The sequence below is a fragment of the Molothrus aeneus genome, chromosome 18 (genome assembly GCF_037042795.1).
Source record: "Molothrus aeneus isolate 106 chromosome 18, BPBGC_Maene_1.0, whole genome shotgun sequence".
Taxonomy (NCBI): Eukaryota; Metazoa; Chordata; class Aves; order Passeriformes; family Icteridae; genus Molothrus; species Molothrus aeneus.
This window is the reverse complement of record NC_089663.1, coordinates 2,105,185-2,348,977: the sequence shown is the minus strand read 5'-3', so window position 1 is coordinate 2,348,977 and position 243,793 is coordinate 2,105,185. Positions and strand designations below refer to the sequence as shown.

At 48.6% G+C, this 243,793-nt stretch overlaps 19 protein-coding genes and 1 long non-coding RNA gene across 25 annotated transcripts in view; 5 read left to right on the top strand and 15 right to left on the bottom strand.

Annotated features, from left to right (window-relative positions):
* Positions 1 to 612: 612 nt before the first annotated feature.
* On the bottom strand, positions 613 to 10,001 carry LOC136564316 (glutathione S-transferase theta-1). Its single transcript, XM_066562198.1, has 6 exons — positions 9,890 to 10,001; positions 9,745 to 9,801; positions 6,586 to 6,673; positions 5,329 to 5,479; positions 2,229 to 2,405; positions 613 to 1,254 (listed from the first exon to the last, which is right to left on the bottom strand). Exons 1-6 carry the CDS (start codon positions 9,999 to 10,001, stop codon positions 1,054 to 1,056), a joined length of 786 nt encoding a protein of 261 aa, XP_066418295.1. The 3' UTR covers positions 613 to 1,053.
* Positions 10,002 to 14,738: 4,737 nt separating this feature from the next.
* On the bottom strand, positions 14,739 to 21,166 carry LOC136564406 (glutathione S-transferase theta-1-like). Its single transcript, XM_066562350.1, has 5 exons — positions 21,055 to 21,166; positions 17,860 to 17,947; positions 17,126 to 17,276; positions 15,969 to 16,145; positions 14,739 to 14,979 (listed from the first exon to the last, which is right to left on the bottom strand). Exons 1-5 carry the CDS (start codon positions 21,164 to 21,166, stop codon positions 14,782 to 14,784), a joined length of 726 nt encoding a protein of 241 aa, XP_066418447.1. The 3' UTR covers positions 14,739 to 14,781.
* An 892-nt stretch (positions 21,167 to 22,058) lies between these two features.
* On the bottom strand, positions 22,059 to 32,887 carry DDX51 (DEAD-box helicase 51). The gene is made up of 16 exons (XM_066562348.1): positions 32,859 to 32,887; positions 32,282 to 32,658; positions 31,666 to 31,892; positions 31,418 to 31,568; positions 29,842 to 29,987; positions 29,052 to 29,123; positions 28,776 to 28,882; positions 27,833 to 27,941; positions 27,322 to 27,467; positions 26,497 to 26,689; positions 25,777 to 25,892; positions 25,572 to 25,688; positions 24,549 to 24,650; positions 24,224 to 24,287; positions 23,474 to 23,608; positions 22,059 to 22,605 (listed from the first exon to the last, which is right to left on the bottom strand). Exons 1-16 carry the CDS (start codon positions 32,879 to 32,881, stop codon positions 22,579 to 22,581), a joined length of 2,112 nt encoding a protein of 703 aa, XP_066418445.1. The 5' UTR covers positions 32,882 to 32,887; the 3' UTR covers positions 22,059 to 22,578.
* Positions 32,888 to 34,030: 1,143 nt separating this feature from the next.
* On the bottom strand, positions 34,031 to 36,371 carry LOC136564280 (macrophage migration inhibitory factor). The gene is made up of 3 exons (XM_066562153.1): positions 36,145 to 36,371; positions 35,124 to 35,296; positions 34,031 to 34,298 (listed from the first exon to the last, which is right to left on the bottom strand). The coding sequence occupies exons 1-3, from the start codon at positions 36,250 to 36,252 to the stop codon at positions 34,232 to 34,234; spliced, it is 348 nt and encodes a 115-aa protein (XP_066418250.1). The 5' UTR covers positions 36,253 to 36,371; the 3' UTR covers positions 34,031 to 34,231.
* A 2,269-nt stretch (positions 36,372 to 38,640) lies between these two features.
* LOC136564400 (macrophage migration inhibitory factor-like) lies at positions 38,641 to 41,834 on the bottom strand. Its single transcript, XM_066562343.1, has 3 exons — positions 41,727 to 41,834; positions 39,152 to 39,324; positions 38,641 to 38,707 (listed from the first exon to the last, which is right to left on the bottom strand). The coding sequence occupies exons 1-3, from the start codon at positions 41,832 to 41,834 to the stop codon at positions 38,641 to 38,643; spliced, it is 348 nt and encodes a 115-aa protein (XP_066418440.1).
* Positions 41,835 to 44,509: 2,675 nt separating this feature from the next.
* On the bottom strand, positions 44,510 to 54,349 carry LOC136564268 (solute carrier family 2, facilitated glucose transporter member 11-like). Its single transcript, XM_066562136.1, has 12 exons — positions 54,296 to 54,349; positions 53,292 to 53,390; positions 52,696 to 52,856; positions 51,010 to 51,134; positions 50,220 to 50,349; positions 49,505 to 49,653; positions 46,932 to 47,119; positions 46,681 to 46,791; positions 46,068 to 46,169; positions 45,835 to 45,910; positions 45,050 to 45,177; positions 44,510 to 44,716 (listed from the first exon to the last, which is right to left on the bottom strand). Exons 1-12 carry the CDS (start codon positions 54,317 to 54,319, stop codon positions 44,510 to 44,512), a joined length of 1,500 nt encoding a protein of 499 aa, XP_066418233.1. The 5' UTR covers positions 54,320 to 54,349.
* Positions 54,350 to 58,109: 3,760 nt separating this feature from the next.
* On the bottom strand, positions 58,110 to 69,494 carry LOC136564267 (solute carrier family 2, facilitated glucose transporter member 11-like). The gene is made up of 12 exons (XM_066562133.1): positions 69,471 to 69,494; positions 68,377 to 68,475; positions 67,385 to 67,545; positions 66,724 to 66,848; positions 65,188 to 65,317; positions 64,901 to 65,049; positions 64,124 to 64,311; positions 63,016 to 63,126; positions 62,839 to 62,940; positions 61,724 to 61,799; positions 60,174 to 60,301; positions 58,110 to 58,316 (listed from the first exon to the last, which is right to left on the bottom strand). Exons 1-12 carry the CDS (start codon positions 69,492 to 69,494, stop codon positions 58,110 to 58,112), a joined length of 1,500 nt encoding a protein of 499 aa, XP_066418230.1.
* A 5,981-nt stretch (positions 69,495 to 75,475) lies between these two features.
* LOC136564266 (solute carrier family 2, facilitated glucose transporter member 11-like) lies at positions 75,476 to 83,784 on the bottom strand. Its single transcript, XM_066562132.1, has 12 exons — positions 83,761 to 83,784; positions 82,737 to 82,835; positions 81,988 to 82,148; positions 81,392 to 81,516; positions 80,541 to 80,670; positions 79,805 to 79,953; positions 79,254 to 79,441; positions 78,137 to 78,247; positions 77,520 to 77,621; positions 76,904 to 76,979; positions 76,022 to 76,149; positions 75,476 to 75,682 (listed from the first exon to the last, which is right to left on the bottom strand). The coding sequence occupies exons 1-12, from the start codon at positions 83,782 to 83,784 to the stop codon at positions 75,476 to 75,478; spliced, it is 1,500 nt and encodes a 499-aa protein (XP_066418229.1).
* Positions 83,785 to 86,817: 3,033 nt separating this feature from the next.
* On the bottom strand, positions 86,818 to 97,642 carry LOC136564207 (solute carrier family 2, facilitated glucose transporter member 11-like). The gene is made up of 12 exons (XM_066562053.1): positions 97,625 to 97,642; positions 96,834 to 96,932; positions 95,883 to 96,043; positions 94,892 to 95,016; positions 93,865 to 93,994; positions 91,963 to 92,111; positions 89,640 to 89,827; positions 88,979 to 89,089; positions 88,385 to 88,486; positions 87,981 to 88,056; positions 87,519 to 87,646; positions 86,818 to 87,024 (listed from the first exon to the last, which is right to left on the bottom strand). Exons 2-12 carry the CDS (start codon positions 96,927 to 96,929, stop codon positions 86,818 to 86,820), a joined length of 1,473 nt encoding a protein of 490 aa, XP_066418150.1. The 5' UTR covers positions 96,930 to 96,932; positions 97,625 to 97,642.
* A 2,789-nt stretch (positions 97,643 to 100,431) lies between these two features.
* Positions 100,432 to 112,342, bottom strand: SLC2A11 (solute carrier family 2 member 11). Of its 2 annotated transcripts, none has more exons than XM_066562051.1 (12): positions 111,932 to 112,342; positions 110,124 to 110,222; positions 109,441 to 109,601; positions 107,585 to 107,709; positions 106,773 to 106,902; positions 106,506 to 106,654; positions 105,200 to 105,387; positions 104,201 to 104,311; positions 103,639 to 103,740; positions 103,439 to 103,514; positions 102,438 to 102,565; positions 100,432 to 101,811 (listed from the first exon to the last, which is right to left on the bottom strand). In XM_066562051.1, exons 1-12 carry the CDS (start codon positions 111,950 to 111,952, stop codon positions 101,611 to 101,613), a joined length of 1,491 nt encoding a protein of 496 aa, XP_066418148.1. In that variant the 5' UTR covers positions 111,953 to 112,342; the 3' UTR covers positions 100,432 to 101,610. The 2 variants fall into 2 exon arrangements, with proteins under 2 accessions (XP_066418148.1, XP_066418147.1); XM_066562050.1 differs by having other exon boundaries at positions 107,585 to 107,705.
* An 8,581-nt stretch (positions 112,343 to 120,923) lies between these two features.
* On the top strand, positions 120,924 to 125,671 carry DERL3 (derlin 3). 2 transcript variants are annotated; one of them, XM_066562464.1, is made up of 7 exons: positions 120,924 to 121,053; positions 121,169 to 121,231; positions 121,866 to 121,939; positions 122,370 to 122,463; positions 124,152 to 124,347; positions 124,805 to 124,895; positions 125,462 to 125,671. In XM_066562464.1, exons 1-7 carry the CDS (start codon positions 120,961 to 120,963, stop codon positions 125,574 to 125,576), a joined length of 726 nt encoding a protein of 241 aa, XP_066418561.1. In that variant the 5' UTR covers positions 120,924 to 120,960; the 3' UTR covers positions 125,577 to 125,671. The 2 variants fall into 2 exon arrangements, with proteins under 2 accessions (XP_066418561.1, XP_066418560.1); XM_066562463.1 differs by having other exon boundaries at positions 121,166 to 121,231.
* Positions 125,672 to 128,510: 2,839 nt separating this feature from the next.
* On the bottom strand, positions 128,511 to 139,647 carry SMARCB1 (SWI/SNF related, matrix associated, actin dependent regulator of chromatin, subfamily b, member 1). Its single transcript, XM_066562462.1, has 10 exons — positions 139,489 to 139,647; positions 137,789 to 137,900; positions 137,123 to 137,152; positions 136,512 to 136,641; positions 135,786 to 135,923; positions 134,983 to 135,110; positions 134,329 to 134,495; positions 133,706 to 133,896; positions 129,789 to 129,920; positions 128,511 to 128,878 (listed from the first exon to the last, which is right to left on the bottom strand). The coding sequence occupies exons 1-10, from the start codon at positions 139,579 to 139,581 to the stop codon at positions 128,839 to 128,841; spliced, it is 1,161 nt and encodes a 386-aa protein (XP_066418559.1). The 5' UTR covers positions 139,582 to 139,647; the 3' UTR covers positions 128,511 to 128,838.
* Positions 139,648 to 139,966: 319 nt separating this feature from the next.
* MMP11 (matrix metallopeptidase 11) lies at positions 139,967 to 159,115 on the bottom strand. Its single transcript, XM_066562461.1, has 8 exons — positions 159,008 to 159,115; positions 150,396 to 150,652; positions 148,256 to 148,399; positions 147,136 to 147,269; positions 144,322 to 144,569; positions 143,580 to 143,793; positions 142,022 to 142,279; positions 139,967 to 140,777 (listed from the first exon to the last, which is right to left on the bottom strand). Exons 1-8 carry the CDS (start codon positions 159,098 to 159,100, stop codon positions 140,644 to 140,646), a joined length of 1,482 nt encoding a protein of 493 aa, XP_066418558.1. The 5' UTR covers positions 159,101 to 159,115; the 3' UTR covers positions 139,967 to 140,643.
* Positions 159,116 to 172,043: 12,928 nt separating this feature from the next.
* Positions 172,044 to 173,418, top strand: CHCHD10 (coiled-coil-helix-coiled-coil-helix domain containing 10). The gene is made up of 4 exons (XM_066562442.1): positions 172,044 to 172,126; positions 172,240 to 172,423; positions 172,620 to 172,764; positions 173,163 to 173,418. The coding sequence occupies exons 1-4, from the start codon at positions 172,062 to 172,064 to the stop codon at positions 173,180 to 173,182; spliced, it is 414 nt and encodes a 137-aa protein (XP_066418539.1). The 5' UTR covers positions 172,044 to 172,061; the 3' UTR covers positions 173,183 to 173,418.
* Positions 173,366 to 177,271, bottom strand: C18H22orf15 (chromosome 18 C22orf15 homolog). Its single transcript, XM_066562031.1, has 5 exons — positions 177,167 to 177,271; positions 176,083 to 176,169; positions 175,698 to 175,823; positions 175,354 to 175,428; positions 173,366 to 174,938 (listed from the first exon to the last, which is right to left on the bottom strand). Exons 1-5 carry the CDS (start codon positions 177,189 to 177,191, stop codon positions 174,784 to 174,786), a joined length of 468 nt encoding a protein of 155 aa, XP_066418128.1. The 5' UTR covers positions 177,192 to 177,271; the 3' UTR covers positions 173,366 to 174,783.
* A 1,774-nt stretch (positions 177,272 to 179,045) lies between these two features.
* Positions 179,046 to 180,163, top strand: VPREB3 (V-set pre-B cell surrogate light chain 3). The gene is made up of 2 exons (XM_066562359.1): positions 179,046 to 179,133; positions 179,310 to 180,163. Exons 1-2 carry the CDS (start codon positions 179,085 to 179,087, stop codon positions 179,636 to 179,638), a joined length of 378 nt encoding a protein of 125 aa, XP_066418456.1. The 5' UTR covers positions 179,046 to 179,084; the 3' UTR covers positions 179,639 to 180,163.
* Positions 180,164 to 181,048: 885 nt separating this feature from the next.
* SPRING1 (SREBF pathway regulator in golgi 1) lies at positions 181,049 to 186,478 on the bottom strand. The gene is made up of 5 exons (XM_066562097.1): positions 186,300 to 186,478; positions 185,478 to 185,634; positions 184,106 to 184,257; positions 183,479 to 183,592; positions 181,049 to 182,528 (listed from the first exon to the last, which is right to left on the bottom strand). Exons 1-5 carry the CDS (start codon positions 186,408 to 186,410, stop codon positions 182,445 to 182,447), a joined length of 618 nt encoding a protein of 205 aa, XP_066418194.1. The 5' UTR covers positions 186,411 to 186,478; the 3' UTR covers positions 181,049 to 182,444.
* An 87-nt stretch (positions 186,479 to 186,565) lies between these two features.
* On the top strand, positions 186,566 to 217,739 carry RNFT2 (ring finger protein, transmembrane 2). Of its 4 annotated transcripts, none has more exons than XR_010784684.1 (12): positions 186,566 to 186,714; positions 188,122 to 188,302; positions 188,609 to 189,063; positions 192,827 to 193,305; positions 193,895 to 193,971; positions 196,010 to 196,110; positions 198,159 to 198,312; positions 207,682 to 207,831; positions 212,017 to 212,082; positions 212,991 to 213,092; positions 214,827 to 215,151; positions 215,352 to 217,739. XR_010784684.1 is itself a non-coding variant. In XM_066561915.1 (12 exons), the coding sequence occupies exons 3-12, from the start codon at positions 188,981 to 188,983 to the stop codon at positions 215,672 to 215,674; spliced, it is 1,374 nt and encodes a 457-aa protein (XP_066418012.1). In that variant the 5' UTR covers positions 186,566 to 186,714; positions 188,122 to 188,302; positions 188,609 to 188,980; the 3' UTR covers positions 215,675 to 217,739. The 4 variants fall into 4 exon arrangements, 2 of the variants coding, with proteins under 2 accessions (XP_066418012.1, XP_066418013.1); XR_010784683.1 differs by having other exon boundaries at positions 214,827 to 215,247; XM_066561915.1 differs by having other exon boundaries at positions 214,827 to 214,952; positions 215,639 to 217,739.
* A 3,417-nt stretch (positions 217,740 to 221,156) lies between these two features.
* LOC136564130 (uncharacterized) lies at positions 221,157 to 229,118 on the bottom strand. Its single transcript, XR_010784685.1, has 2 exons — positions 229,036 to 229,118; positions 221,157 to 221,875 (listed from the first exon to the last, which is right to left on the bottom strand). It is a non-coding gene; the product is annotated as an uncharacterized lncRNA (long non-coding RNA).
* Positions 229,119 to 232,553: 3,435 nt separating this feature from the next.
* Positions 232,554 to 243,793, top strand: part of FBXW8 (F-box and WD repeat domain containing 8) — a 60,968-nt gene continuing 49,728 nt past the window's right edge. Inside the window, exons 1-4 of the mRNA XM_066562443.1 lie at positions 232,554 to 232,841; positions 236,389 to 236,493; positions 242,643 to 242,807; positions 243,038 to 243,126. Coding sequence (XP_066418540.1) covers positions 232,554 to 232,841; positions 236,389 to 236,493; positions 242,643 to 242,807; positions 243,038 to 243,126 — 647 coding nt within the window. The remainder of the gene's footprint in view (positions 232,842 to 236,388; positions 236,494 to 242,642; positions 242,808 to 243,037; positions 243,127 to 243,793) is intronic.

The window sequence follows — 243,793 nt, the reverse complement described above, 5'->3', positions numbered from 1 at the left end:
AGCAGAAACAAACAGCCAAGAAAAAGAGCCCAAAAGCTCCAAAACAACTCTTTGCCCTTTTATTGTGATGCATGTGTTGCTCAATGCCACAAAATTTTTCTTATTACTTCAGCTGCACTGGATGACTTACTTGGTGAACTTCCATCCAAAACAGTCTCAGAAGAGCATGTCTGCATTTATTCCCTCTCTGCATTTCCTAGGAGAAATGTTCTATGACAGTATTACCATAGAAAAAACCCAATTGTGTACTGTTATATTCTCTTTCATGAAACCACTGTGAATGCATTCTTTCAGAGTACTCCCTATATAATATCAACATGGGTTTTTAGGTAGGCAGCTATTCCAAGGCTGTGGCCACCAGCAGCAGGAATCTCCAAGAGGAGCTGCTGGCACACATGTACTGGTAGACAGAGCACCAACAGAAGCCAGGCTTTCAGAAATCCAAAGCAGCAGCTGAACTGAAGAATTATAAAGATTCACCATTGTAGAAATACAAGAAATTTCTCAAAGCAATGTCAAGGGAAAAAGAAGTGTGGAATGTACATCGACAGCCAAGCAAGATGCCTCAACAATAAGAAACCTTTAATTTTATTTTTTTTTTTTCAGTTTGTGAAGTAGCTTTGTGCTCTACTTGTCTGTACAGACATGCTGGGAAGATGAGGATCAGGCACACTTTGCAGTACAAATGTTAAAATTGGAAACAATGATCCTCATCCTATTCAGTTCTTTCATGTTCCCAGTTTGTAGGCTGGCTTGAATTCTGTCAGGAAATACCACTCTTGTCTCTACCATCTCTGAGAAGACTGACACTGAAATAAAATCCAGAGGCACTTTAAGTGACCTGTAGGGCCTCAGCCTTCTGTATAAATTTAATGTTTTAGGTCTTAAACATTCCCCAGCTTCCACCCCCACAGATACAAGAAAGACCTGGCCCACTCTGCAATTTCTGTGTTAGAATTACAGTGCTCTTTCCAGTTACATGGAGAACTGGATGTCAGAGAAGAAGTTAAAAAGGAAAAAAAAAAGGCAGGAAGAATGCTAAGATAGGTTAACTCATTTCAACATCTTCATCAACACAGGTGCCAGTTGCTCTTTCAGCTGTGGATCAATTTGGATATTGCTCAGTTCTTTGATATTGAGGATCATCTCATGGGCTTGGAAAAAAAGCTCCTTCCCCACAGCATCCTCCACCCGCCTGCGCCACTCCCTCAGCCTGGGTCTGTCTTCAAAGATGTCACAGCCAACTCCAACAGGCTGCAGAGAGGGGAGAGAGCAACAGTGAGGCCTGGGGCAGTCACTTCTGAGCTGAGACAGCAGGCACTAAAAGGATACTTGCAGGTAAAGGGGAAAAAAAGGCAGAGCTCATGGAGGAGCTGTAGGAAGGAGGGAAATCGCTGGTACCTGTCTGGGGGACACAAAAGCTAAGCAGGATTTTAAAGGGCATTTACAACTCAGCTCCTGGGTGCTGGAATAGCTGCTTAGGACAGCATGGATGAGCACATTCTGTGAGTGATTTTCAGCCATGACGCTGAAGATGCTGGCTGGCAGCTCCAGGGATCACTGCCCAGTTTGCAGTAGAGAATGCTGGATTATACAGCAACCCCCAGCACAACATGTGTTTAACTGTCCTAACTAACATAATCTAACTCCCCTCTGCTTTCTGCCTGTGCCACTCTCTGGAAAACACTGTAGAGAAGCAGAACTGCTGGTTTTCAGTCCCTTGGAGAAAGAAATCACTGCTGGGCTGCAGGATCCAGGCCCTGGTGGCCTGGCAGGGAAAAATCAGTTTGTAACAAACTTAATTTGATTGCCTCGGAGATTAATTATTTCATTTTCCAGACATGGCATGGGCAAGTATTATATTCTTGAATGGTAGAAATATTCCTATGTGGTTGTCTCATTTCATCAGACCTGTCTGCTATTGCTTCTCATTTATATATATTACCTCCTTCTCTGGAGGTTAAAAAGAAAGTCATGATAAAAAATGAAGAAAAGGTTATTGCTACAGATGAGAAACAAAAGAGATCTGTTGCAGCCAGCTTTTTTTTCTGATTTTCATTGCTGTTCTGAACCCACTCCCACATTCTCCCCATTGTCTTAGGCCAGTTCTGCCAAAATATGCCCTCACTTCTCCTGCTAGTGAAGAGTTCCCACATGCTGCCCCTTCCCTGCTCAGCAGCATCTGCTTTCCTTGTGCTGAGCTTCCTCACCATGCTCCAGGCACTCACTTGCATCAGTTCCACAATGGCCACAAGATCTGCCAGGGAGATCTCACTCCCAATGATAAAAGCCTTGTCCTGCAGAAACCTCTCCTCAAACTGCTTCAGGGAAGTGGAGAGCCCCTCCATAACCTCCTGGAGCTTCTCTGAGGGCAGAGGCTGCCCTGTGAAGAGGGGAATCAACACCTGAGGAGAGAAGGGACATAGCACACACATGACCATCTTCTCTGGTAGTAGTAACTGAAGTTACACCCCATGATCAGCAGTGCCCTGCAATAAAGCCACAGAAGGGGATGGCAGAGCTGCATGGGCTGTGGCAGCTCCACAGAGCTCCTGGACAGAGAGCACAGCAGCTGTCCTAAGTGTGACCTGCCATGGCAGTGACCTCAGCTAATCAGCAGCAATGTGAGGAACAAAATCAAGGAATCCTCACCTCATTCTGTGCCTGGCAGCTGTGCCCTCCAACTCCACGCTGCTGGGCTACAAAAAAAAATGGGCAACAGCTCCAGGGAAGACAAATCTCTGCCACAGTCACCCCTGCTACATGCTCTGTGTCAGCAGCAGCTGCCCAGCAGCCACACACCCTGCTGTGGAACTGGGTGCTGTAGGCACTGCCTGTCCTGCAGGGTGATGGAGAGGAGGGAATGGTGGTGCCTGTGGCAGGAGCATTGGAAGGACTAGAATTCATCAGCACTGGCTGGAGAGACAGAAATGGCTTCCTCTGTGTGACAGCAGCCACCAAGGCTGGAAGTGGTCAACACCATTTTTACACAAACCTTTCAGTGGCTTAAAGCATCACTCTTTAAACCACTAGAAATTTTGGTGGAGCAATCACAGAAGTGCAGTCCTTGTGTCTGCAGTTTGCTGGCACAGGGGGTAGTTGTCTTTCCACAATATTTTTCACCAGTCACAGAGGTGTATGCAGCACTGGAGCCACCAGTGTTTCAGAGCTGTGCTGCCTTCACCTTCCCCAGCTACAGGAGTACAGTTTGTTTAGAGAATCAAAATTATAAACACAAATTTCAATCAGTGCAAGTGAACTGAATTTCCACTTACTGCTAGTATATTCAACAATTCAAGTTGGGATTGCTTAATCCAAGCCAGGATTTTGGCCAAATACATGTGGAATCAATTTCATCAGAAAATTCATGGCCAGTTTTCTTCCTAAGTGATTCCAATAACGCATGTTGGGATCTTTGGGTAAAATTCCTTGAAACAGCCCTTCTTCCTTTTCCTTATCTCAGGGCTGTCTATCTTCTCCCATTTCTAGCTAATATGCTTCTCTTACAAGGTGGCTTTATATGTTTCCATATTTACAGTTATTCTGAGGACCTTTTCTGCATCTGAGCTATCTAATCACCATCAGCAGCAATTACTTGGATTTCTTTCCCTTGCAGCACTGCAGTGATAGCTGCAGAGGCTGGAAGAAACTGCTTCTTGTATGAATCTGCCTCATATTTGAATTGCTTCACTGTACTCTATAGCCAAAAAATCAAATACCAATAAATCCAAGAAGATAAATGAGTCCTGATATGCTTTGCTAGGCACAAACAAGGGCAAATTTACAAGGGAGCAGTGAAGTTACCTATTTACTAGCAATCCTGATTTCATCTGAAATTCCATGCCAGCTGTCCTTGCAGAATTATACTTGCACCTAGGTCTCTCTAGGGACCGCTGCATTAACTGTCTGGTGACTTGGCTGGAAATAGGTGTCCAATAAAATCATCTGATACTAAATGATTTTCTGACTCAGGCTGAATCAGGTAATTTTGCCTAAATGTAAATGGCCTGACTACACTGAGTAGAGAAAATCTGCCTCTCAGTGTGTCTCTGCCCTCTGTCCCTGAGCCTATCTCAGAGAAGCACATAAGTGTGCTGGAAGCAGAAGACTCCTTCTGGATTTCCACCCTCAGAGGCTGCAGTAACTTGTATGAAGAATGCAAGTCTTTCTGCTTCCAGCAACAAAACAAATGTTCACCAAAGCCAAACTCTGCCTGGGTGCACACTCTGCACAGCTGTGCAGGGAGGGGAGGCCTTTGGAAGCAACACTAACTCTGTTACATATTCACTCACAAATCCAGGCAATGAAAGTCTGCTGGGTTTGAGACCTTCTGTACCAGCCCTTCTTTAAGGGAAAAACCAAAATGGCCAAATCTGCTTTTGCCAGATCCTGCTCCTTTCTGTTGCATTGCACTAAATAGTTATTTAGTTATTTGCCCTGGGTGTTTGGTAATTTGCACTGTTCACATAATTTGTATCCTATCACCACATGGTGTTTTTCCCCCTGTCAGTGCTGGTGCTCTCTCCCTGGTGTATCCCTCCCCTCGCCCCTCCTCACTTGTATCCCACTGGCTGTTGCTGCCTTCCTCTGCCCCCCTTCCCCTCTGCTCAAATTCCCCCTGGGGGAAGGCAATGCCCTCTTTTCCATCTGGGGGGTCACCTGGATGATCTGGTGTCTCCTATCAAGGAAATAGATTTACAGAATCACAGAATAATGAGGTTAGAAGAGACCTCTAAGATCATCGAGTCCAACCTATGCCCTAACACCTCAACTAGACCAAGTGCCATGTCCAGTCTTTTTTTAAACACATCCAGAGATGGTGATTCTACCACCTCCCTGGCAAGAGCATTCCAGTACTTTATTATTCTTTTGGTGAAAAATTTCTTCCTAATATCCAACCTATCCCTTCCCTGACGTAGCTGGAGACTGCGTCCTCTGGTTCTGTCAGTGCTGCCTGGTGGAAGAGACCAACCCCACCTGTCTACAGCCTTTCTTCAGGGAGCTGAAGAGAGCAATAGGGTCACCTCTAAGCCTCCTCTTCTCCAGCCCCAGCTCCTTCAAACATTCCTCACAGAGCTGGTGTTCCCCACGTGGAGAGGAGCACTTCCTATCTTTTGCCTTTGTCCATGTAAGATTGTGTGGACTGGGGTCCACAGCTGGCTGGATTGGACCTGAACAGCCCAGACACAGATTCTTACACCTTCCAGCTAGGAATGGCCCAGGTTTGTTGTTTCATCACAACAGTCTCTGAATTGGGGCTGTTAAGATGCTCAGTGCTCCCACAAACCAACACCACTTCACTCACATTTTTACATTCAGTCTCCTCACCTTGATCCACATGGTTTTAGGAGCATTGGCCCTGATGTTGGCGTGGTGCCAGGACAGGTACTCATCCACACGGGCCCTCTGCTGGATGTCTGAGGGGTACCAGTGGTCAGGAGTGTTGTACTTGCGGCTCAGGTACAGCAGGATGGCAGTGCTGCTCACGCCAGCAGGAGACAAGAAAGGGTCAGGCACTTACAGGGCACAATGCTCTTGCCTAAGCTCCCTCTCCTGCTCCTTCTCAGCTTGCTGCTTCCACTAAAAAACATTCAGATCAGGATTTCCAGTGGAGTCTAGGGACCATAGAAAGGCATCTAATTCATGTTGACATCAGTGGTCCTTAATCACCTCAGCTTCCATGAACACTTTAACCTGCTGGAAAATCACAGCACTGTTTTACAGTGCTGCTGGACACTGCTGGGGGTAAACAAACAATAAACCTCCATGGTCCTCTATCAGTGATGGTACCTCCACTTGCTCCTTGCCTGTTCTCACCCAGCTCTCTGACCTGTGCTGTTTCTGTGCCTGTGCACTAAATGAAACTCTCTGATGGGTTACTGCTGCCTTTTCATCAGGTCTGTCTCCAGCATGCAGCTTCCACTGAAGTCAGTGGAAGTCTCAGCAAGGAAACCCTACAGAATCTTTTTTTGTGTTTGTCCAGATGTTTATACTTTCACTAACTGGCAGAAGTCAGATGGAAAAATATCTTAGTCATCTGCAACAATACTTAGGCTATTGCTACCAAAAAAAAGCCACAGAAAATGTGCTGACAAAATGGAAGAAAATGCAAGACATCCCCGCCATACTGATACTGCTATAGTTCAATTGTTTCAGTATCATGACATCATTACCCAGTCTCCATATTAGTCTTTTAATGTAAAGCCTAAATTTTATCTGTTGTAGATGTTCTCTCAGCCTTTATGACTAATTCAGATAAACAGAATTCTTTCCTAGAGTAAAGGTATTTCTTTTCCCAGGGTGAAAGGGATTTTTATAAGCTTTAAACATCTCCCAGAAATGTTTATAATCCCATTTTGATGTAAGTGCATTCAGGGTGAGATGAGGAAGCTAAGTCAGATGAGTTGTTTACATTCTGAAAGATAATTCAAACGGAAAATGGAAAGAGATCAAATGAGGTTATACTATTAAAAATAACCAGCATGTTAATATATTCTGTGATCCTTAATTATTCCATGGGAATGACATCTTCTGAATGCAGCACAGACTGTGGTACCCAAGGAAGTCTAAGGACTGAATTCTTACCATTCTGCAAGGGTGAAGTCTCCGTCCTTCAGTGCTGGTACTTTCTTCAGGAGGCTGACTTTGCCTGCACCTTCGCTGTTTGATGGCCCTAAGAACATGAACAGACAAACCTGAGGTTAGAAGTGTATCTGCCAGTGCATGAGAAATGAAATACCTGCAGCCAGCTGGATGATCAGTGAACTGTGTGAGGTTTTCCCAATAGGGTCATAGCTCACAAGTGAAAGGTAATGAAATGGCAGAGTCAGTGTAAGAGCTGCCTGCAGAGGCAGCAGGCTCAGGCTGGCCACGTGGCATGGAGCAGTTGATATTTTTATATTTCTAACAGCAGTTCTCCTGCTTGACCCAGGTACCAGGATATTTGCAGAACTTACTGACAGAGTGGACATTGGCTGGGGCAGGGAAGTTCAAACACTCAACCCTGCACTACTCCTGACTCTGTGTTACTCCTGGCTCTGCACATTAACCTACTTCTAACAGGAAAACACAGGAGGAAGACACCATTCCATAAGAGTTTAAACTCCCCAGTTCCTTGGAGGAATTAACAGCTGACTATCTAATCAGGCTTTCAGTTTCCCACTGCTGGCACCAGACTTGCCAGTCTGCAGTTAAATGCCAGGGAATTGCACAACAGCCCAGGAACACCTGAGTAAGAAAAGCTGGGAGGAATTTGTTTGCTTGTTTGAAGTTCTCCTGACAAGACATGACAATTAAAGTGCAAATCCTGATCAAATCAGCATGACCAGCAGGAGGTCTTGTACAAAACTCCCTTTGTTCAAAAAAAGACAAGAAAAAGGATCATTAACTTATAGTGACCTCCAGCTCTAAGAACTATTTGTACCCATTGAGGAAGCAGTGGCAGTGTCTACATTACTGGACAAATGTGCAGTAGGAAATAAAACCAGCCTCTGGACAAACAAGTTTATTTGCAGCTGGTTTGGGAAGGGCTGGGAGAAGGCAGGTTGCTGCATTACTGCTTTCCCTTATATTGATTTCACATAATGAGTTAAATCCAGCAGAGCATACATTACCACTTGTTCTCCTTCCCAGCTGACTGGCCTCTACCTTGCTTCTTCTTTGAGAAGTGGGTTTTTTTAAAATTCCAGTGTAAGTAGCTTCATCAGAGATTAAGGTTTACACTCTTCTGCTATTTGAAGAGATTCAAACCCACATTTTCCCTTTCATTAGGAAAAGTCTCTGGCTGCCTGCTGTGAATATGGCTCCCAGCTTAGCTGGGTAAGAGGTTCCATCTGCACAGCAGAGACAGGCAACACTGTCAAGAGAGGTAGAAAATCCTAGATAGGGCTTCTTAAAAATAATAGCCTGACAGAAACCTCAAGTTAAGCCAAATAACTGAGAAAATTGAGTATAAAAATAAAAAATGTGCAATGTACAGGATGTCTCAGCCCCATGATTTGTATCACAGAAACAGCGAGGCAAATGTTTGTAAATCTACTGTCATGCAAGGAGTTACTCAGGTAGGGTGCTTTGTTTTGTGCTTTTAGAATGGCCCCAAAGGCCAGTGCTCACCACACACCCAGCTCTGGTGAGGTCTCTAGCGTTCACCTGGTCTTTGGAAAAGTGCAGTAGAAAGGTGCAGTCAGTAATGCTTACAGCTAACGAGCAGTCCCTCGTCAGACCCAGCTGTTTGGCTGTCCTGCTGTCTGTGTTTATTATCCAGGGCAGCAGGGAACTAAGAAACAAGGACATGAGAAGTAAGCAGTGGGTGAGGGCAGCCTGAATCAGATTTCAGAGAGCTTTCATCATACAGCAATTCTAGCAGGAATACTGAGCATATTTGTTCCCTGACAAACCAAGTACCATGCCATTACAGCAGGTTGGACAGTAGCTCAGTGTCTGTGACTCAGCCTGCACCACAGCCTGGGGATGGAATCAGCTACTTTGGTTTGCAGATAGACATAACAGACCTGTGCTGAGACTCTGAGCTGTGACCTGGTAAATGCATTGGTGTGAACAGCAACTCCAGGCTGCTTCATTGGGACCCACTGCTTATTGTATGAAAATAGAGACCAATATTTGTATTTGCAGTTCAGCAGAACTTAAGCTTGTGCCTCTCTTCCAGCCAGCAGAGCCAGCCTTTTTGTTCAGTGATATTGGGAGGTCCATCTTTATCATTCCTGTGATGTTGGCTTGACTTACAGTTCTGTTTAACATCAGTTATATCTGGGGTAATCAGTTCTTGATGACTCCCAAGGATGGATGCAGGTAGATATATAGATATAGATACACACAGAGTGTGTATTGTTGGGCTTTGAGGTGTAACTTTAACAAGCAGAGTATCCACAATCAAAAAGCAGGGCAGGCTGCCCACATGAGGAAACCTTAAGCCTAAGACATAGTGCAGAGAAGGAGGTTTATTGGTGGGTGAAAAGAGCAGTGGAGAAGATTTTATGGAAATAGAAGGGGGGGAAATCCCACTCTATTTGCCAATCACATACCTGCCTAATAGATAGCCTAATAGATGCCTAATCATCTAATCCTCAACCAAGGGTTTTGAAGTAACGTGCTTTGCCTTAGGCACAAAAGTAACAATTTACAGGAAAACTCAACATTTAACTGGGCAACAGTCATCAGTTGGAGGAGCCTGAACAGAGTTGCCGCAAACCACAGCGCTCCAAGAGCACTCCTCGGCTGTCAGTGTGAGTAATTTGCTAGAAATGGCTAGAGGAACATTCCTTGGAGAGCCACAAAAATAGATGCAGCAGAGCTACGAGACTGCTCTGGGAACTGGAGCCGCACGGTCAAACCACGGCGTCCAACGCCCCTGGGCAGCGCCGGGGTTCAGCATCCCCCGGGTGCCCCGGGGAGCTCCTCCTTCCCTCGAGCGGGCTGAGGGACGAGCGCAGCTCCTGTGCCGGCAGGCCAAGGGCTTCCCCGGGGTCCGTGAGGGCAAAGCCCCGGCAAACCCCCAAGGCCCGGGGCCGCAGCGGTTCCCGGGGGTCCGTGAGGGCAAACCCCGGTGAGGGCAAAGCCCCGCAGAGGCGGCGGGCTCAGCGCGGCCCCCGGCGGGATCGCGTTACAGCGCCGGCCGCTTGCGGGCCCGGCCGCCCCCTCCCCGCCCGCTCGGTCTGTGGGGACCCTCCCGGTCTGTGGGGACCCTCCCGGCCTGTGGGGACCCTCCCGTCCCTGCCCCGGCCTCACCTGCGCGGGGCTGCTCCGCGCCGCTCCCCGCCGCCGGCTTCTTCCCCAGCACCGAGTCTGCCAAGAGCCAAGAGAGCGGCTGAGCCCGCGCCCCGCCGGGCCGCGCCCGCCCCGGGCCCGCCGCCTCGGGCAGCGCCCGTCCCACCTTTGAACAGCTCCACGTGCTTGAACTCGAAGGGGATGTTGTTGCTCCGGGCGAAGATGTAGATGGAGCGGCAGGGCTGCGAGAGCAGGTCCAGGTACAGCTCCAGCCCCATCCCGACCCGGCCCGCCCTGCGGGGAGCTGCCGCGGCTCTGCCGCCGAGCGCCCGGAGCCGCCCCACATGGGCCGGCGGGGGCCGAGCCGCGCCGGGCGGGAGGTGCCCTCCGGCCCTCCCTCCTTCCCTCCCTCCCTCCTTCCCTCCCCCGGTCCGTGCCGGGCGGGGGCACAGGGAGCGGGGTCTGTGCTGGAGGAGCCCGGGAGAGCCCACCCAGCCCAGGGAGGCACGGCCGGAGCTGGGACAGGGGTTACAGAGCTCCCCTTCCCACAGCGTCAGGCGGACCTGGCAGCGTGTTCATTCATTTTCCTTCGGGAAGGTAACGGGAATAGTGACACGAGTAGCGGTCAGTCACCAGGTTCAAAGGTTGGTACTAAGCAGTAAGAGAGAGGGGGCTGTCACTCCCCTCCACAGCTCTGGCTGGCACCGCAGGGTCTCTGGAGTTACTCACCCACAGCATCCCACTACGACTTTCACAAGGTAAATGCTGAGTTTTGTAACACACTTCTGCAGGGTTGTGCCACGCTGCAGACAGGGCCCTTGCACAGTGTCCTCTAAGGCAGTGTTAATCACACACTGCCAGATCTCAGTAGGGCTTTCTGTTCAGAACATAATTCTTTGGTCACATAGTGTCTGCTGCAAGGTGACATCTGAACGGCAGGGAAGCGTGGAGGACTCCTCTGTGGACATTACATCTGCATACTCGCTCAAAGTGACTTTCCCCTCCCTGGTATTTGTCACTTGCACTGAGCCCATAGCGTTTCCCAGCTGTGTGATTCGGGAAGGTGACGAGCTGGCTGAGTGCAGGGACTCTGGGAGCTGTGAGATAGAGCAGCTGAACCACTCAGGGCAAAGTCACCCCCAGTCAAACCCACCTCAGCTGTGCTGACACCTCGCTATCAGTGTTGTGCCAGAGAGCTTGTATGGCACACACAGATCTTTGGGAAGAGCCATGGGAATCTCAGGGAGAGGGAACTGGAGGATCAGTTGCTCTTTTTCTTGTGAAAAGGCTTGGGTACTTGAGCTGGGAGCTTGTGGACTAGACAAATTACAAACTGGAACATTTCCAGGGGTTTAGAACTTTCAGATTTAGAAGAGCACTGTAAGAATTTTTCAGTTTCTCAGCCAGAACAGGGAGAGGTGCTGTGCACCCCCTCCACTTCCCCTGCAGCACCGCTCAGGCTCTTGAGCACCTGCACCCAGCACTGATATGCTGCAGATACAGCTCATGGAGTCTTGAGTTCAAACTCCTTCAGTGCAAAGGAATCTGAAATGTTAAGGGAGTGGGGAAAAGGAGCATGAAAGTGGCTCTGCACAGGTAAATAGTCAGAGAAGTCTTTGAGCTTCAAAGTGCTCCCATGCCCACACTCTGAGAGATCATTGAGAAGAGTGTTGATCTCAGCAGTGTGCAGCACCATTAGCAGTGTGGGTTCACTTTGCTCCTTTATTCATGGTTCACTTGATCCATTAGTCCTATCTGAACTTCAAAGATCTTTTCATGTGCCTCCTGGAAATGTTCCTTCCTTAAGTTTTTCTCCAGTTTGCTGACTGCACTGCACAGCCCACATAACCAAAGAGGTATTTTTATCTGCCTGTGTTATAGGGCATTTGATTGATTATTCCTGGCTCCAGGCTAGTGCTTCTAGTACTGTATTTTCATTTGACTCCATCACCTCAAAGACCATTTTTCCTGCCCTTATCTTCTCTGTCAACATTTTGGAAACAGGAATAAGACAGAAAAAAATGCTTAAAGTTTTGCAGTTTATTTCTTAATCATTTAGAAGAAGTCTCAAGATGTCTTTCTGTTTTTTCAACATTCCTTCTATTTTGTGTGTTACAGCTTCATTTTATTCCAGAAATCACAGGTTCTCACTTATTTCCAAATAGCCCTGGCAAGAGTTGAGGAAGTTGAATAAAACATGTTCAATTAAGCTGACAGAGGAGATGTAATCCCTCTCCATTTCAGGGTGAAAGGGGAGTATTCACTCAACAGACCTTGTACCAAAGCAAGCAAAACTCTTGCACAACCTGTTGGATTTTTGGAGGCAGCTCCCAGGGTTTTCCATCTAGGAACTGGAACCAATGACAAGATCCAATGACACAAAGCAACAAAATACAGAGGTAGAGGGGTAGCAGAAGGCAAAGTACAAGGATGAGCAGCCTTATCTCCATGATTTAGAGCAAAGAACAAGGCAGATTTATCTGTTTTATAACTCTGTGGCCATCCAAGGAGTTACCCTAGGCAGGTGCTTTGTCCTGTGGGCAAAATGCCACTGGTCACTGCATATATGCCAGGCAGAAACTATGGGAAAAACAATTTAAAATCCCCTCCTGTCATCATGACCAGGCTGGAGTGAGGCAAGTGTATTTATCCTTTGTGAAACAGCACTGCAGGAGCACCAGAGAGCCAGCTCTGAACATAGCTCCAGCTTGGTTTTGAAGGCAGCCTTCCTTGCAGGAGTGCACAATTTAAGGAACTTGTGCCTCATTCCAACAAGCAGAAAATTGGCTCAAGACTCTTACGTGGAGTTTTTGTGCTACAAGTATAGTAAATAAAAAAGTTTAAAAAAGACACTTTATTTGCCTTGGCTTGTGCAATGGTTTGCATGCAGAGTAGCCCTGTCTGGAGATTCTGCAGGGACATGTGTGGCACAAAAGGCTCTGCCCTTAAGTCCATTTTGAGATCTGTCAAGATTAGCACCCCACAAAATAGACTCTTGGTTTTGATTGTTTCTCTGCTCTGCCTATACTTGAACAGAAAGTGTGAGAAATATTTATGATGCTGGAAGAAGTTTGCTCTTTGCAAGAAAGGGAAAAGCTGAAAGTCAGGGGAGCTACACAGGTGCCAGCAGCAGAGTGCAGTGAGGCTGGGCAGCCTTGGCAAGGCAGCAAAGGCACCTCTTTGATTTCAGGGGTGCAGAGCAGCCCAGCTGGGAGCGTGGTGAAACTGCAGTGAGGGGAAGGAAGGAAGTGGTACAACGTAAACACCTCCTGGGCTCAGCACTCTGGCAGCTGCAGCAGGGCAGGCTGTCAGGCACTGCTGCTCAGGCACCAGGCACTCCTAGGGCCAGCACAGAGCTGCTGTCATTGCCTTTGCTCACTGGCATGCAACAGGCCCTTCTCAACAAATGGACCAACAAAACATCAGGTAGGAAGAATTCAAATAGCCCTGCATGCGTCAGCACGGAAAGGGAAAGAGTTTGAGGGCAAATGTGCCTTTTCACCACTGATATTGAGGATTTCCTGCAGGTTGGAAGGATGGAAAGGAAAGGCACCAGCCTGCCCCTATAGCTCAGCCTGCAGGCATGTGCAATGCAGACTGTGGTTCGTGTGGCCCTTTGAACTAAAGGGCAGGTTTGCTCAGAAAACAAACAGAAAAGCCAGCTGGCTCATTCCCCAAAAACAGCAGATCCAACTGAAAAAAATGTGTGAGACTTTGAGCAGCTACATGCACCATTTCTGGGCACTGCAATAACTTGACTTGCATTCAGACATCTCACACCCAGCTTAGTGTGCAGCCTTCCCCATGGGTGGTGTAACCAGCAGTGGAGACAAACAGACCTCCAGGTACAAACACAGCTTAACAAGGAGGGCAGAAAAACAATTCTGCAAACTGGAACCCTCCTCATGGAGGCCTGCACCTGGAAATGGGAGCTCACAGGGACAGGAGAACCAGAAAGCAGGAATGGCACAAAGGGACACAGGCTGTGGCTATGGAGGGTGCTGCACAGGTGTGGTGATGATGTGATGTCCACTTCCTTCCAAATCCTGATTACAAACCCAAACAGAGCTACAACCCCTGGCAAATGCAGCCCTTGGCTTCATGGAGGATCTGAGGAGACTGAAGAGCAGTGGAGCATTAACTGTGTATGGGACATTCCCCAGCTCATGTACTGAGCTCTCTGCTCACACAGGGCTGGCCAGCACAGCTCCCTGTGCTACAGGGCTAGCCCAGCCACAGCAGCACTCCGTGCCAACAGCCTGGCCAGAATGGTTTCTGCTGTGCTGACAAACCACTCTGGGAGAGGGACGGAGCCTGATGTGGTTTGCAGAGAGAACCGTGTGGTTTGCAGCAGCTTGACCAAGAAAAGCAGCTTTTTCCACTGTGCAGGATGTTCTTTGTAGAGTGCAGCATGAGTCCCTGGGCGAGGAGCTTTATTGACTCTATCCTTGCCGAAGCTGGAGCAGCCCTTGGTGCCAGCACAGCTCCCTGCCCTGGGCACTGTGGCCCTTTGCTCTCACAGGGGATGCAGCAGCATCTAGTGGCCAGGTGCTCCAAGGGCCCTGGCAGGGCTCCCACCAGGGGTTGGGTCCTGACCTGTCTCTTTCCTAAAGAGCAAAAATCTTCCAGCACTGTTTCCACTTGGCAAAGTGAAAACCATCTGCTACAGAGTTTTTCCCTTGTTTCGGACACACCCGTTCTGCCATACCCTCGGGAAACCTTTGCTCTGGCCAGGAAAACTCAGAGCAGAGGTGGGAGGGCAGCTCTGGTGCCCCTGTTCCCACACAGACTGAGCCACCTCAGCTCTGAAACACATCCAGTGGTGCTGGAGCATGAAAGAAAAGCCTGCAGGGCTACACTTCCCCTGCTGCAGTGGACAAGAGGGAAAAGCTGCTCGTGGCAGTCTAAGATGTATTTTTCTTCCCTTCTAAGTTGCAGAAAGGCTGTGAACGAAGGGAAGTGCATTTTGTGGAATGGTGTTTATGATTTTTAGAAGAAATGCTGAAAGACTACAATAAGCCTTCAGAAGAATAATCCATTTTATTAGAGCACAACCTTCTAATTCTGCTTTAGGAGCTGCTGCTTGAAATTCTCCAGCAACTCAGGTGCAAACTGGTCAGCAGTCAAGTTCTTAACGTTCATAATCTCCTGGTGGGCTTCCAGGAAGAGCTCCTTCCCCACAGCCTCTTCCACCCGCCCGCGCCACGCCGCTAACGCCGGCCTCTCCTCAAACAGGGCATAGCCAGCACACACGGGCTGCAGAGACACACAGAGCACCCAAATGAGGCTAACAGGGCATAGCCAGCACACAGGGGCTGCAGAGACACAGACAGACCCCAGTGAGGCACACAGGGCACAGCCAGCACACACAGACACAGAGTGAGGCACACAGGGCATAGCCAGCACACACAGACCCCAGTGAGGCAAACAGGGCATAGCCAGCACACACACGGGCTGCAGAGAGACAGACAGACCCCAGTGAGGCAAACAGGGGCTGCAGAGACACAGACAGACCCCAGTGAGGCAAACAGGGCATAGCCAGCACACACTGACACAGAGTGAGGCTAATGGGGCACAGCCAGCACACACTGGGGCTGCAGAGACACAGACAGACCCCAGTGAGGCTAACAGGGCATAGCCAGCACACACAGGGGCTGCAGAGACACACACACAGACAGGTACAGAGTGAGGCACACAGGGCACAGCCAGCACACACAGGGGCTGCAGAGACACAGACAGACCCAGAGTGAGGCACACAGGGCATCTGCCAGGGATGGACCCCATGGAAATGGATGTGCTTCTGGCTCAAGGCAGCAGACACTCATGACATCAGGTGGAGCTCACCTCTGGCTCTTGGGTCATAGGAGGCAAGTGGTGACACCTCAGCAGCTGCTGTGCCTTGGGACATGCAGCCAAGAGCTCTGCCATGGCTAACCCCAGAATGGTCCAACACAGAACATGGAAGTCCATGCACACCAGCACAGCTCTTCCAAATATCTGTACTTTCCTGTCTAGTTTGTAATTTATCTTTCTTTCCTGATGAATTCTGTCCATATTTCTATAGAAAGAGCTGTTTCATCAAAGTAGGTTTTCCCCAGTAAACTTAATTGTGATCAAAGTCAAAAAGGAGCAAGATTTAACCCCAGGGAAGATCTGCCATTACAGAGCTGGGGGTGCAGCAGCCCCCCTGGCCTGGCCTGGCCACAGCCCAGCTCACATCCAGCAGTGCTGGGGTTGCTGCTCACCTGCATGAGCTCCACCAGTGCTACCAGGTCTGCCAGGGAGACCTCACTGCCTGCAATGAAGGGCTTGTCCTGCAAGAACTTCTCCTCAAACTGCTTCAGGGCAACGTTCAGCTCCTCAGTGGCAAACTCCAGTTTCTCTGGAGGAAGTGGCTGGCCTGTGATGAGAGGCAGCAGCACCTGGCAGGGAGAAGAAACAACTGGCTTTTTATGTGTTTCCTTCCAAATGTACTCATCACACTCTCACTGCCACCTTCTGAGGATCCCTCACCAGCCATGCATGGGAATAACCAGAGCTGCTCATCAGCCTTGCCAGGTTTACATTAATGTCAGTCCTTACTTCCTGCCTCTCCTTGTCTGCTGCCTGGAAATCTGAAAATTCAGCCACAAGAGTCTCCTCTCAAAGTGATGCCTTGAGAAGGCTGGCCTAGAACAGAGACCGGACAGAGCTGAAGAATAAAGTAGGGATTTGTTAAAAGGCCTCAATGGATCAACCTTGGGCAGCACAAGAGCCCAGCCAGGGCTGCACCCAAGATGAACCAAAATGGTCACAAAATGGACAGCTGGTCACAGTGTCTCTCACTTTTATAAGTTCTGCTCCATTTGCATATTGGAGTTCATTGTCCAATTACAGCTCCAGCCCATGAAGTCCCATCCTTTGTGTTTTTCTCTCTTCAGCCCATGTTGTTTGTGCTCTTGGGCCTGAGATTTGGATCATTTGTCTTTGGTCCCCATCAAGAGAAGGAATTGTTTTGTCTGCCTGCTCTGTGCAGAGAGCTCACCAACCCAGACCCACACACTAAAGCAGAACAGAATCTGGAAAATATAAAAGCTAAACCTGAGGCATCAAAGGGAAGACTGTATCATCTGCCAGCACCTGCATTTTGTTTTGCAGAGGGAGATTGTCTCTTTCCATGAAGCTGGGCAGCCAGCACTGAGCTGTCTGGGGGAGCTCTCACCCACTGCATTTACCCTGGATTTACCTTTGCCTGCAGCAGGAAGGATCCAGCCTACTTCACTTAGGCTCATTTCAGCAGCCAAGTCACTTTTGTTCCTATCTCTCACTTGGTTTGTACATTTGCTGAGAAAGGCCCTGCAGACAGGCAGGCCATTTCCCTCACAGCCCTTAGCACCTCATTTTTGATGTATAATGGTTTTACCTTGCTTAAGAACAGCTTGCTCCCCTTGGCACGGATGTTGACGTGCTGCCAGGCCAGGTACTCATCAACCCTGGCCCTTTTCTGCAGGTCAGCTGGGTACCAGTGATCAGGAGTCTTGAATTTCCCGACCAGGTACAGGAGGATTGCAATGCTGCCCAGAGAGCAAGACAGACCAGTGAGCTGATCATCTGAGATTAAAGCACCTCGTCCTTTCTTTTCCCCCAATTTTTTTACTGCTGGACAAGCAGCCACACAAACCTGATGGGAGTCAGGCAGAAGGGCAGCAGGGCACAGCACAGGAGAGAGTTTGTGCTGCTGCCTGTGGACCACAATCTAATACAAGTAATTGCCCAGTTTTGAGCAAATAGAAGCTGCAGAATGAGTTTATACCAAATCTGAGCTTCACATTGCCTGGCCATCCAGCTTTATGCCAGATTTCCTGCACTGGCCTACAGTCTCCAGCTGCAGGCAGAGAGCAGGACACCTGGACAGGTATTTAAGCTCAGAAACAATGCCTACAAAGCAGCAAAGTAGCTCCAAGCAGCAGCTTTTTCTGCTCAAGTCGCTTTCCTAAGATAGCTTCTCTTGAAACACAGATTTGTTAGGTACAAGTGGAACAAAGGAGAGGAGGGAGACAAAAACCTGTCTGGACTGGAGTGCCAGCAGTACCCTGGCAGAACCCAAGCACTGGATAAACAACACTGCAGTGGGGATTGAGTTTATTGGAGCCTCACCTCTCTGCTAAGGTGAAAGAGCCATCCCTGAGTGCAGGCACCTTCATCAGGACGTTCACCTTCCGGAACTCCTCTGTCTTGTGCTGCCCTGAGCAGGGAAAGGAGAAGTTTTACTTGGCAGGGATACTCAGGACCTGTTGTAAACACCTGAGGAGTTTGTGGGGACTGTCCAGCTTCAAGTTCCTGTTTCTGATTGTACAAATTGAGTCTTGTATCAAGTTTGTAAGCAATGAGTGAGTGCTGCAGGGTGAGTAGGGGGCTAGCCCTGTGCTATCAGCTTTCCTGCTGATCCTTGCCTGCATGCCAGACCCACCTATGGCCCAAGGGCAGCATGGTTAGGAGTCCTTTCATACCATCAGCACTTGACAGCCTGGGGCTCTATCCACTACAAGCTTGTGCCTGGAAGTACCTGTCCTGTACAAAGCCAGGGGGATCTCACTAACCCTTTCCCCCAAGGAAGGGAGGACAGTGAGAAAGCAGAGAGATACCTTTTTCTGGAAGATAGTGTAATTTATATTCAACTATACTTTCTAAAGTCCACAGATGAAAATAAATTCCTGTTATTCCATGTAAGTACTTCATTACAGATGAAGTTTCAATTAGCTCCTGTGCATCTTGCAATCTTCTGTAAGAGCAAATATGGATTTGAGGTTCCTTTTAAGGTATCTTGTAGGACCTCCCCAAAAGGTAGGCAGAGTGAACCTGACAGGAGAAGGTGCTTTGCTCATCTGAGGTCTCAGTGTACTCCATTCTGTCTGAAACCAGTCCCAGAAGCCTTGTTCTATGAGACTTGTTTGTGACAGCCTTTTCCACCCACTCACTCCAGCCACATGTGGCTGCCTGGGTGTTCAAGCCTCTCTAATGTGTAACTAACCTTGTGCCCCGTCCTGCTGTGTGAGCCACCTGAGAATCTGTGTGCCAGAGGAGATGCTCTGGAAGCAAATTTAGCTTTTCTGTACTTGGCAAACCTGATTTGTGACTATTCCCCTGTCACTTGGCTCACAGCCCACTTTCCCTACCCCTCTCAAAAAGATGAAGTGTGCAGATTCCAGTTCTTCAGGTGTCCTTTGAATGCCAGGTGATCCCTACCCATTCTCACTCCTTCTACCCCCTTCATTGACACCTGCCCTGCTGGGGGCTGAGAGCTTTTCTGGGGCATCACATTTAAGGCACCAGCTCAGTTCTGAGTCTCAGCTCCCTCACCTTGTCCTTACAAACTGTGCAGTATGATCCTCCCCCACTGTGGCACCCAGTGCAGGTACCTGGAGAGCTTCCCCAGGGCATGGGAGGTGCACTCTGCAGGAATGGGATGAGATGCACCCAAATCACCCATCTCAAATCCAAAAGCAGATTCCCAAAGGGCACAGAGCATTGGGAATCTGTGATTTAATTCCCTTTCCTTCACTTCCCCTATCTTTGAGTTTCAGTTGTTCCTTTTCCTTTGGTGCTCTCATTCCTTGCTTTTGTTTCCTCTCCTTTGCTCCAGTGTCTCACCACAACAATTAATTTATTGGGAAAGAAGGGGAAGGACACAAGATGAGCCAGCCCCCAGCTACAAAGAATTGCAAAAGCTTTTGCTATGAGACAAGTGGGAGGAAAGCCACAGTAAAGGTACAACCAACACACAGCTCAGGTACAGGGGAACACCCAAAGACTCAACCACAACATGTCTGGGGTTTCTCTCAGGTTGGAGTCTCTTTTGTTCCTTCCCCAATTTCAGCTCCAGGAGCCTTCTCATCTTTCATTGTTTTTAAGCATTACTTACTGAGGCCTTTTTATGCCCAATGCATTACCTTAATTTCAAATCTATCAGATATCTGGAGAGGTTGAAGGATAGGGTTTACCAGCTTCAATTACAAAGAAAGAAGATACAGATCTTTGGATCTCCTTTGGTGAAAAGACACCTTTGGACAGGCTCCTACCAGTTATCAGTTGGTTTGAACCCAACCAAACCACCTCCCTTCACTTCTCAGTGTTCACACTACTGCCAGCTGCACTGTCTCGCTCCACAGCCTTCTCAAGCCGGTCCTCAACCCTCCCAAAATAACCAGACCACAAACCACAGGAGCCAGTGGAGCCCCCCGAGGGGCAGCCCTACCCCTGCCCTGCCCTGCCCCACCTGCCCGTGGGGACAGCTCAAGCTGGTGCATGACAGCCTCCCGAGGGGGGAACCCCTGCCACAGGGGAAGGGCTGCTCTCAGCAGCTGCTCCTGCTCACCAGAGCACACGTTTTTCTAAGCTGAATTCCTGAGCAAGAGCCACACACCTCGGCGGTGCTCACCCATACACCAATGTCCCATCTCTGCAGCTTTTTGTTTCCCATCTGAATGGGGAATGCCCCAGACCTGGCACATCCTGAGCGTTTCTCAGAAAAGCGTCTCTGTTTCTCAGAGGCCCATTTTGTGCTGGGTGGGGTCGATTTCAAAGATATCACATGCCTTGGCAGGGTCCTGTTTGCTGCAGAGGAGCACAGGCACTGAAATCAGCACTTAAACGACACGATTGCAGAATTTGGTATGGTTTTTGTGTAGGCACCAGGAACCACCTGCAGCAGGAGGGCCACCCCACCCTCTCTCAGCGTCTCACACTGGTGGGGACGGTGAGTACCTTCCTGCTTCCACCCGCGGGCCGGGATCCAGCGGGCATCCCCCCGGGAGTGGCCAAGGGAGCAGGGGGACCCCGCAAAGGCGGGGCTGGGACAGCCCCAAAGCCCAGAGCTGGGACAGGCTGGGACATCCGCACAGCCGGGGCTGGGACAGGCTGGGACACAGCAAAGCCGGGGCTGGGACAGGCTGGGACAGGCCCAAAACCCAGAGCTGGGACAGGCTGGGACATCCGCACAGCCGGGGCTGGGACAGGCTGGGACACGGCAAACCTGGGGCTGGGACTGAGCAGAGGGACACCCGCAAAGCCGGGGCTGGGACAGGCTGGGACAGCCCCAAAGCCCAGAGCTGGGACAGCGCAAAGCCGGGGCTGGGACAGGCTGGGACACGGCAAACCTGGGGCTGGGACTGAGCAGAGGGATACCCGCAAAGCCGGGGCTGGGACAGGCTGGGACAGCCCCAAAGCCCAGAGCTGGGACAGCGCAAAGCCGGGGCTGGGACAGCCCCAAAGCCCAGGGCTGGGACAGGCTGGGACAGCGCAAAGCCGGGGCTGGGACAGCCCGGGACACAGCGGTGCCCCCGCCCCGCTCACCCTTGGCCAGCTGCACCCGCTTGAACTCGAAGGGGATGTTGTTGCTCCGGGCGAAGATGTAGAGCGCCCGGCAGGGCTGCGAGAGCAGGTCCAGGTACAGCTCCAGCCCCATCGTGTCGCTGTCGCTGCCGCCCACGGCCGGTCCTATTAAACCCGGCCCGCCCGGTCCCGCCGCACCGGGCCCGCCCCGCGCAGGGCGGGGCAGCAGCGCCCGCCGCTCCCACCGGGGCGGGGCCGGACCCACGGGACAGGGCCCGAAGCTCAGCCGGGCTCCGCACCTTCCAGCCCGTAGCTTGTCCCGGTAAGTGCCCTTAGCGAGACAGAAAGCGCAGCCCGGCTGAGGGGGTGTGAGAGGCGCATCCTGGTTCTGCCCCTGGGAGCTCACAGCTCTTGCACAAGAGGATTTCCCAGTCCTGTGACTCCAGCAGCTGCCCAGACACCCGTGCTATGGAAAAACAACTGGAGAGCAAGCAGGGACGGCAGAACACACACTGCTTCACTGCTATAAAACAACCTTGCTCCTCACAAGATTCAACCACCAGTCCCAAACCCCATTTCTTCAAGATTCCCAGCTTTCAATCATTTACTGCTAATGCTGGTGTATGTTTATTTTGCTTTGCAAAACAATAAACCAGAGCTGGAGCCAATCATGAAGGAAAAGCAACCCTTGGAGAGTAGTTGCAGGCCACAGATACATGGCAGCTCTAAGCCTTCTGCCAGGACAGCTAAAAATACCGTGGCATGTGTCAAATACAGACTTATGGATTGCAGTGACACCAGCTGGCTCCAGGACATTCATATTCAATATCAGACATTTCAGTCTGCATTAATATCAATCTACACTTAACAATACCTGCTGTTACCTCTGGTGTAGAACACTGGAGGGAAAAAACATAGACAAGAAAAGGACAAGGCACAGGGCTGTAACAGTGAAAAGTCCTTTAAGCAATATCTCCATCCCTAATCATAAAATACTGTGAGTTGGAAGGGACCCACAAAGATCATAAAGTCCAGTTCCTGAGCCCAGGAATCTTTATTAGACACTGGTTTAAAAATATATATAATATTTATTTAATATTTACTTAAAAGTTGGAGTCACTGCACCTGGAGCAGCTCTTCAAACACATTTCTGCTTTAGGCACTGCACAGGTGTTTATGCATCTGCAGACACACAGAACCATTGTCCCAGGGCAGGCAGGAGTGAGGGCCCAGCCCTCACCACTGGAGCACAGCAGTTCCATCAGGCCACGCTCAGGCTGGTGGTAATTTACACATGCCAGCAGGATATGATGCAAAGTCCTCTTCAAGACAATCTCTATCTCAAAATTTATCTTTTTTTCTTTTTTTTTTAAACCAGCAACTGAACTCTGTTCACAGTGTCCTTGAAAGAGGAATAAGGCAATAGCTGACATGAGATATGATAAGGTTGAGGAACTGAGGGGCCATGACTCAGTGCTGGGAGCAGCCATGGCCTGTCCCACGCAGCAGCTTCAGTGCCACCTCAGCCAGCTCAGCTTCCACTCCTCAGGCTCGCTTCTGTGCTCGCTCACTCTGTTCAAAATTAAAGTTGAGAAGGTGACTGAAGATGCCCCTGTCCCAGAGTCACACAGAAGGGACTTCAGGGAGCAACAGGACTCTATAATAAATTTATTAATAAACCTTTCTGTCCCAGTTCTCAAACATTCCTAGTCTACAACTCAAAATCATCATTTTTCAGGGCCAGGTATTTATGAGTTCTCAGATTAGAGAGCAGAGCACTTTGCCCAAATCATGCAGCACAAAGTCTATTAGGGATCCCTAGTCCACCCATCTGGCAAGGTAAATGCTACCCTGCTTTTGTCTCAAAGTTCTCAACTTCACACTGGTGTACAAAAAAGGGCCTGCAGATAGCTGTACATTACAGTCTTAAACTCTGTAATGATAAAAGGTTTAATCTCTGCACTTTGCTTGCAGTCCTCTGGGTAGCTGAATCACAGAATTATGAGGTTGGAAGAGACCTCTCAGATCAAACCTCCCAGCTACAAAATCCCAGCTGTAAAAATCCCAGCTACAGAGGTAAAGAGAAGGGCAGAATAGAAAAAACCACCAAAAATCAGAATTGTTTTGGTTGAATCCACCCATTTACCTGGCACTGCCAGGCCTACCACTAAATCACATGCCCAAGTGCCACATGTACACATCCTTTAAACCCCTCCAGGAATGCTGCCTAACTTTGAGAGAAAACCTTTCTCCCCTCCCCAGCCTTTCAGAGTATTCCATAACAATGCACCCACCAAAGCTGCCTTCACCAATGCTGAACTGGGGCTATCACAGATGGAGGAAAGGATCCTGGACTCCAACACTCGTGCTAAGCATGAATTGCAATAAAAAAAATCAAACTGCAACTTGCACAGCTTGTTTTCTTCCCCATTTCAATTACCTTGACTGTCTTCTCAAGCTTACACAGAGCTCCCTCATATTGCTGCACCAGTGGCTTCAGGGAGTTGCCCTTCACTGGGTGTTTCTGGATATCCTGGATGCCAGCATCCCTCAGCATCCGCAGGAAGCGCCGCTCCTGCACGAGACAGACACTGAAGCTGAGACACCCCCTGCCCAGCAGCTACAAAATCAGCACATTTGGGAACATCTGCTTACTCAGGAAATAACTGAAGTTTCCAAGCACAAAGCTCAGCTGACTGGAAAAGGTGGGAAGTAGTAGGAACTTTATGATCTCTATGCCCCTGCGTGCATCCTTATCAAATAAATCCCACACTGTGGTGGTGTTCCCAGGGGTCCCAGGATGAGGGAAGAGATGAGAATCTTGACTCCATGTTTCAGAAGGTTTATTATTTTATGATATATATTATATTAAAAGAAAATGATGTATTAAAACTATACTAAAAGAATAGAAGAAAGGATTTCATCAGAAGGCTTGAAAGGAATAGAAAGGAATGGAATGATAATAAAATCTTGTGACTGACCAGAGAGTCTGAGACAGCTGGACTGTGATTGGCCATGAATTAAGAAACAACCACATAAGACCAATCCCAGATGCACCTGTTGCATTCCACAGCAGCAGATAACCATTGGTTACATTTTGTTCCTGAGGCCTCTCAGCTTCTCAGGAGAAAAAATCCTAACAAAAGGATTTTTCATAAAATATGTCCGTGACACCACACCAAAGACATACCTGAATTCTAAGGACCAAGCTGAAAGCAACACCTGCTTCTCCTGCGCGAGCTGTTCTTCCAACCCTGAAAACAGAGAAAGCAGCTTCAAGTCAGGTTAGCCCCACAGTCACTGCCATTATCAACTCGCAAGATTTTGATACTGAAATTCTCCAGTTTTAAGAAACTCTGATTGCAAGCAATGCTAGGCTTAATTTTTGCTAGAAAACTATTTGCATATTAAAGTAAAAAGAAAAGCTAAAAGCCCTTTTAAGTGCATGTCACCTTTGCTAAATATTTCAAAGTAAACCAAGCTCAGACACCTTCCTCTTGTTCCTGCTGTCTTACCGGTGAATGTAGGTCCTGATGAACTGGGGTGCATCGTAGTTGATCACATAATTCACTCCTTTCACATCAATCCCTCGGGCTGTGGCATCTGTGCTGATTAACCTGTTTGTAAATGTATGTTTAGTCATTTTCAGGTAACATCTCAGGCACTACACACACAAATAAAACACCAGTGAACACAGCACAACTCTTGCTGATCTCTGCCTCTGAGGCTGGCAGCAGCACTCCAAGTCACCCCTTATTGCCACTGCCCTTGTGAGCTGCCCACAGAGCTCTGAGCATCACTACAGCCTTGTCACCCTCTGCTGAGCATGAAAAGTTACTGGGTGTTCCCAGGTTCTCCAAGCATGCCAGACACCTCCCAGCTCATACAAATCTCTAAGGAATCTGAACATTCCATACAAGCACAGAACACACAAATAGTGAGGTGAGAAATTCCAGTAGTCAAGGAGGAATTCATACACCAGGTTTGGATAAAAAGAACACCCAGAAAATAAGTTTTCACCTTTTCCTCAGAGACATTGCAAGACACAATATAGCTACCAAAACCAAAATGCAAATCACAGACATGAGTAGAAGTAGACCTGTATGCCAGTCTGAGCAGGGATTGCCTCAGTAGGAAGCTGTAACACTAAACACAGTTTCAGCACCAACATCCATTTCCACCCTACAAGCACCAGATGCCCAGCACAAAAATTAAACTCCAGATTTGCAAATCTGTGTGTTTTAGGCAACTCTATGAACACACATTTGTATTTATTGCTTGTTATAAAACAATACTAGAAATTCAGACTGCAGCTAGAGTAGAACAAGCTGAGTTACATGAATGATAAACAATTCAAAGCCACAAACCCAGGTCTCATACCCCTTCTGCAACAAACTCCTGCATGTTTTAGATGACCTCAAGTAACTGTGTCCCACCTGTCCCACTCTGGACCCAACTGTGTCCGTTTTCTGTTTAGCTTTTTACACTGCAAACAGCCTGTGCTGGAAAACATACAGGAAACAATTTTAAATGCTCACAGTTGTATTTTTCCTTGTTCAAACTCCTTCATGGTTCTCTTTCTCTCATTTGGAGTTAACCGAGAAGAAAACTCTGCCACCGTGATGCCACCAAAAGCTTGAACCAGCAGGAACAACCTGCAGGTAAACAAGAGAGAAACTGTCACTTCTTTATCTCTGAAAGATCCCTTGACAGATCCCTACCAGTGATCTCGTTCATGTTTACCTGTGAGAGGCTTCCCTGGAGTTGGTGAAGCACAACACACGGGTGAATTTCATTTTCAGCATGAAATACAAGAGCAGCAAAGGCTTGGAGTTCAGGTCACAAGGCACGTAACATTGCTGTCAACAGGGAAGGAGTTCAGAGACAAAAATCACCTCTTGCCAAGACTACCCTGAAACCCACAGCCTGTCCATGACCCACACAGGCTTGGATGTTTTATAGCTGACTAACAGCAGCAAAACCAGAGCCCATAATGCAATCCCCTTTAGAACAAACAGGCTGGCAGATCCAACACGAGTGGAGCCAGGAGAGCTGAGTTGTTCTAATGCTCTTACACCTCCACAGCAAGTAACAGCATGCACTGCCCTCCTGCCTACAGGCTGGCCTGTGCATACATGTCTTGAAATGAATGTTACACATATGGACAATTGATAGGGGCTACTACATTATTATGATTTCCTAGTTCCACTCCCCATTGCTGCTAAATTTAATTCCACATGAAGACAGATTAATTTAAAAAATAATCAAATCTTAGCCAAATGAACATTAAGTAATGAGAAAACAAACGTGCAAAGGTACAGCTCTCTGGGTCATATATACTCCCAAAGCCACTTTTGCAAGGAAACACAGGGAAGACACACTTGTTTTAGGGTAAAACCACTAGACAGTTCAGAATTAAATGAATCTTCAAGCATAACTTATTAAAAAGAATTCACATCATACCGACAGCCCCTCTGGGAGTGTGTATTTATTATTGGTACTTTGTTCAGTTTCTATTCCATCTCTGTTTTTCTCGGAATACACAGATGTGAAGAGACGAGGCTGGAATAAATCCAGCTGCTGCAATTTCTCTGGGTCCTGGGTCAGTGTGGCTGAAAACAGCAGTTTCTGTAAGGGTATCTGAGGAGAGCAGGAACTGAAAGAAACAGCACACAGAAACTGGGCTTTGAGGATGGGGCAAAGGAGCTTCACCCCAAGTGCCTTCACATGATGTAAGGGAAGCAATCAATGCTCTTTGATGCTCTTTTCCTGCCCTGGGCCTTTCCTGTAGGCTCTTTTCCACCTTTGTTTTATGGTGGAGTTCACAGACAGAACTGATGAGCATTCTCAGTCAAGTGCACAACCCCAATCCATTACTGCTGCACAAGTCCCTGCACCCTGCTTACCCCTCTTCTCATTCTAGTCATGTCCTTCCTTGGCCATTCACCTCGGTTTCTGACACATCTCTGCCACTGCTGTACAAAAACAGCAGCTGCAGATAGTTAACTGCAAGAGTTTTCCTCCAAATCCATTACTCAGCTGTGCCAGAAGGCATTGCTATAGTTACTGTGCAAATGAATCACAGATTTGCAATATTTGTGCTTCCTTTTGATGCTCCTTTAGTCTACATAAGGAAAGCCTGGAGAACACAATACTTAATCTGGCATCAGCTCTTCACTGCCTTATTTTGGTAGGCATTTCTCAGAGGAATCAAGCTTTGAGACTCTGTGTGGCAGGGCAGTGACATCCAAGTGCTATCAGTTCAAAGAAATGCACTCTGCAACTTACCTGGCTGCTGTTAAAGGCCCTGGCTTGGTTCTCTGAAAAAGCATGCTGGAGCCAGAGTGATTTTCTCCTTGGAATGCAGCTTTGACAATTTGGTTCAGACAGTTCTGGTGCATGTCATCAATCATACGGTCAGCTTCATCCACAACCTGAGTTCACAAGGATGAAAACCACCACTTGTTAAATACTGGCAGCTTTTATTTTCCTTTATATCTGTAACCAGTGAGCCAGAAGGCAAGATAATGGAAGCTTCTAGTCAACAGAATTGCTTTCCTTGCCCATCCTTACTCCAAGTTTGCAAGAGCCTAAGAGAGAAGGGGAAGTGGGTGGATGCTTGGGTGTCACGAGTTGGAATCAAACATCTCATCTTGTGACTGCTCCCTCCTCAATCTGGAGTGCAGACAGGCCCACACACAGCTCCAACAGAGAGGTATTTATGCTGCACACAAGAAGCAAGCAGGAATTAGTGCTGCAGCAGACACTGCTCTCAGATGGGAGAGCTGTGGTGACTCACCAGAAAGCGAAGCTGTGTCAGGCTGAAGCCTGGGGTCTGGTTGATGTGATCCGTGAGCCTCCCTGGCGTGGCCACCACAATGTCAGCCAGGCTGCAGTAGCCTGTCACTCTGAAAGGACAAGCAGCCCATCAGGAAGTCTCTCTCCTCACAATAAAGCCTGTAGCACAGACCCTAAGGTTTTCCTACCCCTCAATTAACTGAGGAATAACAAAATTCACAAATGGAATTTACACTGGAGAGCATGCAGGGGCAGTGGTGGACACCAAACACCACTCTCCACTGTGCTGCCTTACTTTAAACAGAAAGTGTCACTCTTCACTGCTCTTCAAAAGAGTTTAATTGCAGAAAAACTCCACACAGTCATATGTACCCATGGGCACAAGGTAAACATTTGCATTCTGAGCATTTGCTGGTGAAGAACCCCAAAAATCCAGTGAAACATTACAATCACAAAAACAGGGGTTGTAACAAGCACTGTGACAAAGACAGAACCACCAGAATCCAACATATAAACCCATTATCCAAAACCATGATAGTCAAAGCCATGATAGTCCAGCATATAAACCCATTATCCAAAACCATGATAGCCAAAGCCATGATAGTCCAGCATATAAACCCATTATCCAAAACCATGATAGCCAAAGCCATGATAGTCCAGCATATAAACCCATTATCCAAAACCATGATAAAAGCCATGACAGTCCAGCATATAAACCCATTATCCAAAACCATGATAGTCAAAGCCATGATAGTCCAGCATATAAACCCATTATCCAAAACCATGATAGCCAAAGCCATGACAGTCCAGCATATAAACCCATTATCCAAAATCATGATAAAAGCCTGATGCTGTGCTGCAACAGTCCATATCTTGACCCCACCTTAATAACATTAATTAGCATGCAATCTCTATAAACCTTGTCAAAATACCTTTTCACCTACTTTTTCTGGACAAGCATCTCCTGCTCCTTTGCAAAAGATTTCTGGCCAGTAATCAAAACAACCTTCAGACCTGTCCCGTCAGTGTAAACGTTGAACACTTTACTCACCTGCAAAGAGGTTAAGAGGCTTTGTCAGCTGCAGGAAGTACTTCCCATCCCATGAACAGCATCAAACCCTCTGGCAGGTCTTAGCCTGCTCCACAGAACAGCCAAAGGACTGGCTGCACAGCCTGCCCCTCAGCCCAGCTCTGCTCAGACACAGTGAGGAGTCACATACCTGCTGTGCCAGTTCTTTGGTGGGCAGAACAACCAGAGCTCGGATGTGGCAAATCACTCGATCTAACAGAACCTGCCAAAACAGAGGCCCAGTGAGTCCCTGACAGAACAGGGTTCTTGGGCCTAATCTAGTGAGAGAAGATGGTAAAAAACAAAACATTCTCCCAGTTTTATGTTTCCATTTTTCTCCCTCCACCCTCCCAACTCCTCATGCTGTGCCTGCTGAGGAAAGGAGTGGGAAGCTGACAAGAAGCTCCCTCAGACAGCTCTGAGCTGCCAATCTGCCGCCTTATGCCCACAAATCCCTGGGCTTTTCCACCTGCTTTGAAGTTCAGGCTTTGCCTGAACAAAAGTGTCAGAGACACATTCTATGAAAAATCTTTTCTTTAAGATTTTTTCTCTTGAGAAGCTGAGAGGCCTCAAGAACAAAATGTAACCAATGGTTATCTGTTGCTGTGGAATGCAACAGGTGCATCTGGGATTGGTCTCATGTGCTTGTTTCTAATTCATGGCCAATCACAGTCCAGCTGTCTGGACTGTCTCAGTCAGTCACAAGCTTTTGTTATCATTCTTTTTTCTATTCTTAGCTAACCTTCTAATGAAATAGTTTCTTCTATTCTTTTAGTATAGTTTTAATATAATATATATCATAAAATAATAAATCAATATAAATTCTGAAATATAGAAGCAACATTCTCGTCTCTTCCCTCATCCTAAGACCCCTGTGAACACCACCACACAAAAGCAATGCCAGCATTTCCTCAGAGCTACTTCCCTGTCCATGGACTCACCTGCACGATGGGGATGACAAAGGCCAGGGTTTTCCCACTGCCTGTGGGGGCTGACACACAGATGTCCTTGGGGCGGAACCCGCCCCGGCCCAGCAGGTACCCATGGGCTGCACTCTGCAGGATGGCAGGAATCACCTCTGCCTGGACTGAGCAAAACCACAAATACACACTGTATGCTTCACCAACTCACCAAGAGCTGAAAATGTTATACAAAAGCAGAGCTAAACATGTTATGTAAAAGCATATGCTTCACCAACTCACCAAGAGCTGAAAATGTTATATAAAAGCATCTCCAATTCACTGTCATAAAACTCCCTCCAATCACACCACTCTACATAACCTCACCCTCACTAAACCCTACATTCCTAACTATCCTGGCTATCATCTCAGCAGCCCTGGGAGGATGAATAGGACTCAACCAAACACAAACTGAAAAATCCTAGCCTTTTCTTCCATCTCCCACCTAGGCTGAATAGCAATCATTATCATCTACAACCCTAAACTCACCCTCCTCAAATTCTACCTATACACTATAATAACTTCAATACAACTCCAACACATATATGTATATATAATATATATATGTATACTTATCTATATGTATACTTATATATATATATGTACACATACACTGTGTGCTGGCTTCCCAGCATGACCCTGATAGGCCTCAGACACAGCCTAAGTCTCCAGGACTAAGGTCACCCTCTATCCTTGTCCTTGCATCCAGCTCTCCTTTCTTCTTATTTAAGAACTGGCATTTATTGTATCTGTTTGCAAAACTGGCAAAATAACAGAAAACAAACAGATTTCTCTTTTTGTTTGGATATTTTTGTAATGCTTTAATGAGCTGAACGAGTTCCCAGAAAGCTCTGATCAGCAGCAGAGACAGTGGAAAGGAAGGAGCTAAAGCACAAGCTTCCACAAGGAGGAAAACTGTCACAAACATGTTTTATGAAAAATCCTTTCCTTAGGATTTTTTCTCCCGAGAAGCTGAGAGGCCTCAGGAACAAAATGTAACCAATGGTTATCTGCTGCTGTGGAATGCAACAGGTGCATCTGGGATTGGTCTCATGTGGTTGTTTCTAATTCATGGCCAATCACAGTCTGGTGGTTTCAGACTCTCTGGTCAGTCACAAGCTTTTGTTATCATTCCTTTTTTATTCTTAGCTAGCTTTCTGATGAAATCCTTCCTTCTATTCTTTTAGTATAGTTTTAATGTAATATATATCATAAAATAATAAATCAAGCCTTCTGAAACATGGAGTCAGATCCTCATCTCTTCCCTCATCCTGGGACCCCTGTGAACACCACCACAGAAAACTGTGAGGACACAAGTAAGATTTCCCTCTTTGGGCAGCTCTGAGCCATCACTCCAAGCTGTATTTAGGAGCAGGAAAGAGACTTTTACTCAGCCCAGACAAAGCTTTGAGAAAGAAGCGTTAAATCTCCTACAATCACTTTCATGCACTACATTTTGTCCTGCATTTGACTTCACTGCCTACACAAAACACACAGCACCAGACTGCAGGAACTCTTTAAGTCCCTTTAGAAAGAAACAAAAGCACTGGAAAGGCACCTGGAAAAAAGGAGTCTATTCCATTCATCTGCAGCTTTTTCAGCAGCCTGGGGTGGATTCCTGGCACATCCCTGACTGGACACAGATTCTCCCTGATGCGCTTCTGCACCCGCCGGGGCTCAGCAAGCCACTGAGGCAAGAAGGGCTGGACCTGAGGTGAAAGGAGAATATAGCATACCATATGTAAAATAAACTTGTAAAAAGCATTCTTTTCTTATCCATCACCAAAATTCAGTCAGGCTGCTTACCTTCTGCACTGGCTTTGCTTCGTAGTCTCCGAGGATCATCATACTGGAGGGGGCACAATCTGCCCCTTCCCCTGAGGCTACTAAGGGCACCTCCTCCTCCCCTTTTTCACTGCTCTCCTTCTTCTCTGTTTCATCTCCTTGTGTTTCCTGATCTGTCTTCCTCTTCTTATTAGATTTCTTTTTAAAGTTGTTTCTGTTGTCCTGTTGTTTGATGTCTTCTTCAGAATCTGGAATTTGGGTGACAGCAATATAAGGCTACAGGTCAGAGCACACCACAGAAAAGGGATTTGGCAATGTTACAACACAGGACTTAAGCAACAACTTGCAAGCTCTTTTTTCCTAAAGCCAAGTGCAGAGGACAAACATTTCTTTGCTGGTATAGACACAAGACTGAGGTGATGTGATGTGCTCCCCTCCTGCCCTTACACTAAACTGATCCTCAAAGTTCACAGTATGGGGCCTTCCCTTAAAAAAAAGAAAGTGGGAACATACTAAGGAGATGAAAACAAAACCAGGTAAACTGGGCAAGGCACTCAAAGAGCAACTCGTGTCCACTTTTCTGTGTAAACTGTCAGCCACAATGAACTGAAATCCTGCAGCCTCACTTTATGCTCACCTGCTTCAGTCCCCTCTTGCTGCACTTTCGATTTTCTTCTATTTGCTTTCTTCTTCTTTGTGGGGCTGCTGCCATCTGCTGACTCCTCAGTGCCAGCCCTTTCTTCCGAAGGGCTGCGGGGCTGTTTTGTCTTTTGCTTTTTCTGTCTATGCTCACTGGGCTGCTCCTCACTCTCCCTTTTCCTCTTCCCCTTTCCTTCTCGGGGCTCCCCCGCGGGGCTCAGCCCGGGCTCCCCTGGCCCTTCCCTTCCCTGCGGCGGCGCCTCTCGCTGCTTCTTCTGCTGCCGGGCCCTGGCCTGCTGCTGCAGCCGCTCCAGCAGGACCCGCGCCCGGTTCTCGGCCTCCGCCTCCTCCTTGTGCTCATCCTCCTCGCCGTACCTGCAACAGCCCCCACAAAAACCCCCTCAGGCACCGCCCGCACAGAGCTCCGGACACGCTCCCCCGGCCCGAGCCTGAGGTAGCAGATGAAACAGCGAGACCCGGGGCAGGGTCAGGGTCTGGGTGTAGGAGGGGAGCAGGGAGGAGAACGGGAGCAGGGAGGAGAACGGGAGCAGGGAGCGGGGCCATGCCCGCCGTACCTGCGGATGCAGAACAGCGCCATGGCCACGCCGCCCCACGCCGGCGCACACGGATGACGTCATCGCGCCCCGCGAGGGAACCCTGCACAAGGCTCGAGGCGAGCGCGCCCCCTGCCGGCCGGGGCTGGAATGGGGGGGGGCAGCGCCGCGCGTGCGCACAGAGGGGCCCTGAGGAGAGGGCGGGAAAGCGCTGAGGGGAGGGAGAGCAGCGGCGGAGCCGGGAGCATCGGGGCGGGACCGGCTGGAACTGGGCGCAGCACCGGCGAGGGACGGGCTGGGACACGGCACAGCACCAGCAAGGAATGGACTGGAAAAGGGCACAGCATCAGTGCAGGACACAGCTCAGAACCTGTGAGGGACACAGCTCATCACTGGCAAGGGACAGGCTGGGACAGGGCACAGCACCTGTGAGGGACACAGCTCAGCACCTGTGAGGGAGAGGCTGGCATAGCACAGTATCTGTGAGGGACAGGGCAGTATAGAGGCTATATATATAGCACCAGTGAGGGATGGGCTGGCACAGCATCTGTGAGGGACACAGCTCAGCACCTGAGGGACAGGCTGGCACAGCACCAGCGAGGGATGGACTGGAAAAGGGCACAGCATCAGTGTGGGACACAGATCAGCACCTGTGAGGGACAGCACAGTGCCTGTGTGGGACAGAGCACAGCACAGCAAGGGACAGGCTGGCAGGGCACACTGAAGCTCCCCACAGTGCTGCAGGCCCCTGCAGAGCTCCCACAGCACTGAGGGCCATCCCCGCTGCCTGGAGCGGGCAGTGTAGCAATGTGAGTAACAGCATTTCCCCTCAGCGAGCAAAAGCACTCCTTCCCTGCTCATTTGGCCACTCACAGGTGGCACACATCAGAGGAAAGCTGCTCTGAAACAGCAGGCCCAGGGCTGGTCCAAGGACTGAAGAAACGGCAGACACAAGCCAGAAACAAACCCCAGAGCAACGAGCAGCCCTGAACACACCTACAGCAAGGTAAAAATCACTGGAGTGCTGTCAGGAACCAGCCCCAGCCACCACCACCATAGTGTGAAATACTGTGTCTAAGAAACACGGGCAAACCCAAACCATTCCTTTTGTTTGCTTTAGGATCAGAGTGGAACAGACATGTTAGCAATTGCCCAACTCCATCCCCAGCTTGCCAAAGCCTACACCACACAGCTTACTTCTAAATCTTTATTTGTTTTCTACACAGAGAAAACAGAGGAATGTTGAAGCAGCAATATTTAAACACACTAGCAAGGAGCCATCAATCTGTGAGAGTGCACAAAGTGCAACACGGGGCCATTTGTGCTGTGGTCTCTGCTACGGGGCAGGGTGAGGGGAGGTCCAGGAACAGCCTCTTCAGACACACAGGAGAGCTCTATGCAAAGGTGGAGCCGTTCCAGCCCACGTTGGCAGCGTTCATGTCGAAGTAGTTGATGTAGACCCTGCAGAAAAGGTACAGGAAGAAATAAAAACGACCTTATTAACTCATTTATGTAAGCTGGGACAACACGACAGGGGACAGTGCTTCCCATTTGTCTGCTTGAGAAAACATCAAGCTTCATCTTTACCAAAAATCTGGTGGAGCCTCCGAACAGTCAATATTTTTCAGTCCTCAAATTTGTACTTTTTCTAAAATACTAATTATTCTGCAGTCAGGGACTGTCCAGACACCAGACAGATTTTGTTTAGCAGCCTGTCAAGAATTTCCAGAGATCAGCCCCTTTTGTTTCTGAGCCCTGCAGTCTCCCTCACAGTGTCACACAGAGTGGCAGCCTCTGTGGGGAGTTAAGCACACCCTCAGGCCTGGCTCTGTGTGTCTCACTTCAACCCTGATGACTCCAGGCTCTTCCCATCCCTCACAGCTTCACACAGACACTGCTGAACTCTGCAGGGCAGCTGCTCACAGCCTGCTGCCCTCTGCTCCTGTCTCTCAGCTCCAGCCTGTCACTGCTCCCTGCTCGTGCTCTCAGCCTTGCCTCCCCAGAGGACAAGACATCACACCTCAGAGGCAGAAAACACACTGGACAACTTGTCAGTGTTGCGGTGTTTTTCCCTACTCTCAGAAGAAGAAAACAATTGAACAGAGGACTCTCCAGGGAAAGAGACAGGTACCCAATTCTTATGTGGACGTGAAAGCGCCGCAAGCAATCACTTGGTACTTTCCAAAACACATGAACTTATTCCTGGCATTTTAAAATTTTAAACAGACTTTTCAAAGCAGTTTCAGAAAGCCAGGTAAATGTGGTTAAACCGTGTCCCAGCCTTACCTGTCTGCAGATACGTGCAAGTGCTTCGAGATCAGATCACAGAGCATCTTGGTGTAAGTCTTGTTCTGCTGCCCTCCTATTTTGCCGATGCTGTAGAGGCTGCAGAGCGCGCAGGGATCAGTGGAGCCCCCGAAGGACATCATCTGGTCAGGTATGATGTGCACAGCTATGTACTGCGGGAGGGAGGGAGGGAAACACTGCGTTACAGGCTGTCGGAACCGCCCTCTCCCGACGAAAATCTGCTTTAGGTACCAACTCTAAACACAGCGGTTGTATTGGGGTCAGGCAGCTCTTCAGTGCTGCCCCCTGCGCACCTCCCAGGCCCAGGGGAGGCTCAGGCCCGGCAGCCCCCACGGGGGACACGGCCCTGGGGGCTGCGGGGACTCTTGGCCCAGCTCTCAGCTTTAGGAACGCGGTTATGTGTGCACAAAGCCGCCGGCCAGGCAGGCACTCCTGCCCGCCACAGCCGCGCCACCGCGCGGGGCGGAGCGAGATACAGGCCCAAAAACTGTGCCTGCGTGCTAGGGCTCACATCCCCAAATCACGGAGCTGCCGGAGAGCCGGGCACCGATTCGGTCTTATCGGGCTCCTGGGGCTGCCGCCGTCTGGCCCAGGAGGGGCCGTGTCGGATGGCTGAGCCGGCGGGAGCTGCCCGCAGCGCTCGGTCTATCCGAGCCGCTGCCCGGCTGCCTCCGTGCACTGCGCAGCTCCGCCGCTCGCATCGCCCCCGCCAGCACAGGCGCACCACATCCCCGGCTACGTGAGCGCCGCGCTCCTGCAGGCTCGGCTGCGGCTCCCGCCGGGGGCCGGCCATCGGAGACTCAGCGCCGCGGGGTGGAACGGGCAGCGGCTCCTTCCTCCGGAGCAGCGGGGCCGCCGCCGCGCTGTGCCGCCGCTGCTCCTCAGCGGCCCGGCCCGCCCGGCCCAGGCCCCGAGGGAGCGGAGCTGCCCCCGGGCCGCGCCGCCGCCGCCCCTCCCGCCGGGCCCGCCGCGCACGTGCTCGTCCCGCTGCCGCCCTCACCTGCGCGGGCTTGCCCGTGGCCTTGGCCAGCTGCTGGGTGAGGTCGCCCAAGAGGCTGTCGGGCACGGCGTCCTTGCAGACATTGGTGTAGATGGCGAACATGGGCATGGTGGCGGCGGTGGGGGCGGCGGGGCCGGCGATGGGAGCTTAACCGAGCGGCGGGACCAGCACAGTGGAGCGAGGAGGCGTCAGCGGCGCTTTTAGTGCGCGGGGCCGCCCCGGACGTGAATCGGCCCCGCCCGGCAGGGAGGGGAGGGAGCGGGAGCAGGGCGGGGACACACGGACACCCAGACGCACACCGCCTCCGCCGTCTGTAGGCCCCGCTGCGGCGTGCTGACCCCTCCCCCGCCCCGCCGTTATTCCTTGGCTCTGTTACTGCCACTGAACATTTTTTGGGGTTTTGTTACGGGCTCCTTCCTGGAACGGGGTCCGGGCGCTCTGGGCAGCTCATACATAACCTGGTATCAGCGCATGTGATGCTACCGCTGTTGCACTCGCACTGGTTTCTGCGGGATCAGGCCAGAGAGGGATATAGGCCCCAGCCTGGCAGTTGCAAAAAGGGATACTTGTCCTGACTCCGAGAATTTTTTTTCTTTTGCAAAGTAAAGTAACATTTGTAGCAGTTTTGCTTTAACTCTGTGTACCGCTTTATCTCGGTGTAAGCAGAAACGTCTGCCTTGCTGCCATATAAATGATTCTCTAATGTATTTCAGTCAAATTAAAAATTACCTATTGCTCCTGAGCCTCCCCATTTTCACATCATCTTTTTCTACTGGAAAGAGGCAGAAGCGAGTTGTTTTGCTCAGGAATGAGCTGGTGCGTGCCTATTGGAGGTGAGAGGCGGCAGAGCCGAGCCGTGTTCGGCGCTGTGTGATGCGATGCACGTAGGCTGCTGCCAGGGCACGGCTCCCCACCCTGGCTCTTGCCTGCCCCGACGGCGGCAGCGCTGCTCTGCTCACGAAATGACTCACAGGAAGGCTAAAGAGGATCAGGCCCGGAGCCCTCTCTGCCCAGACATTGCACACACAGCAGTCGTGCACTGCTGCTGCTGCTGGAAAGCTTGGCCACACGTGTTACATACATGAACACTCATAGCCCCGAATGAGGAGTACGGGATGGTGCCATACGGGAATGCATTAAAATGACACAGGTTATAATGCTGAGAACTGCAGCGCTTCCTTTTCTAGTGATTAACAGCGCTTAGGAACAGCCACTAAGAGCTGATTAAGTTTCCTCCCTTTGATATCCTCAGCTCCCTACCATTGCATGGTCTCATTCATTTCTCTCACCTTCCTGCCTCCTAGGTTTGTTGCATGGAGGTGGGGTGGGATTTTACCTGTGCAGGGAGAAAAGCCTGAGAGCAGCATCACCACTGGTGTGCTTGCCCTGTGGCCTGCCAGGCCCAGAGTGGCAGCCCTGGCAATGCAGCCACTCAAATGAGAGACATCTGCAATTTCATTCTCTTTTCCCTCCCTGACTGACCAAAGCAGCTTCCATTTGTTATCCCAACAAAGCATTTTTTTTGTTTGAGGTGCAGGTCTGTATTTGAAGTCTGTGGCTGCAAAGCAAAGCTGTGGTAGGGACACAATGGGATGTTAACAATAGAGTTCAGAACAGGGGTGTGATAAGGTTTGCTCTTCCAGAAAAACTCACAATACACTTCACTATAGAATTTCAGGAAACCTCTCTACTCAATCTTTTATTTTACTTTGGAAGCAAATGATCTTATCTGACCAAGGGCTTAAATAATAAATATTTATATGCAAATCTTCCTTTCATAATTAATTCACCACTTCAGTCCCTAGGAATTACTGTGGCTTGCTGTGCCTCTGCCTCTTTCTGAGCTGTGCTCTAATCTTCGCTGTCACTACAAATTGTTCAGTGGATGAAAGGGGGAGGGCACAGCAGTGAGCAGTGGTTTTTTCCACTCACTCCCTCCTGTGCTGAGGCCTGGGAGACTCCCAGCACAAATTTTTCTGCTACTCAGCTAGATATCCCTGTAGTGTTAGGCCTAAAGAGGACCTGCACTGCAATCCATCCCTTTTAAATAAGAGGTAATCGTGTCTTTGCTCCTTTTGAAGGAGGTCCACGTGCAACATTTCCACATCTATTAACTTAAATATATCTTGAAACCACATCAGGATATATTTATCTCTTCTTGAAATTTGACTCTTGAGGGTGGACAGGGCAAAGGCAAAAGGAGCGTTCATCTTCATTTATGACTAAACCTTTTTTTGAAAGAAAAGCTTCTCTTGAGGGTATTTTGAGAAGGCACCCTCCATCTCAACTACAGGTTCTTCCCAGTGTAACAAGAAGGTCTCAGACATAAGGTTTCTGCTGCATTTTTATTTAAGTAGCAGAGAAGATAAACAGCAGTGGGTAGCAGCAACTAAGATACCAATCAATGCCTTTTGGCAGATGCCAGAAGGTGAGTGGAACTGCAGTTCTCAACCACGGTGAGGGTTCAGGAATGAACTGTGATCACCCCAGGGCACATCAAGCAAAGGTGGTGCTATTCCAGCCCACATTGCCAGGACTGATGTCAAAGAAGCTGATGTAGATTCTGGAAGGGAAGACAGGCACTGTTAACAGCTGGGAGCAGAGTGCTGCTGCAGGCTGCTCAGGACACGCTGCAGATCTCCCCTGGGGCTTTATCCTTCCCTTCACTCCCTTCCTCCTGCCCCTGTCCATGCCCCATCTCCTTGCATTCCAGAGTTCCCAGTGATCAAGTTCTTGTGTCTATACCTGGTCTTTTGCACGTGATATCTGTGGGTACATCCAGTGCCTGAACCTAGGAATTTTAACCAAGGCATTCTGCAGCTTCTGGACATCAGCATTGCAGCTCATGCAATGTCTTTTCTGTTTTTAGCTGGGGAGTTGCTCAGTTGACTTGGCTTTTGATGTCTTCAATCAGTACATTAAAGAGAACACCAAAGGACCAGCCTGGGATGAACAGTTTTAACAGTCTGTGGGAAGTCATGTCAGACAAGTTGCTGTTTGAGCTCACCTGTCAGATGGTATTTTCAGCTGTTTGCTCATCAGGTCACAAAGCAATTTGGAATAGACCCTGTTCTCCTGCTCCCCTATCTTTCCAATGCTGTAGAGAAAGCACATAGCACAAGGGTCTGTGGCGCCACCAAAGGACATCACCTGATCAGGACAGATCTGTATTGCTAGATACTGTTGGAAGAAGAAAATGAATGTTATTTTCTTTGCTGTATTAATAAAAGTTTTGAAAATCCAGGAGGGCATTTATGTACCTAAAAGACAGTGAAAACAAGTGCATATTTTTGATATGCAAGGCTTTCATTTGTTGACATCTTACTGTCTAGATTTGCATTCTACTCCAAGATCCTCACTCCTGGGTCAAAGGCCAGTGCAAAGACTCCATAGTTTTCAGGCTTCCCAGGCCAGGTGCTCCAGGAGCTGTGACCTGCAGGACCTGCAGCACCTCCTCGGAGCCAGCAGGCTCTCCCTGCCCGTGTGGGAAGGTCAGGGACAAGGGGGAGTGCAATGCTCCTGCTGCCACATTGCGTTCCAGAGAGATTTTGCACCTCACTGGCTCCTGCTGCCCTCTTCCCTGCTGAGGGAAATGTGAACTGACACAGCAGAGGCCTAAATCAACATGCACCTCATTAAACAAAACACAGCCTAATCCTGCTTTTTGTTCTTGATATCAGGAAAAACAGAAGAAAGTATCTATGTTAATATTAATGACCAGCCCTCGATTTTCCCTGCTGCTAACACACAGTGTCAGATCCACCCACTGGGGATCTGGGGATCAGCTCCTCTGGCTCTCCTCTGTGCTGCTCTTCCCCACGTTCATTAGCAGCGCCTCGTTGGACCTCAGCAGCAATTCACCCTCGTGGTAAAACAAGCTAGCCTGAGTACCAGGAGTTGTCTGGGTAATTAGTCTTGGCCATCATTTACAGTTTGTTTGGGTGGGAGGTGCATCAGACCACAGCAGTACAGGATAAGCCAAGGAGATCCTGCTGAGGTACCACTGGCTTGGCCCTGCTCTCCTCTGTCTGGACACCACGTGCTCTTGCCTTTATGCCAAGTGTAGGTACATCCATGCCTTTAACTTCTACCCAGGAAGCAGGTTATCACTATTAAAAGAAAAATCAAGTTGAGGCATTAATCAGCATTATTCTCTTCTTAGAGCAGTTTGGAAATATTTGGAACAGTTCTTCCAATAGGAAAAAACCCTATTTGATTAAAAATCCGTATTTTTCCCCAAATGGCACAGTTTCCTGTGAGAGGAAAGCTCTGCATTCCAGCCCACCCTAATCCTTTCCTTCTTTCTGTATTATAACTAAGAGACTCTCCCTTTCCTATTGCCTCCTTTGTCACGAAGAGCTTGGATGTCCTCTTCAGAAAAATCTCTTTGTTATTTATTGCCTGTATATTTCTGAGTCCCATTACATATCCCTTCCACACAGCTGCACAAACCTGCTCCAGCTGCATCCCAGCCCTGGCCTCTAGCTTTATATTCAGAAGCTGTTATGCAAGACACACCCCTTGCCTCCCCAATAGCAAGTCCTTGTTTGCTAGACTGATAAAAATTGGCTTTTTTAAAGAGGGATAAAACATATCAGTTTTATATAAGAATTTAATGTGTTCAGGTGTCCCAGTGCACAGAGAAAACTCTTCTGGGGAGCCCTCAGAGCCCTTTCTGTAGGCACCAAAATTTCATTCTTTCTACAGTTTCCAAGCATCACTCCCAAAGCAAAGTAAACATTTTCTGAAAAGGGGCAGTGAATATGCACAAAGGGTGCTTAAACAAGCAGCTACAGATCTACAGCCAATTCATTAAAGCTACTGCAGAGGTACAGCTCATGTTAGGAAGTTTACAGCTCTGTAGAGAGGTTTACTTTTGGTTTTTCATATTCTACAACTTTCAGTAAGCAGCTGATACAGTGACTAGTGACCAGTCAGTATTAAGAAAGTAACAGCCTTATAAATCTGTAGAATACCCTCAATCCCAGTGTTTAGGACTTCACCTCAGTAGCATATTGCCATATTTTACCTGCCATGTTTTGGCAAGTAAAACCCCTCCAGTTTGGGAGTGAAACCAGCAAGCAGCTTTTACTCTGCTATTTTGATTACAAATAGCAGGATGCCACACAGATATTTCTGCCAGCTGTCCAAGCAAGCTGAATAAATAATTTTTGTGCTTCAACTGTAACCACTAGGCTACAGGCAGTTTGGTAAATAACAGGCACTTATTCAACAGGTCTCAGCAAGGAAGTGGAGGCTGAGCTTTGCTTTTCAGTCAGCCAGGTTCTTGAGAGGTATTCACAGGTACCTGTGGACATGTCCCCACAGACATCCAGTGTCTTCATCTACAGATAAATACATGCAGTATCATCCTACACAAATCTAGTTTGAATACTCCAGGGTTTTGAGACTCAACAAAGCTAAGTTACAGTGAACAAGTATTGGATATTCTCCCAGAGAGAAGACTGCAAATACTGGTGAGTCATTAGCTATGTTAGTTTATCAAGGCTATCACTCAGAAACAGCTCATTGCATAGGCACAGCTGATTAAAGAAGGAAAACATTTCAGCAAATGGACTTACCTGTGCTGGTTTGCCCAATGCTTTTGATAATTGTTGGGTGAGCTCCCCTGCAAAAGATTCTGGAATTTTATCCTTGCTTATATTTGTGTTAACAGTGAATTTAGGCATCTTTGCATCACAAGCAGGTTTTTTTTCAGCTCACCTTGTTCTCAGCTTTATTTCTAACTCACCACAAGCTGGCCCAGCCCACTGTGCCACTAAGCACCTCAGGAGCCTCTGAATAGTCAGTGAAACCTTCAGCAGGTGCATTGAGAGGGGTGGCAGTGTCCCAGGAGGGGGAGGCTGGATGTGCCATCTGCAGCCTGCTAACACAGCCTGGGAGGGAGCCCAGCTTTGCACTCTGGAAACCAAAGCATCCAAAATGAGCCCTCGTGTTTGGAGCCAGCCCAGTTGTCACAGACATCTTTTATGAAAAATCCTTTCCTTAGGATTTTTTCTCTTGAGAAGTTGAGAGGCCTCAGGAACAAACTGTAACCAATGGTTATCTGCTGCTGTGGAATGCAACAGGTGCATCTGGGATTGGTCTCATGTGGTTGTTTTTAATTAATGGCCAATCACAGTCAGCTGGCTCGGACAGAGTCTGAGCCACAAGCTTTTGTTAGCATTCCTTCTTTTTCTATTCTTAGCCAGCCTTCTGATGAAATCCTTTCTTCTATTCTTTTAGTATATTCTTCTATTCTTTTAGTTTTAATATAATATATATCATAAAATAATAAATCAGCCTTCTGAAACATGGAGTCAGATCCTCATCTCTTCCCTCATCCTTGGACCCTTGTGACCATTGTCACACCCAGTCATTAAACCAATGGAAAATCAAGTGTTTCAGAGACTGAGTGCAGGTTGGAATGCACCTCTTCATGCAAGCCTTGTAATTGTTTCTTAAAAATTGGATGAATAATTAAATTGTGAGGTCTGAAACGCTCTCTGTGGGATAGACCATAACAAAACCCCCCAGTGACACATGTTGGGCAGACCTTTCCTGAACCATGACTAAGTCACCACAAAGATGCCTTAAAAATCAGTCTCTTGATGTTCCACTGTGGTGATGCATTCTACATGCTCAGAGAAGGCTTGTTTTCAACTTGCTCCTTTGTTGTGCAAATGGTTCCATAACAGTCATAACTCCTGGGAGATAGGAAATCCACGGGCTTTCTGACAGGAGGAGCTTTTATCCAGACTGGAGGAGTGCTGGCAAGGCTGGGATCAGTTCTCACTGCTGCCTGGAGCAGCCTCACAGGAGAGCAGTGATTTAGAGGGATCACATGGCGTTTGGTAGGGGGTGTTCACAGTGAGATGTGTGGGGAGGGCAGGGTGAAAATGCTGATGGGGATAAAAGAAATGGTTTGATGATCTCTGCATGTTAAAAGTGATGGGTGTCTTTGTGCCCAGTAGATTCTGAGTTAAGAGCTTTTCTACTCACTCCATTTTCTCCAGGCTTTCTCTAGCTTGCACTAAATGTTGTATTGAATGGTGTAATTGAAGTAAACACTTTTTAATTGTGAAAGCTTCTGTATGAACGTGCTGAAGCTGATTGTGTTCAAGGTCAGGTTGACTGGGCCCTGAACAACATGACCTAAATGGTGACATCCCTGCCCATGGCAGGGGGGTGGAACTGGATGATCTTTAAGGTTCCTTCCAACCCAATCCATTCTATGATTGTGTGGGGTATGTTGGTTTTAAGTCAGTTCCTTCACTGTAGCACCCTTGCTGTAAAAAGTCAGCACATAAAAAGTCAGGAGATGAAATGCCAGTGTTCATTTACAGCCCACGTTTGTGGATTGTGTTTCCTGTATGCATTCTGAAAATAAGGAAAACCCTAAAAAAACCCCCAGAAATAAAATCTGGTTTACAAAAAGCCTTTTCAGGGTATGTTTCCTAAGCCAAAGTGTTGGAAACAAACACAAGTGACCCCTCCATCTGTAAGGAGAGGAGCTGTAGTTTGTAATATTGATTCATTTTTTCTTCAGTGGTTAGAGGAAAGCAGGTGGCATGATCCAAACTGTTTAGTTACAAGCCATCCTATACTTGTTATTGGTCACTTGGAAAAACTTAGACTATTTCCAGTGAACTTCACAACCTATTTTTATTGCTGGGTACAATAATCAGTCGTTATTCCCAGCTTGCTTACATAGCAAGAAAAACATTTCCAAAACAAACTCTTTCTTCTGTGAAAACGTCTGATGTAATTCCCAGAAGTTGATGCAGCAGGTTGAAAATCAGTTCCTTAGACACCAGAGATGCTCTCCAGAGCCTGCTTTATTTTATAGCAGCCATTTTACTTCTTTTGCATGCAAGGATATCTCAGTTTAGCAGGTCCTTCTCCCTGCCTAGGATGTTTTCCACTGAGATTTCCATTACATCTCCAGAACCATTGTGCAGCAAATTTCACTCTCAATGCTTTTCTCTGTTGTCATGCTGAAACCTGTTTTCTGAGTTTGAGGTGTTAATTTTTAGTCTGCATCAATACCCTAGACCATGTATTTAGCTTTCCCTCTGCTGCCTGTCAGCCACACTTTTGAGTTCTGTGTTTCTCATTCTTTACCTTGGTTCATCTTAAAATATTTCACTTATTCTTTTGTATTTCTGACACTCTTCTCTGAGCTGTTTGCCAGCAGGTTCCTACTTAGTGTTACTCTAGAATAATGAGTTTCATATCTATCTTAAAAAAGAAAAAACAAATGAGACAGAAGAGCTTGCAGTCTGTTTTTAATGTTTCCTTTTTAGTTCTATTGCAACATTATTTCCTGTCTTTTCTAAGAGATGCAAATTTCTTCTCTGAACATTCAGAGCTTGGTGCAATACAACTGTTCCTTAGGAAAGTTATTTTCAGTGACAGAGGTTTCTTTTTTCCCAAAGTTCAGCTTGTTGAATTCTGCTTTTATTTCCATGATTGATTTTCCCTTGGTCTCAGGGAGATACAGGTAGATGAAAATTGCTGATAAAACAAGGATTGCCAAAAAGATAAGGAAACAGAGAGGTCCAAGGTTCTCCTGCAGGCAGAAATGCAAGATAATGTGAGGAAAATAAGAAACTCATTTCTATTTCCCTGCCCTTTAGTGCAAGCCTGTGTCTTGGAAGTTCAAATTCAGAGGTGAGCTCAATACCCAGTCCAGGACAGGAACCAGCCCAGGAGTTCCCACTGGCCTTGTTGGACCTGAGTCCAATTGCTGCTCCTTGACAAGCCTGGGGGTTTCTGAGCAGGTTTGGTGTTTGGACAGAGTGCTAAGCTTTGCATGTCATTGCAGTTTATTGCTATTATTTCACCCCTTGTTGGCATTCAGAAATAGATTAGCCTGGGAAGAGGGATCCTCTGAGTCACTTACAACAATTACTGGAAAAATCATCCCAAGTACAAAGAGTCCCATCCAGTTGATGCAGCCCACGATCAGGAAGGCTGATGGTCTGTATGACTGGCTGAAGATTTCAACCATCACAGATATGGTGGCTCCAGCTGGAAAAGCAAAGCCAAACACACACCAGGTTTATTTGTTTCCTTGCTTCTGCTGAAGCTCCTCCCAATGGCAGTGGCAGAGGGGACAGACAGACAGAATAAGTCACCTGTTATTAGGTGGCCTCTGCTATAAGAGAGAAAGGCCTTGATTCCAGAAATGGAATCCAGCAGTTAATTTAGGTTCCTCCTGTTTTTCTGGTATCAGTGGATCTGTGCAGTTCCATATTGCACTGGTAATTGTTACGGTGCAGGGTTTATAGAACCAGCTTCCCTTTTGGCTCCTGTGGCCACTTCCACCTGGAGCATGTTGGTAGGCAAAAGCTTGACTTGTTAAGTTATTGAAGATGATCACTTTATCATACCTGGCAATGCCTAGAATCCTGTTTTTAGTTGATTAATTTAGAAATTGTTTTGAAATTTCTATCTCACACCCTCTGGAGAAGATGACACTGTTTTAAATTATTTAGATCATGTGGTCAGCAATAAAATTTGAGGTGTCTGTGTCCTCTTCCTGTCTCCCACTTGTATGTGTCTGCCCTTCCCTCCTTAATTTCCAGAACTTTTTAGCAGGGCACTAGCCAGTTCTTCCTCTGACAGTTGTGTTGCCAACCAATTCAACACCAAATTTCCTCCCAGAATAACCACTGATGTACTCACACGGTCCAATTCCAAAGAAGACAACGAACAGGAAGATCAAGATAACACTGAAGTAATGCATCCAGAAAAAGCGATGCTAAAAGTGAGAAAGCAGTGATACCAAACCATTACACACAGGGCAGAACAGCAGAGCTCTGTACTTGCTGCCACTGGCTGAAGATTTTATACATCTCCTGCAAGTTAGGAGCAGAAAGGGGGGCTGGGGAAGTGGCCAGGAGGCTGCTGCTCTTTACCTGCAGTGACAGGGTCGTGGTGAGCAGTGCCAGCACAGAGCACATCAGCAGGTATCCACCCCAGAGCAGCACCTTCCGCCCAAAGCGGTCTATGAGGGTGCTCTGCAAAACACAAACCACAGCTCACACACCCCAGGCCTCAAAGGAAATCATTCCTCCTCTCTCCATGTGTTCTGTGCAGAAGACTTGTGTAAATAATAGCCATAAATCAGTGTCATTTGACAGTCTCTTCGTTCCTAATGAATTTGATTATTTTTCTCAAAACGAATTCATTATTAATTAAGCTGTGTTTATTAGTCAATCCTAAGCTGTTATTAGACAGTTGCCTCTTTTGCATGCTGGCATATGTCTAATTTTCCACACATACATACACACATCTAATCCAGAACATCAGAAGATTATTATTTTGCAGAAAAAAGTGAGTCTAAAGACACACACTTATGCAAATAATTTGGGGAAAAGACTTCTTTGTATCCTGCCTGTGGTTTTGCAGAAGCAGGAAGATGTGGCTTAGGTTATGCAAAATTTCTCTGAGCCCAGTTATAAGAAAGGAAAGGCACAGTTGTTGACCATATTAAATTTTTCCTTCAAACTCAAATCTGAGAAGACTTACACACAGTATGGAGGATAAGCACTCACACAACCCAACTCCCAGGGACACATATGGGATAAGGTATTCTTCAAACTTGGCTGTGTGGAATACTTCAAAAGAATAGAAGTAGATCTGAAAAATGCAAAGAGGAAATTAACCTGTGAAAAAAGGTGCTGTATTTGAGATACAATTCTGAGCTGGTTTAATAACATTGACTTGGAGAGGTTTGTAATGCTGCCTCTCTTGTCCTGGGTGTGAAGAGAGCACTCAACTGCATTTATCCCACAGAGCTGCAGCGTGGTCATGACAATCACCAGGATGTAGAGCTGCCAGCGGAGGGATCTCTCTTTGATGACTTCGAGGACACGCAAGGTTTTGGTGCTCGCCATGGCGCCCTTCTCCTTCATAATGTCATCAATTTCTGCTTGGTGGTCTCCTTCTCCCCAGAGCTTCCTGATGGCTGCAGGGCAGAAAGAGGGAAGTGGATTATCCTACCAGGATAGCTCCTTCAGGACTGGTTGCATTTGTGGGGGTGTTGGTATTTCTGGGTCTGGACTGAAGGCACTTGAGACAGTAGTTCATGTTCAGACTCAGGTGTTTATTATTTCTTATCAGTAAAACAGTCTCACTACTGTGAGTTGGACAACTTTTCATTAGAAGGCACAAAATGACCAACAATCTCTTGTTACAAGGTCTTTTAAGACTAAACTATCCAATTAAGAGCTGACACCTGGATTATTTTCCCTTTTAACCCAATAACTGATCCCAAAGAGCCCACAATGGGGACTTTTCTGCCCAATTACAAAATGCCACCCAAACCCATGGAGAAGAAGGAAGAAGAAGCATGAAGAAGAAACCCAGGATGACACCCTGTGCCCTCCATCTTGCTTCCATCCACTACATACTAAAAATCCCAAAACCTCAATTTCTCACCCAGTGATCCACCTGCACTGCTCTCTATAATCTGTTTCACACTTTTGTGGATTCCAGTCTATCTTGAAGTCTAGGAAACTTTCTCCATGAATGAGGGTCAAAGTCAGTGCTCCCCTAGGGGTCAGGGCACCCCAGAGCAGACAGAGAAATATTCCCAGTGCCCTGGGTTTCCAATGCATTAAACCCTGTAGCTGCCTGTCCATTGGAGTAGGTGCTGGTGCTGCTTCTGCCATCTGTTTGCTGCAGGGGCAGTGAGCAATTTGAAGGATTTTAGCTGTCTGGTTGTCAGTATAGCACAGCTTTCTAATGTGGAGTTTACTTAACTGTAAACAAAGTAAACATTTGAGTACTTTTTATTTAATAATACAGAAAAAAGACAGCTGCCTGAACCATTTCCTTTAAAGAAATAAAGCAGTGCCCACCAAGGTGGGAAATGTTAGATGTGCTGATATACATCTGTGTTTCTTGTCTTCATGGGCTGAGTGAGGTTAACACAGGCATTGCCAGGGGTACCTCAGCTGCTGTCTGTGCTGCTGCCTGTGCTCCGTGGCACTGCCCTGTGCAGCACAGCTCTGCCTGTGCTCCATGCACTGCCCTGTGCAGCACAGCTCTGCCTGTGCTCCATGCACTGCCCTGTGCAGCACAGCTCTGCCTGTGCTCCGTGGCACTGCCCTGTGCAGCACAGCTCTGCCTGTGCTCCGTGGCACTGCCCTGTGCAGCACAGCTCTGCCTGTGCTCTGTGGCACTGCCCTGTGCAGCACAGCTCTGCCTGTGCTCCATGCACCGCCCTGTGCAGCACAGCTCTGCCTGTGCTCTCTGTGCTCCCTGGCACTGCCCTGTGCAGCACAGCTCTGCCTGTGCTCCATGCACCGCCCTGTGCAGCACAGCTCTGCCTGTGCTCTGTGGCACTGCCCTGTGCAGCACAGCTCTGCCTGTGCTCCCTGGCACTGCCCTGTGCAGCACAGCTCTGCCTGTGCTCCATGCACCGCCCTGTGCAGCACAGCTCTGCCTGTGCTCCGTGCACTGCCCTGTGCAGCACAGCTCTGCCTGTGCTCTGTGGCACTGCCCTGTGCAGCACAGCTCTGCCTGTGCTCCATGCACTGCCCTGTGCAGCACAGCTCTGCCTGTGCTCTCTGTGCTCCCTGGCACTGCCCTGTGCAGCACAGCTCTGCCTGTGCTCTGTGGCACTGCCCTGTGCAGCACAGCTCTGCCTGTGCTCTGTGGCACTGCCCTGTGCAGCACAGCTCTGCCTGTGCTCCATGCACTGCCCTGTGCAGCACAGCTCTGCCTGTGCTCTGTGGCACTGCCCTGTGCAGCACAGCTCTGCCTGTGCTCCCTGGCACTGCCCTGTGCAGCACAGCTCTGCCTGTGCTCCCTGGCACTGCCCTGTGCAGCACAGCTCTGCCTGTGCTCCCTGGCACTGCCCTGTGCAGCACAGCTCTGCCTGTGCTCCATTCACTGCCCTGTGCAGCACAGCTCTGCCTGTGCTCTCTGTGCTCCATGCACTGCCCTGTGCAGCACAGCTCTGCCTGTGCTCTGTGACACTGCCCTGTGCAGCACAGCTCTGCCTGTGCTCTCTGTGCTCCATGCACTGCCCTGTGCAGCACAGCTCTGCCTGTGCTCTCTGTGCTCCCTGGCACTGCCCTGTGCAGCACAGCTCTGCCTGTGCTCTCTGTGCTCCATGCACTGCCCTGTGCAGCACAGCTCTGCCTGTGCTCTCTGTGCTCCATGCACTGCCCTGTGCAGCACAGCTCTGCCTGTGCTCCATGCACTGCCCTGTGCAGCACAGCTCTGCCTGTGCTCTGTGGCACTGCCCTGTGCAGCACAGCTCTGCCCTGCCTCCTCTGCTGCAGAGGCTCTCCCTGGGACACAGCAGATGAAGGGAAGTAAGTGAGGAAAGCAGACACTCTACCTTTCCTGCAGGCTTCCTCATTACCCTTCTGTATCAGGAGGTAGGATGGTGAATCAGGGAAAAATGGGAGGGTAACCAGTTGAACCAATGCTGAAAGTCCACTAGATGCTAACAACCATGGCCACAAAGCTTCGCTTCCTAAAATCTCCCTGGAAAGTGTATGTGAAACAAAATTATGCTGAAATAATGGAATGAATGTTCAGGAAGTTTTTCTGAGTGATAAAGATTCCATACAAGAGTTCACTGGAGTTAACCCCCTGAATTTTAATTTGGCAGATTTCACATATTTGGCTGGTTTTGTTTCTGACAATTGATTTTAAAGGAATTATCTGATATTTTGAAAGTCTTTCTGAATATCATTAGAACCCACTCTAATGTCTAGAGAGCTGATGAGACTCATTTGACCACTGCTTGGCCACAAGAGCCAAACATTTGCTAAGACTTTTATGTAAGAACAATGAATATTGAAGGGGAAGTCTCCTAGTAGAAAGAGTGTGGAAATAAGAAGAAATCAGATTATGAGTAAATAATTTCTGCCTTCTATATTTGAAACTATATTTCCCTCAAATACAATAAATATTTTTCTTCTGACATAAGCTAAGGCATGTTTTGAGGAGGAGGAGAGTGTTTCTCAGTCACTGACTAGGTAAGAGGATAAAGTCAGAGAAACATTTCTACTTTGAGTGTAACCTGATGGAAAAATAGGAGAATTTACCGTAGTCCAACAACCTGTCCTGTGAGTTTTCCCAGGGTCAGAAAAACAGCAACAGTGGAGTTGGTAAACCCACGTAGCTTCTTGGGTGAAATCTCTCCTACATACTGAGGATGTATATTGAGAGAAAAACCTTGAACATACAAGAGGATAAATAACAGTTTAAATATTTAGAAAATATTACCTTTTTGACCATCCTATTTTACATTGTTTGCATTCACTCTGCTGTTTAGATTATAATTTCTTGCAAAAGAGATGATATTTTCACTTTTATTGAGTGCCTGGTTTTATTTGCTTTAAAAACCATTCTTCAAGGAAGGCTGTAGAGACAAGCCCAGGACAGCTGGACAGTTTTGGATTTTTCATTGCAGTCAGCTCTAGTGGCCAACACTGGCTTGAGGAGAATGCCCTTATGGGGTTAACCAGGTTTCCCTGGGTGTAGTGGTATTTTTCTTATAACTTTAAGTCTCAGGAGTTAATTATAGAGGTGCACTTCAGTGTGAGAGCAAGGAAGAGAGAAAGATGCTTCAGAAAGAAAATTTACTTTGTATCTGGAAATGCACAGGGGGAGTTTGATCCCAGAATTTGTGACGAAGAAAGATCTGGTAATGATGACAATGGAATTTAACCTCTTGGGGAAAAACTCTGCAGACATTACAGTGTGTGTCTGTCTACTGACTTCTGTGAGAAACATTGCACAGTAGCTGGATCTTCTGTTCTTTCAGGTAATTATTTCAGGTCGTTATAACATTTCAGGTCAGGGCCTGCAGCCTTGCAGGCCATGCTGACATACCTGCACCAATGCCATAAAGAAAGCGCCCAACCAGAATCATCTCAAAGGATTTGGCTGTTCTACTGAGGGCCATGAAAAGTGCAGCTACCAACATGATCAGGTTGGTGAACATTTGGCACTTTTTCCTGAAAAAAAAAAAAAGAAAAAAAGACCTTGAGAATTTAGTGTGAAGTGTAGTGAGAACCTCCTGTACTCTTTTGATTATTCTTGCTGTGACAGGAAGTGTGGTACAGCCATTCCTACTGTTTTGAGGAATGGCTGAAATAATTTCAACTTAAGGTAGTCAAAATGGTTCTTTAAAACTTTAGGATCTTTTAGATTTGAATTAATAATTTTTTTTAGGTTAGAATTTAAACAGTTTGTCAGTATTTCCACAGTACAAGTAGGGGAAAAGATGGAAGGAGTGGCCCAATTTGTCACCAAGATTTTTAAATGGCTATAAGTCTTCATAAGCTGTCAGTTTTTTCCCCAGAAATAGTCTGAGTCCACGGGTCCCATTCTAGAATGGCTCATACCAAAGACACTCTTGGCTAAATGGGTGCTCTGAGATGGCAGACAGAGTTTTCTAGAGGCACATTTCAGTTCAAAAGTCCCTCTGGGAGAATCACAGGCTGGTGTGTTCACCACCCTGGTGTCTCAGGCTCCAAGTCTTTTGCACTCAGATGTTTTGCTGTGACACTTGTTAGACCAGAGCCCCCTTGCACACACTGAGGATCACAGAGACTCTGTGTTCAGGCTGTGATTCAGCAATTGGGCTACCAAGTGTTAAATAACCCATGGGAGAGGTGCAGGATCCTGTTTGCAGCCTTGGGAGACTCTCAGTGTGTGGGATGAGGCAGTGTCCCACAAGAAATTTCTTGGGGGCACTTACCTGTTAGGAAAGAACACAATTGCAGGCAGGTTAAGATGGTTTGTTGAGACCCAAATGAGGGGCCCCTGGATCAGTGTGTTGTGGAGCAGATCTTTAAGTGGGTCACACCAAGAAGATATGTTTGCCAATTTCTCTGCAAATGAAATCAGTGGTGTTACACACAAGGCACCGAGAACAGACCACACTGGTGAGGAATCCTTCCTTTGTCCAGTGGCAAAGAGAGTTTGGAGCTAGCTTTCAGTAAAATGGATTGTCAGGAACAGAGATGTCTCTTGGACATTTGTTTTGGTGCTGATTATATCTTTACAGTGAAACTACAAGCAATTTTTTTTCTCCTCTCTCCATATTTTCACTAGAGTAGATCTGAATATTTAATGTAATGTCACCACCCCACAATGAGTGCATTGAAATGGAAATCTCACTCTTCTTTGTCACATAAGGATATTTTCCAGGTGTTTGAGTAACTGCAGATAGTGTGTTACAACACAACACATACAGCTCCCTCCTTGGGGTTTGTAAAGCTTGGGAGATCTTGATGAGAATGATAGGGGACCTTGGAGAGAATGTGACCCCATGCCACTTGTCCCAGAGGCACTGATCTGGTGCTGTGCTGATGGCTGCAGCCCTCACAGAACACAGTTCCCTGGGGAGGGCAGGTCAATAGGACAGAAGGCTGCTTGGAAAAAGTGGGTGTGCCAGGAAACCAAAGCAATTCTCTTCAGCAGGGCTGCTTCAAGCAAAAAGAAGAGACTTATTTGTCCCCTTGGTATTTCCCTGTGCTTTCTGACTGCTGAGCTGTTACAAGGAGCACTTACTTCCTGTATTTTGTAGTCAGGTAGCCACAGCAGAGGCTTCCCAGGAATCCTCCTATCCCATACACAGACACAATGAAGGACCACAGCAGCATGACTGTCTCAGGGTGGAGGGGAGAGCCATGTCGATCTATCCAGGTTTCATTAATGAACTTCCTGATGTGCTGCAAAAGAAAACAAGATTTGCCTGGATAATGGGTCTGGATAACCAGATCCCTTCACATTTTGTTGGTGTATTTCAGATCAAGCCTGTGGCTCTCATATTAGAGTTACTTTGAGACTTTTTTAGTAAAACAAGTTAACTGAGATCACACTGCAAATTCTTCAGGTCTGTATCAGTCAGGAGCTTCTTGGTGAGCATGCTGAGAGCTCATTTTGTGCCCTCCTTTGGAGGCTTGAACACCACATGGCAAGAGCTTATTTAAAATAGAAAATGCTGTCCAGTTCTTTTAAGGAGGAAAAGTTCTCTACATGTGATGTTACTGTCAGCCAAATAAAAGGCCTAGACAGACCAGCTGAGTGCTCAGTAAATTTGGGATTTATGGGAGAACAGAGGCTCTCACCTTTGTGTTTTCAGCCTCAGAGAGATGGCTACTTACCACAGAAGGATAGTTGATGACAGAAATATGGAATCCATATGGGAAACTGCCCCCAATTCCCAGCACTAAGATCATTTGAAGTAGGCCCCGGAACTGCACCTGCAAACCAAAAATAAAATCTCCATCAGCTCCTCACTACTCTAGTTTTGTGCAAGGCCAGAGATTTTGTGGCCATGCTTCATCTTTGATCACTTCAGCTCCTTTTGAATTCGAACATTTTTCAAAATCCCTTTAATCTGCTGTCAAAGCACAACCACCAGCCACAGTGCCAGAGCAAATGGGTGTAAGGTGATAGAAAATCCATCACTCCGCTTGCAAGAGGGAAAAGGAGTTTGAAAAGTTGTTCCTGGTAGTACAACTGTCACTGTGTGCCTGCAACAGCTGACAGGTTGGCCTGACAAAGATGTCAGATCTGGGCATGGGGAAGAGGGAATCATTTTCCCTGTGTGCCATGGACAGCAACCAATATGCACCAAACCATAAAGTATGATGATACATACCACTTCTTCCCTTTTAAAGATTATGGAAACTCCTGATGGATTTTATTAATTATTTTTTGATGAAGTGAAGAAAGTAATTTATTTAAAAATGTATGTCATGATTTCTTAGTCTTTTGCTGTACCATTGCTATATTCATTATTTTGGGAAGTAATGAGAGTGCTTAATATTTAGTATTGTTCTCAGTAACTTAGAAGACAAAGTAAAGTATCATAGTGGTGGAAGAGCCAGAGCTGTTATTAAATTTTCATTTCATTTCATTTCATTTCATTTCATTTCATTTCATTTCATTTCATTTCATTATTCCATTTCATCTTGTTACATAGAAAAGACAATGAAACATGATCTTCATGGACCCAAGCCCCATTGCTCTTTGTGATGTTTAAACACAGAAAGGAAAGATGGTCTCTGTAACAAAGGAATTGAAATCTTTAAAGAACCTGACTCTCTAGAATTATGTTACCTTTGTCTTTTGTAAGCCAGAGGAGATGTGAGCAGGTACTCACCAGGTTGGAGAGGAAGGCAGCCATCTCCTATGAATGAGCCAGTGCCTGCTGCTCACTGCTGCTACCTGCCAAGGAGCCAAATGCTCACATGATCCAGCAGCAGTGTCAGTGAACTAGCCCCATGTTACAGAAGTTAAATTTTACTTCAGAGGGGTTTGAGTTAATTGCACATATTCCAGCTGTCGTACAAAGTTTAGGATTGCTGGATTAAATATTTCAACCAATGGATATGTGCAGCCCAAGTAAACAGGATGGTGGCCCTTGCAGGAGCTGGGTACTTCATGAACTCTGTCTTCTGCTAGGGGGACATGAGACTGAGAAAACAACCTTAAACAGGATTCCCATCATCCTAACCTGCTCAGTTCTCAGTATAAGTGAGGAACTTAGAGTTCTCTGTTGGGAGTCTTAGATGGGGCTTGGGCAGTGACCTCCAGGACTTTGACATGTCACAGGAAAGAGCTGTCCTCTCTCCAGGTGATGGCAACTGGAGCACATCGTCACTTAATCATTACTGGAAGGAACTGAACTACTCCATGATTTTGAAATGGGGTGCAAACTTTATAATTCTACACTGGTACACCAGGCTTGACCAGCCAAGTATTTAGTAGAGTATTTTTCTTTGCTAGTAGCAGGAAAGATTCATCAGGCACAATTTTGTCTGGCATTTCCACTAGTCAGTGTACTTATTTCTGTGTCTGCAATGAGAAATAAGGTTGTTTTGAAGCTGTTTTGTAACCTCCACAGCTGGATTGATGTCTGTTTTTTCTGAGAGAAAATTCTCAGGCTTTAACTCCAGTTATTTCACAATTAAGAGGGTCTTGAACATATTCAGTTGATAAATGGCTTAGTTATTACTTCCATTTACACTTCAATGGAAGGAGATGATGAAGAAATCATGAAGGGCTTAGTTGATGCAAGCAGTCATATTTACTAGGAAATATTTCATAAGCAAAGCATATTCCTGGATTCCCTAGCCAATGTTTGAAATGTAGTGCATGGCACCACCCAGCCATTTCTCCTGCCACTCTCAGGCCTCATCATGGTCTTGGCTTTGCTGTTGATTTGTGCTGAGAGTTCATGGAGGGATATTTTTTCTGTTGATGTTCTCCAGCAGATAAGCTGTGGTTAGAGTGCAAATGAGACTGTCCCTTTGATGCTAAGAATTTCCTTTTCTGTAAAGTTATACAAAGCTGAAACCACATGATGTGCATCTGACTAAGGACGAAATTCCATGTTAGCTGCTGGTATCTGCCCTGCTCAGATGATATTGGGGGGAACACAAGCAGGCAATAACATGTAGACTTCAGCATGGGCCACTCCTTCTCAAATGCAGCCTGTTGCACATATTTTCTAAGGTTTTACTCCACCCACTTCTACCTTGTGTATTTATACATATTGGAATTCACACTTTTTGCTCTCGGACTTTAATTTAGAATTCCTACTTTGGGTAGGTTGAATCTCATAACTCTTCCTGTGTAATGTCTTTTGCATTTATGGTGATTAGTGACTGTTCTTGTGTGCTGTTACTGTTTAGACTGTTCTGAGACCCCCTTTATCAGATGTACAGTTCCATAATATCTTACAGATATCCTTTAGTCAGATTTGTGCTCAGGACAGGAAATCTCACAGCATCAGGTCATTTAGCCATTTATCTATGCATGTGTGGGATACATACCCAAAGCTGTGCTAAGCTTTCCTTTGTACAGATCCATATTTTTTGTGTCCAGCTGAGTGAAGTTCACAGATACATTTTTAAAGATTTTATATCTGCCTCAATTAATATTTGAACATATCTCACCTGTCAGCTGATGTCTCTGTGCATGCAGAGTTCCTGAATTACTGTCCCCTTTGTCCCTGTGCCCTCCCATGTATATTTGAGCCATTCCTTTTGCTGTTTCATCCCTTGACTTCCCTGTCCCCCTCACTGTGTCCCCCAGGACGCAGCTCCTGCTCCACTGAGCACAGGCCAAGGCTGCCCTGTGCTCCACATGGCTGTTCCACTTCATTGGCACTGCAATGTTCCACAGGGCATGGTTGGCTTCCTGGGGAGCATCCTGGGGGGAAGGCTTTCCTAAATGGCACCTAATGAATAACTGAGACACAGCAGTGACTCACTGGGGAGTCTGGCAGCAGTGCTACACAGGCCCACTCTGCTCTTCTTTCCTCAGATTTCAGGGATTCTTGTAATGGAATGGTGTTTCCAGAATGATTGGTAGAGAAGAGAGAATTCTGTTTTGCAAAAAGTTGATATTTCTTATCTATATTGATAAGAAATATGAACTGATTTCTTCTCTATGTCTTAGCTGTCTCCAGAGGACTGGTAGTTTTTAATCATATTACCTGTATATGGATCACTACAAAGTTATTGAGTTTTCTGACTTTAGGACACTTCATGCTTTGTACATACATAATCCTATTTATGTAGTTCTATTTAATGAGATGGCTGAAGTGTCACCCAGTACTAAAGACAGGAATAATGAAAAACCCCAATCATAGAGGGTTCTGCACACCAATAACTTTTTCTAGTCAACTCCCCCTGAAGAGATCATGATGTGGGGAAAGAAATGTTTGTGGAGGCCAGAATTTTATTACAAGGCAATCTGCCATTTTTATTATGGTTACCATTTGCAATTAAAAATAAGCAGCAATTAAGATGAACAATCGAATTCTTCATTTGAATAACCTTGTTTGAGTTGAAGTAAATATGCCAGTCAAAGCAACAGCAGAGGTAAAACCACTTATTTTACTGTGCAAGTCTCGAGTTTGGACTTTAAATTGTATTAAGGCTTCACAGTAAGCCTTAGCTTTGTTCATGTTCTTCCTCATGGCATTGCTTTCCTCCTTCAACCATGTGAGCCTCTCATTAATAGAGAGGAACACACAGAATGTTAGAACCTCGTAAAGAAAAGAAAAGTCCCATGGGCCTGTGTATTTCCAAAAAAAGTTTCTGATTCAATCCATTCCAGTCTGAGGAGGTTCTTCTGGAGTAAACAGGTTCCAGGTAGGCAACAGTCACAGGAAGAAAACAGCAGTTCAGCTGCTGTGGGATTCACAGCCCTTGAGATATCTGTGGGAATTCTGCTCCTGGAGGAGGAGCTGCAGGCTTGGGATGAGGCAGTGATGGCAGGAAAGCAGAGTTTCTGAAATGGCTGTGGGTGCTGGGGTCAGGGAGGCTGGGCTCTCTCCATCACTCCTTTTAGCTCTATTGCTGCTAAGGGCAATGTGGAATGGTTGAAGCCTGTCAAACAGGACACTGCACAAGGACAACATGGCACTGTGCATGGGAACCTGGCACGGTTTGGTTATTCAGTTGAATCTAGAGAAACAAAGAATTTATCTCCTATTCCACTAAATTTTTTCTTTAATCTCTTATGGATTGAACACTAGCCAGAGATAGCAAGCCAAGAACTTCACTGTTCCCATTTCAGCACTGTAAAAACATACTCAGAAATCATAGAGAGAGAGGATCACAGGTCTGTCTTTTCTCTGTGCTCAGCAGAGTGTTTATAAATTCTACATGTGGAGTTTCAGTGTGTATTAGTTGCTCTGTTAAGAGGAGATTTACACATCAGCACATTGAACCAAAATGCTCCTGATTCACACAAGTCTGTCCTGTTAATATCAGCCCTTATCACTTTTCAGAGCTGCCCAGAGTGGAGTGCTTGAAAAAGAAGCTGATTTGGCAAAATGGGAACCTTGTAAGAGACAAATAGGAAAGCTGACAGTCCATTTGGAGCAACTTGTTAGTCAGAAAATGGCAAATGTCTTTTTTTTCCTACTTTTTTACAAAATCCTGATCCCCCCTCACGGTCACTCAAAGCCTGGTGCAGAAGGTATAATCCTCTGTGACATGATTTGGAGTTGCTGGAATGTGCTTGTTTTTAAAGTTCAGCTTATTGAATTCTTCTGTGATTTCCATGATTGATTTCCCTTTTGTTTCTGGAAGGAACAGGTGGATAATCATCCCTGAAGTGAAAAGTACCACCATAAAGATGAGGAAGCAGAAGTGCTTCAGTCTTTCCTGCAGGGAAGAACAAAGTGAGAAAGAAAGCAGGATTAGCCTATCTGTGCTTTAGTCACTTTCTTGGCACATTTTTTATATTTGGATCCCACAATGTCTCAAGTTTTAGCTTTTACCTGTTTCAGATCCTGCATTAGTGTATAACTCTGAACTGATGCAGAGGGTTAGCTGGCTCTCCTCACATTTTGGGCAGACAGAACAATCCTTCCAGGCCTGAGAACCCAGGTCACCAACACAGCCTCAGGCCCAAAAAGTGTAAACAAAAGGGAATGGGGTGGAGGAAACCGAGGGAATGTGACTTCATTACCTGAAGTGTAATTGGGGAATTAACCTCTGATATGCAGATAGACTGTCACTGTCATATTTCTGAAAAATCCTCCTTGCCCAGGATTTTCTCCTGGGAAGCTGAGAAGCCTCAGAGAAGAAGGGAAACAAGAAATATCTGATTGCTGCTCCTGTGTTTGCTGCTTGGAATGTGGTCTGGACATTGTTTACCCACAGGTGAATGTTTGAATGGTTCCATGTGAATTGTTTTAACTTAATGGCCAATCACAGCCAGCAGTGGCAGACTTTCTGATTCAGTCATGGGTTTTTATTATTCATTCTTGTTAAGGCTTTTGATGTCTCCTTTTTCTTTCTTTAGTATAGCATTCATGATATGATATGATATGATATGATATGACATGACATGACATGACATGATATGATATGATATGACATGATATAATAATATATCAGCCTTCTGAGAACATGGAGTCAGATTCTCATCCCTAACCTCATCCTGGGGACCCTCAAAAAGACCACAATACACCAAACTGAAATCAGTCTGAGAAACCTGTGACCATTGCCCACCTTGGCTGTAGCCTCTGTGAGACTTTTGCACTGCCAAGGTGTATCCTTTGAAGGCCTTTCATAAATACCTTCTTATACCTTCTTTATTCTTTTAGCTCTGTCTAGCCTCTGTTCCAGGTAGCCACTCCAAGGCATCACCCAAAGTATTTTGAATTTGATAAGGAATTGTTTCCATTGATAAATATTTCAGTCTGAATGAGTACCTTGGGCAAATCAGGGCCCTTCGGTTGCAGAAGTGGGCATGGGAGATGTGAAAAATGCCTATTTTATGATTGGCTTTTAGCAAATACTAAAATGAATATTATATGTGTTAATTTTCTTAAGTAGTGTGTTAAATATAGTTTTAAGTTATAACAAAATGTTAGAATAGAAACTATGCTATGTAAGATACTTTTTTAAAGAAAGGACTTGCACTGAGATAGCAGCCCCAGGACACCTGAATCCTTCAGAGAAAAAGAATTGCTCCTTTCCTCTTTTTAGCAAAACTCAAACCTGATGGTATTGAATTTTATGTCCAATGAATAACTGGACCCACAGTGTTTAATGGATTGCTCCATTATCAGGAGAAATGAACTTCTTCCTGCCTCACTTGGGCAGAATGATGCTGTCAGGATTCAGAGGAAGCAGCTGACACTGCCCAGACAGAATCCTGTGTTTGAATGGAATTTATGCCTCATGTCTGAGCTGTATGAATATGCAACAGGCTGTTGTTTTTTAGGGTTAATCCTCTGTTAACCTGGGTCCTTTTCAGGCTTATTTTGCCCAGAAAGTGGTACCTGGACTGTCCATAACTCTTTGTTCTTATTGTCACGTATTGTCCTAAATCCTAATTGTCCAAATTTTCATTACTCTAATTATATTACCGTTTTTATAACCATTTAATTACTATTAAATTGTAAAACTTTAACCCCAAGTGATTGGCGTTTTTCACCAAGGGAGGGCAGGTCCCAAGAGCGCTGCAGGCTGAGGCAGCGCCGCCGCCCCTGCCGGAGCTCCCGCACTCACCACGATGAACGGGAAGGTGCTGCCGATCACAAACACCCCCAGCCAGGTCAGGACGGCGCTGATCACAAAGGCAGGGGGCCTGCAGGACAGCTTGAAAATTTCAACCCTGGTAGAAACCGTGGCACCACCTGGAAAGAAAGAAGAACAAGAATTGTTTCTTGTTTGATGTGTTTGGAGCCCACGTTTGGATTAGTGCTACTGTCACACAGTCAGCTAATAGATGCTGCTATAATGGGCTGCCATGAATTGTGCAGTGGCATTGAGCATGCTGCTCTTTTTTACAAAAGAAAATGTTTGTGGCATCTAATGAACTGCTAGATATCAGTTTATGAAAGTGTTAAAATGTCACTTGTGCACCAGGGTCGGGCAGGAACGGACGAGAGGCAGGATCATAGCAAAGCAGAGAAGGTTTTATTCAAAAGAACCACACGTTTGTTTTTTTATATAGATTCTATTCTATTGGCTAACTAACAGAAACATCTTTCTCATGCACTGTCTTTGAGAGGAACAGAAAAATAAAATGGAAAAACAGGGCTAGCAAATTGTTTATAGTCAACAAGTGATCACATCTTTCCAGCTCCATAAAATTTCTCACAAGCTGCTGTGAGAAACGCTTGCCATTTCTCTTTCTCTGTCCCATGGCATCCACAGTAAAATACTCAAATAAATTTAATGAACTGCTAGGCATCAGTTTATGAAATTGGTAAAATACTCAAATAAATTTAATAAACTGCTAGGCATCAGTTTATGAAATTGGTAAAATACTCAAATAAATTTAATAAACTGCTAGGCATCAGTTTATGAAAGTGGTAAAATACTCAAATAAATTTTGGGGACATCCAAGAATTAAGTAGTCGACACTTGAGAAAGCCTGATATCATCTCATGAAAGAAGATGTGTCAGGATAGAATGACAATAATCATGGATAAAATGAATTTTCAGTGTGATTCTGCTGGATTGCCAATGAGTGAGCTTCTCAGATTCACTTCCTGGGCATTTCAGTTATGTTTTGAAGTCATAGGATTTCAAGTGTTTTGAGTTAGGGAAATAATTCAACCCTGACTTATGGGAAGGCAAATATTTAAAAAATGATTAGCCTTTATAAAATAAAATTTAATGAGTAGCAGACAATAAATGCTAGGAAAAAAATTATTCCAAAATAATTATTCCACTGCTGTCTATGTGGGATAAGATGTAACATTATAAAACACTGAATTTAAAAGAACTCTTGCTTTTCTTTTTTTTTCTTTTTTTTTGTCTTTTTTTCCCCCCTAGCACTTAAAAAAAAATCTTTTACCCATCTGCTTTTGCTCTATTTTTGCTGTATTTTTCCAGTGTGCTCCTTTCCTCTTTTTAGCAAAACTCAAACCTGACGGTATTGAATTTTATGTCCAATGAATAACTGGACCCACAATGTTTAAATGACTGCAAGATTATATGAAATTAATTTACTTATGCTAAATATTCTGCAATATAAGGCAGTAATTTCCTAACCCTATTAATAAGCCCACATGACTCAATTCCTTTATTTCCTTTGACTGAGAACTTACCTGGCCCAACAGCAAAGACAACTGTAAACAGGATAATGAGAGCAAGGCTGCAGTATGGCATCCAGAAGTACCAGTCCTGGGGAAAAAGCCATAACAAAATACTGGTAAAAAAACCATAACAAAATACTGGTACTAGCATTCCTAGGTGAGGAATGCTCCTGCTTTTCCAACACTGTCAAAAAAGAAATATTCAGTGTGTGGGCACTGAGAGCTGTGAGTGCTTTGCTCTGTGGGTGGAGCAGCTGAGATCTTTGTTAGGTGAGCAGACAGGGCAGAGCAGCTGCAAATCTAGGGAGGCTTCCATTAAATGAAGTCTGAAGAGTTCTTTTGCACCCTGTCCTTTCTTTTTGACCTCATAGTTCTTCCTCTGATCCTTAGGGATATGAGAAGATAAATCACATCTTTCTTAGCTTTTGTTAAGTTATGGATTTAAAAACTGGCACTGAAAAGCAATTTTTATAGATCTTAGTCAAGGAGAAATGAGACTCGATGCTTTAGGAAAAAAAGATTTTCTCTCTCCTGTGTTTGAGAGCTTTCATGAAAGGAACAAAACCAGCAGTCTGCTGCCACCTTGCTTCCAGGTCAGTTTTGCAGTGTATCTGCAGAGTAGCTCTGGATGAGTACTGGTAACACAGGTGATTTGCTTCTGAAAAAGCAACAGCAATGACACTGAGGTGTCACTGTTTGAGAGGTGAACTGGTCTCCAGTCTGTGAACAGAGAGTGCCTTCCCACAATGATCTGCAGCAAAGTTCAGTTTCAAATTAACTGATGCCAAAGGTCTGGGGTTTTGCTGTTACTTGTTAAAAACAGCATGGGCAGAAAGGGCCATTTTCCTACAGGTGCCCTGTGGTCTGTGCTGGCTGGTGTTTGGTGTTTGCAGTCTGACAAATCAGGAACCAGTGTCCCAGAGGTTTATGTGCTCCTTGCTAAGGTCATGGGATCATGTTGAAAGGAAGGCAGGAGTACAGGAGCCTCTGGCTAAGAGAGAGTTTAATCCTACATATAGACAAGCTTGATCTAAGCCTCACTTTCCTTTCTCAGTAATGTGGTCCTGCCAGTGAGCTTTAGATCAGAAATAGAATAGAGCAATCTGCTGTGAGCAGCATTTCCTTACCTGCAGGGACAGAGTCACAGTGATGGCAGCTAGCAGTGAACCCATGATCCAGTAGCCTCCTCTTAGGAGCACTTTCCTGCCCAGCCTCTCAATGATGGAGCTCTGATGGACAGAAATCCCATCAGTGTCAGTGCCAGAGAGCAAAGTGTGCCCCACTCCCCTGGTAATGGGACTTACACAGACTACAGCAGCTACGAGTTCAGAGAGTCCAATAGAGAGGGTCATGTAGGAGGCCATTTTTTCATCAAAGCCAGCTGCTTGGAGGACTTCAAAAGTATAAAAATAAATCTGGAAAAGAAAAATCAAAGAGTAAGAGAAGAAAAGAATTGATTTCTTATCCAAAGCTGTGTGACACTGCCCTAGATATGAGCTGCTGATCAGGGAGCATGCAGCTCAGCTTTGGAGTGAGCTGGAATTCTGTACTCTTTTTGGTGGTATTCACTCTATCAGCAGACAAAAATATTATAAAACATTATATAATTAATTCATTAACAAATTTAATAAAATACAAAATGCTGGGATAATTGGATCTCCAGTTACTGCAATGCAATTAGGTTTGCAGACTCCTGATTTAGGTGCTTTCAGAAACAGTCAGGTATATCTTGTTCTCAGAGCCCATCCAAAACCATCACTGTAGGGCATTCCCAAGAAAGAAGAGTGTGGGTTATGGAGTCATGAGGGGTTAAACCAAACATCTTTTCAGGTATCTCTGCTAGTGTTTGGAGATATGCTGAGGTGATAAAGATTCCAGTTGAAGCTGTGTTAGATTCAGCTGTGTATTTCCTTTGCAGATGCTGCTGCAGCATGGTGTTAGAGGTAGGAGGGTCATGCAAAGCTGTGACTTCAGCAGGACCCCAGAAAAGCAGTGCTGTGAGGAAGAGCAGGGCTGCAGAAGCTGCAGAACAGGCAGCATGCTTGTTGTTAGCTTTAAGGGCAGAGTGAGCAGCCTGCCATCCCAACATCTCAGGGTGCTATGAGCCAGGGGACAAATAGCAGCAGTTGCAGTGAGCAGTCACTTAAAACTACAGATTTGGCCAGTAGAGAGTGGGCTCATCCCCAGAGTGAGCTCTGGAGCTCTGCAGTGGCTCCCAAAGGTGGCTGCCCAGTGAGCCTAACTACAGAGAGAGGCAATGAGAGCTGGCCAGAGGGATGTCACACACAGAGCCCAGCCCAGCCCTGTGGCTGCTGCTGTCCTGCAGAAGGGCTGGCAGACAGCAAGGCTGGGGCTGAGGGAGCTCCTGTGGGCTGTGATATCTTGGGACTTGAAGGGGGAAATGCACTCAACTGCATTGATGCCACAGAGCTGAATTGTGGCGGTCAGAGTAACTATCATGTACAGCTGCCAACGGAAAGCTGGTTCTTTCACTAGTTCCAGGACACTCAAGATCTTGGTGTTTTTCATTGTTGCTTTCTCTTTCATGATGTCATCAATCTCTGCTTGGTGTTGGCCTTCACCCCAAAGCTGCCTTATGGCTGTGAAGAAGGAGAGCGAGACCTGCCATGTTAATTCGTCTCTGTTTATTCCCTAAGGAGCTTTCTGAGCAGTGATACATGAGTCTGACAGCCCAGCGTGCTGGGCTGGGACTGTGCTGGGAGGCAGAGATGTCTTACAGAACGTTCCAGAGCCCTGATCCCCTCCTGCTCAGTGGGACAGAGGGGCCTAGTGGGGTCACAGGGGCTCCCTCCCTGCCCATGGGGCCGCTGTTCTGCCTTCCTCCTTCTCTTAGGGTGTGAGCAACCAACAACCACAGCTAAGGGGTGCCCAGTGGAGCCCTGCAGTGCAAACAGCTATTTTTCATTTATTATTTAGCATTAATCATCAGGCTGACAGTGCAGGTGGTGTCAGACAAATGTGAAAGGTTTGTAACACAGAGCTGTAGAGGGAAATAGTTTTGTGCTCTATGTGGGGACTACAACAATAATGGACTCAGTAGGTGTTCACAGAGCCATGTGGGAAATGAGCAGGGAGAAACTTTGTCCTATTTATTTCTTTCCAAATGGGGAAAGCAAGCATCACAAAATGATTCTAAGTGAGGAACAGGAACCTGAAGCCCTCAGTTACCTTTTTTGCAGCCTTCCTGGTCTCCTTTCTGCATGAGGAGGTAGGGTGGGGACTCTGGGAAGAAGGGAAGTGTGAGCAGCTGGACCAATGCTGGGAGGCCACAGGAGGCCATCAGCAGGGGCCACAGGGCCCGGCTGCCCAGCAGCTCCCTGGCAGGGAGAAAATGTGGGTTAGAGTTCATTGCATCTGCTTTGAGGAGAGAAAGGGAAGGATGGAAAAGCAGAGGGAGGAGCAAAAGGTGGAAGACATCCAGAAATGAATTGGGTGGGTAATCAGTTGCATTATACCTTTGTCCTGAAATTTGCCCTATGGCTTTTCCCAATGTCCAAAAGAAAGAGGAAGTAGAGTTTGCAAATCCACGGAGCTTCCTAGGGGAAATTTCTCCAACATATTGGTGATGTAGAGGAACACAAAGACCTTGAGGTGAAGAGGGAGTTGTGGGAGAGAAGAAAGAAGACATAACCATTGGGAATCCAGTTCTATCCACTGGATGTAAATAATAAAGTATTACAGAATACAGCTGTCTCAGGCAAATAACTCCCATCTGAGACTTTCAGTACTAGATTTTTTTAACTCTTTCTACAAAAGTATTGGTCCTCCTTGCAGAGTGCAGTTTCCTGATGTTAAGAAATGTACAGTTTTCATTCTGAAGTGTAGATGTAGCCTCATCATAAGCTCTCCTGTGAGCCTTAGCATGTTTTAATGAACACAGGGTATGCAAGTGCTGAATAATTAAGCACTTTTTAGCAGTATTTAATATGCTTGTAGTTAACCCACATAATCTCAACCTTTTCTGATATGCTTTTGAAGAGCTGTATGGCAGACTCATGGCAAATTATCACATATAGAGTCAATATTGATTTGTATGTGATTTAGGTGGAGACATGAGTATTTCTTTTCTGCTATCCAGCAATAATTTTTATGATTTCAGGCAGAGTTGATATTTCCAGTTATATTTATTAACTCAGACATGCTAAATACTAGTCTGGGAACAGAAGCTTTTTCCTGATATGGTGGTCACAGCCTCTTTAATCTGTTTCAAATGCAATATGTTCTTCTCTTGGCTGTATGTGATGGCAAAGCAATCTCTTTTGATTGCAGTCTCTTTAACAAAAATCAGGTTTTTGAATGGGGCATGATAAAGATTCTAGAACAGAGCAAGGCCCTGTTGGTAAGCTGTTCTCAAGTTACAACCATAGCTCTTCAACACCTCTCTTTGTCAGAGAAGCAATGTACAAAATCTGGTTGTTTGAAAAATAGGCATCAATTTCTAAGTGAATTCTTTAATAAGTTAAAAGAGGCATCCCTGTGAATATGCAAACAATAGAAAGGCAAGTTTTGTGTAGGGAAAAATACAAAAAATTACTGATAGCAGCACAGGATGTTTTTACTGCCTGTAGATTACTTGCCAGGAGTGATTTTGCTTTATTAAGCCCAGATCTTTGAACTAACCCCAAGGACTTCCTGCTTGGAATACTCCTCCTCAGGAAAATACTAGCTTTAAAGTGTATAAGTTTCAGTACTGCTGGCTAAATTTCAGAAAATGTTATTCATATTTTTCTTCAGAAAATCCCTTGTTTCATGAGGTATCAAAACATTTCTGACTTCTCTGAATATTCGTACACTTGGCAAAGCTGAATTTCATTTGGTATCAGTGAAACTGATAATAATTATGCTCTTTCTTGCAGAGCATTTTAGAAAATCTTCTTACAAAAGATCACTGACTTCCACACTTTGTTTTCTTAGTGGAGGCTTCTTATTTACTTCGAAAAAAGATGTGAAATTTTGTGAGATTCAGCTGACCTGTGGGAGAAGTCACTCACCTGCACTCACTCCACACATGAAGCGTCCAATTAGAATCATCTCAAAGGACTGGGATATTTTACTGCAGCCCATGATGGATGCTGCCACTATCATCAGCACGTTGTTGCACAAGAGACATTTCTTTCTGTAAGTGCAAGAAAATGAAAAGATTTTTTGTGACTCAGAAGGGAAATAGCACTTAGTGCCATGCTGGAAGCCTTGGCTGAAGTTGTCTTGATGGTTTTTTGAAATGACACATATGGTCCAGGACAAAATGGGTGCTTTGGACTCATGGTGTGCCTTGGCACGTGGCTGCACCTGGGAGTTTGGGAACACCTCTGGGGCGTGTACAGAGAAAACTCTGAAAGCTTTTCTGCCCTTGAACATCCGCTGTGAAACACATTATTGCAGCACCAACAGGGATCTCAGCGCTTCTGTGCTTTGAGCAGCACTTTCCAGAGCCCATCCTGACTTCAGCCAGGTTCTGCCTTTCCCCATTGCTGAGAAGAACCCAGGCATGGCTCAGGCCATGGGCAGGAAGCAGGAGAATCAGCTGCCACCACAGCTGAGCTGGCTGTGCCCCAGCCATCACTGAGTCTAAAATCCTGTCTCATTTATAACCCCAACCATCATTTCCTTAGGCTCAGATTCAACTGACACATTGTCTTTGAGCATACATACTTGCCAAATTTGACAGTGAGGTATCTGCTTCCTGAGGAACCCAAGAGACCTCCTATCCCAAAGATGGACACAGTGAAGGACCACAGGAACAGGAGGTTGTCCTGCTGGATGGGGTGGCCATAGCGCTCCAGCCAAGTCTCATTAATGAAAGCCTTAACGTGCTGAGACAGAAAAAATAAAATCATTACAGTGTCTGTGACAGCAGTGCAGGTATTTTAGCATATTTACAAAATAATTGTGTTGCTTCAGCTGAAGTTACTATTTCACATAGGTTTGAAAGTGGGCAGTAGCTATCAGATGTAGTATAATAGGGTGTGCTATGCTCATTCTGCCATTAAAGTTCAATCTTTGGGATTTTTATCCTTGAAATGTGAGGAAGCAAGGCATGGATTGGTAAAGAATAGTGTAAAAGTCCAGCAAATGAGTTATGGGTTTTCTTCCACATACCTGCCAAGAATGCCACATTACACAGAGCCTGTTCAGTGCAATTCCTAAACACTTTTTCACTCAGAACTTAGTGCTCTGAAGCCAGAAAATAATGCTTTTCCACTAAGGTGATTTCTACAAAATAATGATGTCTTCCCTCTAGACTTCAGTGCCCTTAATGGAAGTTTTCCCTGTGATCAGTGGAGAGAAGCAGACTTTTCCTAGAGCACGGCTCACTTGTTCTATTTTTCTGTGAGGATGGATAACCATAAAAATATCAACAGAAACCACTGAAGAAGGCACATGTGCTGTAAGGTTTTAGGGGAGACAGATGCCACCCTAGTTAGTGTGTGTCTTCTGAGGAACAGAACTTCTATTAACAAGTTGCAGATCTCTCTTTTCTTCTGCTTGCAGCACTCTGACAATGCCCTGCTCCTCATGGACAGCATAGCATAGCAAATGGGAAATGAGAGGAGAATACTGCGATCAAACCCTTTCTGAATGCCAGAGCAGCAGTGGAGACCCAGTGCTCTCATTAACACAGTGCCAGGTGCAGCTTTGCCTACCTGAGACATGTAGGTGATGGTAGAAATTTGAAAGCCAATTTGGAATGTGCCACCAATGCCCAGGACAGTGATCATTCGAAAGAGCCCCTGGTACTGAACCTGCAGAGGGAGAACAAAATCTTCTTCAGGTTGTACCCACATCAGGCTGTTCTCAAACTCATTCTCCAGAAACATCTCATTTGTTCAGGGGATTTTCAGGTAGCAATGTTCCCTCTGCTTGCCCTGGTGTGAGATGTACATCCTCCTGTGATTTCCCTACATCCAGCTCAAGGAAGTGCAGCTTTCACACACATCATTGTCAAGGCACCATGGCTTCTAGATCCACTCCTGTTCCCTGCCTCTCAAAACCTCTGCTGCCATGTCTTGCATTAAATAATTAGATGTATTTTAAAAAGCACTTTTTTTTTTTTTACCAGGTAAGTAAAGCAAATTATATTTCTAGATAAGCAGGTATTTTCCAGTCCAGGAAAACATTTAAGACACATTGTGACCCTGTTCACAGGGGTCTGAGGACGAGGGAAGAGACGAGGATCTGACTCCATGTTTCAAAAGGCTGATTTATTATTTTATGATATATATTATAATATTATATTAAAGCTATACTAAAAGAATAGAAGAAATTATTTCAGAGAATCTGAGATGACAGAGTCCGAGCCAGCTGACTGTGATTGGCTATTAATTAGAAATAACTCTATGAGACTAATCACAGATCTACTTGTTGCATTCCACAGATAATACTTGTTGCAGATAATACTTGTTGCATTCCACAGATCTACTTGTTGCAGTCACAGATAACCATTGCTTACATTTTGTTCTTGAAGTTTTTCAGCTTCTCAAGAGGAAAAATCCTAAAAAAAGGATTTTTCATAAAAGATGTCTGTGACAACACATTATTATATGGATAAAACTATGGTAAAGATGGATGGCAGAGCATATGAAGTGCTCTAATACCTCCAAATAGGGAGCAGAACCACTTCCAAGGTGCTTGTCGTGAGCAGGAGCCTTGTTCTTACCAAGACACCAATTTTGTTTTCTTTGAAGCCCCAGTAGCAGACAGAAATGTCCCAGATGTAAATACCCCACCAAGTACTCACCAGGTTTGAAAGGAAACCAGTCATCTCTGCCTGAGGGCTGGCTGTCCAGCTTGTGGTGTGTCCTTGTCATCACAGGCTTGTGTCTCTCTGTCTCCTGCCTGCTGCTACAGCACTGGGCATTTGGCTTCAGGCATCAGAGTTAAATTTTTACTATTTCATCTTCACTCACTTATATTTACTTCAACTGGCCAAAGTTAACACTGACAGATTAAGTATTTCAGGAAATAATTACATCTAGTCCAGTCTCCAGGGGGAAAGTTTCAAAGCAGAGAAAATTAGCATCTGGGCACCAGTGAGGGCTTTGGGAAGGGAACCAAGAAGAGTTCAGGCAAAACAATCCAAATAATTTTCCAGGAGCAGTAAAATGCATTATTTCTATGATATAGACTAGTGTGTACATTTGTTACAGTCTGCAGAAAGCAAAAAGCAGCTGGTACAAGGTTTAGCTACTGTTATTTATTAATAAGTAAAGTATGTAATTCTTTGGTAAAGTAAATATGATAATTAGAAGACAAATAGGCACATTTCAGAGGCTAATTTTGCTGCTCTGGCCTTATGAATCAGTTAGACTGTGCTGAGGAAGGGTATTTGTTGTCTGGTGTTTATGGGGATGGAGAAAAAGCAGTAAGAGACTCATGAAAGTTGTCAGAAAAGAGAAATATGCCCTAACAAATTGAGATAGAACCACCAGCATCTTCCTCCCTCAGGTTTCAGCTTTGACACAGAAAGGCTCCAAAATCAGTGTTGCAGGCAGTGAAAAATCACCTTTAATTCCCAGAGGCTCCTTTCTTGTGAGGCAAAGCTCCAACTGCAGCTCTGTGCAGCTTGCACTGGATCCAGCACTGGGAAAAAGAGGAGTTTGCTGTGCCTGGGGCTTCCCTGTGTGGTTGATGCCCTGTGCAATTCTTGCCTTCAAAGCCTTTGCTCATTCTCCTCATGCCAGGGCACTGTCCTGGTGGGGGCACATGGGGCAGTGGCACTGAGGGCCCCAGGAAATGCTCAAGCTCACCCTCAGGACTTGTGAAGTCAGGTTATAAAACACAGAATGTAATTATTTACAGAGGGGCTCACTGTAAATCCTGTGAGTCTAAATAAATGAGAAAAAAGTGCATGTTAATATTAAAACCTTGCTTACTTGTGTAACTCCAAGTATTGTCTGTGTAAGTGCATAGCAAATGCTGTTTATCCTGGCTGGCAGTAGTGGTTAGAATGATTTGGCAGTTTTTGTATTTTCTCTTGAACACTGACATTGTAATTACCTGCAGATCTCTTGGCTATTGTTTCAAGATGTCAGTGTTTCCTTTTCATGATGGATTTTTTCTCAAATTGCAGTGAGGTGTAGGGAGGCTATGTCCTAAGGATTCACCCCTTGAAAATCATTACTGAGGACCTCAAACAGCAGCAAATCCCACCAGCTCACAGTGAAATTTCTTTTACATTTTGAGGGATTTCTGCTCATTCTGAGCCATGGTGCTATTTCACCTTATTAACAATTTTAGGTGCTTACTTCTTGGATTTTTGTGAAATCAATGAAATTCACCATTTCTGTTGGAAATATCACCTATATTCTTGAAAAAGCTGCTACGCTGGAACTTGTGCAGAATTTAATGTTTAAAGAATTATTTCTGAGTTAAGGAGATCTTGTAATTTATTTTTTTTAATAGAACTGTAAGAAATACTTGCTGTGAAATGGACAAACACACAAGCCCCCTCTCCATGAGGTGTGTCAAACAAACAGTTTTGTGTAAAAGCTGAACATCAGGCTTGGTTCTAAGCCAGCTCGAGGCACACTGGACTCATTGTGGATGCCTGAAGCCATCTGCAGTTTCATTTCACACCTAGAGAAACTCAGTGGTTCCTTTTAGATTTGATTTGGGTTTGGTGTAATCCAAAATTCAAAAGAAAACTCTGAATAACAAAATCACAGGGACTGGAACTAAAGAAGATGTTTAGGTACCAAACAAGTTCCCAGTGAAATCTAAGAGTTTAACATGGCACATATTTTATGTTACAATGAATTGTTGATTGCTGACTGCTCTCACATTTTCAAGGTCACATGAGAGTGACTCTCACTTGAGAAGATTCCACTTGTGTCTGTGAAAAAATATTGGTATCTTTTCCCATAATAGAAAACAATAATTTGCCTTTGTCTTGCAGTCTGCAAGCATCAAGGTCTTTTATGACCTAATAAAAGGTCATAAAGTCTTTCTGCTGATCACTTGGTGTAGGTGGTACTTCCTCAAGGGAAGTATTTCCTCTAAGGGAATGAGGTCTCCTAAAATCTAACATGCCAAATTCATCATTATTTTCATAAAAAATTTTTTCTTTGTCTCTGGAATGAAGAGGAAGATGAAAATGTTGAGCTGATGAGGATCTCAGCAAAGATAAGGAAGAAGAAAGAGATGAGGTTTTCCTGGAAATAAATCAGAGAAAGAAAATTTTATTTTATTTTTGTGCTCCTCCTTTTACAGCATTTTGAACATGATGACAAGATGATGACAATGAAGGCAAAGTTTAACTTCATGAAACCCAGTTTGTTTGGTCACTGTGACATGATACACTCCAGTCTTTAGGTGTGAAACAGCAATAGAAATAAAATAGTTAAAATTTTCTTCTTCCTTAAAGGCAAGACAGGTAGGATGAGTAGTCAAAATAATTTGAGATGTCTCTTGCAGATGTGTGAGAGAAAGGCCTTGGGATAGGATTAAAACAACTCACAAACATTAATATTGGCAGGTTAATCATCAGTTCTCTGGTTTATCAGTAACTGCAAGAGATGCAGCAGGAGTGAGCACTGGGAAGAGCAGGGCCCCTGAGCTCTGGCACTTTGTTTGCTGTGCTTTGGGAGGATGAGTGCTGGAGAGGGAAAGGCCATGAAGCAAAGCAGGAGCCCAGCTAAGCAACCTGGCTTCTTGCAGGAGACACTGCAGCTGTACCAGAGGCAGCCACTTCACAAGAAGGGACAGAGGCATCCAAGGCAGCTTTTCAAACCAGCCTTGGTGCTGGGTGACAGGGATGAGCAGTCCCTCTGCAGTGCTCCAGCTCAGAGCAGCTCCTGCAAAAGGACCAGCAAAGAGTGAAATCAGAGAGGAGCAGCTGAGACATGAAAGTGGAGTTACTGCAGAAGAGCACACCACTGCTCTGGTACAGTGCCAATGGTGAGCACTGATCCCAAGGGATGTTTTTCCATCTGTCTATTGAGTTAGGAACTTTATGGCTTTAATTTGTGCTCAGCACAGGTCAGAGGCACTGCCACCTGCAACTGCATCTCACTGTGCAACCTGGGAGTCTGGGAAAGAGCAGCATGGAAGAGAAATGTTACATTTGTGATCCATTTGGCCTCAGGCTGTCCTTGTCTCTCACAGGAGACACAGGAATTAGAGATTTCCCTGGATAACACCTGGGCAGGCTGGGAAAGAGCAGCATGGAAGAGAAATGTTACATTTGTGATCCATTTGGCCTCAGGCTGTCCTTGTCTCTCACAGGAGACACAGGAATCAGAGATTCCCCTGGATAACACCTGGGCAGGCTGGGAGAGAGCAGCATGGTGGAGAAATGTTACATTTGTGATCCATTTGGCCTCAGGCTGTCCTTGTCTCTCACAGGAGACACAGGAATCAGAGATTCCCCTGGATAACAGTGCTGGGGGAGCTGCAAGCTGCACTGTCAGAGAGGGCATAGGGAAGAGGGCATGGCAGCAACATCTGTTGAGGGGAGACACTGCTGTGTTTGTAACCTCAGCAGCCTGCTCAGAGACTGCTATAGGCAAACTCATCCTTTTTTCTGCAAAGAGGAGTGGGGGGAAAGAGAATGAAAAGTCAATGGAAAAAATTTGCAATTTGATTTGGGAAGCATCCTTTATGACCCCACCACCAATGGCTCCTGAAGATGCTGTAGCTGCTTTTCTTATAATGGAGGCAGATTTGTTCATAGAGGTTTGAAAGGGATTTGTGAGGGATCCACCAGTTCCCAACACAAGGAGCATTACAGCCAACCACTGGTACTGAACATGCAAGGAGCAGTTCAAGCTCAGCACAGAAGAAGCTGTGATATGGTAGCCCCTGCAGTTCTAGGATATTGGCTTGTTTGATGATGCTTAAACCATCTCAGCAGAACATACAAAGCATAAATGCAAGAAAAGATCAGCCAGATAAATGTTCTGGATTTTCAGTTTTGCTGCTCTTCTTCACATTGACTAACTAAACCACTCACTAAACCTTTCTTTTCAAATGTACCATTTCATAACATTATCAGGCCACCAGCTAGGAGAGTAGCATGATAGTGTCACACTTGGACACAGAAGCAAGCAGGTAAAAATGGTACAGAAATACCTCACCATCTAAGAAGTACAGGAATTCAATTTCTAATTTTTTTAAATTAGTTTTTCTAACCAGCTGGAACTTCCTTCAAAGTTTCCATGATGATTCAGTTCAGAACGTTAAGTCTGTGTCTTGATTTTTAAATTTTAAATGTTAGCTCTAATTTTAAAGGATTATCCCCTGCTAAAAGTTTGCTAAACATGTAATGCATTGTGTTTAGGAATGGCAATTGCAACAGGCAACCTCTGAGTTCTTCTGGAAGTTAATGCTAACAGCTCATGCTGCAGTACTCACCACTTGTGGAAGGAGCTGCTCCATACATCAGAAGTGTCAGAAGTGTGGCTGATCCCAGCACACAGAGCTCTGCCAGACTCTGTTTTCTCCCATGCCTCTTCTGCACCTTCAGCTTCAGTGACCATCCTACTCTGAGGCTGAGGTTAATGTTTACTTCGTATGATTTCTGTTGATTTATGTTTTTTGTAGCAATTGGACAACGTTTAAAATGGGTGGATTAAATATTTCAGTCCCTCAACAGGAGAGGGCCCTCTGAATGGGAACATTCACCATCATGAGTGCTCTGTTTTGATACAGGGACTGATAAAGGGAGGGAATCTAAAATCTTAATTGGGTTTCAGTTGCTGGCACTTTAATATCAGAGCTTCTTTTGTGGTTATTCCTTCAGAAGCAGTGAGTATATTATTTGAAATTTTTAAATAGAAAACTACCTAAAATTCAACACTAATTCAGACCTCAGCACAATGATAATAAATAAGAATGGGTAAACTACAGAAAGAAAAGACTTATGGTGCTGCTAAAGAGGAGGCATGAAATACCATTTGTAATCATGGCAGAAAAAGGAAAAAATAATTGAAAAAGGTAAAAGAGTTTGGGGAGGGGAGTGATTGGATGCTGCAGTGGGCAGCAGCACTGGCAGCCCTTGAGCAGCACAGTGCAGGGAGCACAGCCCTGAAATGCAGGATTGTGCAGCAGCAAATGCAGGCTGTCCTAGAGCAGCACACAGACAGCAGACACTGGATATCACAGCTTCTCCCTTTTTTTGAGCTGTTACTTTTTATAAAATAGGCTGAATTTTCAAGCTATCTACTCTCCAAAACCTTACTCTCTGTCTCTCTCCAGGGCTCTTTTCTTCCAGCTCTCAGCACCGTGTATTTGTTAACTCTTGTGCCATCCTTGAGGCACCAGAATCTATTACAGGAACTTCCTCCTGATTTTGCTACCACTGATCTGCATGGAGAGTGCAGCCAGGCTGCTCCAGAGGATAAAGTGAGAGTTCTTCTGTACCCAATGCCTGGGGATCAGGGCTGATCCCTGACAGTCACAGAGACAATCAGGACATGCAGTTCCTTAATGGCAGCTCAAGGAAATAGGTGTTATTCTACCTGGCATTTGTATTTTACCTGGTATTTGTTCATGTGCAACGTTCACAATCAACACCAAGTCCTTTACAGTGTGATAACATAAAGAAATGACATGAAAATTGTTTGCAAGAACTATGGCTATGTTTAATCCTATCTTCATCCTGCTCTTAATCCTGAGCAGAACTTTCTTATCAAGTAAGAAACATAGACACAAATCTTGCTGCTTTAAAATGATAGCAATGGAGAAAAACTTGAAATACAATTGACATGTTATGCCAGAACAGTGGAAATTACTTTTGGTGGCTTATCAGAGCCTGGTGCAAAATGTCTTTTCTTCAGCAGCATACATCTCCACAGCCTGATCATGTTTCCTCTTAAACCTGCAGCTTCTGAATTTTTCTGTGATTTCAGAGGTTGACTTCCCTTTTGTTTCTGGGAGGAACAGGTAGATAAGAACCACTGAAATGACCAGGACAGCAACAAAGATGAGGAAGCAAAAAGGACCAAGAAGCATCTGGAGATAAAAAATAGAACAAGATGAGTGATTTCCTTGGCAACACTTGCACCTATAGATTCTTGAAACTTGTTGATTTGTTCCTGTGAAATAAGGAATAGGCTCATTTTACAGAAACAATATTTATTTCTCTTTTCAATCTGTTTCTGGGGCAGCAAGTGGTTTCTGTAGTACTGGGAAATGTTTTATATAAACGGCCTCCATATGCCATAGCAACAAGGGATTCACAGTTTGGATCATCTACAAGTCATTTCATCCTACTCCCTGTCCAGATCAGCCTAGAAATCCAGATTAAATTGACAGAGTTGACAAAGAGAAGATTGGAATCCAAATACATACTACAGCAAAGGGGAAAACCATTCCAGTGAAGGTGAGGCCCAGCCAAATGATGATTCCACCAATTACAAAAGCAGAGGCCCTTGTTGACAGGGTGAAGATTTCATTCATGACAGCCACAACAGCTCCAGCTGAGGGGAAAAAAAAACAACATAAAAATTACAGAAACATTGCTGTAATTGACCATTTCCCATAGAAAATACCTCAGCTCTGCTCCTGTGGGGATTCTGTCGTGTTTTCAAGACATTCATGACTGCAAGGTACAACCCTTACAACACATTTGAATTTGGAGACTTCAGTAACTACTGGTAGTGTTCAGTCAGAGAACTTCCAGGGTAAATCCTGGTCTTAGGTGAGTGAGGTTCTACCAGAGAGCTGCAAGTTTGGATCTGGTGTTACTGAAGCAGGTGACTAAGGGTGATATTAAGAGAGGACAAGAAAGGCCAGAGCAGTGCTAAGAGGCAGATTGTGCATGCTGTCAGGTGTCAGTCTTTCATACAGTAGGGTTTTATAAGTTGAGGAAACTCTGGTATTTTAGAAAAGCCTACCTCTGCCCTTTGGCAGAGATCAGCCATCTGAACCTGTGTGCACTGAACAGTGTTCACACTGCAAAACAAATCTTCATGAATTGATTAACAAGAATTTATTTGGTTTGAACCTGTAACCCAGTGAGAGAAAACAGGGTCCTGATTCATCTGGGTGTGAATGATTTGTTAAAGAAATTGTTTCTTGGGTAATTAACTCATCAAAAATTGAGATTCCCTCAATCTCAATCTCAACTAAGCTGTTGATTTTCAAAGATCTACTCACACATTCTAGTTCTACTGCTATACATTCATGGTCTGTACTTATCCCTGTGATCCAGGCTTTCATTGTGGTGCTCACCTGGTCCTAGTCCATAAGCAATGATGAACAGAAAGATGAGAATAACACTGCAGTACCTCAGCCAGAGGAACCGATCCTAGACAAAGGGAGGGAGGAGAACAAAAATCAATTTTATAGCTGTAACACAGCTGATCCAAGCACAGGAGCAGCAATGTTTGGAAAAGCCCATGATGCTGAGCTGTGTAATGGATGCTCTCTAGACCTGCTTATCTTTCCTTACTGAGCCAGGAGCAGCTGGTGGTGTCACATCTACAGAGCTTGTATTTAGAAAACATTCTGACCTGCTGGTTTGGACATGAGAGCAAAGGCTGCTGTCCTGCACAGAGAATTCTCTGCAGACCCACTCCTGCAGAGACATTTGCTTCCACTCAGCAGAAGGACATTTGCTTCCACTCAGCAGCAGGACATTTGCTTCCACTCAGCAGAAGGACATTTGCTTCCACTCAGCAGAAGGACATTTGCTTCCACTCAGCAGCAGGACATTTGCTTCCACTCAGCAGAAGGACATTTGCTTCCACTCAGCAGCAGGACATTTGCTTCCACTCAGCAGAAGGACATTTGCTTCCACTCAGCAGAAGGACATTTGCTTCCACTCAGCAGAAGGACATTTGCTTACACTCAGCAGAAGGCTCGTTTCAAGCAGCACCAGGATCAGAGCCATCAGCAAATAACCCCCACACAGGAGGGCACGGCGGCCAAAGCGATCGATTATGGAGCTCTGAGGAACAGAAACAAATATTGCCCATCACTGGGAGCGTGGCAAAACCCAGCTGTGAGCCATCCAACAGATCAAGCATTCCCCTTGAGTTATTTTTACTTCAGAGAACACAAATCTTATTGGTACCAACTTTGTTATTTAATTGAATTCCTTCTACACTCTCTAATACCATGAATTACCATCACTGCCCAGCTTTGCAGCTACTTCTTAAACACTGTAATTGATGGAAGCATGGTACAACTCCCTTTGAATGTGATAGATATACACAAATATGGCGAAATGAGTACACATATTTGTTTGAATTACACTTCATAAGGGATTTTTATAAGAAATTAAGATGAAAGAAGATGGGATGAAACACATGAAAATTGGGACAAAATTTGCAGTGGATGGTAACAACAACTGTACAGATTTATGCAGCACCATAGAAAAATTCTTTGGTTCATAAGGAGAAGATTCATTTGCTTCAAGGAAGAATACTTTAATTCTTAAAACCCCAGGAAGCTCTGACTTACACAGAATATGATAGAGATGAGTTCAGAGATTGAAACTCCTAGAGATACATATGGGATTATACTTTCCTGCAGGTTGGCTGTTTCAAAAATTTCTGAGGTGTAAAAGGTGATCTGGGAAATAAGAAAAATAACAGTTAACAGATGTGATATGTGCTTATCCAGGATCACTTTGACTTGATATCTCCTCACTGCAAAACCAGAAATACATTACTGGGCCTTAGTAGAGGTAACATAACCGCTCCAGATGAGAGAAATCAAAAGGTTAATGGCAATGAAGGAAGCAGATATGTAAGGGGAAAAAGAAAAGGGAAAATAAAAGTAGTTGAAAGGAGCATATTGCCTGTAAGACATGGGGAAAAGGTGTTGTTTTGGCAAAAAGGAAAAGGAAAGGGACAAGACAAGAGAAAGAAAAGCAAATCTCAGTCTTAGCACAGCAGACATTGTCAAGCAAACATTCTGATCTTTTCCAGTTGCTAAACAGAATCTGCTCATCTGCAGCATCCTTGAAGGAATGGGCAGCATTTCCCTGCCAGCAGAGTGCAGAGGGAATTCCATTGCTGGCAGCTGGAATGAGCCACCTCCAGCACAGGCTGAAGCAGGGCTCATGGAGAGACCCCCAGACAAGGGAAAACATGAGGGGAATGAAAACATGAAAACCTGAGGGGAAAACATGACTGCCAGCTTGGGCTGCACTGGGCTCAGCCAGGAGGAAACAGCTGAAAGGATGTTGCTTCATGAATCTGAAATGAAATGAAACTGGATGGCAATAGCTGGGCATCTGCTACTGCAGAAGTCAAAGAAAGTCAAAGAAAGTGGTGCTGGGTTGCTGTAGCTTAGGATACTTGTAACCCTTTCCTCCCCAGATTCCTTGGTTGTACCAGCAGGGGAATGAAGGCACAGTGCCCTTGCAGGAGCTTAGGCTGAGTTGGAGCTCCTGTACTCCCACCTGAGGAGCTCCCTGAAAGGTCTGAACAACCCTGGGGTGATAGCACAGGTGTCAGCAGTGGGCTCTGTGTGAGGAGGAGTAATGCAGACCCAGAGGGAAGGGACAAGTTGGCATTGGGGTGATTTGGAGACTTAATAGCAGATGGAAGCATGGAAATAGGGAATACTCAACTGCACTGAGGCCACAGAGCTGCAGGCTCAGCAAAAGGAGGAGCATGGTGCACAGCTGTGGGTGCACAGATCCTTCTCTCAGCACCTCCAGGACATTCATGATTTTGGTGCCTTTTGTTACAGCCTTTTCCTTCATCAAGTCATCCAATTCTGTTTGATAATTCCCTTCTCCCCAGAGTTGCTTCATGGCTACAGAAGAGACAGAATGAAGTATACTCCTCCATCATTTGGTCCACTCATGATTCTGTGCTTTTCAACTTTTATAGACACTAAACATTTGCACTTGAGTTCATGCTTTGATTTATCAGTTACTGAGCAAAGGACTGGAAGGAACAGCACTTACTGGAACATGGTGAAACTTCCCTGGAAAATGCTGTAGCAGTTAGGGGCAGATCTTAAATGTCTCTGGTGACTCTGCTTGGTCTGGAGGACTTTAATCATGCAATTATCAAGAAATCTGTGGCTGGCTAATAGAAAAGCCAATTCCTGCTGTTAGCTTCACTTTCCCAGGAGTAATGTTTAACAAACTAAGGATCTAAAGTTTTTTTTTACCTTTCAAGCAACCAGCTTTGTCTTCTTTTTGCAGCAAGAGATAGGGTGGGGACTCAGGAAAGAATGGCAAAAAGATCAGTTGAATCAATGCCACCAGCCCAGAGAAGGACAATAGCACGTTCCACATGTCTTCAGTCCCTAAAAGTTCTCTATGAAAGCATGTTAGAATCTATTTATAGTCCAGTAAAATTACACTTTATAACTAAATAGGTATTTTCTAAATTCTAGGATAGCTAAAGAGACACAAAATACATACAGTCATTGAAAAGTTCAATTGAAATAGATGATATCTAGGTTAGTGACAGCAAATAGACTAATAATTCATTTCTTCTGCAAGACTGACATTTTTCTTAGACTTTTAATTTCTGAAGGTCAAAATATTCCCACAACAGCTCTCTGAACCAACACTACAACTCTGCATGAGGTTATTGAAAAATTAGCAAAACTTTTAGATCTCACAAGTTTAATAAGAGTATTCACATACAATCTTTTCTTGTTAACTGCACCTCCAGAGACTGAGTCATCCTTTCCCAAGAGAAAGGCCTTTCTATCCCCAGGGAATGAACATGGAAACCTCAGAGACTTGTATGGGGTAGATGCCTCCTCTTTGACTGCTGTAGTTAAGCAAAATAAAACCCTACCCTTGGTGTAGGTCTGATTCAAGGACTGGGAGAACACCCTGCTATATAGAAGAAAAATAAATATAAAACAGGCAGAGAAGGAGTAGCACAGGCACCTTAATCCAAGAATTCGTGCTACAGTTTTTCCTAGTGCAAGAAACACTGTGGAGGTCACGTTTATGAATCCACGCAGCTTCTTAGGTGAGATCTCCCCAGCATACTGAACATGGGCATTCATATGTACTCCTAAAGGGAGGAGACAGGACAGTGCTAAAGCTGTGGAAAGAAAGACAGGGCCCCTTTTCATTCCCCTCAGCTCTCTCCTCTCTCTTTTGAGCCCCCTCCCATATATCCAAAATGCACCTTTTACTTCAATCAGGATGTTTAGCTAATCCATCAGCTCTCTCCACAAGAGCTCTTGAAGGCAAAGGACAGCTCATCTTCCCTTGCCCAGTCTGTTCCAGTCCCACTGGGTTCCAGCACATTCCTGGGTACTCCCAGCAGGAAGATTTCTGTACCCACCCCAAAGAAGTCCCATTAACATTAAAGTGGGGAGTCCTGTCACAGATATATTTTATGAAAAATCCCTTTGATAGGATTTTTTTCTCCTAAGAAGCTGAGAAGCCTCAGAAACGAAATGTAAGCAATGATTATCTGCTGCTGTGGAATGCAACAGGTGCATCTGGGATTGGTCCATGTGAGTTGTTTCTACTTGATGACCAATCAGAGGTCCAGCTGTGTTGGGACTCTGGTCAGTCACAAGATTTTATTATCATTCTATTCCTTTCCTTTCTTTGCTAGCTTTTTGATGAAATCCTTTCTCTTTCTTTAGTGTAGTTTTAATATATCATTTTCTTTTCATATAATATATATGATAAAATAATAAATCAGCCTTCTGAAACATGGAATCAAGATTCTCATCTCTTCCCTCGTGCTGGAAGCCCTGGGAACACCAGCAGAGTCCTACCAGCAGCGATGCCCTCGAGGAAACGCCCAGCCAGGATCATCTCGAAGGCCTTGGCTCTCCTGCTGGAGGCAGTGAGCAGCGCTGCTGTTATCAGCACCACGTCGTTGAGCAGCAGACTTTTCTTCCTGCAACAGCAAGCAAAACCTGGCTATGACACATGATTCACTCTTTCTTCCTTGAATGATGTTTGATTCTTCTCCTCTGGATTTACAGACTGAAGCCATGGCCGTGTTTAAAGCCATTGCTTACAGGACAACAAATCTGGTTATAAAAAGGCATGATGTCTTTGCAGAGGAGTGGAAAGGGAGAAGCTAGATTCCTCTTACTCATTGTATGAGCAAACCATGAGGCTGAAGGAAACTCCTGCAGGGTAAAATGCCAGCAAAACAATGGGAAATGTATGTCAGCAAAAGCTGTGACAAGGGAATCAGAAATTCCTGTCTCTCCAATGCACCCTGGTTTGGTTTTACCTGCTGGGTAAATTCTGAGGCAGCAGGGGGCAGTGAAATTCTGATATCCCTTCTTTTGGCTGACTAGTATTTAATAGCTTCCCCTGTTACAGCCCTGGGTAGTGAGGTGCTGGGAACTGTACTTACTTTCCAAATGTTGCAGTCAGGTAGCCACTGCACAGACAGCCCATCATGCCCCCCATGCAGTACACTGACACCACGAGGGACCACAGCAGCATCAGGGTCTCCTGAGGCAGCACAGAACCATAGCGTTCCAGCCAAGTTTCATTGATAAACTTCTGAATGTACTGGGACAAAAAAGAGATTTTTGTTCCACCAAGGCACTAATCAGAATGTTCTTCATAATGTTTACAATTTTAAAAAATTGGATTAATAGTTGTGAGTAAAAGCGTGACTTTGGACATTTGTTTGCAAATAAGGATTGATATTTCCTCTCATACAGCCTAACAGTGTACAAGAATCTTTCAAAAATTAATTATACTCTGTGTTGAATTCTACCTCTCCTACACCAAAAAATGAGGACCTTATATTCATTATAGTAAAGTGCAAATGTCCTTGTGGCCAGTAATGGATACAAGGAGAAAAGGGCTGAGCTGAAGGCTGACTCCATCAGCTATTTTTGGTTGTTTTTTTTTTTTTCTTTAGGGAGGTATCTCAATATGTTGTTTCCACAAAAGTCTGTGGGAAGTTGTCTTTGGAGCACAGCTCCTTGCAGTCATGCACACTCTGACAGTGACAGCATGGCATTGCCATCAGCTGGGAATAAACTGACATAACAACACCTAAGAGCTTTTCTAAAGCATCTGCAAAGTGCAAGGCCCAGGACCATGAGGAACAGTAGGAGATGGGATTTTCTTTTCTCCAGCTTTGCCTACCGGAGAAGTGTAATTGATGACAGACATTTGGAACCCAGACAGGTGGGTTCCACCAATCCCCAGCACCACAAGCATCAGCAACAGCCTCCGGTATTGAACCTGCAAGGAGAAGGGAGCACATCCTCAGCTCCTGAGACCAGCACACCTTTCACACAAGGAGAGGATTTACAGCACCTTATATCTTCACACTTCCCTGACTAAGAAACCTTTAACATGCAAAAACCCAACTTGAGTTTCACAATAATCACCCAAAATTCATTTGTTAAATAATTAAAATACACATCTGCACATCCTGCTGCGTTCTTCTCCTGACTATTAGCAAGCTGAAAAGATACATTCTCTAATTCTGTTAGTTCTGCTAACCACAGAAAACAAAATTCATAAAAGCCTTGTTGAGGTCACTTGTGTTTACCTTTGTACTAGAAAGAAGCTACAGCTTTTCTGAATTCCTTTTTGCTTTCATCTTTGCCTCCTCAGGGACAGTGTTCACCATTTTCCAGAGATGACTCAAGTCTGTCCTCTCAAAACTTTTTTTTTTACATTTCACTTTTATCAACCCTGTATGAAATGACATTTTTAGAGGCCCTATCTGAATGACTTCTATTGGAAATGCTGTGTTTCCATGATGTACACTGAATTTCAGAGCATTTCTCATGAGCACAAATGTTTTCAGGCATTTAGTCAGGTCATATTTTAAACCCATGAGTATCCTCAATTGCCCCTGAGAGCACAGAGCAGTAGAGTGAGGGAATTTTTTCAGGTTTGTGTTTTTCACTGATACTGTGTTATCTGTCCCCCCCCAAATTCCCATCTTTCCTGGTTCCCCAGCTCCTCTTTTAAACCTCTTACTGTTTTGCATTTCTAATGTATTTTCTGCAGATGCCATTTAGTCAGTCATTGCTCAACCAGTGTTGTCCCAAGCTCTGTTGCTCATTTTTATTACAAGAAGGATTCCCTTTGCTGCAATCTTAGACCATGCTGCTGTTAGTGAGCAGGGCTAGAACACAAGAATTTGGATACTCACCAGGTCTGAGAGGAAACCAGCCATTTCCCCTTGAAACCCTGCCTGCTCTGAGAGCCCCTGTCAAGTCTGCCAGATGAGAGAGATGGGCTCCACACTGAGATTGTAAGAGGTTGGGATCACAGCACAGAAGTTAAATTCTAACTGTGTGGCTTTTAGCAAATTGTGTCCTCCCCTGACACTGGCCAGAGCCTCTTCTTGCTGGTTTAATTATTCTAAGACCCAGATATGACAAGCTGATTACAACATTGGTAAATGTTTATCCTGCTTGGATTGGGAGCACTGGCCCTTACTCACACTGCTACAACCCCTGAGTGCTCCTGTTGTGTGAGGAGTCAGACAGTGCCAGCAGCTTCTCTTCCCTCTTCACCTCTCTGAAAAGCAGCTTGGGCAGGGCAGGTTTTCCTCCCCTCCAGTCTACAACAGGCCTTTAGAATTGCAGCTCAGCCATAATGCCTCTTCTTGCCTGCTAGAATTGCTTGAACAATTTCCCAGATGCAGGAAATGAAGTATTGGAATATTGGCATTTTGTGTCCTTGCTCACACCCAGTTCTTTACAGAAGCTCAGAGTTTTTCCAGAATCACTCAGAAGCCTCTCTGTGACAGTGGAATTGATCCATTGTGTGCCAGGGCACGATGCCACATCCCAGTGGGCAAGGAGCTGATGAGCCTGGAGGAACTAGAGGGGAAAGGAAGATTTTTCTTTGAGCTGAGGATGGAAGGAAGGACACACATGGCAGCTCTGGATCTTCCTGGAGAGATCTCTAAACACTGTCTGTGACCAGTTTTTAACATCTGCTTGATCAAACAGTCCCTGCAGAGCCCTGCTCCTCTTCCTCCTGTTGACTGTGTCCCTCTAGAATACTCCTACTGCTGTCTCATTTTCATCTGACCTCACACCATTGTTCAGTGCTGTACCATGGAAAAAGCAAGCCTTAAATGCAGATACAGGTAAAAAACAAGCCTTAAATGCAGGTAGAGGTAAAAAAACAAGCCTTAAATGCAGGTAGAGGTAAAAAACAAGCCTTAAATGCAGGTAGAGGTAAAAAGCAAGCCTTAAATGCAGATAGAGGTAAAAAGCAAGCCTTAAATGCAGGTAGAGGTAAAAAGCAAGCCTTAAATGCAGGTAGAGGTAAAAAGCAAGCCTTAAATGCAGATAGAGGTAAAAAACAAGCCTTAAATGCAGGCAGAGGTTTTGTTTCTTTTCCTAAAGAAGAAGACAAGATGCATCCTTCCACCTAGGATCTGAACACAACATGAAATGTGCTTTTTCCAGACCCAGTATAGAGCTCACCCAATACCCTGGACTTGTAGGGATTTTGTTTCCAGAGATGCCCTGTGTTGCACTTGTGTGACCCTGGATCCATCCTGGATCCTGGAACTGCAGATTCACAAGTACTTCTTCAACCTTTATTCCCAATCCATGATAGTTTGTGGCAGTGTTAATGATTTACCACATTTCCCTTCTTGTGGACAGCCTTTAGCAGCAGGGGAGAAGTAAGGCAGGTTGAACACAATCATGCTGTAGAAAAACATGCATAAGGAAATGAGTTTTTAATGTCTTGTAAGACAATAAAAATTTCCTCATTGGGAACCAGTAAGTTTGAGAAAGACCAAACCAAATCAGGACCTTTAAAATAATCAATTACCTAATATTTTCTTTTCAAAAGACTTCCAATGCTTCTTTTTTTCCCTGCATTTTTGACCACAAGAAGGAATGTATCCTGGTCATTGAAGTGGCACTGTGCAATCAATGATCTCAAGCCTTGAAACAATAAACTTTAGTTTTTTTGGTGGTGTGATGATTGTCCTGGGAGGGATGGCTGTGTTAGGAAAGTTCCCTGCTCCTGGCATTGGCTTTTGGCACTGCTACAAATACTGCTGGAGGATGATGTGAAGATAAAATAGCAGGAGAGCCTTAGGGCTGTGAAAGAAACTGCTGCTCAATACTCAGATCCTTTTGCAAAATTTATTGTGCAGCATCTGCATCAGTTGGTATTGAAGATCTCATCCCCAGAACAAGACAGACACACAAAGCATTCCTTGAGCCCAAAAACACTGCCCCAGAAGATGGGGGCTCCTCTGTCCCTGACTCTTCATTCAATGAAAATCAATCCAGGCACAATCAGAAGGATGTGTTTCCCTACTCACTGCTTTTTATTTCCTTATCAGAAAACTGTAGAGTATGAAGAAGACAAAAAACTGTCATGTCATATAACAATGAACACAGATTTTTACCCAGTTTTATAATGAAAATGTGAAGTATTAGAGACCTGGAAAGAGAACAAGCAGTCACACACATGGATTAAATTCCCTCTTTTCTGTCTCATCAGTACCAGTCACTCTCAGGGCTCAATCCCACTGAAACCCAGTGTTCTCCAGGCTGAAGAGACACTGCACAGTCACTGCCAATGTAGAAGGAGAATCTGCACTCTGGATTTGCCCCCTCATGATTTCCTGCTGCTCTGCTCTCTTTGCTCATTGCTTTCTTTCAGTGCTGACATAGCCCTGTTTTTCCCAACAGAAGAATCTCCAAGACTGTAAACATGGGGGAACATTGCATATTGATTCTGCCTGCTGATGGGCAAGGCACTCTTCTTTCACTGCATTAAAGAGCTAAACACTTCTTTTCCTGTGAACTGAAGCTTCTTCTCAGGGCAAGCTCATCAGCACTGGCCTGTTAATAGGAGCAGATAATTTCAGTGTCAAAGTTCTGTCTTCTTTGCAAGTTTGCTGTACCTCTGGACCTTCCAGAGTCACTTCTGCCAATTGTGGAGTCCTGGTTTTGCCAAAAAAATAGCAGATCCTGTGTTTTCAGTTTATAACTGCAAGCTTGGAGGGACTGACAATGATCTTATTCTCTCTACAAACTGTGTTTAATTTTTTTCTGCAGAGGAATTAATTCAGCTCATAGTTCAGGAGCTGGAGAGAACCACCAAGTTCATGCTGCACCTTGTACTGAAGGTGACTTTTTGGTGGATCTATAGATTCTCTCTTGCTTAGTGAGACTTTTGGGCACTAAAGTAATAAAAGAGCAAAACTGAAGTGGAGGGGTTGTTCTTAAAGCCTCGTGACAGTCACCACTGAGCAGTTCCTCTGCTCTAGGGCTGCCTGCCCCTTCTTTCCACGGTAGTTCAGGCGGTTGAACTCCTCCTTGACCTGCAGCATGGTCTTTCCTTTGGTCTCTGGCAGCACCAGGAGTACAAAAATAGCCATGGACAGACAGTATGTCAGGAAAATGATGAAACAGAAATTACCAAGACCTTTCTACAGGAAAACAAAAAGAAAATTGCTTTCAGAAACATTTCTCTTGATTTCTTTCTCTTATGATATATATATATATATATATATATATATATATGATGATATACAGTTATATGATATATATGATATATATATCATATATATGATATAACTGTATATCATCATATCTTATGATATACAGTTTCTGGGTTTGTATTTACTAAAAGAAGTTGGTCAGAGACTTAATTGATATAAATCCTGCTTCAAATGACATCTGACAGTGTCAGTGCCTCTGTCACTGCATCTGTGCTGCCTGTGTCACTCTGACTTGTGCAGAGTTAGAAGCATTTTGTGGGTTTGCTACACTTCCAGTAAATACCTGGTTAAAATGGAAGAAGCCATCAGAGCTGCAATTAATTTGGGCTCTGTTGCATGAGGTGTTGATAAGAGAAGCATGCTCTGGGTTCAAGAGGGGCCTAACTTCCTCTGAACTGAAACAAACACCCTCCTTTGCTTACCACAAGGAAAGGGAACACAAGCCCAAGGATGAAGAGTTGGATCCAGTTTACAACACCATTAAAAACATAAGCAGCTGGTCTGTATGACTGAATAAATATTTCTGTGATCAAGGGGCATACGACTCCACCTGAAAAAAAGATTGAGGAAAGAAGGAAGCTTAGAAATTTTGCAAGATGCTTTCTTACCTCACACTTCATTTTGCCACATAAGTTCATGGCTTTAAGTGGCCTGGAAGTGTCTGAAGTGGGGCTTGGCTCTTCAGTGAAAAGGCATGTAGGAATGCAATAGGAAATGAATTTTACCTCCTACCACAGTACAGAGGGAAATACCAACACCTGCACTGAGTCAGAAGTAGGGATTCATGCCCATGGTGGAACAGCTGTGCCTGGGATCTCTCCTGAAGGCTGCAGTGAGGAAGGGATGAGTGGATAAATGAAACCATTCCAGTAGAAAATACCAACCTGGCCCAATGCCAAAGCTCATGATGAAAATAAAGACAAGTGCAACAGAGCAGTATGGTACCCAGAAAAAGGAGTCCTGCGGTAGGAAATGAAAAGCAAATAAAATTAGAAAATAAAATATCATTTATCTAGCTCCATTACAAATGCTCATCACTACAAAGCATGTCAATGTTTAACATAGATCTATCTCCTTTGCTTTCAGAAATGTCATGAGATAGCCTTGGCAGTGATCTTGGTCGTGTAAAGCTACTGTCTTCAACCCAGATGTACATGACTGGGAACAGACCTCCATGAACATGATGGTTAGCCCCAAAAATACTCACTAAAAAGTGATTTGTGGGGAGGGAAACAGTCCTGAGATCTGTCATACAACAAAACATGGGCACACATCAGGGGGGTCTTACCTGCAGTGAGAGTGTGACTGTGAGCAGCCCTAGAGCCAAGGCCATCACGGCGTAGTTCTTCCACAGCAGAGTCTTCCTCCCTGCACGCTCGATGAGGAAGCCCTGCAAGCAGGAGGAGATCTGCCAGCTCCCAGGGACAGCCTGAGGGCTGCTCCACCTCTGCCCTCACTGGGGAGCCTGAGCAGCTCCGGGAGCTGGGAGGGGCAGGGCTGCAGGGAGCATTGTCTGGGCACAGGGGCTCAGAGCTGGCAAAGGAGAGCCAGGCAGGAGAGCAGGGGGGGAATGCTTACACTGCTGGGATTCCTACAGCCCTGGGGCCTGCTGACTCATGACATCTGCCCTTCCTCCAGGGCGGAACTGGGACCCCCAAGTCTGGCCCAGAAAGTGATTTTCACAGAAAGACTCTCAGCTCTTTCCAGAAGCTCAATAGAAATGCCCATGTTTGCAAGGTGTGGGGAGAGGATTTTATCTGATTGGTTCCATGTTTGATTTGTTGCAAAAATTTGATTCCTGAAGCTCCATTTATAGTATTTCTAAAGATCAAAGTGAGCACTGTATTACAGCAGAACAAAATTCAGCCGAAAAGCCACTTACACACAGAACTGTGGAGAAGATCTCAGTGGTCCCAATCCCCAGGGAGACATAATGGGTTTGAGCAGGGGGGATTCCAGCCTTTGTAAAGATACTGTATGCATAAGAGTAAACCTGAAAATAATAGAAATTTGTGAAAGCTGTACACATGTGGCCATGTTTATACTACTGTCTGTCTTTTTGGACAGAAAATAACTAACCAGATCTTAACAAAACAGAAAATCATCTTATCCTAACAGGGTAATTCACAGAAATGCCTTCAGAAGACATTTGCTAAAGCTCAGCTCTGGACTTATCCCAGGTCCCAAACTTCCAGGAGGAAAGATTGTAAACCTGAAAATAATAGAAATTTGTGAAAGCTGTACACATGTGGCCATGTTTATATTACTGTCTGTCTTTTTGGACAGAAAATAACTAACCAGATCGTAACAAAACAGAAAATCATCTTATCCTAACAGGGTAATTCACAGAAATGCCTTCAGAAGACACTTGCTAAAGCTTAGCTCTGGACTTATCCAAACTTCCAGGAGGAAAGATTGTAACAAGCAGTACCAAGAGCTCCCTCCTTAGGGCACTGCTGCAGTCCCTCCCAGCCCCTCGCAGAGGTTCCTTTAGCTGAGGAGCCTGCCAGCCGTGCAGGGGCAGAGCAAAGCCCTGCACGTACCACGTTGGCCCCGAGGAGCTGGATGCAGGACACCACGAGGAGCAGGGTGATGAGCTGCCAGCGCACGGCTCTGTCCCGCAGCAGGTCCCAAACGCTCTTGACCTTCTCGCCACCGATGGCTCTCTGCTCTGACACCATGTCATTGATCTCAGCCAGATGGTCCCCGTCCCCCCAGAGCTGCTTCACAGCTGCAAGGAGAGGAGGAGAGGTGACCAAGCTCACCAGCACAGACATGAGTCCAGAAGGTGATTTCCTGCTTTGCAGAGTCTCTTATTAGAACTTCATGCTCTTTTCTTGCGTGAAATTCCTAGAGAGCTAGGCTCAGATATGACACAGGTCCAGATTTACCCATAAATCTTAACATGACCTCACCTGTGGCCACATTTCTCTTCACAGAGAAAAGCAAAGCACAGCTTCCCAAAGATTTTCTAGAATTCATATTCTCTGAACTTCAGAGAAAAACAATTATCTCATTTACTGCTCCTGTGTTTTAGAACAAGTAGAATGCATTGTAGAAGATTGTCTACCTAAAGAGAACTGGTCATTAGATTCTAGTGTAAGTGTTATAATTCATTAACCAATTAAATCCATGTGTGTGTCAAGACTGTCAACTGACAGTCATGATATTCTGTGCAGTTGATGTAGTACTTGTGCAGTTTCAGTTTAGATGTAATGTAATATAGAATAATAAATAGTATATATTTATAATATGGTATTATTTATAATAGTATTATTACAAGTAATACAAATATAGTATTATTTGTAATATAGTATAATAGATAATTAATTACCCTTCTAATATCCATAAAGTCCTCCTCGTCATTTCTCCCTTCATTTGGGTTGCTTTAATTTCTGATACTCACCTTTGGCCAATAGCTGCTGACAGTCTTTCAATGTAAGTCACACTTACATTCTTACCAATCCTTCCCTGAACACCTTCCTGCTAAAGGTGCAGTTCTAGTGCACACTCCAAAACACAGACAAGATAAAATGACTCATACATCTGAAAAATAAGTTTACATTATGGAGTTCTATCTTTTGATAGTTAAGTACCTATTGTATTTGCAGGGAATGCCCTGACGAAGGCAGGAATTATGCATCTGACTCCATGTTCTCAGAAGGCTCATTTGTTACTTTATAATATTATATTAAAGAATACTATACTAAAGAATACAGAAAAAATACTTATCAATGCTAAAAAGATAATAATGAAAACTCCTGACTCTTTCCAGAGTCTCAACACAGCTTGGCCATAATTCACCAATGAGACAAAACAACTCACAGCAGAATCCAATGGAACAATCACCTGTGGGTAAACAATCTCCAAACACATTCAGATGAGCAAAACAGAGGAGAAGCAAATGAGATAATTATTGTTTTCTTTTTTCTCTGAGGCTTCTCAGCTTCCCAGGAGAAAAATCCTGGGCGAAGGGATTTTTTCAGAGAATGTGGATGCCACAGATACCCACAGTGGCTGCTGCTCAGTTGCTGTCAGTAGCTGCTGTTAGGGTTACTGAAGAACTGGAATGCTTACAGGTACAGCACGACAATGCAGAGCCTCCCTCACACAGAGAAGGAACTGTGTCTGCACTCTGACTGCTCAGGGCAGAATCTGCATGGCTGGAAGTACAAGCTGTGTGTGATCACCTCCCTTGGAGAACCCTGGCAGAGGGTAGGGAAATACTGGTGCCAAGAGAGCACTAATATCCAAACATATTGTATTTGTGTTCTCCTCAGACAAAGGAGGGAATGATGAATCTGACTCCATGTTCTCAGAAGGCTAATTCATTATTTTATGATACTATATTATATTAAAAGATACTATACTATATTATACTAAAGAATACAGAAAGCATACTTACTCAATGCTAAAAAGACAATAATGAAAACTCCTGACTCTTTCCAGAGTCCTGACACAGCCTGGCCCTGATTGGCCAAAGAGTGAAAACAACTCACAGCAGAATCCAATGGAACAATCACCTGTGGGTAAACAATCTCCAAACACATTCCACACCAGCACAACACAGGAGAAGCAAACGAGAAAATTATTGTTTTCTTTTTTCTCTGAGGCTTCTCAGCTTCCCAGGAGAAAAATCCTGGGCGAAGGGATTTTTCAGAGAATGTGAATGTGACACAAACACAGAAGAAGCTGACTTTCATTTAAGCTGAAGGTACTTTCAGAGCCAAAACACCAAGAGTCTTTTTCCCACCTGGACCTTTCTTCCAGGCTGACCTGGGGCTTTACAGTATTTTCCCCTTTTTCCCAAAATGAATACTTTAATACTTTCCCAAAATTAATACTTTAATGAATACATTTCCTTACCTTTGATGCATCCCTCCTTGTCCTTTAGGTCAATGAGCAGGTAGCGGGGAGAGTCTGGGAAGAAGGGGAGGGTGAGGAGCTGGACAAGGACAGGGACTGCATTGGCTGCCAGCAGAATAGGCCAGAGAGCCTCCACTCCAAGAACTTCTCTGGAACAAAAGCAGCAGGGAGAGAGGGGCTGAGGCACCATGTTGGCCATGTGAGCAGGGGCAGAACCAGGCTCATCCCCAGCCCTGCTGGCCGCGTCCCTGTTGGGATCTTTAGCTGGTCAGAGTGACACCAAGAAAAGTTTGAAAATCTTTTTTCTTAGCCCAGCACTTGAAGAAGGAGTCAGGGCTCTTCATTTCTCAGTCTCAAGGTTGTTCATTGTTTCTCATCTATAAAAAATTTTCTCCTGCCCTGCCGAGGTCCGTCCAGCAGGACAGTTCCAGGCACTCTGCCTGCCCCAGGGCAGGGTTATGTCTTTGTACTAAAAACTACAATGTGTACAATGTTTACAATTCCTTTCCAATACCTATCACCTGTGTTAGACAGTGAGCTTCTACTCTGAACCAATCCAAAAGTGCCACCATCACAGCAGAAGATGGAGGCCAAGAAGGAGAAAGGCTGGACACGCCCAGTTCCCTCCATCTTGCCTCCTGAACCCCCATACCAAAACCCCAAAAATCTACTTTTCCACCCCATGATAACTTCACTATTATTCTACCTAAACTGTTGTGGCTTGCTGATCTTCATCTAAGGTTGGTGATTTGCTCCATGGGTCATAATCAAACCCACAGGTGTTTTGGGCTCTGTGCCAGGGCTTCTGAGCCCCCTGGCAGGGGTCCTGGCCATCCTGGACAGCCAGAGGGATGTGCTGGGCTCCCACATGTCCCGGCAGCTCCAGCTAGGAGTCTCCAGCAGGGAGTGCAGAGGGGCCTCGCCTGCAGCACAGGAGCTGCACAGTGCCGGCTCCTGCTGCTCAGTGCTGGCACAGCAAGGCCACTCATGTCCTCCTGTCTCCTCCCTGTGCCCTCCTCTGTCCACCCGTGTCCTCCTGTGTCCTGAGGGCTCACAGGTGTGAAAAATGCGTATTTTACGATTGGCTTTGAGCAAATATTAAAATGAATATTATATGTGCTGTGTTAGAAAGTAATGCTATATTAATTCTCTTAAGTAGTGTGTTAAATATAGTTTTAGGTTATAACAAAATGTTAAAATAGAAACTATGCTATGTAAGATACTTTTTTTCCTAAAGAAAGGATTTGCACTGAGATAGCAGCCCCAGGACACCTGAATCTTTCAGAGAAAGAGAATTTATTGCTCCATTATCAGGAGAAAGGAAGTTCTTCCTGCCTCACTTGGGCAGAATGATGCCATCAGGCTTATGAGCAAGAAGTTGACACTGCCCAGACAGAATCCTGTGTTTGAATGGAATTTATGCATCATGTATGAGGTGTATGAATATGCAACAGGCTGTTGTTTTTAAGGGTTAATCCTCTGTTAACCTGGGTCCTTTTTCAGGCTCCTGCTGCCCAGAAAAGGTACCCAGACATCCGTAACTCTTTATTTCTATTGTCTCATATTGTCCTAATTCAAATTGTCCAAATTATTATTACTCTAATTGTATTACTATTTTTATAACCATTTTATTACTATTAAACTTTTAAAATTTTAAAAACAAGTGATTGGTGTTTTTCACACCGGTGCCAACAATCCCAGCACAGGCACTGAAGGAAAACCTGCAGGGGCTGATCCCTCTGCTTCTGATCCAAATAAGCTCCATTACCATTATTCCAAGATCCATGAGTTACCAGACTGGTACTGACTGCCCCAAATAGCAGCCCCTGGGCACGGGTGTACATTGATACATGCATGTATTTTAATAACAGAAGAAACTGAGTGTGTTTCAGACTCTCTTACCTGAGACCCAGAGCAAATCCTACAAATTTTCCAAGAGCAGAGAAGGTGGAAGCTGTTATGGCAATCAGCCCACGGAGCTTCCGTGGGGCACACTCCCCAGCATACATGATATGGACATTCTGGGTTAAACCTGCAGGGACAAAGCACTGTTAGGGCCAGGCAAACCCTCCCAGGTCTGGTTTTTGGAGGAGACCACTCTGGACAGTGCCTGTAGGGCTGGCTCTCAGATTCATTTCTATCTGTGCTGAGGATGTGGCTGCCTGACATGAAGCCCCATATCGTGGTCTTGTGCCTTTGCTAATTAATTCACTAAATAAGTATGGGCCTGTGGGAAATCTGTCCTTCAGCGGGCTGCCCTTCCCTTATATTGTTTCCTACAGCCCCAGATACAGGCAGGGCTGTGGTTACTCCCTCTAGTCTTAGATGACATTTTTCAGTGGCTACGTGCCTTATTTTCTGCTTGAAACCACCGAGTTGGCAAATGCTGTACATTCTATTTGCTCAGTGAATTAATTAATTTTTATCCTCTCGATTTTTTTTTTTTGGTTGGTATTATCTTTATCCAACTGCTCAGAGATCAAAAGCACTGGCAGAATGTAACCTTCTGAGGCATCTGGGAATTAGAATTGAAAATTCTAATTGAATTGCTTGAAAACCATTCCCTTGTCTGTAATGTGGAGGGCAGCATCAGCCACAGCAAAAAGCAACAGGAGCCACAGAGGCCAGTTCTCTATTGAGTGAGCATGCTTCTCTGAAATATTGTAGATTTTGGCTTTTTCAGAAGTTGGCAGTACCTTTTGTATGGACTAGAGATAAAGATACAAGAAAGAGAGATGGAGATGTCACACATTACTAATTTAATTATGTTTGTGGGTTCTTATTTAGCTAAAACTGCACTCAGCTATCATGTTCTCTGCAGAATGTAGTAAAAAATCTGTGATCTGTTTACTTAGGCTGGTGAGTCCTTGTGACCCTCAGTCACTGCTCTTCCCACTCTTTAATACCAAAGGTAGGAATGGCAATTTACCTCCACAGACTCCAGAAAATAACCTTCCAGCAATGATCATCTCAAAGGAGCCACACAGCCGGCTGAGTCCCATCAGAGCTGCACCCAGCAGAGCAGGGATGTTGGACAGCAGCATGGCCTTCTTCCTGGAATTCATTCAAATTAACGTGAGCATCAGTACTGCCCTTGCCTCATTCACAGCCTGACAGGGGTGGCATGAACTGTACCATGGTTACAGACTCAGTGCTGCCTTCTGAGATCAGCTGAACTAAATGGGAAATGGCAATGGGGAAATGTGACCGTGTTCACAGGGGTCTGAGGATGAGGGAAGAGATGAGGATCTGACTCCATGTTTCAGAAGGCTGATTTATTATTTTATGATATATATTATATTAAAACTATACTAAAAGAATAGAAGAAAGGATTTCATCAGAAGGCCAGCTAAGAATAGAAAAAGAAAGAATGAATAACAAAGGCTCGAGTGTTGGATAGAGAGTCCGAGCCAGCTGGGCTGTGATTGGCCATTAATTAGGAACAACTGCATGAGCCCAATCCCAGATGCACCTGTTGCATTCCACAGCAGCAGATAACCATTGGTTACATTTTGCTCCTGAGGCCTCTCAGCTTCTCAGGAGGAAAAATCCTAAGGAAAGGATTTTTCATAAAAGATGTCTGTGACAGGGAAACTTGTCACAGACTGATCAGTTAGTTGAAGGTTTTGATGCCTCTGGTGGAGTCAATATCTTATGGAGCTTTGTGAGTGGTTGTCTCTGAAATTCTCTTTAAAACTTCTTGTATGACTTCCCTGAACTGGATTTGCTTTGGACTTTATAAGGGAGAGGGTGTGATTTTCCTTGTGATCACTGGCAGACTTTCCATGCTGTTCCTTCACTATACTGGTCTTTAATAGGAGACCCTGGGCTGCTCCCAATGCCACGTTCTAGGAGTGTTTCTCCAGTTCCTTTTTCTACAGTAGTGGCTGTAAACAGAAGGGCTGGGTAACTCTGCCTACCTTCCAAACCGAACACACAAGTAGCCAGCACAGGAGGAGCCCAGGAGCCCCCCAATGCTGTAGATGGACACAATGAGGGACCACATCAAAGTGACCATCTCTGCACTGGGAGAGGAGCCATATCTCTTCAGCCAGGTCTCATGGATGAAACTTTGGATGTACTTTAAAAGAAAAAAAACCCAAACAATGGACTCAGTCAACATGTTTTTGCATAATTGCACTGCTTTTTTAATTCTCTTACCTGCTTATTGGTCTTTTTGATACATTTCTATCAATAACCTTGGTTGAAATCTTAGCCCCAACAGGAATTTTGCCATTACCATCCCTGGAGCTGATATTTTAGCAATGAGATCCAATGAATAAATATATCAATATTAAATATAAGTTGTGAGTTCCAGTAAGGGAATAGTAGGCTGGTCTTCTGTTTCTGTGCTAAACCCAGATTTTTTCTCTCCCTGATCTTTTCCACTCATCTGTGGTGATAGTATGAGCTCACTGTCCTTGGTACCATCCAGGATGACAAACACCATCCCCAGTTTTCCTTTTCCCAGCTGCAGGTAGGAGTGCTGACCTCAGCTCTAGAGCTACACTCCTTCCCTACCCTATTTCACCTTACAGCCACTTGGAAATACTGTGGGTGGCCAAGCACATGGTACAAGGGACTCCCTGAGTGATGGAGAGAGGAGAATGCCCTGGGAGCAATTCCACTCAGAAAGGGGGAAATGGCTGACTTTATGGATATTATTCACCCTTCCCTTTCCCAGTTCTGTCAGATCAGACAGAAGTTCAAACCTCACGAAACACAAGAGCAGTAGCAGCTACTCTTAGAACTAAGAAACCATGATAAGTCTCATTTTGAAGGCACAAGTAAAAAGCCATTGCAAATAGAGGCGTGAATGCCTGAGAACAGTGGAATACTGGTAGCTCACTCTTTGAGCTCTCCATGCTTACCTCAGCAGGAGAATTGATAATGGAGACCTGCAATCCATAGTGGAAGGTTCCAGTCATGCCCAGGACAAAAGCCAGGAGAAAAAGGTTGCGGCTCATTTTCTTGCAGGAAATAAAAGCAGCAAACAAACAGGTAGAGCTATCCAGACATGCCTCCAAATGTGCTTATTTTCCTTGGGAGCTCCAACAGTCTGAGCAATGCCACACAGCTGCCTCCTCTGAGACCAAGGAGCAATAGGAAAGCACAGCTACTGAAGCACAGGGCAGTGAGAATGCTGAGGAGAGGCAAAGCTCACAGATGCTTCCCAGAATCCAGTTACACACTTCACTGCTCCAGCCTTCAGCTTTTGCCATCTTAATCTGCACTGTCATAGTTGTGGGAGCATAGTGCAATGTGCAAAAGCATTTTGTGAACAATTCCATCTATTTGTCCTTTCTCCTCCTCCTTTCCTACTTGTTATCTCACCTAAATGGATATTTTGCTCAGTGACTTGGCTGAGACTAAATAAACATTTGGGGATTGAAGGGCATTCCTGCTTCCATAGTTTATTCACCTTTTCTTAGAACTCTCTGATAGGAGGTGTAAGAATCTAGGACTGCAACAGATGCACCTCAACCCCTCCCACTGCCACTGCTCCCTGTTACTGGGGTTATTCTGGCCAGCAACAGGAGAGTGATGCTGCACCTCTGTGCCTGGAATATTTCATATTCAAACCATGGCTGCCCAGCACGCACAAGCCAGTTTCTAATCAGGGCAATGTCATTGCTTGAATTGGCATCAAACCTCTTCACACCAACTTGCATGCAAAGGTCATCACCCCCACTTGCAGTCTAGGTCTTTCCTGATGCTTTCTTTGGCTACTGTGGAAAAAGTTCCTTTTTATATAGAGAAAGAGGAGCCTGAGATAATATTTCAACACATCACTTTGTATGGGAATAAATCACATGGGACTCCATTTTCTTCATGGTGGAAAAAGGCCATTCTTTATTCACGTAACTCCTTTTTATACATTTTTACAGACCTCATGTGGGACTCCAATTGGTTAGTAGTTTTCTTGCTAATTACTTTATTGGTTAGTAACAAGTTGTTATTCTCTATTGATTGGTCACTCAAACTCTTGATGTCTACCTGCAGGGAGAGTTGTTTGTGAAAGACAGTTTTCATTTTTCTATCTAACGGTGCAAAACCAGTTTATGCAGGTGTAAGTTATTTTTTTTCACCCAGGAATAGATTGTTATGTTAACAAATTGCTCACAACAGGACTGCTTTCACATGGGAGCTTGCAAAATGCTGGCTTTGACAAGGACAGCCACTGATTCCAGCAGAGCAGGCTTGATTTTATGAAGACTTTCTCTATGATTTTTCTACCTAATTGCAACAATTTTGTTCTCTCACACTGTTAGTTCTCCCTTTGGTTTTTCTGAACTTCTTGTTGTGTGGTTGTTGTGTTGGTCACTGATGCAGCTGAGGAGAGCTGGGGAGCTGTGTGCTCCTGCCAGGGCTCTGGGGGTGCTCTGGCAGCAGCTGGGGACAGGAGGAGCTGCAGGAGATGAGTAAAGGACAAGGAGGAAGCACTGATGGAAGCCAAAGTCCAGGGACTGGTGCAAACTGGAGTGGGCTGGCTTGGACTGCCCAAGCCATAGGCTGGGTAATCAGTGATCACATCCACAGGAAAAGCTCCTGACTGCTACCTTGAGCCTCAACCCAGAAAAGCCTTTGAAGCCCTGCTTGGGCTGTGCATCCAGCTCTTATCAGCTGACTGATAATTGACTCTTTAAGAGTAATGGTCATTGGCTGAAAGTTCAAGTCTGTATCCTTGTAGTATATGGCAGATGCTAGGAAAGTTTAATGTCAGTTTGAAATCCTGACTGTAAAATCTTTAATTTTATCCATAATATTTGAAGGGCAGTGTCCAAGATGGTTCTGTTAAAAGCTTTTACAAGTTATTCAAACAGCTTAGGGGGGAATTCCTTCTGCTGGTGAGTGGCTGCCCCTGGTGGTTCCCCAGGCTAGGATGCTGTGGGTCCTTGGAAGAGCCCCAACACCAGCTGGTTGCAAGTGAGAGCTGGCTTGTGCAGAGGAGCAGTGCTTGAGCACAGTAGCAGTAATAGTTTTCCCTAGTATTGTTGGTTATTATTCAATCCCACAGTGCACAATTATTTGATTTGCTAACAGTAATATCAGCTGTGAGTCTCTAAGGATCACTTTTCAAGATGTGGTTTTGCCTAACACTTTATATAAGAAAATGTGAACAAGTGTCATAGATTTCTCAGTTGAAGGTGTTTTAATTCAGTATCAATTAACCAACTTGTTAAATGTTTCAATTAAAATTTAACAACTTAGACCAACTGAAATGTGACCACTGTTTGTGTTTGCTTAATCAGTTTATAGACCCCTGATTTCAGGCCACAGTCAGAAAAAAATGCTGGAAGTTGGAATTAATGTTTTCTGCCACATGTACTCGCAGGACTGGCTCTAAAAGTCAGGAAGCTGAGTAAATGTGTCAATGTGTATCATTTCTGACCAAGCCTGTTTCCTACTGCCAGGTGCAGATGGCCCCTGTCCTTGCAGGGCTCTGGGAAAAGGCACAGTCTTGACTCACAGCAGTGGCCAAGGGGAGGATCTCTGGACACTGGGGGACTTCTCTTTTCTCTGACCTTTATGCTCCTCTCCCTCTGCCCAGGCAGCCTCCTCAGTCCATCCCTGCTTCCTACCCTGCATGCTCCCCCTGATCCACTTCCCTTCTTCACTCTGCTTCACTTCTGTCTCTTGGCCTTCCTCTGGTCCTCACCAAAGGAATTACAAAATATTTTGCCACCATCATGATGGTAGTGGCACTTTTTGCTTTCATTTTGTTTTTCACTCTTTCCATCTGCTCCTCACTGCTCTCTCCAAACCATAGTAATGGAAAGTATCTCTTCAGTTCCCAATTCTCTGGAGTCCTGCTCTTGATTGTCTTGTCTCAAAATCCTGCATACTTCAAAATCTCGGTGTTTTCCAAGAGCAGAGGCAGCTGCTCTTGCCCATGTCTATATATTAATGACTTCTAAAATAGCAACAACCACAAAGAAAAAATGTTTCTTTTTTTTTCATACATTAGAAACTTCGAGTAGTGAAAGAGTGTCACGGACATATTTTATGAAAAATCCTTTTGTTAGGATTTTTTCTCCTGAGAAGCTGAGAGGCCTCAGAAATGAAATGTTAACAATGATTATCTGCTGCTGTGGAATGCAACAGGTGCATCTGGGATTGGTGTCATGTGGTTGTTTTTCATTAATGGCCAATCACAGTCCAGTTGTCTCGGACCCTCTGGTCAGTTACAATATTTTATTATCATTCCTTTCTATTCTTTCAAGCCTTCTGATGAAATCCTTCCTTCTATTCTTTTAGTATAGTAATAATAGATCATTTTCTTTTTATATAATATATATCATAAAATAATAAATCAGCCTTCTGAAACATGGAGTCAACATTCTCATCTCTTCCCTCATCCTGGGACCCTGGGAACTCCACCACAAAAGAGTTCTTGCACAACCTCCTTTTCTGAGAAACAGATCTGCTGCTCCACTCATGCCCAGCATGACACTAATACACTCCAGAAATGTTTACAGTCTTTTTATTCAAAAATGCTGCATTTTTCTTTAAAATGTAGTTCAAAAATACACTGAAAGAAACTTTACCTACTTATTTTGAAAATGTATGTGTTCTTCTTCGTTGTAAACATGAGCAGGGCTGTGCCTTTCATACAAAGGCAAAAGAAAAGAGGTGGCTTGAGACTTATGAGATTATGACTTTGAGAAGAAATTGGGAGAAACTTAACAGTCAGAGCAGTACCTGTGAAGGGCCATGTTCAGTGAGGAATGTTGCCCTGTTCTGTACCAGGCTTACTGAAAAGAATCAATCTCACATCTGGGGTTTTGCCAATGAGCTCTATGGAGAAGCTGCAGAGAACATTGTGGTGTGACCTGGAGATGCACATCCAAAAGAAGCTGCTTCCATGCTCCTCACCATGTTTGACATCAGCAGAGCACAGGTGCAGAACCCTACAAGATGCACCAGCAGTGTCCATGGGAGCAGAACAAACTGGACCAGAGAATTACTTGTGCTTTGCAACATAGGACTGGAAGACAACAAACAAGCTATGAAGAAAACCAGTCCAGAATAAATAGTCTGCAAAACAATGCCCAAAAGTCTGTTGTATAATAAGCCACTTAGCAAGTACTAGAAGCTTTCTTTCTAATCCATCTGTCACATGTTTTTATAGCTGAAAATAATTAACTGCTCACTATTGCTTAACAAGTAGGGGTCTATTTGAAATCACTTAATAACAGAAACAACGGGAGCACCAAGACAAGGTACTGAAAATTTCATCTGGTGTCTGAAAACAGAATTTAATCGCATTAATTTCTGTGTTAGAAAGCCCAGATTCAGGGGCAAGGAAAGAAGGACTTCTGAGATGGAAGTTACTGTTTGGAGAAATTCTGAAGAAGTTTCCTAAAGCATTACATGGTGTTGTATGATGATAAGAGAATAAGGCATCATTCTGTCACTCTGATATGGATTCTAAAATATGCATGTGTTACTCAGTACTAAAAGCTGAGAACAGATTATTGAACTTTTGCTTGGATTTATCAATTCAAGTGTATGTTTTCAAGGTGAACTTAAAAACCTAAGAGTAATATATTGTCCCTAACTTCTCTCTTTGTGTCCCTGCAAGGGCACATAGCCACTGCTGAATTCACTGCAGAATTCCCCCAGACACCATCTTCCTTTCTTCTGCTACAATGGGGTGGTTTTGATCTCCTCAGGGCCTTTATAGAAACCTCCACGGGTCTTAGCTTTGAAGTTCCGTTTCCTGAACTCCTCCGAGATTTCCAGGAAGGATTTTCCCTTTGTCTCAGGAAGGAAAAACCAAACGTAGAGGGCAGTGCAGACACAGACCACAAGGAATGGGATGTAGCAGAAATGTGCTAGACTTTTCTGAGGAGGAGGAAAAAACAAGACAGTGTTGGTGACATTCTGTATGATGACAAAAAGACCTCTAATCCCTCTTCCTGCATGGTCTAAAGTCACCCAGGGAGTATTTCTGTGAATCCTGGTGAGAGCCTCACATGCTTGGATGCAAGAGCTCCCCAGCATACACTGGGAAATTTGACCTAGCAAGAGCAGTATTTTAAAATGTCTTTTTCCCTCTTTCTCCCTATCTATAATTGTATGGCATGGGAGCCCTCAGTAGGAAATAAGACAGGAATGTGTATTGTGGAGTTCTGCTCCCTCTCGCTTCAGGAATCATCTTAAGGAATAGAGCCAGGGTCTGGCAAAGGGAAATTACATCACATCTTCTGTTCCAGCTGTTCTCAACTGAGGACAGACGAGGAATATTGATCATCCATCCCTCAAATGATTCCACTCCCAACCTCAAATCAGAAACCACCATAGGAAACACGGAGAAAGTTTGGTTTGAAGGAGTTCTGGCCACTCTCCTCATAAAGATACTTTTCAAAGAAGTGCTATCTTGCTGCTTGCAATATTCTCTTTCCCTGGTCACTACCAGAGCCTCTCTCTTGCACAGGGCACTACAGAGCTGCTTTGCTTTGGGAACGCACCACAATGAAGGGAAAGGCTGTTCCCACCAGAAACAGGTTGAACCAGAGCAGGGAGCCACAGATCATGTAAGCAGCTGGTCGGGACATTTGATCAAAAACCTCTGTGGGCAGAACTCCTGTTACACCAGCTGGAAAAAGAAATGGCAAGAAAGTTAATAATGTTGTTGACATTGCATTAAAAACAACAGAACACATCTTAACAAGAAAACACAACATGAAGTGTGAGAGGTGAATTTTTAGGTTAAATATTAAGGGACTGGGTAATTATTCAGACTTTCTCATGTTAGAATGATCTGCCAGGAAAGATTTTGTAATCCACATTATTCTTTCCAGGACCCAATGGTGAGAAAGGCTTATAATTAATTCAACTCCATGGCACTGTAGGGACTGGGACAAGAAATTATTGCCAACTTGTGTGGCATGTGACACTGGCAGCTTGGTTCTATTCTTACCTGCTTTCTTTCAAACTCATGTGAGCAAACAGAGTTTCACATCTCTATATTCACCATGCAAAACCCCACAACATCCTGTGTATTGCCCACCCCCAGAAACTGGTGTATTCTGCCACAGAAGGGCACATTAATAGGCTAACAGATACATGTGGAAATTGTATCTGCAAGAAAATAATCAGATGGCATAGCCAACAATTTCTAGGATTAAAGTGAAGCATTAGAAATTCTGGTTTACAGACCTAATGGACTGGGCAGCAAATCAAAAGCTTGTCATCTATTTAAGCCAAGAATCACTTCCAAGTGCCTTGGCCTAATAGCCAGGATGACTGAGGGGGAATATGACACAGAGAGAAACAGGCACAGCCTGGCCCTGCACAGCACTGACTGACCAGGGGCACCAACCCCTGTGACGCAGCCAAACAACACCTGCAGAAACTGCCTCGTTCCTTGGAGTATGCTGCAGCTAAAGAGGGTCTGAGAGTTTCCATAAGATGCCTACACACATCTCCAAACCCCAAAAGTTTCACTGAAAACACTGAGGGAACTGACCTGGTCCGATTCCAAAGCTCAGGATATAGGCGAAAATGCAGGCCATGCTGAGATAAGGCATCCAGCTAATCTGAGTCTACAGCCACAGAGACCAATGGAAAACCAGTGAGGGCACTTATTTGCCACCACTGAACACCCCAGTCATATAAAAGGCAAAGCCCAACTCCACTCCACTCCAATAATTGAGGAAAGTTTGTTACCTGCTGGCTCAGAGCGACCATGAAGACAACGGCCCAGGCTGCCATGAAGATGTATCCCCCCAGCAGCAGCGGCCTCCGACCAGCATAGTCTATGATCATGTTCTGCACAGAGTGACACAGGGAAATAAAGCAAGATATTTAGCCTGGATTTATATTTCCTGCCTCTTTCCTCTTTACCTTTCATTACTCCATGCCTAGTTCGCTCTACAATAACTTTCAGGATGTTTTCTGCTTCAAAAGAAAGTTCTGGTGGCAGGAGTCAGGCAAGAAGGGTGCTCAGGGGAGATGAGAATGTCCCAGCTGCACCTAAACTCTGCCACCATCCATATGAACACAAAGCAAGAGAGTTACTTGTTAGAGATTTCAGACAGTGATGGCAATGCAATGTCTGACCAAATAGCTCTGCATTGACCCATCTGGCTGGGGTGCTGACAGACAGCCTGACTCCTGTGCCCAAAGGGCTTCCTTGGCATGAAAATAAATGGAAACCCCAAGTTTGTAATTAACAGCCTCCTCCCTGCCAGCAGAGGCTGCAGTCAGCAGAGTGCACTGAGAGTCTTACACAAGTGACAGATGTGATCAGCTCACAGCTTCCCGTGCCGATTACAACATAGGGGATTTTGTCCTCAGGAATTCCAGCCTCTTGGAACACATAAGCTGCATAAAAATACATCTGTGAAGAGAAGAAAGGAGAAAGCGGTAAGGGAAGACATCTGAAAATACATCCCATTGTTGTTCCTGAAGGATCATGCAGAGTGACCACACAGGCCACCATTCAGCATCCTTTTGAATTCTCCCTTAATGCATAGGTGTATTTTGGGAACCAAACACCTTGTTGGGGAAGATGGAACAGGAAAGCCTTATAAATATGATTGTCTGGCAAAAGATTTTGAGAATATGGAAACTGTAAACGAGACTGAAATGAAAGCAAGCTTTGAGATCCCTCAGTTACTGAACAACTGGAAAACAATGGTGTGGCTGCTGAAGGTGATCCCCTTTTGATGGAACAACACCCTCTGCTTGCAGACAGGCCCAAGGGTCTGAGCAGACCCTACAGCTTGGCAGAAGGGCCCAAAGAGGAGATTTTAGAGTTTAAAATGTAACACAGTATGGTAATGTAATGATTCTTATAGGCTGTATGGAAATGCTATAGGATTTGTATCTTGTACTAGATTGGTTAGTGAGAATTAGAATATTCAACACAGAAGAAGATTTATGGTATTGTAATGGGAACCTCGCTCTCTTACCCTTTTACTCTCTCACCCTCTCATCCTCTCTGCCCCTCTCTTCTCTCAGCCCTGCTCCAGCTGTGCCTGGCAGCTCCCAGCAGGGCCCTGCCCCCAGGCCCTTTGCAATGAACCCCAAGTTCCTGACCTGGCTCCAGAGATCTCTCATGTCCGTCCGTCCTGACCGTCCTACCCCCGACGTTCCTACAACACCTGACATGTGAAGATCTCCCCGGGCAGAGAGACACCACTCATTCCTCTCCTGCTGCCAGAATGTTGAGCCCAAGAACTGCCAGGCCCATGCCAGGCCCATGCCAGGCGCCCAGGCTGCTCACCGAGTCGTTGCCGCAGAGCTGCATGGCGCTGCTCAGCACCACGATGCTCACCAGCTGCCAGCGCAGCCCCGGGTTCTGGAACAGCTCCCACGGGTTCTTTGCTCTCTGGCCTTTCACTGCAGCCTGCTCTGCCAGCATCTCTTCCAGCTCTGCACTCAGGTCACTGGTGCCTCTGAGCTTCTGCAGTGCTACAAGGACAAGGGAACCTTTTAGTCCTGGGTTTGCTCTTCAGTTGGCTGCTCTGCAGGGTGAGGGATGGAGCAGCAGGTGATGGCTGCAGAAAGCTGCAGGACAGAGCCTGTGATCGTGATGGGACCTTCACAGAGTTCATCAGCTCTGGTGCAGCCACTTGAAAGGTTTGGGGAAAAGGGAGTGCAAATCCCTCACCATTGTTGGACAATTGAGTGTGACCGTGGTCACAAGGGGTTTCAGGATGAAGAAGAGACGAGAATGTTGACTCTATGATCAGAAGGCTTGATTTATTATTTTATGATATATGCTACATTAAGACTATACTAAAAAGAAATAGAAAGGAAAAGGTTTCTTCAGAAGCTAGCTAAGCTAAGAATAGACAAGAGTGAATAACAAAGATCTGTGTCTCAGACAGAGAGCAAGAGCCAGCTCTGCCATGAGTGGTCAGGAAATCCAAGCATCTACAGGAGACCAATCACGGGTCTACCTGTTGCATTCCACAGCAGCAGATAACCATTGGTTACTTTTGGTTGCTGAAACTGCAGCTTCTCACAAGGAAAAATCCTAAGAAAGGATTTTTCATGAAGGATGTCTGTGACAATTGAGTATTTCCCAACAGTGCCATTTTAGCAGCTGCGCTTCTGACTCAGATCTCAAGTGCCTTCCCTGGGGAATGCAGGCAATTAAGATGTTCTTGGTACACAGCACATATTTCCCACGAAATAACTCCAGCCACTCTGCATATGAGGATTTGTATGCCACAAATCTAACTAAATCCTTTAATATGAATTGGCTTCAGATTTGATCCTGAGCTCTTCAACCAGCATTTATTTCACTACATAGTTACAAAACATTTGCCATTGTGAACACAAGTCTTACCTTTTGACCCTATTACTGTAGCAAATAAGCCTATTGTAGGAAGATGCCTTTCAATTACCTCAATAGATCAAATATATTTAAGATTATAGAATGTTCTTTAGTTTGAAAGGAGGAAGTGATCATATTTACTACTTGATATGAACCTTCCTACATGTAAAATTTGTGACACCATTCCAAAAATGTTGGGGCCCAAGTCTCACATGTTCCCATGAGCTAACAGTCACCCTAAACTCACCAGAGATGCAGGATTCTTTGTCTCCACGGTCAATCAAGAGATATCTGGGACTTTCAGGGAACCAAGGCAGAGCTGTGAGCTGGATCAGGGCAGGAACCACATTGCTTGCTAAAAGGAATGGCCAGCTCTCCTCCCCTCCCAGGAGCTCCCTGGAGAAAAACAAACACAATTTACACAGGATTTTTCCTGGGAGGAAGGAAGGGAAGGAAGGGAAGGAAAGGAAGGAAGGGAAGGAAGGGAAGGAAGGGGCTGCTTGCTTTACCTTACCTGAGTCCAACAACCTGCCCCAGCACCAGCCCCAGGGCTGTAAATGATGCAGAGGTCAAGGCCACAGCTCCTCTGAGCTTCTTTGGGGCACTCTCTGCCAGGTACATGGGCTGAATGTTCATGCTCACACCTGGGCAAGGCAGACAAATGCTGACCTCAGCTTGTGGGCAGAGGAGACAAGAATAAATGCAGGCAGCACCTCTGGAGGTTGCCAGCTGCACTCTTCTGTTGCAGGCCATGTGATAACTAATCTACCAGAGCTCCTGATTTACCCAAACCCTCAATTTCACCCTGTCCTTGTGTAACTAAACACACGTTTCAGTATTCATCAGTAGCAGTGGATAATGAAACTGAAACCTGTCAGGGCCTCAGCCCTGTGGTCTTTTCAGCACCAAATCCAAGGTTATATGCAATGTTTCCCTCAACTTCCCCTTTTTGAGGGGAATATAATATTTTAAGTCCCTTATATTGATCATTTCCTGGGATGAACTTCTACAAAAGATTTTGTGTTGGTGCTCATGCTGGTGAGTGACTGACATTCTCACAAGCAGATAGGGATCCATTTTCAGCTCAAATTTTCCCCATGCACAGAGATGCTTATGTGTAGTACACAAAACCCCCTTGCCTGTGTGTGCTTCAAAAGAAAGCCCTTAGAAGCAAAGTATAAAATCTGTATATACAACTTCTTAATTCACTTACATGTGTCTGGTCAGCTTAAAGGAGTAATTGCTTTAATATCCTGGATCATTCCTACTTAAATATCTTCTGATTGTTACCACCTTCATCCTTCTATATTTCTCCTGTTGCCATACCTGCATTCACACCAGTAAAAAATCTGCTGAGCATGATCATTTCAAAGGACTTGGCCATTCGGCTGCACCCGGACAAGGCTGCAGCTATGATCACAAAGCCATTGTTCAGCAGCAGGGACATCTTCCTTCCAAGAGAAAACACAGTTGTGAGCACATGTGGGGCAGGATCAGCTCTGGCATAAACCCCTTTGTCACCCTGATTTTTAAAGATTTTCTAAGCCTTATAGGAAGGCTTAGATGTTTACATTCTTGTAACGAAATTTCTCACACATTTTCTGTAAATAACTCATTGGTTTACATTCTTTTATGGAAGAAGAGAGATTTGCTGGACTGTTGGTTTGTCCAGTGTCATTGGAGAGGTGGCACTGTCACCCTCCAATCCACTGTCACTTTTAGAAATCTAGAAATGTTAGAGTCAGATAACAAACTTCCTTTTCCACCTTGAGAGCAGCAGTGTGTGCGTGGTGTTGTTTCATGTCCTATAGTGACATCCCCTTCTGCCAAGGCTGGCAGCTGCAGAGGGGCTGGAGCCCCCCCAGAACCTCCTGGTGAATCCAGCCCTGCAGGAGGGGTCCCTGTGCCACCTCAGGGTGTCCCTGCAGCGCTGCCTTCAGGCTCTCTGAGGCCAGCACCGGGTTCTCCCCCAGCCCCAGGGCTGAGTGCTCACACACAGCTCCCATTTGAAGGGAGAGGAATATTCCCTCAGCAAGCCATGTGCATTTTGTCTGAAAGTGCTAATTTGTTGAAACAGGCATTTTTCATGTAATAGTGTAATTGTTGTGAAACTTTGACAGAAAGTTCTCATGTGTCCCAGGAGAAATTTCTGCTGAAAACCAGGGGAAAAAGAGAACTCTATTGACCCTTACTGTTATTATTGCCAGAAATTCTCTCTAGTCCCTGCTCACTGCCTTACCAGTCTGTCTTTGTTTCTCTTATTTATGATGGAATAGGATTTTATTCCAAAGTAGTACAGGGTGAAATCTCAAAAATGGTAATGGATTAAGGAAGCCATATCCTTCCAGGTCTTCATAAGCATGAAACTAATAAGTCATGGGACCTCAAACCATAATGAGGTCTCCTTCATCATGTAAGAGGAGCAAACCAAAGTGATAGCAGATAAAGGAAAATCTTGGGGTCAAGAGAAAGGGAGGCAAAATCTAATTTCCTGTTAGTTTATGTAGTTTATGTTGGTAACACTGGTTGGTTTGGTTTTGGTTTTTGTTTTTTTTTTTTTTTCTGGGGATAGAGCTGTGTATGAAAGATGCCTGAGGTAGGACAGATACTTTTCAGAGACTCAAGCACAGAAGAAAAAAATCCCACAGTGGAGATTTAATGAATACTTCCTGAAATATTTCAGACCAAAATGTGGATACACAACCTGTGGGACATGAGGAGCTGGGATGCACCCACTGCTCTTTGTAAGCACCCTCTGTTTTTCTAGTGTCATTCCCACAATTTATTTTGAAGACAAATCCTTAGTCTGATCCATTAGCATTATGATAATCATAATATCATCCATGATGATATCATAGCATTATGATATCATCCTTTATGATATCATATCATTATTATGTCATCCATTATGATTTCCCATTTAAAAGCATGGCAGAAAACTGTGCACAAAAATGATAGAGATTATGTGAGTGGGTTCTGTGTTAAAGAGCTGAGATGAAATCCTTGTAGCCCCTCATCTGGGCTGGAATGATGAGAAGGTAATGTGGGGAAAAAACAGTTCCCCACTGAGTTTTGAGATATTCATTATTTTTAACCACGGTGGGTATTTTCCTGTAGGGATCCTAACTCCTCTTGGACTAAGGGAAGCTGCAAAGTTTAAATTAAACTGCAGCACCTCTTACCTGCCCAGCATGATGGCCATGGGGCCAGCAGCCACAGCCCCAGTGAGGCCTCCCAGAGGGTAGGCAGAGACAGTGAAGGACCAGAGCAGCAGCACCATGTTGCTGTCCAGGGGAACTCCCATGCGCTCCAGCCAGGTCGTGTTCATGAACACCTGGATGTACTGAGAGAGAGGACAGAGCTGCAGAGCCACCAGAGAGGGCAAGGACACAGAGAAATGCTCTCTTATGAATATATCTATCTATCCTGTGTTTATGTTTCCAATCTCCTCCAGCTCTTAGATGTGTTTTTAGCAAAGAATTTAGGGTATAAAACTGTTGCTGTTGAAAAGTTGCAGTTGGTTTATATCTCTATGTGGTTATTTTTGATCATTTAAAAATTGGTTTCATGGGTCTCACTTTCAATCTAAGGGCAAAAATCAAAACTTCAAAAGATGCAGGTTGGAATATTCTAGAATTCAATTTTGCTAAAGCAGTTGAAACAAAACTTTTGAATAAACTCTTGTGACACTAGGTCCTGCTCAAGGGTGGCTTATGACAACAAAGTCCTGTTCTCTGGATGTGAATTACACAGAGGGAACCACACATCCTTGCTTTCTGCCCCCAACACCAGCCTGCAGATTTCCAGTGGCACCCACTGCTCCCAGGGTCTGTCAGGGGCAGGCACCCAGAGCTGCAGTACTTACTGAGGCTGGGGCATTGATGATGGAGATGTTGTACCCATACTGGAAGGTGCCTCCAATCCCAGCAGCACATATTGTCAGGATCAGGATCTTGTTCTGAAGCTGAAGGAAAGGGACAGACAGCAGATGTGTTCCTTGTACAGAATAAACTGACTCAAAATACACTGAGGCTTTGAGCTGGGGGATTTTCCCATGACCATGGATACCCAGTGCATTTGGGATTCCTTGGTGTGCTGTTATTTCCATCCTTCCATGATAATAACACATATTTTAGATTAGAGTGTCTTTCCTGTGCTGCTGCACTTTTACAGAGCAATGTTCAGCAGTCTGTAACTGTGCATTCAGCATTATGAGACAGGTGAAACGTGGCAGACAGTGGCTTCAGGTCTCCTTGGGGACGTTCCTGCACGAGTTCTGCCACTGGCTCACATTGCCCAGGGACAGCAGCACTGCTGAGCCTTGGGGAGCAGGGCAGGGGCTGCCTCCTGGGGCATCACAGGATCAGTGCTGGTATAAAAGTCAGGGCTCTTGACTTTTTGAAGGGTGCAGAACAAGCTGTCCTGGCTGGCCCAGCCCTGCAGCTGACAGCTCACTGGCAGGCTGACAGCAGAACCAGCTTTTTTCCACTATTTTGTGCCTGTGCCTTTGGTTTCCCCAGCTGCAGGTGAAATCTTGTGACAGGCAAGATGTGCCCTGAGGGAGTCTTGGGACTGGGAGCTCTGTTTCACATCTCAAGACCACTCTGAGCATGCTGAGGGCCCCTGGTCTTTAGCCTGACACCTCCTGCACAATGTTCTGGGTGACCCAAGGCCAGGATGGCCTTTGCCAGCCCCTGCTTTAAAACCCCTCCCACTGGGAAAGCTCTGGTGTCACATAAAGAGCCCATGCTCAGGCTCGGCTCTTTGCCAGCCACTGCAGGGCACCTCAGGCCAGATTGTGTTTTGCTACATGAATATGACCCCAGTCACCCTGGGAACTTAAATAACCCAAAGCTGAAGATCTCTTTCTGCTTTACCTGCTCAGTTTCTTCTTACAGAGCCATCCACCAAAGAAAAGGAAATTTTGCTCTAGTTTCACAATAGCTCTAAAACCACAAATTCAAATAATCTTGGATTTTTTTTTCCCTTTCCTCAAAGTGTTTTCTTCTAAATAACTTCCATACCAGCCTGAGACAGGGTGTCCTCCAGGACAGAAATAAAGCCAGACTATTCCAAGCCTGCAGCAAGAGGAGACTGAGCTCTCCTGTCCCAGCTAGCAGCAGATACATTTCACTTGCACTTTCCATGGCTACACCACTTCCCTGTTCTGTTACTCAGAACTGAGCTAAGGATTGGGCACCTCTTATCTCTGCTATTCCTCATTATCCTCGTTCTCCAGGTGAGTTTCCTCTCCCTACAAGAGCATATTTCTTTTTCATTTACAATGTCTAGGAAAATACCGCTCCTTCTGCTCATTTCCCTGCTTTCATTATAGAGTACATCCCTTATCAAGTTGTGTGTCACAGAGCTCTTTAGTGACCACGAGCTGCAGCAGAATGGTTTGTTTCTCCCTTCAGGGGCCAGCTCTGTGCTCAGAGCTCAGCTGCATTTACAGAGTGCCTTTCCCAAGCCTTCTGCAATGCTGCAGTGTTTTCCCAGCCACTGTGGTGGTGTGCAGCTGCCAGGAGAGCCTTTACTCTGTCAGCTTTATCCCAAGGACTGTCATGAACTGGAAAATTAATTCTATGCAAACCTGACAGTATTACACAGCCTTATAAAAATTCAAATTTTAAAAAAAATCTGCCAATAAGAATAGTAAAATAGATGTTTTACCAGTCTCTGCAGCTTGTTCATCCTCTTTCGTAGGTTTCCCTCTGTCTGCCAAAGGCTCTGGTACTCTCAGGGTGCTCTGAAGGATTATTTAAATCTCCAGCACAGGAATGTGTATTTAGTCAGCCATTACGTTGGGATAAGACACTTGATTTGGCAGGTGTTTTGCCAGCTGATTTACATTCCCAAAACTGAGCTGCATGTTCATTAGCTGCATGTTCATTAGCATTCATTTTGTTGAAAGTCCATGCCAGTCCAGGGAAATGATTCTCCAAGATCCAGATCTGTCTAAACCCTCTTGAAGGCCAGCGTGGTTTACACCCTCAATTCCTTCTCAGAGCATCTGGCATGGCTACCACTATCACTTCTCTGATTGAGGGTGATCAAAGCAGAACTGAACTACAATTTTTTTTCCTGATTGTATTTGTCCTAGAACACAATCTAGGATCTGAAAGACAAAGCAGACTATTTCCCTAGGTGGCATCAGTGACAGGAATGAATGAAGCCCAAACCTGGTTATCCAAGGCCTTTCCCTGTGCTCCTGTCTGTGTCCTGGTGACAGACAGGCAGTGCAACAGCTACTGCTGGAAAGGCTGTGCATGAAGGCACAGAGCACACAGCTCCTGCTCCTGCTCCCTCTCCTGTGCTCCTGTCTGTGTCCTGGTGACAGGCAGTGCAGCAGCTGCTGGAAAGGCTGTGCATGAAGGCACAGAGCCCACAGCTCCTGCTCCCTCCCCACAGCCTGGCACAGAGCAGACAGCCACACCTGGAGCTCCTGTCAGCTGCAGCAGACAGCAGTGAAAGCCTCACTTCTTTCTACAGAACAGAAAGGCACTCCCTGGCAGTGGGATGTGGCTTTCACATTCTCTGAACAAAGAGATATCATTCTCTCTCACAGGATTTTTCCTGGAGAAGCACAGAGAGAAGAAGAGAAAACAAGTCTTATTTCTACTTGCTGCTCCTGTTGTTTTGCACATGTGGAATGTCTTAGGAAGATTGTTTACCTGAAGTGATTTGTTATTTGCATTCTGCTGAGGATTGTTTTGTTTCCTTGGCCAATCACTCAAAACTGTGTCCTGGCTGTCTGCAGACAGTCACAGGTTTTCTTTAGTATTCTTTAATATTCCTTGTAGTATAGTATCTTTTTATTATAGTATAGTATAATGTATAGTTATAGTTTAATATATAGTATAGTTTAATAAAGCAATTGTTCGACCTTCTGAATCAATAGAATCAGATGCCAACCATCCCCAGACCTTGGGGGTGCTCTGCATTCAATAGTGGGAAATGGTGAACCCTTATGAATCCTAGAGATGGAGGCATATTGCACTGCCAGCAGTAACATTAAAGCTGCTGCTTCACAAAATATCTGGCCTTCAGGAGTAATCATCCTTTTAACATCCTTTCATCCTGCAGAGTGAGATTTGTGAGGACCCTGACAGGTTTCAGAGAGTTTGAAATAAGTGAAATGTTTTTAAATGCCTCTTTGTCCCTATTCAGGTTTTACTGTACCTGAACAGAAATACAAACCTGTTCCACATCACAGAGTATCTCTGGTGAATCTGTAGCCAGGGATGTGGTGCTGCATCAGCTGCAGCCACTAAGTGGCAGGATAAGTACAAAATTTGCTGTATTAGGCTCTGAATGCAGCATGCCAGCACTGTGCTGCCTGTGGCAGGGGTTGGATGGATGCTTCCAGCAGCTTCCCAAACAATAACTGGGAAACAAGCATGACTGTACCACTCAACAGGCACTGATGGAGAGCTTAGGCAGCCTGCATCAAGAACAGTCATTCATTCAAAAAGGAAACTTCTCATTCCCTCCTGCTGTCTGCTCTGAGCTTGTGCCAGCTGCCAGAGGTGAGGGAAGCGCTGGGGGTGGGCAGTGAGATGCTGGGGATGGCGGCACCGGCTGTCCCTCCCTGTTCCAGAGGGGGCATAACCTGGATGTTGCTGTGGTGAGATCTCTGTGCAGCTGGCTAGCTGGGAGCTCCAGGAAGTTGTCCTCTATCTTTTCTAGCAACAGCTGCCTCGATGAGGAGTGAAGGGATAGATTTTTTTCATCTGCACAGCATCTGTATTACTCGTGCTTTGGTGCTGAGAGATGTTCACAATTGTGTCTCTAACTGGCTTTTTGCTGCACCCTAAAAACCCCCAGCTTTCCCAAAGTTCCATCCTTGTTGTCAGAGTTTCAGAGCCGCAGTTGTAGATGAGGAACCCCTGGGGTCAGGGTCTGTCACTAGGGTACAGCCACTGCTCTGCAGTTACTCAAACTCCTGGTGCTGGAAGCCTTCACATAAACCCGGCAGCTTTCCAGCAGTACTGGGGGACCCACCACCCTCTTCCTTCAAATCCTCTTCCACTGAGCTCAAACCTGTCATAACCAGGGTGAAATCTGATGCCATGTGCATGGGAGAGGTGTTACGTGGAGGATGTGATGGCAGGGTCTGCCTGCAGTTATCTGGCTGCAGGAATAAGTGCTAATCCTGCCATTAGGAAAGCCATCAACACGTGCTCTTTGATCTGTCACGAACTGAGAGGTTCCAATGTTTTAGTGTGTTTTTACACCAGAATCGTCTGGACCAACTTCAAGGGGAGAAAAGGGGCCTCATTTCCATCTGTGAGGCTTGGATCTGCAGGATGAATTCTCCCTACAAACACTACTCTGTAAATTGCAGAAGAAATCTGGAGTGGCTCCCTGGCTGGTTGCTGACTTTCCCAAGTTCTAGCCTGGCTATTTCTGCAATCCCTTCTCACTTTCCTGTAAGGACCATCACTGTAAGATACAAAATGCCTCCATTTGCTTGTCCCGACTCTCGCAGAACTCACTCAGAATAAGAAGACAAGTAATAAGATCTGCAAACAAGCAGCTTTCTCAAGAAACATGCAGCAGGTTTGCTGATTTCATGGTGAAAACAATATTTATGTTTATTTAGTTGTTGAAATGGATTTTTCTTTGTAGGAAATGAGTGCCCTGCTGTGACACCACTATTCTCAGTTCCAGCAGCTCACTAATGTTCTTTTAAAAAACCCCACAATTTATGTAAGTTCAAGGCACTGTATAAGAACTTCAGGAAATGAGCTTCATCACAGAGGTTTCTCAGGGCAGGGACCCAGTGCTGCCAGAGCTTCTGCTACCACCCAGAGTCACTGGGACCCTTTCCAGAGCAGTGGAGATCCATGGGAGCCGAGTCCTTTGAGGACACGAGGGCTGAGCCAGCCAAGGGAACTTGCTGCTTTCCCTTGCTAGCTGGGGTTTTGGATGTCAGAAGAACAGCTGTATGTTCTGTGTGCTGGATCAGCAGTCTGCCTGTTCCTCCACCTGATAAGCACTAGGTCTTCTCTGGGAAAACTGAGAAAACACAAAATACTAGAAATAACGAAAATACCTTTTTTCCCAGTCCATTGTGAGCTGTAGGTCATGCTGTGCCTGAACTATTTATTTTCCTTCCATCTCTGTTTCAGACACTGATACAGGCAGTTAGCTGAAATTGAATGACCTCAAGGCCAGAAGGAACAAAGTCCTTGCCTGAACAAAACCTCTGTTTCTGTGTGTGAGACAAGAGCATTCAGACTCTACCAAAAGGCATCAAATGTTGCTGAATGTTCTCGTCAGAAAAGAGGAAAATGTGTGCAGCAGTGTCAGAGTGTCAGACTCATCCTGCTTTCTTATTTAACAGTCCCTTCAGACAGAGCTTTTCATCAGAGCTGTGCCCTGGCTCCTTGAGAGGCAGCTGGACTGGGACACAGAGTCCTGCCTCTGGTGAAAACCCAAGTACAAACACCTTTTCTGACTCCTTGTAGGGGTCTCCAGCAGCTGACAGCACACTCAGTTGATGTGCTGCTATTGTGAGCCTAGCACACACCTCTTTTTATAAGACACAAGCATTACTTTTTTGATTTGTTGATTTGGCCATAGTGCTTGTGAAATGGATGTTACAAAATAAAGGCCCCTGAAGGATATTCCCTACTGACAGCTGTGGGAGGTGACCTGTGGTGTAGGGGACAGATCACAAGGCAGAAGAATTTAACAAGAATTATTAAACACTGGAGAAAAATAACTGTGCAAAGAGACAGACATTTTCTTGTTTGATCTCTTCAACTCATGATCAGAAGCTGTTTTGGAAGAGGTGCTTTATTTGGATATGTGATGAGGCTCTGCTCAAGGGGATTTAAACGAGATCTTTCTCATGCCAGACAAACTGTATTTTTGAACTAAAAACCATAGGAAATAAAAATAATATTAACTGTGATTTACAGCAAACCCTGTGCAAACCACATGTCCTTGGAGGGCTGAACTCTAAGTGCTATCTTTAGTTTCTTTCTAACAAACAAACAAACTTAAAAATCCATCCAATTCTGTATGATTCACTTTCTCCTGACTTTAGCCATCACACTCCAGAGTTAGCTGATTTGGAACAAGAAATCCTTTAATGAAGGAGAAAAAAATTATATATGGCTATTACACATGGAAAAGTAAACATTTCAAGTGCCTCAACAGTTATGATTACACAGCTTATCTATGCACAGTGGGTTCATGGAGCTCTTGGCCCCTCTTGTCCATGCCACCAAGGACTGAGTTTGGGGGCTGAAATAACCTTCCAGAAAGATCCTGGCTGGTGTGCCTCACTTGTTCCTGCTGCCAGGGCATCAGGCACATGGAGACCTCTTCTACACCAAGGCTACCAGGGGTCTCATGTCCTGGGGAGCGCTGTGGGTGAGACCTTGAACACAACAGCTCTGAGACACCAGGGTCTCATACCCTGCTGGGGGAGTCTCTCACAGTGGGTGTGGGGGTTGCTCTGTTTTCAGATGAAGGAAAGATCCGGGACTGTGAGCAGGGGATGGAGCACTACCCAAGCAAGGTCTTGGGGTTATGTGGCCAGGGAGTGAATGCTGTCCCTGAGAACCCCAGAGCCCAGCTGGAGGAGATGCCTGTGCATCACCAGGCCAGGCATGACTGGTCACAGCAGGACACGTTACAAAACATCATCAGATGAAGTTACAAACAAAACACCAATGCCGTGGAAGAGCAGAGGGCACAGGCAGGGCTGGACACTCACAAGTGCGTGCCTGGGGCTGTTTTCCTGCCCCATCAGCTGCGGGCGGGGTGAGCGCCCTGCCAGGGGCGCCAGTGCTCGTTAGGGCCTGTGCTGACACGGCACAGCTCCTTTCATCCTACGAGCCCGGGACTGCTGTGCTGGGCAAAATGGGAGCTGCTGCCTTTAAACAAAGCAGCTGTTTATCCTTGAAACAATTAGAGACGGCAGTCAGATCTTGAACTCGTTACTGAGCCCAAAACAATTATGATAAAAACAAGTTCCAGATGGGCTCAAAAGGAGTTGTTTTTGTCTTTACTGAATTAGAATGGATTCCATGTCTTCAAGTTCCTCTGGTATTTATGGACAGGAAACATGAATTACACACAATAATTTACTACAAACAAAAGAGATGACCGCTGCAACAGCCCATTTATCTTTGCTCATGTGCCTTCTTGAGGTTTATGTGCTGTTTAACTCATGGGGAGAGTTAATAGCATTTTTCTGTTTTCTAACTTTGCAGTTTTGTTTTGCAGAAACTGAGAGGGGAAACTTGAATTTATGCTGCAGGTTACTATCACTGGGCCTGCAGATGCACAATGGATGAATATTGTCTGGCAAAGAGATACCATCATGTTTCAGTTCTTCCTTTGAAGGACTTGTGCAAAGGTTACAGTTGGGAGTCCTTCTAACTAGGTCTTCTGGCTGCTCCAAGAGCATGCAGACAAAAACCTTTTTCAAAGCCTGTCCAAAATGGACTGAAGTCTGAGCATCACACATATTTGTGTGGAAACTTGGAATTTCTGACATCTTGGGTTTTGAAGCTGATGCTGCACATTGACAGCAATTGAGCTGATCCCAAAAGGAAGGGGAGCCCAGCAGATGGCAGGAAGCAATGGCACATCACTGTGCTACATCTGCTTGGAGTCCCCAGGCAGGGCAGGACAAGGCAGCAGGAAATCAGTGAAAAATCTCCTGGGTGGTGTTTTTCTGGCAGTCCCTCTTACCTTCTTGCAGCTGAGACAAAGACTTTGGCTTTGTTGTTTTTTTCAGGCTTTTAGTTAGATTTTGTGATTTTATAAAAGGCCACATATCAGCATCACTGTGAAGGGGTGTGTGTGTGTGAACCCAAACATGTGCCTGTGCTGATGGGAACTTGTGGAAGGCCATAACTCCAAAAACCCATGAAATGTGACACTGGTTGTAATAAAGACTAAAGCTGCCCTGGGTGCACTGTAGTGCATGAAGTCAGCTTGGCTGAGCTCCCAAGGGACTGAGATCATGGGCAGAAAGCAGCCTGGGAACTCAGGGTGACACTGAGATTTGTTTGGCCTCTCCCAGTGGGAGCTGCTGAGCTTCCCAATGCATTTCATCACTTCTCTCCCTTCCCCCATAAACCTTAGGAAAGAGGCCTTAAGTAGAAGCCTGGACAAATGGAATACTCGAGTTTTGGCTAGAAAAGAAGGGAAAAGAAAAAAAAATTGAGAAACTGATTATTACTTTTTATGCAATGCCTAATTTGCACATAGTCTTTCACAGAGAGTGAGTGGGATTGATTATTTGGATTCCCATCTCTGTGGAGCTAGGGAGGGCCTCCTTGTAGCACAGAGGCTCCCAATATTCATCTCCCAGCCTTGGTTCAAATAAGGAAGGGGCAGGAATCATGGTGCTTGAATTCAGCTTCTGTCTGGTGTGCATAAGCAGGAAGAGCAGATAGGAAACCTCTAATTCCCCACCCAAAGGAACAGGACACTGATCCATTTATTGACTCTCAGTTCTTCAATTCAGTTGCCCATTCTGCTGCTGGGTTGGCAGCTCTGTGGCATGCTGGAGAGCTGAGCTGCAGCAGTGCAGCATTTGGGCTGAAACAGCCACATGAATAAGGACAGCCCTTTGCAGAGCTCCTGGCTCGATGAATTTCCCTGCAAGCTCAGCTCTTCTCAACTGCCAGAGCTCTCACATCCATCCCAGCTCCCACCAAAACCTGTGCCCACACAGCCAAGACTATTGACATTGCTGCAGTTTGGGGTGCAAGTTCCTCGCTCAGCTCCGTCCCCAGCATCCCTAAAGCAGCTCCTCCTTCTCCCCCAGCCCCATCAGAGGCGCTCTCAGCACCCCAGTGCCCAGGGCACTCAGGAGCCCATTCTCAGCTCTGACAAACCCCACTGGTCTCTTGTGTTCCCCCCTTTCTCCCCCATTATGTTGCTTTAACCTCATGTCCCATCATCTTCCATCTGGGTTTTGTATTTCATCAAAGGGCAGTCAGGATGGAGGTGGTGGAGGACACAAAGACTCCCTTCCCCCTCGGTAATTTCATTTCCCATTAACTGAGGGTTTAAAGGGAACTCTCAGGCCTCATTAAGGCTCTGATGACAGCTTAACCCTCTGCAGCACAAACCAAACACCAAGCCCGTTCCTCATCTGAATCCAAGGCTGCTGTAACATTAGACCCGACTGCTGTGCAGGGCAGACAGGTCTGGGAAGCACAATCAGCAGGAGAGTGGAGGATGCCGGGTTCCTGGAGATGTGTATCAGCTGTGGCTCTCAGGAGTGCTGTCTGCATGAGACACACAGGCAGAGACAGGCTCTGCTTTCTTCTGAGGGCTGAGACAGACCCTGCTCCTCCCGAGGTCCCAGCACAGACCCTGCTCCCTCCCGAGGGCCCAGCACAGACCCTGCTCCCTCCCGAGGGCTCAGCACAGGCTCTGCTCCTCCCGAGGGCCCAGCACAGCCTCTGCTCCCTCCTGGCGGGCCAGCACAGACCCTGCTCCTCCCGAGGGCCCAGCACAGCCTCTGCTCCCTCCCGAGGGCCCAGCACAGACCCTGCTCCTCCCGAGGGCCCAGCACAGACCCTGCTCCTCCCGAGGGCCCAGCACAGCCTCTGCTCCCTCCCGAGGGCCCAGCACAGACCCTGCTCCTCCCGAGGGCCCAGCACAGACCCTGCTCCTCCCGAGGGCCCAGCACAGCCTCTGCTCCCTCCCGAGGGCCCAGCACAGACCCTGCGCCTCCCGAGGGCCCAGCACAGCCTCTGCTCCCTCCCGAGGGCCCAGCACAGACCCTGCTCCTCCCGAGGGCCCAGCACAGCCTCTGCTCCCTCCTGACGGGCCAGCACAGCCTCTGCTCCCTCCCGAGGGCCCAGCACAGACCCTGCTCCTCCCGAGGGCCCAGCACAGCCTCTGCTCCCTCCTGACGGGCCAGCACAGCCTCTCCTCCCTCCTGAGGGCTGCGTGCAGTGCTGCTGCCGTTCCCCGGGTCTCCTCAGCACCCGGTGGCACCACACATCCACACATCTCTGGGTTTCTTCCAGCGATCTCGCACAGCTTGGGGAAGCGCCTCACTGCTCCATCAGGAGCATGCTCTCCCAGCAGGAATTACTGAAAACCCCAAGCCCTTCGTGCCTTAGTGAATACAAGACCCTTCTGATCAACCAAGCAAGCGGCAAAACACCCGGGCTGGAGCAGCGGCACCGCTGCCCTTCTCCCAGCGAGCTCCTCTCCCTCCGAGCCAGCAGGGGAACACCGCGTTGAGAACCGCCGGCTCTCGGGGACACTGCGAGGCCGCCACTGAGCGCACCGCGGCTCCCTCGGCCGCGGCAGGAACCGGGCGGACGCTTCTCCAGCCGGGCAGGTCAGTGTCACTGTCCCAGGACCCGGGGCACAGCCCCGCGCCTGGCGTGCCGCCTAAGCCCGAGTGCTCCGCCGTGCTCTGCCCCTCAACCGCCCGCGCCCCGCCCGCGCCCCGCCCGCGCCCCACCCGCGCCCCACCCGTGCCCCGCCCGTGCCCCGCCCGCTCCCGGCGCTGCCGCTGCCGCGGGGCGGGGCCGCTCCGGGTTGGCGGCGGCGCGGGCCGGGGCCATGAGGCGCTCTCCCATTGGCTGAAGGGCGCCGCCTGTCGCGCGGGGATTGGCCGGGCGCTCCCCGCGGGGGCGGGGCGTGCGGCGGAGCGGGGAGGGGGCGTTAAAGGCGCCGCGTCGGGCAGGCGGAGCGGCGCGGCCATGGCGTACCAGGGCTTCGCGCAGGAGTACCTGGGCATGCCGGCCGTGACCCGCGCCTACACCACCGCCTGTGTGCTCACCACCGCCGCCGTGGTGAGCGGGGGCCGCGCCGGGGGGCGGGGGGCCGTGGGGCGGGGGCCGGGGCCGGGGCCGGGGCTGGCCGAGGGCAGCGGGTGATGGCAGCTGCTCTGCCTGTCTCCCACAGCAGCTGGAGTTCATCACCCCCTTCCAGCTGTACTTCAACCCCGACCTCATCTTCAGGAAGTTCCAGGTGAGGCCTCGCTCGGGCCGTGGGGCCCGCTGTGCCCCTGCCAGCGAGGGGCGGCTGTGCCCGCGGGGGCCCTGGGTGTCCCGCTCCGCTGGGGGGCCGGGCACTGCTGTGTCATCCCCAGGGGCCCCTGTCCCACTGCTCCAGCCTTCCCTGAGCGCTGCGAGCCGGGCCAGCCACACTGCGTCCCTTTTCGTCACGGGCACCTGCGTGGGGACAACTCCTTCCAGCCTTTCCCTGCCACACACCACCTTGGCTTTCCCTTGACTCAAACCCCATCTGTTACACCGTGTGTGGCTGCTGCTGTTGGGCTGGTTGGAGGTCTTTACTGTAGAGAGGCATGGAAATTAATTAATTTGGCTCTGGGTGCTGAATTGTGGCTGTTTATCTTCTCTAGAAAAGTAGAGAAATCTTCTTTTCCATGTCTGGAAAGGTGAGACAATCTGATGTACCAGAGTACCATGTGAGGAGGTCCCACTGGAGGGTGGAGCAGCTGTCTGGTGTCCTGGGGTAGTTCTGAAGGGACAGGTGCATGTCTGAGCACTCATTCCCTGTGGGCAGTGTGATGGGCTGCTCTATGTGATGAGGAGAGACCTCTGTCCACCTCCTTTTCTCTCTCCTCTCTCTTCTCTTTCAGATATGGAGGCTGATCACCAACTTCCTCTTTTTTGGGCCCCTGGGATTCAGTTTCTTTTTCAACATGATATTTCTGTATCCTTTGGTCTCAGTGAAGTTTTCTGCTCCCATTTTGGCTTAGATGCAACTCTCCCCATCCATCTTCCTCCCCAGCATGGCTTGCCTTGGCAGCACTCTAGGGCTGTGGGTTCTTCCCTTGGCTCTTTTGAATTGAAGCCCCTCCATCTGTGCTTGCTGCAGGGCAGACCCTGCCTAGAGGGAAGCTGGCAGTGCTGCTGCTGTGGCTCTTGCTGGAGCACAGTGCCCATTCCGGGGGTGAGCTCTGGCTGAAGCACAGCAGGGGCCTCTCTCTGTCCGTGGGGTCAGTGGGGTGAGGTGAAGTTTGCACTGTTCTGCTCTGGGCTGAGCTTGCAGCAGCTTGTTGCTGGGCAGTCCTGCCGTGGGCACAGGGTGGCCAGCTGTTAATTTCCTATACTGCAACCCCTCCCTTCTCTCCTGCCCTCAGGTACAGGTACTGCCGCATGCTGGAAGAAGGCTCCTTCCGTGGAAGGACGGCTGACTTTGTCTTCATGTTCCTCTTTGGAGGGTTTCTCATGACAGTATCCTTTTGAGCTGGATGAGGCTCCTTGGTGTCTCTGACATGCTGTGGATAGTGTAGGGCTTGCCTGCTACCTCTGTGTCCAGGTGTGCTGTGGAGTAGGTCTTGGTGCTTCATTAATTGTTTTACCAATGTAAGGTCCATGCCAATAGGAGTAGGTGACAGTCTGTGATACATTGTGTAATTGGTTTTAATCAGCTGGATGTCACTGGGGCCAAGTACAAAAAATCACACTTGATAATCTTAACAAAATTACAAATACAAAAATTAGAATGATTTCTGCTAGACAAAATAACATCATTGTTATCACTTTCACAGCAGTACAAGCAGTTCTCAGGCACACACAACCTTTACCAGTATATATAAGCACAGATTTCTGATCAGTGACTGGATGAATTTCAAAGTGGCAAATACTCTGTTGAGTGTGTAGACACACATCTTGGGCATTAATAGTATTGCTTTCACAAATGCCTGCTGAGCAGCACAGCTGCTTCATGAACCTTCTTGGTGCCCCAGGCCTGCCAGGCCTGTGCTCTGAGAGCTGGGAGAGCTCTGCTGAGCAGGTGCTGCAGGGACACTTCTGGCTCTATGGTACAGCTTGTGCTCCCCATCTTTGCCACCCTTGGCTTGGCCAGTGCCTCACCCAGCGTGCTTGGAGGAGAGGAACCTGCCTGAGGTTGTGCTGCTTCTGCAGAAGTGCTGAAGCCCCTGGCAGGGGCTGGGCTGCCTCATCCCTGAAGGACACGTGGCAGAGTGCTTGGGAGGCTCAGCCTGAATGGAGGCCACGTGTTCTGCTGCAGGAACTGTCCAGCTGTGCCAGGGCCACTGACTGAGCTCTGGTGAGTGCAGGGCTGGGACTGCATGAGGCTGGCTCAGGACAAAGGCAAGAACATGGAGCCATGAGGACAAGGAGTGGTTTCCCACATACTCAGCACATGTGAGCCCAGAGCTTGCAGCCTGTCAGTAAATGGAGGTACCATCACACAGTTCTTAAGTTCTTTTCACAACACAGTAATCTGATGGTGAAATTTATTTCCCTCCCAAGCATAAACCTTCTCTGAATATCTTCTGCTGTCCTATGCAGATGGCTCAGAGCTCTGCTGTCCCCATGGAGCTCTGCATGAAGCTGTGTGAGCCATTAGAATCCAGGTGGCTGCAGCAGCCATGTGCTTGGCTAGATGTGGATTTGGAGTCCAACTACAACAAGGGCAGGGGAAATTTTTGCCTTTCTCTGTCTCCTCTGTGCTCTGAAGAAGAGGACTGTGAATTCCAAGAGCCATCTCACTGCTGAACTTCTTCTGTAGCAGGCAGATACTGGATGTGAGCTAGCTGTTAAGATATGCCACTGTCCCAAGTGCTGTAAGAATGTGAAAGCCCTTCTTTGAGGGTCCTTTTGATGTTCATTTTGCAAAGGTGACTATAGAGCTTCCTGGTCTCTGGTGGTTGTAGACATCAGCTTAAGGAGTGAGCAATCTGCATGTGAACTTGTTCTGGGGTGGCATGGAGGGAGATGTGTGTGGGGACAGTGGTGGTCAGTATATCTCAGCCAGGAAAGCCTTGGTGACATGGGCAATGTCTGGGAATGCTGAGCAGCTGTCTCTGGTTTGGCTTTCCTGTCCCAAAGCATTCTGTGCTGCCTGGAGGTGTGCACAGGGTGGGGAGGTTTTTCCTTGACTCGGTAGTTCCCAGCTGTTTGGGCTCTTTGCCAGCCTGTTTTTCCTGGGCCAGGCTTTCACCATCATGCTGGTGTACGTGTGGAGTCGCAGGAACCCTTACATCCGCATGAACTTCTTTGGGCTTCTTAACTTCCAAGCCCCCTTCCTGCCCTGGGTCCTGATGGGATTCTCTCTGCTCCTGGGCAACTCCATCATCATTGATCTGCTGGGTAAGTCAGAGCTGCTGGCTGATGGCAATAAGGCCACCTTGCAGCCCCAGTGGTCAGTCCTCAGAGGTGCTGCTGGGACACTGGCACCTTCTCTTGGTTCCACCTGACCTGAGATGTTGGGTTTCCTAAGTGAGCTGCCTGGGTTTCTGGGTGGCTGGGCTCAGGTCTGGGCTTTTGCTTGTGACCTGCTTTTTGGTGTGTGTGTGTGTGTCTGTGGTGGTAGAAGCTGGGTATGGTGAGCTCTGACACTGCTGTGTGTGGTCTCCTGGGTGTGTGATGCTGCCCTCAGGCTAATGGGCTCCCTGCCTGCTGATCACAGCAGCCTGCAGCATCCCTGGCTCTGGAGGGAGCTGCATGTGGGCACAGCTGGGGGATTCTTAGAGTTTGGCCCAGCAGCTCTGGTTCAGCTGGCAAAGGAGTTGCTGTTTTGCCTGACCTTGGTGGCATCTCTCCCCAGGGATTGCAGTGGGTCATATCTATTATTTCTTGGAAGATGTTTTCCCCAATCAGCCTGGAGGAAAGAAGCTGCTGTTAACCCCGAGCTTTCTGTAAGTAAAGTTGATTCTTTCTGGGCTTTACTGTGGGCTTTCCCAACCTGATCACTTCCAGAGCAAACTGTGACCATAAGAAGCAATTGCCTGCTGCCAGCACCTCAGCTCCACAGCTATTGCAATTAAATACCATCACACTGCAACACACAGGTCATGGATTGCTGCATTATTTGCACATTATATACACCTGTACAGGGCCCATGCAGCAGCAGCTGCTACATGCAGCTTTGCTGGTAGAACTAGAGTCTGCTTACTGCTTGTGGAAATGCTGGATGGAGGCAGGATTTTTTTCTGATGTATTTTCATAGTTTAAGAAAGCAGAGTTTGTTCTGCTTTGTGCACTGACAATCAACTCTGACCTGGTGATAAGGAAGGAGGCACTGTCATCACTGTGTGTTGAGCTGAGCAAAAGAATGGTTGGTGATGGTGCAATGGGCCGGTGGCTGTGGCTGACAGCCAAGCCCCACAGAGGGTCAGGGTGTTCCTAGGAGGGCTGGGGGTTTGGCATCCTCAGCTCAGTCTCCTAACCTGCCTGCCTGCTGGGTGGGCATGTCCCTTGCCAGGAAGATGGTTTTTGACACACCTGAAGAGGATCCCAATTACAACCCTCTCCCTGAGGATCGTCCAGAACACCTGCCTAGAGACCAAGACCAACACGAGCAGCAGCAGCCACAGTAGCATGGGGGACTTCTTCATGTGGCCAGACTCCTCCCTCCTGGCTGGACTTTGGCTGTGGCCCAGAGATCCTTCTGGAATAACAGCAGTTGCCATTCCGATGTGTAGTGTGTCGCTGTTTGTGTGGGTAACCCATCTTCCCCTTGTACAAAGTGGATCCACAGAGCTTTGCACACAGGAACTCCTGAATGCTTACAGAGGTGTTCTAGGGACAGGGCTGAAGCTGTGCTGGCTCCTCAGTTCCCTGGTGTGGAATAACTATCAAATGGGGTGTTAAACCAGTTCTTCCTTCTGCTGTCAATGACTTGCTGTGTGCCAGGTCACTCTTGCCCTCTGTACAAAGGTGCACCTGGCCCTCACTCTTGTGAGACCTCTTTGTGGGCTTTCAATGAAGTAGTTCTGTACCATGGTAGAATGCAGCTCAGCCTCTTTCTTTCCTTTATGTCCCCCACTCCTTTTCTGGTAGTTGTTTCCAAAGAGTCTTTACATTAAAGTCTTTATTTTTCAGTTGTGTGTCCATTTCTGCCAGGGGCAGAGGCAGCAATTCATCAGCAATTTGCTCATAACTGCCAGGTTTGGGATTTTCTTTTCTGGTGGGCAAGGCTGGCAGATGTCCCTTCCCTCTTCTCTCAGCAGGGCTGCAGAGCATGAGGAGTGTGGGGGATGTCTAACTGGATAAAGGGGTGCCTGGGAAAGGACAAGGGGATGAGCTGGACACTTGATCGAGGCAGTGGCTGGAAGCAGCACTTGACACTGGCAATAAAAACTATCTGCACCTGCAGTGGCATTCCACTCTTGTTGAATTTTTTAGTTCTGAAACTTAAACATCTGAGTTTCAGGGGAAAAGGAAACAAGCTCATCCCTGCCCTGACACCTGTATGAAATGGATCTGATCACTCTTGCTAGCACAGTACCTACTGCCTGTACCCAACCTCAAAGGAGTCTGCTCACATGGTATCTTACAGCAGCTCACTCCTAACAGTGCTGGCTGCTCAGACCTGCCAACCACCACCAAACTATGAAATGGGAGTAACCAGCATCTGCTTCAGCACACACACAAACCCCCACACATACCAGCTCCCCCTCCCCTGTAGTCTTCCAATAAAACACTTTATCAAAGATCAGACCTGATTTGAACACGCTCTTGCTGCACTTATCCTTCCCTCTGCAAAGAGGCTGAGAGGCCTGTACAGGTGCTAATTTGTTCTATAGATACAGTGGCACTAAGGGTAATGATAACAGAGCTGGGCTTTCAGGCCCTAGAAGGAGTTGGTCTGTGAAGTCTTCAGATGTTCTGGTTTAAATTGCTTGAGATGGGGCTTTGAAATGTAACAGTTGGACTGTGCTTTTAGGTGGGGTACCAGATTAACCCAAGGAATTGTGATTGCAGAGCAAGAAAGCTGCTCCTGGCTGTTCCCCAGTAGTCCTAATGCTACATAAAGAAAGCTGGCTGAAGTTCCCATCTTTCTGGACTTGGTCCTTGACTGTCCTGCTGTGTCCCTGCTGCTTTGAGGAACAATTTGTGCAACCTCTCTGGCCTTGAGAAGCAGAGAGGTGCTGCAGTCCTTGTGTGCCTGCACCTCATTGTGAACTTGGGGATTAGTAATCACTAACTTCACTTAGCAATTAAAAAAACTGCAGCACAGATGCTAATTTACAGCAGTTTCACACTTATTTTAGTCAAATTCCCTGAAGAGGCTGCTGGCAGAAGTCCCCAGTCATATAACAAAGGAAGGCTCAAGTGTTCTCAAGAAGGCTCAGAGTTTTTATGTCCATGAGCCAAAACATGTTTTACATGGGAGGCTAAGATGAAGCAGCAATCCCAGCCAGGGTTTGTCTTCCTTGCTCAAATAACCTTTCAACCTCTCTAATATGAAGTCATGCATGGAGTACCACTCTGGGACAGGAGCCTAGGATAAGACTGAATAATATTCTTACTAAATTGCAAGTTTTCAGTTTCTGCAGACTAACATCTGGAAAAAGTTCCCTCCCACCCAGGAATCAGAACTGTCTCTGTTATTACTCAAGTCTAAACATGATAAATTAAGACCAGAAAATGTTTTTTGACTGTGCTAGCAGGGTGGTTGGATCAGCAAGAATCATAAAACCTATGGCTTTATCATAAAGAGCTGAAAATAACTGTCAGGCTGCCAGCAAAATCTGCCTTGCTTGCAAGACTCATCAGTTCTGGCAGTGAATGGTAGGAACTCTATCAAAGAGATGGGGTACCTCAACAGCAAGATAGATTCTAATTAGTTTGTAAGCAAGCTTGGATTTTTCTTTAAATCTCACTTCAATAGATTTTGGTTTTAAACTCCCTAGAGAAAGACAGGTTGTTTCTTGGCTTGCAAAATCCTGACACTGCAGTGCTAAGGGCATTCATAACACCCACTTTGCTTTGAGTGCTCTGTGCAGTGCAGCTGGCAGTGTTTGTGCTGGCAGTGACCACAGCAAAGGCACTGGCTGCAGAGAAGCTTCAGTCTCAGTGACTGGAGGCTTCACCTGCTGTACCAGTGCAGAGCCTGTGCTGTTTCCAGATGCAGTCTTCACAAAAACCAGGGCTGACCACACACCAGGCTGACATCTGACAGAAATGACTCTCAAATCTGTGATTTCAGTTAAACTGTTTTACCTTGTTGAGTAAACCAGCTGAACCCCCCCGAGGTCATTACAGACTGTGCCAAGTCTGGTAACAGACCAATCCTTAGAGAATTGTGTGCTGCTTCTAGTTCTAAATCTCCTCCTCACTTTCCCCTGCACCAAAAGGTTTTTGTGCTGTTGCACCTGTTGAATTAAAGCACCCAAGAAAAGTGAATGCCTGTGAGTGTTCAGCACAGTACCCAAAAGCATTAATATTAGGCCCTGGCACCCTCAGTTACCAGAACTGCACAAAACATGGTGACATTCACTGTTCATGCAAACTGACTGAACTCAGCCTACGTTGTATGCATTCCTTTTATTTAAAAAGTTGTCCTAGGAGTGCACATTGCACCTATACAAAAGAATCTTTCCACTGTCCACACACAGGTATAGAAGGGCTCCAGCACCTGCCACAGGTCCCAGCTGGGTCACGCTGCTCGCTCAGCGCCCTTGGGATGTGGCACTGGGGTGGAGGGGGGCAGAAGTCAGCAGTACTGGGAACTCGTGGCAAGTGGAATGTGTGTCCCCTTCAGAGACAGAAAGACCCCTGCCAATTCTAGATCCATCTGGGGAGAGGAATAGGGATAAAGTCTGTAGGAAGAGCACCAGTGTCACAACAGGAGGGTTACCAGGCTGGAGCAGTATTGGCCAAACGTCTCATGCGCCTGAGGGAGAGAGAGAGGTACAGTAAGTGCATGTTACAGACATGGGAGTCTGACCAAAACCAGTGCTTCTGGGGAGGCTGCACAGCTTTGCAGACAGGTTTATTCCTGCACAGAACTCCCCAGTCACCTGAGAGTGCCTCTGGTGATAAGGCAAGGACACTATTTTCACTAACAGCTGCTAGGGCACTTTTTCTTAACTTGGATTGAACTGACTGCTACTGTAAACTCTTCAGTCAGCCCCAGCTGATACACAAAATGACTGTGCTACTGTTAATCAGCAGTTAAAAAAACATCCTGAGAAAGAGCTGAGACAGTATATTTACTGTTTCCACAATGTATCTTTTGGAGAGATACAAGCCATTCCTTCATATCTGCCAGGAAGAAGTTCATCAAGTAGGTGCAAGCTCTCAACTGCTTGTCAAGCATCCCTTTGCAGGTCTCTGGTGGGCAGAGCTTCTCCTGGAACCACACAGTGCTCCCCGTGCTGGCAAACAGGTGGGCATCACTCAGGCTAGAGCTGGGAGCTTGCCCATTGCAACATCAAACTGAACTTTACACTACATAAAAGGAAGCTTTGTGGCAGGATTCTCGGGAACATGACAGTGCATGAAATTCCAGTATGTTTGATTCATGCCTTCCTATACAAACAATTCCCCTGGACAAGCAAAGAGCCCAAGAAAAAAATGGGTTAAAAAAAGGGAAACTTTCTGCAAGCAGGAGATGGTAGAGCAGACATTTCAATGTTTGTGGAGGAAGGTGGTGACAGCTGAATGCCCTGAAGCTAAAGCTTCTGTTGTGAGCAAGGCTAACATCCTGCCAGTTAGCTCTCAGTAGGGAAAGACAAACATCAAAGCTTGGAGCTCCTGTCCAAGGGACAGGCCAAGGGAAGTGTCCAAAGCAGTGGCAGTACCTTGTGTTTCTGTCCTGGTCTCTGATCTTCTTCTCCATCTCAGCATCTGTGAGGGTTTCCAGGAGAGGGCACCACTGGTCAGCGTCCCCCGTGTTGCGAATTGCGATCTCCACAGTGGGCAGAGGGTTCTCGCTGCAGGGCAGGGCACAGGGCAACAAAGCAACACCCATCAGTGGGCACAGAGCTCCCCCCTGGGTACCAGCCCAGGGACAAGCACAGGGACAGCACAGCATCACTGACAGTGTCTCAGGCTTCAGCATTCCTTCTTTGCTCTGCTTAGTACAGTCTGGTTCTCTGAAGTTCACCACAGGCTCCTGGTTACACCCTTGTGGAGCCTGAAGTTCCTGGGAAAGCAGCTACACCCATCTCCAGCCAGCACTGGAGAGGGATTTGTGCTGGACCTGCAATTCTTTCCCACACTGGCTGGCAGGGATGTGACAACCCCAAAAGGCACAGCTCCTCCCCGTCCATCAGTCCTGGGAGTGCTTCTCCCAGCACAGCCCAGGAGCTGGGACTGTTCCCAGGACTCCCTGTCCAGCCTGGCTGTGCTGCAGCTCTCACTTCCTAGCTGTGGTTTGCCTAGCACACCCCTGACAGCTCTTCCCTGGCAAAAATCTGCCTTTCTTGCAAGCCTGACACTGGAAAGAGCAGTCTTCTAGGACCTGCTGTGGCTAACAAGCAATGAAACACCAGGCTGTGCCCCAAATCACAAGATCTGTTCGTCAGAGATTCCTCTGCCCTGACCAGCTGTATTATCACATGCACAAAATATTTACTGCTTCACTAGCTGCTTTTCAGTAAAAGTCAACAGGAACTGACCAAGAGTAGCTTCCCAAATATTGACAGTGGAGCCGGAAGCCCAGCATAAATATAGAGGAGCCTTGGAATGTAAATGTTTGCTTTGAATTCTCAAAAGTGCCTCAGCCTGAGCTGCAGAAGTGTGTGTGTGAGAGGAGCCCTGGGACAGGTGTGCACACACATCCTGCCCCTTCCCCAGGGATGTGCACCCCTACACAGGATTTCAGCCCTCTCACTCCCTCAGGAAAGAACTCAAATGCTAATCATCATGGGAACACACAACATCTGCATCAAAGCTAATAATCTAAAATAACAAGTCTTCAAAGTAATTCTACCATGAAAAATTAATCCAGGCCTTTTGGTATCTGATCCAGGGAGGAAGCTTTAATCAAATCTACTTCCAGTACTGCTGCCATCCACTAAACAACACTTAAACCCAGGAATTTCATCTTAGTCCTAGAATGCCACACATTCCAGGCAAAATTAGATCTTAACTGGGGTTTTGTTAGTGATAGCATGATCTCTGCCTCACTATGCCTAACACTGAGCATTCATTGAATTAAACAGGGGATGGAAAGCTGGACTCATGCACAACCTAACTGCAAGGCAACTCAGATACCACATTTCTTTAGCAAAGAATCAGAGAGAAACTGAAAAATCCTTCCTCATCTCCCACCCTCTAGACTAAGACAGCTCCTCCTCCATTGTTTTTCCTGTTGAGGAGGAAAGTGCTGCTGCCAGGAATGGCTGAAAGGCACTGTCAGCTGCAGGGATCCCAGAAGAGCAGGGCACTGCCTTTGCTCAGGCTCCTGGCCTCAGGCAGTGTCAGGGGCACACCAGTGAAGCAGGGAGACATCATATTTTGGAAAGGTGACTCCTCAGGCACAAGGGTTGGTGTGTGGGAGAACCTGTGCCATCACTCAGGTCTCAAAGGCAACACTGTGAGGTGCTGTGTGCTGCCACCAGAAACACTCAGCACACAGGAGAGAACATCACAGCCCACACTGCCCCTGAAAATCCCACAGGCAGCAGCCACCTGTGTGCCTCCAGTCCTGCCCTGCCACTGCACTGCAGGCTCTCCTTGTTTTCCACAGAACAGCCCAGCTGAAAAAAGTGCCCTGGCTTTCATCAACTAAAAGACAGTTTCACCTCTCCCTTAGATGATTAAGAGGCATATGACTTCTCAAAATCCCCAATCCCTTGAGATATTAAAGTTCTTTTGATACATCTAAAGCAGACCCTTTCCTTACATCAATGGAATGATTTTGGAGCAACCACCACTCCTGTGGTTTGGAAATTCAGGAACTAACCAACCACAGAACCCAAATATTATTAATCACTGTGAGGTTTCAAAAGTACTCCTTTGCTAGAAGAAAAAAGGGAAGAGGAGGACATGTTTGTACTATGACAAAAATAAACGAGGTTTCAATTAGGTGGTTTTTTCTCTCTGAACAGCTCATGTCTATGTACTTTGTTCTGGTGGGGTTCCTTTTTTAGCTTTTTCTTCTCCCTCTTGCAATACTGCCACAGTGTGAAGAAGGCCTGAAATCTGCCTGTCTGAACTGCCCGTAAGAGGAAGCACCCTTTGGTACCATGGCCCAACATATGTATTTAGAGACAATGGTGTGAAGCTGGCATTAACACGAGCCTGGGCAGCACTGACTAAAACCTTACTTGCTGCAAGTTCCAGGGACTGAGCAGAAGCAAAGGGAGAAATGAACCCCAATCCCAAGAGCCAACACATACACAGATTACTTTCTTGGATATCTGCAGTACATGGAGAAGCAGAGGCAGGAGGGACAGACACTTCACAATGCAGACAATGCTGCAGCACAAAATGTGTCAGGTTCTCACCTACCACCCTGCAAGTTCCCATCACTTCTCAGGGATCCCCACCCCACTGCTCTGTTGCTGTTGTTGGATGTAGTCCCAAGCCAAAACTGCAAGTATCAGTCCAAGGCTGTGGAGGGAAAGGTAGAAGGCACCTCCCACCTTCCAAGGGACATCAGCAGGATGGACACACACTCTAACAATTTAATTCAGAGTTAAATTCACATGTGTTAAAGGGTCCCTTTCCATTTTCTAATATAAATCACTCTGGGAATCACTTTAGAACCAGGCAGCTGCTGTGAAAGACTGGCAGGATGAAAACTATACCTAGAGGAAGCAGAGTGAGACCAGTGCAAGAGCAACTAGGCTAGAGCAGATCAGGGTCTATTTCTCATAGAAAGCTGACCAGACAGGAACCCTTTGGATGCAGCAGGAAGAAGGAGCAGAGCTCATGGCAGCAGCCAGCTTCCCCACAGTCTCCAGCTCCTCTTTGCTTACTCCCACTGCAGCTACTCCCTGTCCTCTGCCTGAGGTAGGACAGGGCTGAGGACATTTCCCTGCGCTGCTTCCTTGAATTGACCCCTACAAAACTGATGTCAACAGTACCATTCCCTCCTCTGCAAATACAGCATCTGCTAAACTCTTAAACTTCCTTGATTGTCACCATGACCCGAGGTCACCAAACCTCAGAGTGTACATTAAAGGACTGTTAGACCTGCAGACTCAGCACTGTGCTGTGGATAACATCAGTGCAGGAACTCACCACAGAATGCTGCACAGCACAACTGGAAGCCATTTAGGAGACAAATTACAAGGCTGACTAATGAAACCTGACAAGGCTGCATTCCAGCTGTGAGAAGGGCCTGTGATCAACCCACCTCTGCCATCAGTCTGGGTAGAGAGGTACAGTTTTCATCAGTCCAAGTTCAAACAACCAAAGTTTGAAACAGTGGATGGCCCAAGTTAGGCAAAGCCAACAAAACAAAAAATGTGTCTGGGGCTCATCATGACCTCACATTAGAAGAGAGACTATCCCTGTTAATTAATTTTGTCAACAGAAGCTGACATTTCATCAATATTTAGTCCTGAAATATATTAGACCCATCAGGAAAAGACATTTAGGCACAACCACATAAAATTGTTAAGATGGACAGAATGGGTGCAAGCCATAAGGGCTAATTTCAAACAAAACCTTCCTAATCAGGTCAGCTGTTTTCAGATGCATTGACACAAATGCCCATGAAGTACAAAGACCCCCAGAGCCAGACAAGGAGGTGGCAGTCCAGTACCTGAAGGCATAGGTCTTCTGGTGCCAGCTCAGCTGTCCCCGGATGCTGTAGGCAATAGTTGTGACAAACTCCCCGCCCAGGCCAAGCTCTGAGCACAGCTTCAAGGCAAACTTCTCTGGTGAGTTCTCCTTCTCTGACATGTCCCACTCAAACTGGTCTACGAGGGAGATGTTTCCTACATGGATGTTCAGCTGGAGAGAAGGGAAGACACAGGTTATTTGTTTCCACTTTCACAAAGGTTTGTCTAAGGTGATTGAACTGATGAGGCAGAGGCTGAAGAGAACAGAGCAGTAACTCCTCCTAGTTCATCTGCAGAGTTCCTTAACTGAAGTCTTCATTTCAGTAGCATGAAGACAACTCAGCATTGCTCACCAAGTTCTTCCAAAGGAAGATGGCAATGCTTTAACTAAACTATTTCACCATCTCAGAGGCTGGGCACATGGATGTTTAATCATCTATCACCTTAGTTCTGTTCCCAATACAAAGGACAAAGGGGAATCTGGTTGGAGGACTGGAATGAAAAGCTCCCTTGCTCTGAGAGAAGCTTTTGTACTCTTAGTCCCCTATACCATAACTGGAAACCCAAATGGTTCAGCTCTCATTCTGCTGCCTTCCTGTGTTACCTTAATAATAACTCGTTGGTCTGACTGATCCTCCAGGATGCTGTCAGTCGGGTAGGACTCGATCTGCTGTCGGATGGCAGATGCAATAGCAGGGACAAAGGTCAGAGGATTCAAATCCAGGTCATCACAAAGAATCTCTGAGAACATTTCTGGGGTCATCAGTTTTTCTGTTACAGAACAAGAATGAACACTGTAAACTTCCTTAGAAATTAATGTCTGCCACTTACAGAAAACACAAAATCCCACAGGGGGAGGTGACAAAGGGAATCCCAAATGCATTACCTTTTAAAAGCAAAAGGGTGTTTTGTAGCAGACACACTGATACAGGGACTTCCAGCCTTCTTTACCTGCTCCATGGTATCCAGACAGTGTGGCCACAGAAGCCACAGCCATTAACCTCAGCTAACAGAGCACTCTCAGACTACTGAGCTGATGAACTGGCTCAGGAAAATCTGCCAGTTAAACTCTTCAGACTACATGTGTCCAGGAATGCCTGCAACCCATGGAAGTGGCAGAGCATTTGCTAAGAGATGCAAGCACTGAATACAGTCCAGAGTGGGAGAGCTTTAAAGCTTTGTCTGTATGGGGCAAGGGCATTTGGTGATGGACACAGCTTTATCTCTCCAGCCTCAGCAAACTCTCCTTGCTACGTACCATTCATGTTCCACGTAAACGCATCTCGGAGTTTCTGCCCATCAATTTCCATATCGAGCCTGATTGGAACCAGAACCTCTGGCTGGGATGCATTCTCATGGATCACTGCTGGGTCATGGTCATCAAAGCTAAAGTGGAGAGCAGCAACACAGTATATACAACGAGCACATGACACATCTGGCATCCATAGAGGGAAGGCAACATTTGTTGGAAGCAATCCCCACTCTCCAACTCCCTCATTGGTCTACAGACAGACTCCTCAAGGCAAGCTTACAGGGCTGTGGCAACTAATACCAGTTTATCACCTTTTATTACATCTATCATAACACACTCCTGCAAATAAAACAAGCAAGTTTTCTAGGATAAGATTTATCTTGGTTGCCTTAAGTTTTATAATGGAAAAAATGTTAGTCATGAGCTTCAGCAGCACTTTCCACAAAACAAACTAGATCAAAGTTACTGGTACATGTCAGTGAGAAGCAGCCTGTCCTTCACAAAGAGGGTCTGCAGGCTTCTCAAATGACAACTGCTCAGCAAATCAGCAGGAAATGGAAGGAACTCATCAGGAAAAGAATGAACCATTTTCCTGACAAAAGGAAAGTCTCCAGTCTGAGCCATGGATGGCTATTGTAACACAGAGCCTCAGGACACACAATTTAACTAAGAACATCCAAGTTAATGACCTGTAGGTCTTTTGTCAGCTGGGGATGAATCACAACATTCCATGAACTCATCAGTACTACCCTGGCAGCATGTCATCTTGGTAGCTATTCCCACTTTGCAGAAGCAGGAAGCTGTCTTACCACAGAGGGAATGTTCTCTTCTTATCCCTGCCCATGCGGTTCCTGTTGATGGTTGTTGAGCACGGCACAGCGTCCAGGTGATGAGAGCTGTTGGGCAGGGTTGGCACCCACTGGTTGTTCCTCTTTGCCTTCTGTTCTCTGAAGGAGAGTGGATGTTAACCTGCAGGCCCTCAGCACCACTGCTGCTGCTTAAGGAATGGTGTCATTTTTAACTTTAAGTGCTATTACGAGCTCCTGCTATTTTCTTCTGGGACCATCAACATTACTGTTCCACCAGGAATGTTTCACAGCAGCCTCTCAGAAGGCCATCCTCCAGCTCACAAATATCCATCAGATATGAATCCAGGTGCACCTTTATAAATACTAGATTCATATTTGGATTTTCTGTCTATACTTTACAAAAGGACTGCTGAGAAATGCAAGGTCTCCAAAAGGCAGTATGTGCAGAGAGCATTCTGTAAAACATCTGTTACAGATGGAATGCAGTAATTGCAAAAGAAGTTGTATCAACAAACACTTAGATTTTTCTTCCTGTTTTATGTGGGCAGTAACCCAATCCTTACACTCTGGAGATCCCCATTTGCCCAGCACTGCAAATACTGAATGCAGACTGGCAAACAAGCCCTGCACAACAGCCTGGGCTTGTGGAACTCCCCGTGCTTCCTGCCCCAGCTGACACCTTCCAGGCAGCTCTGTTCTGAGCCTGGCCTCACCAACACTGCTTACCTGAGGTAGGTAGGAGGTTCTGTGCTGATAGACACTGCCTTGTACTTCTCATCATTGCCATCCAAGATCTCTTCCACTTCAGAGGCCTTTAGCAGCGTCACGCTAGTGGCTAATGTTGTGTAGCCATGATCTATTACCAGGAAAGATGGCAATAATTAACAGGGAAAAGAGCTACAGAGCACTGTAGCATTAACAGGCTACATAGTGACAAACCCTGTCACTGCAGGAGGGACCAGCACAGAGATACAAGTGTCCTTTGGGCTTCATCTTCTTGTAGACATTTACAAGGCCCAGAAAACAATCAAGGCTCAGTGGACTTAAAGGTCAGAAATGGTGATGCAAGGATTGATAGAAAAGCTGTTAAAGACTTGGGAAAGGGGGAGAGAGCTCAGGACAGCTCTTGCTGAATGAGAGAGACCATCTGCATTGGAGAGTTCTGCTAATGTTCTGAGAGGAGAGTTAGCCATGGGGCTAGGAGGCACAATTAGGGCGACCACAGACAGAGATCAGAGGAAGAGGATTAGACATTAATATTATTGCAATAGCACCAAAGGTCACAGTGGACATCCTTCCTCTAGCACAGCTAAGAATAACACACAGATGAGACTTACATCTTCGGGGACTGTGAGACCGCTGGTTTTCTGTTGGGGGAAAAAAGAAAGCAAGAGGTCAGCAGGATATTTGGAGGAAAGAGACATAAGCCCAGAGTAAACCATTCTTTTTATTATGCTTTAGTCTACAGAACATACAAGGAGTCATATCACTAAGAAATTTAACTGCTTGCTATTAGTCCCCCAACAAAAACAGTACCAATATTCTCCCTGTAGCAGTCACATCAGTAGCAACACACCACAAATTCTGGCAGGCACAAACATCTAGTCCCTGCAAGAAGCAAAGTTAAGCAAAGATGCACATCTTCAATGGGGCATCCTTGCAACACTCCTGCCTATTTGATGAGAGAGTCAAAGACATCTCTCTTAGTCTACAAAAAATCTCTTCTGAAATATTGTATTGATTTGGAGATGTGGCTTTTGCTTTGTGATGAATGTAGCCATGATGGATGTTTCCATTTCAGAATATTTTTGATCAGGTGCTATTTGGTGCCAGGCTGAGCCAGGAGCCACCAGAGCCACCATTGCAGGGTGCTCCATCACTGGGGCAATCTCAAGTGATTCACACAGCCCTTAAGGTGCACAAGCTTCTGAAGCACCAGGAAGAGTTTTTCAACACAAAAATGGTCAATAAACATTACTGGGAATGTTTACTCATCTTCTCACCATGTGAAGAGGCCACAATCTTCTTCCTTTCTTCCACAGTGGCCAGGCGCCTCCAGAGCGAGGGGTACCTCTTGTACAGGGAGCCCCGAAACATGCGCAAGTAGTTCCCCACCTGCCAGGAGAGAGGTGCACATGTGGCCTTTATTCCATTTTGGAGAGTTTTAGCAGAAGCTAGAAGAAATTCAGCTCTTTTTAGTGATAAGAAGGACCTCTCAATTGGGTGTTTTTGTTGGGTTTCTGTGCTGTGTTTGGCATCAAATAGCACCGCGATTTTTCTGGCAATACAGAAGACAAAATTTTTATCAGCAGTTATTTCACTGGTGCTATCTTACTTCACTATATCCAAAAAAACTCCCATCCACTGATAATAGGAAATTTAATAGGAAAACACTCCATTCATTTGTATGTATTTTTGAACAACCTACCCCTTCTTTACTTCAGTTTCCAAATCAATGTGCAAGGCTCAGTTGGAGAATTAAACTAAACCAGATACCCAGCTCTCTGACACATTATTTTTATTTTGAACCTCCCCGTCATCTAGACATTATTTGACTACAGCAAGTGCCCAGAGACTTGTATTTTGTTTTAAACCCTTTGAACATTAAAAATGTGATTGCTGCCAATAGTCCTCTTTCAGATTTACTTACCATCTGTAAAGCAGTTCTCTTCCTCCTGCCATAAGATCCTCACCTGTGCTGAAAGCTACAGCAGGCCTTGCTGACCAACACAACCGTTTCTAGACTCTGAAATCAAACTTTTAGACTGCCAGGACACTGGAAGACTGTCACATAACAAGGTTTTTATTCCTTGTTTGAGAAGACTTTTTTTTTTTTATCTTAGATTTAGCTATATCTTTCACTCTACAGTGTTCATCAACAGACAGAAATTAATGGTAGATAAAAAAGGCAACCTTTTTCCTTCTCCATGTACCTGGTATGGCAATCTCACAGCTCACCTAAATGCAGGTACAGTTTGCTTTCAAACTCTACATTTCACATAAGCGAGGGGTGTTTGGTCCCCGCTCAACCTACAGAGCTGGCAGTTAAACCTAGCCAATAGTCCTTTTTCTGCATCAAGCTGGGGGCTGTAACATTTTTTCCTGATTTCAGCTGTTTCCCTGGTGCTAAAGGGCTAGCGTTTCTTGCTTGAATAAGGCTCTTTGTCAGGGAGGCTCAACGCCCTCCCAGCACGGGACAGCACAGTGCCAGCACAGACTCTGGGCTGCTGAAACTCTGCCCGCCGGTGTTTGCTGACCAGGCTGTGCACCAGGCAGAAGGAGCCGCACTGCCTGATTTTGGTGCTGTTCCTGAGCCTGAAGGCCCAGGTGTGCGATTCGTTGTCTCGCAGCATGCAAAATAATCCGAACCCCTAAACAAACGTGTACAGAAATTCTCGGTGATCGGGAGCGGGGCCTCAGGCTGCGATCAGGGAGGATCCACTCCCCACGTACCCGTGCGGATGCCGGGGCCGCCCTTATGGCAGCACTGGTCCCTCCCGTCCCCCAGCGCGGCCGAGGCCCTCGGGCAGCGCCCACCGGGGCACAGGGGACCCGCGGGGCCGGAGGGCCGCTGCCCCCACGCCAGGGTTCTCCTCCGCCCCTCGCCCGCCCTGAGCGCAGCCTCCCGCCATCCCCCGGCCCGGCCCAGCCCAGCCCCGCGTCCCCCGGCCCGGCCCGGGCCCGGCTCCCGCCCGGGCCGCACCTCGGAGCCGATCATGTAGAACTCGCCGTCCTCCTCCAGCTGGAACTTGACGGGCTTCTGCCCGAAGGTCTTGCTCAGCGCCATCATCATCATCGCGGCGGCGGGCGGGGGCGGCGGCGCCCGGAGAGCGGAGCGCGGCCCGGCGGCGGCGGCGGCGGCGGGCGGAGCGCGGCCTAGTGCGGGCCCGCTGCGCGCATGCGGCGGGCGGGGCGAAGGAGGCACGGCCGGCACGGCAGGATGTAGAAAAAAGGCGGATTTTATTGTGGCGGGGCGGAACATAAATACACACGGGACACGGCACATCCCCAGCACCGTGCCGCCAGCCGGGCTTGGCTGGGAGGTGGAAGGGGAGGAGGCTGTTCGCAGCCCGGGGTGCTTGGCCTGAGGCTGGGCGGGCACGGCGGGTGTGCGGTACCAGCCCGGGGCGGCAACGGCGGTTCGGGAGCGATCAGTGCATCTGAGCATCCCGGGATGGGAACCGCGGTGGGATGAGCGCGGGGCAGTGTCCAGCACTGGCACCCAGCACCGGGGAGGGAGCGAGCGAAGGAGGGAGGGAAGGGGCCCCTTGTCTATATACAGATGGGTACAAAATCCTAAGGCATGCTGGGGATACAACGGCAAAGCCGGGCTAGGGCTGCGGCAGGGCCCTGGCAGTCAGCACGGCTGCCCGGCGGAGTGGCTCTGGCAGCAGCCGCACGTCGCTGTCCTCCTCCTCTGCAGGTAGGGTCGGTGTCCTTCAAGGCCCCGGGCTCGGGGGTTATTCCTCTTTGGCCAGCGTATGCAGCAGCGAAGGGCTGCCCTAGTGAGTTGTGTAAACATAGGAAATGCCATGGATCAGTTCTACAGGATGGGTTCAGATTAATTATGATAGTGTGATCCCATTCCAGGCTGGCCTGGTGGCTTTTGGGATGCTATTGCTAGATGAGAGTGGCCTCCCTTGCCTGTAAAGAACATGGCAGCTGCTTTTACATTGATAGCAACTGAAGCTGGGGCTGCTGGAACTGGAGAGGAGCAAACTCTGTCACTTTTGACAGACACCTGTTGTGTCAGATGCTGAGCCTGGAAGGAAGCCAGGAATGGCAGAGGGAACCCTCTGTGTGGCTGCAGGAGGTAAAGGGAGATGACAAGGGAGCATGGAGGATGCAGGAATCCCCCTCATCTGAAGGAGTTGGAGGAGGGTGTGCAGCTGAAGAAGTCCTGGCTGATCTGGCGTGGGTAGCCCTCCAGCACTTTCACCTGGACTGGATCAAATTTCCAATAATCTCGGCCTCTCAGGAAATAGGCAAAACCTGTGGGTGAGAGAGGAAGGTTTAGAAGAGGCAGCATTCATGTGACTCAGCTCTTTTCCAGCATTTTGTTCAGCTGACACCGCAACACATGGGGTACTGAAAGAGAGCTGGAAGAGGCAGGAGATTTTACTTGAACCCAGGCTTGTGGCATTCACTTTTCTTCACACTGTTTTAGTTTAGATAAAAAACTGTAGTTTTACTTTTTGGATAGTACACAGGATGGATTTTATTTTCCTGGTGGGTTTAAATATGCTGTATGCTTGTAGTGACCCAGCCCTGTGAGGGCAGGGGATTTTTAGGACAGGATCAGGCAGCTTGTAAGGACCTGCTCAGAGCATCTGTTCTGTGGGCAAGCTGCCCTGGAATTTAGGTTCTGGAAGCAGTGGGGAGTTGTTTCACTTCATCCTTTGAGAGGAAAGAGGCACTCACCACACTGTCATCCCAAGCACTCTGGCTGTCCCCAGTGTTTCTGTGGCACTGCCCTGCTGTTTTCAGCATGGGGCACACTGGGGAGGACTGGTCTGTCACAGACATCTTTTATGAACAATCTTTTCCTTAGGATTTTTCTTCCTGAGAAGCTGAGAGGCCTCAGGAACAAAATGTAAACATTGATTATCTGCTGCTGTGGAATGCAACAGGTGCATCTGGGATTGGCCCATGATGGTTTGTTTGTAATTAATGGCCAATCACAGCCCAGCTGGCTCAGACAGCGAGTCTGGGACAGAAGCCTTTGTTATCAGTCCTTCTTATTCTATTCTTACCTGGCCTTCTGAGGAAATCCTTTCTTCTATTCTTTTAGTATAGTTTTAATATAATATATATCATAAAATAATAAATCAAGCCTTCTGAAACATGGAGTCAGATCCTTGTCTCTTCCCTCAACCTGAGATCCCTGTGAACACGTCACACTGGTCAATACCAAAAGCAGCCTGTTCTTTGTTCAGCTCCCCTGTAGAAGTGTGGACAGTGTTTCTGTTGTCTTCTCATCACTTCCTTTGCCAGGAGCAGTGAGAGGTGGGCAGGACTCCGTGACTATTCCTTGCTCAGATATTTGACTTCTCTCTATCATACACTCACATATCAATTGCTGCAATTAACGGCAATGAAACAACTTCTCAGTTCTCTCCCCACTGAAGGGAACTGCCCCTCTACACTGTCTGGGATATGTTATGGCTGGGCAATATCCACTACAACCATGTGTGTGACTCTGCAGAGCTGTGAGCCAGAGCAGGCTGAGCACTGACCCAGCTCGTCCTGGAAGGCGGCGTCGATCTCGGCCGGGACGCCGCGCCAGTCGGCCATGGCCCGCGGGTAGATGTTGTCCACCTGGCGCCTCTGGGGGTTGAAACGCCAGTAGTTGCCTCCACTGAAGATGTAGATCTTGTTCTTCTCAGCCCCCCACACCAGAGCTGCCTGCACTGGGGATGCAGGGAGGCCCAGCTCCACGATGGGAGTGGGACCAGATACCCGTCTCTCACCATCGTAAATCCAGTACTGGGAATCTATTGAGGAGACAGAAAAGGGAAACAAGGGGTCAAAAACTCTGATAATTTGGCAGTGAACTGTGCAACTGGAGCTGGTGCCTTGGCACAGCTCCCATGGGAAGCTGTGCCTGAGAGGCAAAATCACCACCAAGTGTAATGCATGCTGCCACTGTTGTGTGTCCAAAATGCTGTCAATGATTGACATCCCACCTCAGTCCAGCCTGGTGGGTGTTGGTGGGGGACAGGAAGGCCATTGCAGCTGCATTTTTCTCTCTTCTATTTGTAGAAGTTATAAAGGACTTGGCTGGAGGGAGCACCCTCTGCCCTGCAATCTCAGCACCTGGAAATCATGTGGGCATGCACAGGCACAAAGAGGGCATGTGTCTGGAAAGGAGCAAGCTGCAGAAACCAGGAAGAATTTGCCAAGTTGATATAGAGACTGGAAGCAGAGTTCCAGATTAGATTAAAATGGGAATCTCTGTAATTAGCCTACAGCATGTAATACTTTCCCCTTATCTCATTTTAACTCACTGTAGGAGCCTGCCAATTTTAGCACTGTAAGCCCTTGTGTGCAGGTCAGGTGCTCAGAAATGTGTTCATGCAGGAGCTCTGCCTGCAGAGCCACTGGTGTGATTTTGGTGCTCTGTCTCATGGAGTGCCTACAAGATGTGCACACCCACTATGAGTTCCTGTGTCATCCTGAATCCCTGCTATTAAAGCTCCACTTGGGAAAAGCATTAAAGAAAATAGTGGCACTGAAACGGGGTTTGCTGCTGGCCTTGAACCCCAGAGATGGCAGGAGATGGTTTCATTTCTAATCTTTCTGGTTGTTGGAGGTTGCCTGGCTCTGCACCCAGGCTCCCTGAAGGCTCATAAAGCTGTGGGGTACTAGGGAAGTTCCACATGCAGGTCTCTGAGGAGCACAGAAAATGCTGTTCCCACACTGAGCAGGGCCCTGGGGACACAGGCACAACCAGGGAACTGCTGGGGTCCCCTTCTGGCACAGTGCTTTCTGTGACAGCTGGAGAAATGGAGCAAATGCTTCCTTCCTTCTCCTCTGCTAGGGCAGAGGCCCATTACAGACGTTTGTGTTCCAAGGAAGGAGAATGGGATATTGTGGCTGTGTTTAAAACCAAAGTGAACTCTTGTTCTCAGTCCTCAATAGGTGATAAAAAGTTTAAATAGTTAAGGAAACAAATAACAAGGATTACTGAACTTCTGAGGATTTCCAGATTTATTGTCCCAGGAACCTGCTGGGTCCTGACTGCCCCTAAGTAACTGAGATTTCTGAGCCATCTGATCACAGTCCAGCTCTTACCTTGGAAAAACCAGATGTTGCCCAGCGGGTCCTCGAAGGTGGCATCGACAGAGCTGGGGATGCCCTGCCAGTGGCGAGAGGCCAGGGCTGGGTACCCGTCCTGCAGCCTCCCAGCACGGAGCCGCCACACGTAGCGTGAGCTGAAGAAGAACAGCTCCCCCCGGATGGTGGCTGCAGCGTCGAAGGCCGTGAGGCAGGCGTCGGGCTGCAGGGCCTGCCGAGGCACAGCAGGTCAGGGCTGCCCCCCCAGAGCCCCCAGGTGTCCAGGCAGCCCCGTTTGGGTTGGGCACAGGCTGCCTGGAGATCCCCTCCCTGCACATCCCAGTGCCAGCTGTAGGGTCTGGGCTGGGCTCAGCAGTGCTGGTGTGTAGGGGGATAGAATAGAAGTAAATAAAGGAAGTATAGAATGTAATCTTACCCCCTAAAAAATTGCAGCTGAGCTAATTATTAAGGATTAGGAGCAGGCCTGATGTTAACAGGCCACACCTGTAGCCAATAAGAAGAGTGTTATAAAGGAGTGGATTGGTTGGCTGAGGAAACTGGCTGCTGTGAGGGCAAGGAAGAGTCAGTGCCTAGAGGAGCTGCCTAAAAACAACATCGAGGAGGTCTGAAACTCTAGCAATATGGAACTCTTGCACTATAATGACAACACTGGTAGAAGAGGCAGACACCAACTCGAGCTGCTGCCAGGGCAGCCCCAGCCAGGGTGTCAGGGAAGGGCACAGAGCAGCCCTGCACTCACCTCCACGTTGGTGATCTCGTTTGTTTCGAGGTCTGGCTGGGGCAGCTCTGCTGGCTGGGTTGGGGTTGGGTCAGGATGCACTGAGGGCTTCCCATACAGGTACTGGATCCCTTGCTTGTCATCCTCGCTCAGGCTCAGGGGGTAGCGGAAGATGTAGAAAGGGGACATCAGGGACTTGGAGACAGCCGTGTGCTGCAGGCCCAGCACGTGGCCAAACTCATGGGCAGCCACTTGCAGGAGGTCAGTGCCTACAAAGGGAAAAGATGGAAGATACTTTTGTCTACTCACATGCTTTGGCCTCCTAGGCCTGTTGCTACCAGTCACCAGACACTGACATGTGTTGTAGGAGTCCAAAAAGAGGAAAGAGAAATCTACATCCAACTGTGTTGTTCCCAGATATTTCCTGTGTAGCTCAAAAATACGTTTGTAGGGGTTTTTTTTTAAGGGGTTCACTGCTTCAGAAACACCATGAGTCAATTCATACACTTGGGTATTAACCTGGACGTATTGGTAATCTGCAATTCTGTTGTCAGAGGCTCTTGCCACCTCCTCAGCTACCGAAGAAAAGGATTTTCCATGTACTTTTGGAAAGGAGAAATTTGCACAGAGAAGGATGCGTAGGAGGTGTTGTGGTCAGGTTGGTGTTTGTCCACCCAGCCTGAAGCAGTTGTTGGCTAGAGCTGAAGTTCAGCAAGTCCCAGTTAGATCACACCCACTGTGGAAGATATTGGTGTCAGTGAGAGAACTCTGGGATTAACACTTGCCAAAGGCCTTTGTCACAGACAGCAGAGGGAGCTCATTTATTGCTTGTCTGGGGACTGTGTCAAGAAGGTGTCATTTAGAAATAAATCCATAAAATATTACCTAATGTCAAGACCTGAGACTTAAACAGATTTATGGGAGACCATGTTTTAGGAAAACACGACCTTGGAGCATCTACAAAAGGAGAGGGGGGAAAGAGGATTTCAGTACACAAACTTGTATTGTTTGGCAGGTTTTGTTTAGCTTCCAAAGGGTCCTTTCTAAAGCTGGTAAATTTTACTATCCCAGCATATTCATTCACTTGCCTTCAGCCAGAAATCCTCCAAGCTGCAGCCCAAGTGATGAAAGCAGCAGGGATGTGGCTCAGCCAGCCTTGGTGCTCCAAGCAGGATTTCCCTGCTGGCTCCAGGGGAGAATTCCCTGGTCACTTCTCAGCACCAGGAGCAGGGAGAATACAGTGGGGAGGAATCCCTGGGAAGGGTGGAGGGGAAGGTGAGCCCTGCCTTCCTCCACTGGCCAGCTTTACCAGGAAGCCATGAATCTGCACAGCACTGACCTGATTAAATCAACACATCTAGGTCAGCTGAGAGAGTGGGATTTCCATGCCAGTGATTTATTACAAACTTTCAGACACTTCTGTTTAGCTTGGCAGGCTCCTCACTTGCTGCTTTCCAGTGTTGGCAGATGAGCTGTGCTGTCAGATTCTGCAGGGGAGGTGCACAGCTGAAGGAGCTGTGCTGGACAGCATCCCTGTGTCCCTCATGGATGGTCCTCCACGTGGGGCCTGTGTCCTGCACAGCCCTGGAGTGACCCCAGGGCACACTCCTGCTCTCCCATCAGTAAAATGAGGCCAAGGATTTCCCTCTCTCACTGAGAGCTGAGTCAAGGATTTATCCGTGTTTATATCCTAAAGCTCTTTTCAGCATATTAAATGGCAATTAGCTCCAAAGAGCTTTTACAGCAGTTATTTATGGATCATATGGGAGGAGGGGAGAAGGGGGAATGCCATGGAGTAGAGCTGGATTCTGATGGGAATTGGTGTCCACTTTGGTTCCTGGTTTGCCCCCAACTCTGTTTTATGGGAGAATGCAGGAAATTCTTCAACAACAGAGGGTGAAAGCCAACAGAGCCCACTGCTGCCCCGGGAGCAGAAACCTCTCTGCAAAGAGGTCCTGTGCTTGTGATTCTTGTTTTGGGCCAGCACGAGCAGGGCTGGAGACACCACGCAGTCAAACTGGCCTACAGCTGGCACTGACAGGGTAGTGGCACCCTACAGGCTTTGGGGTGCCCACTGACATGGCCAGCATTTTGGGAATCCCCAGAGAGGCCTGGGGTTAACTTAGGCTTTGTGATTATATCTTTGTCCATGTAGATAAACTGGGAAGGAGGAGGAGGAGCTGACCTGGGTTAATTTTGATGAGTCTTCCAGAAACTGATGCTCTGGGCACTGCTCCAGTCGGTCCCAGGCACTACTGCAGTATCTCATGAGATACTGTGACACCAGACCCTGAGTGCCCAAGCAGAGAGCTACCAGCTTGGATCTATTATTAGCAAAAATTTAAAAAAGAGTCTTGACTGGATGTGATGTTGTTTATGGTCAGAGCATTCCCAGGCCACAGGGACAGAGCTGGAGCCTGGGTAGTTTCCCTTTATGGACTTGTTTGAGGGCAGATAGGGAACAATGCGTGCAGGACCTGGGACTGAGGCTGTTCTTTGGAAGACAACAGGGTCACAGGGAGCTCCAGCCTCAGTTTTCCTTCATCCTTTGCTTGTTTCATTTCTAATGACTCCTGCCAATGCTGGGTGCAATTCCTCCAGTGGCAGAGCACATGGCTGGGCAGAAGAGCAGGAGGAATCCATGGGGAAGCCGGGGTCCTGGACCTGACTGCTAACAGCAGGCTTCTAACTAGTGAGAGATGACAATGCTCACCACAAAAATAGTTATTCCCTGTCAGTTTTACAGGGTCCCTGTTCATAGCACAGGGAATCCTTTCCAAGTTCACTGACAAGCATCCTGGAGCAGCCACAGCTCCCCTTGAAGCAGTGCCATACCCAGGTTGTTCCCAATGGTCCAGGTCTCGTCATAGTCAAAGTGCACGTCTCCTTCCCGGTGAGTTTTGGGGAAGAATGCGTGTGCCAGGATCCCTCCAGGCCCATCAAAAGGCAGGTTGTCTCCATGCCAGTACCTGCAGGGAAGACACATTGCACCTCAGACAAAGGCCATGGAGCTCCAGCATCACATAGCCAGAGGTGGGAGGCACTGAGAGGGGACAGCAGCTCTCATTCTCATCCTGAGTTCCTCCCACTGGTCTAGATCAACCTCTCAGAGCTATTCCAATTGCCACAAGCCAAATTCTGCTTCAGAGCCCTGAGGAAGCAGATCTCAGTCACACCAAGCTCTGGGGAGTTTGTATGTTTTCTCAGGGATGTTTTTCCCCCTCCCCTCTCCAGCTTCCAGACCAGAACTGACTGTTAAGCCCAAAGAATTAAGGAGGTGACTGCCTAAGTCAAGATTGAGTTGATATTTCTGGGTGGTGGGGGCTGCAGAAGGGCAGCTGGCAGCAAAACTGACAGCAAAACCCAGCCAAACTCTCAGGTCCTCACTCAGGCCAAGCCACTGATGAGTAATGAAGGAAACTCATGAGAGATGTGGCCACTTGAGAGAGCTGAGGGAGACAAATACGCAGCATGGAAATCACATCACTGCTTGGACAGTCTCCACTGCCCTCATTAGCTCTGTACAAACACACAGCTCAGGGAAGTCTTTGCCCCAGTGAGTATTTTGCCAAAAGGGAATTTCAGGCCAGGAGCCAAGATTCCCTTAACCAAGAAACTATATTTGTCTTTGGGCAGACAGTTATATCCTTCAGTCAAGGGACAGGATGGAGGACCTGAAGATGGAAAATCAAAACAAACGCTTAAGAAAACAGCCTGTGGGCAGAGAAATGTAAATGTACCAGGAAAATGAATGAATGATCAGTAACGGTGCTGTGTGGAACAGCTGCACTCACACCGAGCAGCCCACGACTGACAAAACTAAAGCAATCCCAGTGTCTGAAAGCAGAAATATGAGCCTCCATGTAAGTGTCTGAGCTGTGTGCTGGCAGGTCTCTGCTCTGGCTCCAGCCCTGCTCCTCTGGCAGGGGCAGGGTGTGCTGCCCGCTGTGCCCACCTCGTGAAGTCGATGACGATGTCAGCCCGTCCCTCCTGCACCTCGGTGAAGGTCAGCGGGGTCACATCACTCCAGACTTTCAACGCTTCCTCTATGGTCCTTCTCACTTTAGCTTTTACAAGTTGCCATGGGAACCTGATAATTCTGGAAGGCAACAGACACTGGATGAGGAGAGCATCAGCTGCTGTCCCATGGACAGAGCTGTCAGGAAGACACAATTCTGCAACCAGCATCACCAGGGCCACCATTCCCAGCACCAGAACGTCTCCAATCCATACATGCACTGCTCCAGCACCCTCTTGTCACAGACATCTTTTATGAAAAATCCTTTCCTTAGGATTTTTCCTCCTGAGAAGCTGAGAGGCCTCAGGAACAAAATGTAAACATTGATTATCTGCTGCTGTGGAATGCAATAGGTGCATCTGGGATTGGCCCATGATGGTTTGTTTGTAATTAATGGCCAATCACAGCCCAGCTGGCTCAGACAGAGAGCTGAGCCACAAACCTTTGTTATCATTCTTTTCTATTCTATTCTTAGCCAGCCTTCTGATGAAACCTTTTCTTCTATTCTTTTAGTATAGTTTTAATGTAATATATATCATAAAATAGTAAATCAAACCTTCTGAAGCATGGAGTCAGATCCTCCTCTCTTCCCTCATCCAAGACCCCCTGTGAGCACTGTCACAGCCTCTACCAAGCAACATGTGCAGCAGATAAATCCCATCAGTGTTGGAACCCTCTGGCTGGTGTGGCAGAGGTGAGCTCCCTGGAGAGTTTTGCAGCACTCCCCAGGTCTATCCCCTGTAAGGCCACCACCACAAAGATTCCTGAGAGTGGTGTGATGTGATGTGATTTCTTCTCCTTAATCACTGCATTTTTTGCCACTGGAAACTTGAGTTCACTGAGGAGTTGCTCCCACTTCCTCCACTAACAAGAGCAGACTGAAAGGTCTGCCCCAGAGGGAAGTTTTCCTTCCATTAACAGCGTTGCTGTATGTAAATCTCTGCTGTGTTTCTTTCTTTAACACTACTGACCAAAAAGAAAAAAAGGAATAAGCCTTTCTGTTATCTGCAGCCTCCTGATGGTGTGAGGAGCAGTCTCCTGTATTGGATTAAGCACAAGATGATTTACATGCTGTCAAGGTCCATATGACTGTGCTCACTTCTCCACTCATAGCCCTGAGGGCAGCTGCAGAGGCAGCACAACCCTCCCTCCAGTCTGTTGGGCAGATTCACAACTGAGAATGTGTGGGGTGATTTGGGCAAAGCTTTACACTGAAGTGGTGTTTATGGGACCATCAGAAACAGCTGAATAAAAACATCTCTTTAAAATAAACTGTGAGGTGAGCTCCCCTCGGGGTGGCTGTGGGGGCAGAGGCACAGCAGGAGAGAGAGCTGGTGGGCTCAGCTCAGAACCTGTGAGGGCAGTGACACAGTGAGGGCAGTGACCCTGTGTGCCATGGGGTGCTGGTGTGGCAGTGCCCAGGGCTGAGGGAACAACAGGAGGGCAGCTGTGTTTGGGAGTGTGCTCAGGAGGGGATGAGGAGGTGCTGGGAACAAGCCTGCCATGTTCAGTGTGTAGCTCCCCTGGCCCCTGTGCCTCTCATGGTCACATCACAGCCCCAGGGATACCAGACCGAGTGTTTGGGCAGGGAGAAGTGAACCAGCCTGAGTCACATCAGCCTGGCTACCACACCAGCCTGAGTGTCACACCAACCTGGGTACCACACCAGCCTGAGTGCCACACGAGCCTGAGTGCTGCCATACCAGCCTGAGTGCTGCCACACCAGCCTGAGTGCTGCCACACCAGCCTGAGTGTCACAGCAGCCTGAGTGCCACACCAGCCTGAGTGCCACGCCAGCCTGAGTGCCGCCACACCAGCCTGGGTGCCACACCAGCCTGATTGTCACACCAGCCTGAGTGCCACAGCAGCCTGAGTGCTGCCATGCCAGCCTGATTGTCACACCATCCTGAGTACCACACCAGCCTGAGTGCCACACCAGCCTGGGTGCCACACGAGCTTGAGTACTGCCACACCAGCCTGAGTGCCACACCAGCCTGAGTGCTGCCACACCAGCTTGAGTACTGCCACACCAGCCTGGGTGCCACACGATCCTGGCGGCCATGGCAGCCTCCCTTACCTGTAGGTGAGGTTGGTTTTGTCCCAGCGGCCCCCGGAGAGCACGAAGCGCTTCTGGCGGTTGCGGCCGCCCTGGGCCCCCGGCGGCGCGGGCGGGTCGGGGTCGGGCACGCCGCAGCGGGGCGGGTTCCAGCCGGCCCAGGGCCCCGCCGCCGCCCCGGGGAAGCCCTTGGCAGGCACGCCCGTGCCCACGGCGTTCGCCAGGGCAGCCAGCCAAGGAGCCTGCTCCTTCCAGGTGTGATGCTTTCGAGACACGTCCTGAAAGGCAAAAGCAAAAGCGCGACTTTAGTGTCCGTGAAGATGCTTCCTGCTGCAGAGGGGTGCCCACAGCAGACCTGCAGCAGTGGTTCCCACTTCTGTTTCCCAGCCTGCTCCCCACAAACACGCCGTGCTCCCTGCTCTGGGGCTGGCTCACACCTGGGGGGCACTGTGTCATGCCATGGCACCCACGAAGCACTCAGCTATTTTTGGTCCGCATTTCCTTGGCAGCTGGCCCGCAGGAAATACTTTTGCAGGCTGTGGATGAGAACCAGACCCTTCAAGTATAAAACAAATCACTAGGGAATAAATTCTCCCCCTTTGCCCTACATCCTTTATTCCCTCCTGGCCCGGGGTAGAGGTGACATTAATGGGAGGAAGTCTTCAGTCCCAGCACGCAGCTGTGCTCCTTGTTGTCACTTCTGTGGTGTCCTCTTGCTGCCCTGGCACCGTGGGCAGGTCTCAGCATGGCAGAGCAGGACACAGGGGTGTGGGTGACAGCCCAGAGAGCAGCAGAGACTGTCCCTGCAGCCCCCACCACTGCCTGAGGGCAGTTCTGCACCATGTCCCCTCACCTCACTGTACCTCTGATTCTGCTTGGATATCATCTCCTGGGCTCTCCCACACGTAGCTGGAAAAGCAAGGTTTCTTCTTGACAACATTAATTAATGCTAATTAGCTGACTTCCACCGGTTTCCCATGTTGACACCATGAAACACAACCCAGGTGTTGCCTCCAAGCTGCTGTGAGGCATGTTGGGTGAGAGGTGCTTGGTCCACCTCACTGTGCTGCAGAGGGCCAAACACAGATTTTTTTTTTTTTTTTTTTTTTTTTTTTTTTTTTTGCCTGATTTTATGCAGCAAATGAAAGGATGGAAGGTGTTTGAGCAGGCAGGAGCTGAGATGCAGCAGTGGTGAACAGACAGGCTCTGTCCCACAGGGCTCCAGAGGTTGGACCTGGGCTTTAGGCAGCTCTTTCTTGCCCTGCAAAGAGCTGCCTCCTTCCAGGCCAGCTTTCCTGGCTGCCCTACCAGCGACACGGGGGTCAGGATGGCACGGTGCCAGCGCTGCCATGATGCCTGTAATCCACATGCTGCCACCCTCTGCTGCCACAATGGGCCCATTCACGCGGGCTGGAATGAAGTGTGAAGGCCTTGGCATTAATTCCACCACCCTGTGCCCCTGAGCCAGGCACACATGGACAGGGGAGCCAGGCAGGGCACACAAGCTGCACTCTGGGTGCCCACACATCACTTTAGGCTTTTGGTGTGTCTGTCACTGCTCCAGCCTGCTGGCTGATCCTCCCATGACAGACAGACAGACAGACAGACATACAGACACCCTTGGTGGCTGGGCACCTGCCAGCCTGTGCCTCAGAGCCATTGATACAACCCTGGTGTCCCAGTGCACTCTCACACCCCACAGGAGCTGCACCAGCAAGGAGAGGAACCATCCTGAACAGCAGGATTTTCACACCCTGAACAGCAAAAGATGCCCAAGCCACCAGCCACACACTGAGCATCCATTCAGGGCCTGGGGGAGGAGGAGCACAGGCTGGGCTGTCCCCAGGCTGCTCCTGCTGGGACTGGAGCTCTGCCAGGCTGGAGGTACCTGTCCTCTAAGAGGAGCTCTCTGAGAGCCCCCTGGCACCCTGCCTGGGCTGGCAGCTACTGCTGCAAAGGACAGCTGGCAGCAGAAGCTGACAAAGTTCATGTTCTGGCCAGCATTTGCTATCAGCCCCGATGCCACCGGAGCACACAACGGCTCTGTGTCACCAGAGCACAGCCTGCAGGGCTGCTCAGCCCCTTGCTCCTGGCTGCACCCATGGCCAGGTCCTGGCAGCTGAGGATTGGGGTGAGGAATGCATCTGGCTTTCCAAGGCCAGGAATGCAGGGCTGAGGAGCACAGGGAAACCCTCAAGGAGTGCTCAGGTGGGTGGGTGTGCTGAGGCTGACCCAGATGCTCCTTACCCCTGGTTTTTCTCCCTGGTGATGCTCTCCACCCCTGGGAAGGCCCAGTTTCCTTCCAGGCTGGGGGCACTGCCATGAACTGGAGGTTCTCTCTCCTCTGCCCAGGAGCAGAGAGGAGAAGCTGCCTGTTTCCTTCTTGCCCTGAGGAGTCCCTTGTTCAGAGGCGGAGCAGAGGCAGATTTTCTCTCCTCTTTGGTTACCTCAAGGCTCTGTTACGAATCCCAGCTTTCCAAACCCCACTTTGCAACAGCAGGACCCTCCCTGCTCCTTCTGCCCTTTGCAGACCCAGTCCTGGAAGGGGCACAATGTGCTCCTGTGGGTGGGACAGGAGGCAGGACCTGCCCTGGTGTCCTGTGTGTGCCCCTGGACAAACAGTGACTCTGTCCCTGTCGTCACTGCACCGACATTAGCACCATGGCAGGAAAGGGCTGGAAAATGCCACTACAGGCAAGGGGAAATGTGACAGGCACAAACCACTTGCCAAACAATGCTCAGGGGACATCCAGGCTGGAGATCTTGGCCTCCTTGGCTGGACACACCTTGCTGCAGGCACTTCCCAGGGATTAGATACCGTGTCCGCTTGCTTAAGGTTGCATCCTTCCCAGGCAGTGCTGAGCCCTCGCTCTCGTGGGGAGATCTGCTTTGTTCCCTGAGCTCTGCTACCCCACCCTGGCTGACTGCTCAGGGCTCACTCAGGGCCATGCTGCTGCCCAGGCTGCTGCAGAGCTGGGAGGGCAAGGGAAGGAGGGCACTGGCTGCTGGGTACCCATCAGGGCATCCCACCAGCAGAAGGGAGGGGATTCCTGAACACAAAAGCAAAGGAAAATCCTAGGGTTTGCCCCAGCAGAATGCAAAACAGATCTGAGCCTCTGGCTGAGTGTGTGCAGCCACTTGCAGTGCCACCCCCTGAATAACCCACAGCTGGGCATGGGAACTGCTGCCTTGTAGTCAAGGAAGAGGCCAGGGCTTTGGAAGAGGCTGGTCAGTAAATGTGAACACAGCACAAGCACAGAGAGGATTCCAGGCCTGAAACCAAAGGTTGAGGGCAGTGAGGACAGCAGAGGAGCAAAGCTGTAGCAAAGAGGGCTGTGCTGCAGGCTGGTCACAGCTCCTCACAAAGAAAGTGCCTCTTCCTGCAGCCTCGTGACTGAAAGGCTGAGGGGGAGCAGGAGGGAAAGGACAGATCCCAGGGGACAGCAGAAACCACAGCAGAGGTCCAGGCTGCCCACTCAGTTCCTCACAGCTTTATCAGCCTTCAAGTGCTGTGATACAGCAGCCATCACCTCTGGGTCTGCTGGAGCCAGATGAACACCAGCCAAGCTTCCCAGGAAGTGTTCCAGCCATCCCAAGGAGCCAGGAGCATCTTTAACCTCCTGCTGTTGGGCAGCACTCACCCTGCAGAGCCCCCGAGAGCAGCAGCAGCTGCAGCAGCACAGGGGCAGTGGAGCATCAGCCTCAACGAGCACAGGGGTGGGGCTGGTGCCTGGTGCTGACCAACCCACGGCTCTCCTGAGCCTGGCTCCATCCTCCTCTGCCTGCCTGTACTCAAACTTGTGTCCTCTTTGTGTACCTGAGCACCTGGGCTCCTGTGGCATGGACATGAAAGGAGACCCCTCTCCCTGTCAGACAGGAGGGACTGGACAAGTTACAGCCTGAATCCTTCAGTCTTGGGTGCTTCCCCTCTCACTGCTTCCCCTTTACTTGGGGAATGAGCTCAAGGGCTTTGTCTCCATTCCCCTGTCCCTTCTGCTCCTGCTTTTCCATTGCTTCTGTTTCTGCTTCCTCCTTTTGTTACTCAGAGCATTTCCAAGGTCCTGGTGTTTGCTGCCTCTGGCTGGCAGCATTACCCCCCTCCTCCCTATGAGCCTGCACCTCAGAGCACTCCTGCCCTCATTTCAGCAGAAATGCTTTCTCTTGCAGTTCTCTCACCCCATTTTTGCTCACTGTGGGGTGGCCGTGCCCCCCAAAGGCTCTGCACCCCCTGAACAGCAATGTTCCTGCCTGATCTCAGCATTGTTCTCCTGATGCAGGGACAGCTTTTTGTGCAGCCTGCCGCTCAGCCCAGCATGGATTTGCAGGGAGTGGATTTGAAAGTGCAGCTACAGCTGATGGTTAATGGTAAAACTGGAATCAGCTTCATTTTAGTCAGGTTGTGTTCCAGGAGGAGCCTGGGCTGGGAAGGTGCTGATGCTGCAGGTGGAATTTCATGGCTGAAACATGATTGTGTTCTGGTCTAACCCTGAGCTAAATGTGCTCCTGGTCAAGGCACTGTTAGTGGAAACAATGCCCAGGCAAAGCCAGCAGATTTATTGGTCCTGCCTCCCCAGGACAAGGTCTCCCAATCGCTCCATGAATTCTTTGCTCACACAAAATTTTTCACTCCAGGGCTGCTCCATGCTGGCTGCAGCCTGGTCCCACTGCAGACAGAGAGAGCACAAAGGCTGGGCCCAAACAGGAGCTGCTGCAGTGCCTGGCTGTGCACACACTGCTGGATTTTCCTCTTCCCACCCATGGCACCATCCAGCATTACCTCCTGAGCCCTGACACTTTGTTTCCGGATTACTTGATGGTAGTTGCTGTTGGCAATGAAAAAAGGAAAATGTTTATTTTTCCTAAGCAACGTGGAACATGAAACATTATGGACTGCAAATGTTTATGGCCACAGACAGAATGAGAAGAAGCAGGCTTTGGTGTAACAAGAGAAAGCAAATGAATAAACACTGCAGGACTATTTTTATTATCAGACATTTTAATTATGTGACAGTTTGTGAGACTATTCCATCAACAGCACCACAACCAAGCTGCTGGTGTCACCCAAGCAACAGTTTGCCAGAAACAGGAGTACTTACAGAGCAAACAAGCCCCAGGATGCTGACATAGCAAAAGGTTTCAAGAGCCCTTAATCTGATGACCTAGAATTCCTCTTGAAATGAAGAAACTGCTCTAGGATGTGGCACACTCCTGGCAGGGGAGGAAGGGGTTGAGATGTTTTGTTCATTGTGCACTTACATCCAAGCTAAGGGGAGCCATGAGCTACCAGTGCCTCTCTCCTGCCCAAATCCACCAAGAGGAGGAAGTCTGGTCACCTGCCTGTCCTTGCTGGGACTCCTCTGTCTGCACCAGGATCTCAGTGAAATATAAAAACATGTCTGTGGCCTTAGTGAACCCCTGAAGTGCTCTGCTTTTCATTTTGCTGGGCAGCTATGTGCAGACTCAGCTCTGCTCCCATTTGCTTTTGGCTGAGCCATCCCCAGTGCAAGAACACCCACAAACCCTTAATTTACCTGTCCACATAGTTGAGATTAGTAGGAAAGAGCGACTTGGGGGAAAAAGTGGGGGGAAAAAGTGGGGGGAAAAAGTGGGATGTCCAGCATCTCTTCAGGATAACTTTCCACTAAAAATCCTTTCCAAACAACTTCTATCCAGTGCATCCCTTCTTCTGCAGAGCCCCACAGGTTATGGTGCCAGGGCAGGATAAGCATGGGGGAAGGCAGTGCAACATAACCTGGAGAGGGGGATCTTCCCCAGACTGCTCCTCTCCCTCTCCCCTCCCAGCTGCACCCCAAGCCCTGCCACACTGCAGGGGGTGTGTGTGTGCTGCCTGTGAAGCACAAACACAACAAACCCACTGCAGAATAACTACTTACATGTGTCTTGAGTCTCTCCCAGAGCAGAAGATAAACATGTCTAAAATTACCCCAGCCCTGACTGCAGTTTTTAAATAGCCAAACCAAGGAGTGCAAATCAAACCCTTCCTGCGGGAGCCGCCTGAGCCCGGAGCGAGGCAGGCCGGGGCTGTGGGGGAGGCGGTGCCCTGCTGCCAGAGGGGAACCTGCTGTGCTCAGGGTTCTGCACCCCTGATGGGTTGTGTTGGTAGCTGGGAGGGTGCCCACAACTTCTTCACAGAGAGAGACCTTCCCAGCAAATGCAGGGCTTTGATTTCCCCGGGGAGCCGCAGGCAGGGCAGGAATTCAGTGTCTGCGCGTGCACAGCCCGGGGACTGCAGATCTTTTGTTCTCAAGTTTTACAGTGGACACCAGACCCAGCCTTTATTCTGCTCTCAGTTTTCTCTTGCTTTCTTTAGGCATTAGTATGAAAGTGAAGGAGTTCTACAGGGTTTGCCTCAAAGAACACAAGTCCTTCAGCAATATGCCCTATAGCCTGGCTTTAAAGTGAATCTTAGCCCTGATTCCCTCCCCTCTCAGCTGCTGCCGTTGTGGCTCACTGTTGGAGCACAAACAGCCACAAACAGCTGGGTGCAGCACAAACTCCTGCAGCCGGGCTGTCCTTGCCCACCCCCGAACTGGCACAGCCTGAGGAGCTCCTGTGCTCGCTCTCACTGGAGTGTGAATCTCTTTTCCCAGCTCAGCCCCTTGGCCCCTTTCTCATTCATCACCTGACAGCAAAAGGTGCCCAGACAGGAAATGAGCTGCTGTCAGACATGAGGGAAACATCCCTTTGTGCAGCAGGCTGGGGCAGTCAGAGCAGGGAGCACGGGATGTCGTGGCACAGCTCTCTGTGAGAGAGGGCACAGAGTGGCCAAGCCTCTGTCAGCCTGGCAGTGCCACCTCAGCTGTCCTGCACCTGCGTGTTCCCCTGCTGCCACCTCCATCGTGTAAAACTGGCTGCACCTCAGAGGCAGCAGAATAACCTTCAGAAGCCTTGACAGCAGATGAGGAACCCAAAAGAGCAGCTGTTTGGGATGAGAGAACTGCTGTTTGAAAGGATGGAGGATCACCTGTCCATCTCCAACCCAAGCAATGCAGCCACCATCTCTGCAAAGGCTGAGTCAAACGCATCAGTCTGAAAGCCTGAGCTCCACATGGCTGGTCCAACACACAAGCACAAGGCATTCCTGAACAAAACAGACCTGCAGGAGCATCACCTGGAGCTACTCCAGCCAGGAGGGAAGGATTAGCTCTCACAGAGCAGAGCATGAGCCTAGGATGAGGAAGAAATCACCTCTCTGTTGGCAGAGTGCCACCTGGGGGGACCCTTTTGGGTTTGATGGACCAGGAGTCTGAGCAGCCCTGGAGCCCTGCACTAACTCTGTGCTCTTCAGCAGTTTGGTGCACAAACCAGCTCGAGGGGCACTGGCCAAGTGAGCTGAGCCCCTGCAACCCCTCCAGGCACTCAGCAGCTGTGGGTGCTGGCACCAGGACTGAACGGTGACATGGGCAGCTGGGCTGGGCTCCAGCTCAGAGGGTGAAACCCAGGCTGGCTCTCCCTTCCCCCAGGACCCCACACGGGCCCTTGCTGGCAGCCAGACCAGGCCCAGGGGCTGTGCAGGTTCCTCCAGGAGCAGCAGCTTCCCAGCTTGCACAGGGCAGAGCGCAAGGCACCTGCCAGCCCAGCCCAGCCCGTGTCCCACGGGAACCGGCAGCCTCCAGCTTTATGCGGGTGGAGCTCTGCCCTCCCAGCGCACCCCCCCTGCTGCTCGCAGACGGGCCTGAAGCCGCAGAGCAGCGTCATTCCTGGAGTGCAGGGTGCCACCAGGGTGCCACCAGCGAGCGCTTGGCCTCACCTTCCCCAGAGGCAGAGCGGGGCCGAGCGCGGTGACATTTCATTCGAAGGAATGCGAGCACTTTGGGGGCCAAGGCTGCTCCGTGCCAAGTCCCAGCCCACAGCAGATTTAGCAGCCAAGTTAGAAAGTGCTCAGATGACAGAGCTGATAATAAAACCATCGACAGAACCTGAACTAATCCCCTTGGGCTGCTACCGGGCATTTGCTCTGTCATTATTTCATGGCACAGCAGCGAAGAGCATGTCTACAATAACGCGATTACACACGCACACATTCCCAGCACAAGGAGCTCTCTGTCCTCTCCCGTCCCCCAAATCCCCCGCACGCCGCTGCTCCTCTCTGGCAGCCGCAGTCCCAGGTGCTGGGATGGGGCAGGCATCTGCAGGAAGAAAGAGCCCTGCTGCTCCTCTCCTGCCTGCCTTTGGTTCATCCCTTCAGTCTCGTCTCCCGTAACTTCTGGGAGCTGCCAGCGCAGCGCGCAGGGGGTGTTGGAGCAGCAGCGAGGGCTCTGCTGCCTGTGAAGGGAGCACGGGGGATGCCGCGTCCTCTCCTAAGCTCTCCTTGTCCCGGTTCCCGTTTTCCCTCGGGAACACGGCTGTGAAAACTCCCCAAGAAGCCAGGAAGAGCCGGCGGAGCGGGAGGCACGGCCGGGGCACGGGCATCGTCCCGCGGCCGGTGATTCCCGGCAGCGCCGCCCGTGCCGGCATCCCGAGCGCGGCCCGGGGATGGATGGATGGAGCGGCGGGGGGAAGACACAGCTCATCCCGTTCAGCGGAGGATCTGCCGGGGAGATCCCGCCCTCGGGACAGCATCGGAGAGCGGCGGGGGACACGGAGGGAGGCACCGGGCGGCCCCGACTCACCGGCTTGTGTCGGCGGGCGGGCGCGGCGGGCGCGCAGTGCAGCAGAGCGGCGGCCAGCAAGGCGGCGGCGGCGGGCAGCGGCGGGCGGGCCATGCCGGGCGGCGGAGCGGGCTCGGACATGGGGCACAGGAGGGGGGGGGGTCTCGCTGAGCCTTTTATCCCCCCACCGTGGCCGCCTGCCCTCCTCCTCGCGCCTCCTCCCGCTCCTGCCTTTTGTTCTCCCCGAGCCGCGGCTGCTCGGGCCGGGGGGACACGGCCCGGCCGCATCGCGGGAGGGGGGTCCGGTCCCGCCCGGCCCGGCCGCTCCGCCCCGCCACCCCCCGGGGGCGGAGCGGGGCGGGACCCCCCTCCCACGCCTGCCCGGCACCGGCCCCCGGCTCCTGCCTGCCTTGGGGTGCCTTTAAACGGGGCCCTTTAAAGGCGTCTCTCACCTCTCCTGCCTAAGGGCACCAAGGACTAAACCCCATCCTCTCAGTGCCTGTCGAGACCACTCCAGTCCCCCTGTGGGGAGTAGCTCACAGCCGTGTTTTAATGAGTTTGAACTCTTGTTTTGCCTGTGCAGGGCTCTGCTTTGCTCACTTTTTCACTCACCCTTTGCAAGAAAGCTTTCTCGAGCAGGGATGCTGAGGGAGGGGAAGGAAGGGAGCAACTCCTCATTTTGGAGATGCCAAAGCCTTCTCCATCTGCTCAGCCACCTGGAGATAGAGGCAGCAAGGCACAGATCTGGTTTCTTCGTTCCTGTTTCTATGGGAGAAGCCCTGGATTGTGTCAGCATCCTCTCAGCAGACTGAGTTTAGCTGAAAATTGTTTCAAGAAATGTATTGCAAATAAGAGAACTTTGATCTCCAGCTGCCTGGGCTGGTGTGCAGGGAGTGAGTAAGACTTCCTGACATCCCAGGCTTTATTACTGCTTTATTTTTCTGTGATCAGTTCTTCATGTTTAGTTTTATGGGAACCATACTGACGATGTAAATCCTGGGTAGGGTGAGCAGATGTGAGAAGAAAGAGCCTGGCCTTGGCTGGCTGTGGAAAGTGCTGCAGTGTTTAACTCACAGGCTGTTAGCAAGATGTCCCTGCCCTGCAGCACCATGCTCAGAGTATCCCCTAGGCCTTGTTTGTAAAGGGGACAGGGGAGCAGGGAAAACCACGTTGCACTGTGGAATTTACCCTTCTGCTCTTATTCTGGCTGTGCCCCAGGAATGCAGAGCAGACCCTTGTTTCTTGCCTTTCTCTGAGCCAGACAGCTGGGTCCCAGTGAAAAAAGCTTTCCTGCCTTTGTCTCTCTTTTCTTTAGTGTCTTTTCTTTTAGTGTTGGTGTCTCTGGGAGCTCAGTGCTTTCCAGCCCATGGCAGTGGAGCCCTGGGGAAGCAGGGAGAGGCATGGGAGCAGCCTGGGAGGCAGCAAAAGGCAGCTTGGCTCCTCTTAATGAAGGGAGATTTTAAAGGGGGTGTTCTGGGAAACTTGGTCCTTGCAGAGATGGAACTGTGTGTGAGAACTGCTGGCTCCTGCCAAGGCACTCAGCACAAAAGAGAGTGCATGTTGTGTTTGGGATCACAGATATTTCCCAGCCAAGCCAGTGGATGTTTAGCAGCAGGAAAACGGCTGCTGGGTGTTCTGGGGACTCCTGTGCCCTGTGTGCAGCCTGCAGAATTGCTTCTTGCTGTGTTCCTGAGCTGGGAGCTCTCTCAGCCACTGTCTGTCCTGTCCATGCAGCCCCATGGATGCACAGAGGCTGCTGCCCCATGAGCACAGGGCTCCCACCCCAGCCCCAGAGCACTGACAGTCTGAGACCCCTCATTCCGAGACCCCTCATTCCGAGACCCCTCAGTCTGACACCCCTCATTCCGAGACCCCTCAGTCCCACATCTCCCACTCTGACATCTCCCTCTCTGCTTGCTTTCCTGCAGCTCCTGCCAGGCTGGAGCCAAGCTTGGGCTTCTCTGGATGGCTGCAGGAGCTCAGTGGAAGTTCTCATGGCTGAGAGGCCCCCATGGTCACTGATGCTGCTGATTAACATCCCCACATGGAGCTCTTCTTGCTTAGCACCTGTTCAGGGCCTTCCAGCCCCAGCAAGTGGCAGAGCTGTCAGGAGTTTTCCAAGTCCTTCTGACCACAAGCATTAGCTCTTCTCCCACTCCCCTAAAGGCTTCCCAACAAGGAGGGCCTTGTGAACACCTGGGCAGGCAAAGCAGCATCGTAATGTGAGTCTCAGCAGGAACCAGCAGCTGGGGATAACCTCACTCTACACCCAGCAGGTGTTAGGGGGAAAGGGGCTGTGCCAGGGGAAGAGAACAGCAGGTTTGATTCTTTGTGAGCAGCAAAGAGGTGGAATAACTCCCTCAGCCCGTGGGCCACTTGGGTGTGATACTGCTGTAAGGCACTTGGGACTGAGGGGAGGTGGGGGAAGAGCTTCTGATGAGAGCCAAGGGGAAAAGGGAGGGAACTGAGAGAGAAACTGAATTTAAATGGATTAAGCCTGTCTGTCCAAAGTCTTTTGTTTCCTGCCACCTCCCTGGTGTGACTTTCACAGCTGTGTTCTGTGTGCCTGGGGACCTGTCTTGAGGCCCCCTGCAAAGCCAGCACAGAGCTTTACACCCCCTGGGCATTGCCCTGAGCAGCTGGAAGAGGCTCCAGGAGCCAAACCCCTTTGATTTCCCTGATGTCTTTCCTGCTCTCTCCGTAGGACATAACCTCATGAATTGACGTCTCCAGCATCACTGCTCAGTGGGTGACAAATGAGGACATGTCCTCATCAGGTAAGTCTCTGTCCTCCCCTTTGGTTTTTGGGATTCCCCTTCTCTCTGGCCCTGGCACCTTGTTTTTCTCCTGGGCAGCCAAAGTGGGTGTTTGTACAGGTGGTGGTGGGTGCAAACAAGGCTGGGGGTCATGTGCAGTGAACTGCCCATGTAAACATGATTGATCAGGAGTACTTTTTGAATTACTCAGTTCTCCTCCTCTGCTGGCAGCCCGAGACATGGGCATGGGGAGTGGGCAAGAAGAGGTTGTGGAGTGGGAACTTGGCCTTTGGGCCTGGACACAAGTGGAAAGGTAAAGTAATATGTAAAATAAAATATAGGTTGGTCAGCGAAGTGCTTTGCTTCAAATCTCTACTGGGTTTTTAAAAAATCTTTCAAATGGAAATGCTGGAATTGTGCAGGCTGCCCTGGGTCCAAACAGTGAACCTTGAAAACACCAAAGTTTTCCAGACTTCAACTTAACTAGGTCAGTCTCACTATGAAGAAAGTCTTGCTTGATTCCCTACTACTTATTTTACATCTGTTTTCTTTTGCCCTCCCCTTTCTGTGACCTTAGTTCTGGGTTGAACCCAGCAGTGCAGAGTCAGAAGAGTTTGGGGTCAGCTCGATGCAGTGCCCTTATGAAACCAAGGGCCAGGTGTGGGGCAGGGCCATGGCTTCACTGCTGCCCCCCTGACCTTGGAACAAGGGACATGGTGGCAGGAGCGTGCTGGCCCTCACCTTGCAGAGGTGCACTGCACTCCTCAGGGCTCCAGGCCAGGAAGGGTCCCTGGGCGAGCGCTGAGACAGCCTCAGCCTGTCCCCTGTGCAGTGCAGGGCAGCTCACACTGCAGGGCAGCTCACACTGCAGCTCACAGTGCAGCTTGCACGGTGCCCGAGCAGCTGCGGGGTCCCTCCAGCTCTTCCTCTCCCTTCTGCAGCAGCCCTGGGCTCAGCCCTGGACTCAACCCCAGGCTCAGCTCTGGATGCGGCCCTGGGCTCAGCTCTGGGCTCAGCTCTGGGCTCAGCTCCAGCCTCAGTCCTAGGCCCAGCCCCGGACCCAGCCCCAGACTCAGCCCCAGGCTCAGCTCTGGCCACAGCCCTGGCCCAGCCCAGCCCCAGCCCCAGCCCAGCGCTGGTTTTGGCCCCAGGAGCAGCTCGGTCGGTGCCGCGGCGCGGGCAGGGCCGGGCCGGGCTCGGGAGCCGCTCAGCGCCCGCAGTGTTTGTGTCTGCTCATCCCTGCCCCGTGCCAGGAGCCGAGCGCACACAAACACAGCCGGGCTCGCCTGGGAAGCGCTGCCTGCGAGATAAGCAGGGCGAGGAAAACACATCCATCTTCGTGTCTCTTGGCCTGAGATGCAGTTTCATCTGCTGGCATTTTCCTGGCGTGGGCTCAGGGCACACCGCAATTCACCTGCGGAGCCAGACGCCGGGGAGCCAGCTCCCATTCCTGGCGGGAGGAATCGCTGCTGCTCCGGCTGCTGCAGGGGCCGTGCTGGCGAGGGGCTGGCACTGGGGTGGTGCTTGGGGACGGGGCTGGCCCCGGGCTGAGCCCTTGTGGCTGTGGGTCACTAACAGAGAGCTCAGCGTGGCTGTGGGTCACCAACAACGAGCTCAGCGTGGCTGTGGGTCACTAACAGAGAGCTCAGCGTGGCTGCGGGTCACCAACAGAGAGCTCAGCGTGGCTGTGGGTCACCAACAACGAGCTCAGTGAGCCACGGGCCACAGTGCCTGCCCAGAGCCTCCCGTGCCCACCCGGGCACCCGGCAGAGCCCGGCCAGGAGCTGGCAGCCAGCGGCTGGACACAGCACGGGTGATGGGACACAGAGCAGGGGACACAGCACGGGTGGCTGGGACACAGCACCGGGCACAGCACTGGTGAATGGGCACAGAGCAGGGGACACAGCACGGGTGATGGGACACAGCACCGGGCACAGCACTGGTGAATGGGCACAGAGCAGGGGACACAGCACGGGTGATGGGACACAGCACCGGGCACAGCACTGGTGAATGGGCACAGAGCAGGGGACACAGCACGGGTGATGGGCGCAGAGCACCGGGCAGGGCTCGGCTGCAGCCGCGGCTGCTCGGGCTCTGATCGGGAGCCGGCCAGTGCCGTCTTGCAGCGCTCCCGACCTGCCGGCTCCCCGCGAATGGAACGGCCCCGGTGAAACGCCCCCCAGCCTTGGCTCCCTCTGATCCCCTCCGAAGCTGATCTGAGACTGGAATGTCTCCTGGGACGTGATTCCCTCTAGCCCGAGGGGAACTGCGTTAATAAAACCCAGCGTGAGCTGTGGAGGCGATGGGGGAGGAGGCAGGCAGGGCTGGGGGGATGAGGCTTTTATGAACAAGTCGCAGGGCTGCTGGAATTGTCCCGTCCTGTCCTCTCTCCCTCTCCCTGTCCCTGGAGTCGAGCTGTGGAATTCAGGGTTGGGTCGAGGCTTTTCTTCACGTACGTTTCTGCTCAGAGCAGCCAAGCCCCTCGGCTCCCTCTCCCCCCTCCTCAGCTGCTGAACTCCCTTCCCTGGAGCAGTCCCGCTCCCCCAGCTCCTCTCTCGCAGCGCTGGGACCCTGCTGCCCCTCCACATTGCTCGGGCATCGTCCCCTGGGGCAGGCTCACCGTGGCAGGGAGAGCTGTCTGTCCCCAGGCTGGCTTGGCAAGGCAGGGCAGCAGCACAAGCAGAGAGGGCTCCCCACAGCTCGGCAGGATGGAGGCTGCACTCAGGGGATCCTTGGTGTTGGGTGAGCAGAACCAGCCAGACACAGAGCTCTGACTGAATAAAGCCATGGGAAGGCAGTGGGGATGTGAGCCAGAGGGGAAAAAAGACAGGAGAGCAAGAGAATTCAGCCCAGAGGAGATATCCATGAAGAGAGACCACAGAAATGCGGATTTTGTTGGTGTGAGTGCACTCCTGGCTCTCTCTGGGATGCAAAGTGCCTCTCCAGCAGTAACTGCACAGCAGTGATGCCATGTCCTGCATTCCACACTGCCTGGATGCTCTGTGTGACACACACTGCGCTGCCACTGGCAAATGTCACTGGGATAAATGGGTGGGACAGAGGCAGAGATCAGTTCCCAAAGTGTTTCCCCACTTTCTCTCGGGCTGCAATTGCTGAACTCTGAGACTGAATTGTCACAAACTCCCTGTGGCAGACTCAGGTCCAGGGGAGCACCCAGAGACCCCTCTGAAGAACCATCTGGAAAGGGCACCTTGCCCAAGGCTGGGAATGAACCCAGCACAGCACCCACAGTGCCCAGCCTTTCGGAGAGCTGAGGGGATTGCTCAGATCACTGATTTTTCAAAAGGTCAGGCTGCTGCTACAGGGGATGTTTGCAGTGTTCCTGTGGAGGAGCCCATGGATGGCTCTGGCAGAGATGCCATCTGAAAGGAAAGCATTTCAGCAGAAATCGTGAGAAATCAGAGTGCACAACCAGGCTGCCCTGTGCATTTACAGGGTTATTGACTGTCCATGTGAAAGGAGAAGGAAGGAAGGAAGGAAGGAAGGAAGGAAGGAAGGAAGGAAGGAAGGAAGGAAGGAAGGAAGGAAGGAAGGAAGGAAGGAAGGAAGGAAGGAAGGAAGGAAGGAAGGAAGGAAGGAAGGAAGGAAGGAAGGAAGGAAGGAAGGAAGGAAGGAAGGAAGGAAGGAAGGAAGGAAGGAAGGAAGGAAGGAAGGGATGGGATCTGATATTTAGTTTTGAGCAATTTCTGTTGGAAGCTGATGGTTGGGGAGCCTCAGTAGGACAGGGAGAGCAATGTGGTGACCAAAACTCATGAAACATTTTGGAGAGCTGGGACAAAAGACCCCAAATCACAGGTGTCTGTGCAGTGTTGTGCAGAGGCTGCAGCACCCACAAGATCTCTCGGGGTGCCCCATGAGCTGTGCCTTTGCTTGGGCAGGGGCAGAGGTGGGGAGGCTCTCACTGCAAGTTCTAGTCCAGAGCTGTTCCTGGGTTGGTGCTAAGAGCCTCCTGAAGGTCATGGGCACCCCTGCCTCACACACAGACCCACCCTCGAGCTTGTGTTGTTTCACTACAGGGAAACCCCATCAGTGCCCTCCAGAGCTGTGGGGAACCACGGGGGCAGCTCCTGGACATGTTTGCTGTCTGTCTGTCTGTCTGTCTGCAGAGAGAGGGGGAACCAGGCTGGCCAGGGAGCAGCAGTGCAGGAGCAGGAGGGAATGGCCTCTGGGCAGACATTTGGGTTTGCAGGAAATGCTCAGCCCCGGGCCTGGACACTGAAGGTGAGGCAGGGCAGGGGGAGCAGGGAGAGGTGAGAGACCCTGCAGGGCTCACTCAGCACTGACATCTCCTGCCAGGGCTGTGAGCTCTCTGCTGCTTTGGGCTCCCTGACAGATCCCAGCCAGAGGAGAGGCAGCAAAGGTCTCAGCCCCACTGCTCAGATCCCCCAGACATGCACCAAAAACCCTGGGCTGGCTTCTCACCTCAGGACCCAGGCTTGCTGTCCTGTCCTGTGTACAGCAGGTGAATTCACAGGAATTGTCCTCGTGACCTGAGGAGACACCTGATGTGTTCTGGAATTTCTTGACTTCTCTGACTGAAGAATTTGGGAACACAAAGCCCCTCTTTCAGTTACAATGAATGCCATCAACCTTCAGCTGGGATGAGAACATGACTCCAGGAGCACAAGCCCCACTTCTGGATGAGAGAGTGCAAAGGAAATGGAACTTCCAAGATGCAGTTGCCACAAGGAGATTTGGAAAATTGTTTTTCTGCTGCCTTTCCTTTCCCCAGCAGGAGCTGAGAGCATCCACATTTGGTACCTTCCTCCACCAGAGTGGGTTCAAGTGGCCCAGGTAAAGGCAGGGATGTGCCTGCACCTCCCAGGAGCCACGGGCAGGGTTGAGAGAAGCCTCCTCTGATGGGGAAAACCTCAGTGTAGCTCAGCTGTGCCTGGGGCTCAAAGAGGAAACACTCCTGACCTGAATGGACTCGGGTCCAGAAGAGCCTGCAGACCAAAAGCGGGCTAGCATGAACGAGTTAAAATCCTTTCCTTTGCCTGGTGAAATTTATTGAAAACTACATCGTTCATCTGTTGAAACTTCACAGCTGTTGAGATTGCCCTGGGGGCAAACCACATCCAAGAAATGGCATGTAGAGATCCCGGAGCACGGGACTTGAAAGCTGAAACGGGCTCTGGGCGCTGCCTCCCTCCCCTCGCAGCCCCATCTGCAGCTCCTGCAGTCACACAGCGCGGGCTGCTCCTCCTCCCATCGCTCCTCTCCCTCCTGCAGCACCGGCACTTTGTGTCGGGCATTGCATTTGGGCTAAAGAGCAGCGGAGCAAGGATGCAGACGGGAGGATGGGCCGTGGGAGTGGCACCGGCGGTGACACAGGGCTGTGCGCCACCAGGGAACATCACCTGCCTGTGACACTGCTCTTTGTTATCCCTGGGGGAGCGGTGGTGAGGCAGGCCCGCAGGAAATGTGCCATTTGCTCATGAAAAGTCTGTGAATTCTGTTTAGTGGTATCAACTTGCTTGGGGTTTTTTTTTGTTTTTTATTTGTTTGGGGGTTTTTTTGTTTGTTTGTTTGTTTTAAAAATTCTTATTTGTTGGCTGCAACTCTACTTGCTCAAAACTGTATAGGATAAAAAGGTAGTTCTTGCATATTTCCACCTGAGTGCTCTGCTGTGTGAACTTGGGGACTGAAATCAGCCACTTGGCACAAGCAAATAAGGACAAGACAGAGCTCAAAGAACAAAATAAAAGGAGGACATGAGAACCCACTGGCTGCATATACTCAGTCACAAATGATTCATGGAGTAATTTTGAGTAGCAAGCAACACATTGGTAAGAACTGGAGGGTTCTCTTCTGCCTTTTTGGGGGATTGTCCACAAACAAAAACATTGGCGAATCCATCAGACGCTTTCTGCTGCTTTGAATAGTTTGCCCAGCTCCCCGAGCAATCACGCCGTGCAATTTGCTGCTAACCCAAACAACTGCAGCTCAGGTAGAGCCGGAGCAGTGCCCAGATCTGCCCCTGCACGCTTTGCTGGGGCTCTCCAAGCTCTCCTGCAGCTCCAGAGGCTCCGGGCCGGCAGCAGCAGGGACCGGCCGGGCTGTGCCCAGCAGGACCGGGGCACCGGGGCTGTCACCGTGCCCTGAGCAGGCCCTGGGCACAGCCCGGCCGCGCCGTGCCCGCGGCAGGGGCAGACGGGCGGGAGACGCCGCATTCCTTACCTGTGAAACAAGCCCGGAGAGCCAAAGGCTCGGGGAATTCCTGGATCCTTTGTACCACATTTCAGCTGTGACAGAGCGAGGGTTTAAGTGAGGCAGACTCCGGAGGGGGAGGCTGTAATTTCTTTTTAGAGCAACGGAGAGAAAGCAGTTGAAAAAACACAGACTTGACTGTCACCCTGGTTTTTTAAGATTTTCTAAGCTTTCTGATGTTGACATTCTTGTAGCGAACTTTCTCACACACTTTCTGTAAATAACTCATTGGTTTGCATTCCTTTATGGAGGAGGAGAAAGTTGATGGACTGTTGGTTTGCCCAGTGTCATTGGAGAGGTGGCACTGCCACCCTCCAATCCACTGTCACTCTTGGAAATCCATAAATGTTGGAGTAGAAAATAAACTTCCCTTTTCTTCACCTTGAGAGCAGCAGCATGAGCTTGTGTTCTTTCATGTCCTTGCCTTACCTGCTCCTGCTGCTAACAGGAGGGTGAACTGGGAGCCAGGGCACCAAGGTATTCAGAAATTACTGATTTTTGAGTAAATCCTTCCAGATGTATTCCAGAATTAGTTACTGTCTTTCAGATTTATATGTCCCTAAATCCAGAGGCAACCTTCAAGTGTAGGCAAGCCCCAACAGCTGAACTGTGTAAGGAAAGATCTGGGGCAGGGGAAAAGAGAGAGACAAAATGAAGCCACTTCATTGAATCAAAGGTCAAATTTAGGGTGAAAAATAGCAGAATTAGGAAGTTTGGCCGGTCAAACAGTGAAAATTGTTGCGGGGGTATTTGGATGTAAATGAGGCCTTCTGCAGTGGGAGGATGGTCCCTCGAGAACTGGGGTAAAAACACAGGAAAATGTGAAAAATTGTGAAAAAACAGGAAAAATGGGGAAAATAGGAAAAAACGGTGAAAAAATGGGGAATAAATGGAGAAAATATGGGGGGAAATGGGGAAATGATCAGCGACTCGTCCTCCTTGAGAACTGCAAAAATGGGGCAAAAACATGAAAAATGGTGGAAAATGGGGGGAAAATGGCAAAAAAATCGGAAAAAACAGGGAGAAAATGGGGGGAAAATGGGGGGAAATGTCTTGGAACAGGCACTGGGCGATGGAGCAGGGCCGGCTCCCAATGATCCACTACTTGTCCTCCTCGGGAACTGGGGCAAAATACATGGAAAATGGAAAAAAACGGTGAAAAAACAGGAAAAAACGATGGGGAAAAAGGAGGAAATATAGGGAGGAAATGGGGGGAAAGATGGGGAAATGATCGGTGACTTGTTCTCCTCGGGAGCTGGGGCAAAACCCAGAGAAAATGGGAAAAATGTGAAAAAATGGGAAAAAACGGGGGAAAATGGGGGGAAAAATGGGGGAAATACGGGGAAAATGGGGAAATTATCAGCGACTCGTCCTCCTTGGGAACTGCAAAAATGGGGCAAAAAGGTGAAAACCGGTGCACAATGGGGAAAGGCAGGGAGACCTGACACCGCAACTGCGCCTCCGGTGTGGGGCCTCTCCCGCCGGGGTGTGCGGAGCTGCGTACACACCCAATTATCCCATCAGTAAAGCCGGGCTATATCCCATTAGTAAAGCCGGGCTTGCTGCTCTCCTCTGCACAGAGCCGGCCTCGCACCGCACAGAAAAACTTTGTGTCTAATTAACCAAATCAAAGCGTCCCAAAGAGGGGCGCGCTCAGCTTGAAGCCCGGGCTCCTTCAGCAAGGCCTTCTGTGCGTGCTGCCCCTAATGAATGGCGATTTCTTACGGCTGGGCTCTGGCACTCCCTGTGCCCCTGCGAGTCCGCGCTCTCCTCCCTCCAGCACAGGCTCCTCACAGCTCCCTGAGCTCACCCACCCTCCTCTCCTCTCCCCTCCTGCCCTTTCTCTGTCCTGTCTCTCCCTGCTCTGTTTGCTCTCGTGGCTCCTCAGGACAGGGCCACCCTCTTCCCTTCAAGGAAGGGAGCCACACTTTCCCAGGAGCTGGGAAAAGGGGAAAGTGCAGGTGCTGCAGGGGCTTTCCAGTCCCATTCCAGCGTTCCCAGCGGGTCGGCCCCTCTGTCGGTGGGAGAAGTCGGGCAGGGAAAGGCTGGGTGTGAAATGCTGCTGTTCCAGCTGAAAGCAGCACTGCACAGCTCCCGGGGCAGGAGAGCCCCCGGCAGTGCGGGGGGAAGGATTTGGGGGTGTCCCCCTCACAGCGGGGTTTGTTTGGGAACGATCCTTTCCTTCCCTCAGGAGCTGCAGCTCCCCCTGCCCGCCCGGCTCCCGCGCCGAGGGGCGGCTTGCTTTACAAACGCTTTTCTCTTCCCCTCGTGCTGGAAATTTGACTCTACAAAAACACTTCCACGGCAGCTAATTGCCAACCCTGCATTGACTGAGCTCTCTAATTCCTGCCAGTCAATGAACCAGCCCAAAGAGCTGCTTTTCACAACTTGCTGAATGTATGAATGCAGCCCTAGAGACACGACACAGCTTAATTTTTTTTTTCCCTGGACATCTTCTGGATCCTTCTCAATTTTGGAAATTTCTTTCTCTTCATTAGGCAAAGGAACACCCCAAGATAGAGGTGGCAACAAGGCCCATTCCAGGGAGACACTGAGGGGCCCTGGAGACAAGTGGGGGTGCCAGGGAAGAGATAATTGTCAGGAAATTGGTTTGGAGGTGAAGCTGGCGTCGTCCAGCCTGTCTCTTCATGATTTGAGGGCTCATCATCATCTTTTCAAGGATTCCTCCTGCCCAACAATGTCCACGCCTTGCACAGCGCTCCTTGATCTCCTGGTTTGTATCCAGAGGGCTGCTGCAAAAATTGTTCTGCTGGTCAATGGTTTAGACCACATCATTCCTCCTTTCCCTCCTCCCTGGCAGCTCCTTTCCCTGCCCCAATTGCGGAGCCCTCACATTCCCTCACTCCCGCCTCTCCTGCACGGCGGCCGCGTTCATTGCCCAGCACAAGCCCCTTCACGCTCTCGGGGCCTGCCCCACACCTGGCAGGAGCAGCTCCGAGCCTCCTCAAAGCCCTGCCCCGGGAGCTCTGCCGTGTCCCGCCCTCAGCGCCGTCCCGGGGCCGCTGTCCCCGCGCTCCCGGGCCGAGCATGGAGCGGGGCGGGGGGATCGTTCTGTTCCCGCAGGTGGCACGAGAGGGAACGGCCTCAGGTTGTGACGGATTGTTCACCTTGGACATCAGGGACAGATTTCTGCACTGAAAGGCTGCCCAGCCCCGCACGGGGTCACCGGCTGGGGGTGCTCAGAAACCGCGCGGGGCGGTACTGGGGACACCGGGCACCGGCGGCCTTGGCTGAGCTGCCCGAGCGCCCGGACTCGGTTTCGGTGTCTCGGTGTTTCGGTGATCGATCCCGTGATTGATGCTGTGATCGGTCCCATGATTGATCCTGTATCGATTCCGTGACCGGTTCCATTATTGATCCCGTGACCAGTTCCATGATCAATCCTGTGATCAATCCTGTTATCGGTTCTGTGATTGATACCGTGACCGATTCCATGATCGATCCCATGATTGATCCTGTGACTAGGTCCATTAGTCCATTGTTGAGTCCATGATTGATCCCGTGCCCCGTTCCATGATCCATGCCGTGACCGGGTCCATGATCAATCCCGTGATCGATGCCGTGACCAGTTCCATTATTGATCCCGTGATCGATCCCGTCACCGGTTCCATTATTGATCCCGTCACCGGTTCCATTATTGATCCCGTGATCGATCCCGTCACCGGTTCCATTATTGATCCCGTCACCGGTTCCATTATTGATCCTGTGATCGATCCCGTCACCGGTTCCATTATTGATCCCGTCACCGGTTCCATTATTGATCCTGTGATCGATCCCGTCACCGGTTCCATTATTGATCCCGTCACCGGTTCCATTATTGATCCTGTGATCGATCCCGTCACCGGTTCCCTCTCCCGGCCCCGCACGGTTCTCGCGCGCCCTCTGCCGGGAGCGAACGGGCGGTGCGCGGGCTCCCCCCAGCGCTTACTGCGCATGCGCCCTGCGAGAGCCGCGCCTTCCCCAGCGGGGCGTGGCCTGGCCCCGGCCGCCGTTTGCGCGTGCGCGCTGCGTCACGTGTCGGCGCGGGCCGGTTAAAGGCGGGCGCGGGGCGGGGCGCGCTCACAGCCATGGCGCGCGGCAGTAGGAGCGTGTCTCGGCCCGCCAAGGCCCCTGCGCACCCCGCGCCCGCCAGGTACCGCGGCCCGGCCCGGCTCGGCTCGGCTCGGCTGGGCTCAGGCGGGCACACCGCGGCACGCCGCTCTGCGCTGCCCTGCGCCGCACCTCATGACTCCCTTCTCTCCGCAGCCCGGCCCCAGCGGCCCCGATGCCCGCGGCGCAGCCGGCGCAGCCCGGGCTGATGGCGCAGATGGCGAGCACGGCGGCCGGCGTGGCTGTGGGTTCCGCCGTGGGACACGTTGTGGGCAGCGCCATCACCGGCGTCTTCAGCGGCGGCTCCTCCGAGCCCGCCAAGGCGGCGGCGCCCGCGCAGGTGCGAGCGGGGCCGGGCTGCGCCCTTGGGCCGCCCTTGGATGGGGGGCGGTGGGAAAGGGGAGCGGGGCCGGGCGGGAGGGAGGAAAGGACGGACGGACGGACGGACGGGCAGCCGCCCCCCGCTGGAGGGGACGGGAGCGCGCTGGAACCGGCGCCGCTGCCCCCGGCCGGCCTGACCGGGCCCGTGGCCGCAGGAGCCCCCGGCCGTGCTGCAGCAGTCGCCGTACGGACCGTGCCACTATGAGATGAAGCAGTTCCTGGAATGCGCCACCAACCAGCGAGACCTGACCCTGTGCGAGGGCTTCAACGAGGCTCTGAAGCAGTGCAAGTACAGCAACGGTGAGCGGGCCTGGGTCTGCGGAGGGAGCTGCTGCCAGCACAGCGCCTCTGAGGGTTAGAGGGTTGCAGAAGCGATTTTTTGGGGATGTAGAGCCCTTTATGGCTTTAGTAGGATGTAGTTGTGTCTTTAGTCAGGAACGCAGCTGGAAAGGGAAGGAGAAATGAATTTGGCCGTGTCTCTGTGAAGGCTGGGAGGCTGTAGGTACCTTCTTAGAGGATCCACTCTTGCTGCCGTGGGCAGCCTGCCTCTCTCCTTGGCTCACTCTCTAATTCCTGCTGCATTTGGTACAAGCTCTTGTCAGTAGTTAGGTCATGATCTGGTTACACTGGGTGAGAGAGCTTTAACTCCAGCTGGTGGAACGTGTTCCTAATGCTGACCTTCTGCTTCCTCCCTGTAGGTGTTTCTTCTCTCCTGTGAAGAATTCGCCCCCTCGTAGGGAAGAGGATCGTGGTGTAGAGCCCTGCTCTCCCCAGGGAGTGGCAGGACAGACAGGGAGTGAGCTGGAGAGAGCAGACTGACCAGCCAGGAGTATTCTAGTGGTAATTCACTTCTGAACTAGTAGGGAAGGAAGGGAATGATTGGACCCAAGGGTCTTCAGTGTTCAGATAGCACTGTATTTATTACAGAGAAATAAAAGAATTTATTTGGACCTATCACCTGTATGTGTGTTCTTTATTTAATTCTCATACTAAAATCAAGCTACCAAAGCATTAACATTGTCAGCCAAAGGACAAGGCACAAGTGTGTATTCCTGGAAACAGGGGGTGCAGCCTAGAAAGGACTGGGCCTGCATGACTGGGCAGAAGGAGATCCAGACACTGGCTGCCCTCCAGGCCAAGGAGAGGCTGCAGTGAGGTAAGCCAACACGTGTCCCATGGGATTTTCAGTGACAAATTACTCTTCTATAGATATCCTCTTCCTGAGTACCTGTCCTTCCCTCAGAGCTGAGAGTGTGACCTGTCTGGCTGTGGCACTCAGGTACAGTTGGCTGATCTGACTCTGAGGCTTTAGCAGGTTATGCAATGTTCTCAAGGTCACTGGCAGCAGGTGAAGGTTGGAGCTGCTTTGCTCTTCAGTCACCTTGGCAGCACAGCCTCGTGATTGCTGCCCTGACTGGCCTCCAGCAGGGACACCCTGTTCCTCACGTTGGTCTAAGAGGGAATTCTGAGGTTTCAGCTGGAGTTTTTGGCACAGCAGTGAAGCCAGGACACTTTCAGGTGCTTAACTGATGCATTTTTCATGCCAGAATGAGTCTTTTAACCTTTTGATCTGACTGTTGAATAAAGGACGAGTTCTCACCCCCTTGCTGGGATCTGTGAGGAAATCCAAGTCTAGGTGGTAAATGCTGTTAGCAGATCCTGGGGGCTGGTGTTGAAAATCCTGCCCCTTCTAAATGTCACAGTCCTAAGTTCTTGGCAGAGATATCCTGAGCTGTGCCTGGCCTTAGCCGGGCTGTCTTGTGTTCTCCTTAGAGACAGCCAGGAAAAAAGTAGATGGCAGAGATTAAAACCCAAGTGCTGCATGTGCTGAGCTGTCCTGTGAGAGCAGGGAGCAACCACTCCAAAGCTGTTTAACTCCCTTTAAGAAATAAGTGTATTAGGCTGTTGGTGTATTGCTCTGGGTGGAGAAGCAGCACCTGCAGCAGATGTGTTCTGCCCTTGACCCATCTTGGCAAAGAGCTGCTCCTGCAGTTGTGGCTGTCTCTGGAGCAGCTTTTCCTGGAGACTGCAGAGCAGTCCCTGCAGGGCCACTCTAGGGTACTGCAGTGGGAAGCAGCCCCAGCAGTGATGGGAGTGCAGCTGGGTGGGGAGGAGGTGCAGGTTCTTGTCCCTGGGGATGCAGGCCATGCCAGGGGAGCAGGAGGGTGGTGCCTGTGCCTGGCTGTGATGCTGGGTTTGTCAGGGTGCAGCTATGGGATGTGTGAAGCTCTGGGGGGACAGGGGCTCAGTGCAGGGGACTCTGCTGTGCTGGAATAAGAACCTGGGGGAGGCTGTGCTGACCAGTGATGGGTCTGTTCCTCACTTAGGGGTGTTCTTGTGTTCCAGGCTCCTCTTGCTCTGTAAGGTGGTTCTGTTCCTGGCTCGGGAGCTGGTGTGAGGCTGAGCTCTCTGCAAAGAGCCCTTCTTCCTCTGCTCTGTCCTCTGAGTCTTTGCTGAGAGCTGCTGCAGCCGATCTGTGGGGTGACCAAGCCCTTCCAGAGTTGTTTTCCTGCTGTGTTGGTCAATTGCCCATTACGTGTTGAGCAAGGCACTGCCAACCTGTGAGACTACAGCCTGGAGAGACATTTGAGGGTTTCCCAATTTCTCCTGATGTCCTCCCCTCCCTGGTTATTCCAAGGAGATGAGCCTCTTTGCCAGGGGGACAAGCTGGGCAGGGTGTCACTCCTAACTGGGAGGGGTCCTGCACAGCGGCCCTGCTTGTCTCCTCCCTTGGTGCCCGAATGCCCTCACTGCCCACAGGAGCCCTGAAGGAGCACAGGGGGATCAGAGGGGAGTCCCACAGGTGCTGTATGAGGGCTGAGGTGGAACAGGAGTGATGCCTGCACCCCTGACTCCTCTGTGGAGGTGAGGTGGGTGCCTGGTTCTTACCTGGGAGCTCAGGGTAGTGTTTCCCCAGGTCCTCAAGCAAGGATTCGTAGCAGATGGCTTCAGAGTTTTCTTCTCCTGGCAGCAGAATGGGAGAAATGGATTAGTCTCTCTCCTGGCTGTAAACTGAAGGCTTGTAACTGGGGCAGGTGGTTCTGCCCAGGAAAAGTTCCTTTTCCCCTGGAGCAGCCCTTGGACAAGCAAAGGCTCAGCTCTAGCTCTTCATCTGAGCTGGCTTCTGCCTCCTCAGAGCTTCTGGGCTGTGTCCCAGTGGCTGCAGAGCAGAGCCCTCCCCAGAGCTGCCCCCAGAGCAGCCCCTGCCCAGGGCTGGCTGCACAGGGACTCACGGACAGCTCTGATGAGGATGTAGCGCTGCCTTCCCTGCAGGTATTTACTGGCATATTCAGATGCAGGATCTTCCACTTTGCTCAGGTTCATCAGGCTGCCCTTTTCATCCATAAGATCAATGCAGTCTGGAGAGAGAGATGTGGTGAAGGAAGCCCAGGCTGCCCCTCTGGGGCCAATGTGAGCCTGAGGGGTTCAGAGGCATTTTCCTTGGCAAGTTACACTTAGAATCTGCTGAGATCTGGGGAGTGGGAGGTTTGCTGTCCCTTTCCCTGTGTTTTGGGATGTGGGATGTTCTGTGACTCCCATGTGACCCATTTGTTACCTGTGCTGCTCTCTATGAGTGAGTGGCAGTCCCTTGGTGACCACAGCCCAGAGTACTCCTACCTTCAGGCCTGCACTGACACTTCCACTTCAGGTGGCCTGTGAGGGTCTGGACACAGCAGAGCAGGTTCACCATCTCTTGGCAGTTGGCTGCAAACAGGGAATGAGATCTGAGACAGGAGCATGGTCACCCCAAACCCAGAGACCACATGGGCACAGCAGGAGGCTCAGAGGTGCCCACTGTGGCCAGCAAAGGCAGCACCCCCAGGTGGCACCAGCTGGGCTTTGAGCAGCTGTGTTAAAGCCATGGGTGCTGAGAGTGCCCCAGGGCAAGGGGAGAAGATGAGCACTTTCATTTGGGGAGAATGGTTCTGACTGATGAAGTGTCTCTGTCCTTCAATTTGTTTCAGCAAGCATGAGTAGGAAAAAGCAGGGTCCCTGCCAGTGCCCTCCTATGAGCTGGGCCCAGTCACAAGGGGAAGGAGCTGCAGATTGTGGCTGAGTCACCCAGGATATTTTGGCCATGAACTCTGACCGAGTTTGTCACAATTGAGAAATCCCCCAGGGCTGACACACGTCAGCACTCAGAGCTGGGGATCCAATTCAAATAGCAGAGGGAGCAAAGGCTCAGGACTGTGTCTGATGGCTCCAGCCACGAGTGTCTGGGGTAAGGCCAAGGCTTTCAGCCAGCTGGGTAAGGTCAGGAGAGAGGCTGCTCATTCCTTCCCACAAATGCCTGCTCTCTGACACTGAGGGCCAGGATTTCAGCCAGGGAACCCTTCCCACACAGCCCAGAACGCCGGAGCTCCCCTGGCAGCTGCCACTTGTGCCCCACGGCTCTTCTGGTTGTGTCTAGATAAGCAGGGCCCCCTCTGGTGCTTTCCCAGAGCTGCCAGGCTGGGAACTCCTCCTCACCTCCAGCCTCCCTCCCTGTGCTTAGCTCAGCTCTGCTGGAGTCCCTCCATGGTTTGGAGTGTAGGGGTAATCGATAAATAAAAGCAGTGAGGTGCAGGATGCTGCCGTGCCTGGCAGAGCTCTCCTGCCTGTTCCTCAGCCCGGGGCATTGCTGTGCACCGGCTGCTGTGTCCCTCCCTGCCCCTCGTGGGGGTGACCAGGGTGGCCCAGGTGCCCGGCTACCCCCACCTACCTCCGAATCTCACCGTGGCGAACATGGTGGTGCTGCCGTGCCCCTTCCTGCAGGCAGCGCTGGGAGCTGCGGCAGAGCCCAGGACAGACAGACTCCATCCCCACTGACGCTGTTGTGGTTTCGGTAGCCAGATTGCCCAGCAACAGGGAATGAATGGCCCCTGCAGATTCCCGAGCCTCCTGCGGGGGGAGAGAGGAGGCAGAGCAAGGGCTGAGCTAAACACCAGCCTGTGGGAAGGCTGCCTGCTCCATGTGGTCCCAGACGCTCTGAGTTTCAGACTTTCTGTAGTCTCGTGATGTTTCCTGTTGCCCCCATTTGTCCTGCAGCTCATCTGGGCTGTGGTGGTGCCACATCTGTTCACTCTGCTCCTAGCACTGCTGCAAGGCCAGCCTGGCTTCCTCTGTGACATGGCTGATGCCACTGGAGGAACCCCCCTGAGGATCCTGCTCTGGAGCAGGAGGCACTGGGGTTCCATGGTGGACATGGTCATGTGCCAGCTGCAGCTTGTATTTGGTGCCCAAATGTTGCTGTGCAAGTGCTCCTGCAGTCAGGGCCCTGTAGCATCCTGTGGAAAACATGGATGAAATCATGTCCCTGGGCTGCTCAGCAGATGGGGAGGCTGGAATGGTGGGAACCAGTAACAACACTGATGTGCTGCATTATCCAGTGCCCACTGCTCTGAGGACAAATTCCCTTTCCCTGGAATGCCCCTCTTTGCATGAGGAAGGGATTTCTCTGTCTTGCCAGGTTTCATTTCACAGTCAGTCAGAGCTTGGGACAAGGTGTGTGTGTGTGACATTCCTCCCCTGGGACACGTGCAGGGAGATTTGTGTTCATCTTGGCACCACTTGGCAGAATGTGGGGAGTGCTGCTGGGCAGCAGCTGGAGCTGCACCTGCAGGGTGCTCCTACCTGCAAGAGCTCATCAAACACAAACTGCTGACATCTGCAGGGACAAACTTGCAAATGGCTTTGTTTGGGCCCTCTGTGGGTGCTGCAGAGGGAGTGGCTGTCCCCGGGTGGTGATGAGGTGGCACTGGCAGGGGCTGAGCCTGCCTGGGGAGGACAGGAGGTGCCCAGCAGCTCTGGCACATGAGAGGTGCCGCTGCCCTCACTGCTGGGGACAGCCTGGGCTGGTGGCCATGTGACACAGTGGCCCCGTGGCAGGTGTCACAGGCGGGAGTGGCTTCACGCCCGCTGAGCTGGTGGCCGTTGCTGTGACAGTCTGCTGTCCTTCCGCAGCAGCTGTGCTGCAGCCACCCCTCCCTGGGGACACCACGCCTCCTGCCCGATGGCCTCAGCAGCCGCCCACCCTCCAGGGCTGCCCACGCTGCTGCTTCTGAGGGGGCCCTGGCCAAGAGGCAGCACCCCCAGCACCCTCAGCACCTCCCTGCTGCAAGTTATGCTGAGACCCTGCCCAGTCATTCCTGCCACCGTGATGGAGCTGCAGGAGGGCAGCAGCAGCTTTGCTCCTGTTGTTTCTGTGATGGGACAGTTCCCTTCTCCCTGGTGGCCCCCAGCCTGCTGCCCCCCCAGGACATCCTTGGCACGGTGTGGCTCAGGCTCTTGGCCTCCTGCATGCCTGGCAGCAGAGGGCCTGAGTGTGAGACTGCAGGGAAACCTCTCTGCTCCTCCCATCAGCAAAGAGAGATGGTCAGCGATGCCACCCCAGTGCCCAGGGTGTGGGGTGAGCTGTGGGTGTGCTGGTGCAGCTGAAGGAAACGGGCTGGGGTGAGGGTGGTGGCTCTCACCCCCTCCCTGAAGCCCAGCTGCAGCAGAGCGAGCAGCCCCGGGGAGCAGAGTCCCTGAGCCCCCCGTGTCATTTACATACACCCGCCAGTGGCCACGGCACAGCACCCAGGCTTTGTGCAGCACCCCAGAGCTGCTCTGAAACAGCCTCCCTTCCTCTGCCTCCTGCCATGGCCCTGGGATTCACAGTCCTGCTCCTGCTGGGGACGCTGGGCACGGGTAAGGGTGTGAGGCAGCTCTGCCTGGGGATTTGGTTTCAGTAGGGCGTTGTGCTCCGGGGCTTGTGATGCGACGGGCAGGGTGGTGGTTGGGGAATGTGTTTGGGGACATTTGAGGGTGAGGGTGAGGGGGAACACGGCTCAGCCCATCACTAACTGCATCCCCGGTGTGTGCAGCTGCCAGGGCTCAGCCCGTGCTGAGCCAGCCTCCCTCGGTGTTGGTGCAGCCCGGGCAGAGCGCTCGGCTGTCCTGCACGCTGAGCCCGCAGTACAACATCAGCCACTTCGGCATCTCCTGGTACCAGCAGCGCCCAGGGCACTCCCTCAGGTACCTGCTCTACTACAACTCCGAGAGAGACAAGCACAAGGCTGCCAAGACTCCCAACCGCTTCTCGGCCACCAAAGACCTGGCCAGCAACGCCTGCATCCTCACCATCGCAGCCGCCTGCCAGGACGACAATGGCACCTATTACTGTGCCCTGTCCCCTGCCCTCAGGTGGCTCTAGAGAGCGGCAGCCCTGGGAGGGATGGCTAAAATCCATCTTTGCATTGGGACATAAACTTTAAAGAATTTCGGGATTTTAGTGGAGCTGAGGTTTTAGTTAGAGATACAAGCTTTATTGGAGTTAATCAAAATAAATGGGTAGGCCTTGATGAAGTTAAGAGTTAGTAGTTTACTGATAATTGATTGCTTGTCAACATAATGTTTGGTTAGCTGGGTTTATAAAGAAGAATATAGAAACTGATAAATAGCTTTTAGGAACATAAGACAATTGTAGGCCTCCTCTGTTCTGAAACCAGTTGAAGACGGGAATGGGAGTTCTACCAATGGGTTCATTTGTTATATTTGCATTGAAAATGTAGAAAGGTCAGAACAAGGAAGACTTCATTTACTTACTCATTTTGGGACCCCTCCCCATGAAAGGGACCACCGACCCATTTCAAGGAACAAACTACGCATGCTTAATGGCTTTTGAACTAATTACCATATGAAGCGGGGACTGGGATGTACCAAAGTTATGAATATGCATTTGTATTTTGGGTATTCAGTACTTGTATAGATAAAAGGACTCTGTAGTCACCTGTAAATCGCGGTGTGTATTTGGGAGCTATCCCACAATAAACATACACTTTCTAACTTTAAACTGTTAGAGAGTCTTTGTCCGTCACAGTTGGATATTGGTACTTGATCAATATCCATATTTTTAATAAATCAGCACGCTTGAGCAGGGCTGGCAGCGCTGCCTGTGCTGGAAGTGCAGCAACTCCTCTTTGTCGCCAAGTGTCCCTCACGGGGCACAGACAGCCGGGCACGGCTGCAGAGCACAGGATGAGGGCTCGGCCTCGGCCTGGCTGCCCTGGGCTCTTCCAGCACCCGGCACGAGGCCGCCTCCACCTGGCTGTGGCTTCCGCAGAGTTTAATTAAAATTAATGAAGGTAATAAAGGCTAAGCCTCACGCCGCGGCTCGTGTCGTGCGTCCCTGGGCCGTGAGGGGCTGCGGGCCTGGCGGGGTCTCTGGGCCGGGGGAGCCCTCACCCACCCCTCGAGCAGCCCCTGGTGCCACAGCACAGCTCCTGAGGGGACAGGGACACGCGTGCCCCCGCGGGGACTCTGTGGGGACGTTTTCTCATAGGATGATGGAAGATTTTCCCACAGAATTCCCACAGAATTGAGGGAAATGCCGGGATGGCCGCACTGCGCATGCTCAGCTCGGCGCGCGCCCGGCGGCGGGAGCTAGGACCCAAGGGCGGTGTGGATGTCACGTGAGGGGCGGCCGGTGCTACCATTGGCTCAGGGGAAGGCAAAACCAGGCGCGTCACTTCCGGGTTATCTCAGTGCGCGTCAGGGCCTCGCGGCGGTCAGGTAGGACCGGGCCGCTGCCCTGTTCATGTGAAAAGCCAATGCTCACAAAGGAGACAGAGGAGTCCTGCAACTTTATTCGAATAAAGGGAGAGAATCCACTACGCCATACCCCTGTGGGGTCCCTGTCGAGATTTCGGAGGACGCAGCCTCCTTTTATCCTAAACTCCCGGCCGCAGGTTGCTGTCTCACTTTCCCCATTGCCTGAGGTACAGTGGCAGGAGCTGGGCACTGGATTGTGTAAAGCAAGCATGGGATAATGAATTCTCATCTTCGTGTAACTGAGTCCTGTTTTATATGTTTGTCAAAGGTGAAGATCGAATTTGGTGCAGGGGGTTCCAAGGGCTAAAAGGAAGCTGCTGTTTGCTGCCTGAGATGCAGATGTCAAACATTTCAGGATCTGCCTGAGAGCTGGACAGGCTGGCAGAGCCATCCTGCCTCCTTCACTGGGGCAGGCTGGAAAGGCACAGGCAGCTCTGGGAAAGGTGCTGGGGGAGCTCAGCTCCACCCTTTGGCCTCCTGCACAACCAGGAGTGAATTTGAAATACCGAGGCCTGAACAAGTTCAAGCAAACAAATCTTCCCAGCTCCCTGTCAGCAAGTGGACAGCAGAGAGCTGCTCACAAAACTGGACTCCTCTTTGAGGAAACTGCTGCAGAGTAACAAGGAAAGTGTTTAGAGACAATAAACATCCCATCCTAGGCAGATCCCTGCTCTTCTCTTGTGCTATGGGACTGTGGCAGAACAACTCCATTGGAGTTCTGAATGTTAAACTCACTAAGAGGAACATAAGGACTATAGCGACAAATCCCAATACAATTCCTTTAGACTAAGGAGGAAAAAAAAACCCTACCAACTTTAGTCAGGATCTAAAATATCCCTTCTAGCTGACACAGCAAAGCAGGGACTGAAAGGCATCCACAATTAGCTATGCAAAGCATCCGTACTTTCAGCCAGTGACCCATATAAAATGAATAAATAATTCATAATTACATATGTAGTGTACACCATGCATGCCAAGAAGGGCTCCAGAGAGAGAAGCACAGTGGGCATGCTTTGCCCTCTGAAGGGAAAAGTCCTCCAGTTACTTCTGTCACCCTGGAAAGTCTCTGAGACATAACCTCCATTTACAGCTGAAAAGCCACATTAGATATTTTCCCCATGATGTTCTATAGCCTAGATTGACTCCATGATTCCTGAAATTGAGAGGAATTATTCAAAGAATGCCCTGGCAGAGCAGCACAGTGCCAGCACTCCAAAGCAGGTGCACAATAAATTAAAGAAAGCAAGATTCAGTCCCAAAGTTCCTTACTTCCTCTCTTCACCTCTGGGTTCGCCCCCACGTCCAAGGCAAACTTTTTACACCGAGGCTTTGGTAAAGCAACAGCTGCTGTCTTGTCCTTTTGGATTCAAGGCTCCAGTTCCTTCCTCTGCTGCTCAGATGTGCAGCTCTCAGACAGGCAGGAGCTCTGGGGGGTACTCCCCATAGCAGTATTTGGCAATTGGGTCTCTGTAGGTGTTCTCATGCTGCACACTCTGCCAGGAAAGGAGGAGAAGCTTTAACAATATGCACACAGTGAAACAAGGCATTCCTTCACTGAAGGAAAAATTGCACAGAGTTTATGCACAGGCAAAAAAAAAAAAAATCCCAAATTCTTCTACACATCAGAGTGCCTTTGGATCAAAGAACTCTGCATTGCCAGCACACAAGAGCCAGCTGATGTATTACAGCACTGCAATGTTGAACCAGAACCTCCTTTTCAATAGAGTACCCAAGTAGGTGGGAAAAGATTTCATTAAAAAAACCCAAAACTTAGATCTGTTTAGGCAGTATCATCAAATGTTCTAAGCAAACAGAGCACAATAAAGTTGCAACTTGAGATGTGTGCATTTTTCTGGACAAAAGGTAGAGGTCAGATTTTATGGGTAAAAAATCCCAGTAACTTTGGAGACATTTGGAACTCTGTCCTTTGTTTGCAGTCCATCCCTATTCCTACCTGAAAGACTGAAGCTGCAGGACATGGCCAACAGCACTTTCTAAAAGGGCCACTGCTTACTTAGACCAAAACTTCTAATAAAATCACATGGGTAACAGAAGTTCACCTCTGTCCTTAATAAGCAGAGACATTACAGCACAGTTTTTGAGTTACCATGCAGGTGATTGTCAGCACAGGGTGAGTCTCCAGCTGTACCATAAAATAAAGAGCATTCTGAGGCTACTGGGAACAGCTCTCACTGTCTTCATCCTAATGAGATCTTCCCCAGTCACTGAACTCAGTCTCTTTTTGGTTAAGCCCCTCTTTTCTACAGAGAATGTGCAACTTGTCCTGCTCTAAATGGAAGTGCTCTGCCTTCAGTTCAGACTGGCTCTCAGCCATGGCTTCAGCTTTTATGAAAACACAAGCACAACACACCAGCCATTCACAGCACTGAGCCCCATTTCCCAAGGGCACTTTTTGGGCCCTGGACATGAGCTGGTGCCTCACCTGTGATGAAGTCCTACACTTGGCCAGGCACAGCTCAAAGTGATCTTCCACTGCCATGAAGAGGTTCTGGAACGCGATGGCCGCCCGGTTCAAGAACCGCTCCAGGAGATGTTGCTGAAGTGGTCAGCAAAAAGAAGGCAAAAATCAGAAACACTCTGCTTCAGCAAGGAGCAATCAAAGCCCACCCCAGCCTGCAAAGCTCAGGTATCAGAGGAATAGTAAACAACTCCACTTAGGATTTCTAGCAAGCACTGAGAGGCTAATGCCTCAGAACCCCAGCAGCAGGACAAAAATCTAAGAGAAGCTCACAGGAAAAGGGGAAATTACAATTAAAAAACTAATACTGGCTGCAGTAACTCTTCTGCAATCATTTCTCTTCAACAAATACAATTCCCCTGAAGCTGAAACACTTTTCAAGGCTCCCAGTATTTCCTGCCAAAGGTGGGAAGGGTGCTTTTTGTTAAAGCTTTATTTATAGCTTGCCATACACTCCTTGGAGGCTTTCCTCATCATTCCATGAAAAGGATCTGTCCCTCTAAGGGAAAAGATCCTCACAAAGAGACCCTTTAAGCCAGAGAGGGACCCCAGCAGCTGAGAACACCTGGAAAGCAGGAGGGAGTCCATCACCTTGCTGGGCTGCAGGCAGCAGGACACACAGAACTCGTAGATGCTGCAGCAGCCGTTGGGCAGGCAGCTCTCACAGCTGTACAGCTTGGTGCTGGGCACATGCACATTGCAGCAGCCATTCACCAGCAGGTCCTTCCTCTCACAGATGTAGCCTGGAAAACAGCAACAGGAGTGACAACTGGCAAGGCACACCCCTCTGTATGTTCTATGGAAATCTGCAGTAAGGATCACGTTCCTTAAGAGCAGGTTTGTTTGTTATTTAGTAGATTATGATCCCCCTCAGTCCTGTGCAGCCACTCTTTGAAATGGAGAGAGGTGTTTCAAACAGCCTGGTGTTATCTGCACAGCTATCATATCCTACTCTAATGTATGCTCTATATACACCAAGAATATTTAAATGCACATTATTTCTGATTTTTTTTGGGCACAGTTCCTTGTTGTGAAAGGGGAAATGGGATTGGCATTGATTATATTGAAAAAAAGCCACGACACACGTTTTTGAAACAGGTCTGTGTCTGGATAATTCTCTTACAGTTCAGTATGAAGAGACTTAGATTTAGGCATGCAGGACAGTGTAATATTCATTGCTGAGTGGAATCCTTAACAGTATAGAAATATGGTGTATATTACAGAATATACACCATATTAAATATATATAGAAATGGTACTACCACAGTGTTAGACAGTGAGAGAGCTGTAATTTTTAGAGATCTTCAGAACTGGCATTAAGCCTAAGTCAGGCAGTGCCAAATTTAACATTGATGCAAATCACAAAAGATGTGGAGGGTTCTCTGTAGCCTTGATTTGTGGCCAAGAAAGATCCAGGTCTAAGCAACAAACACAGTGCAGGGCAGGAAAGTCTTTAACTTCTACTGCTTGAAACAAGTGGTTAATAACCTTGGGTTTACAAGGTCAGACAAGCTCATTAACTGTGACTGAGCACTAATTACACCACCAGCCCTGAGCTGCCTCCATACAAGGCCAAGGTTTCCTCAGTTGCTCTCCCTAACCCCCTGACAGCGGCAGCAGCACTCTGCAGGGGACACAGAGAGCTCTGCAAGCAACCACAGCAAACTGAGCAAGACTCAGTGCCTGGGTTCTGTGCAAAGGTAACTGGAATTCTTTGACTTTCAGGTGGTGGCAGTCACAGTCACACAGCCCTGGGCCTGAGCCTGGTATGCACACAACCAAAGCAGCAGCGCCTGCAGCCACTGTGAAATTCAGGCAGCCAGAGGAGAACAGGCCAAGGGCTGAGTGAAAATATCTTAATAAAGAGCAGCTGTTCCATCAAAGTGCCATCAGCAGTCAGACAGGCAGAGCAGCGTTCAGCACTGCCAAATGCAGAATAAATTCAACTAAATATCAACTATACCCAGTTCATCTGTAATGAGGAGCTTCCCCTGCACAGAGTTCCTGCACTGGTTGCTCAGCTGACTGCTGTTCCCCGAGCTGAACTTCACCTTCCACATGATGGGCTGCTCATGCTCCTGCACTTGGAGGAGAGTCCGATCTCTCACCATCCTCTCTTCCTGCAAGGAAAAATAGGAATGCAACCAAACATACCAGTTCCTCCTGCCACTTCAATCCACGTGCCTCTCCCAGCATTAAAGATGCCTAGTACTTGTAAACTCCCCAGCACAGGAAACTCCAGCATCAATGGTGCAAACAATTTACTACTTGTAGTATTTTACTTCATACTTCAACAGGAAGACACACACTTCAATAAAGTCAGGGTACTCCAGTTCACCATCGATCAGCTAACACAGCTGAACTTGGTCACCACAACCACAAAAGTAGTTTGTATTATATTAAATATAATATAGTATAATATAATATAAAATATAATACAAATAATATAATATAAAAAATATAATATAATATATCGCAGCTGAACGAATTTGTCTTTCAGGAGCCCTTTGCCAGTGGAATCCCCACTCCCAAGAGACACAACAACAACACCCACCAAACCCAGTGGAGACTTTCTTTTCCCAGTTTTGGTTCAAACCGCTATTGCTGTCAAACACACAATCAGGCATTCCTATTTTAAACTCTTGCATCCATTAAATATTCATAACGTCATTCTTACGGCAGTATTACCCAGGGGCGCGGTGACAGCACCTGAAGAACGAGAGTCCCCGTGCCATACGGGCTGTTCTAACCCAGCCCGCGGCTGCGGGGCCCGGCCGGCACTGACCTGCTTGAAGGTGCTGCTGATGAAGTACACGAGCGAGAGCCCGAAGACGACGCCGAGCACCCATCGCTTCCTGAGCAGCCGCCGCCAGAGCACGGCCCCGCAGGGCACCATGGCCGGGCTCGGGGCAGCGCGGGCCCGGGGCCGGCATCACCGGCGGGCGCAGCGAGCCCCGGGCGGCCCCAGCGCGGCCCGAGCGCTTCCGCCGGCGGGCGGGGCGGGCGAGCGGAAACCGCGGCCGGGCGTGCGCGGGGCGGCACCGACACTGGCACCGACACCGGCACCGGCACCGGCACCGGCATCGGCACCACCACCGGGCCGAGCCGCCCGGTACGGGGCACCGCGCCACGGATTCCAGCGGGAACCTCCTTCCCCCACCTAACCGGAAAAAAGGCCTGGCTTATGTCTGTATATGTGTGTACGTATAGAGTCGTATGGTTTTAATTTATATACATATATATATGTGTCTGTGTGTATATATGTATATATCTATAGATGTATATCATGTATATATGTATGCATATATATAGATGTATGTATAGGTATAGAACCGTATTAATAGATATTTCTGTGTATATATATATATAAAGTATGTATACCTATATATATGTGTATACCTATATATATGTGTGTATATATAGTGTATATATATAGATGTATATACTTATGTGTATGTATAGAATCGTATTCATAGATATGTCTGTATATAGATATATATACATGTATGCATACCTATATATGTATACTATTTATGCATATATATGTGTATATATAGATGTGTATATGTATGTATATGTATAGAACTGTATTAGTAGATACTTCTGTATATATATGTATATACATGTGTGTATATCTATGTCTATATAGGTAGATAGGTGTATCTATATATGTATACCATGTATATATGTATGTATATATATAGATGTATATATGTATGTATAGGTATAGAACTGTATTAATAGATACTTCTGTGTATATATATGTATATACATGTATGTTTATCTATACATATATATGTATGTATATATAGATATGTATACTATGTGTATGTGTCTATATATAGATTTACATGAGTATGTGTATATATAGATATATACATATATGTATAGGCCTGTGTTTTTAGATATGTCTGTATATAAGATACATACATACATGTATGTATATCTATACATAGATATGTATGTATATCTAGATATGTATACTATTCATTTGCGTGTGTGTATATAGATGTGTATATGTATGTATATATATAACTGTATTAATAGGTATGTCTGTATATAAGTGTAGATACACACACACATATATATGTATCTGTATATGTATAGGATTGTTAATAGATAGGTATACATTAACAGATCTATGCCTATACATCTATGTATATGTAAGTATGTAATATGTGTATACACATAAATATATATGTATATACACATGCATTTGTAGATATGTGTGTGTATAGATGGATTTATAAAGTATATATTATGATATACGTGTGTGATATGTTCTGTGATACAAGTGCATGTATCTATAAATACACTGATGTCTGTCTGTATTTATTACAGACACACACACACACACACACACACATAGGTGTGTGTATGGACACACTGAAGGCAGAGCACAGCTCTGGGAGCACTCCCAGGGAGTGCCTGTGTGGGCAGCAGGGCTGCAGGTGTCACTCCCAGAGGAAAACAGCCTTGCTGGGCCATGCACGTGGGCAGGGCTTGAAGCACCAAGGGTTCCTGCACCTCTCTGCCTTTCCCAGGGACATGGAAAGGTAAAACTCTTTGTGCTGTGCTGAACATTGCTCTCTGTGTGCTTCCTCCAGGTGTCCCTGTGTGAGCACCAGGGCCAGGTGCTGACAGTCACTGGCTGGGAGGACTGGGATGAGTTTGGAATCGGGACTGTCCTGGACTGTCTGAGGTGCTCCATCTGTGAATGTCTGCACACTCCTGGGCTTCCATCTCTGCCAGTGGCACCTTTCACCTCTGGATACAGCTGTTCTTCAGGTACTGTGCTGTGAGACAGCTGGCCAACCTTCCCAGAGCCACTGTGCCTTTACACAGGGGCTGCACATCTATGTATATATTGACATGTGTTATGAATAATGTTATAACTTCTTATATTCAAGAGTATTTACATCTTAGTCTGTACATTTTATTAAGTAGCTATCGTATTCTGGGCCTACTGTCTAGACTTTGCAAATGGCATTTCTGTAGATTAAAATGAATGAGTTGCTTATTGTCATAAGCTAATAGTATTTTTTTTTTTCATTAGAAGGATTTACACATTTTCTTTTTGTTTTTCCCTCTCAGTTTTGCTTTGCAGAGCAAGTTCCTGCAGAAGGAAGATGGGATCTCATTTCCCCAGAGGCTGTTGAGTCACGTGTCGCCTCGCTGTTGAGCCACTGTTAGGTGTCCCCATGTCCCTTGCCAGGACATGCCATCCCTCCTGGTGACTGCCCCTTCCTGACTGACTCCTGCCCAGCCTGGACACCTGTGTGCCCCCCTTTGCCATTCAAAGCTGTGCCTTCAAGCGTGCTGAGAAACAAATGGGAGCTCAAGGTGCTCTGTCACAGAAACCAATGCTTGCTGCCAGCCATGTCCCCAGCTGAGCGGGTCCCAGTGCCCTCTGTCCCCAGGGCCTGTGCCAGTAGCCACTCTGGGATTTGCTGAGCCACAGGGTTCATGTTGAGCGTGCTGTGTTTTAGGGTTTTGAGGAAAATGCAGAGGCGGCACAGCAGCAACACGGACAGCGTGCCTCCTGAAAGGTAAATGCTTCTCCTTCTTCTTCCCTCCAGGTTCCTCCCCAAGAGAAGGGTTCTGGTTTAACAGTAGGGGTGTCAGATTAAGCCTTTTTCTGATCCAGATCCATTCTTCACATTTTTCTTGTGGCAAAAGCTGACAGGCCAAGAAACACAGTGCATTGTAATTAGGAAATAATTAGCTTCTGATTGTGATGGTGTGAATTATAACACCTGTATTGTCTCACCCTTCTCATGAGACTGAAAATGGAATAAGAGTTTTTAAAACTCCTCTCAGTTGCCCCATCTCTGGGTCAGGAAAAGGCTTAATCTGACATCGGGGGTGTTTCAGAAGATGAAAGCTCAAAATTGAGGAAGTCAAATTCCTGTGTGTGTGGTGTGGCCGGGCTCTCTGCTTGAGTCTGGGGATTCTAGAGACAAGTTTACTTTTCTCCTTGCTGTCAGTCCCTGATTGCTGCCAGCCAGTGTTTCAGGGTGACCCAGGATGGCACAGCTGGCAGACATCTGGCTGAGCTGGGCAGGATTGTGGAGCTCTGGAGGAAGGGATGGATTCATGGCACCTGAGCACTGTCAGTGTGCAAGGATGGACCTGTGTGAACAGGAACCATTCACACTTCTCTTACTGAGCTGTTTAAAAAGTCTGCTGGTCTGAAGCTCCCAACTACTCTGACTTAGTGTTTTATGAAGAGTTTGGGTGACTCTTTGCATCTTCCCAGAGTCTCTATCTATCTCCATGTATGTGAGTATTCAAAATACCTCTAATTTGTTTCTGTAATTATACCATCAGCAAGGGAGCCTTGCCACTGTTGTTGTTCTGGTACTAAATATTCCCTGGTGCTTTCCCAGAGTTAGAGTATGACTTTTTATATTTTTATTCCTAAAGAAAAAACTAATCTAATTACTCCAAGACAAAGATGGAACTAACAAATTTCATTGCTCTGTTTGAGCTGAGATGATAAGTGAAAGTTCATTGGTAAATATTTTATTTTCTATAGTGGTTTTGTAATTAGAGTTGAAGCTTTATGTCATTTATGTCATGGCCATTGCTAGCATGGTACCATTCCTAATTACAGGGGGAAAGAAAGCCATCTTCAAATTTTTTCTACATGATGCTTCTGATTTTTAACAGGGTAAATACATAGTCAGGAACAGAGGCTGAAGTTTTTCTAACTGTAGAAGGAAATGCTTTTGCCACTGGTCTTCACTTCTGTTAACTTCAGCAGCCTCACAATTTCAACAAACAACCCTTGTTTGTCTATAAATATGTCACAAATGAATTCCTTCCTGCTGAAAGCACACTCGTGTATCCTGGCAATATTATTCCAAAGGATAGCTGTGTCTTTATTTGTAGCACTGGGCTCCTCCCAGGCTGTTTGTTACATTCCCAGCCCTAAGCTGTGTGTACATCCCTGAACTCTAATGTTAGGTGTGAATTTAAAGGCCTGGCTGATGAATATTTTGGACCAGAACGAGGTGTGCAATGTCTTGTTGACTTGATTCCTTGCAGGAGCCTGTGGAGATGCAGTGGGAATGGGGTGCAGCTATAAAAAAAAAGCCTTATTAGGAGTTTGCTTAGTGGGAAGGTTTGGCCAGAGAGTTTTGAGGGTGTCCCCAGAGGGAGATGAAAGGCAGAGCTCTGTGCCCAGGGGAGGCTTTGGAACCCATGGGGGAGAGAGGGTTGAGGGCCCTGGGTGTGCTGTCTCAGCTTGTAACCACTGTTCCTAAAGTTAGAGATCTCCCAGGACTCAAATCAGGAGGGACCAAAGCTCTGCACCATGCCTTGCTTGTGGGCTTTGCCTCTTGCTGGGGTTTGTTTATTCTTTACTCTGCTTTTGCAGGTTAGAGAAGTGTTTGTTGTCTGTCAGGCATTTACTGACAGGGCCTGGTGATCATATTCTTGTTACCTGCATTGTTCCCTCTCAACTAAACTTTCCTTGTATTGATTTCTAGTGAAGGAAAAAACCCCTCTTGTCTTTTGATGTCAGGATAAAGGTATTTAGACTTTCTTTTTGGAATCTGGCTGTATTCCAACATGCTTAGGAAACAATCAGTGCCAGTACCAGTTCTGCCCAGTAATTTGGGTACATCCATGCCCAACTTGTCAAAAGTATAAAAATTAAAGAATTTAATTTTAATGGACCCATGAGCACATCCTTCACTTTTGTGTCAGGTCAGGGACACACAAAGCAGCTCTCAATGCTTCTTTTCCCCTGGTGACTCTGTCTCTTCTGGTGCTGTTAATCAGTGGGCAGGTAGTGATTGTCCCAAAATACAGAGGATTTTGGGGGTAGGTCATTGCTTTGAGTTAGCCTGGTTAGTTAGTTTGTTTATAGTATGACTCAACTTGGTGGTGCTGAGTCAGGTTCCATGAGGTTTTCTATGTTTTTCTTTATAGAAATCATTGTAGAAGATACTGATTTGGTACTGGATGTATTACTTCTTTGTTTATTTCCAAAAGCAAGCAGGGTGTTTGGAGCTTCATTCCTTGGTGAGGGAGCTGATGTGTTCTGGTCAGGTCTGGAGAAGCTCTCTGGTCTGGGTTACTGGTCTCCAGTTGTGCAGCTGTGACTTCTCTACAGAAAACACAGGGAAAAGCATCTGGAGACTTTGGTGTTCTGAGTGGGAATCTTTAAAATCAGAGAGTTTTGGGAAAGCTGCAAAAGGCAGGCCTCAGAGACAGCAGAACTGTGATTAGAGCTAAGCAGTTGCCATAAGATTTGTCAGCAGAAAAATTATATGAGATGTAGAAAGTAAGGACAAATAGAGCAATGGTCTGTGTATTAATGCTTGTCTAGAATACCTCCCTAAGCTACAGAAAAGTATATCTGGCAAGGTATTAGGAAGTTCTAAGCTTAATAATGGAGCTCTGTGCATTGTGTTTTAAGGCTTACAAGCAGGTATTGTATTTGAAATAAGCAAGCATTGTTTAACCAAAGGTATGTATGCTTATAGTGGTTGGATAGAACTACTGTCAATGTGCTTTTGCTGTGTGTGATTGGTCAAGAAACTTTAAAGTGAGTTGTAACATTGAGTTCTTTGGCTACTGCTGAGAACATGAGCTGCTGGCATCTTCCCATTGTCATAACCTTGTAATGAGAGTGATGCTGGAAAGTAAGCAGCTTGAGATGCATTCCCCAGCAGTCCCATCCCATTTGTGATTTGTACATAAACCCCCAACCAACAATAGAGAGTGTGATGAATCACTGCACTCAAGGCTGGGCTAAACCAGCACTGGTTCTGTGCCCCTGTTTTGACTGAATCCTGGTGTCTGTACCCCATTTTGGCTGAATCCCTGGGTCTGTGCCCCCATTTTGGCTGAATCCCTGGGGTCTGTACCCTCATTTTGGCTGAATCCTGGTGTCTGTACCCCTGGTTTGGCTGAATCCCTGGGGTCTCTGCCCCTGTTTTGACTGAATCCCTGGGGTCTCTACCCCATTTTGTCTGTGCCCCCATTTTGGCTGAATCCCTGGGGTCTGTGCCTCTGTTTTGGGTGAATCCCTGGGTCTGTGCCCCCATTTTGGGTGAATCCCTGGGGTCTGTACCCTGTTTTGACTGAATCCCGGGGTCTGTGCCCCTCTTTTGACTGAATCCTGGTGTCTGTACACCCATGTTAGCTGAATCTCTGGGGTCTGTACCCCATTTTGGGTGAATCCGTGGTGTCTGTACCCCCGTTTTGGCTGAATCCTTGGGGTCTGTTCCCCCATTTTGGGTGAATCCCTGGGTCTCTGCCCCTGTTTTGACTGCATCCCGGTGTCTGTCCCCTTTGCAGGAGCCGGAGCCAGACGCTGAGCTCTGAGGCCAGCGTGGACGAGAGCGGAGTGTTCGAGAGCCTCAAGGCCGAGGCCGCCTCCCCTCAGCAGCTCTTCTCGGGGCTGGCCGGCCTCCCCGCCGCCTCCATCGCCGCCGCGCCCTTCCCGGCGGGGCTGGTGCTGGGCTCGGCGGCCGGAGGGGGAGAAGTCTTCATCCAGATGCCGGCCCCGAGGGACGAGGGGGCCGGTCGAGCCGAGGGGGCCCCGTTCCACCACCGGGCCCCGGCGCATCCCTTCCAGCACGGGCACCACCGCGGCTCCTCGCTGCTGCACATGGCGGGCGGCGAGCGGCACGGGCACGGCGAGGAGGGCGCCGAGGAACAGGCCGGGACGCCGGCCCCGGCTCTCTCCGAGCTCAGAGCTGTCGTTGGGTGGCTGCAGAAGGGACTTCCCTTCATCTTGATCCTCCTGGCTAAAGTTTGTTTCCAGCACAAGCTTGGTGAGCGTTCATCAAAGCTTTTTGAGCTGTGGTTAGAGGGCGGTTGGGGGAATTTTTCACGCTCTGGTGTCTGGTGCATCCATCCTTTTTGAGCTGCTGTTGGAGGGTGGTTGGGAAACTTCATCAGGTTCTGATATCTGATACATCCATCCTCTTTGAAATGTGATTATGGAAAGGTTGGAGGCTTTATCAGGCTCTGATGTCTGATACATTTATCCATGTGGCAGTGTCCAGATGGAGTGTAGCATGAAGGGAACATATTCAAATGAATAGGGTAATGCATGTGATAAATTTGTGATAAATTCCCCCTACTTTCAGACCAAGCTGTGTTCATCCAGGTCAAATCCATCTGTTTCCTGTCCTGACCAGGGCTGTTCCTTTCCCTGATTTCTCCTTGACATTCCTCAGGATGTTACCAAGGCTTCTCTCTCTAGGAGAGATGGGGAGAGCTTACCCTGGTGACAGCAAAGCTTTCTGTGTGGCACAGAAGGAAGGGTTCAGAGACTCCTGTCTTGCAGGGAGGGTGCTGGGTGTGAAATGAAGTCAAACAGCATCAGCAGTTTCTCCCTGACAGAGCCTTTCCCTGCAGGAATTGCTGTGTGCATTGGCATGGCCAGCACCTTTGCCTACGCCAACTCCACGCTCCGAGAACAGGTGGCTCTGAAGGTGAGTCTGGCATTTTACTTTTTCCTGTATGGGGATTCTTGAAGGAGTTAGAGACAGGACCTCTGAGGTTTTTAGATGATGCCATTTATTTTCTTATTTTCTACATAAATAGGAAGGCTGAGTTCAGCTCACATCTTTACAGGATGTGAGAAGGTCAGAAGGTGGTTCAGAAGGTCACAAGACCCCTGGCTACAAGACCTTTTAATGATTTATTGACTGATAAAACACTGCTAACAAGAATATTTATGTTTTTGACTCAATCCTTGTGGACTTTCATCTTATGGACTCATGCTACAGTGTAAGCTTTCTTTGCTGATCATGTTATGACACACAGACCTACAATACTGTCTTCTAAGCTCCTTGTTTACCTTTGTAACTACTTTTATTTTTTCTATGTCTTAAACTCTAAACTTTCTTCCACTTAACATGTCTCTGCTTCAAACTATAAATCCACATTCTCACTTCTAGCACCTCAGTTTGGAAGCCTTTTCCAAGGTATCAAAAGAAATCCTGTCTTTAATTCTAAGCTTTGTCTTACAAGCCCAAAGTTCTGAGAATTCCCTGCATTTCAGATTCCAACACTCCTGTTCCCAGCAAACATAATTTTCCATGTACAAAATAGCATCTGTGATGAACCTTTGATTGCAGTGTAGGGCTGAATGTATTTATTTGTGCACAGATCTGTCTTCTCCTTCCTGCCTCTCCCCAATGCTCTCCCAAAGTCTCTGCCCTGCTTTTTTTGTGAAATGTGGTGTAGTAAAACAAAAAGGACAGGTCAGGGATGTTGTAATCTGCATCTCCCTCTGCCTGGCTGTGCCTGTTCCAGCACTTCTCTGCACCTTGGTTTTTCCATCATGTACAGCAGAGATGCTGAAGCCTATTTGACTTATTAATGATGAGATTTTGCTAATTAGCATTTAGATAATGCTTTGAGATGTTCAGCTGAAAGATTTTGTGGATGTGTTGCTTGCTAGTAGCTTTATAATGCTCTGGGCATTATTATGCTTAGAATGTAAAGAAACCAGCAGATCTTTTCAGGTCTTCTGATCTTCTGTGTCAGAAAAACAGTTCAACAGCACAAAGCTAGAATTGCTTTTTTGTCCAAATTAGAGAATGGGTGGCACAAGTGCATGCCTGTATGTGCCAACAGCAGTGGAGTCAGTGAGATGCAGCACGGAGTGAGCAGATCAGTGGCACAGCCCAGTAACAGATTGCTGCTGCCTTGCACTCTGCACCTCTGCCCTTCCAGCACTGTGCCCCTTGATCTGCCTGCTTTAAATCTCAGCACAGCAGGCCTGGCTGCTGAGCAGCTACAGAGACCTCCTTGCTTAATAAATCAGCTCACATGAAAAATGGTGGGTGTTTTCCTCTCAGGAATAAAATTTACTCCCCAAAGTTACCAAGGGCCAAGACCCAGGACAGTGTCTTCTGCCATCCAGCTTGTCTGTAACATTCCATATATGTTGAAATGCAAAATTTCCACTTCTTTTGACCTTTAATTATTTGTTCAATCAAAAATGAATGTTCCAGAAGCACCATGCTTTAGGAGAACACCCAGATGTGCTGCAGGTAGTGGTGGGGTATATTTGATTTAGCTGAGCCTTCCACTGAGTGACTTTGGGTTTATTTATAAAAACACCCCTTCCATGAATTGTCACTCCAGCAGGTGACAGCTCAGATTTTAGGACAATATGTTGAATGGACTTTCTTTTAATCTGCATTTTAAATATCAGGGGATTTCAGGTTTCCCAAGAAAGATCCCAACTTTGAGGATGCATTCTGCAAGTAATTCTGTAATTTTCACCAGCTAATTTCAATTAATTTCCATTGAAAAGGTTACAGGAGAGAGAAGCATTTCTGCTTGTGTTTATAGATGTCTTTACCTTGCAGACCACTTCTTAGTCCTGTGTAAATAACTAATTACTGAGCACTTTGTTACATATTTGCATCCCCTGGATTGGGTTTTTCAGCAGTTGAAGGCTCAGCTCAAGTGTTGGGATTTTGAGCTGAAATAACTCTGCTCATTTTCCTTACTCAGGAGAAGAGATCAGTGCTGGTTGTCTTCTGGATCCTGGCCTTCCTCACTGGAAACACCCTGTACTTGCTTTACACATTCAGCTCTCAGCAGCTGTACAACAGGTGAGCAAAATCTGCATTGTGCAGGGTGGGAGCAGGGGATAATTGCCAGGGAGGGAGAGAGGGAAGCTTCTCCTCCACACTGTGGGAGGAACTGTGTGCCCCTAAAGGATTTGCTGTCTTTGGTACATCTTTGTAATACCTTCCAGTGCAGGAAAAGGATGTGTGTGTCACCCTACCATACACCTGTCAGTAAAGGACATAGGCAGTGTATAAATGGGCCAGGGTGTGATGGTGTCAAAGCAGGGTGGATCCTTTCCAAAAATGCCCTCTGAATTCCCATTGTGACCACTGCAGCTGACCATCAAGGGCAGGTGTCAGAGGCAGATGAGGAACTGACCCACTGATTTTCCTCTTCAGTCTGTGCAGATTGGAGTGCAGGACAGGAGATGAAGTAGCATTTTTTTACCCCAGTGTTCTCAGGGCACTTGGAAATGAGGTAATTAAAATAGCCTTGCCTTTCAAATCCTGACTGGGTTCATTCTCAAATACAGAAAGGTTTGTGCTCATGGATTTGAGCCACAACTTAATATAAATCAGACAGGAATAATCACAGCTATAAGCATATAATAAGCAGAGAAAGGGGGAGAGCTGAGAAGGTTTGAATGTGGGGCTGAAGGGGAGAGGCCAAGCCGTGGGATTGTCTGGATGGAGCTTGTGGGAGGGAGTGGGAAAGGAGGAACAGGAATGGCAGAAAGGTCTGGAAGTGAAATGTTTGCACACAGGGTAGCAGGGTGTCTCTGAGAAGGTGGCCAAGGTTAAAAGCATGAATGGGACTAGTTCAAAATAAAGGGTAGATCATCTGAAATAAAGGGATTTTAGCAATTTGGGGCCATCTTACAGACAGTTTAGAGTGTGGTTTATTACCAGTGGCCAGGCTGGGCCACAGCTCCAGGAAAAGCCCTGTTCCTATGGGTGCTGCAGTGCTGTCATGCTCAGGCTGCTGTAGCTCTTGCTTGCCAGACCTGGGACTATTCACAAGCCAGGCTTGTCAAATTAGAAATGTCTGCTTCAGTTCTGTTTCTTTCTTTCATTTTTCATTTCCTGATTTTTTTTCTTGTTTCTAGTGCATGAATAGTAGTAAAGTTTCTGATTCTGTTTCTGTTTTTAGGGTGTAATTTTACCTGTTGTGCTGTGCCAGTGTTGTGAGTATTTTAATTTCATGTTCAGGCTTTTCATTTTGGGTTGGTTACTTTACTTTGCTTTTTTTTTTTCTTTTTTAACTGTTCAGTTTTTGCTTTCTACCATGAGGCTTTAGCAGGTAAATACCCTGAAGATGAATCCAGTTTTTTCAGCCTGACTAGGGTCTAGTTCTCATTATTGCTCAGGCCAGTAGCTCCTGCCCATTGCTGGGTGAAATTCTGCTGTCCCAGGCTCCACTTTTTTAAACAGCAAACATTCAGCCCAGTAAATGACATTATGTGAGGAGCATTAATTTTTGGATCTTTGGTTCAGGTAAGAATTACAGAGAATTAACAGAGCCCAGCTCTTGTTGTGTTTCAGGCAGTGGCACTGTCAGGGCAGGACACAAAGTGTGAAGTTCTCACCTCTCTGCCATGGCTGGTGCAGGGTTTCCTGTGCCACCCCTTTGTTTGATGTGCCCAGTGGGTTTGGGGGCTGTGCCCCTGTGGCAGAGCAGCCTCAGGGGCTGAGGGGTGTTCCCTTGGCCAGGGAAGCAGGATTGTCCTGAGCAGGACTTGCCAGGACAAGCTGTGACACCCAGGTCCCACACTCTGCACTGAGGGCACTGGCAGCGCCCCAGGCAGTGGGAAAGGCAGGTTTGGACACTGCTGGCTTCCAGACAGACTTCTTGGGTGCCTGGGTCCTGTTTTGTGACACTGGGCAAACCTGCTGACCCCTGTAGAAGTGGGCAAGAGCAAGTCAGGAGGCCCAAAGGAGCCACAAATCTGATTTGTGTTTCTTCCTCCTCTTGCCCTTGAGAACTTCCCTGAAGTTCAGGGCCCTTGCTGGGCTCTCTCCAGCCAGCAGTGGCTGCAAGGAGTTGAGCAAGCTTCTCCTCAGTGGTATTTGAGCTTTGGTGTCTCTTTCAGCCTAATATTCCTGAAACCCAACCTGGACAGGCTGGACTTCTTTGACCTGATGTGGATTGTGGGCATTGCAGACTTTGTGCTGAAGTACCTCACCATTGCCCTGAAATGCCTCGTGGTGGCCCTGCCCAAGATCATCCTCGCTGTCAAGTCAAAGGTAGGAGACTCTTCTTGAGGTACAAACCTTTGTCTCTGATTATCTGCTACCTTCACCACACGTTTGCAGCATGGAATCAGAGAATCAGGGAATGGTTTGGGTGGGAAGGGACCTTAAATCCCACCCAGTGCCACCCCTGCCATGGCAGGGACACCTCCCACTGTCCCAGCCTGGCCTGGGAAATTTCCAGGGATCCAGGGGCAGCCCCAGCTGCTCTGGGCACCTGTGCCAGGGCCAGGTATGGATGGAAGATTAAAAACATTAAAATCTGCTGCTAAACCTTTGGCAGAAAGTCACCTGGGCTTGAGGGGTGCTTTTTGAGCCATCACAGACCTGAGCAAGGGTTTGGTGCTCCCAGCAGTGATTAAAGCCCAGGGAGGTGAGGTGAGCAGTGCTTGAGGAGGAATCAGTGCTAGCAGCCAGATAATTGCTTCTCTCATTGAGTTGAAGTCTTGTTTTCTGAGTAATCTCTGTAAATTCTTATTTCTGAAGCAGGAACCTCTTCATTTCCTGGGAAGAAATTGCAAATATTTGTCTCTTTGGCTTCCCACTTGGGTCAAAGAAGTAACTGGGTTAAACTAAAGCCACAAAAGGCAGCACCAGTTCTAACCATGGGATTAATTAAATGCTGCACATATTTAAATGTTTATGAAGCCACATGTAGACTAAGCCTAACTTGTAAAAGTTTCTCTCTCATTCCAATCACTTTTTGATATATTTTTATTTCACATCTCTCTCATTCTCTCCCTCCACTCAGCAGTGTCCCCATTCTGGGGGCAGATGTGGCAATGTGTGTTATTTGCATTCAGTAAAGAAACCCCTGGCAGCTGTGGGGATGGAGGGCACCTGCAGGTGCCAGGTACCAGCAGGAATTGCTGAAAGTCTGGGCACTTCAGGGGGGATCTAAACTGGGAATAGTTTTGCTTAGAAATGACAGGGGTGGCAGGGGAGTTGAGCAGTTTGTTCCTGCACAGCAGGGCTATCTGTGATGGTTATTAATTTAATTCTGGCAATTGTCCAGCTTTTTTTTTTCCCATCCTTCTATTATTATTATTATATTTTGGGAGATTAATGTGCTGGGTCAGAGCATAATCCAGGCTGGGGAGGGAGGAAGAAGTGATGTGAATAGTCCTCCCAAGATAAATGGCAGTGTTGGAAAAGGTTCACAGCCTTTGCTTGCTTGTCTGAGAGCCATCCCAAGTACTCATTAATCCTTGTCTGGAGAGAAGAAAGAGAAGGGGTCTTTATTTGCAGCTCCAGTGAGAGGCTGGTAGGATCACATCTGTCAAGGGCCTGTAATGACTCAGAGCACAGATGCTTCATTTTTAGTACCTTTTTCTGGAGAGCAATGTGTCTCACTTTTTTTAAGCCCCTTTTTGTCTGAGGATGTTGGGGATGGTCTCACTGTCCCCTGGCACTGCTGGCACCCACCAGCAGATCTGGGTTTGGTTTGGGGGCTCTCTCCCCCACTCTGCAGCCTTTAACCCAGCCAAGGATGAGATGTAACAAATTAAGGAAGATCAAACTGGGATGGGAGGGCTCCAGGAGAACCACAGGGCACCATGGAAATGGTAATCAGTGATCACATAGCTGAGCTCCTGCCTTGAGCCTGCTGACCCCTGGCCTGCACAGGCCAGCACAGGTGAGGATTTAAATGGAACCTTTGCTCAGTTTGAACACTTCTGGTGCAATTTATGCACATTAACTTGGACCTAAATTTTTATCAAGTTTTTTTCTCTGAATACTTGCCAGATACAAAGTTATTCTCTTCCTCCCAATGTCCTCCAAGTAGGATTTCTGCCTGAAGCCCAGCTTGGAGTTTATGAGCTTCTGGGTAGTTGTCATTTGATGGTACCAGGCTGCTGGAGAAATAAGAATTTAACTCAGCAGAGCTCCATTTTTTCAAGATGGGTATTTCTGTATAGTGAGAAGTTTTAGTGCCAGTTTAACTACTCAGAACAGCAGCCTCTTGCTCCCCTGGTAGAGGACCTGAAATGGAGGTTGCTGCTGGAGTTCAGCACCCAGGGATTTAATCCTCAGCTGCTGGCAGTCAGCAGGAGATCCTAAAACTTGCCCTTGGATGGGATGTGGGGAACTTTAATCATCCTGCACTCAGCTCAGATCTGAGCTGGCTCTTCAGATTTTCCTCATTTGGAAGTTCAAAGGCACTTGCAAAGCTAGTCTGGCTTTTCCTGCTGCTCCTTGGGATCCTGGTCTTCTCTGAATACTGTGTGGGGTTTGCTTTTATTTATCAGTCTTTATATCTCCCCTCAGTCTTGTCTGTAGACTGAACTCCAACAATTTTTTGAGTCTTTTCTCAGAGATTGTTAATTCCAGATCTTATTATTCTCTTCTGGACTGTCTTCATTCCCTCCTTGTTTTCCAGACCATTTCTCCAGTCTCTCAAGATGAATTTGGAATATAATCCTTCTTTCCAATTGTGCTTACAGTTTAGTGTCAGCTGTACATTACTTTGTTCCGTCAAAATCATCAATGACAATAGTGAATAGCACTGAACTCTGCTTTCATCAGTTGGATGCATCTTTTCATTTTGAAAGAAAACACATGAAAAATGTGGGTCACAACACTCAGTTCCCCCATCCAAAGTACCTGGTCATGTTTTCCTAGTATGGCCCATCACAGGAAGGACAATTTTTGTACAAACTTCTGTGGTTTGTAATATCAGTTTATGCTTTAACTGAGAGAAAGTGAACTCAAATTGAGGGGCAGAAAAAGTTTGTCTTTGCACAGTGGGCAAAACCCATCATCACGGGTGCTGGAAATGTGGAGCATGAGAGTTGCTTTATTATGAGGATACAACCAGCCAGAATTCCCCCAGCCTGAGCAACTCAGAAATTCAGAGCAACTCCTCCAAAGAATGAGGGAAGACTGAAATTCTGACAAAATAACCCCAGACTTTCCCAGTTTCCAAACCAGCCTGGAAAACAGAGGCACCAGGAGAGGCTGTGAGACTCCAGTCAGGCTGGAATGCAGGGAGAGAAGAGCTTGGAGAGGATTGGAGAGAAAAGCAGGAGAAGGAAGGTCACCCCAGCATCAGACTGATCCCAGAGCTCTGGGGAGTTTCCAGAGGATCCCACCCGTGCTGGGGGTGTCCCCTCCCTGCCCCCAGGCTGTGACAGGGACACTGAGCTGGGTACAGGTTGCAGGAACAGCTGAGCTCATCATTCCTTCAGAAGGGAGGGCTTGGCTGAAGGCTCTCCATTAAAAAAGGCAAATAAGATCATTTGGTTCAATATAAAATGAATTAAAGTAAATTAAACTGCAGGAGCCATGTGGCCTGCAGAGGCTTCCATTGTTGTGCACACATCAAGGGCAGCTTTTCATTTGCACTGCTAAGGAATGACAGCTTGAGGGGGGTGGAATTCAAAATCAGGAAATAAATAATAAAAAGACACACTTGCCAAAGATTTCACTTAGGAAATCCCAGGTGCCTGCAAGCCTCCCATCCCCTCCTCATGTTGTTGTCAGCAATCTGAGCTGCAGAAGTGAGTGAAACATGGGGGGAGGGAGAAGGAAAATCAAACCAAATAGGACTGTAAGGAACTGTTAGCCCAAGTTCTTGCATCTGTGTGTCTCTGTCCCTACAGGGGACAGAGATACCATGGACATTTTAATACAAAGGCCCTAAATAAGGGTTTTCTCTGCATGCTCAGTGCAGAGCCAAGTTAGAGGGGACTGCATTTCCAGGAGAGGGAAAATGCAGAAGGAGAGCAGTGACATTGCCCCCTTTCTGCAGCTTTGAACATACTTGCTTGGTGGTTTGTTCCAGTTGATTGTTTGATTAGTGCTTTTTATTTTTAAAGTACCATCTCATCAAGTCTGGTCAGAGAAAACTTGGTCTGGATTTGTCAGCAATTGCAAATTCTGCACTTGGACCTTGGACAAAAACCCTTCTTCAGGTGCACATCATATTTCCTGTCATAGCTGGACACAGCTCTGCCAGGGAACCTGGCACATTAATTTCCATCTTCCTTCTGAAACTGCATCTTTTTTTTTTTGTTCTAATGGAAGAAAAGGCTCTTGGAGCATTTGAGTCCTCTCAAAATACAGAAGCAATAAAAAACTCACTGGGAGCTGGCTCATAGATGATGTTGAATAAAATGTACCCAGGCAAAGATGTTCCTGGTCCTTGTCTGTGCAGTATGGAATTTATTGTGGCTGAAGAGGTGTCACCCATGGGCAGGTGACAGCCCATCCTCTCTGGCCTTGCTCCTCTTTGGGGGAGCTCACTCACAAACAGATTCACTCTTCATGGAGCAGCCTGAGCTTGGCTCCTCTTGAGCCACAGGAACTCCAGGATGTTCTGCAAAGGCTTCTCCCTGCTGCAGCTGGGACTGATGTGCTGTCCCAGAGTCAGGAGTGTGGGATTCATTATTTACAAAAGTAAAAAGCCAACTGAAGCACAAGAGCAGGTGCTGAGGAGTGGGGACTCCTCTGTCCCCCTCCCTAAACTTGCTTTGCAAATCACTACTACTGAACTTGTTAAAAATCATTGCTCTTCAGTGTTTTCCCAGTTTATCTTTCCAGTTTCAGACACAAAAGATGTGATTTTCAGAGCCATTTAAATTCTCAATTTCCCCTCTAGTCCCACCTTGCCATTACTCCTCATTGGTCCTGCATGGATTTTCACCAGCATCCTCCATGCCACAGTGCTGTTTGCTGTGTAAATCTGGGAATTTTCTCTTTTACTGCTCCTACCCAGCACTTGATCTGTTGGCACCATGACCTGGAATCTCAGCAGAGCCTGCTCTCCTCTGATCCAAATTGCCAGCAGGACTCCAAAGCTTTTTCAAGCACGTTTCAGAATATGCCCTAATGCTGCTGCTGGCAGCAGAACAAGTGAGACTTGGAGCTTCCCTCGAGTGCTAATCACACCTTGCAGTTGCCTCATTGCAACTTGTCTCACTTCTCCTGCCTGCCCCACTCTGATTCCACTCTGTCAGTCCTTGCTGTGCCTCTGTTCCTTGTGGGAGGCACAGCCTTATGGCAAAGGAGCTGCACACAGCCCTGGGGGAGTCAGCATTCCCCCTGCTGCTGCAGCCTGCCCCCTGTGCTGTGTCTAGCTTGGGATTCAGTTTTTAATTACACTGTTCCAGGTTATTTTGCTGGGAGACTTCTCCCCTCCATCACCACGCCCCAAGGATGAAGGTGAGGGATGGAAAGAAGCTCTTGCAGCAACTGGAAAGTTCACAGGAAACAAAGAGAAGAAAATTCTACAAGTTCAAGTTGAGTTGCTACACTGGAGAATTAAATCCTGTCCTTTACTTTGCCAAGTAATTCCTGTGTGAGTCTAGAGAAGTCAGGGGTCCAGCTTTTAATGGTAATGTGATCTAGAAAATGAAGTGCTTTATAAAAAATCTAATCCCAGCACCTCAGCTTGGACACCAAAGCAACCTTGTCTTGACCTTTGTCTTTGTGTGTCTCAGGTTCTCATTTAGAAAATGCAGAGAAAAGCTGTCCCTGAGGTCAGCCAGCAGCATGAAAATAAAGGGGTTTTAAAAGTGTTTTCTGTAGTGCTGCTGTTGTAAAGGGACTGAAGAAATTCCAGGAATGTGCTCCTCTGGGCAGAGCTCAAATGGCAGGAAGGGATCAGACGCAGATCTGCCATCAGGTGGTGAGGATGGAACAAAATACCCAGAAATTCCATTGTCTCCATGCAAAACCAGCCAGTGCAGTACAGGCTGAAACTCTGCATGTACAGAAGGGAAAGTGCAATTGTGTGAAAATGCTGAATTCCCTTCTTTCAAAAGAAGTTTTGAGCTATAGAAATGGTATTTCTGTGTGGTGAAGGAGGTTCAGAAAAATGGGGGGATTATATCCCAGTCATTGACTTGTGTTTTTAACTGAGCTCTGAAAAAAAAAAAAAGAATCAAAATTTCACCATGTGGTATCTGAGGCTCATCAGCAGAGCTGCTAAAATTAGATCCCAGCACAGCCCTTCCCCACGTGTGCTAATGAAGTGTTTGATAGCAGCAGCAGCAGCTCCCTCAGAGGGAGCAGGGCCAGCACTGCCCTCCTCACTTCTTGGGCAGGCTGAATTAACCCTTGATGGGAGCATGGGAGCAGAGCCTTTCTGCTCTCCCTGCCCCCACCTTCATCAGGAGCCAGAATTCCAGCTCATATCTTATTTAATCTCTGCAGTTCAGCTCCCACACTGTCCAGTCCTGCACAGGGCTGGCTCACAGGCCCACCAGAAAGATTCTGCTGATCTTAGAGAGCTCTTCAACCTCTCTACATTCCAGAGAAAATTCCCAGATTTACACAGCTTTTTCTGACATAGGAAAACTCACCTGATAGAAACAGACCTTGCTTTATTTCAAGCTGTTGTGCCAAGCACAGGAGAAATAATTATGTTTGTGCTTTATATAGCACACAGTTGTAATCTTGAAGGAAAAAAAAAGCTGGTGTATTTTAGCAGAATTTTTCAGACAAAATACAGCTGAGACAAAGATCTGACTTTGAAAAGTGTAACCTAGATAGCCAAGAGATAACAGAGCTGAGCAGTGGCAGACAGGTGTGTTGAGTGTGCTCCCACTGATGGGTGCTGTCTGCAGTAAGTTGCTGCTATCAGAAATCTGCATTTTACTGCTGAAACTGTAGGGAACAATCCTCATTTTCCAAGCTTCTGGCTCAGAAGGAGGGCCTCACTTCTGCATCAGCCCTTTGTAGAATCATTTCTGATTTTCTGGCACTTTTCCTAGTTTAAAGAAGGGGCTGGTGTGGTGCACTGAGATGCCTGAAGTTTTTAGTTCTCTTCAAGTGATGCTCAGCTGCCCTGCTGGAATCACTCTAAACCTACCAACATTTATGGTCAGGTGGGTGCTGCTAAGGGGCTGCAGGGGGGGATGCATCCCTTAAAACATCACTTCACTCTTGGGAGGCTGTCAGCAAGTTTCTAGCTGCTAAAACATCCTGCTACCCTGCAGTTACCACTGGAAACTGGAGATAGGGGAGTTCTGGCAGCTCTGGGGAGGGTGCAGGAGTTGTGGCTGGATGCTGAAGTTTGTCACTCGATGCCACTGCCACCTCCAGAGCCTGGCTGTGCCCCAGGGCTGTGCCCAGCTTTGCTCACAGGTGTGCACTCGGGGCTCTTGGTGCTCAGAGGTTGTGTTGGAGCAGAGTTCCAGCCGGGATGCAGGATGCTGTGGCATGCAGGATGCAGCAGCTCTGGCTGATGCAATGGGACAGCAAGCAGTGACCTGTCCCAGCCAGCAGCAGGGATGGATGGAGGGTGGGAGGGATGAGAGCAGAAAGCAAAATTCGCTGCCTTTACCTTGCTGGGAGCTTTCATCAGAGCCCTGTGGAGGGACACGGTGACAGCGTTGTCATTTCTGCCCCAGCAACGCCCAAAATAAACCATGATGGCATCGCAGCGGCGGGCTGGGAGAGGCCGGAGCGCTAATTGCATAAATTGGGGCGGTCCCGAGCCCGGACTGCTGCGGCTGCTGCCCGGGGCTGTGCGGGGAGGGGATGGCGTGGGGTGGGAATGGGATGGGATGGAAGGGGAATGGGGATGGGGTGGGCTTGGATGGGGATGATGGGGATGGGGATGGGAGTGGGATGGGGATGGGGATGAGGATAGAGATGAGATGGGCATGGAGGGGGGATGGGATGAGAAGGGGAGAGGGGATGGGGAGGGGGTGGAGGGGGGATGGGGTGGGGATGGCAATGGGATGGGATGGAAGGGGAATGGGGATGGGGATGGGGATGGGGATGGGGATGGGGATGGGGATGGGGAAGAGATAGTGTGGGGATTGGGATAGAAGGGGGATGGGATGGGATGGGATGGGATGGGATGGAGATGAGGATGGGATGAGGATGAGGATGGGATGGGATGGGGGGAGGATGGGGATGGGGATGAGGATAGAGATAGAATGGGGATGGAGGGGGGATGGGATGGGGCTGGAGGGGGATGGGATGGGATGGAGGGGGGATAGGGCTGGTGTGGGGAGGGGAGAGGGGATGGGATGGGGTAGGGATGGTGAGGGGATGGGATGGAAGAGGGATGGGGAAGGGGATGGAGATGGGGAAGGGATGGGGTTGGGATGGGGATGGAGGGGGGATGGGGATAGGATTCGGATGGGGATAGGATTCGGATGGGGAGGGCAGGGAAGCAGCCGGGTGGGTCCGATAGCAGGCGCTGGTGTGACCTCAGTGGCGTCCCGGGGGACATGAGCTCATGAGCAGAGCTGCGGGGCGGATTGGATTGTCGGGAGCAGCAGGATGGCCTGCGAGTGATCTCATCCAGCCCCCGGGGAAGGGCGCTGGCTGCTGCCAGCCCGGCTGCAGGACTCCATCCCCATCCCCACCTCAGCAATTAGTGATTGGCCTGCGATGACATCACTGATGACAGAGCTAACTGGGACAGCACAGCAAAATTCCAGGGGAATTTCCCCTTCTCCAGGAGCTTAGCAGATAAAAGGATTTTGACAGGACAAACCCAAATCTTTCAGCCCAGATAATGTCTGCATTAAGCGTCCTTCTGGGCTCGTTTGCCACCAGCTGTCCCTGTAAACAGCGTGGGACAAAACAAACTGAGGGTGGCCCTAAATGAGACACTTATTCAGGCTTTGGTGAAGGTTGACAAAGGATGCTGCCCATTCTTTGAGTCTCTTTTGAGAGAGAAGCATTTGAAGCAGCGCACTTCCCCCTCCCCACCTTTCCTTCCTTGAGCTCTTCAGGAAGGTTTGGTCCCTTTGAGTTTTAAATGCCCTGAGGGTTTAATTTCCAGTTTTTTTATCTGTGCACTGCCCAAGAGCCAACACCCACCTGAGGGGGAGAGGAAGAATGCTGTCAAACATAATGAATTTATTTGGGATTACCTAAAAAGTTGTCAGGAAGGCTGGGGCCACTTTACATTTAATCCCTGTACCTTCAGAAGGGCTGTAAGGTCAGAGATAAATTTGCTTTCCTTTTCTCACTAATAATAATATCTGCAGTTTACATTATATGAATCCTATATGAATATTAACCTTTGTTTTTCTGCAGCATTGTCCAGACACACAATTTATTACCCATCCCTAACCTGCTCTAAAATTTATAATTCCAAAATGCTGCATAGCAGATTTCATTGATTTCAAATTTCAAGTTTAACAGTAAAAACCCAAGTGAATATTTTAGTGATTTGTTTTGCTGCTGTTCAGCTGAGCCCTGTGGAGGAATGAAGGGGTATTTGTCCTGTCTGGGCACAGAGCTGAGGGGCTGCAGAGAATGCTGCATCTCTGGAGTGTGGTCTCTGCACCATTTCACAGGGCACTGATCAGTGAACACCAGCCCTGTACAAATGAAATGTTCTTCTTTTGACTTCCTGATAATGGCCATGGTCTCACTTGCCTGGTTGTCTTGCAGGGAAAGTTTTATCTGATTATTGAGGAGCTGAGCCAGCTGTTCCGCTCGCTGGTGCCCATCCAGCTGTGGTACAAATACATCATGGGGGATGATCCCTCCAGCAGCTACTTCCTGGGTGGCATCCTCATCATCATGTACAGCCTCTGCAAGGTGAGCAGCACCTCCTCAACATTCCCTGGGGGCAGGGCCGGGGGAGCAGCACAGCTGAAGGGACAAATGCTCCTGTTGCTTGTGGCTGTCCCTGCCCAGGAACACCTCTCTTCCTTCAGCTGCCAAAGGCATTTGCTGCCCAGCATGTGGGCACTGCTGGGCTGGGGGAGGATCTGAGCCTGCTCCCAGGGTTGCATCAGACTCATGAAGTCATTGCTGCTCTGCTCATCCCTCTCTGCAGAGGCTGCAGGAGGAGGGGAGCTGTCCTGGGGGAGCTGCACACCTCCAGGTGTCACACAAAACAGGCTGCAGACACTCCTGGGTGTCTCTAAGCTTTTCTCTGCCACTCACAGCTCTGAGTGCAGCAGGGAGGGAAAGCAGCAGCCAAGTCCTGCCTGGATAAAACAGGTCCCATTCCAGGCCCTGCTCTGCTGACACAAGTGAGGGACAGGAGTAATTCAGGTTTCCTCAAAAACAGGAGCACAAAGTTGGTACAAATGTAAATGAGTAGGTGTGATTTAGTCAGAGGAGTCCCAGGTGTAGAAATAATTGTATTTCTAGTGCTGTGTGTTGAACCCTGCCCAGGGGCAGGGCAGTAGCTGAAGCAAACTCTGATAAACCAGACGTTCACCCCTCTGAGAAGGGCCAGGCTTGCTCCATCCCACATCCCTGCCTGTGCCTGTGGCTCTGCAGGAGCAGCCTGAAAATGAAGAATAGAGAATATATGAGGGGCTGAAGAATGGAGAATACATCTGAGCTGGAAACAGCTGAGAGGAGCAGAGCAATGCTGAATGACAGAGGATGGTGCAGGAATAAGGTCCTGCAACCCCTCCTGTCCAGGGCTTTACAATTCTTGTGAGCAAATCAGGCAGAGGAGGCCATGGCCAGTGAGGTGATGTGGTCACAGCAGGCCTGAGCCCCAGCCAGGAGCAGGACAGGCAGTGCCAGGACAGGAGCAGCTCCCTGCACACCCCTCCAGCTCTTCCCTGCTCCTCTCCCTGTGCTGGGGGAAGGACTGGGGGCCTTTGCAGAGGTGTCATTGCCTGGACCCACTGCAGTATCCACCCCTCCCTGCAGGCCACAGGTGGACAAGAACAGGTTTCAAGTGATCTTTCCTGTCCCCTGCTTGCAAAAATAGCTCAACCCCTGGAACAGGGATGCAGTTCCAGGTGCCATTTCTTGCTCCTGGAGGAGCCCTCAGAGAGGGAAGGTGCTGGTGGGGAATTCTGCTCCTTGGAGCAAGGGGAGCCAAGCTCAAAAGCACAGCTGGCAGGAAAGGGCCTCCCCAGGCAGGGGCAGAGTCCAGGAACTGCAGGGCAGAGCCCAGCAGTGAGGCAGGCTCAGGGGAGGATGAGGAGGGTGCAGAGCAGGGGGACACCTCCAGAGCACAGCTCAGTGTATGGTTTGAACAGAGAGGTGTCTGCTGAGGAAGGCAGGAGAATGTAACCCCCTCTTCTCTCTGAATTATTATAAAGTTGAAATTAAGGGGCTCTCAGGCAAAGATATGGGAGTAGGAATGACAGTTCTTTATTGGGGAAAAATAAAAATAAAATAAAAATGCAGTAATAAGAAACAACACTGCCAGAGTGAGAGCAGTCCCTGTCCCCCGTGTGTCAGGGGGTGGCACAGCCCCATCCCATGGGGCTCAGCCCTCCTGCAGTGCCAGCTGTGGCTCTGCTGGAGCAGGGATCCTGCACAAGGGGGGAGTTTTCCTCTGCAGCTCCAGGGCTGCTGGAGATGGGCCTGGGCTCCCTCTGGCCATGCAGGGCAGCAGAAGCTGCTCCTCTGGCAATGCACTGGGCAAAGGCTGCTGTGCTGTGCCAGGCTCACATTGGATCCAGGTAGGAATGCTTGGCTCCTGCCCTGGGCGCAGCATCTCCCCATGGGATGATGGAATTGGATCAGCCCTGCAGGGACACTCAGTGGCCATGGACAGCAGAGATCTCCTGCAGGGAGGATTGGCTGGGGGAGAGATAAAGGAAAAACTGCCCCATGACCAGCAGAGAACTGCCCCAGCTCTGACAGATGGACATAGAACACACACCCACAGCCACATCCTGCATTTCCAGCCTAAAACACTCAGCCATGAGCTGAGACCTCCAGGGCTGAGCTGAGCTGGAGCTGCTGTGCCCAGGGGCTGTGGGAGGAGAGCCCAGGTGAGGCTCCTCAGGGCCTGGCACAGGTGGGAGCAGCTCCTTAGGGGTTAACTTGATCTTCGTGTCCTGTGAAGCCTTTGCAGGGAGTGTTGGGCTGATCTAGCTTGGAAAAGCAGCTTCATTTTGGGAAGTTTGTGTCCAGGTCAGAGCCAGCCCTGTGCACACCAGGCCTTTGCCTGGGAGTGGAAGGACAGGGGGAGCTCCTCTGCCAGTGCAGGGCACAGAGCCCTGGCTGTGCCCATCCCATTGCCAGTCCCCAGAGCTGCAGGACCAGCTCCTTGCCTGAGACACTGAAAATATCCCCAGAGGAGCCCACATTAGCAAAGCCACAAACCACATTAGAAAAACCACAGAAGCCAATTTGGCACTGAGAGCTCCTGTGCTCCTGGCAAAATCCCAGGGCTGGGCTGGGGCTGTGTCCCCTTCCCTGCACAAAGGGCAGGAGCACTTGCAGGAGGCTGCTGGGAGCTGGGCTGGTGCCTCTGTCTGCCCTGTGGAGCCAGAAGCCTCTGCTTTTGGTGGAGAAATCCCAGGTGTTCACACACAGAGCACCCAGGTTGGGTTTTTTGCCTGTCCTGAGCAGCAGCACTCCCTGTGTGTGTGACCCAGCTGTGAAGGGATGGCTGGCACAACAAAAAAATGGGTGAGAAATGGGTGTTTGCCCTCTGAAACACACAGCTTTTGGGTGTGCAGGGAGCTCCAGAGGGAAAGAAATGAGGGGGGATGTGGTCTGGGAGAGAGGAGACATCAGAGCAAAGGCACTGGAGTTGTGCTGTCAGCAAAGCAAGCAGGAAAAGCTGGGAGTTGCACGGGGAAGGAAGGAAGGAAGGAAGGGGCTAACCCCATCCTCAGCAGGAGATGGGGTGTCTGAGGCAGGGGCAGCCCCAGCTGGAGGCATTACTGGAAGGAGCCCTGAGCCCCGTGGGTGCTGCCTGGAATCATTCTTGGTGCTGCATTTGCTTCCCCTTGCGTTGCAGGATGAGCTCATTGGCATTCCCTGCACTGAGCCCACTCCATCCCTCACCAAAACCACTTCAGCACAGAAAGGCAGCTCCTCTGTGCCTGTGCTCTGCTGCCCCAGCTCTGCAGCTGCAGCCCCACAGCCTCCCCTGCCTCAGGGGGCAGCAGCAGCTCCTGCTGGGCCACCAGCCCCAGCTGCTCCTTGCACTGTCACTGCTCACATCTTCTTTAGTTCACTGAGCTTTCCCTGTGCTCTGCCTGCAGGCAGGAGAAACCTGATAGACTGGGTTAGGTTTTCAGGCTTTTCCCTTCTTCCTCCTTTTTCCTTTTCCCCCTTTCCTTTTCCTCCCTTTCCTTTTTCCCCTTTCCTTTTTCTCCCTTTCATTTTTCCCCTTTCCTTTTTCCCCTTTCCTTTTTCTCCCTTTCCTTTTTCCCCTTTCCTTTTTCTCCCTTTCCTTTTTCCCCTTTCCTTTTTCCCCTTTCCTTTTTCTCCCTTTCCTTTTTCCCCTTTCCTTTCCTTTCCTTTCCTTCCCTTTCCTTTCCTTTCCTTTCCTTTCCTTTCCTTTCCTTTCCTTTCCTTTCCTTTCCTTTCCTTTCCTTTCCTTTCCTTTCCTTTCCTTTCCTTTCCTTTCCTTTCCTTTCCTTTCCTTTCCTTTCCTTTCCTTTCCTTTCCTTTCCTTTCCTTTCCCTTTCCCTTTCCCTTTCCCTTTCCCTTCTCTTCTTTTTTCCTCCCCTTTCCCTTCTCTATGGGAGCAGCTCCATTTTAGCCCTTCCCTGCCTAATGGGATGGACAATTGTCCCCAGCCCAGCCTGGTGCCAGCCCCCTCTGTGTCCTCTAAAGTCCCCACTTTGCAGTCAGCTGCTCCCAGAGCTTTTCTGGCCACCCTTCCCCACTGTCAATTCCCATTTATTACATATTTCATGATCACCATGAAATCTTTTTTGGCACCATTGTTACTTTTTCCCCTCTGAGTATCCATTTGGAGAATGTTTGTTGAGTTTCTGGACTCACACACACACACACAGAGGTTTTGTGAAAATGATCTAAAATGGGGTGTTATTTTTGCAGTCTTTTGACATCTGTGGCCGTGTGGGAAGTGTCAGGAAGGCACTGAAGGTCCTTTGCACCCCCCAGGTAAGGAGTTAAATGTGGAGGAGCAGTCCCAGAGGTGGCACCTTGTTCCTGCTGAATGATAAAAATTGAAAATTGCTCAGGACCACGGAATAAAACAATGTTAGCCCATGGCTGGACAAGCTGGGGGCTCCTGTCAGGGACATCAGGGACCTTTTCTGACATCTGCCCTGCCCCAGCTGTGCTGGGAGATTGTTCCTGTTCTGATTGGAGGCTCTGTGTAATGTGGATTAATCCAACTGCAAGGAGCTGACAAAACTTTGTATGCAGAGTGTGGGAAGGACTTTGTGGTGCCTGAAGTGCAGAAACAGATCCTGCAGGGCACAGGAATTATCCCAGGCACTGCATTCCACAGGGCTGATATTTAGATCTGCTGCAGTGAGTTCCATTTTAAAAGAGTAAAATCAAAGGCTGTAGAGGAAAAAAACCTCATCAAAGTTTGGTAGAGCTTATCTTGCTTATTCCCTGGGCTTGGGCTGGTCATTTTCCCTCAGCAGGTTTCTGTTTGCCCTAAATCTCTTACAGTGGGAACAGCAACATTTCCCTTCCCTGTATCTAAAGGGGAAGTGGGCAGCCTGTGGGTGCTGCTGCTGTTTCTCTTTCTTCCATTGTCTCCTGCTTGCTAATAATAATAATAATCCCTCCTTCCATCTAAACACCCCTGCAAATGATGCTGAATTAATCCTCTCAGCTCCCTGTTGAGCTCATTAAATTCCATTATCCTTGCTGCACAAGTGGAGGCCCTAAAAGATGGAGTCAGCTGCAGGGGAAAGGCAGACAGGGAGCAGAGATCTCCCTTCCCCACACTGCTGTCCCTGTGGGGAATCTGGGGTGAAAAGCAATCTTTGTACACATTTACCCTTCCAATCCTTTGACCTGGGGTTTGTTTTATCCCCCCCTGTCCCTGCCAGACCTATGGGGTCCGTGCCACGAGCCAGCAGTGCAGTGAGGCAGGAGACATCTGTGCCATCTGCCAGGCAGAGTTCAGGGAACCTCTGATCCTTCTGTGCCAGGTAAGACCCCCAGAGTGCCCTGCTGCCATTCCCTCAGTGAGCTCCTGCAGTGGGGAGAGGCACAGCCAGCCTGGGAACGCCTGCAGGCCTCTGCTGCCTCCTGATCCAGCTCCTGGTGGCTGTTGTATTACTGCATTTTTATTTTATTTTATTTTTTCCCTAATGAAGGACTGTTAGTCCTCTCCCATATCTTAGCCTGAGAGCCCCTTAATTTCCAAGATTATCACAATTCAGAGGGAGGGGGTTTCCATTTTCCATTTCAGGGGAGGAAATTGCCCTGAGTAACCACTGGGTTGTGGCAGCTGGGGGGTGACTGTGGCTGTGGGGCAGGGGCTGCAATGGGCAGTGCAGACCCTGGGGCTACACTGAGCAGAGCTTTACCTGCCCCTCGAGAGGGCTGGGTGGATTAAAACTCCCTTTTGATAACAGGGTTATCAAATTAAAGCCATCCTGTGCACCAAAGGTGCCTCTTAGCCTTGCTGTCAACATCTGTGCAGATGTTTCCGAGCTGGAAGCCCCTGAGGAGCTGCTTTTGGATCTGCTTGGCAGAGCTGGGATTTGAGGAGTGACATTTCTGCTGACTCCTCATGTGTGGAGGAGTTTCCAGCTTCTCACAGCTCCTCGTGCTCCCTCCTTGCCCTTTTCCTGCTCTCCCAGTCTGGGATTGGATGGTGTCTGCTGGGGAGAACCTCGAGAGGGGTCAGTGCAGAAACCAGAGGAGGAGATCAGGGATGAAAACTGACTTTTACTGGAAAGGGCAAACTGGGAGTGCAGCATAAAGCAAATGCAAGGAGCAGGGGGAAGAAAGAGGTTATGGGAGCTCAGTAAGGACTTAGATAACTTAGGGAACTGAGGAGGGAAATATGGCAGAGGAAAACCCTCTCAGCCCAGGTGCTGTAGGCCTTTGGAATGTTTATTTCTAGTGCTCTAATTAGAAACCAGAGCTTTGGCAAACTGGGGTTTATTTCCCACAGCCTGTGAGTGCCAGCTGCACCAGCTGCCTCCCTGCTGGTGAGGTGGCTTGGTTTGAACAGACAGGTGTCTGCTAAGGAAGGCAGGAGAATGTAAAACCCCTCTGTCTGAATTATTATAAAGTTGAAATTAAGGGGCTCTCAGGCAAAGATATGGGAGTAGGAATAACAGTTCTTTATTAGGGAAGAAAATAAAAAAATAAAATAATACAGTAATACAAAACAACAGTGACAGAGCGAGAGCAGTCCCTGTCCCCCTGTGTGTCAGGGGGTGGCACAGCCCCATCCCATGGGGCTCAGCCCTCCTGCAGTGCCAGCTGTGCTGCTGCTGGAGCAGGGATCCTGCACAAGGGGGGAGTTTTCCTCTGCAGCCCCAGGGCTGCTGGAGATGGGCCTGGGCTCCCTCTGGCCATGCAGGGCAGCAGAAGCTGCTCCTCTGGCAATGCACTGGGCAAAGGCTGCTGTGCTGTGCCAGGCTCACATTGGATCCAGGTAGGAATGCTTGGCTCCTGCCCTGGGCGCAGCATCTCCCCATGGGATGATGGAATTGGATCAGCCCTGCAGGGACACTCAGTGGCCATGGACAGCAGAGATCTCCTGCAGGGAGGATTGGCTGGGGGAGAGATAAAGGAAAAACTGCCCCATGGACAGCAGAGAACTGCCCCAGCTCTGACACATGGGGACAGAACACCCAGCCCCATTTCCAGTGTGAGGCCTGGTGACAGTGCCTGTGGCAGTGATGCTCCTGTCCCTGTGTCCCCAGCACGTGTTCTGTGAGGAGTGCCTGTGCCTCTGGTTCGACCGGGAGAAGACGTGTCCCCTGTGCCGCTCGGTCACCGTGGAGACGCTGCGCTGCTGGAAGGACGGCACCACCTCTGCCCACCTGCAGGTGTACTGACAGACATACAGACAGACAGACAGCAGGGCAGCCCTGCCCTCCTGCAGGTGTACTGACAGACAGACAGACAGCAGGGCACCTCTGCCCTCCTGCAGGTGTACTGACAGACAGACAGACAGCCAGCAGGGCAGCCCTGCTCTCCTGCAGGTGCACTGACAGACAGACAGCCAGCAGGGCTGCCCTCCTGCAGGTGTACTGACAGACAGACAGCAGGGCAGCCATACCCACCTGCAGGGGTACAGACAGACAGACAGACAGACAGCAGGGCAGCCCTGCCCTCCTGCAGGTGCACTGACAGACAGACAGACAGACAGCCAGCAGGGCACCTCTGCCCTCCTGCGGGTGTACTGACAGACAGACAGACAGCAGGGCAGCCCTGCTCTCCTGCAGGTGTACTGACAGACAGACAGACAGACAGCAGGGCAGCCCTGCTCTCCTGCAGGTGCACTGACAGACTGCAGGGCAGCTCACCAGGCACAGAGCAGGACAATGCCAGGATCCCTGCTCAGTTCTATCTGTCCTTCTTCCAGCTCTGAGCCAACAGAACATTTGTGACTGGCCAGAAACTTTACCCAGGAAGGCAGGGGAGGTGTGGGTTATGTTGTGGTAAACTCCAGGGTGTTTTTGGAGCTTACAGGGTTGTGAAGTGTTTGGGATGTTTCCTGTTTTCCTTTCAGTATGGACAAGCACAGCACATCCGGGGCAGGGTGTGAGTGCTGAACAAAGCTGTGCTCTGGCTGAGGAGCTCCACATCACCTGGCCCTGCACTCCCTGAGTCCATCACTTCACAGAATTACACAGCACCTCTCTCTGAGAACTCTTCCCAAGCAGGGCTTCAGAACCTCCTGTCCACAGCTGCAGTTGCAGAAATGTCATTTCCCAGTTGATTCCACAAATGGCACGTGCTGTCACCTTAGGAACATCACAGGGAGCTTGGGAAGGACCCTGCCAGTGAAGCTGGAAATGACACCTCCTTTCCCTGGAAATGTTCTTCCTCTTTCATTTTCATGGTGAGACTTTCTGATTTCCCAGTCTCTGGGGAGAGCAGAGGGAGCTTGAAGTTGAGTTGTGTTTGTCTGGATGGAAATCCAGCCCCTGTCTAAGAGCATGTCACAAACTCAGTGTCCCTGCCCTGTGCTCCTCAGCCAGGACCTGCCTGGCTCCTCCAGCAGGGAAAACCAGAGCCTTGAGCTTCAGCAGGAGCTCCTGAGGAAGGAGATCCCTGGCAGGAATTAACAGGAATTACCCAATCCTTGTGGCTGAGCTCTCTGCTGAGCTTCTCCAGCAGCACAAGCCCTCAGAGGGAGGAGCTGCTGTTTGTTCTGGAGCTTTCCCTGTCCCCAAACCACGCCAGGAGCAGCAGCATCCCCAGCTCATTGCCATGGAAATGGCTGAAGGTGACAGCCCCACCTGAGCCATCAGCAGGAAGAGGCTCCTGAGGGAAGGAGGTTCTGGCTGTGCTGATGGAAACTCCACAGGGAGGAATTAAAGCAAACAGGAGCTGATGGGAACAGGAGTAAAGCTCCACGTTTCTGTGGAAATAATCTCAGTGTGGCTGAGGAGGAGTGGTGAGAGCAGAGCCTGAGCTGGGCAGAGTCCAGACCTGGCTTGGGAGGTCCAGGGAAGCAGAGCAGGAAAAGCTTTAATTTCCAAGCCAAAGTGATGTCAAATTCTTGTCTAATGGACCCTGTGAAAGTGGAGAACTAAGCCAAGGAATCTCACTGCTCTCTGCAATGGGAATAGATCCCTGTCTTTGGGATGGGAGAGAGTTCAGAATGGCAGGGAGCAGGGTTTTCATTGGGCATAACAAATGTGATGTGTGATAGCCTGGAATATTCACCAGGAAAAGGGAAATCAGTGATTCCATGGGCAGGGAGGTTCTGAAAGGCCTCAGTGTCACTGCAGTGCCACTGAACCCAAAGCTTGGTGTTCCTGCTTTCAAACTGTTTGAAAAGCTGCTTCTCATTCTGATTTTTTTTCTCTAAATGCTTCTGGAAAATGTGTTTGGAGTAGTGTAGGAAAAGCTCAGTAGGAAAGTGTGGGATACACTGCTTCAAAATTAGGTTTTTATTGGTGGTAAGGCAGGAAATCAAAGGCAAAGTGTGGGTTTGCATTCTTAAATGTTGGGATTTTGTTTTTGGGAGGATGGTCCTAACCTTCTCCTAGAACATGACACTTGGACCAGAAAGCATCCAGGGGAAACTTCAGTTCCAATGACTGTTGATTTCCATGGGAAAACAGGGAAAGCTGTGGAAGGAAATTCCTTAGAGAGAGGAAATAAAACCCAGAGCCTTTTTTTTGCCATTGAACAGTTATTTTTCTTTTTTTTTTAATAAATTCCTTATAAATATGTACAAAGAGTCTCAGCATATGAAATTCCTTTTACAAAAGAGAGAAGCCCCATCCAGCCAGGACCAGGAGCCTCCTGGAGCTCCAGGAACTCTGAGCACAGGCCCTGCCCTTGCTTTGGTGAGGGGGAAACCTGCACAGTGACCCTGCTGGAGTTTCATCCCAATGGTTCTGGATCAGCAAAATGCCAGGAATTGGGCATTCCCTGCCTGTCATTCCCTGGGCAATGCCACTGGCAGAGACTGGGGAGTTCCCAGTGGCCTCAGGACTAAGGAGGATGGGAGGGATTTGGGATAAACTGGTGAATGACTGGAAAAGGGATGCTGTAAAAACCCAAGGAGTTAAATCCCACTGCAGCTGGGTTTGCTCTGCTTGCTGCCACCTGTAACTGCTGATGGAGTAATTAATAAAGGTGTAAGTAATAATGGTGTAACTAATTAATGGCCATTTTATCCTCAGATGCTTTCAGTGAATATTTATCAAGCTTCAGAGTCTCTTCCTGTAAATATTAAAAACCTTGGGAAATTCAAGCACTTCAGTAATTCCCTCAGAGTGGACACTGAAGTCACATCAAAATCCCCTCCTGAACTCAAATAAATATTTGGAAAAAAAAAAAGTTTGTATTTTGTGGTGTAAAAACCCAAGGCAGGAGCAGCAGGTGAGGATCCCTCTCCTCTCCTCAGACTGGCTGGTCCTAGGGAAGCCCAATTCCCATGGTATTCACAATTCCCTCAGCCTTGGATGTGGAATTGGCATGGCCAGAGTCTCCTCACTGCTGTGATGAGATGGAAAGTTCAGCTCACACACAGCAAAGTTACACAAGAATGAGGCCGAGTTTGAAGCCTGGATTGAAAATCAAATTTGCTGGGAGCAAAGTGGCTCCAGGGAAAGCTGTGCACCTGCTGGGGAGCTGGGATGCAGCCAGGAGGGTTGGACATGGACAGTGTGTGTCCAGGATTCAGTGGGGAGCTCAGGTGGTCTGTTCTGTACACACCAGGCTCCTGTGGAGATCAGGGACAGATGTTGTGTAGGAAAATTGAGTATTATGGGCTATTCTGTCCTCACTGGGGCCACTTTTTACAGGGCAATGCAGTTTTCCAGCTGGGAATGCCTCATTCCAGGCTGTCTGTGGACAGACACTGCACCAGTTTAACCAGTTCAGTTTGTCATGGATTTCAACAGCAGGAACTGCTTCTGCTCATGCTGAGGGTTTAAGAGACCTTTTTAACTTTTCCTGTGATACAGAAACAAAACAGACTCACAGATCAGATGAAGCTGATTCAAGAAGTGTTCGAGGAGGATTGAAGGGAATTGCTTTAGCAATGTGTTTGGCTCAGAGGAATTCCTGCCTCCCTCTCTGAAGCAGGAGCAGGATGGGATTCCCCCCCTGGGCACTGCCAGCTCCCTGCTCTGGGTGCTGCCCCTCCTGGGCACACCAAGCTTGGGACAGGAGGCCTGGGCCCATTTCAGCTTTTTTACCTGCTGGAAAGAATTCTGCAGGAGAAGAGGAAGGAATGTGGAGCTCCTGGGCCCAGCCCTGCCCTGGGGTAACCCAGCACTGAGTTCCCTGGCCAGAGGAGCAGTTGGAGCAGGTGGCAGCAGCCCACACCAGGCTGCTCTTTTACCTTGGAATATGGAATTGCAGGCTGTGCTGGGAGCTGCCTTGGCAGGGAATGCTTTAAAGATTCATGCAGAGCTCCCTCCCCGCCGTGCTCTGCGCAGACCATGAGCTCATAAGTGAGCTCTGAAACCCGAGAGGGCTCCGTTCCTCCACAGCCCTCCCAGCTGACCCAACCCCGGCACTGCTCGGAGAAAACAAAAGGGCCAGAGGGGAACTGTGCCGGCTTCCTGCCCACAGGAGGGACTGGGAATTTCCAGGGAGCTCACAGCACCCTTCCCTTTCCGGGCAAACACCAACCAGGGGGAAAGCAGATCTTGTAGAAAGGATAAAAACACTCCTTATCAAAAAATGGAGGCGTTCAAGGATAGCAATTACACCACAAAATGTAAGGCTTTGACAAATCCATACCCTCAACAAGGAATTCCAGTTCTGTACAGGGAATTCTGGCTACAAAACTCCAAAACTTCACCCTCAGTTCACACAAAACATCCAGTTTGGAACTACAGAAGTGAAGCAAACCAGGAACAAGGCAGGGTTTGGGGTTCCAGCCCTGCTCTGGTTTCCACTGGGGAAGCACCATCCATGTGGCTGTTCCAGGCTGGGCAGGACAAGTCTGTTAACATTTTTTGCTGACTGTTTGGAGCCCCTGAGGAGAGCAATCCCCTGGGAGCTCTGAGGTTTGGGAATTTTCACAGACAAGCCTGTCCACGGAGGGCTGGGACTGAGGGAGATCAGCCAATCCCTGCACTGGGGCTGATCACAGATCTGGGGGCTCTCCCGAGGTGGGGAGGACAGAACTTCCCTTCCTTTTCCTTGGCTGTGCTGTTCCAAGGGACTTGAAACATTGGGAGCAGCCTGAAGGCTGCAGCCCCCACAGCCAGGGCAGCAGAGAGGAAGGGCAGTGCCAGCTGTGTGCCCAGGGAAATGCAATAACGCCTATTCCAGGTGAGGAGTTCATTACATTCAGAGCTGATAAAGGTGAGGAATGGTGGGACAGCCTCTGAGGGATGTGACCCAGCTCTGGGCCTGTCCCAGGGCTGGGGAGGATGTGCCCTAAGGCAAGTGTCACATCCATGGCTCCTGTTCAAGTGGGATTGTGCAATTCCACAGGCACAATTTCACTCCCACATTCCAGGGCTTTCCAGAAATTGGTATTTTTAAGGCTCTGCCCAGCACTGCTGGAATCAGCTGAGGCTCCTCCTTTTGTTACTGTAGGAGACTGAGCTGGGAAAGGGTTCAGGATGCTGAGGATTACTGAGCATCAGGCCAGAAATGGCAGGAAAATGTTTCACTGGTCCCTGTGGCTCTGAGAGCACCCCAAGGGCATGGACAGACAGACTACACAGAGCTACACCACCCCTCCCAACACTGCACATCACCAGGGCAGGGCAAGGCTCCTCACCAGGAACCATCTGCTCTTCCAGCAGAGCCCTTGCTGCTGTTTGGGAATGGACCTGGATCAATATCAGCCAGGAAAATGTGTGCAGGGGCTCAAAACACTGCAGTGAATATTTGATAAAGGGAGAATTTAGCTTTCAGATTGCTTAGAAACATTTCTCCTGCAGCAGTGGAAAATGCAGGGTCTCACTGGACACAGAGGCCACTCGGGTTCTTCCTGGGCTGGGTGAGGGGTGGGAAGTATTTTTAAAAGAAAAGGAGCCAAATTTCCCTCAGAAATTGGGTTCTAACATTCCTTTATGCCTTTGAAAATGCCCTCCCTGTCATGGCAGGGTCAATTTTCTGGTGCAAATATCTGAAGGTAGGAAAAATGTTTCTAAAAAACTGTGCACAGGTTGCTGTATGTGGAAGGTACCCGAAATCTGACAGGTAGTTTTGGCTGCAAGGATAAAAGTGCTCAGTACTAGACTGAAAAAAGCCCTTTGACTTCTAAGGCCAAGCTCTCCTGTTATCCCCTGCTCTAGTGATCAGTCTGGATAAGAGTTCTCTTCCCTGGGTCACGGGATGTGGGACTGAATAAATCACCATGCAGGAGAATTCCCAGCTCTGGAGCTGCAGAAAGTGCTGCTCTAGCAGACTTTGATGTGCACACTGCAGTGGAAAGGGCCCTGTGTCCTTTCCACCTCAGTGCCTGCTGCTTCCCAAGCTCCACACTGTCCAAAAGAAAAAGAACTGCTCCAAAGAAAAGGAGTTTTATAAAGTTCTGGGGTAGATTATTTGTTTTGTCTTAAGTTTCTGCAGAGATTGAAAGAAAGAAAAAAAAAATAGCACCTTCTCAACAAGTCTTACTTTTTGCTATCTTGTGTATAAATATCAATAACCAAAATAGATCTTTCCTTGTCCCACGTTTCAGAACATCCTCTTGGGGAAACTGTAGCACCACAGAGAGGCAGTTTAGCCCCAGACAAATATTAAATGTAGCACCAGAGAAACTAAAGTCATAGGAAAGCTGCTCTCCCCTGGTGCCAGAGCATGAATATTTACACACACAAACCGCTGTCCGAGCCGCTCCGCACCCGCTCCCGCCACGCCTGGGCAGCACGTTTGGAATTCTCAGGATTACAAATCTGGGTGTAGAGATTCCTCCTCATCCTGCTGCAGAAATGGGCCAGCAGGGCAGTGGGTGGTGTCCAGCAGGGCCAGCAGCAGTGCCAAGGCTTGGCCTGCGGGAGCAGGGCTGCTCACAGCAGCGATCTGATCTACAGGGAATGTCGCTTACGCTCTCGACAAGGCATGCACGCGTCCACGTCTGCATACACAGGGGTTACATTCTTCTATATATAAGCAGGTTTTGTGTCTCTGGTTTGCTGCTGGGCCCTTGAACAGCTCCTTCCGGGCAAATCCTCCTTCTCACGTCGCCCAAAGCACTTCCAGCATCTCCCACTTCTTTCTTTCTCTCCACTCTTCACAGCTGCTGCTCAGGCTCTGGATTCCCTGGAGGAAAAGGGGAAACAATTTTCTCCAAGGGCACAGGGTTTGTTCCAGCCTAAGAAAGCAAAAGAATGGGGTTGGGTGTTAATTATGTTGATGCATTTGGTACAATAAAAGCTTCCTTTAAATTTATGCTTGAACCCTCCTACTAAATTTACGGACAAGAAGAAGTGTGGAGTTTATGGGGAGGAGGGTTTGTGGCTCAGACAGGAGATGATGCCTTTGGCCCTGGGTACTGCAGATTTTTGGGAGCTCTCCCCCTTGCAAGGCTCCTTTTGGGTGCTCCATCTTCATTTGCATCACTTCAACAAAAATGTGAACTTTGAGGGAAGCCATTAAATTTGTTCCAGGTAGGCAGTGGGGTGCACGGAGTATCACAGGAGACTGCAAGAACTCACTCATCCCTGCCTCTGCCACTGATTAGATTTGTGGCCTTGGGCAAACCACTGCTTTCAGTTCTGCTGGAAAATGAGGGCACTAATAACTTCCTTGCCTCACAGGTGGGCTGCGAGCCTTAATTAATAAAGTGCTCAGAGAAAGGCACCCATCTAAGTGCAAATTAGCAGGAGATGTGCCCAAGGGGCATCTGCGATGAAATTCCCATTTCCCAGCGTTTGTCCCTCAGTTTGTTGATGGCGGGGCAGATGCCATGGATATCTCGTGTGCAGGCGGTGACAGTGAGAGATCCTAGAAAAACCTGCACGGAGAAATCTCCACCGCAGCCCAGCCGGGATGAGGTGATTTCACCGCGGGGAAAGGGGGGGAGTCGCTGACGGTGCAACTGCAGCAGCAATGAAGTCACAGCTAATTAGGGCTGGCCAGCAGCTCCGGGGCAGACCCTGAGCTGCCTTAGTCCGGAATCCCTCCCCTTGCTGCCGTCCTGCCCTGCCCATGCCAGCGGGGAGGCAGCAGGAGACAGCCTGGGGATGGGCTGAACCTCCGGGGACAGAGGCGAGCTGTGGTGCTGGCACGGACTCTGAGCAGAATCCCAGAGTGGGAAGGGACCCACAGGGATCATCAGCCCAACTCCGGGCTCCAGGGCACCCCAGCAATCCCCCCTGGGCCTGAGAGCAAACACGGCCTTGGGGCTGTGACCTTTCCCTGTCCCTGGAACGCCTCTGGTTCCTGAACCACGTCTGCTTTATCCCAGCTCCTGCCGGCTGCCCACAGGATGTGGCAATTCCAGCCCCTCATTCCCAGCCCTGCTTTCTAGTTTCAGGGAATCTGAGGCACCGGTGGGAATGGCAGGAAGGAGGAAGGCCGGGATGAACCCTCCAGAGGTGAAGCACAGTTCCAGTCTGGCTGTGATCAAGGCTGTCAGCCAGCCCCATCCCAGGGCTGCTGCACCTCCAGGCTCCATCTCCCACATCCCACCTGCCCTCTGGACGTACTGGAGTGTCCCAAAGTGCTTTAGCAGAGCTGTTTGGCTCTTTTGGCAGAAGGTGAATAGGAGAGGTGTTTGCTGTGTGGAGAGGGACAAACACAGCTACACAAAACCAGCAGCTGGGCACAGGGAGTCAATGCAGAGCTCCAGGGATAGCCTGGGGCTTGGAATGCACCCTGCTCAGCCTTCCTGCTTCCCTGGGTGCTCAGGGACAGGCACACAGCACCTTGGGATCCTCCAGACTGGGAAACATCATCAGGAGGGGATTTGGGTGCCTCACTCCCCACACAAATGCCAGAATTGCCCAGAGCAGGGCACAGCTGGGCTGTGAGTGTGGCGCTGTACAAAGCAATGTGGCTGCCTTCACTCCAAGAGGTGAGATATTTACTCAAGTTACACTGGAATAAAGAGTCCAGGAGTTGATTAAAGGATTTCCTCCACAGCAAAACCATTTAATCCTTATTTATTATTTCTCCTGTAGCAGCACTTCCAGCTGCCAAGCTCTGAACCCTTGTCCTGCTGTGCCACCCATGGCTGGCAACAGATCATCCGTGGTGTCACTGTATTTTACAAACTGTCTCTCTGTGTCACTTAATGTATAGAAAATCTATAAAAACCTGTAAAAGTTGATAAATCCTAGAACATCTTGAACTCCAAGCGATAAATCTGCTCCAGGGCAGGCAAAGAGCTCAGCACAATGTTTATGCATCTCACAAGCCCCATTCTAAGGGCTTAAATGGCTCTTAAGTTTTGCATCAGCCTCGTGCTGGCCTTCTGCAGGAAGGTGAATTTCATGGAAAGAATAAAAGAGAACCCCAGAATTCTGGCCCTGAGCCCATCTCTCAATAAACCAATTTTGAATATCCTAGGCTGTGTTAAAGCCATTTCTGGGTGCATATTGGCTGCATTGCCAGTATCTGACTCATTAATGGAATATACTTTGAGCCAATTCTGATCTCATTTATAGCACTGTAAATCCAGGGCAACCCAATTGACTCCAGTGGAGTTACTCCAAATTTCCCACAATAGGCACTCAGCAGACAGAGCAAAATTTGGTACTTTGGGTCTGAAAAAGGCTGGGGAAAGCCAAACTACATCCCATTTGTACTGGGGTGGATAGTAAGTTGGAAAGAGAACCAGCATATCCCTTTTGTAGAGCTGCTGAAAAATTGATTATTTTATGTGCCATTCTGAAAAGGCTGAAACTTTGGGGGAAACTGTCCACAACTATCAACATTTTTCATTTCCTTCTAAAATCCAAGGAATTATGGCTGAGTGCCTGTATGAAAAGTGCAGTGTCTATTGGAAACATGGATGGGAACGATAAGGAAAAATTTACTTCCACTGAAATTTATTCATGGGAACTGACATTCTCTTTGGTGATGTATCCCTCTGTGCCTGGGCATTTAGGGAGAGACAGATTTTGCTCAGAAAGTTGCTCTCAACCATTGCACAAAGGAAGCAATAAGGTTATGAGACAACAAATGGTTTTGGTTACAAAACCACCTCAGCCAACCTGGCCACATCCCGGTGCTTTAACACACACAGGCAGCTCCACTTCCAGATTACCTGGAATTCTCCAGCCTGATCCCACAGCTTTACCAAAAAATCCAAGCTGCTTTTCTCATGGATGCTGAGTGGAATGGGCATGAAACGACTCAGGTAGGGGGTCCTGTGTCTCTTAGCACTTCTCTGATTTTTATTCAGGGAGGGGAGGAGAAGCCACCTTTGGGCAGCACCTGCACGAAGCCAGAAGCCAGAGCAGAGTTGGAGCTCCAGCTGGAAAAAGGAGTTCTGCTCACGGCTACTGTGTCAGCATGGAACTGCTCCATTTAAAGGGATTACAGGGGCCACTGGCTTGGCGCACGTCCCACTGCTAATAAACAAAATAACAGTTATTGATATATTGAAAGGGAAAAATATATCCAAGGGCTTGGATCGCTGAGGGCACGCTGGAGGCAGGGACTAAACGAGGCACAATCGCTGCCGTCCCCGCGCAGCAGCAGCTTAATGAGGGAACAAGGGCTGGGCACAAGCCCTGTCAAATTCCCAAGCAGCCCCATCCGCGTACACTCACACTTCATTAGCATCTCCGCGGGAGGTGGAAGGGCAACTTGGAAGACCAGAAAACAATTAGGAGGGGGTTCAGGAGTGCTAGAAACGAACTGGGAAGAATGGTGTGTCCGGGAGATCTTTGTATAGGAAGAGCAGGGAACCCAGACAGTAAAAAAATTCGTCTGGGCTCCAAACCTCCCACAAAGACTGTCCTGCTTGGCCTCAGTCCACCCGTGGAATGAGCCATTCCTGGGCTGCTGTTTGTTTGTGCAAACTCTGATGTTTGTTTATCGGGAGAATTAATGCTGAAGGTTTTCTTTCTTCAATTGAACTGTGAGGCTGGGGCGAGGGTGGCAGGGACCTTTGGCTTTTTTGAGCAGGATGCTTGCCACTGGGAAGGGCTGGCTTTTTCCTGATCCAGGAGGATAAACAACAGAGCCTGCCTCTTTGTGTGAGGGACACACACGGGGTGCACGAGGCTGGATGTTTGTCCTGGTGCAGAACCAGCTCTCTGCATCTCCACTGCCTCTGGTCCTTCGTTTGCTCTGCTCTCCTGCACAGCTCAGTGGGACACCTCCAGAAATCTTATCAAGCCAGTTTTAATACAGATAATTAACTGCACTGAGACTTTGGACAGAGTGGCTCTGCATGAACCTCGCAGCAAACAGTGGGGGGAATTCCTGGCAACACAGTGGGCACGGAACCAGGCTGGTGGAGCTGGCAGGGACAAGTAGGGTTTGATTTTAATACACTGCCACTCCTGAACTAACAGAGCGAAATACAAGTGACATTGTATGCCAAACTGGCACCTGACAACTATACTTCATGCCCTGGTTGGATGTTTCAAGGTGATGTCAGATTACATATTACAACTACCAGTTGCAAAGCATCCATCCCAAATCCCAAGCAGGGTCTGCAGATGCAAGCTGGTCACAGCCCTAATCCTGCTCCACTGCCATCACCCAGGGCTGTGGGAGCACGAGGGGCTCCCTGGAGCACGGGATTGTTCCCTGAGCGGGGCTGCTCTGAGAAGCCACACGGAGCTCAGGGAACAAGCTCCTGCCTCAGAATGCTCACAGCCTCTTGGAAAAGCAGGAGGGGAACTCGAGGAATAACCCAAGCTGAAACTGGCCTTTTCCTCTTTTCTCCATTCCTTCTGCAACCACCGGATCACGAGACAAAGGCTGACTCTGCAGGGCACTCATTAACTGTACAAGTTACTCTCCTCTTACCAGCCTTTCCATGAAATCCAAAGATCACAAGTGGTTAGAGGCTGGACTTCCCAGCTTGTTGCAGGACAATGTTATTGTCACTGCAGAGTTCTCTGAGGATGGCAGAAAAATGCCTGTTTTGTTCAGAAATACTCTGCTGAGGTAATCAAACACTGTCTTACCTCATCTCCAAGGCTAACCAGCTCACTGCACTGTCACTGGGGCTCTGAGACACTGCAGACTGTCAGAAACCTCCACTGGTGAAAGCAAATTACTGCTCAGGATGAAAAGATTATTAATGGCCAGAATAACTGAGGAACTGAGGTGCAGATGACACAGTTAATTATTCTGGGCTTGCATTGTATTTTCATCTGCAGCTTGGTCACTTGTGCCTCAGAAGCGTGGCAGGAGTGGGACAGGTTGCACACAGGGACAGCCAGGAGTGTCACCAGCTTGTTCATCTGTGCCTTTATCCCTGAAACCGCTTCCCATCACACACCAGGAGCTCCTTTTCAGCCTTACATGTGTATTTGTGTCCAGGAGCATTTGGAGGCAGCTCAACGCTGTCTGTGGCAGCCTTTGAAGCCAGGGGCAGGACGGTGCTGCCCATGGAATTCGCCTCGGAGGCGCCCGGGATAATGCTTGGCTTTTCCACAGCCTCTCATCAAAGCCATTTATAAGCAACTGGTGGGCAGAAATGGAAGTGAGCACTCCAGGATCAACAGCACAAGAGATTGGGGGGAAAAGAATAGTGTCTGCCCAATAAACCTTCACAAAAATTAATACTCCAAACAGCTTTGGCCTCGTGGGATTGCCAGCGAGTCTGGGCTGAGCGTGTGCACGGATCACCGGGGCCAGCTGACAGGCTCGCTCTGCCAGCCCTGCTCACCTGCCACCTCCTCTGCTTGGGACAGAGTCCCAGACCGGGCAGGGAGGAATTTCCCTGGCTTGTCAGAAAGAAATGGACATTTGAGACATTAGATAAGGGAGATGACTGCCGTTCCCCCTTGGATTTCAGCTCTGTTTGTGCTCAGAGAGGCCAGCAAGGCAGACGGGTGGGTTTGCTTCCAAACACTGGAACCATACTTGCCACAAACTGACGGGGAGGGAGAGATGTGTTTGCTCTGCTCCTGACCACGGTCCCTCACCACTGACACCACCTCTGAGGCACCATCCAGTGCCTGCTTTTATAGACATTGAGGCTTCAATTTACCAAAACCCCACAGTTCTCCTCTGTTTTTGTTTCAAAGAAAGCTTTCCAAAGGTGACCAGCGGAGCCTCCTGCCAGACACAGCAGTTGTGGCTCAGATGGATGACAACAATGCCCCCCCACAGAGTGCACACACAGTGCAAACACACAGACCTGCTGGAAAACCTCATTTTTAAACTCTCTGATAACCTGACTTCCTTCCACACTGCCCTATCCAAGCTGGTGGGATACCAGTGCACGCTGAAAGTTAGACATGCACTGAAATTGTGCCCTGAACACAGACAGACACTGGGGGGTGTTTATGATGCAATTTACAGCACCCAAAAGAGGAGCCTGTGCTCCTTAGGTCTGTGGTGACAAATCCACGACCCAAAGAACTCTACAGAGCACCCAAAATCCCTGAGCTGACCCCACATATGCTCAGTATCCCCGAGTGCTCCCAGAGCTGAGGGTGCAGAGCTGTCCCCACAAGCCCCGGAGCTGTCACCAGGATGACAACAACGAAGGTTACAGGACCAGGCATGTCCTGGTTACCTGCTGCTCATTTGCTCAGTGGCTCTGGAGCACAGAACCAGCAGTAACTGGGCTTGGGTGCTTTTCCTGGCCAGTGGCTTGGGACCCCCCTCGGGGAGAACCCCCAACACTGGGCAAGGCATTATCCAAAACACAGAGCCAATGTCCCAGGTAAAAGTCCAGTGGGAACATTCCACCACCCAGTGCCCCACAGCACCCGTGGCTCTAAAGCCCACCAGGGAATGACAGGACACAGGGAAAGTTCCTCCACGCAAAAAAGGGCTGGAGGTTTGGCAGGCACGGGTGTGCGGGGCACCCTCCAGCTCTCGGGACCGGCAGCCGGGGCAACACGGGACCTGCGCGGCTCCCCCTGAGCTGCCCCGCGCCGCTGCCGGGCACGGAGCTCAAACTGCCCCGCAGGAGCACGGGTGGAGCGGGCGGAGGGGAGCCACGGGGGTGGAAGCCGTGAAAAGTTCAGGGAAGGGGAAAGGGGGCGTTTGAGGAGTTCTGAGAAAAGGGGAGAGGAGAGGGGGAAAGTGGGGATGGAGGGGACGGCGGGAGAGGTGAGAGCGACAGGTCGGTGTGACCTGCACCGGCAGTCCAGGGAGAGGAAGAGAGAGGGGAGAGGAAGAGGAGTAGGAAAAGGAGAGCGGTCGGTGCGATCCGGCAGCACGAGCAGCCCGCGGCTCGGTGCGCTGCCGCGCTCAGCCCCCGCAGCCCGGCGAGGCGCGGGTACCGCGGACAGCGCGCTCCGCCGGGCCGGACCGAGCCGAGCCCCCGCGCCCGTCCCGAGCCCAGCCCAGCCCAGCCCAGCCCCGCCGGCCGCCCCGTCCCGCGCCCACCTGTTGCGCGTCCCGCCTGCTCCCCGCTCCGTCCAGCGCCCCTCTCCCTAGAGGCTCCTCCTGCGGATCAGCCAGGCCAGCGCGGCCGCGGGCGTGAGCGCGCAGAGCAGCCCCGCCACGGCGGCCAGGCGGCGGGCGGCCGAGGGGCCGCGGCCCCGCGCCTTGCGCCGCTGCTCCAGCTCATCGCCCAGGCGGCGCAGGCGGGCGGCGACCCGGCGGGCGGCGGCCTCGGGCCGGGCGGCGCGGCCGGGGCCGCAGGGGCTGCAGGGCGCGGGGGGGCCGCGCAGCGCGCACGGGCACATGGCTGCGTCCGCTCGCCGCCGAGCCCGCCGAGTGTGCGGCGGGCGGGACGCGGGCGGGACACGGGGGGGACCGGGGGTTACATCATCCCCCGCGGGGCGGTGCTCGGCCGCGGGCGGAGAGGGGGGAGCCGGGAGACGGCGCGGGGTGGGGGGCAGGGGGACAGCGGTGCTGCGCTGGGACGGTCTGGGGTCCAGCGGTGGTGTGGGAGTTGGGTGGGACGGCGGAGGGATGGGAGGGACAGCACAGGGATGCGGGTGATGGTGTGGGGATAGAAGGACATGGAGGGGACTGGGGGCGACGGTGCTTGTGTGGTGGGACATTCTGGTACCAAGGGATGGGTGGGAGTTCGGTGGGACAGCATGGGAATGGATGGGTGGAGGGACGGATGGATGGAGGGATGGATGGACGGATGGATGCACGGATGGTGTTGGGATGGAGGGGACAGCACGGGGATGGAGGGACACTGGGGATGGAATGACAGTGTGGGACTGGGAGTGGAGGGAACAGCACTTGTGTGGTGGAAGATTCTGGTATCCAGGGTGGGAGTTTGATGGGACAGCGTAGGAATGGGGGGATAGCGTGGGGATGGAGGGGACATTGGGATAGAGAGGGCAGTGGGGAAGGTGGGACAGAGGGGTCAGCGTGGGGATGGAGGGACAATTTGGGGATAGAGAGGGCAGCAGTGGAATAGAGGGGACAGCGTGGGGACAGAGGGACAGTTTGGGGATAGAGGGGAAGTGTGAAGAAGGTGGGACAGTGTGGGATAGAGAGGATAGCATGGGGATGGAGGGGACATTGTGGGAACTGTGGGGATAGAGGGACACTGGGGATAGAGGGGACAGTAGGGGGACAATGTGGGGATAGAGGGCACAGTATGGGGACAATGTGGGAATAGAGGGGACTGTTGGACAGAGGGGATGGCGTGGGGATAGAGAGACAGTGCGAGGCTGCAGATGCCTGTGGGCTGGAGGAGGGGACAGCGAGGAGATGCAGGGGGGCAGTGAGGGGATTACACAGAGCTGGAGCCGATTTCATCACCCACAGCATTACGGATTCGGATCACATTTCGGGTGGCCGAGGCAGGAGCGCGCAGCCCCCGGCACTGACCCGGGGCCCACGGGGCCTCCCTGGCTGCCAGGGCATGGGAGCTGGGCTGGCACCCCCGGGCAGGGCACGGGAGCTGGGCTGGCACCCCCGGGCAGGGCTCCCTGCACACACCAGCCCTGGGATGGGCACGGGGGGCTCCCTCTGGGCCAGCAATCACCCCAAACTGGCCCTGTCCCCCCTCCGCTTTGCAGAGGAGCTGCTGCAAATCTCCTGGCAAATGACCCCAGCCCATGCACGCTCCCTGGAGCAGCCCCATGTCCTGCTGCAGGGGCAGCTCCTGGGCTGCAATCCCACCTCTGGCAGGGCTCACCAGCATGGGCACCCCAGGGAGACCCCTCCTCTAAGTCCCTGCAAGTGATTGTTTTGTAGGGAAAACAAGTCACAGAATCACAGACTGGTTTGGGCTGGAAAGGACCTTAAACATCATCCCATTCCACCCTCTGCCATGGGCAGGGACACCTTCCACTGTCCCAGGCTCCTCCAGCCCCATCCAACCTGGCCTTGGGCACTGCCAGGGATCCAGGGGCAGCCCCAGCTGCTCTGGGCACCCTGTGCCAGGGCCTGCCCACCCTCCCAGGGAACAATCCCTAATTCCCAATATCCCATCCATCCCTACCCTCTGGCAGTGGGAAGCCATTCCCTGTGTCCTGGCATTCCAGGCCCTTGTTCCAAGTCCCTCTCCAGCTTTTCCTGGAGCCCTTTAGGCTCTGCAAGGACTTCTGAGCCCTCCCTGGAGCCTTCTCCTCTCCAGGTGAGCACCCTCAGCTCTCCCAGCCTGGGTCCAGCCCTTCAAGCATCTCCATGGCCTCCTCTGGTCTCACTCCAGCAGCTCCTGGTCCTCCTAATGTTGGAGACCCCATGCCCCTGGGCAGCTCTGCAGGTGACGTCTCATCTGAGTGGGGTAGAGGGGCAGAATCCTCCCCTCCTTTCCTGCTACCCACACTGGAGATTCAGCCCAGGGCAGGGGGGTTTTGGGGTCCAGCACACAGGCCAAGGCATGGCCAGCCTTCACCCACCTGTCTGCTGCAGGGTTTCTACATAGAGGAGTTCCTCCCCCAACAAGGTAGTTTGGGTTCTTCCTGGACACCTCCTCATGCTCATTAAGTTGGGTTTTATGAACAGCACAGGCAAGCTGTAGAGGAGAGAAACCAGCAAGTGGCCAGTGAGGAAGGCAGAGGTGGACACCATAACTGCACAAGCTGCTGCTCACAGCATGGGCTGTCTTTTACAGTCTGTTTTAGAAAGACCAGCTGTTTGACTGACACCAACACATCACTTACCAGCTCGGTTTCCTTGAGGGCTCCTCAGGAATCATCCTGAAGACTTGAGTACTCATGGCCTCTCCGCTTCCCTGGGCAGCTGGACTGGCTGAAGGTGCAGAAACTTCACAGCTGTGGTTCAGCATCATTTGAACACAGCCTTAGAGCACCAAGGTGTGTTGATAGTGGAGAGGAACTGAGCCAGCTTCGTTTCTTCCCCAAAACGCTGTGGAAGTGGCAGCTCTCGGGCTGTGGTGGCCGCAGGAGATGGGTGTGAATCAAGCAGCAAAACACCTTCCCAGCAGGTGTGGCAGGGCCATCCCTGCCCACCCGCTAAGCTTCAGATATGACCAAGAGAAAGGAAAAAATGGCCTCAGAGAGGCACATCAGTCACTCAGAGCGGCACATCTGTCACTGTGAGCGGCCACGTCCATGGGCAACAACCCTGCCGTGGGAAAGGCTTCTCCCCTGGGACCGGCCATGGCTGTGAGGGGGCCGAGGGATCCCAGCGGGGCCGGCCACGGCTGAGGGTTCCCAGCGGGACCCTGCCCCGCCCTGTCCCTGTCCCCGGCCATGGCTGTGAGGGGGCTGAGGGGTCCCAGCCGACCCTGCCGTCCCCGCGGCCTCGCTCGGCCGCCCGCGGCTCTCTAGAGTCAGGCTGGGCCCTCGTGTGGGGACCGTCCGCCATCGCCGCCCTCGTGTGGGGACCACAAAACGGCGGCCCCGGCCCCACCACCGGCTCCATTCCCGAGCACCGGCCCCGGTCCCGGCGGCGGCGGAACCTTGTAGCGGCGGAACGCGCGGGCGCGGGGCGCGGTTTCCGTGCCGCGCCGGGCCGGCCCCGCCGCCATGGCCGCGGTGCCGGCGGAGCGGGAGCGGCCCCGGCGGCGGGAGGAGCGGGCCGGGGGCGCGAAGCGGCGGCGGCGGGAGGAGCCCCCTCAGGAGCCGCCGGAGAGGCCGGGCGAGAGCCCGCGGGAGTCCCCGGCCGAGCCCGGGTACCTGGCGCTGGCCCGCGGGCTGCTGGCCGGCAGCGCCCCGGCCCGCCGCAGCCCGGCACCCGCCCGGCCCGCCGGGGAACCCGCGGATAGGGAACCCGGAGATGGGGACGATCTGCTGGGGCAGCTTATCCGAGACCTGGTAGGGCTGCGCGGGGCCGGGGGCGGCGCTGGGGCTGTGGCGGGGACGGGCCGGGCCCCAGGCGGGGTCGCGGTGGGGCCGGTACCGGAGCACGGAGAGGGCTCGGCTGCCGGGCCGCTGGCTGGAGGCGGCGAGCAAAGGGGACCTTGGTGTTCCTGTGTGCTTGTTTATAACCTCAGCTTCTGAATATACATCCCTTTACAAAGTTTTAACCCTTCAGAATCTGCTTGTCCTGTGTAATGGCACGGGGTGGGATTGTTGGGGTGTCCTGTGCGGGGTTATGAATTGGGCTCGGTGATCCTCGAGGGTCCCTTCCAACTCGAGATATGCCGTGAAATAACATCTTTTTTCTCTTAAGATTTTTTGTTGTTTACTCAGGCAGTTTGATGCGAGTGCAGTAATTAAGGATATCCTGCCTTGTGACACAGCAGCGTAGTAAGAAAACAAGCTTTAATTCTTTAAATAAAGGAGTTAATTTGGAAATAGTCTTAAATACAGTTCTGAACCAGATAAAAGTTACTTTGGTAAATCCTCTAAATGCCATATAGATGTTATTTACAGTATAGGAAAACTAAGGGGGAAACCGATTTTCTTGGTTCTCACTAACCTCACTATGACTAATTACTCTTTGCTTAAAAAAATTAAAAGGAACAGATTAAATTTCTGTCTGCAAGGCACAAATTAATCCATTTTACAGAATTAGTGCTCCATTAGCACACAGGAGCCCGAATCTGTCTCAGAGGGGCTGGTTGTATTTGAGTTTTGGACTCATTCCAGTAGACTTTTAGACAGACTGATGCTGACTTAACATCCCTGCTTCCTTGTGCTGAGGACAAGCTGCAGGAATTTTTGGGGTGTGGGAAGACCTGGCTCTGCCTCTAATGTTAGGATTGCATTAGAGTGTATGACAAATGTGTGTGGAAAATTTTATGATTGGCTTTTCGCAAATATTAAAATGAATATTATATGTGTTGTGTTAGAAAGTAATGTATTAATTCTCTTAAGTAGTGTGTTAAATATAGTTTTGGGTTATAAAAAAATGTTAAAATAGAAACTGTGCTATGTAGGATACTTTTTTTAAAGAAAGGACTTGCAGTGAGATAGCAGCCACAAGACACCTGCATCTTTCAGAGAAAAAGAATTTATTGCCCCATCATCAGAAGAAATGAACTTCTTCCCACCTCGAAGCTGCTGTTAGGATTCAGGGGAAGAAGTTGAGGATGACCAGACAGAATCCTGTGTTTGAATGGAATTTATGCATCATGTATGAGGTGTATGAATATGCAACAGACTGTTGTTTTTAAGGGTTAATCCTCTGTTAACCTGGGTCCTTTTTCAGGCTCCTGCTGCCCAGAAAAGGTACCCAGACGTCTGTAACTCTTTATTTCTATTGTCTCATATTGTCCTAATTCAAATTGTCCAAATTATTATTACTCTAATTGTATTACTATTTTTATAACCATTTTATTACTATTAAACTTTTAAAATTTTAAAAACAAGTGATTGGCGTTTTTCACAGAATGGAATCAGTATGAGTTTGTGCTGTGCCTCCAGAACCTCAGACAGATCCTAAATCAGGATCATCCTCTCCCTCTTGGCACTTCCTAACCCCCATTCCTTTACTGTGTAGGTTTCTTCTGCAGCTACTCTTCATTTAAACTTGGACCCTTTGCAGCACCAAAGCAGGAAAAAAAGCACTTCTGGGTTTATTTGAAGCAGGGTATAAATCCTTGTGCAGCTCAGTTTATAAAACTCTCTGTAGGTTGGGAGAGCTGGGGGTGCTCACCTGGAGAGGAGAAGGCTCCAGGGACACCTCAGAGCCCCTTGCAGGGCCTGAAGGGGCTCCAGGAGAGCTGCAGAGGGACTGGGGACAAGGGATGGAGGGACAGGACCCAGGGAATGGCTCCCACTGCCAGAGGGCAGGGATGGATGGGATATTGGGAATTAGGGATTGTTCCCTGGCAGGGTGGGCAGGCCCTGGATCCCTGAAGTTTTTTGCTCTTTTCCCCTCCTTTCCTCCAGAGCACCGTTGGTGCTGAGCCTTGTGTGAGCACTGCTGTGCCTGCAGCCCCGATTCCTTGCAGTGAGACCCTGTGTGCACCCAGCCAGCCCAGATCTGCTGCCTGGACACGACTCAAGCCCAATTTGGAAGGAGCTCACCTGCGGTGGTGCCGTGCCTGTGCTCATGAGCCCGGAGCTAACAAGCCTTGCCCAGTGGCTCCTCTGGTTTGTTCGGGCAGCCTGGGATCCCTTTGTGCTTTCCTTGGGTGTCCCCGCTGGAGACGGGTGGCATTTACAGCGCTCCAAAGCAAAACAGACCCTGCGGATCCGCGGCGGCCCCAGCACGGGGCAGGGAGCAGGAGCTGCTTGTGCAGGGAAATTGGGGGTGAGGAGGGAGGGAAGGAGGGAGGGCAGCAGCAGGGCTGGCTGCAGCTCCTGCTCTAAGTGACTTTAGAACAAGTGGGAGGTTCCAGCGTGTGTGATGTGATGTTTTGTTGCTAAAAGACCTGATGGGAGCATTGCCTGTGTTTGTGTTGTCCAAACACTTGCTTGTGTTTAGAATTTCTTGTCCTGAGTGTGGAATATCTTTTGCTTTAAAAACCATACCCATTATATTGGGATTTCCCTGAGTAAATGCTTTGAATAAACCCAGAATATCCATTTGATTCTACTGTGGTACTGCAAATGGCCCAGATTTGAATGAGAAGCTCTAGGAGAGACCCACAAAGGTACCAGGGTTAGGGAAGTGGCAGGAGATGATCCTGAGCTTCTGAAGGCAAGCAGTGGAGATGGGTTTTAACTGAGCAGCTGATTTTGTGCATGAGGATTGATGGACAATGATCAGGAGCACCTGTGGGGGGACAGAAACCAGAGAAAACACTGCAGAGCAAAACTAGTGACATAGAAATAGTCAGAATCAGCTGATTAAGCTCTTTCTCTATTATAGAATATAAAAATGTTGAATATCTAGACAGGATAAGAGGGAAGATAAATCTTGTTGTGATAACTGCAGGAAGAAGATGCAATAATTATGTAATTAAACCAAACAGAATACATCTAGGAAAAATCTATGTGCTGCATTTAGCTGTTAGCTTAAATTGATGGATTTGGCTTCAAATTTTTTGTTTGAGATGCACAATTAGTTAAAGGAGGAACATTTCATATTAAAATAGCATTTTTATATTAGCAATGAAAGAAACCAACATCATCTCCATTCAGTTTTATTTAAAATATTTGTTCATTTTTCCATCACATGGGATTGAAATCTTGCAGGTGAAATTAATAATGGGCATATACCTTCAAAGTGATCATTTATTGGGGGTTTTTGGCACTTTAGCCAAACTATTTCACTAGAACTTGTGTCCTGCCTTTCTCTGCCCTTTAAAGGGCCATGAAAGAATGGAGAGGCAGAAAAAATGATATTTTCATGGAGCTGTGGTGGCCCTGAGGACACACCATTCCTTCTCCATACCATGGTAACTTCTCCTGCTGTCAAACTGTGTGTTAAACCAGCCTCACCAATTATTTTCTTCTTTTTCCTTCTCAGAATGAAATCAATGAGGTTCCTTTTTTCGACGTGCAGCTGCCTTATGAGCTGGCACTGAAGATATTCCAGTACCTGGGCAAGGCTGAGCTGGGAAGGTGTGCTCAGGTGAGTGCTGCTGGCACTTTGCTGCTCTGATTCCACTAAAAACTGGCAGAAATAGTGAAAAACCAGGCACCTCCATGTAGGCAAGTGGGGTGGTAGCCCAAGGAACTCAGCTGGTTGTGCTTTCACTCACAGGAGACAGTTCCAAAGCTGGATATTGGAAATGTAATGGTACATGAGCTGGATTTACAGCTGCACTTGAGCAGAGTTAAATAAAACATCTGTGGCTTGGGCAGCAGCAAAGCCTTAAAATTGAAAATAAATAGTGCAAGGATATTTTGATTTGAGTGAGTGTTCTGAAGCATTTTTGATTCAGGTCAGTGTCTTGCAGTGTTTAGGACTCAGCACTTGGCAGTGCTAAGGGCATGGCAAGAGCTGCTCCTCCCAATTTCCAGCATGGGATTGAACCACAGACATTGGAGTAGTAACTTTTTGTCTGTACTATTTCCATGTGAGGCTAAATTCTTAAAGGACCCTGATTTCCTCCCCCCAGCCCTGCAAGGAGTTTATGTTTTTCTTTTCTGATACTTTCAGGTAATGCTCTCAGCAGTCTGTACTCAGGCATGGTCCTTAATTTACGTGTAGTTGTAAACTGCCTACTCTTACTGAAGCACTCATTCTCACCTCATTCTACTCAGGGCTGTTCAGCCCACACTGTTGGACCTCTTTATGTCCTTTCTTCACCCACTGAGTGATGAACCTCCTCTCTGAATGAGTCTTCAAAGCCAACTTAATTGGCAATTGCTGATTACCCAGTGGAATCAAGAAGAATATTGTAGATACAATTCCAGCTTCTCCTGTGGCCACTGTTTAGGGTTCCAGGCTGGTGGTCATTAACTTTCACATACAGAGCACATCTTGCAACCTCACAAAAATCCAACCAAAACCATTCTCTGTTTTACAAACAGTCTAGGGCATGGTTTGAGTGGAAGAGAAAAATGTTAATATGTGAAAACTGAGAAGTGACAGGGTCTGTTGAGGATGGCTAAACTTAAATATTCTGCAGATGGTCCAGGCTTTGAAAGGAAATTGGGCTTTTAATGTTCACTATGAGTGTTTTGTAGTGTTAAATAGCTACAAGTGGTTATTGCTTAAATCTTGGAGTTGCTAATGCCTTTTAGGGACAGGGACTGTTTAAAGAAAATTAATTCCTTGTGCAGGGCTGCTCTTGCAGAGGGGAAGATTCTCTGGGATTATTTTTTGGTGCTGTCCAGGACAGGGAAGCTTTCAGATGTGCTCAGGTTTCTGTCCCTTGGGGTAGAGATATGCCATCAATAAAGGCCACAGCCCGTGGCATGGAACAGGGCTGCATTTTTGAAGTGGATTAGTTTAAGGTTTTTCTTTCACTCTCTTTTCCCCCCCTCCTTAGGCTTGATCACTTTACCTCATGGCATAGTAAAAAGATTGGCTGCTGTCAGGCTGCTCCTTTTCCCTGTGCTTAGGGCTGCACTGGATTTCCCTCCCATTCACTTTGCTTCTTAGCTTCAACCTGTTCTCATAAGATGTGTTTTAACAGAGAGAATTTTCCACATTTCTCATTCTCCTGTTCCCAAGTCACTGTTCCTTTGTGGCAGCTGAGCAAGTGCCCAGTGTTTCACAGGGCTTTCCCAATCAGATGAATATCCAGTGCAGAGCTGGTTTCTATTTAACTGTTCAAATAAAAAGCAGAGCCATAAAAATAAATAGCATTTTCATTTTTCTCCTGGTGGTTTTGTTTTTGAAGGGGGGGAGCCCTCTTCTGTTCCATGGAAAACCCTGCTGCTTTATGGTGTTATCCTAGAAAGGTTTTTTTTATTAAGGTGCCTTGGGATTTCAGTGAAATTGGGCCAGTTGGTAGAATTGGCATCATGATCCATGTGAGTGCCTTTGGAGAAAACCTGTTTGCTTAGTCCTTTCTGCCAAATTGGTAACCAGCTAACAGGAAAGGAGCCTGACTGCAGAGCCTCTCTGAGATTTAATCACACCACAGACTGTCTGGAGAACTTGAATTTCACCTTGATATTTCCCTTTCCCTCGCTCCCCCACAGCTTTTCTTTGATTTTTGGAATTAGTAGTGTAAACCACAACCTGTCTGTGTGGCACTGGAAGTACACAAGTCTGTAAATAAATGTCCTGAGCTCTGCTGGGTCTGCAGTAGGGGGGTGACATTCAGCAGCACCCACCAGACCAGTCCCTGTTGATATCCCACGTTTGGAATCCAAGGAGAAAAGTATCCAGGGCTTTGTGTAGCACATAACAGGCCAGGGTAAGGCAAAATTCTGCCCTCTGAGCACTTTCTGATTGTGTTCTGACCATTGGCAGAAATATCTGTACCATGAGTGACTCTCCTGTGACTGTGACAGGTTTGGGAGCAGTCACTCCTTCCTCCTGGTCAGGGTGTAGGGGGAAAGGAAAAACAATCCCTTGGGACACCACAGATGTGACAAACTGGAATGCCTGGGTGTGATTTAGGGCTGATACTGTAAATACATTTATTTTACCCATGGCTTGGGGACCTGGCATTTATGGTTCAGCTTGGTGATGAGGGGATGTGTTTGAATTCAGCAGCACTGAATTTTGGCAGATTTGTTTCTGTGGGAAATTCCCTTGACCTGTTAGGTTTTCATCTTAGAGAAGGTTTAAAAGTGTTTACCAACACAGGAATTGTGTATGTATCTAGGGCAAGGGAGACTGTTTCTAGGAATTTAGGAATGAATTGTCGTGCATAAATCAGGAATTTCAGCTGCTTGCTTCCAGGGCTTCTGGGATTGTCAAACTGTTGAGGCTTTAATGTTTATACATTTATAAAAGGAAAATTGAATGTGTTTTTTTGAGCATGGTTTTGCATCAAGGTTGTTTATGGGTAAAAGCCATCATCCATCCTCCTTGTGATTCCCAGAGAGTGCAGAGGAATGGATGGATAAGGATATCCCTGCCCTGGGCTGAGCCCCCATCAGGAGCAGCAGGAAAGGAGGGGGGGATTCTGCCCCTCTGCTCTGCTCAGGTGAGAGCCCACCTGCAGAGCTGCCCCTGGGCATGGGGTCTCCAACATCAGGAGGACATGGAGCTGCTGGAGTGAGACCAGAGGAGGAAATGCTCCAAGGGCTGGGAGAGCTGGGGGTGCTCACCTGGAGAGGAGAAGGCTCCAGGGACACCTCAGAGCCCCTTGCAGGGTCTGAAGGGGCTCCAGGAGAGCTGCAGAGGGACTGGGGACAAGGGATGGAGGGACAGGACCCAGGGAATGGCTCCCACTGCCAGAGGGCAGGGATGGATGGGATATTGGGAATGAGGAATTGTTCCCTGGCAGGGTGGGCAGGCCCTGGCACAGGTGCCCAGAGCAGCTGGGGCTGCCCCTGGATCCCTGGCAGTGCTCAAGGCCAGGCTGGACACTGGGGCTGGGAGCACCTGGGACAGTGGGAGGTGTCCCTGCCATGGCAGGGGTGGCACTGGGTGGTCTTTAAGGTCCCTTCCAGGCCAAACCATTTTGTGCTCAGGGCTGGGAGCAGAAAAGATGAGCAGTTTCCATCAGAATGGCTTTGGATTAAACACTTGGCACTATTTTTTGTACCGAGCTCAAAGTCCAGCGAGTTCTAATTGAGGCCCCTGGTCCCAGCAAATGAGCCTTGACTCTGCCTTTGTGTGTCTGGGGAAGAAAATAAACCTAGTGAAATAAAAACCATTATCAGATGCAGAGGGATGAATAAACCTTCATTAGGATTTGAGCCAGTTGATTTAGATGGGATTAGAAGAAATTTTGCATTTGATGGAAGAGGTGGGGTTTTTTAGGGGGAAAAATATCCCCCAGAGGCAAAACCAAATAGCAAAGTCTGTGTCAGCAAAAGCTTTTGAAGTCCTTCAGAACATTATTACTTGCTGAACTATAAAATATAAAACTGTCCCTCTGTGGAGCTCAGGGGAACCCAAACTTTCTTTGCTGAGAACAGTTGTAAAAAGATAATAGGAACACTGAAGACAAAATTAAATTCAGGACTCCAAATCTTTAAACAAGTCTGTAAGATGTTGTCATTGATCCTTGCTGGAGTTTCTGTTCAGTTTAGATTTGGAAACAAGTTTTAACAAGAGCTTTGCACATCTCAGCTCCTCTCCAGCACCCAGCTTTTAGGTGCATGTAAATAAAGCTATAATGCCCTGGCTTTTGGGGCCTCACCTGAAACTCCAAGTCAAGCAGATCTAATAAAGCTGACTTGAAGCCAATGGCTGGTTTTAATGCTGCAGCTCACAGTGGTGCTGTAAAGTGAAATGCTTGAGACTCTTTATTAGTGATTTCGTGCAGCTGAGCCTCGCTCAGTGGGGTTTTACAAGGGATTGGCATGTGAGTTTGGGGCTGTAAGAAAAGGCTGGGTTAGGGACCCTTTGGAAATTCAGGCTTGTAAAGCAGCAGGGTTCACTGTAATTTGATTGAAAAAAAATCAGGATAGGATAGGATCTTTATTCCCCCTGAAAGTTGAAAAGGCAGTCAAAATTTTATGTAGCTCCCCCCCTTTTTCTTTTGTTTTACTGTCTTTATAAAATGCTTTTAAGACCTTGAAACTTGAAAGGTCTGTGCAATATTGTCTGTTTTGGCAGGCTGAAAGGTGTGTGTTTATTTTTGATTTCTCTTTTGGAAAGCAAGGCAAGAGCTGGCCTGGTTTGGCTGTGCTTCCCTGTGCGTGTGCTCAGCCTGTCCCTGTCAGGAAAATGTGCTGCTGTTTGGGGAGGGGGCAGAGGTTCTGCCTGGGGAGCTCCACTCCTGCACCACAGCTGCTCTTTTGGTGTGTCAGCAGAAAGCTGCTTTGGGGTTTTGGTTTTTTTTTTTTTTTGTGTTCTTGGAGCAATAACACAGATATTTATCCTACTTTTAAATCAAATTGAGAGCAAATTCTTAATGGTTTGGATTTGGGATTGCCTCTTTTTGGTGCTTTTGAAGTTGCTGAGTGTGTCCCTCTAGGGACAGGAGCACTCAGCACTTTGATTCCAGGGTACTGTGTGTTGCTGGAGCAGCCTCAGTGCTGGTTCTGTCATTTCAGGGCTTTATTCTTGCCCTGTGCAGGTCATTTCCTTTGTCAGAGGATGGAGGGGGATTGTCTCCCTCTGCCAGTTTGCACTGAGCTCTCTGGGTGATTCAGAATGTTCATTTTGCTGCTTTTGGATATTCCTATTTGAGCGCTGCTTTTCTCTGTAGGTCTCAAACCTTAAAAACACTTGCAGGTTACTCAGATCACCCCTTCTTTCATCATATTAAACATTTTCTATGTGTGTGTCACTATGGAAAAAAATGGCAAATAAATAGAAAGAGATGGTCCTGGGGGAGTTTGTGTCCATGGGAGGCTTGGATTCTTGGCATAATCTGGGGACTGAAATGAACATTAGATGCTTAATTGTAACTTACTAAAAATGATGTCAGTCTCAGAAGGTTCTTTTAATCTTTTTAGAACCAGAGCACAATTGATTGCTGCTTTCACCAGCAGTGGCTTTCATTGGTTACGTCTGTTTTTTTAAAATTAAGAATTACAGAGGAAAAAAAAAAAGCTACTTAAGCTGGCTCTTACCTCTTGAATCTTTAATTCTGAGCCCACAATTGATTGTGATGAAGCTGTTCTCTCTGGAATGGGCAGCAACTTGAGGCTGCTTGAAAAACTTAATAATTCATTCCTATTTATGCATACTGTAATACAATAGGTTATAAATCACTAATGTCATACCCCTAATCAGGCATTGTCAGTGGGACTTCAGGGATATGGTGCTGTGATCTGAGAGGGTTTCTTAGCTACAAATATGAAAATATATTCATATTTTTGCTCTAAGCTCACAATTCTCTCTTAATTGTTTTCTTGCTGCTTTTCCTGTCAAAATTTTCCAGTCAGTGATATTTCAGGTTGACAGTGTAGCCACTAAGCTGGTGTCTATGTTATGTGGAGTTTTAGTGGAGTATAAACTCAGTTATTTCCTGAACAAACCACAGAAAACAAGCCTTTTGTTAAAAGTCTGGGGTTTTTATACACTCAGGTGTATAAAGACTGAACAAATATATTTATTAAAGTAAGACTTTAATCTTAGTACAAGCCTGTATTAATTTATGTCTTTATATTTCAGATACTATTTAATATTTCATATTAAATCTCATTTTTCCTTATCCATTTATGAGAGATCCATATATAAACATTGATTTCTAGGTCAGCAGGACATGGAAAATCCTTGCAGAAGATGAAGTGTTGTGGTACCGGCTGTGCCAGGAGGAGGGATACCTGTTGGACATGAGCATCTCTGACCATTCCTGCTGGAAGCTTGCCCTCAAAAACTGCAGAGCCAGAGAGCACATGCTGAAAACCAACTGGAAGGTCAGAGGGAAATTAAGGAATTGGGGAAAAATTGGAATTGGGGAAAAATGGGAACCTGCTTACAGCAAGTGGGAGAGGAGAGTTGGGGTTGTGTTCTGCAGCTCCTCTTTCCCAGCTGAAAGCTGCTGGGGGGGGTTTTCTCTCAGCAGCAGTAGCAAAGCTGGGAGTTTGCCAGCAGCAGGTTTTGGTGGCTAAAGGAATGGGAACACCCAGCCTGTGTCTCTCTGCAGAACCGTGTGGGTGCCGTGAGCCAGCTGCACTACGAGCCCGGCCGCGTCCTGTGCGACGTCCACTGCTGCGACGGCGTGGTCATGGCAGGGTGAGCACGGGGCTGGCACTGCCCACTGCACCTTCCATAGAGTGTACACTGCTCACTGTGGCTGCACAGGGTCTGCAGTGCCCACTGCACCTTCCATAGAGTGTGCACTGCCCACTGCACCTTCCATAGAGTGTACACTGCTCACTGTGGCTGCACAGGGTCTGCAGTGCCCACTGCACCTTCCATAGAGTGTACACTGCCCACTGCAGCTGCACAGGGTCTGCAGTGCCCACTCCACCTTCTGTAGGGTGTGTAATGCCCACTCCATCCTTTGTAGAGTGTGTAATCCCCACTCCACCTTCTGTAGTGTAATGTCCAGTCCACCTTCTATAGAGGGTGTAATGTCCATTCCATCTTATAGAGTGTGTAATGTCCAGTCCACTCTTATAGAGTGTGTAATGCTCCCTCCATCCTCTGTAGAGTGTGTAGTGTCCACTCCATCCTCTGTAGAGTGTGTAATGCCCACTCCACCTTTTACAGAGTGTAATGTTCACTCCATGTGTTACAGAATGTGTAATGTCCATTGCACCTGCAACAGTGTGTAGTGCCTACTCCATCGTTACCAGAGTGTGTAATGCCCACTCCACCTTTTGTGGAGTGTGTAATGTTCACTCCATGTTTACCAGAGTGTGTAATGCCCACTTCATTTTTTATAGTGTGTGTAATT

Bases quoted from the DNA above. Each gene is read 5' to 3' on its own strand.
- LOC136564316 (XM_066562198.1), bottom strand. From the start codon at position 10,001: ATGGGGCTGGAGCTGTACCTGGACCTGCTCTCGCAGCCCTGCCGCTCC. The intron at 6,674-9,744 runs GTGAGGCCGGGG...TCATGTTCTTAG, and splicing joins CGCGGAGCAGCCCCGCGCAG to GGCCATCAAACAGCGAAGGT. The intron at 2,406-5,328 runs GTGAGGAGACTG...TTCTCTCCTCAG, and splicing joins CTAAAACCATGTGGATCAAG to GTGTTGATTCCCCTCTTCAC.
- LOC136564406 (XM_066562350.1), bottom strand. From the start codon at position 21,166: ATGGGGCTGGAGCTGTACCTGGACCTGCTCTCGCAGCCCTGCCGGGCG. The intron at 16,146-17,125 runs GTAAAACCATTA...TCTCCCTGCCAG, and splicing joins GCAAGCTGTTCTTAAGCAAG to GTGCTGCTGCCTCTCATCAC. The intron at 14,980-15,968 runs GTGAGCAGCAAC...GTGTCTCTGCAG, and splicing joins CACTGGTGGAGCTCATGCAG to CCCGTGTGTGCTGGCTATGC.
- DDX51 (XM_066562348.1), bottom strand. From the start codon at position 32,881: ATGGCGCTGTTCTGCATCCGCAG. The intron at 24,288-24,548 runs GTAAGACAGCAG...CTCTGTTTTCAG, and splicing joins ATCAGGACCTACATTCACCG to GGTTGGAAGAACAGCTCGCG. The intron at 23,609-24,223 runs GTATGTCTTTGG...TGTCTCGTGCAG, and splicing joins GCTTGGTCCTTAGAATTCAG to GAGCGGCGCTTCCTGCGGAT.
- LOC136564280 (XM_066562153.1), bottom strand. From the start codon at position 36,252: ATGCCCATGTTCGCCATCTACACCAATGTCTGCAAGGACGCCGTGCCC. The intron at 35,297-36,144 runs GTGAGGGCGGCA...TCCCTCCCGCAG, and splicing joins CCACGGGCAAGCCCGCGCAG to TACATAGCTGTGCACATCAT. The intron at 34,299-35,123 runs GTAAGGCTGGGA...CCTTTTCTGCAG, and splicing joins TTGCACGTATCTGCAGACAG to GGTCTACATCAACTACTTCG.
- LOC136564400 (XM_066562343.1), bottom strand. From the start codon at position 41,834: ATGCCTAAATTCACTGTTAACACAAATATAAGCAAGGATAAAATTCCA. The intron at 39,325-41,726 runs GTAAGTCCATTT...TTCTTCCAACAG, and splicing joins CATTGGGCAAACCAGCACAG to TATCTAGCAATACAGATCTG. The intron at 38,708-39,151 runs GTGAGCTCAAAC...CTTCCCTTCCAG, and splicing joins CTGAAAATACCATCTGACAG to AATCTACATCAGCTTCTTTG.
- LOC136564268 (XM_066562136.1), bottom strand. From the start codon at position 54,319: ATGGCTGCCTTCCTCTCCAACCTG. The intron at 49,654-50,219 runs GTAAATTCTCCT...TACACTTTCCAG, and splicing joins GGACAGGTTGTTGGACTACG to GGAGATTTTAGGAAGCGAAG. The intron at 46,792-46,931 runs GTTGAGTGCTCT...TGCATTTTTCAG, and splicing joins AGCTCTGTGGGATAAATGCA to ATCTACTTCTATTCTTTTGA.
- LOC136564267 (XM_066562133.1), bottom strand. From the start codon at position 69,494: ATGACTGGTTTCCTTTCAAACCTG. The intron at 65,318-66,723 runs GTGAGTGACTTC...CTTCACCTCAAG, and splicing joins CATGTGTGGAGTGAGTGCAG to GTCTTTGTGTTCCTCTACAT. The intron at 62,941-63,015 runs GTAAGTCCCATT...TCTGTCCATCAG, and splicing joins TCGTAGCTGCTGTAGTCTGT to AGCTCCATCATTGAGAGGCT.
- LOC136564266 (XM_066562132.1), bottom strand. From the start codon at position 83,784: ATGGCTGGTTTCCTCTCAGACCTG. The intron at 82,836-83,760 runs GTGAGTATCCAA...TTCTCCTTGCAG, and splicing joins CTGGTTTCCTCTCAGACCTG to GTTCAATACCGGAGGCTGTT. The intron at 76,980-77,519 runs GTAAGCAAATGT...CCCTTTGTCTAG, and splicing joins AAACGAGCCTTCTGCTGAGT to GATCGGTTCCTCTGGCTGAG.
- LOC136564207 (XM_066562053.1), bottom strand. From the start codon at position 96,929: ATGAGCCGCAACCTTTTTCTCCTGGCTTTTGTCCTGGGCATGACTGGA. The intron at 89,090-89,639 runs GTACGTGCAGGG...TATTATTTTCAG, and splicing joins AGCTCCTCGGGGCCAACGTG to GTTTACTCTTATGCATACAG. The intron at 88,487-88,978 runs GTAAGTGGCTTT...TCCTGCTTGCAG, and splicing joins TCTTCTCCACAGTTCTGTGT to GGCTTCCTCATCGAGCGTGC.
- SLC2A11 (XM_066562051.1), bottom strand. From the start codon at position 111,952: ATGAACAAGCTGCAGAGACTG. The intron at 103,741-104,200 runs GTAAGACTCTCA...CACTCTGTGCAG, and splicing joins TGATCACATCTGTCACTTGT to AACATGATCATAGACTATGC. The intron at 103,515-103,638 runs GTAACAAACTTT...CTGTGGCTGTAG, and splicing joins TGGTCGCTCTGAGCCAGCAG to ACTCAGATTAGCTGGATGCC.
- DERL3 (XM_066562463.1), top strand. From the start codon at position 120,961: ATGGCGTACCAGGGCTTCGCGCAGGAGTACCTGGGCATGCCGGCCGTG. The intron at 121,232-121,865 runs GTGAGGCCTCGC...CTTCTCTTTCAG, and splicing joins TCATCTTCAGGAAGTTCCAG to ATATGGAGGCTGATCACCAA. The intron at 122,464-124,151 runs GTATCCTTTTGA...GGTAGTTCCCAG, and splicing joins TTGGAGGGTTTCTCATGACA to CTGTTTGGGCTCTTTGCCAG.
- SMARCB1 (XM_066562462.1), bottom strand. From the start codon at position 139,581: ATGATGATGATGGCGCTGAGCAAGACCTTCGGGCAGAAGCCCGTCAAG. The intron at 134,496-134,982 runs GTACGTAGCAAG...GTTCTGTAACAG, and splicing joins GTTTACGTGGAACATGAATG to AAAAACTGATGACCCCAGAA. The intron at 133,897-134,328 runs GTAACACAGGAA...CCTTCTCTCCAG, and splicing joins ACCAACGAGTTATTATTAAG to CTGAACATCCATGTAGGAAA.
- MMP11 (XM_066562461.1), bottom strand. From the start codon at position 159,100: ATGGCCCGCCCGCCGCTGCCCGCCGCCGCCGCCTTGCTGGCCGCCGCT. The intron at 150,653-159,007 runs GTGAGTCGGGGC...TTTGCCTTTCAG, and splicing joins CCGCCCGCCGACACAAGCCG to GACGTGTCTCGAAAGCATCA. The intron at 144,570-147,135 runs GTATGGCACTGC...TTCCCTTTGTAG, and splicing joins GACCATTGGGAACAACCTGG to GCACTGACCTCCTGCAAGTG.
- CHCHD10 (XM_066562442.1), top strand. From the start codon at position 172,062: ATGGCGCGCGGCAGTAGGAGCGTGTCTCGGCCCGCCAAGGCCCCTGCG. The intron at 172,424-172,619 runs GTGCGAGCGGGG...CCGTGGCCGCAG, and splicing joins AGGCGGCGGCGCCCGCGCAG to GAGCCCCCGGCCGTGCTGCA. The intron at 172,765-173,162 runs GTGAGCGGGCCT...TCCTCCCTGTAG, and splicing joins GCAGTGCAAGTACAGCAACG to GTGTTTCTTCTCTCCTGTGA.
- C18H22orf15 (XM_066562031.1), bottom strand. From the start codon at position 177,191: ATGTTCGCCACGGTGAGATTCGGAG. The intron at 176,170-177,166 runs GTAGGTGGGGGT...CCCTGTTTGCAG, and splicing joins CGCCACGGTGAGATTCGGAG to CCAACTGCCAAGAGATGGTG. The intron at 175,824-176,082 runs GTAGGAGTACTC...CTCTCTCTCCAG, and splicing joins GTGTCAGTGCAGGCCTGAAG to ACTGCATTGATCTTATGGAT.
- VPREB3 (XM_066562359.1), top strand. From the start codon at position 179,085: ATGGCCCTGGGATTCACAGTCCTGCTCCTGCTGGGGACGCTGGGCACG. The intron at 179,134-179,309 runs GTAAGGGTGTGA...CGGTGTGTGCAG, and splicing joins GCTGGGGACGCTGGGCACGG to CTGCCAGGGCTCAGCCCGTG.
- SPRING1 (XM_066562097.1), bottom strand. From the start codon at position 186,410: ATGGTGCCCTGCGGGGCCGTGCTCTGGCGGCGGCTGCTCAGGAAGCGA. The intron at 184,258-185,477 runs GTATAGTTGATA...GCTGTTTTCCAG, and splicing joins CCTCATTACAGATGAACTGG to GCTACATCTGTGAGAGGAAG. The intron at 182,529-183,478 runs GTGAGGCACCAG...CTTTCCTGGCAG, and splicing joins AGTGTAGGACTTCATCACAG to AGTGTGCAGCATGAGAACAC.
- RNFT2 (XM_066561915.1), top strand. From the start codon at position 188,981: ATGTTGAGCGTGCTGTGTTTTAGGGTTTTGAGGAAAATGCAGAGGCGG. The intron at 193,972-196,009 runs GTGAGTCTGGCA...TTCCTTACTCAG, and splicing joins GAGAACAGGTGGCTCTGAAG to GAGAAGAGATCAGTGCTGGT. The intron at 212,083-212,990 runs GTAAGGAGTTAA...TGTCCCTGCCAG, and splicing joins AGGTCCTTTGCACCCCCCAG to ACCTATGGGGTCCGTGCCAC.